The sequence below is a fragment of the Sorex fumeus genome, unplaced genomic scaffold, assembly GCF_029834395.1.
Source record: "Sorex fumeus unplaced genomic scaffold, SorFum_2.1 ptg000063l, whole genome shotgun sequence".
NCBI lineage: Eukaryota > Metazoa > Chordata > Mammalia > Eulipotyphla > Soricidae > Sorex > Sorex fumeus.
Genome location: NW_026606120.1, coordinates 34,915,206 through 35,203,563, shown reverse-complemented (window position 1 = coordinate 35,203,563; position 288,358 = coordinate 34,915,206). Strand labels below are relative to the sequence as shown.

The 288,358-nt window shown below is 43.8% G+C and overlaps 5 protein-coding genes and 1 non-coding gene across 7 annotated transcripts; 1 reads left to right on the top strand and 5 right to left on the bottom strand.

Moving 5' to 3' along the window:
* Nucleotides 1-6,104: 6,104 nt before the first annotated feature.
* LMLN (leishmanolysin like peptidase) lies at nt 6,105-80,769 on the bottom strand. 2 transcript variants are annotated; one of them, XM_056127717.1, is made up of 17 exons: nt 80,595-80,769; nt 69,660-69,757; nt 66,514-66,544; nt 63,133-63,215; nt 62,548-62,665; nt 58,676-58,854; nt 51,904-52,009; nt 50,016-50,110; nt 44,068-44,185; nt 41,116-41,223; nt 38,026-38,102; nt 27,224-27,334; nt 20,947-21,079; nt 19,109-19,268; nt 15,371-15,501; nt 9,505-9,715; nt 6,105-6,686 (listed from the first exon to the last, which is right to left on the bottom strand). In XM_056127717.1, the coding sequence occupies exons 1-17, from the start codon at nt 80,760-80,762 to the stop codon at nt 6,586-6,588; spliced, it is 2,028 nt and encodes a 675-aa protein (XP_055983692.1). In that variant the 5' UTR covers nt 80,763-80,769; the 3' UTR covers nt 6,105-6,585. The 2 variants fall into 2 exon arrangements, with proteins under 2 accessions (XP_055983692.1, XP_055983693.1); XM_056127718.1 differs by lacking the exon at nt 58,676-58,854 and having other exon boundaries at nt 51,904-51,960.
* A 4,538-nt stretch (nt 80,770-85,307) lies between these two features.
* Nucleotides 85,308-89,442, bottom strand: RPL35A (ribosomal protein L35a). The gene is made up of 5 exons (XM_056127719.1): nt 89,384-89,442; nt 89,136-89,167; nt 88,755-88,907; nt 87,364-87,508; nt 85,308-85,370 (listed from the first exon to the last, which is right to left on the bottom strand). Exons 2-5 carry the CDS (start codon nt 89,144-89,146, stop codon nt 85,347-85,349), a joined length of 333 nt encoding a protein of 110 aa, XP_055983694.1. The 5' UTR covers nt 89,147-89,167; nt 89,384-89,442; the 3' UTR covers nt 85,308-85,346.
* Nucleotides 88,976-89,107, bottom strand: LOC130036341 (small nucleolar RNA SNORA2/SNORA34 family). Its single transcript, XR_008794377.1, has one exon. It is a non-coding gene; the product is annotated as a small nucleolar RNA SNORA2/SNORA34 family (small nucleolar RNA).
* Nucleotides 89,443-94,387: 4,945 nt separating the features above from the next.
* On the top strand, nt 94,388-135,353 carry IQCG (IQ motif containing G). Its single transcript, XM_056127720.1, has 9 exons — nt 94,388-94,647; nt 98,858-99,093; nt 108,182-108,310; nt 110,897-110,978; nt 124,058-124,219; nt 125,283-125,357; nt 128,204-128,335; nt 130,068-130,169; nt 135,217-135,353. Exons 1-9 carry the CDS (start codon nt 94,393-94,395, stop codon nt 135,349-135,351), a joined length of 1,308 nt encoding a protein of 435 aa, XP_055983695.1. The 5' UTR covers nt 94,388-94,392; the 3' UTR covers nt 135,352-135,353.
* A 1,666-nt stretch (nt 135,354-137,019) lies between these two features.
* LRCH3 (leucine rich repeats and calponin homology domain containing 3) lies at nt 137,020-242,335 on the bottom strand. The gene is made up of 20 exons (XM_056126482.1): nt 242,104-242,335; nt 200,413-200,557; nt 197,446-197,572; nt 194,513-194,618; nt 192,118-192,254; nt 190,784-190,893; nt 185,100-185,193; nt 184,476-184,596; nt 180,578-180,723; nt 176,398-176,474; nt 173,978-174,029; nt 173,484-173,633; nt 169,828-169,878; nt 168,578-168,631; nt 160,062-160,110; nt 159,147-159,254; nt 154,878-154,987; nt 153,643-153,780; nt 146,916-146,993; nt 137,020-139,765 (listed from the first exon to the last, which is right to left on the bottom strand). Exons 1-20 carry the CDS (start codon nt 242,333-242,335, stop codon nt 139,649-139,651), a joined length of 2,202 nt encoding a protein of 733 aa, XP_055982457.1. The 3' UTR covers nt 137,020-139,648.
* Nucleotides 242,336-247,316: 4,981 nt separating this feature from the next.
* FYTTD1 (forty-two-three domain containing 1) lies at nt 247,317-277,821 on the bottom strand. Its single transcript, XM_056127633.1, has 9 exons — nt 277,652-277,821; nt 274,335-274,463; nt 261,014-261,162; nt 257,771-257,883; nt 256,476-256,572; nt 255,834-255,895; nt 254,263-254,337; nt 252,459-252,585; nt 247,317-250,982 (listed from the first exon to the last, which is right to left on the bottom strand). The coding sequence occupies exons 1-9, from the start codon at nt 277,746-277,748 to the stop codon at nt 250,884-250,886; spliced, it is 948 nt and encodes a 315-aa protein (XP_055983608.1). The 5' UTR covers nt 277,749-277,821; the 3' UTR covers nt 247,317-250,883.
* Between the last annotated feature and the right edge of the window lie 10,537 nt (nt 277,822-288,358).

Here is a 288,358-nt window from a genome sequence, read left to right as displayed (position 1 = left end):
CCTTTGCGGGGGAGATGGGTACACTGGCAATGTGTGTGATGTTGGAAATATAGCCATGAGAATCCATTATTAATCGCACTCTAAACAAACAAAACCCCAAAAATAAATGAAAGAGCTTGGCTCGGTATGCTTGACCAAGCGAACTCCACATAGCATCACATATGCACGGCCAGGGTTCTGCCCCGGGTTCTAGATCCACCTTTACACTTTCTTTTCCTCTGGCTTTGTTTCCTTCATGTTTGACTGAAATCTTGGTATCCAACTCAGTCCTTCATGCTCTCCTGTACTTCAGCCTCATCTCTCTTCACTTTGATCTTGGATACAGTAGTTCCTCTAGCTGTCCTCTCAGCCTACTTTCACTTTCTGATGGACATGCTCAGTGGGAGCCGATCCGCGTGATTCCTGAGCCCCACCGGGTGCATGGAAACTGCCACGTCAAGCACTCCCACACCCACCAGGAAAATGACTAAAGGTAAACATTTACAGAACAATGGGGGTCCGCAGAGGGAGTTTCTGGTTATTCCCAAGTGCATTTCATGAAATTTGTTTCTTCATTTCTTTCACCATTGCAAAGATCTTTTATCTCTAAGGATTACATTTACACACCACCTATGGCTCTTTCTCCGTCGTAAAATGCAAATATCCAGATTTAGGGCTGCGAGATGGCTCCATTGGCTAAGCGCATACTTTATAGACGGGAGGCCCTGGTTCCATCCCTGAAACCACATGGCTTCCTGAGCACTGTCAGGAGTGAGCCACGAGCAGTACTGGGTGTGGCCAAAAAACAAAAAAAAATTGGATTTTCCCCACAATTTATGCACAAAAAAGTTTTACAACCAAATCATTTTAGAACATTTCATTTTGGCATATTCCATTTTAATTCACCTCTAGTAAGATTCTGGGACTACGGCTGTGCTGGGCGGCTATGCTGAGGGATGGAACATTTGCTGTTTTTTTTTTTTTTTTTTGTGGTTACCTTACCTTATATCGTTGTATTCTCAGCCAAATTAAATATACCTATGAGACCAGAGAGAGAGTAGAGCAGGTAGAAAACTTGCCTTGCCTGTGGTTTACCTGGGTTCCATCCCCAGCACCACATCTGGTCCCCAACGCCCAACATGAGTAAGCCATGAGCACCACTGGAGTGACCCCCAAAATAAACAACAAAAATGTATATACTCTCAAGAATTAACTATGTGTGCATCCACACGTGGAATCTATTCTAATCAGTCTCTAGCTGTCTAGGAATGTCACTAGACCTGAGGGAGCGAAGCGCTGATGTTTCGTCAGAGTGTGTAGCCGACACCCTAAAGATAAGACGATACTGAAAGACAGAGTGAACTGGACAGTATGAGATGCACATCATGCAAATCATAATGGACTCATGCATGCTTGAAGGAATCTGTATAGTTTTAACTATTACATGAACTGTTTAAACTCTTTAAAAAATATAAATATTATCCAAATTTCCTACTGCCTGTCAGCTCAGGAATTGTAGGTCTCAGAGGTTTGTCAACTTAGCTTCAGGTGCCAGGGCAGGCAAAGTGGCACTAGGGAGATGGGCTGGGGCGCCAGCTCAAAGGAATACAGCACCCCCGTGGGCAGGAGGCTGGGTTCGAGCCTCCGCACTGCATGCTCCTGAGTACCTCCAGGAGCAACCCCTGGAGTAAACTAGGTGCATCACCAGGCACTGCGAGGTGTGGCCCCCAAAACACACCCCAAAAGGTATTCTGGGCACCCACTCTCATCCTGCAACCAGATGAAATACTCCCATAGAGTGGGGTACATGAATGTGCCAGGGGTCTACGGCACCCAGACTGCAGCACAGAGCAAAGGTTGGAGTAAGGGTCAACCAGAGGCAGGCAGGGAAGGCTGCGGTTTGCACTCCTTCCTGTGTGACTATCCCCCACTGCACACTGCAGCTAAAAGACCTACTTCCGCTCTTTAAAAAATTTTTTTTAAATAATTCATGACCATCCTGTTATTCGTCGATTGCCTCGAGCAGGCCCCAGTAACGTCTCCTTCATCCTAGCCCTGAGATTTTTAAGAAAGTGCGATATTCAAGGCTCTTTAGGAGAATGAGACCCATCATTGTTACTGGTATTTGGCATATTGGGTACGCCACGGGGAGTTTGCCAGACTCTGCCGTGTGGGCAGGTTACATTTGGTAGCCTGCCTGTTTGTCCAAAGTAGAAATGAGATAATAAGATGTCATAATAAGATGTCGCGAGACATCTAAAAATAATTATTATTTGGTTTCTGGCCACACCAGCAATGATCAGATGTTATTCTTTGCTCTGCACTCAGAAATCACTCCTAGTGGTGCTTGGGGGACCATGTGAGACATGGGGATCAAACCCAGGTTGGCCATTTGCAAGGGAAACACCCGGCCTGCTGTTCTACTACTGCCCTTCCACTCTTCTCTTTTAAAAATGAAATACCAATATTTTATTGTATTTTATGGGGGGTGGGGGGGAATTGGACCACACCTGGTGATACTCAGGCAATTTCCAGGGTTCACCACATGCCAGGCAAGTGCTATAACCCTGTACCACCTCTCGAGCTCAGTTCCATTCTTTAAGTATGGTAGTTTTACTTCAGTTAAAACAAAAACTGGGCCTGGAGAGAGAGTACAGCAAGTATGGCACTTGCCTTGCACGTGACTAAGCAGTTTGATTCCTGGCACCTGTGGTCCCTTGAGTCCCACCAGGAGTGACCCCTGAGCACAGAGCCAGGAAAAAGCCCTGATCACTGTTTTGTGTGGCCTCAAACACTCCCCCCCTCAAAAAATTCAGAAACACCAAAATCTGAATTATGTTTCAAAAAACACATACCCCCTCCCCCCTAGTAGTACATGGCTGTGCTTATGCTCCTCACCCAGGCTCCAAATAACTGAGCATTAAGTAGAACAAAATGCAGATGTTTCCATTTTTTTTTAATTAAAGTTTTGTCTTTTCTAAGGAATAAATTACATTTAAAGTTTGATACCATAAATAAAGATTAGTTTTTTAATCTATTAAGAAATGTAAACATAAAAAAAAGATTTCCTCATGCCCTCTTCATTTCCTACAGGTCGATTCATCCTTCAGAGCGAGCAGTTTCCCCCGTCAGCCCCGCTGCCTCCCAAGATCCGAGACTGGCTGTGCAGTGAAGCCCCTGCCTGGCCCCAGGTTCTTCTCCCTCCACGGGGCAGGGCTGGGGCACTGAAGGTGAGACACCGAGAGCTGGCTGGGAGTGGAGTGGAACTGGCGATGGCCGGGACTCTGACGGGTCTGAGTCCAGTATGGGAGCTGGGCGAGTTGAGAGAGAGGCTGGTCATTACACAGATGACCACAGTCAGGAAGTTTCTAATACTGAAGAGAAAGTGACAGCATGTAAGGAAATACTCAGATACACTCAGATGTGCATATCCATAGACTATTAAAACCTCATTCACTGTTTCAACTTCAAATATTGATCAACTCTAAGATAAGATAAAGTTAACCTAAAGCATAACGTAACAATTTCAGAAAACCTATCTGGTTTTAACAAAAATAAGTATCCTTCAGAAGTAAGGGCAGGAAAATGACACTGGCCAGGAGAGCCTGAGTGGGACGGACCCTCCTGGATGCTCTGGGCTACCGTCACAGCTTTCGCTTCCTTCCTATAAATTCTCCTCTTCAGTATCTGAGAGACTGATTCATTTCATAATTTTTACAATTTGGATCTGAATATTATCCAAATGAACCTAAGTCTGAACTGGAAACCAAGATCATCGGGATTGGCCCTTTCTGCCACCTGGACCCCAGCGGTCCCTCTCTCCCTGCCCCCCCTCACGCCCCTCCTTGGGAATGCAGAAAGCTGGATACAAACCCACTCATTCTCTGCAATGAAATTTTAGACCTTGAAAGTGAGTCAGAAAAATACTGTCCTATTGTAAGTGACGACAGCATGTCTCTTGTAACTTCTTACAGGGTCGGTGGTTCTGTCTTTTCTGAGAGCTGGGTCAGTGACCAGCAAATACTTTCAAGAGGAAGGAAACACGCGGACCAGTCACACTCAGAAACTCGGGTTTTCCTAACGTCCTATGTTATCAGTTTAACGTTTGTGCAGAGAAAACGCTGGGCTTCCAGATTCCAAACAATAAATATCTGCACTGCACTGCACTGTCTTCCCGTTGTTCACGGATTTGCTTGAGCGGGCACCAGTAACATCTCCATTGTGAATCTTGTTGTTACTGTTTTTGGCATATCGAATACGCCACGGGGAGTTTGCCAGGCTCTGCCGTGTGGGCGGGATACTCTTGGTAGCTTGCCAGGCTCTCCGAGAGGGACAGGAATTGAGCCTGGGTTGGCCGCGTGCAAGGCAAACGCCCTGCTCGCTGTCCTATCGCCCCAGCTCATATATAGAAAAAAGTCACCTATAATATTTTCTTCAGAAAGTTATTAGTGCAAATATAACTATATCAATAAAAAATAAAGCAAAAATATAATTCAAGTATAAAAAGCACCATGCTTGGAAACAATACTACCTAAATAGCATTGTGGCATACCAGTCAAAATAGAGTCAAAGCGGTCACTATAATTCATAGTGAATTCATAGTATATTTTGGTGAAATTCTTTATATTACTTTGCAGATAAGTCATAATTACAGCAGGTATATAAGTTCTAATGTTTATAATTTGTAAAAAATATATACTCTCTACACTTTTCTCTGATCTTGCACATAAGGAAGAAAATTGAGCACTGGACCGATATCATTATTCCTCACTTCTTTGTAGCCAAAATTGTCTATGCTAGAGATGCCTCCTTTTCACAAAGATAAGTACTTCCATTTTAAGAGTATAGACAAATATGTCTTTTAAACATATACATTCTTAAAAGATAACTTTTTTTTAATGCTGGGCTTACTCTTTTGGCCCTAGTACCCAAAGATCAACTAGAATTATTCCTTAATTGTCTTAAAAGTGCTCAGTATCTATATGCTAAATTACAGGGCCATCTAATGAATGAATAAATGTTTATTGTAATTCTATAGGGCTTTGTTACATTTAGTGAGACTAACTAGACATCACTCGTTATTGGAAAATCTCAAGCTGGAATTACTAGGAGGTACGGGTTAACCTGGGAGCCAGCGGGAAAGAGCTTCTGGGTGCAAGATCTATGCGGCAGCAAAGAATGTAAACAGTGGGCACAAGGGCACAGCAGTACCTTCCTTTATTTATTTGTTTGGTTTTATTTCTTCTTGGGGGCCGTACCCAGCAATGCTCAGGGGTTACTCCTGGCTCTGCTCAGGAATTACTCCTGGCAGTGCTCTGGGAGCCACATGGAATGCTGGGGATGGAACCCAGGACAGCCGTGTGCAAGGCAAATGCCCTCCCTTCTGCACTATCGCTCCAGCCTTTTAAAGCAAAGGCCGTCTTTCCACTACTATGGATCCCACTGTATGTTCTGTGGCAGAGTGGACCCTATAGCCCTAAAAGTTGTTATTCATAATTCAGACCATACTGTTTTGACTTAAAATTCTCCTCCTATACATAATTTCCAGAAAAGTAGAAATAATTCTGTAGTAATTTCTAAGCTCACTCGAAAATAAACTGTACTTATCTACACCAAAATTTCATTTCTTTACTTTAAATTATTTTTTGAGCCACATCCAGGGGTGCTCAGGGCTTACTTCTGCTCTGCACCCAGGGATCATGCCTGGTGGTGCATGGCCATAATGGGTGTCAGGGAAGCTTCCTGCCCACTGGACTATTGCCCTGGCCCACCAAAATTTCCTTTAGTCTTCATTGATCAAAAAGGAGTTCTATTTGTATTGGAGTGTACTTGTCATAACTATTATTTAAAAACACATAATTAGGTTTTCTTATGCAGCAGGTCTTCATTTTTTCTGAGAAAGGGCACTCTCTGCTTCCACAGTTCTTCAAGTCCTTCAAAAATCAATGGGGAAATTGGAAGCCAAGTCTCAGGCCTGTGAGCACGAACACAGCTGCAAGAGGTTCTGACATGTATAAACAGTAGTAAATTGTTTCACTGCTGGCTTGAAAAATAGCAAGCATGGTCAAATTATTACAAGACTTAGCAAAAGGTAACTTAAAAAAAAAAAGAAACCCTTAGAACAATTGTAACCATGATTTAAACATACAATGTATATCATGAAATTCAAAACACAGACCAGTGATGCAGAAATTCCAATTCAATTATTCTCTCATAAATCCAAGGACAATTTACACTCCAGAAGACTAGACTCATAATTTATAATCTTGCACACATCACAGCATTGATGAGCTTGCTCGTCCATCACTCTAAGCTAATGAAAATGCTGAGGTATGTCATCACTCTGAAAATGTCATCAGCCACCGCCCTTTCAAGGAGAGATCTTGACATTCATGTATCCTGAAGAACAAGTGGCTGGATGCCTGGAACTCCGGCTCCCTCTTCAGCTCCAGGGGGGCCAGAGCTGAGACGACGATGCTACCAGCCCCACTAAGAGGGCGCTGGTCCCACTGGGCCCAGCTAGGACTGCGCGCCGCCTGCTCCAATCCGGGCTTGTGCAGAACGACAGGACACACGAGAACGTTGGAAGAGTTCACATTTTCACTCCTAGTGCCACACACACAGAAGAAATCCAGCCAGCAGAGGAAACAGGTTACCCAGCAGGAGCCAGAGGGCGGCAGCCAGGCTGGACGAGCGGGAACAGAGGTCTGTGGGAACAAACAGAATGCTTTCTAGAGACAGTTTGTGAGCTGGGTAAAATGATTATGATGACAAGGACCCCCAGGAAGACCATGATCAAGACTGAATGCCTCAAAATTAGAAAATACAGCCATAAAAATAATGTTTATGAAGGGTCTGGGAAGCTTGTCTTGAACGTGCTGACCTGGCTTTAATTCCTGGCACTTGTGTGGTTCCCTCCAGCCCTGCCAGGAGTGATTCCTGAGCATAGAGCCAGGAGTCAGCCCTGAGCACTGCTGGAAATAGTCCCAAAAGAAAAAGCAGAAAACTTTAATGGAGAAACAAATTTTTTGTTTTGCTTTGTGCCATACCCGGCAATGCTCAGGGATCACTCCGGGTGACTCTGGGGGCCCCTGTGCAGTAAGAGGAACTGAACCAGAGTCAGCTACATGGAAGATTCACCACCTACACTATCTTTTTTTTTCTTTATTAATGTTTATACCACCAAGAACTCCAGTATACCCACCCTCCCACCCCTCCCCCGCCTGCGTGGCAGATTTCCACTTTACTCTCTCTCTACGTTGATCACATTCACTATTACGACAAAAGACCCACCGTTATTATTTGGAATTTTCCCCAACAATCAGACCTGCCAAAAAAAATCATTAGATAATTTGTTTTCTATTGCTGGTTATGAAGAGCATATGATGTCACATGGCCACTATTGCGGACATGGGATTTTGGATTTCTAGTAGTCTAGTAATAAGTCTGGAGGGATTACTGCCAAAAGCTGCTGGGTTCTGAAATTGGTTTGTGTGCCTCTGGGGTCATGGTGGTCCAGGAGCTGGAGGAGACGTTTGTGGGTGGCAACTTGGGCCTCATCAGGACATATACTATCTTTTTGGCTTTAAAATATTTGAGAAGAAAAAATGTGCCTATATATATATATATAATTTTTTAGATGGGATTCAGGAATCTCTTCTATTCTTTGTTCCCAATAAGCGGGAACATAACACTCATCATCTCAAATTAGGACTTTTTGTTTCTGTGCCATAAGCAAGCAGTGCTAAAGCCTGCCTCCTGGCTCTGGACTCAATGGCTGGGCTTGGGGGCCCGAATATGGTACTAGGGATCAAACCCAGGTTGGTCACATGCAAGGCAAGGCCTACCATATCTCTCTCCTGTCCCATAAACTAAGACATTTTGAGGATTCATGTGTTGAAATAAATTTCTAAGCCCAAAGTTAAGACATTCCGATCAAGAGTGGTATGTCTAGAAACCATGTTAAGGAACCAGAGTGCTAGTACAATGGGTAGGGTGCTGTCCTGCACATACGTGATCTGGGCTTGGTCCCCAGCATCTCATATGATCCCCTAGGCACCATCTGGAGTAATTCCTAAGTGCAGAGCCAGGAGTAACAGCCAAGTATGGTCTGAGCATAGCTGGGTATGGCGCAAAACTGAAAAGACACTTAAGAGTTAAAACAATCGTTCAAAAAGATATCTGCACACCTATAATCACTGCACTTAGTACAAGAGTCAGGTTATGGAAACAGTGCTCCTGTAACAGGAGAGAGGATGAGGAAGGTGTGGTAGATATACACAACGAAATATTACTCAGCCACAAGCCATGATGAAATCATGTGACTTGTGGCAATATGGAGCTGGAGGATCTTATGTTAAATGATATAAGTCAGAAGAAGAACAAACATGGGATGCTCTCGCTATGAGTCACATGTCTAAGGAAGGGAAAGACACTGCTTCCAGACTTCAGAAACACATATACTGCCACAAGAGAAGTGAGAGGGGCACCCAGAAGAGGGCCTGGAGGAAGACACAAGGCCCCGGGGCACGAGTCTGTGCAGTGTGAATGTGAGGAGTCTGCACAGGCCTGCACCACACAGGGCCCGCACTGCCATCACGGAGCCCAAGAGCGTAACTGTCTGGAGACAGGCTGGGCGGGAGAGAATCGCGGCTAAGTGGTGAAGGGGTGTGAGGGTAGAAACCCACTGGGAACAACTGTGTAAATCAATGTCTCGACAAGACGTGAAGGTAGGGTGCTCACCTTGCACGTGGCCAAGCCAGTTTGATTCCCAGCACCCTATATGGTTCCTGTACCCCCACCAGAGTGATCTCTAAGGAGTAAGCCTGAGCACTGTCAGGATGACACATGAAACAAGATAGAAAGAGGGAGAGGGAATAGGGAGGGGGGAGAGACAGAGGGGAATGGTGAAAGGGGGAGGGAAAGGGAGAGAGAGGGAGAGGGGGAGAGAGTAGAGAAAGGGGGAGAGAGAGAGAGAAAGAAGGGGAGGAAGGAAGAGAGGGGAGGAGAGAGAGAGGGAGGAGAGAGGGAGGGGAGAAGAGAGACAGGGGAGAGAGCAGGAGAGACGGAGGGAGGGAGGGAGAGAGCCCGCCAACGACACACATCATCATCACCCCTTCTCCAAGCGTGCGAGCAAGTACTTTTTACAATGGGCGGTGCCCGGGATCATACATAAATACTTTAAAACCTTTCTTGAGAATCTTTTCCAGTGTCATTCCCTCGATATTGATAATTAGAATATGTTTAATTGCTTTTTGAACAAAAGTTTGTTTATTCAGTTTAAAATGGGAATCTGAAGCATTTTTGTATTTACATTTGTCAATTAATTTTGTTGGTGCTAGTCTGAGGTTAGTCACATAAAATTGTCTCTCACACCTGCTCTGACCAAACAGAAGCTGCCCATCCTACCAACCGTGGAACCCTACTGGGCAGAGGGAGGTGTCTCATCAGGCTCCCTGGGTCAGCCAGTCACAGCCGCTTTCACATCCGGTAAGAAATGTCCCGCCTTACCCGCCTGGAACTCACCCAGTGGGAGTGCCCGGGTCAGGTTAGCAGCTGGAGGATCTCTCTCTGGAGGACAGAGCTCACAGAAGTCCCAACACGATGGGCAGATGAGGTTTCCATCGTAAATCCAGCCATTCATCTGAACACTGACAGGGAGGACCTGGCCGGCCCGACTACACAGATAAGACGTGTCCTGAACCCAAACCTTTAGGCCTTCAAGAGAACAAGAAACCTTCAAACAAGAAAAAAAAAAGATCAATAAGATTCTAGTATATGTCTTTTCCATTAACTGTAGGAAAATGCACTACTTAGTATTAGTGGCCATGGAATACAATTTGGGGTGACCGTTCTTTATCCTTATCTCATGTCTTTATGTGAGTTAAGTTCAGGTTCTGAAAGAATTTCACTGCTGTGGCCCCAAAACCCATACAAACAAAAATACAATAAAGAGAAAATTAACCCCCTGAAGGCAGGGAAGTGGCCCAAGTGACAACTCACAGGACTTGCATGTGTGAGACCCTGAATGACCCTCTGAAGGCCACAGCTCCCTGAGCATCACAATGATGAGGGGAGAAAAATACACCTTAGAGTCACCTTTCAAATAATTTTAGACAATTGTGTCTTCTTCAAAATTATTTTCTGCAAAGACTTCACATAAATTATACTACTTAACTTTCAACATTCCTAGGGTCAGAGTGGGTAGGGGCAGGGCATTGCCTTGCACACAACCGACCCAGGTTTGATCCCTGGCACTACATATGGTCCCTCAAGCCCACCAGGAGTGGTCCTGAGCATACACACAGAAGTAAGCCCTTACAACACTGAGTGTGGCCCAAAAACAAACAAAAAAATATAAAACAAAAATTTTTTTCTAAAACTTCTCTCATGGAATTGTATTCAAAATAAGTGTAAGTTTCTGACTATGTCGGGCGTTTGCCTTGCACGCAGCCAACATGGCCGACCCGAGTTCGATTCCTCCGCCCCTCTCGGAGAGCCCAGCAAGCTCCCGAGAGTATCTCGCCCGCACGGCAGAGCCTGGCAAGCTCCCCGTGACGTATTCGATATGCCAAACACAGTAACAACAAAGTCTCCAATGGAGACGTTACTGGGCCCGCTCGAGCAAATCGATGATCAACGGGAGGGCCTTTACTTACTTTACTTACTTACTTACCCAAAGTTGCCCAGAAATAGGTCTGGCAAAGATAATTGATTATAACATAATATATAATTGACTATAACACAAGTTGGACAAACTGGCAGGCTACCGAATGTAACCTGCCCACACGGCAGATTCTGGCAAACTCCCCGTGGAGTACCCAATATGCCAAATACCAGTAACAATGATGGTTCTCATTCTCCTAACCCTGAAAGAGCCTTGAATATGGCACTTTCTAAAAAGTCTCAGGGCTAGGACGAAGGAGACATTACTGGGGCCTGCTCGAGGCAATCGACGAACAACAGGATGGTCATGGTCGTGATAACACAAGTTAACATAAGTGTGCTTTTTCTTAGATCATTATAAAACTAAAGGTTGTTTTTTAAAAAAAAATTTAAAAGTTTATTTATTTTTGGGCCACGCCCAGCAATGCTCAGGGGTTACTTCTGGCTCTGCACTCAGAAATTCATCCTGGCGGTGCTCAGGGGGTCCTATGGGATGCTGGGCTTGAACCCTGGCAGGTAGTGTGCACGGCAAAACGCCCTCCCAGCTATACTATCGCTCCTGCCCTCCCACTAAAGCTGCTTTCAAGCAAGAAGTTCCAAAAGCTTTTTCAACAATGGAATCATTTTATAAATAACTATCATTAATGTAACACTCCTTTGGAAACTTAAACTACTAAAACAACAGCAATAAAATGTAACCACATTTCACTAACCCATCATTCAATAAATACTATCCCTAGTACAGGGCAATGTGATCATTCTTTGAAGTCAAAACAAACTGAGAACTTAATACTGGAAAGAATATCACAGAAGCTCATTATTTGAGCACCTGACGCCCAGATGTTTTCCCTGAGGAGAGGAGACTATTTTCATAAAATAACTATCAAATTGCTTTATTGAAAGTTTTTAAAAGTTGGGGCTGGAGAGATAGCACAGCGGGTAGGGCGTTTGCCTTGCACGCAGCCGACCCGGGTTTGATTCCCAGCATCCCATATGGTCCCCTGAGCACCGCCAGGAGTAACTCCTGAGTGCAGAGCCAGGAGTAATCCCTGTGCATTGCCAGGTACGACCCAAAAAGCAAAAAAGAATAAATAAAAGTTGATAAATAACTGATTAAAAAGTTGATTAAAATTTATAAATAATAGAAGTAACTGTAAAGATCAGAAAATTTCATGAAAGAAATGTTTTTATAGCCAAAAGGTATGGATCTGAGGGAGAGGTTTATCCTGGGTAGATTTGAGGCTAAGCAGGGAGGAAAGTGACCACAAGGTGTGGGAGAAGGTGGCAGGAACGCGGACAGAACAAATATATAAACATATTGAGGACAATGAGAACCAGATTGTTTGCTGTCAGAGAACAGAGTTACAAGTATAGCAGGGGGAAGGGGAGGAGAGGCCGGGAGGAAGGAAAGCCATTGGTATTGCGCCAGAATCCAAGGCGTACGAGAAGCTGACACTCTGCAACCTGAGTCACTCTGCTTGGGCAAGGGGGCGGTGATGACTCGGCAAGAGTGAGCATCCGGCCCGTCAGGCTCTTCCCCAGGCTCACACTCCACTCGAGCAAACTAGAGTTTTTGAAGAAACAGTTGATTCCAGGGTGGAGGCAAAGAAATTAAAGAATATCTTTTAGCAGAAACAGAAATATTCACATAAAGAAGGGGACAAGTCAAAGGTTGCAGGAACCAGCCAAATCTCAGGCAACATATATATCAAAATGAATTATAGTAATGGAAAAGCCTTTGACTAAAACGAAATTCATAGGGCAGGAGAGAAATCCTTTAAGTGAGAACACCAGAAACCAATGTTGGAAACACAGAGAAACCCACCAAGCTCCATGAGCAAAGACAGCATCTCCAAAGGCGTAACCAGCAGGAGTCCTCAGACAATGACTCCACTGCAGGATGATGAGGGTGGAGGATGCTCAGTGAGTACAAAGCGACGGGTGCACAGTGGTCAGCAAAGCACAAGGAAGCAGGACAGTGGAAATGAAAAGGAGACTACCATCAGAAATGGCAGAAACGAAGAACACGGTAGGTGATATGAAAAAGTCAACAGAAGCTGAGCCAAAGACGAGGAGGAGGAAACCTCTAGGAAACAGGTTTGAGAAGAGACTGAAAGAAATAAAATCCAATAAACAGCATAGCAGAGAACTGTGGGGTGAGCTCAAGAGGAACGATATGGGAATCACCGGAGCCCCTGGAAGACAGGAAGGGAAATGTGATGAGGAAACAGCGGTTAGAGAAATCATGGTTAGAATGAGGGACGTTCAGGCTGATGTTTCAGGCACCGAAAGCCAAGAGGCCCAAAGGGTCGTCAGTGAAAACAGACTCAATTAGGAAAATTCCGAGACTCATACTCAAAATAACAAAATCCAAAGACAGAGACAGGATCTCGAATGCAACAAGGCCAGAAGAGGAAAGTCCACAAGACGAACAGCAGATCTAGCAAGTGAGACCATTTAAGACAGAGAACATGGAAGGAAGAAATGGTTATCTAAAAGATTTTATACTAAAAAACCCTCATAAAAACTCAATGAAATGAACACTACTTTACTACAATTACTCTATCCAGCTAGTTTATCATTCAGATTCGAAGGAACTACATAGAGCTTCATGGACAGGTAAAAGCTTAGGGAATCCAGAGCCTTGAAACCAGTTTTGCAAGAACATTACAAGAGTCCCTTTAAAGGACAGGAGAAACTTCCCGTCCTTCAGTGTTGGGCCTGGCACTCACTCATGGTGCATATTGCCGTCCTCGACTGGATTAAGAAAGGTTAAAGATCCATAACGCACAAAAGGAAAAGGATAGAGAAAGGAGGAAACTGCCTCCCATAGAGGGAGGCTGGGGGTGAGGGGTGGAGGTGCAGTGTTGGAGATGGAGGGAAACAGGACATTGGTGGTGAAAAATGCACACTGGTGGGGGGATGAGTGCTGGATCATTGTATGACTGAAAACCAATCGTGAACAGCTTTGTAATGGTCTATCTCACGGATACTCAAAAAATTAAAAAAAAAAGTTATGTGGAGTTCATGCCCACTTCAGTCAGCTTAATCAAGGGCTGAATAAGGAGGAACATTAAAAAAAAAGGTTAAAGACATATAGCAATTAATCATCACTAACTGGCTTTTATTGGTATATTTTCTGATAATTCTTTTTTGCCATTCCTTTGTTTTATTGGACCAAGTAATATGAAATGAATTGTTATATACCTGCCAAGGGGGCAGATTGGGAGCTGGGAGGAACCTGGGGATATTGGTGGAGTGGGGGATTGGTGGGGGGATGGGTGTTGGAATGTCATACACCTGAAACAACTCTACTATGAACTTTGTTTTGTAAAACACGGTGTTTCAATAAATATTCCTGTAAAACAAAACAACAACAAAAATGAAGGCTAGGAATCAGTACTGTATTAATCTTAGAAAATCTAATTACAAGTTTTTAAATTACACAATAATATTTTTCCAACAACAAAACTACATAATTGCTAGGAAATTTTCCTAGAATCAAAGTTATTATAAAACCTGTCGAGTAGGGTTTGCACAGCATGCAGCCACGGCTGCCCAGCACTATACAAGGTTCCCTGAGCACCGCGAGGCTTGGCCCTGGAGTACTGCTGGGCATGGCACTGCCAGGTGTGGCCAAAATAAAATCAGAAGCAAAACATGCTATGGTTGGAAATATGCCTCATGGGTTAATAAGCGCATCCTTTTTTCTGTTTTATTTTGTTTTGGGACATGCCCAGCAGTGCTCAGGGCTGACTGTGGGCTCTGAGCTCAGGGATCACTCCTGGAGGGCCAGGGGACCCTATCGGGTGCCGGGGATGGAACCACGACTGCTGTGTGCAAGGCAAGAGCTACCTGGTCGCTCTGGCCCTAAAAGTACATTCCTTGTATGCATGAAATCTGGATTTGATGCCCAATTTGATACCTTCCCCCCAAAACTGGAAAAAATATGCTATTATGTTTCTATCATGCCTTATTTTTGCAATGATAGACAAACATTATTTTATACATGAAAGATATGTATAAACACACTCTTGTGGGATGGAGGGGAGGTGCCCTGTCTTGCTCAGGGGCTGCTCACAGTGGCGGTTAGGGAACCACGCAGTGTAAGGAATGAAGCCAAGCCTCCCACACTCTGAGTCCTTGGAGCAATCTCTTAGGTCCCTTATTTTATTTATTTTTGCCTTTTGGGTCACACCCGGCGATGCACAGGGGTTACTCCTGGCTCTGCACTCAGGAGTTACTCCTGGCGGTGCTCAGGGGAAGCTGGGAATCGAACCCAGGTTGGCCACGTGCAAGGCAAACACCCTACTCGCTGTGCTATCTCTCCAGCCCCAGGTCCCTTATTTTAAAAAACAAATGGTGGAGACAGTGTCTCAGTTTTCTCGAAAGTCTGTCAAAGAAAAAATATGTCAAAGATGATGATATCTTCATAAAACACAGCATAAATCATTCAAAGTATTAACTACTAAGTTATTATAAAAAGAAACTATATTTTAAAATATAAAAGCCATATAATGGGGGCCTGAGTGAAAGGGTAGTGGACTGGGAGTTTCCCTGCACATGGCCCAGCCAGGTTAGATCCCTGGCACCCCCACCCAGTCCCAGTTACCCCTGGGTATGGCTCAAGAACAAAAACCAACCCAAAAAAACCCCGAAAGTCATGTAAAGAATAGATAAAAACATACAATACTTGACATAGTTATTAAACAATCATATAGTTTACCTGATAACACCCACTTCCCCAGTCTGGGTAACTCAGCTTTCTCTCACACTTTTCCATGATAAATGCTGATTTCTGAATTAGACAAACTGAATGAGGTCCGTACTTTTCAGCACCATAGTTTTTTAAAAGGTCTGAAACAAACCAGAGAAGCTTTCTTAAAAATTGACTTTGGAGAGTTGGAAAGGCAGCATGGGGCTTAGGGTGCTTGTTTGGTCTCCCTGGGTGCTAAGGAGTGGCCTGAGCAGAGTCAGCACTGCGAGGTCTTGTGCGACAGTCGGAAAGAAAAGGGGGAAGGACTTGGGATCTCAGGGAACAAAATAAACTGAAGTAGTCCACTCTCATTTTCTTAAGATTCCGGGCTCCATCCTGCTGGGTTTCCTGCGGGCACAGCTCCAAGCCACCAGGACCGGGAGCCTTGAGAACATGCAGGGGCCCTGGAGCTTTGGGTATCTGGTGCAACAGGAGCAAAGGGCTGGGGCTGGGGGCCCTAGAGCCTCAGAGAACAGTACGGATTAATAACTGACCGTGAGGAGCCTGGGATGCAGGCCGCCTCTGCTCTATGAGTCCTTAAGAGCTTAGAGATCCTGGCATGCATTTCACCCAAACTGCACACAGCCCATGTAACCATTAATTTTCCTTTCATTCCTATTCCCTTTCATCCCCCTGGCTGTATTCCACACATACTGCGATCCTTCTGCTCCTGTATAACCACAGCTTGCCTTGGATGAGCCAGTCTGTTGGCTGTCGGCCTGCAATCCGCATCTACATCGGGATTGGCCTCTCTTACCAGTTAACCCAAACCATGGCCCAGAGCAACAGCCAGTATGTTCAGGGCTCACTTGGGGGGGAGGGGCGGCTCAGGGGACCATGTGGGGTGCCAAGGATCAAAGTCAGGTTGGTTGCACACAAGACAAGTGTCCAACCCAGTGTACGATCATTCCACTCCACTTCATTCCCACAACTGTGAGATACAACCATTTTCACAAATATTCTTTTACTGAACAATTTTATTATTCCACTTACCATTTTGTTGTAACAAGCAATATAAAATGAGTTATTTTGTGCCTGCTAAGAGGGCAAGTTTGGGGGGTGGGTGGGAAGCTGGGGACTGTGGTGGAGGAAAGGCCACTCTGATGGTGGGGTTGGTGCTGGAACATTGAATGCCCAAAATTAACTGTGTTATGAACAATTTGTAAGCCACAATGTTTAAAGATTTTTTTTTTTTTATGCTCAGGGATTACTCCTGGCTCTGCACTCAGGAATTACCCCTGGTGGTGCTTAGGGGATCATATGGGATACTGGGAATTGAAGCCAGGTCGGCCTCGTGCAAGGCAAACGCCCAGCCTGCTGTGCTATCAATCCAGCCCCTAATTTTTTTTTTTTAAAGGATAGAGGAAACGGCACTAAGAACCATCTTTACTGGTGACTAAGTCGGAATCGCTTCCCATGGGGGAGAGCAGGTTATGTACATAGTGAAGGTTGGGGGGATGATGTAATACTATGTCTCTGCTCACAGCCCCTAAGTGACACACTGACCAGTCTCAGGCTAGCACAGATTTGCAGAGATCTGGGGTGGACTCCAGGACTTCTAAAGATCATAGGCAAAGCAACGATGCTCTTAATTCCTGGGAATAATCTATTCTCTTTACACGTAACACTTATCTTCTGCCAGCAGAGTTCAAATAGCCATTTTGTAAAAACTTAATTGTATAACCTAAGAAAACATGAGATGGAATAAAGTGGAACTCATCTTTTTATGAATAGATAAAGTCCTTTAAAAATCAATGATGAGGGTAAAAAAACTGGGAGTGAGCAAACCACACCCCTCAGGCCAACTCATGAGAGCTCGTATTTGTGCAAAAAGGAGTTTTCCTGAAACAACTTCCTGTGCTGCCTGTACAGGCTTTCACACTGTGAGCAGTTGCAACAGACAAGGCAGGAGGCACAAAACCTAAATTACTACCTTGCTCCAATGGTCTTTTGCCAACTAAAGCTACAGCAACGCCATTATTGACAGGTCTATGAATTTCTTTTGCTTCTGAATAATTTGCCATGAATGTTCAGACATTAAGGTAGGTGAATGACGGATTAAAAGACTATAAATTCAACCAAATCTGGCAAGTTTAGGAAGAAATCATGGACATTCAAAACTTAAGTGACTTCATCTGTAACAAAGTAAGAAATTAGGGGGAAGAGGAGCAGATTAAAAATTCTAATGACAACGGAGAGAAAAATTGGTAATCTTGCTCTTAATTTAGATAGCAGATGTGAGAACATTTTGTTTATAAAGGTGGTTAGTATAACGAACAATTTTTATGTTGTTTATTCCATTGTCTGTTTTATGTATCAAAAAATATAATATCGCAATATATCTTATGACCACAGTACACCATCAGTACTCTAATACATGGTCAGTAGCATGTTACTTCTAAATCACATGAGATACACTCCAAAGGAGAGGAAAATAGGCTAAAAACTGCTCTGTCACTGCTCTTGAGGGCCCGAATGAAAACAACCTGAGTGCCTAATTAACTATACCGATGAATGTATAAAAACTACTCAGTTATTTTGTGTTTGTTCTGGGGCCACACACAGTAGGGCACAGGGTTTAGTCCTGGCTCTGTGCTGGTGGGTCACTCCTGGATGGTCAGGGGACGGGCTGGGTGCTGGGGATCAAACCTGGGTCAGCTGTGTGCAAGGCAAGTGCCCCACACTCTGTACTAGCTCTCCAGGAGACAGTTCTGCTAAGTGGAAAAATCATAAATATAAATCCCGCATGATTTCACCATAAGTGAAATATCCAGAAGGAGGTGAGCACATGGACCTTTAGTTGTGGAAGCAGCATGGTGGCTGCCGGGTGGGTTTGTCAAAGAGGAGGGGCAGAGGGCTCACAGACGGGACTGGGGCACCAGACCTTCTTGGTGGCACCTGTGGTACGATCTATTCACTGAGGTGGAAACATGGTATTGTAAACCAATGTTAATCTCAATTAAATATAAAAATAAAAAGGCCAGAGAGACAGTGGCTAAGGCGCTTGCCTGCATGTGACTTACCCGGTGTGATTCCCAGCACAACCAGGAGAGACCCCTTCAGCCAGTAGTAAGCCCCAGCACTGCTGGATCTGGCCCCACTGCCTCACACACATCTCACACACTCTCTCTCTCACACACACACACACACACACACACACACACACACACACACACGCGCGCGCGCGCGCGCACAGACACTTTACTCACATAGTGCTGGAGAGTCAGCCTGGGGGTAGGACAGGACCCATGTGGCCCTGCTGGAGCCTTACAGCACCCTCGGGCACCAAAGCATTGGCATGGTTGGCAAAGTGCTGCTAGGCATGGCCCCAAGGCCTCATTTGCATTGCTTGGGGAGCTACCTCCTAAAATAATAACACAATAAAAAGATTCCTCCATTGGGAGATCTTATGCTGACACCAAAGAACTGTATCAGATACCATCTCTTCACTCACCCGTGGAATTCAGTACCATCTTTTCTATATTCTGCTTTGGGGTTTTGGAAGAATGAGAGGTTGGCAGTGAATGCCACACAGATATTAAGCATTCTGAAAATGCACGATGGGAATCCTTCCTGCTGTGTGCAGGACAGCAGGGGCACTATGGCCCAGAGGCTGCCCAGCTCCAAGGCCTATGCCCTAGCCAATACATGGTATTGCAGACATGTCATTAAATAGGTATCTTCATTTTATTTCATTAGACAACTCACCTGGCTGATTTTCCAGTATCCTACAATCTGAGCTGCGCTGATATTCACCGCTTAAATGCCAGCTGAATTCCTGGCTGAAAGGGCAGTAGTCAGCAATTTCTACAGACCCACCATAGTAAGGCAGATCTTCTGCAGGCACCCCACTGAGTTCATCAAAGTACTGCCAGAAAGAGAGAGAGAGAGAGAGAGAGAGAGAGAGAGAGAGAGAGAGAGAGTAGAGAGAGTAAGAAACATTTTGCATACTCAAAACTGAAGAACTCAAAGCTGAGAAAATGTACAGCAATGCCTTTCATGCTATATAGCAAACAAATATATATTAACATACTTTTCTTTACATATAGTATAATATGCCATCCAAGAGCCATTTCCAAGGTTTTTATGATTTCAGAAATTAGCAAAGGTAAGTAAACTTTTCCAATTTATTTATTAATGACAAAATTCTTTATTGTTTTACAAGGATGAGTAGGAAAAGTTTTAACAGTTGATAAATAAGAAAACTAAGATATTAAGAATTAAGGCATTTTATTTTATTCTTTATTTTGGAGGGACATTCAACATTGTTGGAAGGGATCAAACCCAGGGCTCCCTGCATGCGAAGCATGGCTCCTGCCCACTCCTGGCACAGAATTTAATGTACTTAAATTAATAACTGTTTTCAGAAGGCAATTTATACATCATTTTGACAAAACTGAGAACAGAAAACCATGAGAAGATGATGGGGCTGGAGAAACAGTACACTGAGTAAGGTGCTTGCCTTGCATACATCTGGAGTCCATCCTCAGCACCCCATCTGGTCCTCCCAAGAACCACCAGGAGTGATCCCTGAGTGCAGAGCCAGGAGTGAGCCCTGAACAGCTAGGTCTGACCCCAAAACAAAAACAAATAAAACAGAAAAAAAATGAAAGAGATCATGTGTATAAAATACTCTGGACACCTGAGGAACAAGATCCCAGCTAAGTCTTGAAGAGGTTGCGTCTGCAGCCACTCCCGAGCACTCCCCTAGACGTACCACTGCCCTGCCACAGTGTGAAGCTCTCAGAAGGGGAGTAAGAAAGTTCAAATTGTAGAGCAACCAGCATCTCAGATATGCTGAGTAAAGGCACTTCTGAAGCTGGCAGGTAGAGCCAAGGCTTTTCAGAAATATCATGGGAACAAAAACTTAACCAAAGATTGACACTCACTCATGTGAGTACTATTTCCTTCACTTCAGATGCCATCATAAACTTAAAAATAATTTTTTTAACTGAATCACAGTGAGATACACAGTTACAAAGTTGTTCATGACTGGGTGTCAGTCATATAATATTCCAACACCCAGCCTTCCATTTAAACTTTTTAAAAGCAGAATGTTTAAGTCTTCCAATTGACTGAATTAGAATATCTAAGTTATATTCCTTAAATAATTCTGCTTTGTTTTGGAGTCATACCTGGTGGTGTTCGGGGCTTACTCCTGTGGTGCCAGGGATGGCACCTGGGTCAGCCGTGTGCAAGGCAAGTGTTCTGTCCCTGCGCTACCTCTCTGTCCCTAAGAATCTTGTTTTCTGTGTCAATTCAAAGTAATCAAAAACATAACTTTGGAAAAAATGAGAAAGAAAACACCATCTAGAAACAGATAAAACAATACTCTAAATCACTTTTCATTCCCATAAGGCACTGCTAGAAATTCATCAACTGTCAACAGTGAGTACAGAGATAATTAAAAAAATAAAAGAATTCTTCCTTTTTTGTTTTTCCTAACACAGAAAGAAACTAACTGGACCTTATAAGAGAATTTACTTATAATTCAAATTTCTTTTAAAATAGTTTCTTCCTTAAAATTGTGTCCCCAAAAATGTTACCTGGTACTCTCGAGGCAAAGGTTTAGGAAACTTCTGCAGATTACACACAGCGACTGCCCTCTGGTCCTGCCGGCATGTCAGTCGCAAGGGGTTGGTCCTGAGCGTGTCACAGTACGGGTTCAGTGCCTGCCTCCTGCAAGGGGAGCAAGCGCATGCAGTCAGACACCCGGGAGAGGGCTGTAAGAGCAAACCCATCTGCAGGGTACACTCAGGTCCATTAGAGTACGCCCACCTGCTGATACTCAGGGTGCACTCAAGGGCTCAAAATGGAATCAGGTTCTAAACTTCAAAGGATAGAAGGAAATGCTGCACATAGGTGCGAAAGAGCAATGTTCGACGTGTTATAACACCGTATGACTTTTCTTCTTCCTTTTTGGTATTTGGACCACACCTGAGATGACTTCTGGCTCTGTACTCAGGAATCACTTCTGGTGATTCAGGAATATTCTGGGCTGCTGGGGATCAAACCCGGGTTGGCCACATGAAAGGTCAACACTCTACCCACTGTACTATTATTTTGTAATAATAATAAAACAAATATTATTTATCAATAAAACAAAATACTTGGCATGCAGTTGGCTCAGGATTGATGCCTGCAACTCCATAGGGTTCCCTGAGCAACACCGGGTATGGCCCAAAAATTTGAAAAAAAAAAAAAATCCTACAAACAAAAAATAACTGCAAAGACAGAACTGTTCAAGATTAGTGGCTTCCAAATTCTACTGCACTGCCCAGTCGAACCTCATACATCGAATTGCAGTAGAGTCGGCACTAATCATACAGAGGCTGTTAATGACTTGAAACTAGTGTTTAGTGAATAAATAACTGTAAGTTTTACTTAGCTTTAGTGAATGAATTGAAGTATAAATTTGTATAGAGGCTGAGGAGATGGTACAGTGGGTAGGGCCTTGCACAGGGCTGATCTGGGTTCGATCGCTGGCATCCCATATGGTTCCCCAGAACCACCAGGAGTAATCTCTGAGTGCAGAGCCAGGAGTAACCCCTGAACACTTCTGAGTGTGCCCCCCCACCCCCATTGAAACTGTAGAACCATATATGAGAAGCATATGGGGTGACACACCTCTGGAGCTGATAGAGAGCCAACGGTAAATAAGCCAAGCAAGGGACTGAGGAGTTTATTATGCTTAGTTGTTTCAGAACAAAGAAGGAACCTAATTTGGGGCTGGAGAGGTAGTCCAGGGGCTTAATCCTAGGCACTGCACATGGCTCCTCCCTGCCAGGAGTGATCCCTGAGTGCAGAGGCAGGAGAGGGCCCAGAGCACTGCCAGGCGTGGCAGTTTAAATCTGTGACTCTGGCGCCACTAACAGTCCCTCCAAAGCTCTGGTCTGGGTGCAGCGAAGGCCGTGCTTCCCTCCCAGGCAGCTCCGGGAAGCAGCCATCCTGGCCTGGAGCCAGAGGCTCAGGCACAGAGCACCTCACACTTCCTGGGGAGAGAGTTGAATGCTGTGCCCAAGGTCAAACGGCAACGTTTTGTTTTTCCTTGGTTTGGGGCCACTCCCAGCGATGCTCAGGGGTTACTCCTGCTCTGCCCTCAGGAATTACTCCTGGTAGTGCTCAGGGGACCATATGGGGTGCCAGGGATCGAACCCAGGTCAGTCGCGTGCAAGATAAATGCCCTATCCTTTAAACTATCGCTCTGGACCCAGCAAACTTCAACTTTTGGTCAAGTCCTATGTGTTTCTCTGACACAGTTTACAACATATGGCCATGGCCATTGGCTGTGTCGGTGATAGCTTGTAATGCACAGCAGACGAGCTGAGCAATTGTGAGAGACTCTGATTATCGAAGCCTCAAGTACTCACTATCTGGCCCTTTACACACAGTTGGCCAACTCTAGTGTGCAGAAGTCACAGAGGAGCACCAAAAAGGAAGTAGGTATTCTAGAAGGGGGAAAAGGTGACCACCATCAAGTTAATCCAGAATCCTTTCTTGCAACAAGAGGGGGATACTGATAGTGAACTGGAGGGTCCCACCTCCATACCACCACAGCAACATGAAGAAACAATGCAAATCCCCGCCATGAGTGGACAAAGAAAAGAGCCCAGGAGCTTCAATAGGGAATACCAACAAATATAATCTCTCCAATAAAGAATTCAGGGATGAAATGTTGAGGATATTTAATGAACTCAAAGAAACAGTGGAACAGGCATCCAGTAAATTAGAGGAGGACATGAAAGAAACAGTGGAATGGACAGCCAATAAAATACAAGAAGAAATGAGAGCAGAAATAAGAAAGGTACAAAAAGAAGTGTCACTATTAAAGAATTCAGTAGATGAAATTAAAAACTCAGTGGGTGCCCTCAACAGTAGAATGACAACAGCTGAAGACAGAATCAGTGAGTTTGAAGATGAGCTGCAAAAAGCATACAGGAAAATAAGATATAATGAAAAAAGACCTCAAAATAGTGCTCAGGTGAACAGGAGACCTAGGGGATAAATTCAAGAGAAATATCATGAGAATCATCGGAGTACCAGAAGGACAGGAAGGCAACCCCAATGAAGTAGCAACAGTTAAAGGTATCACTGCTGAGAAGTTCCCAGAATTGGAGAATGCCGGCATCCAGATCCAAGAAGCCCAAAGGGTGCCAGCCAGAAGAGACCCTAATAAAAAAGATTCCAAAACATAACATAATGTTATGTCAGTACGACAAATACCACAAATAGAGACACAATACTGCAAGCAGCAAGGTCAAAGAAGGAAATCACATACAAAGGAGCACCCCTTAGATTTACAGCAGACTTATCAGAGGAAACTGTCTGAGCCCGAAGACAATGGTGGAATATAGTGAAAACACTCAACGAGATGAACAACTCACCAAGAATACTCTATCTGGCTAAACAATTACTCAAACTCGAAGAAATGATACACCATTTCATGAATAAACAACGGCTCAGGAACTTCAAAGACTCAAAACCAACCTTAAAAGAAGGACTGAAGGGGCTGGAGAGATAGCACAGTGGGTAGAGTGTTTGCCTTGCACACGGTCAACCCGGGTTTGATTCCCAGCATCCCATATGGTCTCCCGAGCACCGCCAGGAGTAATTCCTGAGTGCATGAGCCAGGAATAACCCCTGAGCATCTAGCATCGCCGGGTGTGACCCAAAAAGCAAAAAAAAATAAAAATAAAATAAGAAAAGAAGGACTGAAGGGGCTACTGTAAGACAAGAAAAAACCCTGCAAGCACAATAAACCCCTACAGAAAGATGGGACAAAACCCCATGACAATAATCTCTCTCAATCAATGGTCTAAATGCACCAATTAAGAGACAGAGTGGTGAAATGGATTAACAAACTGAACCCAATATTCTGCTGCCTACAAGAAACAAACCTGAACAGTTGGAACAAACACAGACTCATGTCAAAGGATGGAAAACAATCTTTCAAGCAAATAACTTCCTCAAAAAAGCTGGGGTGGCCATACTAGTATCTGACAACATAGATTTCAGGCTGAAATAGATTAGAAGGAACAGCAAAGGCCATTTTTTAATAATCAAGGGATATATAGAGCAGAAAGAAATCATACTTCTGAACATATACACTCCCAAAGAAGGGCTATGCTAACAGACTTCAAGGAGGATATTGGTAGCAACACAGTCATAATTGGAGACTTCAACACCACCCTATCACCTCATGATAGATCAACAAGACTAAAAATCACCAAGAAAGTACTGGCTTTGAAGGAAGAAATAGAAAAGAGAAGGCTAATAGATGTATAAAAGGATTTCCATGCCCCAAAACCAAATACTCTGTTTCAGTGCACATGGAACATTTTTCAAGATAAACCATGTGCTGGGTCACAAAACGTACCTCAATAGAAACAGGAAGTACACAAACATTTGTAGCAATTCTATTTGCTAATAAATCCAAACTGGGAACAATTTAGATGTTTTATAATGGGTCAACAAACTGTGACATATCCATATTATGAAATATTATTCAGATACAAATGGGCAAACTACTGACAAACACAATAGTTGGAATAAATCTCCAGAAAACTATCGAGACCAAAAAATCAACTACACAATTTGTGGCAACTTGGTTAGAACTGTAAAATATCATCTTGAATGAAGTAAACCAGAAGAAGAAAGACCAACACCGAGTGATCTCATGTGAGATGCAGAATAACTGGAGGAGAAAATGTAATGTAGTGAAGATGGTGGTGAGACTGATGTTGAAATATTATATACCTAAAACTCAATTCTCAGTAACTTTATAAACACAGCATATATATATATATATATATATATATATATATATATATATATATATACACACACACATAGGGCTGGAGCGATAGCACAGCGGTAGGGCGTTTGCCTTGCACGCAGCCAACATGGCCGACCCGAGTTCGATTCCTCCGCCCCTCTCAGAGAGTCCGGCAAGCTACCGAGAGTATCTCACCCACACGGCAGAGCCTGGCAAGCTCCCCGTGACGTATTCGAAATGCCAAACACAGTAACAACAAAGTCTCCAACGGAGACGTTACTGGGCCCGCTCGAGCAAATCGACGATCAACGGGAGGGCCTTTACCTTTTACCTTATATACACACACACACAGGGGGCCAGGCCTGAGAGAGCACAGTGGGTCAGACCCTCGCTTTGCATTCACCCAGTCTGGTTCAATCCCCAGCATCCCATATGGTTGCTAAGCACTGCCAGGGGTGATTCCTGCACGTAGAGCCAGGAGTAAGCCTTGAACAATGCTAGATATGACCTCAATGCTAAAAAAAGAAAAAAGTCAACTCTAAAACGTTATATACAAAATGAATCCATTCATATGCTAACTTTGATAAGATGACATCACAGAGACAGAATGTATTAGCGGTTTTCAGGGGCTAAAGAAGAGCTGGGAAGTTGGGGTGAATACAGAAGTCAATATAAGGGGGCGGGGCTGAAGCACACGGTAGAGCACATGCTTTGCACATGTAAAGCTCAGGTCAACGCCTCACAACAAAAAAAAGGGGGGGTGGATATTATGAGGGATCCTTGTGGTGATGAAAAGGTTTTATAACTTACTGTATCAAGGTTAATATCCTGGTTGTGACACTGCACTATAGCTTTTGCAAGATGCTTCAGAAACTGGATAAGCAAACAGGAGATGTGTAATTGTTTTTGCAAATGCCAGTAAATTCACTATTAATTCATGGTAAAAAGCGTAAATACATATATTTAAAAGGACATATTAAGGGGTCAGAGAAACAGTACAACAAGTAGGGCGTTTGCCTTATACATGGCTGAGTCAGGTTCAATTCCGAGCACCCCAAATGGTCCCCCAGCCCCTCCCAGGAGTGATGCCTGAGCGCAGAGCCAGGAGTAAGCCCTAAATACTGATAGGAATAGCCCCAAACCAAAAAAATAATAAAGTAACATAAAGTGCATGCAAAGATATGAAACATACAAACACATAATCATGTATATTTGCATATATGTGCTATATGTGTTATTCCAAAAATCTGGGACCATAATTTTGTTTGTTTGTTTTTGTGCCACACTCAGCAGTGCTCAGGGCACACTCTTGGCTCTGTGTTCAGGGATCACTCCAGGTGGGGCTTGGGGGACCACATGTGAACCAGGGACTGAACCTGAGTTGGCTACGTGCAAGGCAAGCATCCTACTTGCTGTACTGAAGGAATATACGGCCTGGGACTATGATTTTTTTAAAAAACTTTCTAGCTGATGATATGTATCCAGAGTTTAAAGCCACTGTTCAAACTTACTTTTATGCTTTTTGATACTGAATGAACAACTGCATCTATGTTTAAGTGTGGATTCTCTGAAAAAAAGTGAGAATGACAAAGTAGCAAAATTTTTGCAATACATATGAATTATAAGCTAAGTAGAATTGTTTATGTCTTTGGATACCACTCAAACTTTTTTTGTATGTTATTTAATATTACAGCCCCGGATATAAAAGAATATAGGTACAACACATGATTTTTTTCGTATTTTGAAACTGAGCTGTCAGGAACACATTTTATTTAATTTCTTTCTTTGGAGAGGGGTGGTTAGGTCACACCACGCAATGCTCAGGGGTTACTCCTGGCTCTGCACTCAGGAATTACTCCTGGTGGTGCTTGGGGGGCCATAGGGGATGCCGGGGGTTGAATCCAGGTCAGCCACGTGCAAACGCCCTCCCTGCAGTGCTGTCACTCCCGCCCCAGGAACATAATTTAAAAATAATACTTTGACTCTAGATAAAAAACAAAATTATAAATGCACTGTGTTATTAAAAACTGGAGGAAAGGTATTCTTACTTTTGTCTCTGCTGATCAATCCAGAACTTGCAGCTCTTCCTGACAAAGTCACAGCCCACTCCTCGGCCCCAGTCTAGTTTCTCAGCCATGCTGTAATTAGCCTTATACCAGCTGTGGAAAAAATCGTCAAAACTCATTATTATTTTTATTTTAGTCTGTGATGCCAGGATTAAAGCAAGGTGTCATATATGCAAAGTATGTGCTCTACTGCACTCATAGCTCAGCTCCCTTTATTGTTATGTTATATTATGTTATGTTATGTTATGTTATGTTATTTATTTGGCTTTTGGGGTCACACCCAGCAATGCTCAGGGGTTACTCCTGGCTCTGCACTAAGGAATTACACCTGGCCATACTTGGCGGTTGTCAGGGGTTGAACCCAGGTCCACCATGTGCAAGGCAAATGTCCTACCCACTGTGCTATCACTCTGGCCCCAACCATTACTGTTACTGTTATTTTCAAAACTCCAGAACAAATCTGACCAAAGACCAAGCTACGATCTCCAAAGGGACTTTGGTGAGAATCAGCACTGGTGAATGCTTACAAGCACAGTGATCCCTCTGGTACACAGGGATCACTGGCCAGGATCACTGTCACAGGAACTGAAAAACTTTAGTCTTATGGTGAGGGTACTTTCATACTTGAAAAAAGTCAATAACAAACCAAGTGTACATTGTACATCTTAAGGTTCACAGAGCAGAAACTGATTAAGGAATAAAACAAGGGGGAGTAAGGTTCAAAGAAACAGAGATAATGAGAGTGAAAGAACAGGAAATCAAATGAAGAGGAAATAGAAATACCAGTTGGCCATTCTTTGCCTGATGTGATTCATTTTGGTACTATTTTCTTGCTTTTCTAACTTGAATTTGTGATATTCTATCAATACAGTCTCTACTTATGACTAGACTTTATACCATCACAAGACAAATATATACTATATTTAAGCACTTCTTAAATGCTCTAATTTTAGAGGAAAAAATCCACATTGAATGTAATTTAGGGATTTTTGTGTTTTGGGCCAAACCCAGCTGTGCTCAGGGATAATTCCTGGCGCTGTGTTCAGGGGATCACATGTAGAATTTGTGGTCAGCCAAAGAAAGGCAAGCACTTTAATCCCCTACTACCTCTTGGGTCTCCCAATTCTACTCTCATTTTGGGGGGTTGGAGGGGAGGGGCAGTTGAGGTCGCACCTGACCATCTTCAAGTCTTACTCCTGTTTCTGTACTCAGATATCACTCCCGGCAGTGCTTAGGGGACCAAACAGCATCCTAGGTATCAAACCCTGGTTGGCCACATGCAAGACAAGTGCCCTGATAATTGTACTATTGCTCTGGCCCTCGGTTTTACTCTTAATAACATGATTTAGTTTACAAAAATTGTATAAAAGTTAAGTGTGCCCTTAATATTACCAAAACAATAAATAAAAATAAGTTCTAAGTTTGGGCTGGAGAGATAGCACAGTGGGTAGGGTATTTGCCTTGCACACGGCTGACCCAGGTTCGATTCCTCCATCCCTGAGAGCCCGGCAAGCTACCGAGAGTATCCTGCCCCGCACGGCAGAGCCTGACAAGCTCCCCGTGGTGAATTCATATGCCAAAAACAGTAACAACAAGTCTCACACTGGAGACGTTACTGGTGCCTGCTCGAGCAAATAATGAACAATGGGAGGACAGTGCTGCAGTGCTATGTTCTAAGGTTAGAATATAATAGGAATCATTTTCTCAAATCTGACTCCTCCTCACAAAATAAAACAAAAGCAGAAATAGCAGAAATGTGATACAGCATCTTCTAAACCCTTTCCCCTTTCAAAGACCAGAAGAGCATCACTTAGAGTATTGAAGAAGCCAATCTCACTGCTTCAGTACAAAAATGTCAACAAACTTCAGTACCTACAGTGTTTATCTGTTAACTAGGTAACTAGATTTCATAGTGCTTCAAGCAACTAAAATCATGTTAAAGATCTTACATTCTTAGCTTCTTAAACTATGTGTTGCAACCCCAACAAAACAGGAATAAAAGAAATATACCTCAAGATAGTAACGGTCATTTAGAAACACACACACACACACACACACACACACACACACACACACACACACACACACACACACAAGAAGCCTTCCTCTCTGTATCAGGCAATATGGCATGGACGTCCACTTTCTCCACTATTATTCAGTGGAGTTTTGGAAGTCCTTGACAACAGTATTCAAACAAGAAAAAGAAATCAAAAGCATTTGATTTGGAAAGAGGAAATTAACCTACTGTTATTTTCAGATGGTAAGATAATACATATAGAAAACCCTAAAAATTCCACTAAAAATTCTAAGAAACAATAAACTAATACAGTGCCGTAGTGGGCTACAAAATCAATAAACAAAAATATATTTCACTCCTATAGATAAGCAATGAACTAGAAATGAAAGATACAAAGAGTATCTACATTATGTTTGCATATGTAAATGTATACAATGAACTAAAAGAGAAAGAAACCAAAAAGACAATTCAATATAAAAGTGTCCAGGAATGGGGCTGGAGAGATAGCACAGCAGGTAGGGTGTTTGCCTTGCACGCAGCCAACTAGGGTTCGAGTCCCAGCATCCCATATGGTCCCCTGAGCACCGCCAGGAGTAACTCCTGAGTGCAGAGCCAGGAGTAACCCCTGTGCATCGCCAGGTGTGACCCAAAAAGCAAAAAAAAAAAAAAGTGTCCAGGAACAAATACTTAGAAATCAACGAAGCATATGAAAGTCTTTATACACTGAAAACTCTGAATTACAATTGAGAAATGCAAATTAGAAAAATGAAACTAAAATACCAGTGAAAATGGAATTTAAAAAAGGCTGGCAACAGCCTGAGTTGGAAGGCTGAGTGAAAAAGAAACCTTCCCTCTTTTGCTCTTGGTAGGAATGTCATCTGGTTCAGCTTTTACAGAAAAGTCTGTTAAAGTTCAACTTCTCAACAAAGTATGCTTAGAGCTTCCATATGACCCAGTAGTTCCACTTCTTAGTATCTGTCCCAAGAAAACAAAATTATTAATTCAAAAAAGCTCAAAGACTATTGTGTTCACTGCAGCATTAAGTTCAATAGCCCAGGTATGTAACCCACCCAAATGTCCTATGAAAGATGAATGGATGAACACGTTTTGGTATATATGTACAATGCAATACTATGTCACTATCACTGTCACTGTCCTCCCGTTTTTTATTGATTTGCTCGAGCGGGCCCAGTAACGTCTCATTGTGACACTTGTTACTGTGTTTGGCATATCAAATACGTCACGGGTAACTTACCAGGTCTGCCATGCGGGCAAGATACTCTCAGTACTTTGGCAGGCTCTTTGAGAGGGGCAGAGGAATCGAACCTGGGTCAGTCAGGTTGGCCGCATGCAAGGCAAATGCCCTATCCACTGCACTATCACTCCAGCCCAGAATAATATGTAGATCTAAGAAAAGATAAAATCTTGAAGTTGGTTGCACCTTGGATGGAACTGGGGGTATTACAGAGTGAAATAAGTCAGAGAAGAATACAAAAACTGTATGATTCCACTTATCTGCGATATAAAGAGAAACAAAACAAGGGAATATACAAAATCAAATGAGGACAAACCCTTGGTCTTTGATTACAAAGTGAGATACCAAGCAGTCAGAGGCCGACAAGAGTGGACATAAGAACATTACTAGAAGGTCTTTTCATATACACCCTTACACACACGCATGCACACACACATACCCACACACACCCTTTCCAGCATACACACACACACCCTCTCCACAAGCACACACACACACCCACACACCCTTTCCAGCATACACACACATACCCTCTCCACAAGCACACACATACACACAGACACACACCCTCTCTACCAGCACACACACACACCCTCTCCACAAGCGCGCACACACACACACACACACACACACACACACCCTCTCCACCAGCATATACAAACATACCCTTTCCACCAGCACACAAAAAACACACCCTCTCCACCAGCAGCATGTTCCATTAGAAGACTACCTTTGTTACAACAGATTAATCTACGCTGATATATATAATTCCTCAAAGTCCAGAAGCTTACTGTCTGGATACATTCTTGATGTACAGTCTGTGGATTTGGATAAATGTGTGCCTTATGTCCACATTACAGTACCACAGAATAGTTTCATTGCACTGAAAATTCCCTGTGCCCAACCGTTTCATCCCCACTCTCCTCTCTCATCCTAGAAACCACTCATCTTTCAGTGGTGCCACTTTCTGCTCTTTCTGAAACACAACTGGAATCACAAAGCTTATCACCTTTTCAAGTTGACTTCTTTTTTTTTTTTAATTTTTATTAGTGAACCAGAACAAGGCAGAGTCTCCTACCCTGTGCCTGACTGTCCTCACCAGGGCCCAACAGCTGAAGACCTCCGGGCCCCAGCCAAGGCCATGCTGGGACCACTCTCCACACACTTGGATGAGCCTCACGCATAAAAGAACTGGCAGAGGAACCCAGGTATGTGGGACGTGGGGCTGAGATCTCCAAGCCTACACGGTTTGGGACTGGACCTGCCAGTAGCTAGACAGTTACACCCACCAACTGCCGTGTAACCCCAATAACGGCCAGGATCCAGAGATTATCACACTCAGCTCCCGAAAGCATGCGGCCGCATGACATCTTATCATCTCATTCCTACTTTGGACAAACTGGCAGGCTACCGAATGTAACCTGCCCACATGGCAGAGTCTGGCAAACTCCCCGTGGCATACCCAATATGCCAAATACCAGTAACAATGAAGGGTCTCATTCTCCTAATTCTGAAAGAGCCTTGAATGTGGCACTTCTTTAAAAAAATCTCAGGGCTAGGACGAAGGAGACGTTACTGGGGCCTGCTCGAGGCAATCGACAAATAACAGGATGGTTGTGATTGATTGGTGAAACACCATGAGGTACAGTTGTAGACTTACAAATATTTGTGCTTGGGTTTCATTTATACAATGATTGAGTACCCATCCCTCCACCAGTGCCCATTTTCCAAGACCACTGATCAAGTTGACTTCTTATACAAAGAAACACTTAGGTTTATTCTATGCCCTGATAGCTCTATTTTTTTTTCTTTTAACGAAGCTGAAGGGCCCACTTACAGGTAAAAGTGCCTTCCAAGAAGCCTGAGGCTAGTTAGGCCATAAACGTAATCTTCAGAGCAGACTCCGATGCCCAAGTATGATTGTACTGACTGTGGTTTAGAATCCCTAGTACCACATCAAACAAAAACCAAAACAACCCCCCTACACAAGCGCGCTTTTATTATTTTTAAAATTTTATTTTATTTTTGAGATGCTTGGTTTACAATACTATTAAAATGATTTCTCATGCATATAATTCCAACACTACGCCCGCCACCAGTGTGAGTACCCATCTACCCAACCAAGGACCCCAGCGCCCCTCTCTCAGCACCTCTCACTCAGCACCCCACCTGGCTCCCACTGCCCCAGCTCAGAGTGTGCCTCTGCGCCTTCGCCACTCTGCAGAGTACCTCTAGTCCCTAGGAGGGGAGCCCACACGAGAGATCACTCAGGATCCGTCCTGTGCCTTCTACTTCACTCAGCATTATCTTCTAGCCCCATCCATGATGCACACACACCACACACTTTCAGACTTTTTCATAGGTCTGTTCAGAGTTTCCTCTTAAATTTTTCTTAAGTTTCTCATTTACTAAATTGTATACTTAGGGGATTTATCTATTTCATGTAAATTTTAAAAAGTATTAGTACTGGGGCTGGAGCAATAGCAGAGCAGGTAGGGCATTTGCCTTGCATGCGGCCAACCTGGGTTTGATCCCCGGCATCCCAAAAGGTCCCCCAGGCACTGCCTGGAGTGATTCCTGAGTGCAGAGCCAGGAATAACTCCTGAGCATCACTGGGTGTGACCCAAAAAGCAAATTAAAAAAAAAGCATTAGTACTAAATTATTCATAGCATCAATTTTTAATTTAAATAATTAAAAAACTCAAAAATGTTGTGAAAAAATTTATCAACTTATTATTGATTTTTAATTCTGTGGAATTTTAGGAGTTTAGCTTTACTCAGGTGTCACCACCTCCACAATAAAAAAAATAAAATCTCTCTCATTTATTGGCTATCAGAAATGTAATAAGAGAACAACAAATAGTCAGAGTCATCAGAACTAGAGATTTTCATTTACAAAACTGGTGAGCTTACCTGGGGTGGGGGATGGAGTTACCAACTCTTGGGACACAGTTGAGAGGAAGAGGGCACTCTTTAGATGAATGTGATATTAGAATAATATATGCATGAAAAGTATGATTAACAGTATTATAAATCCAGTACCTCAATAAAAATCATAAAAAATTAAAAAATAAAAAAATAAAATCTAGGATTCTCCATTCCTGGACCTCTACCCCAAGTACAGAAAAACATTCATCCAAAAGGACATACGCACAGCAGTGTTCACTGAAGCACTATTTACAACAGCCCAAGAGCTCAATAACAGATGAGCAGAAGCTGTGATACACACACACACAGAGGAACACTACTCAGTTGTGAGAAAAGATAAAATTGTGAGAAAAGATAAAATTCTGGAGTTCACTGCAGGTCGGATGGAACTGAAGGATGTCACTCAATGACTGAGTCAGAAAGTAAAAGACAAATACCAGATGATCTCACTCGTATGTGGAGAATAAAGTACAAGGGGTGGGAGGCGGGCGCTGGTGGTGGAAAAGATACACTGGGAGGGGCAGGTGCTGGAACACAGTATGACTGTACCCTGATCATGAACAACTTTGTAACTGTGTATCTCAGGATGATTCAATTAAGAAAATGAAACAGGGCTGGAATGATAGTATTGGGGGCAGCTGACTGAGGTTCAATCTCTGGCATCCCCTACGGTCCCCTGAGCACTGTATTTAGAGTGATTCCTGAGCGCAGAGCCAGGAGTAACCACTGAGCTTCACCTGGTGTCCCCCAACCCACCCACTTGATAACTTGATCGCTTGATCCCCTGTTATTCATCGATTTACTCGAGCGGGTGCCAGTAATGTCTCCATTCATCCCTGTTGCGTGCTAGCGTAGCCCAATGGCATCTGTTCGTTTTAGGAACATGCAGAGCCTCAAACCGATCATTCAGGGTCTTGACGAAGAAGTCTGAGCATCTTGTAAGTGGGCGTCCACGCCATCTTTTGACGTCCTGTGGAATCCAGTCAGTAAAGGCTCTAGTCCAGCGGTTGTCTGTAAACCTCATTACGTGTCCAGCCCATCTGATTTTTGATGACTTGGCAAATGAGACAGCGTCCCTGATTCTTGAGCGTTGATGGAGATCAGAACTCCGGATTCTATCTCTCATTTGAGTGAATAGTGATATTCCAAGCATAGCTCTTTCGATTCCTCTTTGAGAGACCCGAATAGCGTTCTCATCCTGTTTTCGTAGGGTCCAGGTCTCTGAGGCATATGTTAATGCAGGAAGAACAGTGGAATCAAAGAGATGTGCTCGTAGCTGGAGGTGCTTTGTCCTTTTAGTTATTTCTTCAATGTTCTTGAAGGCATTCCAAGTCGCTCTCTTCCTCCTGTGCAACTCAGGTGTCAGGTCATTCATCATGTTGATTTCTCGACCTAGGTATATATAACTGTTGCATTCGGAGATGGTGGTTCCATTGAGAGCGAACGGAGCGTCAGGAACAAGGCTGTTTCTCATAAACATTGTCTTTGTAAGATTCAGCTGTAGTCCGACCTTTCCACATTCACGGTCAAAGTCGTTCAGCATTTGTGCCGCTTGACTGATGTTTGGTGTTATTAGAACGATGTCATCAGCAAAACGGAGGTGGTGTAGTTGCCAACCATCTATCTTCACTCCCATGCTTTCCCATTCTAGTCGTCGCATGATGTTCTCGAGGGTGGCACTGAAGAGTTTTGGTGAAATGGTATCACCCTGCCGAACCCCTCTCTTGATATGGATGATTACTTCTTTGTAGAATGGTGAGATCTTGGTAGTGAATCCGCAATAGAGCTCACAAAGGATCCTGATGTATTGAGTTTGTATGCCCTGATTGGCTAGGGCTTCCATGACCGCTTCCATCTCGACAGAATCAAAGGCCTTCTTTAAATCAATGAACATTAGACAGAGTGGCATCTTGAACTCCTGAGAAACCTCAATGAGCTTAGTAATCGTGTGGATATGGTCGATGGTACTGAATCCTTTTCGGAATCTGGCTTGTCCACATGGTTGTCCTTCATCTAGTGTTCTGCTAACCCTAATCAGGATGACTCGAGTGAACAGTTTGTAGACGACAGACAATAGGCAGATTGGGCAATAGCTGCCAATGTCGTGGATGTCTCCCTTCTTGTAGAGTAGTACAGTCCTGCTGGTTTTCCATTGGGACGGCACCTTGCATTCAGACAGGTAGCGTGTGAAGAGCCGAGCCAGTGTACTGATGAGTACTGATGGTAAGTTCTTCAGGTGTTCAGGTCTGATCTTGTCTGGGCCAGGTGCTCTTTGTTTCTTTACCAACGAGATGGCATGTTGGACTTCGGAAGGGAGAACATTGGGAACGACATATCCATCATGCGGAATGTGGTATGTGGGCAAGTGGACGTGGCTATTAAAGAAATCTGAGTAGAAGTCATGAATAATCTTCTCCACTGCCTTTCTGGAGGATGTGATAGATCCATCAGGATGTCGGAGGGCAGTCATCTTGGTCTTGTAGTTGGTGAAGGACAGGCAGGCATTACGAATGCTTTTCCCAGCTTCTGCCGCATCTACCAGCACCACTGCTCTCCTGTTTTTGAGGTCATCCTTGATGGCTTCTCTGCATTGTTTTGCCAGCTCCGACGTTCACTTGTGGTTGCCTGAGGCATGTGCAAATAAGTTCAAGAGTGTTTAAAGAAAGGCGGTTTTTTGTCGTTATCTCTCTCTTGGCATTCCTCACACACTCATGGAGGTGCTGAATCATTCGATCGTATTCCTCATCAATGTTGTCAATGATGGCATCTTCCCATGTTGCCACAACAGAGCCAAAGAGCTCCCAGTTGGTGGTCGTTCTGGGAGCTCTTCTTAAACTTTGCATTCTTTTCTCCTCGTTCTGTGAGGTAGAATTTTGCACAAAGGAGACGGTGGTCCAATCCCGTTTGGAATTTTGGGACAACAGCAACATCGGTTAGTCAAAACCGCCGATTGAACATGATGTGGTCTATTTCATTGTGGAACCGTCCACCGGGAGACTCCCATGTCCAACGTTTAGATTCAGCCTTTTGGAACTGTGAGTTACCATGAAAGGTCTTGGTTGACATGATGAACTCAGACAGTCTGTCACCCTGTTTGTTCTATTCTAGGCCATGGGTCCCGATGTGGAGTTCATCGCCTGATTTTCTTGGTCCTATCTTGGCATTAAAATCACCGACAATGATCTTGTAGAAGGTGTGATCTTCTTTACAGAACTTCTCCAGCTCCATGTAGAACTTCTCAATTTCTCTTTCACCATAATTGGATGTTGGTGAATAGACAACAAAGATAGAAACTGCCGGCAGTGAGCCACATCTATTCAAGTGTAATCGTCCGACTCGGATTGTTAGGCATTCGAATGAATCAATGCTCATGGCTAAGTTTGTGCTGACAAGGATACCGACACCACCGATGCCTCTTTTGTCACATGTTCCAAGGAACAGTTCTTCTCCAGTGTCGAAAACGGCGTGATGTGATTGATGTCTTCTCGTTTCGGTCAGACCAATGATGTCGTACTTGATCTTTTGTGCTTGTACCATCAGGTCCTCGATGGATGCATCAGATGCCAGCGTACATGCATTAAAAGTACAGACAATCATTTTTGTCTTTCTTCATTTTGGCAGCTTATTTCTACCTTGGGATTTTATCAGCCTTTCCTTCCACATCTTTCTCGACTCTGCTGTATTCAGGGTCAGGGGAATGAGATCCATTTTTTTTACTGGATTTGGCATGTCAAATAGACCACGGATAGCTTGCCAGGCTCTGCAATAAAATCCACCCACAAATAAAGAAAAAGAAACAAACAAAGCAAGGAATTAGCTAATATTCCCCAGTGGAAATAAACTCTTCAGTACTGTCGACAGAACCAGTAACTGGGTCTGCAGAGGGGACAGGAGGGAGGCAGGACCTTGATGATATCTGTTGGGGGGTGGTGTACTACCACTGCAAACACAAAACAATAGCAGTATTATTGCAAACCAAGTCATCTCAACTTTGGAAAAACCAAAGCAAATAATCAGAAACGAAACAGAACGTTGAGTTGGGTCCTTGCATGTGTAAGGCCCTGGGTTTGATGTCTCTGTCTCTCTCTCCTCTCTTCTTTCTTCTCTCTTTCTCTCTCTCTACACACACACACACGCACAAAGATTAGAGGCCTATACATTACCTATTTCAATTAAAAAAATTCGTTTTTATATTAGTAGCCCCTTTTTATAGAAAATAAATCTCAAATGTAATTTTGTTCATTGATTCTATATACCTCAGAGTTCCCAACATTTACTGATTAAATGAAGTTGGTATAAGCAGCAAGTGGTTGGGCCAGAGAGATCATCCTGCAGGTAAGGCATCTATTGTGCACAACGCTGACCTAGGCTTGCACCCTGGCACCACACATGGTCCCCACGTGAAACCCAACATGCCTGGAGTAAGCCCAGAGTAGTGCTCGATGTGCCTCTTCATGTCAAAGTAGCAAACAGCTAACCACGTACAATTTCTAAAGTAAAAATTTCAGTCTTCCTTCTAGTTTCATCTCAATCTCGACCTTAATTTCCCTGCAACGACAGTCCCGCTCCTGTGGAGGCGCTTACCCGGTGTCCTCCATCAGGGCCAGCGTGAGGCGCGAGAGCACGCGGTTCTGGGTGTGGGAGCCGGTCATGGCCTCGTTCTGAAATCATGACAGAGCTGGTGAGAGGCGGCTCCTGTACTTCCACAGCGCTGTGATTCCCTGTCTATCTACTCTGACTGCCCATGGGTGAAAGCTTGTAAAATTATCCACTTAAAAATGGAGAACTGAAGGGGCTGGAGCAATAGCATAGCGGGTAGGTCGTTTGCCTTGCATGCTGCTGACCCAGGTTCAATTCCCAGCATCCCATATAGTCCCCTGAGCAACACTAAGAGTGATTCCTGAGTGTATGAGCCAGGAGTAACACCTGGGCAACACCGAGTGTATGAGCCAGGAGTAACACCTGGACAACACCGGGTGTGACCCAAAAAGAAAAAAAAAAAAGGAGAGCTGAAACAGAAGGGGAGACTAATACCCAAGAATAGTACCATAATAAGTACCAAGAGGATTGCTCTACGGCTTGGAAGCCAAATTCACATGCTGGGGGAAAAGCAGCTCAGATAGAGAAGGGAACACCAAGTAATGGGTATTTGGAGAACCCGCTTGGGATGGGAGATGCGTGCTCAAAGTAGACTACAGACCGAACATGATGGCCGCTCAATACCTTTATTGCAAACTACAACACCCAAAAGGAGAAAGAGAGCAAAAGGGAATGCCCTGTCACAGAGGTGGGGTGGGGTGGGGTGGCAGGGGATGGTGTGGGGGTGGTGGGAGGTATACTAGGACCATTGGTGGTGGAGAATGGGAACTGGTAGAGGGATGGGTACTCAATCATTGTGTGACTGAAACATAAGCACGAAAGTTTGTAAGTCTGTAACTGTACCTCATGGTGATTCATTAATAAATTTTTTTAAAAAATGGAGAACTGAAATTTAGTGGGGTTGGAAATATAACACAGCAGATAAGGCCTGGCATGGGGCTGGCACAGCTTGATGTCATTCCTGAGAGCAGAGCCAGAAGAGAGTCATGAATGCTGCCAGGGATGGCCCCCAAGCAAAAACAAAAACAAAACAAGCAAAGAAGAGAGGGGAAGGAGAGCAAAGGGAGGAGAGGAAAGAAAACTTGCTTACATAAAAATAAAATCTTGTTGGAGAAATAATTGTCTCCCAAAAGTTTCCATCATAACTTTGTGGTCAACTAGATGAGAACGGACAGAGCAGGCACTCCTTTTATTTTTCATGATTTCCTCAAATTTGATCCTCAATTATTTAAACTGCAACTAAATACTTATACAGACAGAAATTTCAATTCCAGAAATTTCTTTCTCTTTGGGGGATGGGGTGCGCTTGAGCCCACAATGCAGTGTTGCCCTGCAGTGCTGGGCCTGTGGCATGGGTGTCCCCAGGACACACTAAGGGGTGAGTGTGGGCAACCCTGCCCACTGAGGTCTCTGCCCAACCGGCCCAGGGAAGGGGTCCTTTTGTCTTTTATGAGTTGAAGTTAGCTTTCCAGCTGTTCTCCTGGAAACCTAATAAAGGTGAAATGTCGCCAGTGATACCAGAAATAGGACTTCAGGAGATAAAAACCCCAGCTACGCCTCAGCACAGAGAGAAAGGTAGAAGAAGAATGACTGCCTGAGGCCAGCCAGTCTGGCTTTCCTGTTTGCAGTGTCTCCCGGGCCGGTCCTTAGGGGCAGGACACTGTCTATGCACCTGCTAAGAATGGTATTAGAGTGGTGAATCTTTTATTGAAACAATGAATCTAATCAAAGCAGATAGAGTGTTAACTAGAATTCATCTGCCTCACAGGGACGGGGAGGGGTGGGGGGTGGGGTTTTATTGGGGTTCTTCATGGTAAAAAATAAGTATTGGTAAAGGGAAATGTGTTTGATATTTGCATGACTGAGACATAAACCTGAAAGCTTTGTAACCTTTCCCACAGTGATTCAATAAATAAATAAATAAATAAATAAATAAATAAAAAGAATGGTATTAGTTCTTATGGGGATGGGGCTTGGGGTTGAGCTGACGCTTGCACAGATGCCAGCCCGAGCCACAGAGAATGCTGTACTCTGTGGCACCGCATGCGTGCTTTTTCCCGAGTTTCCAATAAGTAACAGATAATTCAGTGTTTAAGTCTCGTGATTATAGCAGTAAAATATCTTTTACTGCCTGAGGTCAGCCAGTCTGGCTTTCCTGTTTGCAGTGTCTCCCGGGCCAGTCCTTAGGGGCAGGACACTGTCTATGCACCTGCTAAGAAAAGATATTTTACTGCCTCAAAAAGATATTTAAGATAAAATAATTGAAAAAGGGTGCATGGGGCCCCAGTGAGAGCACAGTGGGTAGTGTGCTTGCCAGCACCCCATATGGTCCCCTGAGCACTGCCATGAGTGATCCCTGAGTGCAGAGCCAGGAGTGAGACCTGAGCATCGTGCTAGGTATGGCCAAAAAAAAAAAAAGAGAGAGAAGAGGAGAGTAGAGGGAAGAGAGGGTAGAGAGAAGGAGAGAGGAGGGAAGAGGAGAGGAGGAGGGAAGGAGGGGCGGGGGGTAGGAAAGGAGAGAGGGAGGGGAGGAGAGGGAAGGAGAAGGGTGCATGAATGTTTGGACCCATTTAAAACAATCAGAGCACTGTGTGTATACAGTTAATCTGTGAACAGTGCAGGGCCTCACTTACATGTGGATTTCCTTCAGGCAATGGAAACGTGCAGTACTGAGAACTCCCTTATAGTCTGTGTGCGCTGTGGTAACACACTGCCGGGAGTGGCACCAAACAGAGACTAGGCTTGCTCTCGCAGCCCACGTCCTCCCTCCAACACACCTCTCACTATCTCTCTTGCCTTGCTTTCTTTTTCCATTCCAGAGAAGCCTGTATTCTCTCTTCCTCTCCCCTCATAGCTTTCTAAGTAAATTTCTTTCAATAAAAACTATCTTTCTGTGCTCTGGGGAAAGAAAGTGATTGCGACTGGAATGGGCATCCAGAAAGCTGAAAGGAAAAGAAAGACATTCTAAAGTGTTAACTTTATAACCTACTATTGTCTTGAGTAACTTCTGCTTTGAACAGAAATTGCCTTTATTAAAGACAACATATTTCTAGTAATATTTGAAAGTACACTGACCTCTAGTAAGCGTTTTTCCCAATGGTTGAGCTCAGTGCCCATGCCACCTTGATTTTCAAGTTCCATTCCCTCCAGAATTGGACAGTCAAAATGTTTTCTCGCTTCCTCCTAAGAATCAGAAAAAAAATACATATACTACAAAAGCACAAAAAGAAAATGGCAAATTCTTTACTAAACTTAATAAAATAAAGTAGGGATTAAAGAATTATTTTGTTAAGAGGAAAGAGTTCATTTTAAAATTAAATGTCTAATCTCCAAGCTTGCTCAGAGCGAGACTGGGCCTCCTCCCCCCAAGTCCCCTGTCTTCTAGCAGCTTGGCAGTCACATACACCCACAAACTGCCCCCAGCTGCCATATAATCTCATCAACGGCCAAGATCCAGAAACTCAGAAATAAAGCTCCCGGAAGAGAGTAACATAGAACATCCTGCCCCCAAGACAGGCTATCTTCACAGGGGCAACTCGAAGGGGGGTGCGGGTTGAGTTTCCCTCCCTGCCCCAACAGAACCCTGGCAGCCAAATACCTCTAGAACTCAACTGCTCAGATAAGCCTCACCCATGAGGGAACCTACAGAAAAACCCAGGTATGTGGGACCCATTACTGAGATCTCCAAGCTCACTCGGAGCAGGATTGGGCGTCCTCCCTCCAGCTCCCAAGTTTACCAGTAGCTTGGCAGTCACACCCACAAACTGCCCCTGGGACCATACAGTCTCATCAACAGCCAAGAAGAGTGTGACATAAACCTTACCCATGAGTGAATGTGCACTGTAATCATATTCTAAATTTCAGAGTTCCTAGAGTGACCTCTCATGCTCTAGCCTTTTGATGTACCAAAAGTAACACAATTTGTTTGGGTTTAATATACATGCTTGTAATTTCCTATACAAGGGCTTAATGACTCCAGGATGAAATACAACAATCTTCACACACTTTCCTCTTACGGCGGTGGGAAGGTGCACAGTGGTGGAATTGGTGTTTGAATATTAAATGCAATGAATTATTGTGACAACTATATAAAAATAAAATTTTAAAAAATTAGAAGCAAAAATAAACAAAAAATTAAATATTCAGGGCTTAATTGTACAGGGATTATGGCACTTGCCTACATACTCAACCGACCTGTCTGATACCCAGCAGAATCTACGGGTCCGTAAGCATTCTTAGGAGTAAGCCCTGAATACTGCTGGGTAGCCCTACCCTACCCCCACCTAGGTATCTAATACAATTTACTAAAATATTTTGATGCTGCCACCCTTTCTTCACTCGCAAATTACTATTTCTCTAAAATTTTTTGCCTTTATTTAAAATTTAACTTTTTTTTAGTCCATATCTTTCAAAAAATTAGAAACTTCCATGATTGCCATTTCTAACTTTTAAATCAACAACAATTTTAAATCAGGTATAAAATTTTCTAATAATGAATACAGTCTTTGTAGAAAAAAAACTGACTATTCACTCAATAAACTGTTCATAGAATTCATCTGATCATTTGGTTTTGATGGTCCTTTAGAGATTTCAAGAGCAGTGCACAAATCCAAAGGCAGAGAAAGTCCTATGTTCTAAGAAAATAGCAGAGTAGTAACAAGAGGGTTTGGGAGTCCAGAGAGATAGAACAGTGGGTCAGGTGCTTGCCTTGCACATGCCGATCCTGGTTTGATGCCCAGCACCCCAAATGACCCCTGAACACCACCAGGAGGGACCCCTGAATACAGAGCCAGGAGACAGCCCTGAGCAATGTTGGGTATGCCCCTCTCCACGCAAAGGGTATGGGGGCAGAGAGAGAGTCTAATGGTCTGCGTTCATGCTCCGCAAGCAAGAACACCCCAGTTCTGTCCCCAGCATCTCATGGTCCCCTTAACACGACCAGGAGCATCCTCTGTGCACTGCGCCAGGAGGACCTAAGCGCCACCACGTATGACCCTTAATACCAAACCAAACCATAATAATAATAATAATAATGAACAATGGAGCTGGAGAAATACTACAGCACGTAAATCACTGCCTTTGCTTGTGGCTGACCTGGCTTGATCCCCAGCATCCCATATGTTCCCCTGAGCGCCTCAGGGAGTAATTCCTGAGCGTTGCTGGGTGTGACCCAAACACAGATAAACAAACAAAAAAGCCAACAACAACAAAAAAATCCCAAATGAACAGAAGGGTGAATGAATCCATCTGATGGTTAATTTTATGTGTCAGAATACTTTGGCCAGATACCCAAATTAGTAGTCAAACAGTATTCTGAACGTTTATGTAAGGGCATTTTCATGAGATGAACTTGAAACCACTGGACTTTCAATAAAGCGTATTACCTTTCATAATAAGATAGGCTTCATTCAATCGGTTGAAGGCCTTACTAGACCAACAACTGCTCTTGTAGGCGCAGAATTCACCAAAACTCCACAGCTGCGTGAGCCTATTCCTTAAGATTTATTTCTCTTTCTCTCTCCCAGAAAATGTGTAAATGTGTGTGTGTGTGTGTGTGTGTGTGTGTGTGTGTGTGTGTGAGTGTCTCTGTGTATCTGTATGTCTGTGTATGGGGGGGAGGGAGGGGGAAGGGAAAAAAGGAGGGAGGGAAGGAGGGATGGAGGGAGAAAGGAAGGAAGGAAAGAAGGAAGGGAGGGAGGGAGGGGACAGAGAGAGAGAGAGAGAGAGAGAGAGAGAGAGAGAGAGAGAGAGAGAGAGAAACAAGCAAACTATTGGTTGTTTCTACAGAGAATTGCCACAAATGCAAGCGGACCAGTGATCTGAAGACGTTATCACAATAGAGGAACCCTGACTTAATTCAGTGGGTAGTCATGACCAAATTTCCTTTTTCTTTGATTAACCTTGGCTTCAAACTTATGGCATTACCTTTATATTATAGTTCCTATTCTGGTCCCTAAAATTTAGGTATGGACTCTTCACAATGGCGACTGAAGCACAGACTGAGGGACTGAAGTGACCCATACTCACGACAACCCGAGGCGTCACCAGGAGATGTACAGTGTGAGAAACCACCTTGTCATCCCGCACATGCCAGGACCGCTCCACTTTCCGAATGACTTTATCACTCCACTGATATAATCCAAGGCTGCAATTAAAGAATAATGAGACAATTCTGCAAATCTGCCATCACTTTAAATGTCAAGTGTCATGATATCCACCCTGCATTGCCATGCCCTGACAGTCCCATCCAAGGCCTTAAGAGTGTTTCTGTCTCAGGAACTTGCTGGAGAACCAGCCTCGGGCTTCCACAGGCAGCAGCCCGTGCTCTAGGGCTGAGCCACACCCCAGCCTGTGCTGCACAGCATTTTCTAATATGATCTTGTCAACAACCTTACAAATTAGCATCACCACTACGCAAATAATGAGAGCTACTTAGACAGATGTAACTTACTCAAGTTCACATAGCTAACACTAAGTTATGAGAAAATGCATTACTCCCTTTTAATAAATTTGCTGGATAAAACAAAAGCAAATCCAGATATAGATCGAAATATACATGAAAATTTTATCTTTTTTTAAAATGAGAGATTTTATTTTATTTCTTTCTTATTCAATCACTGTGTTTTTGTTTTTGGAAAGACTTCTGATTACCGTTTCAATTTCCTCCACAGTGCTGGATCTGTTCAGATATTCTAAATCATCTTGGTTCAGCCTTCGGAGGTTACAGGAATCCAGGAATTTATCTATTTCTTCTATGTTCTCTCGGTTCATGGCATAAAGGTTCTCAAAGTAATCTCTGATGATCCTTTGAATTTCTGTGGTATCTATTGTGAAGTCCCCTCATTCATTTCTGATTGAGTTTATTAGGGTTCTCTCTCAAAAAGAGTATTTCAATTTAGTGAAAAATTGTAATAATTATGTGAAATGGTTATCCATCAAAGGAAAAAGTTAAATGCTTAGTTTGTGGTAGATACAAAAATAAACTTCAGATGGCTGTCAGCAAAAGAGAGAGTCGTCTATGAAAATGATCTGCTTCATGACACTGAAGAGAAAAGCAGAAAAATTCAACAAATCAAATGCTTCATTGAATTTTATTATTTTGATTTGGGGGCCACTCCCAGCGGTGGTCAAGGCTTCCTCCTGCCTGTGTGCTCAGGAATCACTACTGGCATTGCTCAGGGCTTCCTCCTGCCTGTGTGCTCAGGGATCACTCCTGGCCGTGTCAGGGCTTTCTCCAGCCTATGTGCTCAGGGATCACTCCTGGCAGTGTCAGGGCTTCCTCCTGCCTATGTGCTCAGGGATCACTCCTGGCATTGCTCAGGGCTTCCTCCTGCCTATGTGCTCAGGGTCACTCCTGGCGGTGCCTTGAGAAGCATATGTGGTGCCATGGATCAAACCTAGCCAGGTGTAAGGCAAGTGCTTTAACCCCTGTATTATCTCTCCAGTCCCAAATCAACATTTTTTAAATGCTGAAAATTGATCAAAATCTTTCAGCAATCCAAGAAACATAAATGTGAGCAAGAATATCAATTTGTGGTGTTTTTCTCATATTCTCCCTTAGCTCTGTGGCAGTCTTGAAAATAGCTCACAATCAAGGTAAAACCCCTATAATCCAAGTACATTCCACCCAGAGACACAGTTCAGACTGAGTTCACAAATGTTTTGAATATGAAAGGATTAAAAGATCTTTTAATTGAGGGGGCTGGAGCAATAGCACAGTGGGTAGGGCGTTTGCCTTGCACACAGCCGACCTGATTTCAATCCCTGGCATCCCATATGGTCCCCCAAGCACCAACAGGAGTGATTCCTGAGTGCAGAGTCAAGAGTAACCCCTGTGCATCATTGGGCGTGACCCAAAAAGAAAAAAAATATATTATTTTTCAAAGGGGCCACACACGGTGGTGTTCAGAGGTTCAGGACCACCAGTACAACACCAAATGGTGCTGGTGAAGAGGGACAAAAGCAGGAACTAGAACATTCTGGCACAGGCTCTACAACTTAAACAATCTCCCCCCACTCCGGCAGAATATGTTTCTAATCTCTGGAGGGTAGAAACTTTTCTGGAGTGAGAGTACAGCAGAGGAGGCATTTGCCTTGCACACAGTCAACCCAGGTCCAATCTTCGACACACCTTAGTCGTCTGAGCACCGCCAAGAGTGATCCTTGAGTGCAGAGCCAGAAGCAAGCCCTGACCACAGCCAGGTGTGGCCCAAAAAGCAAAACCAAATAAGACACTTTCCTAAGTTAAAAAGGAAAAGTAAATTAATTCACTGACATGAACCTTCAAAGTATTTCTGCATAGCAAAAATATATTTAAAAAATACTGAACAGAAAATATCTGAAGCAAGCATAATAAAGATTAATATCCTAATTCATAAATAACTCCTGGGGCTGGAGCAATAGCACAGCAGATAGAGTGTTCGCCTTGCATGCAGCTGACCAGGTTCAATCCCCAGCATCCCACATGGTCCTCTGAGCACTGCCAGGAGTAATTCCTGAGTGCACGAGCCAGGAGTAATGCCTGTGCATCGCCGTGTATAACCCAAAAAGGAAAAAAAAAAAGTGACCAGAGAAAAGAAGCAAAATCCAAAAGTGCAGGAAAATTAAGTGAATAGGTTATAAAGAGAAAATGCAAATGGCTTAAACTCACTAGCAGTCCTGGAAATACAGGCTGAAAGGGAAAAGATCTACAATATCCAGAAGAGCCGATACAGACTGCAAGTGTGTCCTGGCACAACCTCAAAAACAGAAGGAAAAATACTACGGTAGTTTCTGTTTAATATTCTGGGAGGGGGAAAAACAGGGATTGACTCTAAGGCCTCATGAACGCGAATGTAGGAAGGTAACTCTGCACTAAGCAACACCCTGATACCCAGCACAGCAATTAAGACATCCCCCCTAGGTCTAAATCTTCTTTTTAACTGAATCACTATGAGATATAGCTACAAAGCTGTTCGTGTTGGGTTTTTGATCATGTTTGTTGTGGTGGTTGGGTTTGGCGCTCGGTTCCCGGCCTCCACCCCTGCTGGTGCTCTGGAGACAGTATGCAACCCAGGACTGAGCCAGGGCCGGCTCCGTGGAGGGCAACACCTTAATCCCATTCCCTAGCCTAAATAATTTTTTAAATTTCCCCCCAGGTGATTCTCGAGAATCACCCAAGCCAACAGTGGCCCCCCCGTCGGGTGTGAATTTATACAAATACCTATACAGCCAACATCTAACCCAGATTCCAAAATGAATAATTTTTATATTTGTTCTCATCTATTTATCGTCCTTGAAATCCCTTGCCTCTCCTGGGGCTGGAGCGATAGCATAAAAAAGTTATTAATTACTTTTGTTTTCTAAGGCAAGTCGATATTTAAACATAATAGTGAACAGCCGTGAATAGCAGAAAAATAAATACCTTTTAATCACTCAAAATCCTTTTCAAAATCCTGAAATTGAACAATTTCTCCAAATAATTTATTTGGAATAATCCCATTCCAACTGTAAATGTTCAACAACAGATTTTCTTATATTTCTATGATGTCCACTTATACTGTGATAAGCTTTTGAGGAGCAGCCTCAGTGCAACAATGTACAGCCTCGGGGCTGGGGTGATTGGGGGGGAGGGCATTTGCCTTGCAAGAGGCAGACCCAGGTTCGATTCCCAGCATCCCATAGAGTCTCCAGGGGTAATGCCTAAAGTGCAGAGCCAGGAGTAACCCCTGTGCCACACCGGTGTGACCCAAAAAGCAAAAATATTAAATCAAATAAAATAATAATAATTTTAAAAAAGAATGCACAGCCTCACAATAGTTGGGGGGAAGGGGGGTACAGCTCTCTCACTTACTTCACACGAGCAAAATTCCTATCTATCTTTTATGCCTTTCTAAGACCACAATCCTCCTTCTCAGAGACCTCGTTTGTAAGGTGAAAAAGGGGAAACTCATATGCATCTTTTTTCCTTTTATGAAAACCATTTTTAATGGAAGCACTGGGATTGATAGCAATGGTAATACTCCTTTTAGGCACACCTCATCCCAACACAGGCTGTCATCAGAGTCCACTTCCCGCCACCAGGGCCCAAGCACCCTTCCTAATGCCAACCCTACGGAAACTCAGCTCTACTGTCGAGAACCCTCAGTGTTGATGACTAGGACCATCTTTTGTTTCCTTACTGTGTTTTTTCCCGACATATGGGAGATCACTCCCCTTCTCTTTCCCTCTCCCTCTCTCTTCACCTCTTAATTTCAAAGGTGGTTGATACCTACACACATACAAACTGAATAGAACTAATCCTCTGAAATTCTACAAAACTGTACATGAACAGTAAGTTGGTAAAGTAAATTTTTTCAAGGACTATATCTTTTTTTAGGGTTATACAAATTAAAAACAATTTTACGGATAATTCTGTGCTAACACACTTTAATCTTTACGTAAGTAAATCCTGGAATGAAAATTTAAGGGGAAAATACTAATTACCAATCAAAGTATGTAAGTGTGCTCAATTTCTAATAAATCTAGCATCTCTTAAAGTGAAAAAAATGGTGCGCAATAAATAAGGTATTCGCAGTGTGACATTCAGAGCTTGATCTGACTCTGTCACTCTTCCGTGACTCTCCATCTCTATAGTACTACAAGGATAGGACATTTTTCAGCTCTTCAGTTATTTAAATGTACTTTTACATAGCACTGTAGCACTGTCCTCCCATTGTTCATTGATTTGCTTGAGCGGGCACCAGTAACATCTCCATTGTGAGACTTGTCGATACTGTTTTTGGCATATCAAATATGCCACGGGGAGTTTGCCAGGCTCTGCTGTGAGGGCGGGATACTCTCGGGCTCTCTTGAGAGGGATGGAGGAATTGAACCTGGGTCGAACACGTGCAAGACAAATGCCCTACCCGCTGTGCTATCGCTCCAGCTCTGTCACGGTCACGGTCATGGTCCTCCCGTTGTTCATCAATTTGCCCGAGCAGGCCCAGTAACATCTCCATTGGAGACTTTGTTGTTACTGTGTCTGGCATATCGAATACATCACGGGCGGCTTGCCAGGCTCTGCCGTGTGGGCGAGATACTCTCGGTAGCTTGCCGGGTGTATCGCTCCAGCCCAGTACTTTTACATATATTTAGAAATGTAAACCATAGAGCCTAGCAAGTCATAACTGCTATATGAATTACTCCTAATGATTAATGTGAGCTTCTTTTCTTTTTTTGAATTTTTTTTTTAATTAAATCACTGAAAGATAGACAGCTACATAGCTGTTCATGATTGGGTTTCAGTTAAACAATGTTCCAATACCCATCTCTTCACTAGTGTATATTTCCCACCACCACCGTCCCCAGTTTCCCTCTGGCCCTGCATCACCCCCACCCTGCCTCTGTGACAGACACTCCCTCCTCTCCTCTCCTCCCTCCCACCCTCCTTCCCTCCTTTCCTCCTTCCTTCCTTCCTTCCTTCCTTCCTTCCTTCCTTCCTTCCTTCCTTCCTTTTCCTTCCTTCCCTTCCTCCCTCCCTCCTTCTCTCTCTCTCTCTCTCTCTCTCCCTCCCTCCCTTCCTCTCCCTCTTTCCTCTTTCTCTGTCTCTCCACCCTCAGCCCCTCCCCTTCCCTTTCTGGCATTATGGTTTGCAACACAGATACTGAAAGGGTATCATGTATATCCCATTACCTACTACTCACATTCATTCATCTTAATATAAAATGAAACACCACTCCCCTCCCCTCCCCTCCCCTTCCCTTCATTTTGGCGTCACCCCAGCAGTGCTCAGGGATCACTCCTGGCAGCGCTCAGAGGACATATGAGATGCTGGGGATTCAACCCACGTTGGCTCCACACAAGATCAGGGCCCAACCCAGCCCTCTATCTCTCCAGCCCCAGCTGTAACTTTCTTGGGCTAGTCCTAGAGTCACTATTATTCAAGGCACCCAACGTGCGCTGATTCTCGGGTATTGGTGTTCTCCTAAAAGTGAAGAAGCATACATATGAAATACCTATAGTTAAAAGGTGGGAGGCCATCCGCAAATCTTGACGTGAGAGGATTTCCATCTTTATCGTGGTAGAACGCAAAGAGTCCAGCAGAAAAGCCCTATAAGAAAAGTTCAAAACAGTTTTTTACCTCCAAATATCTTAAAATGAAAATAACAAGTGTGATTCATGTTACAGGTATCTTAACAAGCCATCAAAAGAGATCACTCATTTTACCTCTGAAAGCATCTAGCTAAAGCATCTGTAAGAAATTCTTACATATTGCAATTGGACAACTAGGTGTTCCAGTGAATTTTAAATTTCCAATTGCTTGAGGTAATTGTAAGTAAAGAAATCAAAAGAGAAACACAGACATTCTGTGTCAGTCACTTAGTCCATTATTTCTCAACCTCCCTATCCTGTCCCCTTACTGCAGCGACCTGTTCTACCAGTGCCCCCCACCCCCACCCCCGCTTTGGAATACCCTGGGAGCCCACCTATACAGCTCCCACCAGAGAAAAACCGGTAACACACTGACTTAAGAAACTAGGACCATGGGGCCAGATAGTACAGCAGGAAAGGCATTTGCCAACCCGGGTTCGAGCCTGAGCACCACCTGGAGTGAATCCTGACATCATTCCCAGGAGTGATGCTGGGATGGAAGCGGGAATGGCCCCAAGAAAGGCAAGCAAGAGCCATACCTGCTGTACCATCTCTCCTACCCCATTGCTGCAAGTCCCACTATTATCTTAACAAGGATGCGGACAGTCACCTAAGTAATTTGCAAAAGGTCCCAGAGGATTCTAGTGGTACAGTCAAGAGACTTCATGCCGAGCTCTTTGGGATCCTTTCTCTCTCTGATGAACGCATCTCACTGAGTCAAAGTCAGTTTCTGAAAGTATTATCCAAACACAAAATATGGTTCTCTCTGTCTCTGTCTCTCCCTCTGTCTGTCTCCCTCTCCTTGTCTCTCTGTCTCACACTCCGTCTCTCCATCTCTCCCTCTGTCTCCCTCTGCCTCCCCACCCCCTCACTCCTGGGAGGCTCGGCAATGCTGCACTATCACTCCCAGTGCCGGCATAAACATTTCCTAGGGGCTTAACCAGCTTCGTTTCATTCCTACATTTTGGATCAGCCAGGGGAAGGTAGTTTGTTAACCCATGTAAACACATTTTAGAGAGTTCAAACCAGACCAAGACCCTTTGTTATTGTGTTCTCTGCTTTGGGGCTCGTCAGCAGCGCCCAGGCCCAGACATCCTGATACTTGGGCCCACAGTGCAATGCTGATCATGCCTGGGCACGCCGCTGGGGGGGGTGGGGGGGGGCTGCTGCACCCCCGCCCTCTCAGAGCACTTCTAGAAATGAGCCTTGGAATCACACAAGCATGTGGACCAATGCCAAGGATCCAATTCAAGGCCTCAGGTGTGGAAGACAGATGCTGGACAGTGAGTATATTCCCAGGCCTATACTTTTCCTTGAATCCTATTTATTCAATGGTTTTTCCTTTTTTTTTTCTCTCTCCCTTGTTTGGTTTTTGGGATAGCACCAGTGCTATTCAAGGCTAATTCCTGGCTCTGCACGCAGGGACCACTCTTGGCAGTGCTCAGAGAATAAGAGGGGATACTGGGAATTGAACCCAGGTCAGTCTGTGTGCAAGGCAAGTGCCCTACCTACTGTACTATCTCTCTGGCCCCAAGATTTTCTTCTTTAATTATTTAACATAGTATACTTCCGCCTAGTCACTAACCCAATCATTACTTTTTATTGGCAAAAGCCTAATGAACTAGATTCCATCAAATGTGATTCAAAAAATCCATATAATCTTAAAATGTAGTATATACGTCAAGAAGAGGACATAAAATGCAGCAAAGTATACTTATGAAGAAAAGATTAGTAGTTAACAGCAAAATTTACCAGGGCATGAATAATCTCATGTTTCACTGTGGACAGCATGCCAATGAACTCCTGAGGCTGGGTAGAGATCATATTTGGACACAGGTTAGCATATCCTGCTATTGGCCTGTTAAAATAGACATTGAATTTCTTATTATATTCCAGAATCATTTGAAAAATTGTATTTGCTAATCTATCCCTTTCAATTAAAACTGGCCACGGTCTGAAAAATCTCTGCTAAACTTACAAGTCATTTTGCGCCACAACATCTCTCACTATCACTGACATGAAGGCATGCATGTGTTTGTCCATGTTATGACTGATCAACACCTTCGATTAGTCATAACATCGACACCAAAACCCACCAAATCATACAGTCAGCTAAGTATGCTTCTGTGTGAACTTTTAAATATGTCAGTAGGTACCAAATAAGGAATAAACCAAAAGTCTGAAGTCCTCACACGACATATGCCAGCTTCTCGACAGGAACATTTCTTTTTGTAGGCACAGGGACAGACGGAAAGACAGACAGGGAAACCAGATCAACAGTAAGACAATAAGTCAATCACTAAGGCTGATGAAAGTTGTTAAATCTACTCATCTCCATCTACTTCTTACTTTTCAGCTGCGCTAACACTGCCTTTATTTGCATAAACATTTTTATCTTCCGTTCATCTTCCATATTGTTCACCTTCCAGAATCTGTGGTCCTTAAAGCTTCAGAACCCCATGGCTGGAGAGATAGTACAATAGGTAGGATGCCTGTCTTTCACACAATCCATGGCATCCTATATGAGCCTCAGAGCATTACCAGGAGTGACTCCTGATTGCAGAGCCAATGAGTGTACCAAAACCAAAAAAATATTAACCATTCAAAAATTAACAATCAGATTCCAAAAGTTGCCCTTCTCTTAGAGTAATCCATTTGTCTTTCAAAAAACCTGGTGGAATAGATAAGGAAATCCAAGATTCTCTGTCCTACCACAAGTTTGCTAACATTTTATCAGAGAAATGCCATCAAAAATATTAAATTGTTGGGGACGGAGCGATAGTACAGCGGGTAGGGCGCTTGCCTAGCATGCAGCCGACCTGGGTTCAATCTCTGGCATCCCATATGGTCCCGAGCACTGCCAGGAATAATTCCTGAGTGCAAAGGCAGGAGTAACCCCTGAGCATCACTGGGTATGACCCAAAAAGCAATAAATAAATAAATTAAATTGTAATCACCTACTAACAGAATATTTGCCTTATTTACAATTTTTAAATGTATGGCATATATACTTGCTTTATGCCTGAGAACATACTGACACTTAGAAAAAAATGAAAACAGTTTATTTACCAAAACATTGCTACAATGACCTTTAGGCTACAAAATGTCAGCAGAGGCTGAAGGCCCTTTAGAGACCTCCACGTCCTCAGAATGACAGTGCCCTCTGCTCCTCTGATACATCTCCTGAAGCTCTCATGTTCCAGCAGAGTACAAGAGAGGCCAGAACTTTTTTTTTTTATTAGTGAAACACCATGAGGTACAGTTGTAGATTTACAATTTTTTGTGCTTGGGTTTCGATTATACAATGATCCAATACCCATCCCTCCACCAGTGCCCATTTTCCACCACCATGGATAATGTCCCTCCCACCCCCATCCCCCCCATCCCCCCCTGCCTCTGTGGCAGGGCAATCCCTTGTGTTCTCTCTCTCCTTTTGGGTGTTGTGGTCTGCAGGCCAGAACTTTTAACAGTTCCTTAGCCCCCCTAACTGGGTATGATAAATGATCTAAGTGATAAATGAATGACCCTTTAAATTAGGTGGCAGTAGTGCCTGAAGCAGGGCTCCATCCAAGTGAGGTGACTCAGGGCTGACATGCCCCAGACCCTCCCCATTTGGCTGTCCAAAGTCTACCAATGCTTAGCTTACACCAGAAGCTTAAAGGAGCCACCTTTGCCCAACTGATTTAGGTTGTTTCTCCTCCTTTCTTCCCTTTTATACTTCAATATACTGACTTTTCGACAAGGAATCTATCACCTATTGAAATCACCTGAACTGCCTATTTAACAGTAAAAAATCTTTGAGGGGAAGCCAGGGAGAGGCCCCCGAGGTTTTCCTCCTAGCCGCCTGCAATTCGGGGTGTGGGGCAGACGGTAGATGAATCGAGGGCCAAGCCAGCTGATCGGATCACATGCCATCTAGTCCATTCTCCCCACGCCCTGCCCTAGTCTCCTGAGCCTCCCATTCTAGTCTCTCACTGCCTCTCATTCCCGTCTCCTCCTGTCTCTCCCGCTCAACTCTCCACGCTCCATCTCACACCCTGGGCTCTCTCTCTCTCTCCACGTGCCTGCTCCTGTATTCTTCTACATTCTTCTCTCTTTGTCCCCACTGCTAGCCTATCCACCGTTCATCATGCTGTCCTGCTCTCTCTCCAGCTCTCTTGTCTCTCCAACTCCCCAGCACTCTGGGCTGACACTGCACCCAGTCAGGTAGCAAAATCAACACAAGAAAGCCCTTCCTGAGCTCACACCAAGATCAAAGGGAACACCACCTCAAAGGTATTCCAAAGCCCTTCCTGACTGCCCAAGGGCAAATACCTCCTAAGCTATTTTTCTCCTTTCCTCAGTCCAATAACTCTGTCAACATCTCAATACTAGTTATTTTTGTATGGACACAGTAAGAGATAACATTGAGCCTTGTAGGGCAGCTCTCCTGGGAACATCTTGCCACAGACTCAGACTAATCATTCCTAACCCTAGCATGGTCTAAATCTAGTTATTACTTTTTGTATCATGACAGCCATTGTCCATGACCAAGCTCTTAGCTTATAGTTAAGCACTATGCACTTTGGCCAGGCCCATCTTGATGCCAGGGTAGCACATAGCTTATCGCTTGCCCTGGTTCCATTCAGTCCCTCTTCGGGACCTTGATTTGGGGGGCACTAGGAAGAAAGGGCAGCTGAGGCTTAGGTGAGAAAACAGATGCCCAGGAGGAAAATATCACTGAGTCACATAACAAAAGCATAGCACATACTGTCTTCTTGTGTCCATACAAAAAGGACATTGCTCTGAATAAACTATGCAAAGGACTTATGAAGAAGAGAAAAACAAGTCAACAGAGAACAAAGAAAGAAGTTACAAATAAACTCAGAGGAATGGGAGTACTGTGATGGGAGCAACCCAATACACCTAAACTACCTGAGGCTATGCAGGAAGGACAAAACAGTGTTAGCCTACATTTAACAATTTGACCTCTTTAATTGTAAATTCCAGGAGTAGGTACACATCTATTTTGCTCACCTAATCTGGTCACAGTCCTCGGTCCTCCCGTTATTCATCGATTTGAGCGGGCCCAGTAACATCTCCATTTTGAGACTTGTTGTTACTGTGTTTGGCATATTGAATATGTCATGGGTAGCTTGCCAGGCTCTGCCATGCAGGCGAGATACTCTCGGTAGCTTGCCGGGCTCTCCGAGAGGGGCGGAGGAATCGAACTCGGGTCAGCCATGTTGGCTGCGTGCAAGGCAAATGCCCTACCGCTGTGCTATCGCTCCAGCCCTACCTAATCTGGTAGTCGTCAAATATTCAAAGAATAAAATAAATTAATATAGTAGTTTATGAAGGTAAGTTTCAATTCTATCAAAAAAGACTCAAAAAGCACAAATGCAAAAGCCCAAGTTTCCTTCCAACATGAATATTCTCCTTTGACAAGACCTAAATCTTTTTCCAGGTATGAGAAGAATATGTGGGTAGCTTCACTCATACTCACTGGTAAAAAAAAATGCTGACTCTGTTTCCAGATACTAAAGGTGCACCAAATATGCTTTACAAAGCACAACAGTGCAAGGCTACTGAAATACGCTGCTGGGTTATAAGACTCATGTAAGTGATGATTCCTGAAAGCTGGAATACTGGGAACTACTCGCAAAAAAACAACCTGACTCTTAAGGTCCTCTCGGCCTGCTCAGGTCTTGAAAGGAAGTAAACTGATCCCCACCTCAACATGAGATGTGAAATCCCTCTCCAATCTTGCCCAAGGAAGCCACACCAATCCTAAAACATTAAACATGAACCCTAGATAGTAGGATTAGTTCATTTTATCCGAGTTCGATTTCTCCGCCCCTCTCGAAGAGCCCGGCAAGCTACCGAGAGTATCTCGCCTGCACGGCAGAGCCTGGCAAGCTCCCCGTGACGTACTCGATATGCCAAACACAGTAACAACAAAGTCTCCAATGGAGACGTTACTGGGCCCGCTCGAGCAACTTGATGATCAACGGGAGGGCCTTTACTTTACTTACTTTAATACAGCTTTTTTTTTTTTAAGAAGTCAGTTCACTGCAGAAAAATAGATATTCAAACAGCATAGAAATGTATAAAGAAGAAAAGTGAAAATGTCCCATTTCACATTCCACTCTCACTAGATTCCCCTCCCAGGCCTAATGACTGTCACTAATTAGGGGTGCTTTATCTTTAGAGAGGACAGTCACCCTGCACTGCCCAAAGCTTTACCAGAACTGGGGTTTTCAGTATAAACAAGAGTGGTCCTGAGCAAATAGGGGTGTGAACTGGCCCAACGTGGTTCCATTGGGAAACACCTAGTCCTTCTGCCTTGCTCTGTTTGGGAAAGGTGCCACATGTTTCTGGCTGTAGCCACCAGAGGCCTCTCTCTGCTGACACACCCAGAAAGGCTCTGTGCTCTCTGCTGGGCACTCCCACTCTCAAACACGCAGCCAACACCAAACTTTTTCTACACGCCTCTGCTCACATGCTCCCGTAGCAATCAGTGCTCGCTGAGCTCACTGCACATTTTCAAGGCGACCGGCCAGAAAAGACAGCACCGTGAATCACAGAAAACCTCCAGCCGGGCTGGAAATGGTACAACAGGCTTAGCACACAGCCAAGCCGAGTCCCATTCCCGGCATACCCTGTGGTTCCCCGAGTACCACCTAGAGTGACTCCTGAGCACACAGCCAGGAGGAACTCCTGAGCACTGCTGGGTGTGGCCCCAAAACAAACACAAAAACAGAACCATCCTACCCAGTGGCTTCCGAGGCTGTGCTGGGCAGACCCGCCTCAACCCTTCCTGGGTAGGTCTCTGTTGGTCCCTTTGTATTTGTATTTAGCAGTGTTCCCTTATTCCTGAGAAATGTTATTAAATATGGCATTTTATATGTTAATAAAATAATTAATATAAAATATACATATTTAGTGACAATTTCTCAGGAATAAGGGAACACTATTAAATACATGAATTCTTTTTATTAAATAGAATTTACCTATATGTACAATATACAGAACTTTCTTCTTCAGAAATACACTAAGCTTCCAACATTTTAAAAAAGATTTATATTTTATTTTCATTTTATTTTCAGAGTTGTTCATAGTAATTGATTACTTTCAATATTTCAACACCAATCCCACCACCATTATACCTTCCCACCACCATTATTTCAAACTTTCCCACCACCCACCACCACCCAAGCCTGCCCCAAAGGCAGGTGCTAAATAATTTATTTTGTATTACTTGTTATGAATAATTAACTAAACATAATCCAAAAAAGTTTCCTTAGTGTGTGAAAATTGCATCTCAACAAGATTTCTAAGTAAGAGCCAAAGAGAGTGGATCAAGTTTGCCTTGCACACGGCTGGCCCAGGTTTGATTCCCAGCACCCCATAAAGTCCCCCACGCCTGTCAGAAGTGATCCTTGAGAGCAGAGCTGGGAGTAAGATCTGAGCAATTCCAGCTGTGGCTCAAAACATGCTTTACATAATCCATGAATCTGACTCTGACCTCCTTGCCCTCTCAGCACTGACAGTACCATTCGGAAGTGTATCATGGTGTTGCCTTTGTATTGCCCACTGATTTAACGAAACTCATTTTTTTTTTCTCTTTAAATTAGACATTCACTAGAGGGAAACCACTCTTTTAAAATCATCTAGCCATTTGGCAGCTGAATGTCTTGACATCGGGTACTGGTTACAAGAATTCATTACATTCACTCTCCTAGATTTCAGAATGCATAAACTCTACTCTGAAATGTCAATTCTAGTGCCTTTAACTGTCCTGTCCAAAGTACAACAATCAATTTGCACAAATAAATAAATTTTCATTTCAAGGCTGTTCCCTTGTAGAAAAAAAATTTTAAGTCTTTTGCAAGTTAAAATGATACTTAATTTTTTTGTTTTTTGGGCATCCAGGGGTACTCAGGTTTTATTCCTGGCAGTACTCAAGAGATCATATGGGGTGCCAGGGATAGAACCCAGATCAGCTGCAAACAAAGCAAATGCTCCACCTGCTTTACTATCTCTCTGGGACTCCAGGGAGACTAAATTTTCAAGTGACACACTTTCCTCTAAGGAAACTTTATTTGATCTTTTTAGTGGATTATTCATAAAAAGCAATATAAACTCAATTATTTAGGTTCAGCTTTGGGGACAGGGTTTGGTGTTCGGGGTAGAGACATTCAAAATAAGGTGGTGGGAAGGTGTAGTGGTGGTGGGATTGGTGTTAGAATATAAAATGTAATAAATTATTGTGAACAACTTTATAAAAACATAAATATATAAAAATTAAAATTAAATTTAAAAAAGAAGAAAGAAAACTCTCCTAACAGCAGGATGCTCCTCTGGTGAGTCCCTGAAATTACCTTAAGGACAGGAGTCCCAACAGGCCGCTCCCCTCCCCACTCCACCCAGCCAAGGTGAGTAAACTATTTTCTGATGACGAGGAAAGCTGGTCCACGAAAATGTCCTGTATTCAAAATACTTTGTTTTTAAGAGTTCCTACAAGAGCTCTCGGGAACTTTACCTGTCCATGTTTGCTTCCTGCTGACAGTAGGCTGCGTATGAGATGATGTTTTCACGGCTGCACCGCTCAGTGGCCAGAGCACCAACATAAAGAACAAAGTCTGCATCCCGGATGCCCTCGTGGTCTTGCACACCCACTGCTGGACAGGGCCACTTACCCCCACGGCAGACCCTGCACGGCTGTACCCAGAAGTGGGCAGCAGAAAAACCAGACCAGAGAAAGGTTAGTTGTGTGGACAACTAATATTAGAAGAATCCAGTCTCTAAACACGTTTGTTATCTTTTACTTATTATTCCTCAACTTTCATTGCTGTCTTTACTTCATTCTTATCTTGATGCTTGAATTCATTCCACTAAAATTGCTACTTTACATAAAATAATCAAAAATATCTATCATCATAATAAAAACAACTAAGTCTCCAATGGAGACGTTACTGGGCCCGCTCGAGCAAATCGATGATCAACGGGAGGGCCTTTACCTTTACCTTACCATAATAAAAACAACAACAGAGAGTTTATAAGGGTCAAAAAAGAGTTAACGGCTTTAAACTAACGTCGGGCCTGGAGAGGTAATGCAGGAGGTAAGGCCTTGCAGGAGACAGACCTAGATCAATACTCAGAACCACAATGATCCCCCAAAACCCTGTTTCCACTCTGCCCCCCCCCCACACCTTCAGGAGTGACCCCATACACAGAGCCAGGACTAAACCTTGGGCACCACTGGTTATTGCCTCCCAACCCAAAAGGAAAAAAATAAACCCTAAGTTAGGTGACGGCTGCAAGGAACTTCTATGTACAAACTGTCCCCCTTAATCTGTGGGGTTACATTCTGTGGCTTCTGATAGCCGTGGGCAAACACAGCACATATTTTAATCACATATCTTGAGAGGCTATATTCACATAACTTGTATTATACCATATATGTATATACCACATATATTTTGTTTGGGGGCCATACCTGGCAGTGCTTAGGGATCACTCCCAGGGGGTTTGGGGGACCCTGTGTAGTACAGGGGAGCAGACCCAGGTTGGCTGTGTGCAAGGCAAGCGCCTTAGCTGCTGTATGATTGCTCTGGCCCACGTACCACATTATTATAATTCATCTATTTTATTATTGCTCTCAGACTCTGACTGCTTTAACTTTCTAAATTAAACTTTATCGCAGGTGTGTGTGTAAGAACAAACACTGTAATGATAGAAGTCCAATACTACTCTGGTTTCAGATGCTTCCGAGGGCATCCAGAAACGCAGTATTTCAAAGGAGAACTTGAATTTCTGAAATTATCTATGGGGGAACAGGGAACTACTACATTTTTGGTAACTTCTTGCATATCTATAATTATTTCAAATTAATAATAACCTTTTTATTTATTTATTTTTTGCTTTTTGGAGTCATACCCGGTGATGCACAAGGGTTACTCCTGGCTCTGCAGTCAGGAATCACCCCTGGCGGTGCTCAGGGGACAATATGGGACACTGGAAATCAAACCCGGGTCGGCCGCATGCAAGGCAAATGCCCTACCTGCTGTGCTATCACTCCAGCCCAATAATGACCTTTTTAAACTAAACAATTATATATATCTTTTATAAAGCCATTCTTATATCTTGTTAAAAGTTTAGAAAATGTAAGTGCATGTAAGCCAAAAAGTTAAAATCAGGCCAGGGAGAGAGCACACGAGTTAAAGTTGCTTGCCTTACATGTGGCTGACACCAGTCTGATTGCTGGCACTGTAGGTGGCTCCCCAAACAACGCCAGGAATGAGCCCAGCCCCCCACTCTCTGAGTTTCAAATACTTTAAGGAAAAAATTGATGAAGCAAACTTCATTTAACTATATGCTTACTTCTGGTACAAGTAAATGGTTAGTAGTTTATTTGCTTTCTATAAATAATGAGAGAATATAGCTCAACAGAGAAAATAGCGACAAGCAATATTTTTAAATAGACATGTATAATAAACCTTTTCTCTAGTTGTAGCTAAATTATTTTTCTAGTGCAAGTTATTTAAGTTTAGTATGAAAAATTAGAACATTAATTAAAATGCATAAGATATCAAGGAAAAGTCTCTCTCTCTCTCCCTTCCCCTTCCCCCCTCCCCTAGGTCCTTATACATATAAGACCTAGTAATGTCTCCATCGTGAGACTTGTGTTTGGCATATCAAATACCTCCCGGGTAGCTTGCCAGGCTTTGCCTTGCGGGCGAGATACTCTCGGAGGAATCGAACTTGGGTCGGCCATGTTGGCTGCGTGCAAGGCAAACGCCTTACCTGCTGTGCTATCGCTTCAGCCCCAATGGGTATAAATACTCATAATTTTTCTTAGTTATTTTAATGCTTATTACAAACTATTTGTTGAAAATAGAATGACTAATTTGTAAATATAACTGTAAATATAACTGATTTACAAAATTTTTTCATTTAAGAGTCTAAATATCTAAGTATACAGAGGTCTATTTCCTTTTTGTTGTGTGTTTTGTATTGTTTTTCATATTGTCAGAATTGAACACAGAGCCTCACATAGGCGAGGAAGCGTTCTCCCACTGAGCTACATTCCCAGTCTGAATGCTATACAGTAAAATATATAGCAATGCCATAATATACTATAAATATAGGTAATAATTTATAGGTAATATAGGTAAAAATATTTAGTTTTTTTTATTTCTGTTCTGGGGTCACACTGGCAGTGCTCAGGAATCATGCTAGGCAGTATTTAAGGGACCATATAGTACTGGGATCAAACTAGGGTTGGTCACATGCAAGGCAAGGGTCTTACCTACTGTACTACCAACAATGTGATATTTATATATTTTATCTGGCCCACATTTATATTTTTGGAAAGTGTATTTTTATACATGCAATACACAGTTATCTTTTTTCATGGAACATATTTCTAAGTTAGGCTACACCATATACTCTTTTGCTTTTGTTTTGGAGATACACTCAATGGTAGTTGAGGGGTCAGGGGTCACTCCTGGCAGTGCTGGGGGACCAGACGGACAAGGACTAAACCTGGGCCATGCAAAGCAAGCACTCAGCCCACTGAGATATCACTATGGCTCTATGATTTTTTTTTTTTTTTTTTTTGCTTTTTGGGTCACACCCGGCGATGCTCAGGGGTTATTCCTGACTCATGCACTAAGGAATTACTCCTGGCGGTGCTCGGGGCACCATACGGGATGCTGAGAATCGAACCAGGGTCGGCCATGTTGGTTGCGTGCAAGGCAAACGCCTTACCCGCTGTGCTATCGCTCCAGCCCCGGCTCTATGATTTTTATTTCAAGGGATGTCAAACCACTCTTCAAAAAACTAAGGTATAGACCTACTATAAAACCTGATTAGAAAACAAAGTTCTAAACTGAAATTATTTAGCAGTCTAGAGATCAACTGAAAACAGAAAATATATCATTAATTTGAAAACCAATGAGAATAAAACTTGATTCCTGAGTGCAGAGCCAGGAGTAACCCCTAAACATTTCCAGGAATGGCCCAAAAATCTCTCATAAGTTTATACTTTTAAGTGAAAAAAAAAGTTTTATCGAAAGAAATTTACAGAGACATGAGGAGAGAGATACATGTTCAAGAAAGAACACAGGTTGGGCAATAGTCCAACAGAATGGGCATTTGCCTTGTGTTCGGCCAACCCAGATCTAATCTCTGGCATCCCATATGGTCCCCGAAGCACCTGCAGGAGAAAATTTTGAGTGCAGAGTCAGGAGTAACCCCTGAGCATCACTGGGTATGGCCCAAGCCGCTGCCACACACACCACCAAAAAACAAAAAAGAGAGAGAGAGAAAGAACACAGGCTTCTCCAGAGTGAAAGTCCTCTCCTAAACTCATTCTAAACACTCAGACTTTGTTAAGAGCAGGGTGGTTACCTGGAGGTGCTCCTCGGGCACTGTGACGGGGCCACACTTCGTATGCGCGGCGCACTCCCCAGTGCAGTATCTGTGGGGGTCATTCTCTTTCCGGAGGTACTGGTTTGTTGCACATTGTCTTCAGTTCAGGCATTCATAAAATTTTAATTAGAAAAATATAAATAAGTTAAGGTTGGCGGCAATTAAAAACAAAGTCTAGGAGCTGTGATTTTAGTTTGTTAATAATGGGCACTCTTCTAGTTAGAAAGAATTTTGGTGCCAGGAGAAATTCTACTGAGAAGAGTCTTCAAGTCCCCCAAACTTTCATCAAGTCATTACTGTATACAGATAATAGAGGGAGAAAGTGGGTACAGAAAATGGGGGCAAATACATCTCAGAAAAGACCCACAAGTTGCCTTGTAATTAAAGTCAAGAAAAAATTACTCTCAACAGGTGGTTTTTAATTATTTTTAAACACAGTGAAGTTTTGTCTCTAATCACAGAAAGAATCGCAATATATTCTCACATAAACTTCACAATGTGCCAGGACGGCAGGGCAGGGCAGGGAGCAGTGGCGGGCGCCGAGACGGTGTTTGCGGGACGCACCTGCTGAGTAAGATCACGCCCGCGGGCCGGCGCACCTGGAACGTCTTCTCCAAGTAGGAAATGGCTTGCGGGAAAAGCTTGTTCTAAATAAAAGTTAGGGGGGAAAAAGAATTATAGTCAAAGAAAAAAATTTAAATTGTATTTCAAGCAAGTAAATGCCAGGATATTAAGGACTAAGGGCACAGAGGGAAAACTGTAGAATTCTAGAAGACAGAAAGGTTGTGTGCAAGGGTTAGAAAGACCGTGAGTGCAAAGAAAAGTAAAGTAAAGGCCCTCCCGTTGATCGTCGATTTGCTCGAGCGGGCCCAGTAACGCCTCCATTGGAGACTTTGTTGTTACTGTGTCTGGCATATCGAATACTCTCGGTAGCTTGCCGGGCTCTCTGAGAGGGGCGGAGGAATCGAACTCGGGTCGGCCATGTTGGCCGCATGTAAGGCGAACGCCCTACCACTGTGCTATCGCTCCAGCCAATTGCAGTCATATTCCAGGGACACTTAGGGAAAGAATACAGGAAGAAACTTCCTTCTCAGCCCCCATTTAAATAGAATATTTAGGGGCCAGAGCAATAGAACAGCAGGTAGGGTGTTTGCCTTGCAAAAGGCAACCAGGTTCCATCCCTGGCATCCCATATGGTCCCTCAAGCATCGCCAGGAATAATTCCTGAGTGCAGAGCCGGAAGTAACCTGAGCATCACGGGGTGTGACTCAAAACCCAAAAAATTCAATAAATAAGTAGAATATCAGGAAACTGAAATGTCATCCATGCATCTAAATTAGGACTCCTTTTGTAGGCAGGACTTGGGGTGCCTTTCCCAGCTGTGGTCAAAAGGCTGGGGGCCTCCCCGTGATGCTCAGGGTCCCCTCGTGGTGCTCGGGGCCCTCCCAGGTCAGACTGAGGGAGACTGCGGGCTTCAGGGCTGTGCCTGGCAATGCCTGAAGTTCAGGGTACCATATGGTTGTGGGGGATCAAACTCGGGTCGGCTGCAGGCACAGCTTTGACCCCTGCATTAGCACTCACGGCCCTAAATCACCTGCAACCTCATTTTGCCTGAGAAACTTTTATAGAAGTCCAGGTATAACATTAGAAGACAGGTCCACGTCAGGGCCAGAGAGGTAGTACAGCAGGCCTTAGACCTGCACGGAGTCAACTGGGTTTCAACTCCCGCCACCCAAGTGGTCCCCCAAGCCCTGCCTGGGGTGATTCTTGAGTACAGAGCCTGAGAAAGCCCTGAGAAGCATCAGGTATGACAGAAAGCAAAAACAAACAAACAAGCAAAATTACTGATTACAAGTTATAAAAGAAATTTATTTTAAAACAAATTTTAAAAGTTTCTACAACAGCCACATTACACGTCCCCATATAGGGTAGGGGCACTCAGTTTCAGAAGCTAATGTCTAAATTACTTCAAATTTTAGACTGATCTACATGATTCCCAATTTAAGATAGTTTTAAAGAAAATTTCACATTTAGAACATCTACTTTAACCTCAGCAGTTTCTGTAGCTCATGAAGAGTTAGCTGAGTGTCTCTGCAATCACTTTTTAGAAGCTGCGAAAGGAAGCATCCCATCAGGCAATCTGGGCTTCATCCCTCCTGCTCCGCAGGGGAGCACAGTGTGCTCAGAGCTTCCTTTCCTTAGGGTGGGAGACACAGGTGGCTGCAGGCTGTGCCTGAACTTCCTTTACAGTTCAAACCCTGCAACTGCATGGTCCACTGAGCACTGCCAGGAAAGACCCCTGATCACAGAGCGGGAGGAGCCCCAGAGCACCGCTAGAAGTGACAATAGCCAGAAACTGGAAGAAACCTGAATGCCCACGAACAGATGACTGGTTAAAGAAACTTTGGTACATCTACACAATGGAGTACTATGTAGCTGTTAGAAAAGATGAAGTCATGAAATTTACATACAAGTGGTACAACATGGAAAGTATCATGCTAAGCGAAATGAGTCAGAAAGAGAGGGACAGACATAGAAAGACTGCATTCATCTGGGGAATATGAGATTAATACCGATAGCACAGCAGTAGGGCATTCGCCTTACAAGCGGCCAACATGGCCGACCCGAGTTCGATTCCTCCGCCCCTCTCGGAGAGCACGGCAAGCTACCGAGAGTATTCGATATGCCAAACACAGTAACAACAAAGTCTCCAATGGAGACGTTACTGGGCCCGCTCGAGCAAATCGACGATCAACGGGAGGGCCTTTACCTTTACCTTTACCCAAGAATAGCTGAGATCAGCACCAGGAGGATTACTCCATAGCTTAGAGGCCAGCCAGGCATTCTAGGGGAAAGGGCAGCACAGATAGAGAAGGGAGCACCAAATAAAGGATGTTTGGAGGATCCTCCCAGGAGGGGAGATGCATGTTGAAAGTTAACTATGGACTGAACATGTTTGCCACTCAATGCGTCTTTTGCAGACCACAACACCCCAAAGGAGAGAGAGAACACAAGGGATTGCCCTGCCAGAGGCAGGGTGGGATGGGGGAGATGGGGGTGGGAGGGATATTATCCATGGTGGTGGAAAATGGGCACTGGTGGAGGGATGGGTATTTGATCATTGTATAATCTAAACCCAAGCACAAAAAATTGTAAATCTACAACTGTACCTCATGGTGTTTCACTAATAATAATAAAAAAAAAATGGAAAAAAAAAAGAAGTGACCCAAAGGCCTCAAACAGAAGAAAACCACAAAATTTCTTTTTGGGAGCTAGAGTGACATAGATCAATGGGTTCTTGCTTCACATGTGGGAGGCCAAGATTCAATCCCAATTCTGCCCTCCAAGCACTACCAGACTTGATGCCCAACTTTAAAGCCAGGAGAGTGCCTTGAACCCTGCCATGTATGGCACAAAAATTTAAAAAGGAAGAAAGGAACAAAGAAACAAAGAAAGGAAGAAATGAAGGAAGGAAGGAAGGAAGGAAGGAAGGGAGGGAGGGAGGGAGGGAGGAAGGGAGGGAGGGAGGGAGAGACCGATTTCATATAAAAATACAAAATTTTTGGTGAGTATATAATCAATTTTGGTGAGTATATAATAAAAACAGCTTTGATAAAATGATACATTCAGCGCCAGTGAGATAGTGCAAGCATTTAGCCTTGCGTGTGGTCTAGCCCGGTCTGACCACCCCTGACAGTGCATTTATGGTCTCCTGGACACAGCTAGCAGGGATCCCCAAGCACAGAGCGAGGAGTAAGCCCTGAGCACAGCAAGGTGTGGCCCCAACCCCTCCCCTGCAAATGATAAGATTTATTACCAGTATCTTTTTCCAATTATTCATACAACAGACACATTGTTGCATTTACTAAACTAGAATACACAATAAAATGCATGCATTTTAACCTTTCAACGCCAAATCATGAGTGATTACAAGTCAATACATACCTTTACAAGGTGTCTTTTCTCAGGGAGCAACCTGAAATGACATAAACCATAAGAACTGCAATAAAGGTTTGGGCACTAGCTTATCTACTCATAATGCATCTGGTGGGATCCCCAAGATTTTGTGTGTAAAAGCACTCAATATCAGCTATCCAAAATCTCCACCGATTTCTGTGGGTATTTATGGTTCCTCCTATACTGTGAATTACCTTATGAAAACAAAATGTATAAAAATGGAAAAAAAATTTTAAAAAGCCCTGAGCAATTCCAGCGTGGCCCAAAAAACAAAAAGGGAAAGTTGAAATTACGCAATTCATTGCTTAAGTTCATGTATCTGAAAAGTGTGATGCTGAGTAGTTAGTCAGAAGTAGAGGGGCAGACATACAATGATTTCTTGCACATATAGAAGAAAATTAAACAAAGGAGGGGAATATCCCCAAAACAATAGAACCTGAGAACTGGTCTTAAGAAGAAGCTTTGGCATATAAATAATATTTGAAACATCATACATCATAGTGCTTTGTATTGATAGGAACAATTTAAAGAGTATATTAAACTTGTCTTCATCAGTGTTTCAACATTTCTGTCTGTATCTTCTTTTATCTTCATTATACTAACATTGCTCTGGCAAAAGGATTCTTATACCAGATAATGTCTTTTAATCAAGAGTGGAGACTGAAAATCAAGTAAAATAAAATAAAAACAATGATCTGCAAAATTTGACTCTGAATATGCATCTCAATGAAAATATATCTTGAGGGCATTTATGAAAAAAAATTTTCATCAAAAATGGTGGACATAACATTTAGAATGAGTCTTTGACAGTTGTTTTCTCTCAGTTTCTTTAAAATATCCTGGTGATCTTGGGCTGGAGCAATAGCACAGTGGGTAGAGCGTTTGCCTTGCATGTGGCCGATCCGATTGAACTGCTTAATAGCCATGATCCCAGAGACTCAGAAACAAATCTGGAAACTCAGCGGCTTTTGGCAGAAATGCGTCTGGTCCCTGCAGTAGGTTAACAGTGCTCGGCCACTTCAGGTGAGAATAGGTTTCGTGCCTTGGCCTGTTCCCCCTGGCGGCCCAGTGGCCGCCATCCTTCAGAGGCCACTGGAAAGTCAGGTTTGGGCCCGCAGTGATGAGACATGCAGGGTCTCGGGGGGGGGGGGGGGGGGAGCCGGTCCTGTCCTCCCCACCCCAACGAGACCCCAAGTCATCGCCCACGAACGGCTTCTCTGGCTCCTGATCAAGCTGCTTAACGGCCATGATCCCAGAGACTCAGAAACAAACCTTGAAACCAAGTGGCTTTTGGCAGAACTGCATCTGGACCCCGCAGTACATTACTGTCACCGGGCCACCCCAGGGAGGAAAGGGTGTTGTCACTCCGCCTGCTCCCTCTTGGCGGCTCAGTGACAGTCATCCTCCAGAGGCCACTGGACAGTCAGGCTTGGGCCCGCAGTGACGAAACTTGTTGGGCCTCGCGGGATGTGGGGGGGAGCCGAGCCTGTCCTCCCCACCCCAAGGAGACCCCAAGTCATCGCCCACAAATGGCCTCTCTGGCTCTGGATCAAGCTGCTTAATGGCCATGATCCCAGAGACTCAGAAACAAATCTCGAAATCCAGTGGTTTTTGGCAGAAATGCGTCCGAACCACACAGTAGGTTACTGTCGCGGGCCACCCCAGGGGGGAAAGGGTGCTGTCCCTCTGCCTGCTTCCTCCTGGCGGCTCGGTGGCTGTCATCCTCCAGAGGCCATTGGACAGTCAGGCTTGGGCCTGCAGTGACGAAACTTGTTGGGCCTTGTGGGATGGGGGGAGCCGGGCCTGTCCTCCCCACCCCAACGAGACCCCAAGTCATCGCCCACGAATGGCCTCTCTGGCTCCTGTTCAAGCTGCTCAATGGCCATTATCCCAGAGACTCAGGAGCAAATCTTGAAACCCAGTGGCTTTTGGCAGAAATCCGTGCAGATTTAAGTGTTAAAATTTCAGAATTTCAAAATCACATGGCCCGACTGCAGCCACGTGACATCATATGTTATTCATAACCAGCAATAGAACACAAATTGTCTACTGTTGCCTTTTCAGCAGATCTGAGTGTTGGGGTAAAATCTCAAATAATAATGGTGGGTCTGGTGTCGAAATATTGAATGTGATCAAAGTAGAGAGAGAGTAATGTGGAAATCATCTGCCCCACAGGTAGGGGGAGGGTGTGGGATGGAGGTATACTGGGGTTTTTGGTGGTGGAGAATGGGCACTGGTGAAGGTACGGGTGTTTCATTGTATGACTGAGACTTAGACCCAAAAGCCTTGTAACTGCTCTCACGGTGATTCAATAAATAAAATTATAAAAAATGAAAAAAAAAAAAAGAAAAAAAATTAAGTTATTTAACATTTTTTGTCTAATAATTTTATAAATGTTCTTACTATCACACTTAGCACTTCCTCTTATTTTTTTCCAAGTAGTTGGTTGAGATGGTGTTTTCAGATCTGCCTTTGACCACATGCAAGCATATTCAAATTTTTTGAAAAAAATTTCATGACAGGGCCAGGAAAGTGGTTCAGAGGGCAGGAACTCACGCTGTACATGCAGAAGCCCTGATTTTGATCCCTGGAAAATAGCCTGGTCCCTCCCAAGTATAGTACCAGGAGTGGTTCCCAAACACACACACACACACACACACACACACACACACAAACATTCATGACTTTCAATTTTTTTTTTTTGGTTTTTGGGTCACACCGTGATGCTCAGCAGTTACTACCTGCTCTGCACCACTCATTAATAACTGCTGGCAGTGCTCAGGGAACCACATGGGAGGCTCAGATTGAATTTAGTTGGTGAAGTGCTAGGCAAGCACCTGACCTGCTATATTCTTTCTCTAGCACCTAAAAAGAAGAAGGGATAGGTGTTGGAACATTGTATCACTGCAACCTAATCATGAACAACTTTGTAACTGTGTCTCTGAAGATTCAATAAAAAAGGACTATAAATACATAAAAAGAAGACCCCTCCCCCCATACACATGCAACAAAAGGATTTTTAATGTAATTCCATTCTCAAGGTACAATGACACTATGAAACTTTAGATAGAAGACAAAAAATATCTTTAATAATTAAATTCTTAATAAAACAGGTATTGAAATAATATACTTACTCTTCAATACTTTTATCATAGACAGTCTTGATTCTTAAATGGTCATCAACATCTCTTTTCACAACATGACTTGCCTTAAGGTGAACTTTATTTATAACCTGAAAATGTTAAATGTTACAAAGATCAGTCAGACACTGATAAACTAAATTTCAAATGGAACACTTATAAAAAATTAACCACTGAGATATGCCATGCTCATGGATACAAAGACTCAAATTGTCAAATGTCACTTCTTCCCAACTTAATCTGCAGACTCAAAATCTGGTCCAAGCAAAATCCAGGCATTATATGGTGGATATCAATGCACTGGTTCTAAAGTTCATGTGAAAAGGCAAAAATTTCAACACAATGAAAGGAGAAGAATAAACTTGGTGAATTGATACTACCTGGCTGCAAGATTTATTATAGGCAGAATGCCCTGGCCCCGCACCAGGCTGTCTTCACTGAAGCACCTTGGGGGGGGGGAGGGGGAACGGGTTGAGTTTCCCTCCCTGCCCCAAGCAGAACCCTGGCAGTCGAAAAACCTCTAGAACCCAACCGCCACCATGTGCAGGCCACTCTCAGCACACTCAGAGTGTGTGCACCTCACCTACAAGGGGTCGAGCCTCACCCCAGAGGGGACGAGCCTCACTCAAGACGGTACCAGTAGAAAAACCCAGGTATGCGGGAACCTGTGACTCAGATCTCCAGGCCCGCTTGGATCGGGACTGGGCCTCCCGGCCAGCTCCCCAGTTTTCCAGTAGCTTGAAAGTCACACCCACAAACTGCCCCCAGTGTCATGTAATCTCATCAGAGGCCAAGACCCAGAGACTATAAACTGAAGCTCCTGGAAGAAAGTGCTGCAGAACCTCTTATACTCTATCTCACTTATTTATGAAAAGTAGCACACGTTTGTTTGATTTTAACATACATGCTTGTATTCTCTTAGATTTGGGCTTAAATGATTCCAGAATGAAATACAACAACCTTCACACACTTTCCTCTTATTGTGGGGGGGAAAGGTGCTCAGTGGTGGTATTGGTGTTTGAATATTGTCTGTAATGAACTATTGTGAACTACATTTATGAAAATGAAATATATATATACTTATTACAAAACTATCATTATCAGGTATAAGCCTGGCAACTATACTCCTAGGTTAATCCCCAATACCACATGATCTCTGGAGCATCACCAAGGCTACCCGAGTGATCCCAGCACACAGTAGAGACGACTCATCCCCAAAAAATTACAACAGAAAAGAATGTGGTTTGTCAAAAGAGACAAATAGATCATGGTGTGGAAATAAATTCATATACATAGTCACCAAATGATCTCTGGCAAAGGGACAAAGGCAATTATAATGATGCAAATAGAATCTTTTCAACAAGTGATGCTGAAACAATTGACTTTCCTCAATATAGTCATAGCCATCTACCATAAGCACACCACAAACTTTACACTCAATGGGGAAAAACTAAAATCCTTCTCCCTAAGATTAGGCACAAGACAAGGTTGTCCACTTTCTTTTTTTCTCTTCTTTTTTTTTTGCTTTTTGGGTCACACCCGGCGATGCACAGGAGTTACTCCTGGTTCATGCACTCAGGAATTACTCCTGGCGGTGCTCGGGGGGCCATATGGGATGCTGGAAATCGAACCAGGGTCGGCTGCGTGCAAGGCAAACGCCCTACCCGCTGTGCTATTGCTCCAGCCCCAAGGTTGTCCACTTTTACTACATTATTCAATATAGTATTGGAAGTACTTGCCAGAGCAGTTAGGGAAGAAAAAGGTATTAAAGGCATCCAAAGGGAAAAAAAATAAAAATAAAGGCATCCAGATAGGAAAGAAAGAAGTTAATATGCAAAAGTCCATGATTTTCCTATATGCAAATAATGAAACAGGAAAGAGATATTTATTTTAAATCCTAGAAATTCAAGTACCTAGGAATTGGTCCAATTACTAAGAAAAAGACCTATATAAAGAAAACTACAGGGGCTGGAGCAATACCACTGCGGGTAGGGCGTTTGCCTTGCACGCGGCCAACCTGGCTTTGATTCCCAGCATCCTATATGGTTCCCTGAGCACCGCTATGAGTAATTTCTGAGTGCATGAGCCAGGAGTAACTCCTGTGCATTGCCAGGAGGTGTGACCCAAAAAGCAAAAAAAAAAAAAAAAAAAAAAAACACTCCTTTAGGAAAAAAGAGGAGAAAAGTATATGGAACCATATCCCCTGATCATGTATTAGAAGGAATAACATTGTCAAAATGGCAATACAGTCCAAAACACTATCCAGATTCAATGAAGTCCCTATAAGGAAACCTGTGACATTTTCAAAGAAATAGGTTAAACACTAAATACTCCTAAAATTCTATGGAACAAAAACCCTGCCACCCCCACGCCAACCCGCAAACAGAGCAATCCTCCAGGGGAAAAAGATGAGAGACATCTCTTTTCTCAACTTCAAATTGTACTCTAAAGCAGTAGTTTTAACAATGACACTAGAATCACTTTGATCCTCAGATCAATTGAGTAAAATAGAAAATCCATAGAGAGACCCTCAGGTATACTGTCCACTAATCTTTGATAGAGGAGCAAAAAATATGAAGGAAAGCCTCTTCAACAAGTCGTGCTGGGAAAAAATGGTCTGTCATGCAAAAGAAAAACAAAAAAGAAATCAGATCTTTCCAACACTGTGCACAAAAGTCAGATCAAAGTGGATTAAAGACCTCAATATCAGACGTGAATCTATAAGGAACATAGAGGAACATATAGGCAGAACTCTCCATGACACTGAAGCTAGAGGCTTAAAGATTTAAAGATTTAAGGATGAAACCTCACTGATGTAACAAGTAGGAACAAAGATTAACAAATGGACCATATTAAATTAAGCAGTTTCTGAACCTCACAGGAAACAATGACAAGAATACAAAGACAGCCCAAAGACTGAAACTATTTGCCCAACACTCATTCAATAAAGGGTTACTATCCAAGATATATAAAGCACTGGCAATACTCTAGAAGAAAAAAATAATCTAACCCTATCAAAAAATGGGGAGGAAAAAATTAACAGGAATTCCTCAAAGAAGTCATACAAGTGGACAAAGGCAGTTGAAGAAATCTTCTCTATCATTAGAGAAATGCAAATCAAACAACAATGTGATCTTACCTGAAACCAGCAAGACTGACTCTCATCAGAAAGAACAAAAGCCAGTGCTGGTGAGGATGTAGGGGAAAAGGGACCCTCATCCAGTACTGGTGGGAATGTTGATTGGTCTGGTCTTTCTCTAAGACAATATGGACATTCCTCAAAAATAAAAAACTAGGAATTCAGCTTCCATATGACCCAGCAAACACTCCTGTAACATACCCCAAGGGTCTAAAAGCACAATGTAGAAAAGACATCTGCACTCCTGCATTCATTGCGGCACTATTCACAGGAGCCAAATTCTAGAAACAACCCAAATGTTCAAGAGTGGAAAAAGAAATTATGGTTTATATATAAATATCTGACATCTACATGGGCTGGAGCGACAGTACAGCAGGTAGGGTGTTTGCCTTGCATGCGGACGACCCGGGTTCGATTCCTCCGTCCCTCTCAGAGAGCCCGGCAAGCTACCGAGAGTATCCTGCCCACATGGCAGAGCCCAGCAAGCTCTCCATGGCGTATTCGATATGCCAAAAACAGTAACAAGTCTCACAATGGAGACGTTACTGGTGCCCACTCCAGGAAATCAATTAACAATGGGATGACAGTGCTACAGTGCTACATATCTATATATGTCTGTGTGTGTGTGTGTGTGTGTGTGTGTGTGTGTGTGTGAAATAAAATCCTACTCAGATGGAGGGGGTATGGGGCCGCCAGCAGGTCAATCTGTACCTGTGAGGAGAGTGCATCAGCAGCCTGATGGTACCTTCAGACTTCTAGATACCCCAAAATTGCTGCTGTGCCAGACCCCAACAACTTGGGGCCAAGTTTACAAAGAAAGTAAATGGCCAAAAGTTAGGTATGTGGGAGACACACCCCCAAACCACCTCCAGCTCAGCTATATAATTGGAGGCAAGGCCTCTCTGATTCCTGATCAAACTACTTAATGGCCATGATCCCAGAGACTAAAAAACAAATCTTGGAACACAGCAGAAATGGCAGAAATGTGTCTGGTCCCTGCAGTAGGTTACCAGCGCTAGGCCACCCCAGGGGGGAAAAGGTGCTGTCCCTCCACCTGCTTCCTCCTGGCGGCTCGGTGATCATCATCTCCAAAGGTCACTGGACAGTCAGGTTGAGCCCCAGTGACGAGATACACGGGGTCTCACGGGATAGGGGTGGAGCCAGCCCTTTCCTCCCTACCCCAATGAGACCCCCAAGTCCCACCCACAAACAGCCTCTCTGGCTCCTGATCAACCTGCTTAACAGCCATGATCCAATAGACTCGGAAACAAATCTCAGAACCAGCAGTTTTTGGCAGAAATGCGTCCAGTCCCTGTAGTAGGTTACTGTCGCCTGGCCACCCCAGGGGGGAAAGGGTGCTGTTCCTCCACCTGCTCCCTCCTAGTGGCTCGGTGACCGTCATCCTCCAGAGGCCATTAGACAGTCAGGTTGGGCCTGCAGTGACGAGACACATGGGGCCTCACTGGATGGGGGTGGAGCCGGCCCTTTTCTCCCTGCCCCAATGAGACACCTGAGTCCCGCCCACGAACAGCTTCTCTGGCTCCTGATTAAGCTGCTTAATGGCCATGATCTCAGAGACTCAGAAACAAGTCTCGGAACCCTGCGGCTTTTGGCAGAAATGCGTACGGTCACCGCAGTAGATTACGAACACTCGGCCACCCCAGTTGGGAATAGGTTTTGTGCCTTGGCCTGTTCCCCCTGGTGGCTCAGTGGCCACCATCCTCCAGAGGCCACTGGACAGTCAGGTTTGGGCCCGCAGTGACAAGACACGTGGGGCCTCACTGGAGGGGGTTGAGCCGGCCCTTTCCTACCTGTCCCAACGAGACCCCGGGTCGCTGCCCATGAATGGCCTTTCTGGATCCTGATCAAATTGTTTAACAGCCATGATACCAGAGACTCAGGAACAAATCTTGGAACCCAGCAGGTTTTGGCAGAAATCCCTCCAGATTTAACTGTTAAAATTGCAGAATCCCAAAATTGTGCAGCCATTACTGAGGCCACGCGACATCATATGTTATTCATAACCAGCGATAGAACACAAATTGTCTACTGTTGCCTTTTCAGCAGATCTGAGTGTTGGGGTAAAATCCCAAATAATAATGGTGGGTCTGGTGTCAAAATACTGAATGTAATCAAAGTAGAGAGAGAGTAATGTGGAAAACACCTTCCCTACAGGTAGGGGGAGGGAGTGAGATGAGGGGGTATACTGGGGTTTTTGGTGGTGGAAAATGGGGTGCTGGTGAAGGGACAAGTGTTTCATCATTGTATGACCAAGACTTAAACCTGAAAGCTTTGTAACTGCTCTCACGGTAATTCAATAAATAAATTTATAAAAAAAAAAAAAGAGAGAAAAAAGAAAAGAAAAGATGAAGGGACTGGAGCAATAGCACAGCGGGTAGGGCATTTGCCTGGCATGCCGCCAACCCAAGTTCAATTCCCAGCATCTCATATGGTCCCCCGAGCACTGTCATGGGTAATTCCTAAGGAGTAACCCCTGTGCATCACCAGGTGTGACCCAAAAAGAAAAAAAAAAGAAGAAAAGATGAAGTCCTGCAATTTGCAGCTTCATGAGTGAATTTGGAGAGTATCATGTTGAATGAAATCAGTCATAGAGAAAGGAAGAGACTCAGAATGATCTTTCTCATACGTGGGATATAAAGAAACAAAGAGAAGGAAAACTGATCTTTAGTAGGAAGGAAGCTTGCTCCTGGGGCAGGGGTTGGGTTGGGGCAATAAGTCAGGGAAGGGAGCGCTAGGACAATAATGGAGTGGAAATGTGACTGCCACAGAGGCAGGCTCCTGGGATAGGAGGGAAACTGTAAACACTGGTGGACGATAATTGACAATGGTGAAGGGATTAGTGTTGGAACATTAAAACATATCCTAAAACTCCATCACAAATACCTTTGTAACCTTGTAATTAATGAAAAAAATAAATTTTAAAAAAGAAAATCAGAATATAAGTCATAGTTTGGAGAGAGATATACAAAATATATATCTGATAAAGAACAAAAAACAAAACAAAAAAGACGAAGACCCTAATAAACACTTCAACAAAAACACACAGATAATAAACATAAAAAAGTAACATATTATATAGTATCAAGGAAATAAAAATTAAAACAACAATAAACACTACCTTCATTTTATATTTATTTATTTTTATCTTTTTGGGGTCACATTCGGAATGCTCAGGGGTTACTCCTGGCTCTGCACTCAGGAATTACTCCTGGCGGTGCTCTGGGGACCATATGGGATACCAGGAATCAAAGCCAGCTCAGCCACGTGCAAGGCAAACACCCTACCCACTGTGCTATCACTCCAACTCCACTGCCTTCTCTTTAGAATAGCCAGAATCCAGAATAGTATCAACATCAAACACAACCAGAGGAACAGAACTCCCAGTCACTGTTTGTGGGAATACAAAATGGTAATGTTGGCATTTTCTTACAAAACTAAACATATTTAAGCAAACAACCCAACAACAGTACCGTTTTATATAACTCTACAATATCAAACAGGACCTGTATACAGATATTTTACATGCGTAAGTGCAACAGCTTGAAAGCAATCAAGATGTCCTACTGTACAGAATGGGCAAATAAAACTGTGACCAATACACTGGAATTGTATTTTATGTTTTCTCACACACAAAAGTCAATAAGAAAAATCCAACAATCTCATCCACAACTAGGACAAGGAGATGAACAGACATGTTCCCAAGAAAGACATAGATGGCCAACAGAAAGTGCTCATTGTCACTCATAACTGGGGAAACGCAAGTAAAACAGCACTGAGATACAACATCTTGTAAATGAGAATGGTGTATGTCAAAAAGTTTGAAAACAGCTAGTGTCGGCAGGAATGAACCTTCATCCACTGTTGGTTGGAACATCATCTGATTCAACCTCTATAGAAAACAGAGATTTCTCAAAAAAAAAGAAAGAAAGAATTGAACCCCCATACATAGTTCAGCAATATGACTTCTTGGCATCTATCCCCAAACACAAAAACATTAATCCAAATAGGCACACCTTACTTTCATCATATTAGTCCAAAAGGCACAACTTATGTTGATCACAGCAGATACTAGCCAAAATATGCTAACACTCTACAGGTCTAACTATGGGTGCATGGGTCAAGAGGTTGTGGCACGTGTATGCAATGCGGTACTATGCTGCCTTAAGAAAGAACAAAATCATGCAATTTTCAGCAATGTAGATGGAACTAGAGGTCATCATTCTAAGTGGCAGCAGGAAAGGGAGAGACACAGAATGATCTCTCTCGTAAGTGGAACATGAAGATACAGAGCAAGGAAACAACAAAGGGCAAAGGCAACACAAGGGGAGTGACCCACACAGCTGAGAATTACAGAGATGGGAATTCTAACCTGGGTCAGTGTGACGCAGGCAAATGCCTAAGCCCCTCTACTATCTCTTCATCCCAGGAGTATATTTTTAACTACTGGGGTTACTCCCTGTTCTGTTCATCCAGGTAATCCATACCAATCAATCCTGGCAGCATGGGAGAAGAACGAGAAATAGGCCCACGGCCTCCACACTGCCAAACTGTACTCGACTGCTTGCACCACACTGGACTCCTCTAGGAATTGAAAATTAATTCAGCTGCCGGATGAAAGAATTGGGAATATGGGGCTGGAGCGATAGCACAGCGGGTAGGGCATTTGCCTTGCATGTGGCTGACCCAGGTTCGATTCCCACATCCCATCTGAGCACCGGCAGGAGTAATTCCTGAGTGCAGAGCCAGGAGTAATCCCTGACCATTGCCGGGTGTGACCCAAAAAGCCAAAAAAAAAAAAATGGGAATATTCATTTAAGAGACTTGCAAGCAAAACCTGGACATTAGTCTAAGTCATTCCAGATATTTAATCAGGAAGTCTCTGTATCTGGATATTAATCTAGGTTTAAGAGTCACACTCTGGGGAGGCCTGTCTTAGCCTAGCCTCTGAGTTTTTACCTGTGACGTCCCATTATCGAACCATTTCACTCACTCCAGGCCATGAAGCTACATTTAAGGGCCTCACCCATGTAAAAGTCACTTTTGAACATGCCTCTGGGTAATCACCAGTGAGGTCTCAATTTTCTTTTCTTTTTTAAAATTTTTTTTCAGGGGCACAACTGGCAGTGCCCAGGTCTTCTGGTTCTGTACCCAGGCAGCACTCCTGATAGATCAAAGCCAAATCTGCCGCTTGAGGCAAGTGCCCAACCTGCTGTATTATCTCTCTGGCCCTGAGATCTCACAAACAGGCTTTACTATGTCAGGCTTCACTCTTGGCAAATACCCACAACTTCAGGTCCACACAAGTTTGAGTATCCCATCCATCTGAAGTTTACCGTGCCAGAGAATGCAGAGGTTTTCAAGACTAGCTATGTTTTTTATTTGCTTTTTTTTTTGTGCCAAACCTGGTGGTGCTCAAGGTTTACTCTGGCTCAGCATTCAGGTGTCACTCCTAAGCAGTGCCTGCAAGACTATATGGGGTGTCAGGATAGAGTCTGGGTCAGCTTCCTGTAAGGCAAATACCCTGCCTGCTGTAAACTATCTCTCTGGCCGAGAACTCTTTATGAATTTTTTATGAATATTTTATGAACCCAACAGGAGCTATAGCAGTATCCCCAGCAGACCAAGAAAGGACTCTCACAGGAAAAGTGGCAAAAAGCTTTGGCGTACGTGGCTTGCTAGTGGAGAGTTGATAAGAGATAGGGCTAAACCTCTCAACTACACAAAATAAGACAGCACTGAACAGAAACCTGATGAAAACCCTATGGTCTTTTTATTTTCAGAAATGTTATTGAGAAATCTGGCTTACAGAGTTGTTCATAAGAGAGTTGTGTCAGGAATACAATGTTCCAATTCCAATCCTACCACCAATGTCCCCATCCCCCTACTATTGTCCTGGGTTCTCTACCATTCCCAGGCAACCATTAACAAATTTATTTCGTATGACTTGGTTCAGTAAATCCTAAAGGAACGGCAAACAGAATTATCAGAAAATAAGTCAATAAAAGTCGTTTTGTGATAACTAAAAGCCATTTTGTGATGACTAATTGCTAGATGTTTTTAACCTTTCTGGCTCTAGTAGAGGACAACCATTTGCACCATTTTTGGGTGCCGTACTCAACGCCACACAATCGGGGGTTTCTCCTGTCCAAGGAACTCTTTGAATGCTTCTTGCAAAGCTGATTTCAATGCTACAAATTCCCTAAGCTGAACCCAGTTTCTCCTGCTCTTCCTGAATTACTTGACCAACGCTTCAAAGTTAGACTTGCCCTCCGCTGCCACCCTCTGACTGAGAACAAGGAGGGATGCCTTAAGTGCCCTAATAGAAATGAACATCCTTTATCGGCAGGAAGTAGCTTCAGAAACCAGACCTTCACCCCATGACTCGAAAAGCACGCAAGGCACACTCTGCTAATAGAGGGAGCTTTCCAGCAGTTGTGAGCAGAGGACTAGAGGGAGGGAGGGAGAGAGGGGCTTACCTTGCAAGAGGCTAGAGCAGAGCCAGGAGCGGTCTCTGAGCAATACCGGGTGTGAAGGTGTGACCCCAAAACCAAAACCAAAAAGAGCAGGGGGTTGAGGGGCTGGGCCAGGACTCCGGGAAATCCGATTACACGCACTGATTTGCATGTGTGGTCTGATTGGTCACACTTCAGCCCGCATTTGCATAGAGCAGCGCTTCTCACCCAGAACGCCCGTGGAAAGCCCGTGTGCTCCGCCTGGCAGTCCCGACCCTCGTTTGCACACGTCGCTCTCGCGGGCGGCAGCACTCGCAGCGCGGCCAGTCGGTAGACCCGCCGGGAGCCGGCGCGTGCACGGCACGGCAGCCCCCCCAGGCTCGTCCGTACCGCGGGCCGCCAAGAGCTGCTCCCGGGCCGAGGCGACAGGCCGCGGGGATCTCACACCCCACCCAGGGCCGCTCGTGGCCCGGCCGGCGCTCACCTCCGAGGCCGAGGCCAGATAAATCGGTCGCCGCGACTTGCCCCGCAGGCGACGGGTCCATCTCCCCGAACCCCCAGGACCACAGATGTCCTACGAGGACGCAACCCTGGGTGTGCCCCCCCCCCACCAGACTGAACAAATTTGCCAAAAAGCAGGGTTATCCACGGGCTCCAAACCTCCTAATGTTTCGCTGTCCACGGTCATAAACAGTAAGCAGAGAACTTTGGGGGAATTTATCACCAATAAATAAATAAATAAAAGGTGGCCCATATTTCTCGATCGAACAAAAAAAATCACAAAAATCACTTGCTAAAAGATAAAAATCTTGATAAAAGATGTTGTTGTGGAAACACACGGGGCTTGAGCGACGGCGCGGGAACGAAAGCCTCGCTCTGCACACCGTCACTCCGGGCGCAGCCCCCCGCACGGGGACGAGGGGCCCGAGAGCCCGAGACCCCCACCCCGGCCAGGAAAGGAGTCGTGACACCGCTCTGCCCGTCGCCTCGGAGAACGCAACGGCGGAGACGCGAAGAGCATCAGGAGGAAAACCGCGCCGTTTGAGCACAAAGGCAACACCGGCCTGGAGAACGAGAGGGCACCGAGAGCCGGGAGCGGGCTGGGCTCGGGCTCAGTGTGAGCGTGGACAGCACCCGGGGGTCACGCGGCCCCGCTGCCCGGCAGCACTCGGAGCCTCTTCCAGCACCCCGGGCGCCGGCGACGGTCCGGCCCTGCGAGGAGCACCGTGAAAGCAGCGCCGAGCTCGTGCCCCGGGAGCCCGCGGCGCTGCCCCCGCGCCCAGGGCCCGGCCGGCCGCCCCGCCGCGCCCGCCCTACCTCGGAGCCCGTCGGGACGTGATGCCGGCAGGGAGGGGAACTGCTCAAGGACACGGGGACGGGTGCGGCCGCCCGGAGCCCGCCCAGCAGCAGCAGAACGCCTCGCACCCACAGGGAGCCGCGCCGCAGCCAGCAGCCCGCGCCCTCCGCAGCCCCGGCGGCCGCCATCTTCGGGCGCGGGCCGTTGCCATGAGGACGTGACGCCGCCGAGCTGCCTCCTGATTGGCCGGCGTCACGCCGCTTCCGGCAGGGGGCGGGGACACGCGCGGGAACCGGACTGGACGCGGAGGCGTTGGCCCGCTCGCCCGACTTCCGCGTGCGTGACCTGGGCGGTCGCGGCCGCCAAACTCCCCTCTGATGAGGGAAGCCGTGCCGAGAGTGGCTGCAGCACCTCTCATTTGGCCCAGGCCCACGTAACTGCTTTCAAAAAATTAAAGGCAGTGATGCGCCTTTATAAATAAAAAAATTAAAAGTTGCAACTATACTAACGTCGAAAGTCTGGGTGGATCCTTGCCCACTTACATTTATCAGCCTGTGAGAAACTATTGACGATTAAGTACTGAGCGGCAGGAGAGAGCTTAAGGGTTCCTGGCTGGAGCGCGGCGCCACATATAGTCCCCCTACGCATGGTCTCCTGAGGACCCCCAGGAGTAACCTCCGAGCATCGCCAGGTGTGGCCCAAAAAGTAAAATAATAAAAGTGAGGCCTGGTTGCAGAGGATGGCGTAGACACTGAGTATCACCGGGTACTCTAATCACCCAAAGCCAAAATTTTTAAAGATGTAGGACATTGAGACAAATCATCCTAATGAAAGAATGGAAACGAACAAATTGCAATAAACTGAGTCATTCAATGGGAATAGAACACTTAAGTTTTAGAAACTTCAGTTAGGAAATAAACTGAAAAATCCTTAAGACTGTACAAATTATTGTTCAGGATCATATTCTCAAATATATGATATTTTACAAATGTGTTTTAATACCAAGCAGTGGGATTAAGATTCAAGCCACAGTCCTTAGTTAGGGGACATAACTTTTTCTATAAAACCACCACCAAAAAAACCCCTCTCTATATCGTGCAAGAATAGAAACCAATCATCTTTTAAGTTCCTATTTCATGGTAGTTTCATGAAACGGAGGCTAACAATGACCTAGCATCCCGATTTTTTCTTTTTGGGTCACACCTGGCGATGCACAGGGGTTATTCCTGGCTCTGCACTCAGGAATTACTCCTAGCGGTGCTCAGGGGACCATATGGGATGCTGGGAATCGAACCCGGGTCGGCCGCGTGCAAGGCAAACGCCCTACCTGCTGTGCTATCTCTCCAGCCCAACATCCAGATCTTTTTTAAAAAAATTTTTTTTATTGTATCACCATGAGTTACAAAGCTATCGTGATTTTCAATGACCCAACACCCATTCCTGCACTAGTGAGCATTTTCCACCACCAATGTCCCCAATATATCCTCCTGCCACCTCCACCCCATGCCAATCTCTGCCTCTAGTTTGCAATACTGATACTGAGAGGCCATCATGTTTGGTCGTTAGTCTACTTTCAGCACAAGTCTATCCCGAGCGATCCCTCCAACCATCATGAACTTGGTGATCTCTTCTCCATCCTAACTGCTTTCTCCCCTAAGAATTGAGGGAAGCTTCCAACTGCAGAGTGATCCCCCTGGCCCTTATCTCCACAGTTCTTAGGTGTTAGTCTCACTTGTATCACTTGTCATCCTTTGGCTCACTGATTTGCTTGAGGGGGTGCCAGTAACATCTCCATTCGTCCCTATCGTCTGCTGATGTAGCCCAGTTGCATCTGCTCGCTCCAGGAACACGAGGTGCCTCAAACTGTTCATTCATAGTCTCGAGGAAGAAATTTGACCAATTCATAGGTGGGAGGCCAGGCGTTCTTTTCACAACCCATGGAACCCAGTCGGTAACAGCTCTAGTCCAGTGGTCTCCAAATCACATTACGTGTCTGGACGATCTGATTTTCGACGTCTTGGCAAACAAGACAGCGTCCCTGATTCTCAGTCATTGACAGAGGTCAGAACTCCAGATTCCTCCTCTCACTTGAGTGTAACGTGATACTTCAAGCATAGCTCTTTGGATTCTTTCCTTCTCCTATTTTCATAGGGTCCAGGTCTCTGAGGCATAGTTCGTGCAGGAAGAACAGTGGAGTCGAAAAGATGTGCCCAGAGCCAGAGGTTCTTCATCCTCTTAATAACTTCGACTCTTGAAGGCGTTCGTTCCATGCTGCTCTCTTCCTCCTGCACAGCATAAGTGCCAGGTCGTTCATCATGTTAAGTTCTCGACCTAGGTACACATAACTGCTACATCTGAAACTTCTCAATTTCTTCTTTGCCATAGTTGGATGTTAACCGTTATTCTCATACTATGGTATTTTATATTTCACAAACAAGTGCAGTCATTCTTTGTCCCTCTCTGACTCAGTGGTTTCTTCAACCAGTCAGTGTCCAAATCTTGAACTATGGGATCTGTGGGCTGGAGCAATAGCACAGCAGGTAGGGCCTTTATCTTCCACACAGTCCACCCAGGTCTGATTCCCAGCATCCTATATGGTCCCCAGAGCCTGCCAGGAGTAATTCCTGAGTGCATGAGCCAGTGTGACCCAAAAAGCAGAAAAACAAAAACAAAAACCTGTGGATATGAGACTGAGGAAATTATTCTAAAATAATCAGTAAATGTTTTATTTTTAGATAAATGTTTATGCTTAGGTATTTGTACATCTGGCTTTTATACGTGGCGATGCAGAATCAAGTTTGAGAAATCCTGAACCTAATAGGATGTAGACTTGCTTTCCCATTTGTGAGGCCCTGGGTTCTAGCCCCAGCACTCCCCCAGCACTTTTTTTTTTGTAAAACACGAAACTCTTCCTGTGCCAACTGTGGCTCATAGACTGGCAGTGATCAAACCTTTGCCACCTTATTTACCTTTCTCTAAGTCATCTCTGTACCCTTTCCTTCCTTTTGCTCATTATCAACTACCCACACCATTTGTTTACCTAAGTGTCACTTTATTTGGCAATGATGCTGAGCTACTGACACTCCATTAGCAGCGTCAGGCACTGTGGTTTTCTATTCCTCAGCCAGACACAATTATCTTCCTGAATGTGTTCAGTCAGCCTGGTCCCCTAATTTTGTAAAAGCACTATTACCTCTAGCCAAAATGAGCAACGGGTCACTGTAAAATAATCATCTCAATCTTTAGGTGGGAAAGGGGAAATGGCTATTGGCTTCGAACCCAGGGGTTACACCTGGTGGTGCTGAGACCTTGTGGTCCAGAGGCACAGCCAGGGCCAAATGCATCAAAACCCGGGGATTCCAGAACAGCAGGTTGGTTATCAACCGCTTTTAAAAACCTCTAGACTTACAGTATCTGCTTTTACTCAAAAATGTTCATTTTAACATTTGGTTTTGGGGGGAGTCACAGCCGGTGGTTCTCCTCAGTACTTAATCCTGGCTCTTCGCTCAGGGATTACTTCTGGTGATACTCAGGGCATTCCATGGGTGCCTTGCATTACAAAGTTGGCCATATATAACACAAGTTACTATCATACCAGCCCCAAAATCTTTCATTTGAAAGCCTGCCAAGTTTTCCCTTCACTTATATAGTTCACTTATAGCTGCCACTAGACTTGTTTTTGCCTTTTGGGTCACACCCAGCAATGCTCACTCCTGGCTCTGCACTCAGGAATTACTTCTGGCTGTGCTTGGGGGACCATATGGGATGCCGAGGATCGAACCCAGGTCGGCTGCGTGCAAGGCAAATGCCTTATTGGCTGTGCTATCGCTCCGGCCCCGCCACTAGACTTCTAAATTAATCTGGCCCCTTCTATAAATCATGCTCAACAACATATAATATCAATTATATACAATTACATATACAATTACATATAAATATACAATTACATATAATATCTATTTCTGGGGTAGCGCTAGTTGGGCCACATTCAGTGATGTTGAGGGTCTCCTGCCATGGTTTGAGGGACCAATAAATGGTTCAATAGATCAAACCATGATTGATCCCACCAATACTTTGTAAAACATACGACCTTTCCAAGTATTTTTGTAGGTTTGTTAATTACTCTCCATATGGCACTCTAACCCCTATTTGAAAGAATAAAATATTTAAAATCAACAAGCTACCAGGTACTGCAACAGTCTCCACTGCCAATGAACACCTTTAGGGCCAGATAGCATAATGGGTAAAGCACTTGCCTTGCACCCAGCTGATCCTTGTTCAATCCCAGCATTTTGTTCCAAGGCATGTATGACTCAAAAACCAAAAGAAACTGAAGTGAGTTTCCCAGCCGTTTATATATCAAGTATCTTCCAAGGCATTTTCTGTGCTCTTTTTAAGCCCACGTACTAAAGCCCATTAATATGTATTTTCTCTTTTCCACTCTGAAGAAACCTGATTTTTCGCTCATATTCCTTTCACCTCTGACACTTCCCCGAGTAAGCTCTTTCAATGTAAGTATTGTGCTTCACCAAATTAAAAACTATTTATGTTGAGGCCACATCTGCTATTTGTGAACTAAGCCAGTTAAGTGTGACCCACCTGTGACAAGTGCTAGCATCAAAGTATTAAATCTCTATTCACTATTACATGCAATTCTGTAACTACTAGTGTTTTAACAAAGGAGATTCAGAACAGATATTTTTAAAGACCAAAAGAAAAAAAAACAAAACGAGAAAAATATCTAGACTGTATTTATTTACTTTTCGGTAAGTTTATATCCTTGAGGGGTACAGCATCTGGAAAACAGAACACATAAAAACATATATAGTATACATCATGTAGTGTAGTATCTACACAACCCGCACTGTGAAGTAACTCCTCTGCCAACTTCATCCAACCCCAACTTCCTCGGCTCCTGGCCCTGTGGTGCTCCAAGTCCACGTACAGAGCATCATCTCAGCCCAACAATCTTTATTCTAGTGGGGCAGGACCATCACAGTCTTCTCTTTTCTAACAATTTTCAAAGTAGAAAATATTTTTTTAAACAAGTTTTCACAAGGAAATAGTTTAAAGAAAACTGAATTTTGCTTTCAATGCCAGCAATCTTCCTCTGGTGCAAACTGCTCAGTAGCATTCAACAGAATCATTTTCCCCTGAGACTATAGCTGTCTAGATTTGGGCAGAAATCCTGACTTAGAAACCTAAGCAGTTGGGACTGGACATGTAGTATAGCAGGTAGGCATCGCCTGCCTTGCATGAGGCAGATCAGGGTTCAATCCCTGGCATTCCATATAGTCCCCGGAGCCCACCAGGAGTAATTCCTGAGTGCAGAGCCCAGAGTAAAGCTCTGAGCATCACCAGATGTTACCCAAAAATCAGGGACGGACGGGGAGACACACACACACAAAACATAAGCAGCAATTTTCTTCTAGAAAATAAGGTTAATGCATCTATGTCTACAATATAGCTGTAATCACAATTATTATGCTAGGAAATGGTGCACTGGATTTTTATTCCCTAATGACCTGCGTCTAATACTGTCTTCTACAGAAAACTTAATTTTTTTACCCCCACCCCATCCCCATCCCAGCCTCATAGCAAAACATTTAACTAGACAAGAGTCAACCTGAACCCTTCTCACCACAGCAAGCAGTGAAATGGCTACTTAGTTTAGGGAACCATAAGGTACTAGGGACTGAACTCAGCCTTTGGTGGGTTGGGGGATGGGGGAAGAGGTCGCCCCAAGCAATACTCGGGAATCACTCCTACAAGGTTTCACGGGACCTAATAGGATACCAGGAACTGCAACTGTGCAGGAAAGCCCTCCCTGTACTGTGGTCTCATGGCAGCCTTGCCCACGGACTGAGAGGGAATAGACAGGGGCTCATCGACCTCTTAAAACTCCCACTGGACTTATCTCCACCACCCAGCAGAGCTCCAGGACTGCACCCACCTCCGTTCCCAAGCGCCACTTTCATGCATAGCTGCCTGAGCTCTCTCCAGCCTCATCTTAACTTTCACAGTATTAAGTATTATTTTAAACTATTTTTAACTGAATCACTATTCATGATTGGATTTCAGCGACAGTGTCCCAACACCCATCCCTCCACCAGTGCACATTTCCCAGCACCCCAGGTTCTCTCCCATCACCCAAGACAGGCAGTTTTCCTCCCTCCCTTCCCTTCTCCTCTTGGACATTGTGGTTTGCAATATTGATACTTACAGGTTATCAAGAATATCCCTTTATCTACTTTGAACACTCAAATCTTGTCCAGCACGATCCTTCCCAGCTATTGTGATACCAGTCTCTCCTCTAACTTACCTACCTCCAGCCCCACACACACTTGTGGTTATTTCCAACCACTGACCAGTTCTCCTAACTAGTTTTCCCTGGCCATGGATATCTGTTTTCTACTATGTATTTTTTATATCCCACAAATGAATGTAATCATTTTATATCTGTCCCTCTCCTCCTCATTCACTTCACTCAGCACGATACTCTCCATGTCCACCCAGTTATAGGCAAATTCCATGACTTCATTTTCCTTGAACAGCTGCATAGCATCCCATTGCTTTTACAGTATTATTTAAGTAGCTACACCCAGCAGTGCCAAGGACTGACCCTGGGCGGGCTGTGTGGAAGGTTAAGTGCCTATCACTGGCCAAAAAAAAAGAACCCAGCAATAGTGTTTCAGCATTATGTATCTGACTTCTCATGGAAACGATCATTTTATAAATCAAGCCCTGATCCGAGCTTAACTAGGAAGATGTCATGTTACTAATACTTACCACACGGATTCTGTGACCAATTGCCTTAGCAGGAAGGTTACTTCGGAACTTAGCTCGAACCATGCCACTGTTTCCATGGGCACGGGTCACCTTTCCCCAGATCACTCTGGTTTTGTTAGGTTTGCCACCAGGAGTCACTGTGTTGCTGATTTTTACAAAAGTTTAAAAAGAAAAAAAAAGGGGGGGATTAATGCAACAGGTGTAGACAAATTCAAGGTTAGAGACCAGTGCCTCTCAACCCCAGTAAACTAGTTACCACCCAAGGCTGTTTTCTTAATTGGGGAGGAGTTAAGAAAGGATGAAGTGAAAAGTGCAGTTCATTAAGGACTTCTGCCTCTAAGGAGGCCCAGGATATTCAAACGGGCAACAGGTGCACTAGGGCCCACAGCATGAGATGAGACAACCAGTAATGAACTGACAGTCACAGGAAGGAACAAATTGGAGGAAAAAGATTGCAAAGTGCTGTCTAGGGTATCATTTGATCAACAAATACTTGCATATATACGGCATGCCAAATATTAAACACTTCTAAGTTTTCGCCTTCAATTCTGCAATACAGTTTACAAATCCCATTGAGAATAACTGAGAAAGTTAATGTCAGGTAGTAATCATGTCAAAACTGATACTGGGCCAAGGATATAGATCAGTGCTAGAGGGCATATCTGAAGAGGTCTTGGGCTAAGATATAAAAAAGTAAAGGAAGATGCGAAGTACAGGACGCTTGTAGGGAGAGCGAGGAATCTTATTTTAGAAAGTCTAACAAGTAAACAGAACAAAAAAAGAGGCAAAGAACTCGTTACAACGCTGAAAGCAAGGCTGCCTGCAAGAGGCCCATGTTCAATCCCCACACACCACATGGTCACTGGATTTGGACCAAAGGACAAAGTGATGGCCCGCTCAGGGTTACTCCTGGCTCTACCGAGTAATGACTCCTGAAGTGCTGTAGGGACCATATGGAGTGCCAAGATCAAACCAGGGTCAGCTGTGTGCATGGCAAGTGCTTAACCCACTGCATAATCTCTCTGGTCCCAAAGCCTGGGTGCAGTCGTGTCCCCGGCTTGCAGAAATGAAGTACAAAGGAGTGAAATGCCAGCTGGGTGCAGAGTCGAAACAGAAGTCCTCAATGGGCTGAGCTTTCACGTCATCAAAGAGGAATAGCTAGAGTTTGAGCAAGGAACACATGAACGGACAAAATCTTTCTACGATAACCTTAAAAAGATACAGCTGTCAATTCACGGCTAATTTCTCCAAGCGCAATATTAAAACACCTAAATCCAAGATCTCCCCAAAGCGACAAGCCAGTGGTCTCCCACCAGATTCCATTGCGACCCAGAAGAGCAGCGACAGCCCGATCACTGCTGAAACGCCTTCGGTCTTCGTCGGGAACTTACTTCTTGGCCTTGTAGACGTAGGCACACCTCTTGCCCAGGTAGAACTCGGTCTCGTCCCGCGCGTAGACGCCTTCGATTTTCAGCAGCGCCGTGTGCTCCCTCTGGTTCCGCAGCCCGCGCTTGTAGCCCGCGAAGATGGCCTTCGACCACAGCCTGGACACACGCGCACGGTCACCCGCGCCGCGCCCAGCCTCGCCCAGGCCCGGCGGCGCCCCCCGCCCGCGTGTTCCTTTCTAATGAATTGACCACCGCACTGCGGACGCGGAGATGGACAACAGACCTAGAAAGGCTTCCTCTAGGCTCCTGCTTGAAGCCCGCAGCGGCGAGGGCTGCGAGCCTTGATTCAGGGCCACGCGCCGCGGGACGGGGCCCCAGACCTACCTGCCGGCCATCGCGCCGCCCAGTCCACACCTCTGCAAGAGGAAAGCGCACGTTAGCGACCGGCACGGCCGCCCCACGAGCACGGCCCACCGCGCCCAGCACTCGCCCGGCCGCCCGGCCGCGCGCGTGCAGCGGCCGGAACGGAGACGCCACCGTCTCCGCGCGCGCCGGCCGGGACGGCCGCGCCATCCGCCCGCATCGCCCGCATCCCGCCCTCCCCGCCGCCGCAGCTCATGGCAGCCCCTGACCCGCAGCCCCTCCGAGCCGCGGCGACGCTCTCAGGGCCACAGAGCCGAGCCTGCGCCGAAGACCCGGGCCCCAATTTCAGCCCCGGCTGAGTCGCTCTCACCTGCAGGAGCGAAGATGGCGGAGAGGAAGCGGCCAGGCGCGCGCGAAGCCTTGTGGGAGCAGCTCCCCGGCCCCGCCCCCGCCCGGCCCTGGCCCCGCCCCCGCCCGCCCCGGCCCCGCCCCGCGCGGTCGCCCGGGTTACGGACGCTCCGAGCTGGGCCCGGGGCCTGTCGCTGCGCGGGCGGCGGCGTGCGGCGGCCGGGCCGGGGGCTGGCAGGTCGGTACCGGTGCAGCCGAAGGAGCAGCGGGTCCTTCACGGCCGCGCGCCGCCTGGAAACGCCGCGGGGCCCCGAGGCCGCCGGCCGCGAGAGACGCCCAAAGGACCGTCGCCGGCCCGCGGAGCCCGGCGAGCTCGAACCCGGGCCGAGGCACCCGGGCTGCCCCGAGCGCGGAAGCCGAGCCCGCCCCCGCGCCGCCCCTCCCGCCCCGCTGCCCGCGCCCTCTTTCCTTCCCTCCCTCCCTACCCCCCATTTCTTGCCTCCTCCCTCCCCTTCTTCCCTCCTTCCTTCCTTCTTCCTTCCTCCCTCCCTCCCTCCTTCCTCCCTCCCTTTTTGTCCCCCCCCTTGGATCGCCTAGCGCCTAGCCCAGCTTGTCAGGGCCTTTGTTCTTTGACCCTGTAAGAAAGAAAGCATTGCTGTTTCCCCCTCCAGCCTTAGGGTTGCTCTGGGGGTGAGGAAGCCACCCGGCAGCCCTTGTTCAGAACTCATTCGGCTGCCAGTCTGCTGGGGCGCCAGCGCGTGCCCCCACCTTTTAGGATTTTTGGTTTGTTTTTGTTTTTTGGCTTTGGCCACACCTGGCAGTGCTCAGCGGTCACTCCTAGCTGCGCTCAGGAATTCTCTTGGCGCTGGGGGCCTTTATGGCACGCAGGGTATTGAACCCAGGGAGCTGTGCCAGAGGCCACGTGGTAGATATTTAGCGAACAGCTTGTGGACGAGACCAGATGGATTCATTGATTCATGCTTGTCTTCCCAGATGCAGCTCCTCTGAGTAGCCCTATAGTAGTTCTGTCTGGACCACAACCGGGAGCACGCACCGGCTGTACTATCTCCTATCTCATGTCATAGAGATTCAGTCTTTTATTCAACAGCTATATGATTGAATCTCTGCTCTCAGGAAGTTAACACCCCAGCAGAGGTGGCAAGACAACAAACATGTAAAATCTGACAAAAGTTGATTTGGGGGCTGGAGAGATCATACAACCAGTTGGAGGCTTTTCTTGCACTTGGTAGACACCGATTCAAACCCTGAGCCTACCAGGAGTAAACTTTTTGGTTTTTTTTTTTTTTTTGGCTTTTTAGGTGACACCTGGTGATGCTCAGGGATTACTCCTGACTCTGCACTCTGGAATTATATGGGATACAGGGTATTGGACCCAGGTTGGCCACAGGGAAGGCAAATACCCTATCCGCTATACTGTCACTTCTAGCCCCACCGGGATTAAGCTTTGAGCATTGCTGGGTGTGGCCCGTAAAGAAAAAAAGAATGACCAAAGGTTTATGAGATGTAGATATAAATCACATTTAAAATTGGATTTCCAGAGCAACGGCGGTGTCCCGCGTTCCTGGCAACACACCCTCACACCCAGCGCTGAACCGCCAACCTCGCCGACTTAAGAGTCTGCAGAATTCCATATATAAGGAGCAGTTTTTTTAACTGTGAGTTTTATTTCTTTGCCCTTCATTGTACTTCTTGAACTCCATGCCTGGAAGCTTGTACACAGTAGTGAGCACTGTTGTCACTGTTCTCTGTTGCCATTGAATCGAACAGCCCTGTGGTGAGGGAAACCGAGAGAATGTCAAAAACTGAAGGAACTCTCTAGGGAAAGGGAGTGCGGTGAGTGTGTGAACAGACACGGGTGGTGGCCCAGTAAGAGCTCATGATCGTTAGACCTTTTAAGGCAACGTGCTAGAATTGAAGGTAGTCTGAAAATATTGCAAATATTAAGGGTAGGTTTGTATATGAAACTTTGTTTCAGTTATTTGTGAATGTGTGTATATGTAGAGGGAGTGAGTTTGTGTTAAATCCGATTTTGTCTAGAAGGAAGCAGTTGGAAGAGTTAGTAGGATTTAATAAGGGGACAGTTTATAATGATGTCACAAATCACAAATCATCCTGTTATTCGTCGATTGCCTCGAGCAGGCCCCAGTAACGTCTCTTTCATCCTAGCCCTGAGATTATATTCAAGGCTCTTTAGGAGAATGAGACCCATCATTGTTACTGGTATATAATGATGTAATCAGGAATAAAACTGCCTTACAGCAGAGTAATGCAAGCTGCTGTTCTGTGGAAAATTGTCACCTGCCTCCACAGAGAGCCATATGGAGAAGATCATCTGGGGCAGGGCCTCTAGAGAGAATACAGCTAAGGTGATCTATCAGGGCAGGAGCTGAGAGAATGAATCCTGACATAATTCTGCATTTTGGAGTTCTTTCTGGACTCTCCCCTCGATGCATTTCATATGTCAGTCTCTCAGGCACAGAAAATAGTGAGGAGAGGCAAATGTGCTGCTGAAGTTATTACTGATGGATCAGTAGGACTGTGCAGGTGATAAGGTAAGGGGAAAAAAATGTTCAAGCTGAAGAAATAGCATCTGCCAAGACCCTGACTTGGAAAAGAGTTTGATTCCACGGGAAAATGCAAAGAATCTCAAGGGCAAGAGGGTCTGGAGAGGAACACCTGGACCCCTGGTCATGGGGTTCTATGGTCCAAGTTACGAATTGAAGTTTGCTCTGGGTCACATCCGGGGATACTGGGCAGGGGACCACCAGAATGACCCCACAGTGCTCTGGGAGCCAGGCCGTGTGCAGCATCAGACTCAGTGCCTTGCTCTTACCTCTACCCTTTGAGCTATCTCCCAGCTATCTCCCCTTTCGTTGTTCAAAAAATTTTTTTTGTTTGTTTTGTTTTTTGTTTTTTGGGTCACACCTGGCAATGCACAAAGATTACTCCTGGCTTTGCACTCAGGAATTACTCCTGGCGGTGCTCGGGGGACCATATGGGATGCTGGGAATTGAACCTGGTTCAGCCGCAGGCAAGGCAAATGCCCTACCTGCTGTACTATCGCTCCAGCCTCCCCCCCAAAAAAAATCTTTTTAAACTGCCATGTGAGCCACTTGCAGCTCTTCAGGCATCCCCTGTGCCATCCCAGTGATGGAGAAGGATGAGTGTCAGAAATCCAATGCAGGTCCTCCTATGTGCAAAGTGTGTGAGCCATAGCACCTGCCCCCCAAAACGTTTATTTTTTGTTTTGGGGTCCACCTGGCAGTGTCGGGAGGTGTGTGCGCTCTGGGAGTGAGGTGGGGGGGTGGGGGTTGGAGCTGGCCTCCAGCCCTCTCAGTCCTCTCCCAGCCCAGCCACCAGAGAAGTTTTCATTTTTTGTTAAGTCCTTTCTTTCCCTTTCTGCTATTGTTGCAGAGGTTATGCACACGAGGTTTGGGTGTGCCAGGGGTCCAGACTTTAGTTGTGGTCTGGGGGCACCAGAGCCGCACTTCTACGTGGCATCACAGGTGTCACAGGGCAGTGCCAGTGGGACTGCGCTTAGGCATGTGGGCTGGTGCTGGGGTCGGGAGAAACAGCTCGCTTCCTCTTGCCTACAAGGAAGGTGCCTTTGGTTTGTTTGGTTTGGTTTGGGTCTCCCGAGTACTGCTCAGCATGGGAGCGAGTGAGCTCCCTGAACCCTGGACCCTGGGCCAGCAAGGGCACTGGGTGACAAGTGCCTCAGTTGGGCCGTGCGGGGGCCTGGTTCCAGGAAGGGCCCCTCAAGCCGGGCATCAGCCCTGACTGCTGAGCGTGTATCCCTGGCCCTTATTTTTATTTATCACAGTGGTAGGGCTTTTGCCTTGCACGCAGCCAACAAGGCCGACCCGAGTTCGATTCCTCTGCCCCTCTCGGAGAGCCCGGCAAGCTACCGAGAGTGTCTCGATATGCCAAACACAGTAACAACAAAGTCTCCAATGGAGACGTTACTGGGCCCGCTCGAGCAAATCGATGATCAATGGGAGGGCCTTTACTTACTTACTTACTTACTTAATAAATCATTTATTTTAATAAATCATTTTATTTATCTTAATAGATTTTATATATCTCACTATTTTTTATTTAATGCATTATTTTTAAAAAATTATTTATTTGGGGGAGGATTGGGGGAAATCCCTCCTGACTGACCACTGCCTGACAGCACCACTGAATGGTTGTTTCAGCCTGGAGACCTGGTGCCACCTGGTGGTGTGCCATATCAAACCTCCAGACAGCAAGTGGCCTCTCGGCCCATGGGTTTCCATTTTATTTAGAAGAGTTGATCTTACATTTTGAAAGGTGACTGCCAGCGTGGAGATATAGAGTGTTCAAACAAAAGCAAGAACTTGTCTGACATGTATGGAACTAGAAGGTAAAATCTACAGGACTTACTTTGGATGGGGAAACTGCTAGCATCTCACTGTCACTGGATGCGAAACACCAAGGACAACAGTGAGAGGCCTCTTGAGGAAAGTGGCAGAAATCAACTCAAAAGCAACCTGCGGAACCCAAGGGGTTTCTGGCAGTGCTCACCCATGGTGCATTTTTCTGGCCCAAAGGGGTCACACATGGAGAAGCCCCCCTGCCTATCAACACCAGCTAGTTGGGCTGGAGAAGACCGGCTTTGCCTACAGTCATCTGGGCTTGGTCTCCAGAGTGTAGCCAGGGTCTGGAGTAACCTCCAGAAATTGCCAGGTGTGACCCAAAACGTCAAAACAAAAACAAAACCCAGTAAGTTTCTTCCTTTGGTTGATCAGAGCACCCCAGGAACTGCTGCTGTGTTTTCTCACCCAGGTTCTGTTGTGAGACTCTATGCCTGTGCTTGCCATCTTAAGAATTTCTTTCAATATTTGGTGGATGACACATTTTTCTTTTCTCTTTCTATAGTGCCTGAATGGATAAACATCATTCTCCAGAAGTTTGGCATCCTGGCACCACAGAGAAAACGATCAACAAACTTCCCTCTCTCAAGGGAGGTGAAAACACAGCCCAAAAGCCAGAGGTAGAAGACACCCCCAGAGACACGGAACCCCTGTCCCTCCTGGACCGGCTGAGGGTCTGCACTGTTCTGGAGGACACGGCAGACCAGCTCTCCATCCTGAACTACATCATGCCCGTTTATTACGAAGAGAGGCAAGGCGCCCTCTTGGTGAGAATATATGTACTCCCTGTAACATTTTCTTTTCTTTCTTTGGGGGAGGAGGGATGAGCCACACCTGGCAATGCTCAGGACTTACTCCCTGGCTCTCTCCTCAGGGGTCACTCCTGGGGGTGCTTGTGGGGACCGATACGTGGTGCCAGGATCAAACTTGGGTCAGCTAAATGCACCTTACCCGTACTCTCTCTCTCTAGCCCCACATTTTGTTTTCTTAATTCCCCATCATTTACAGTAACTATGCCATTAAATCTGGATTATTTACCTTTCTCTATGCTGAAGGGCCACAATAATTATCAAGTTATTGACTGAACTGATGAGGGGAAAGACCAGTGACAATATCCTTTTCTTGCGGTAAATTGGTGTTACTCAAAAAGGCCTTTAACAAGGAAAACGGGCAGGAGAACTGGTCAGTGGTTGGAAATTACCACAAGAGTGTGGTATATGGAGGGTAGTTAAGATAGAGAAATGTGCAATACGACAACATTAGTTGGAAATGATCACCCTGGACAAGAACTGAGTGTTGAAAGCAGTAAAGGGATATACGTGATAACCTTTCAGCATCTGTATCATAAACCATAATGCCTAAAGTGAGAGAGAAAGAGAAAGAGAGAGAGGGAGAAGAGAGGTGCCTGCCATAGAGGTAGGCTGGGGTGGGGGGTGGTTTGGGGAGGTGTGAGGGAAACCGGGGGCACTGGTGCTGGGAAATTACACTGGTGGAGGGACGGGTGTTGGAACATTGTGTGACTGAAACTCAATCACGAACAGCTTTGTAACACTCTATCTCACAGTGATTCACTAAAAATTTTAAAAAGGAAAAGTTCTTAAAGAAAATGTAGAAAAATATACATACTGAGTATATCAGAGATCTCAGAGTTGCGCTGTTCACTTGCTAAAAACTAATCACACAGGGTGGGTGGGAAAAGGCCTACAATACACCCTTTCGGCATGGCTTTATTGGTAGTTTCTTTGATTTTTTTGGTTTGGTTTGGTTTTGGGGCCACACCTGACAGTATTCAGGGCTTACTCTTGGCTCTGCTCAGAAAACACTAAATGTTATTCTTGAGTACAGAGCCAGGAATAAATTTTAAGCACTATTGGGTCTGGTCCCCAAACCAAAATAATAAATAAATAAAACCCTTAAACTTGTCTATTCTGGCTTATAACAATGTTTACCCATTAAATCTATTTTAGTTGAGGTTCTGTTTTTATAGTATATTGTAAATCATAGTATATCGTAAATTACCATGATTTTTATTAGGTTTTAAAATTTTTTCTATATCCATAGTGTCCTTTATCTTTTTTTGTTTGTTTTCTTTAGCTTTTGGTCTTCACCCAGCAATGCTCAGGGGTTCCTCCTGGCTCTGTACCCAGGAATTACTCCTGGTGGTATTCAGGGGACCATATGGGATGTTGGGGATCAAACTCAGGTCGGCCATGTGCAAGGCAAGTGTCCTACCCGCTGTTGTAGTACTCTTTACCTTTTTAAAATGATGAATCTCTAAGATAATTTTTTTTGTTTTTACTTTATAGTACCATAGTTGATTTGACCCGTGGAGTTTACAGTGCCATGGTCCTACAAGACACAGTATATGGATATACAGTTTCTATTTCTGTGTTTTGGAGCCAGAATTACTCCTGCCATCATGGTCTTGAGGATCACTCTCAGAGAACTCAGAGTGCTCGGAGAACTATGCAGTGCACGCATGTGCACTAGCTGAGTGGCTACCTGGACCCAGAGGATTTTTTTTTTTTATAGTTACAAGCTTTAATGTCTGAGTTACAATCACACAATGATCAAACACCCATCCCTCCACCAGTGCACATTCCACACCACCAATCTCCCCAGTATACCCCCACCTTTCCCACCCTTCCACTGCCTCCATGGCAGACAGTTTCCCCCCCACACTCTCGACTTTTGGGCATTGTGATTTGCAATGCAGATACTAAGAGGTTATCATGTTTTGTCCTTTATCTACTTTCAGCACACATCTCCCATCCCGACCAATTCATCCAACCATCATTTAGGAAGAAAGGATATCTTACCACTGTGATAGTAATGAGAAGGACCAACTAGACATGGCCATTAGTGATTCGAAGATTTCACAGTTTTCTCACTCTCACAGCTTAGATGGAATCATGGGTTGGTTGGCATGAGTGCCCGTTCTGAGTGATCACTTGCTACACTTCCCTGATCCTCACAGTAGTATTGTGTCATTCAGTCACTGAGCCTTTCCAGCAGAGAGGGTCAGTGCTGAGCTTTTTATTTATTTATTTATTTATTTATTTATTTATTTTAGAGAAACACCATGAGGTACAGTTACAGACTTACAAATTTTTGTGCTTGGGTTTCAATTATACAATGATCAAGTACCCATCCCTCCACCAGTGCCCATTTTTCACCACCAGGGGTCCCAGTATCTCTCCCACCCCCCATCCCCCCCATCCCACCCTGCCCCCAGGAGATGGGTTTTATGGGCCCAGCACACTTCCACGGTGCATCTCTGTCTATTTGATTTTATTTGGTTTTGGGGCCACACTTGGTGGTGCTTAGGGATTACTCCTGGCTCTGTATTCAGGGATCACTCCTGAACAGGAGATTGAGGGACCATTTATGGTGCCAGGGATCAATCCCAGGTCAGCTGTGTGTAAGGCAAGTACTAATCTCTAGCCCCAACACATGTATATTTTAAATTTTTGTTTATGTATGGATTTTTTTCTTCCAACTTCCTATTTATAACTTTGTGATTAAAGATTAGCCAATATTATTTCTTTTATAATCATTTATTACAACTATGGAACGAAATGATGAAACATATATTAATGTGTCATCAATTCTACCATAAATGGGAATTGCTGAATCAAGGTTTACCCCTGTAGGGAGTACCTTTTTTTCACTTTTTCTTTAATCCTCATAATAACTTTAGGTCCTATAATTGTCTCTGTTTACCAATGGGAAATGGAGTCAAAGAGATTTTAGTTCTTAAAGCCAGTCCTGTTTAGTAAGAGACCCAGGATTCACACAAGGAGGTTTAGTTTCAGGATCTATAAAACCATCAATTAAAAGATATATGCTTTGCTATTTCTATGATTTCTGTTCCCTAGAAATTCACACCAGTGGCTGAAAAAAAATTCTGTTTTTTTTTCTTGCATGACCTACAGATTTTACGCCATTCTACTAAATATACTATCAACTTCTGCTCTTTGGCATTTTTTTCTTTATCCATTCTATTAAAATTTATTTGCCCAAACCACAACACCCAATCAGAGAGAGAGAACAAAAGGGAATGCCCTGCCACAGAGGCAGGGTGGGATGGGGGGAATGGGGGGTGGGAGGGATACCCGGATCCGTGGTGGTGGGAAATGGGCACTGGTGGAGGGATGGGTGTTTGATCATTGTATAATTGAAACCCAAGCACAAAAATGTGTAAGTCTGCAACTGTACCTCATGATGTCTCACTATTAAAAATTTTTTTAATAAAAAAAATTTATTTGCCCAATGAGCATTTGATTCTTCTCTCTCTCTCTCTCTCTCTCTCTCTCTCTCTCTCTCTGCACCTCTGTCTCTCTTTTCAGCATTTGATTCTATGCTATATCTTAGGCATTGTCCTAAATAATGGGACTATAAATGTTGCTATATTTCCCATTTTGCTCCAAAAGGAATTTGAGGTGAACCAGGATTTCTAAGGCATTGTCCCTTCTCTGTAAGCCCTGAGCATTGCTGGTATGGCCCCCCCAAACCAAAACAAATATGCAAACAAAGATGGATGTTGTGATTCCTTATTTGAGATTAAACATTGTTTCTTTAAAACTGATTATAAGAAGATATTATGTGGGGCCAGAGTGATAGCACAGAAGGTAGGGTATATGCCTTGCACGAGGTTGACCCAAGTTTAATCCCTGGCATTCCATATGGTCCCCCAAGCACCCCAGGAATAACTCCTGAGTGCAGAGCCAGGAGCAACCCCTGAGCACTGCTGGCTGTGACTCAAAAAGAAAACAATTTAAAAAAAAATCCTGCAAAATATTTGGGTACCAAAATAGTATTTTTGGAAAAAGAATATATTAATATATATAACTGAAACTTTTTATAAGATGATCTTTATTTTTATTTTTTATCGAATCACTGTGAAATATACAGTTACAGTAATGCTTAAACTTCTATAAGAAAATCTTTACATAAAACATCATTTATTGTTTTCAGAGAAAAAACAGAGAAAGTGCTTTTGAAGGAAAAACATCAGAAAAACTTTCCCTACGAACAAATTCCTCCAAGTTATCCACTCCGTTCATCACTAAAGAAGAACCCAAGTTGTTAGAAGCCAAACCAGGACTCCCGTTAGTCAAGGAGGTGAGCAAAATGCAAGACCTTGTCTTCAAGAAACCTACAAGGCAGACCATCCTGACCATGGAGACACTGAAGAAAATTCAGATGGACAGGTGAGAAAGAGTCCACTCTTCAGAAATGGAATAGCGTGTTTCTGTTTGTTTGTTTGGGCCATACACAGCTGTGCTCAGGGTTTACTCCTGCTGAGGATGGCGGGACCAGATGGGGCGTCAGGGATCCAGCCTGGGCCAACACATGCAGAGTCCGTGTGTCTTTTTCTCCAGCCCCAATATATATTTATACATGAATGGTAGCTGACTGCTTGACACAGGACTGGTTATGCTAGTAGAAGAGGATAGTAGGATTAAATAGTAATGTGTTTGCTTTCGTTTGTTTGATTTTGAGTCACACCCAGCGTTGCTCAAGGGCTGTTTCTGGCTTGTTCTCTGGAGGGACTGCCTGTGGTGCTGAGGGAATCAAACTGGTATTGGCAGGATGCGAGGCAAATGCTTTACACCTATATTATCTCACCAGTTCCGTTTACTTTTTAGGGGCCCCAGCTAGCCCCGTGCTTGAAGGTGGGGTGCATACTTCCGCCTTGGTGCTCAGGGTAATTCCCAGTGGTGTTCAGAGGCTCTGCATTGCCAGGTTCAGACATGAGACCCCCATACTGAGAGCTTCTGCTTCAGCCTGTAGAGCATCTCCTGGTAGACTGGCCAGTAACAGGGTGAAGACTGCCTGGAAGCAGTGTGCTAATGTTGGAGGTGTGGTCACTATACTTGGGGACAAGCTAGGAAGTCTTTGTTTACCTTCGGTGGGAAGCTCAGGTCTTAACTCCTGGTTCTGTGCTCAGGGATCACTCCTGGTGGGGCTTAGGGAACAATATGTGTTGCAGGGGTCAAACCAGGGTCAGCCACATGCCAGCAAGATCCTTAACCCCTGTGCATACTCTCGGTTCCATTTCCTTCCTTCCCTCCTTCCCTCCCTCCCTCCTTTCCTTCCTTCCTTCCCTCCCTCCTTCCTTCCCTCCCACCTTCCTTCACTTCTTCCTTCCCTCCTTCCTTTTCTCCTTCCTTCCCTCCCTCCTTCCCTCCTTCCTTCCTTTTCTCCTTTCTTCTTCCCTCCCCTCTCCTTCCCTCCTCCCTTCCCTCCCTTCCCTCCCTCCCTTCCTCCCTCCTTCCCTCCCTCCCTCCCTCCCTTCCTTCCTTTCCTCCTTCCTTCCTTCCTTCCTTCCTTCCTTCCTTCCTTCCTTCCTTCCATCCCTCCTCCCTCCCTCCTCCCTCCCTCCTTTCTTCCTCCTCTCCCTCCCTTCCTCCTCTCCCTCCCTCCCTCCCTCCCTCCCTCCTTCCTTCCTTCCTTCCTTCCTTCCTTCCTTCCTTCCTTCCTTCCTTCCTTCCTTCTTTTTCTTCTTCCTTTCTGATTTAACTCAGTATATGACTATTATTATTATTGTCCAAACCGGTTAAAGAAAATAAATCTTTAGCTACCAATAGCATTTGTTACTTGAGACATCCTGATACTCTTTATGTAGAACTCTGAAAGAACTTTCTCGTAGAGTCAAGTCTATGCAGAGTAGCTAGGTTCCTTTGGCTATTTCATAATGTTCAACATTTCTTGCCAGGGCAATTCAGAAAAAAAAAAGAGAGACAGAGAGACGACAAATTGAGAAGAATTCAAATTGGAAAAAATAAGTAAAACTATCATTATTTACAGACAATATTATAATATACATAGAAAATCCTTAAAATTCCACAAAAATTTCTACTTTTAATGACGTTAGTAAAGTGTCAGTATACAAAATCAACATACATAAACCCTCGCATGTCTTTACACAAACAATGAGTTCGAGGAAAAGGAAATCAAGAAGACAACCCATTTATAATGCATCAAGGAAGGTAAAATCTGGGGCGGCTGTGGCACTGAGAGCTCTGAGCTGCAGGACAAGGGGCGTAAAATCTCTGTGACAGTGACTGCACATGCCCTTTAACTGTTTCCCCTCCTAGAGAGTGGCCCTAGTGGAGCCACGTTTCGGACTCATGCTTGGTGGCATTGCCCGGGCGGGCTCTGGTGCTGTGGGCCCGGCCCCGTGGGGCAGAGGTTCAGTGTGAATGAATAGGGCTCTTGGGGTCCCGCAGTCCCGGAGCTGACGGGCACCTGCATTCCCGCCCTGGGAGGCCAGCAGGATGTCCCCACCCCCATTTCTTCTCCAGACCAACCCTGGCCTGGGGTCAGGTGGTGAGTCTGTGACCTTCTGGGCCCAGAGCAGTGTCATCGGTGGGTCACCCTAGACAAAGAGGGACGAGGGCAGCAGCAGCCTGATGGTTTCTTTAGGCTGACACCTCAGAATTGGCTGACACCTCTGGCCGAACTCTAACAACTCAGGACCAAGTTTTCCAAGAGATTAAATCACCAAAAATTAGGTATGTGGGAGCCATGCCCACAAACCACCTCTGGCTCAGCCATGCAAGCACATTTATCAGCCTTGCTCCAGAGACCCACAAATAAATCTCAAAAGAGATCAAAAGCCACCATTAGTCTCGGACCCGTGCAAGGCTGAATAGATGAGTAGATCAGAGGGGTCATGTTTGTCTGGTGCCCGCCCAAGCAGAGCCCTTGGTAGCTGCTTGTTTCCATGATCCAAAATTTCCACCATGACTTTATCTTGAGACAGACCTCAATAATATACTGTTCTGCTGAAAGTTTGGGTATGCAGGTTTTTACTGAAATCTCCAGGCTTTCTCGGGGTTAGGATGGACTACCTTCCCCCACCTCTCTGTACCTCCAAACATCCTGGCAGTCATATCCACAAACCAAAGCTGCCACTCAGTTAAAAAAAAAAAAAAGCTACTACATCTGTATCTTCCTGATAAAAATACTGAATGCCCTGAACAAACAGGATGACCTCTTAGCACCTATATTGCAAACCATTATGCACAAAAGGAGAGAAGAGAGACAGAGAGAGAGCTGCCTGCCATAGAGGCAGGGGGGAACGGGGATTGAGGTGTGGTAATGGGGAAAACTGGGGAATCTACCCTGGTGGGAAATGTACCCTGGTGGAAGGATGGATGTTGGAACATTGACTGAAACCCAATTACAAATAGCTTTGTAATGGTCTATCTCATGGTGATTCAACTTAAAAGAGAAGAAAGAAAGAAAGAAAGAAAGAAAGAAAGAAAGAAAGAAAGAAAGGAAGGAAGGGAGGAAGAAAGGAAGAAAGGTAAGATAGCTGTGTGGAGACCAAACAAAGAAAGTTTAAGGCATTATATTGAAGATGTTTTTATGATTTTTGTTTGCTTGTTTTTGTTTTGGGGTCATACCCAGTGATTACTCCTGGCTCTGCACTCAGGAATTATCCCTGTTTATGCTTGGGGACCATATGGGATGCCAGGGATTGAATCCAGGTCGGCCATATGCAAGACAAATGCCCTATACTATACTACCTCTCCAGTGCCTAAACGATAATGTTTTTAAAAAAGACTCTGTTTGTATATTAGAAGAATAAACATCACTAAAATGGTCATCTTATCTAAAGAAATCTATAAATCCAAAACCGTCTCCAATTTTTCGAGGAAAGTATAGCAGTCTAAAAGTTTGCATGAAATCACAAAAGGCCTCAGTCAAAAAACAGATTTTATAGAAAAGAATAATGGAATCATCGATGAAGCTCTATAACTTCAAACTGTATTCAAAGCAGTCATAACAGAAACAGATGGTAGTCAGAGAGATGCTGCCCCTGAGTTGTCCCAGAGAGGCCCAACCTCATGGGGGCGGGCCCAGCCTCTACCCTGGTGGAAGGTGTGTGGGTCCACACCTGACTTGGCCTGTCATATGAACAACACAGGTCCACAGCTAATTATGAAGAGAAGCCAACTGCTGAACCGTGCCAGTCCCACAGCTTCTGGAGCATGTGGCAGCTGTGCATCATTTCCGAATTTCCCATATGGACAGCCCAGTCGAGGCAGAGCAGATTAATGGGAAAGTTGCATAGAGAGCCCTCTAAGCTTATGGGGCAAAAATAATAGCATGGAAGACTCGGCTCCCGGCCCATTAAATTCCCAGCGTCAGTAACACTACCGTGAAACATTTGCTGTATGAGCAGGATAAAGTCAATTGTTTTGTGACTGCTAAGGAGGCAGGCTTGTGGGGTGGAAAACTAGACTGGTGGTGGGACATTGAATACATGAAACAACTATATTATGAATCTGTAAATCACAGTGTCTAAAATGTGGAATTTTTTTTTTTAAAGAGCTGAAAAGTGGGGCTGGAGCGATAGCACAGCGGGTAGGGCATTTGCCTTGCACGCAGCCAACATGGCCAACACAGGTTTGATTCCCAACATCACATATGATCCCCCGAGCACCGCCAGGAGCAATTCCTGAGTGCATGAGCCAGGAATAACCCCTGACCATCGCCGGGTGTGACCCAAAAAGCAAAATAAAATAAAATAAAATAAATAAAGAGCTGAAAAGTCATAATGGAAAAAAAAACATTATGGTATTGGGGACCCATTGTAATTACTGGTTTTGGCATATCGAATACACAGCGGATAGCTTGCAAGGCTCTGCCGTGCGGGCAGAATACAAGGAAGACCTCAAAGAGAGAAGAGTAGAAGTGCTGGTAGATGCGGCAGAAGCTGGGAAAAGCATTTGTAACGTCCGCCTGTCCTTCGCCAACTACAAGACCAAGATGACTGCCCTCCAACGTCCTGATGGATCTATCACATCTTCCAGAAGGGCAATGGAGAAGATTATCCATGACTTCTACTCAGATCTCTTCGATAACCATTTCCACCTGCCCACATACCAAATTCCACAGGATGGATATGTCATTCCCAATGTTCTCCCTTCCAAAATCTGACACGCCATTTCGTCAGTAAAGAAATGAACAGCCAAGTGCAGAGCCAGGAATAATTCCTAATAATTCCTGTGCATCGCCGGGTGTGACCCAAAAAGCAAAAAAAAAAAAAAAAAAAGCTTACTTATTGGAAGTGAAAGAGAAGAGGGGAGAGAAGAGATGAACTGAAAGTGACATAATAGAATTATATATTATATAATAGTAGCATATTATGGTAGTAGCACTGCACTGTAGCACTGTCAACCCATTGTTCATCAATTTGCTCGAGCGGGCACCAGTAACGTCTCCATTGTGAGACTTCTTGTTACCGTTTTTGGCATATCAAATATGCCATGGGGAGCTTGCCAGGCTCTGCCATGTGGGTGGGATACTCTCGGAAGCTTGCCGGGGCTCTCCGAGAGGGATGGAGGAATCGAACCCAGATCGGCCGCGTGCAAGGCAAATGCCCTACCCCCTGTGCTATCACTCAAGCCCCGCCTCTGGAGTAGACACTTTATTCTTCTTAGGCGCTGTGCTTTGCAATACTTCTATCATTGTCATAGTGTCCCTTCTCTGTCCATCTATCCCTCTTCCAAGTCACATTCTAACTAGCTTGCACCCTCCCTTCCCCCGCCCCACCTCTACTCCAGCCCCATTGGCCTCAACACCTGGGGCTTGGACCCACTTACAAGTCAAGGGCTACTCCTTTCCTTGCTACAGGTCCCGCCCTCTCAAAGGGTCAATCCCCCTAGCCTACCTGGAATAATACACACACACTCACACACACACACACACACACACACACACACACACACACACACCCCACGCTGTTTTACCTGGTCTTCCTAACCATGCCCCATTCTTTTGTCCAGAGCATGCCATTAGCTTATAATGTCAATTGTCTGCACATACCCACCCCCCCCCACACACACACATGAACACATGCACACCCAAACACAGCCCATGCCAATTTTACCTGGTTTTCCTAACCATGGCCCATTCTTTCTTCCAGAACATTCCACTAACTTATACTGCCAGTTGTCTGCATGCACACACACACACACACACACACACACACACACACACACGATTGACTTCAACTGGCTCCTCCACAAGTTCGGGGATCTTTTCTTATAATATTAAAAGACCCTCCCGTTGATCATCAATTTGCTCGAGCGGGCCCAGTAACGGCTCCATTGGAGACCTTGTTGTTACTTGTCTGGCATATCGAATACGTCACGGGGAGCTTGCCAGGCTCTGCTGTGTGGGTGAGATACTCTCGGTAGCTTGCCGGGCTCTCCGAGAGGGGCGGAGGAATCAAACTCGGGTCGGCCATGTTGGCTGCGTGCAAGGCAAATGCCCTACCCGCTGTGCTATGGTAAGGTAAAGGTAAAGGCCCTCCTGTTGATCGTCAATTTGCTCGAGCGGGCCCAGTAACGTCTCCATTGGAGACTTTGTTGTTACTGTGTCTGGCATATCGAATACTCGGTAGCTTGCCGGGCTCTCCGAGAGGGGCGGAGGAATCGAACTCGGGTCGGCCATGTTGGCCGCGTGTAACGCGAACACCCTACCCGCTGTGCTATCGCTCCAGCCCTAAAGTAAAGGCCCTCTCGTTGATCATCAATTTGCTCGAGCGGGCCCAGTAACGTCTCCATTGGAGACTTTGTTGTTACTGTGTCTGGCATATCGAATACTCTCGGTAGCTTGCCGGGCTCTCCGAGAGGGGGCGGAGGAATCGAACTCGGGTCAGCCATGTTGGCTGCGTGCAAGGCAAATGCCCTACCCACTGTGCTATGGTAGTAATATTATATAATATTAGTGGTATGATATAATACTGCTGTTATATATTATAGTTTTGCTATTTTGGGGGGTTTTGTTTGTTTGTTGGGGAGCCACACCTGGTGATACTCAGGGATTGCTCCTGACTCTGTACTCAGGAATCACTCCTGACAGTGCTCAGGAAACCATATGGGATGCTGGGTATAGAACCTGACTTGGCCTCATGCAAGGCAAGTTCTCTCTCTGCTGTGCTATTGCTCCAGCCCCAGGAATAGAAGGTTGATATGTCAAAAGCATAAACATTAACACAGCAGGAGTCCTGGGCTGCTCTCCACACCTCATGCTTCTCCAAGCTCCCCTGGGAGCAACTAAAAGCATAACCAACTGTGATTCTACCAAAAGTACTTGAGGGAGTTTTGCTTGTTTGTTTTGTTTTGTTTTTGTGGAGCCAAGGATCAAATCGCAGGCCACATACATGCAGAGTATATGTTTACTCCTGTGCTATATCCTGATCAGAGGTGGATATAATTGTGTATCTCTGTGATTAATACAGTTGAGTGGGTATTTTACTTGCTTTGTTTGGGGGCAGGCCCCCCCACTCCCTGCCATGCACCGTCTGGGGTGCCTGGGTCCCCTGCTCCAGTACAAGAGCACAGCCCTTTTCTCTGGCCCCAGTGGTGTTTGGGGGGTTCGGGCCACACCTTGCTCTGCACTCAGAGCTCACTCTTGGCAGGGCTGTGGGGACCATGTGGGGTGTCAAGGATTCGATCATGTTGGCTGCATGTGAGGATAGCTCCCTACCACCTGTATATATAACCTCCAGTCCCCTGGGAGAATTTCTGAAACTCTGTTTCAGGGCTGACAGTGTGGTCAGTCTGAGGGCCTGCCTTGCACGTGAGACCAAGGCTTGTTTCTGGCATGGCCACGGTGTCAGTCCAGTCACACACTCTCAAGGATTTTGTTTTCTCCAGCACCATGACCAAGAACATACAGGCACTACAGCTAAGGATCCAGCCCTGAACGAGCACCACACCAGGTGACGCCACAGCCAGTGTGCAGCCCACATGTAGCACAATACCAGCTGCACCGGGATAAGGTGGGCAGAGGGAAGAGGAAAAATATGTTGTGTGTATATGTGGGTATATGCACATATGTCTCACACACATAGGTGACACCTCTGATTGTAGTGCCCTCTTCCCGAAGGGTAAGTGCTGTTGTGAATTTGATGCTGCTTATTCTCTTGCACATGGTGCTATTTTATTAGGTATGTATGTATCGCATTTAGAAAATTTAAAAAATTGGAGTCTGTGAGCTACACATCTGGAATAGCCTGATGAGGTTCAGCTGTGGAGCTGGGCCATTGCTGTCTTTAACAGGGTTTCCAGTGGGAGGGAAGTGTGTGGGGATTTCACGTGGGGAGATAGATCAAAGTCTAGAGCACATTGGGCGGCCCAGTTTGATCTCTGGCACCTCATGGTCCCCTGAGAACTGAGTAAGAAATAGCACCACGAAGTATAATCCTTTTACCCCCAAATTTTATTTCTAATTTGCTAAGAGTTTTTCTTCTGGACTCCTCTCTCTCTTTTTTTTTTTTTTTTGGATCACACCAGGCGATGCACAAGAGTTACTCCTGGCTCATGCACTCAGGAATTACTCCTGGCGGTGCTCGGAAGACCATATGGGATGCTGGGAATCGAACCTGGGTTGGCCATGTGCAAGGCAAACGCCCTACCCATTGTGCTATCACTCCAGCCCCTGGACTCCTCTCTTTTTTGTCTTGTTTTAAGCTTCATTGTTGTTTGTTTTAAAATGATGAGTACTGGGGCTGGAGAGATAGCACAGTGGGTAGGGTGTTTACCTTGCACATGGCCGACCTGGGTTTGATTCCCAGCATCCCATATGGTGCCCTGAGTACCACCAGGACTAACTCCTGAGCGCAGAGCCAGGAGTAACCTTTGAGCATTGCCAGGTTTGACCCAAAAAGCAAAAAAAAAAAAAAAAAAAAATGAAGAGTACTGAAATTTGCCAAGTGCCTTTTCTCCATCTTTTGTTCTTTTTTTCCTCTTTGGGCCACACCTGGTGGTGCTCAGGGGTTTCTCCTGTCTCTGCACTCAGGAATTACTTCTGTTGGTGCTCAGGGGACCATAGGAGATTGAACACGGGTTGACTGTTGTCAAGCAGTCTACTCTAGACTATCGATCCGGCCCCGCCCTATCTTTTGTGATGACCATATAGTTTAGAGGATTATATTTGGTTTGGGAACCAGGCAATTCTTGGGGTTGCATCTGACGGTGTTTAGGGTGCTGGGATCAAGCTTGGCCTTCTGCATGCAAAGCCTACAGTTAGCCCATTGAGAGGTTGCTTTGGCCCCACCAATAAAGTTTTTCTACTTGTGTCTTTATTAATTGTATTTGCTTTGATTGGTTTAATTAGTATTATACTAATGGCTTTTCCTAATATATAACTATTCTTAATTCCAGAAATATTTTCTAGTTTTACTGTTCCTGCTAGTCTCTACAATTTCTGCAGTCTTCTGTGAATGTGGGTTAGTAGCTCATTGACTCACTTTTTGTTTCTCCTTCCTTGTAGGCAATTTTTCAGTGATGTGGTTTATGACACCATGCAGGAGTTAAATGATTCAGGTCAATTCACCAGTCTCCTGAATGCATTGAGCAAAGAGAAGGAAAACAAGACACATTTTTATGATTTAATTGCAAGGTTGGATAAATATTCGGTTGATTTTGCTTTGTTATATTTTTAAGTTCTATGAAACTCTTCCCAGAACTCCCTCTAAATCAGCTTTGTGCTTTCAGGTGACAATAACTAGAAATCAGACATTTGGGTTCTAGGTCTAGTTCTGTTGGGTTAGGGCTAACATTTCTGGACCTCAATTACCCAGATCTTCAATATAGCAGGTATATTCTTCCTTTGGGGGTACGGAGGAGACTTGGGGCCTATACCCATGTCATTCCTGTCTGCTCCCAAGTCTGTGCTTGGAGGGTCGCTCCTGGTGGCTGGGAGGCCACGTGGTGCTGGGCTGGCCCCAAACCCCAGCATGCTCTCGCCCAGTCCTCTCTCCAGACCTGGCACAGTGTCGCCTGAATTCTTAGTCTACATTAGGGTCCATTCTGTTAGATATTCCTCGACTTGGGCCTACATGGCTGCTGTGTGCCCTGCGGTCCAGCACCAAACCCCCCTTTTCTCTGAGCTCCGCCTCTGGACCTCCCAGTGCAAGCCCTGATTTTTTCGCTGTCTCCACAATTTGACTTTTCAAAATGTAATGTAGCCACACTAGTACAATCTATTGCCTTTTGGGCTTTTCTTGTCTTTAGTATGCATTTAAGATTCTCCCTTTTGGTTTATTTTACATTTGTTTGTTTTGGGCCGCAGCCTGCCAGTTGCTCGGGGATCACCATAACGATGCCAGCTTCAGACCTGGGCTTCAGATGCCCAGCAGGTGCCCAGGCTCTCTGTGCTAGTCCCCTTGCCCCAGTCTTAATTTTATTAGCAGCAATGCCTGGACATGCCATTATTTTTCTGAAAGACGGCAGGATTGCTCCCAAGCCTCGGCGATTATGAATAGAGCTCTGAACGCCCGTATCAGGTCTCTAGAAACACAATTGCTGGATGGCTACAGCAAAGCTTGATTTAGTGTTTTCTGGGCGAGGGGTGGTGCCTACATTCAGCAGTGCTCAGGGGCTACAGCTGGAGGGACTGGGGGCTATAAGGGATGCTGGGATCGAACCCGGGCCAGCCACGTGCAAAGCAACCTCCCATCTGCTGTGCTATTGCTCTGGCTCCAAGTTCGTTTATTTTTATAAGGAATTGCCAAACTATATTTCAAACTTTCTCTACCACTTTAGATTCCTACCGCCAGTGAGTGAATCTCTGTTGCCCGGATCTTTGGTGGCACTTGAGTTCTTGTTTTGGATGCCAGCATTCTGTCATCTGATGCTGCTCTTATTGCTACTGGCACTTAAACCAGCAGAGCCTTTATTGGGTTGACAGGACTGGGCTCTTGTAGTGTTTCACTATTTTGTTTAAGACTTGGAATTATTGGAGAGAAGCAGAGTTCTGTTTCTGAGAACCGAGTAAGAACCAATAACGTGAACAAGAACTGCATTCTTGGGCTCCTAGTAGACCCACTTGCATATGAGCCATGTGACCAAGCACATATGTGCACCTGTGTCCTTTGGAAGGTAAATGAGAGATGATTCCTGCCAAGATTTTGTCAGGGAAGACCCTGTGAGGTGAAACAGTGAAGGACTTTCACTTCTGATGCTGCAGGGCTGCTGGAGGGAGGGAGAGTGGGAGGGGTGCAGAGGCCCGGCCTGCAGTCCGAAAAGGTTAGGTGAGGCCTTCACGGAGGCTGAGAGCCAAAAGTGCAAATGCATCTTCTTGAAAGTGTCCTGGCTCCCCCAAGGGACCTGCTCTAGCTTCCTACTGCTCCTCATTGCTGGGGTCAGGTGTGTGTGTGTGTGTGTGTGTGTGTGTGTGTGTGTGTGTATGTGTGTGTGTGTAGGGAGTTGGGGGGGTGGGATAGGGGAGTGTCTTTGTACACAGGATGAAGAGGATTGCTTGTGTGTGTGTGTGTGTGTGTGTGTGTGTGTGTGTGTGTGTGTCTTGGTTTGGGGACCATCGTGTGGTGCTCGGGGGCTCCCTGCTCCTGTGTGAGTATGGGCACAGATCACTCCTGACAGTGAGTGGATGGAGCCCAGGTACACATGTACGCCAGGTGCTCCAGCTCTTTGAGTCATCTCCCCGGCCCATCAGGATCCTCTATTTTATTATTTAAAAAATCATTGTAGTTTAGGTAACATGGTTACAATAATTTTAATATTTATGGTTTTTTTGGGGGGGGGTTAGTGTGTTAATCATTTTTAAAATTAAATTAAAATTAAGGAGCCAGGCATCCTGGCTAAAGTCGTGTTAATATTCAGGATATTAACACACAAAGTTAGTCAGTGTCTATTTGTTGCACCTGCCTGTGTCGTCTAGGCCTCCTCTTCATCCCCCCATCCTCTTGCTTCAGGAATCTTATTTTTTAATTTTTATTTAATTAATTTATCTATTGTTTTTTGGGCCACACTCAGTGATACTCCTGGCTCTGCATTCAGAACTTACTCCAGGTGGTGTTTGGGGTCCATATGGGATGCGGGGATCAAACTCAGGTTGGCCTCGTGCAAGGCAAATGCCCTACCCGATGTGCTATCACTCTGGTCCTGGAAAATCTTTTTTTTTTTTAACAACTTTGCACAAGTCTGATAAATACTTCTCTACACAATTTCCTCTCTCTCTTTTTAGGGAGGAGAAAGGAAGAAAGCAGATAAAATCTCTTCAAAAGCAGCTTCTCAACGTCAAGCGGGAGCGGCAGGTTGAGATTCAGGTAAGGATGACTGGGCACGCCCGGAGTGCTCCTGCTGGTCCTGAGCACTGTAGGCCTGAGTACTACCAGGAGTGCTTCCGCTGGCTCCCACATTCCTGGGAAACACAGAGTCAGTCATTGAGCTGAGACAGCTGCATAGAGGCTGTCTTTCTTAGACAAACAGAAATGTCATGCCTCTGAGATTATTGGTTCTCGTTTTTGTTCCTTTCTTTCTCCTTCTGGTTATTACTCCCTTGAGGCGCCTTTACTGCAGCGCAGTGGGCAGAGAGCTTGAGAGGCCCTGGCGGGTAGGTGGGAGACGCCCTCCTCCAGGCAGCCTCTCAGCCCAGCATTCCGGATTGCAAACCCACAGGGCCCCTGTTTTGGTTGTCTTTGTGTTTGTGTTTCGGGCCATACCCAGCGATACAGAAGGGCCACTCCTGGCCCTGCATTCAGGAGTCGCTCCTGGTGGAGCTCAGGGGACCCAGTTTGGTGCTGGGATCGAACTCTGGTCTGCCAAGTGCCAGGCAAGCGTCCTACCTGTTGTACTGTCTCCCTGACTCTATTAGAAGTTTTTTAAAGATCTATAAAATTAGCTTTTCATTGTGTAAGTGAACAAATTGCTACTTTGTTTTACAACAGGAAATCTTCATTATTCCCAAATAAAGTAGGAGGAATCTGGAGTTGACACTAGCCGTTCTTTTCTTCTTTAGGAATGTTGAACAAATTACTTTCTGTCCTCTTTCTAGTTATGGTTTTGAATGCACCATCCCGGTTAGCCCTCTGCTTACAACTTACATTTAAGAAATTCAGGGCCAAGGAGATTCTCAGAGGGCGGGAGCACGTGCCTTGCCTGGCTCCCTTCCGCCCGCACTGCCCTACCCCCTGAGCACCACTGCTTTGGCTTAAAAGTAAAAATGAGGGACAGTCAGGTTTGGGCCCGCAATGATGAGACACACGGGGCCTCACGGGATGGGGGTGGAGCTGGCCCTTTCTTCCCCACCCCAATGAGACCCCGAATTGCCAGCCATGAACAGCCTCTCTGACTCCTGATCAAGCTGCTCAATGGCTATGATCCCAGAGACTCAGAAACAAATCCTGAAACCCAGTGACTTTTGGCAGGAATGTGTCCAGACCCTGCAGTAGGTACTGTCACCAGGTCACCCCAGCAGGGAAAGGGTGCTGTCCCTCCGCCTGCTCCCCCTTGGCGGCTTGATGGCTGCCATCCTCCAGAGACCATTGAACAGTCAGGTTTGGGCCCCGCAGTGACGAGACATATGGGGCCTCAGAGGATGGGGTAGAGCCGGCCCTTTCCTCCCTGCCCCATTGAGACCCCGAGTTGCCGCCCATGAACGGCCTCTCTGTCTCCTGATCAAGCTGCTTAAACGGCCGGCCATGATCCAAGAGACTCAGGAACAAATCTCAGAACGCAGCAGGTTTTGACAGAAATCCCTCTAGATTTAATTGTTAAAATTTCGGAATTCCAAAATTGCCTGACCACTACTGCAGCCGCACGACATCATATATACATAACCAGAAATAGAAAAAAAATTGTCTATTGTTTCCTTTTCAGGAGATCTGAGATTTGGGGTAAAATCTCAAATAATAATGGTGGGTCGGATGTCAAAATATTGAATGTAATCAAAGTACAGAGAGAGTAAAGTGGAAATCATCTGCCCCACAGGTAGGGGGAGGGTGTGGGATGGGGGGTATACTGGGGGTATCCTGGGGTTTTTGGTGGTGGAAGATGGGCACTGGTGAAGGGACTGGAGTTTCATTGTATGACTAAGACTTAAACCCGAAAGCTTTGTAAATGAAGCACTATATTGATATTTAAGATTTTTTCCCCATAAATATTTTTCTTCCCTCCCTTTGTTGCTGTTGGGGTTTGGTGCTGCAGAGGCCGGGTTCTCTCTGTCCCCTCTGGCGGCTTCCTGGAGTGTTCAGCTGCCCCACCCACTGGGCCGTCTCTGGGAACCATAACATGCGTTAAGGTAATTAGTCGGAATGTTTTCATTGAATCACCATGAGGTAGTTACAAAGTTGTCCCTGGTAGGGTCTCAGTCATACAGTGTTCCAACACCCATCCCTTCACCAGTGGACATTTCCTGCCACCAATGTACCCAAGTTTCCTATCACCCGCTCCCCCGCCTGCCTCTGTGGCAGAAACTTTTCTTTTTCTTCTTCTTCTCCTCCACGTCCTCCTCCTCCTCCCCCACTTTTCATTTTAGGCGTTGTCATAACATACATTTTGAAAATTGTATTTCTTCTCTAGAAAGTTTTGCATCCACTGGGGTATGCTTTATGTTCTCACTAACGAACAGCCTTTTTTTTTAAATGTGTAATAAAAGTAGGGAATAAGATCAATGAATATTAATAATTTTATTTCAGCTAAAAATGACATTCTTAGAATATTTGCAATCCAGATCCAATACTTTGCCATGTGACAGAAAATGATCATTGTCTTCCAGTATTCACAGTATGCATAATATTGTGCAGTATGACTCCATATAACACTAACTTGGGAGTTCATAATGAATAGAGCATAGTAGAAATGTGATATACTCCCAAGTGTGTTTGTGTGTGTGTATATGTGTGTGTGTGTGTGTGCGCATGCTTGTGTATGTTTTTGGGCTACTCCTGGCAGTGCTGCAGACTTACTCCTGTCTCAGTGCTAAGGCATCATTTTTGGCAGTGCTCTGGGGATTATTTGGGTTCCAGGAATCAAACCTGGATTAGTCACGTGCAGAGATAGTCCCTATTCACTGTACTATCTCTTGATTCCCCCAAGTCTGTATTCATTTTTTTTTCCCAATTTTTAAAAAAAAATTTTTTTTAAACACCATGAGGTACAGTTGTAGATTTACAATTTTTTGTGCTTGGGTTTCGATTATACAATGATCAAATACCCATCCCTCCACCAGTGCCCATTTTCCACCACCATGGATAATATCCCTCCCACCCCCATCCCTCCCAAGGAACAGCCTTTTTCTGGAGGTTTCTTAGTTCTTTTCCTTGAAAAACTCCCATTGTTAAAAAATTCCTTTTATGTTCCTTGACTGTCAAAACAGTATTTTTTTTTTAAATCTTTTTGTTTTTTGGCTTTTTGGGCCACACCCAGGGATGCTGTTACTCCTGGCTCTGCACTCAGGTATTACCCCTGGCGGTGCTCAGGAACCATATGGAATGCTGGGAATCGAACCTGGGTCAGCCAGGTTTAAGGCAAAAGCCCTACGCTCTACTGCTGTGCTGTCACTCTGCGTCTTTAATCCTTTAATGCCTGAAGCCAGTAGTATTAGTGGAAACTTCAGGTTTGGCACTTGGCCTATTAACTCTCCTTTGTGTGCTCCTTCCTCCTGCTCTGCAGAGGGATAGCTCAGTGGGTGGAGCTAGGCTGGGTGTGGGAGGCCGAGTTTGAGCGCAGCACTGCTGGGAGCGCCTTCCCCACAATCTGCCATTCTCAGAGGGTCTCCTCACCAAGGCTGTGGGTGCTTTCTATCTCCGCTGAGTCCAACTCATAAGTCTCCGCTGTGTGAGTTTCATTCTGGTGGGACAGGCCGAAGCAGAACCTATGAGTCACGTGGGCTCCCTGAGGAAGTGGGAGAAGGCCAGGGTAGCTCACGCCATCTGGAGAGAAAGGGAGAGCCAGTAGCCTTGATGACGGGTATGTGGGGACCCAGAGGGCTGGAGCACAGGGTTTGCGCGTGAGAGCACCAGGCTGGCTCTCTTGACACCACAAGGTGCCCAGGCATGGGCAGAAGTGACCCCAGAGTGGACTGTTGGGGGACCTCGGAGCCCTCCCCCTCTGTGCGTCAGCACTAGCCATGTCTGTGACTGACTGTAGTTTGCACAGTGCCTTGCTACCCTGGAAACTGCATAATATCTTAAAGTAGGCCTGAACCAGCACCCCCTCCAATGCATACTTTGCTTTTTTCCTCTCGCCACCTTAGTACTTACTTGGGTCTATTAAGTGGCTCTCTTCACTGAACATCTGGTTTTAGAACTTCTTTTTTTTTTTTCCAGAAGCAAAAATGAACTTTATTTTTTAATTTTATTTTCATAAGACTATTCACATTAATTGATTACATTCAATATTTTAATACCAATCTCACCACCATTACACCTTCCCACCATCATTATTTTAAGTTTTCCCACCAACGTTCAAGCCTGCCTGCCATAGACAGATGCTAGAAACTTTATTTTCTGTTCCGTATTATAAGTATCAGGAGAAGTCATGGAATTCTAAAATTGTAAATAATTGGGGTCCAAAGACATCTCTGTAGGGAACTAGTCCATTCATTTGGTAGTCTCTGGTTCAAGGCCTTTGGTGCCCTGAGGTGGTACCTGGAGGCAATTCGTGGGTGTGACGGCCCAGACCCCAAGCCTGCCGGCCCAGACCCCAAGCCTGCCGGGAGACAGGAAGGGACGATCCATCCCCTCCCACCCACCCCCCACCACCACCATGTGGCCTGGAGTCTCAATCCCTGATCCCACATACCTGGGTTTTTCTGTGAAAGTTTGTGGCCACTGGGGTTTCATTTGGAGTGGGCAGAAAGGGGCCCTGCTCTGCCCCGGTTAGATCAGTTTGACTGTGTCTTCCGGGATTCTTATGACCAGATGTTAAGAGATTACCAAATTCCACAGGGTGACATAATAATGCTAATCTCTACGCTCCAAAATAGATTAAAGGATGAAATGGATGTGGAGAGGACATGCCTGTGACATTGCTGGGGGTGCAACACTAGTCTATGGTAAATAGATTTAGAACTCCAACCCTGCTTATCACCAAAACTTAGAGCTGACTCGAGGATCAAGGGGCCCATTTCCTCCCCCCCATTCCTCTGACCTTCCCTCTCCTGTGTCTTCTTGACAGTTCTTCCTCTTACAGTCCTGCTTCAAATACCTTGGCATTAGGCTATTTGAAGAGGTTATCGTAGCAACATATGCCCATAAAATACTGTGAAAAGTGTTCAGAACCCGTCCTCTTTGTTTGGATTACTGCATTTTTTGGCATTGTCTACTGTTTATTCAAAAGGAATGTTCATCTACCTTCTGTTGTGGTTCTGTTGTGGTTAGACATCTACAATATTGTGTCCAATTTTTCTTTTTTTTTTTTGCTTTTTGGGTCACACCTGGAGATGCACAGGGGTTATTCCTGGCTCATGCACTCAGGAATTACTACTGGCGGTGCTCGGGGTACCATATGGGATGCCGGGAATCTAACCCGGGTCAGCTGCGTGCAAGGCAAACACCCTACCACCCTACCTGTGCTATTGCTCCAGCCCCTGCGTCCAATCTTAAGTACCACAGTTAGCTGGGTATTTGCTCAGAAGAGCTCAACTAGGACAGTGAGGATGTGGAGACTCAACTGTAAAAAGAAAGAGAAAAAGATCTGGAAATGGCTTTGATTTCCAACTCTGCATTGCCCAGCAGTACTGGGTGTAATCCCTTCCCCACCAACAAAAAAGTCAAAAGGGCTGACTAGAGAGCTCAGTGGGTGAGGGTGTGTTCTGCATGTAGGGCCTGATTGCAATCCCTGGCATCACATGGTTCCCTGAGTACCTCCAGGAGCAAACCCTAAGCACAGAAGCACCCTTAAAATAACTGAAACAGAAGGAGGGCCAGAGTGGCAGTGTGGGAGGCAGGGCACTCACCGTGCACACACCACGAAGCCTGCCAGGAGGGCTTCGTGTGTTCATGTGTTCAGGAGTAGCCCTGAACACAGCAAGTGTGGCCCCACACTAAAACCAAAACCAAAACCAAAGAAGTAGGTATATTTGGAAAGGGAGTGGATCAAATGGGAAATGAAATTAGCCTGAAAAGGCCCCTCTCTGCCTGAGATGCATGCCTGTCCTTACTGGGAAGCCCCCCACCAGTTTGGTGGTGCCGAACTGGGCTGGAGAGGTGGAACCTCAGCTTTTTGTCCTGTGGCTGTTACCATACACCACAACCTATTTTTTTCCCCATCCAACTATCCAAAGAGGCAGCCCGGAGTGCCAGACGTCACCAGTCTCTCCAGCAGTGGCTCACCCGGGTCCCGGGGGCTGGCACTCTGTATGTGAATGCGGGTACAAACGGGCTCAGTTGCTCCATTTTTGGTTGGGAATGTTGTGGCACCCAGCAGTGCCATAGTGACTCACTCCAGTGGTGTTGGTTGGCTGTTGTTTTGCCTCGGGTGGGGAAGGCTGTTTCTTTTGCTTCTGCCCATAACTAGACCATTCTTCATGAACTCAAATATGTCTTGAAGTCCAGATCTCAAGGCAGTTTTGGAAATAAGTTTGCTCTACTCTAAAAAAAAGTCCACAGGTATGCTGCATTGGTCTCCAGACTTAGCTGTGAGGGAAGCACTGGGCTCCACGGACAGCCAGGGGCCGAAGTGGGCAGCAGTGCAGACTGGTCTCTTGGGGAGATGCTGTTACTGGGGGGAAGAGTTTGGGGCTCTGGTGCGGGTGTGTGGGGCGTTCCCGCTCTGTGCCAGGGGTCATTTCTGACTGCAGTGTACTCTGCAGTGCCAGGGACTGAGTCTGTGCCCAGTGAATGCTGAACTTAAGCTGGGCCCTTTGTGTATGCCGCTGGGCCCTGGTAGTGAGACTTTTAGAAGGATTCGTATGACTCAAGACCTTGAACCTCTAAGGCACTGCTGTGGGCTGGCTGGCGGCTGCATGGCCGTGAGATGAAATGAGGTACTTTCGCCCCCCAGTGAGTTCGCCGGACTCATGATCTTACCATCCCTAGTCGGGCTCTATTTTAGATTCTGTCTCCACTTTTGGCTATGGGAGGCCTTAGGTTTGTGCAGAACATCAGTATAGGAGTAACCAGAAGGCACGGTAACAGCAGAGCCCCCAAGGATGGTGCAGTAGCCAAAGCACTTGCCCGGCAAATGGGAGTCTGTGAAAGCCCCCCTCGGGCTGCGAAAGCCCCTCTCAGGGAGCTGTGTAAGCTCCTTCGAGCGGCGATTACACATTAAAGGGTGTTCGCAGGCTCTCTGGGCGGCTCTCTCTCACCGCCTGCGTTCGGTGCTCCCGAGTCACTTCTCCATCCGGGATGGCCGTTGCCTTGGGTGGACAAAGGAAGAACGAGGGCCAGACTGGCTGCTGATTAGTTGCCACTTATCCAGTCTCTCATCTCTCCCAGCGCTCTCCAGCCCTCTCTCCAGCTCGCTCTACAACTCCCTCCGTGACTCCTCTCCAGTCTCCCCAGCCACTGACTCTCCCCTCAGCCTTCTCTCTGACTTGAAACCGTCCCCTCTAACTCTGTGTCTCTTCTCTCCGTCTCTGTCTCCTCCTCAGTCTTCCTCAAAATCTCTGCTCTTTTTGTCTCTCTGTGTCTCCTTCTCTCTTCTCCCCTTCTCCCCTGCAGCCTTTTCTTTTTCTTCTCTCCCCTCTCCCCACGGCCCCCCAACCAGCCTCCCCACAGGAAGCGCAATCAAAATGTTTTTCCAGTCTTCCCGACCAACCAGCTGCAGCCCACGAGGGCAAAACAGCCCTTAAGGTGTGTTTCTCCTCTCCTTAGACCAGCAACTTAATTAACATCTTTAATTCTCCTTCCTAATATTTACCATTCTGTATGAACACAGTAATAGACACTTTTAGGGTTGTAGGGTGACTCTCCTGGGGACATCTCACCACAGACTCAGACTACAGTGCTCAGGCCAGATCAATCATTCCTAACCCCAGCACGGTCCAAATCTAGTCATTCCTTTTGGATTGTGACAGAATCTGTCCATGACCAAGCTCTTAACTTATAGTTAAGCATTAGGGCACTTTAGCCAGGCCTATTTCGATGCCAGGGTAGCTCATAGCGCACCGCTTGCCCTGGATCCATCCAGTCCCTTGTTGGGAGACTGCTTTTGGGGATCTAGGAAGTAAGGGCAACTGAGACTTAAGTCAAGAGAGCAGATGTCCAGAAGGTAAATTATCTGGAGTCAACTCCCAAGCCACAGGCTTGTCTTTTTAACTGTCTTCCCCCATCCATACAAAAAGCAACTACTCTGAAATAATAACCATGCAAAGGACATTAAGGAGAAGAGAAAGACAGTATTTACAAGTCAGGGTCTGATCAGGAGAAAAAGGTCATTGACAGGCTGGGGGGCAATCAACAAACCCAAGCTCCCCAAGGCCAGGGAGGAAGGGCAAACCAACATTATCCTACAGGAGTCCTCAAGTTCAACCACTGCTGCCTCCTGGGTGTCTTGGCATGGCCCAGGGCGCTTCTGTCTGGGGTTCCTATGGTCCCCAGGGCACAGCAGGCGTGTGCAAGCCTGCAGCTACAGGGAGGGGCCAAGATGTGCCCCTGTAACACGTGTGTGCAGCCACAGTGAGCACTGTGCCAGCACCACAACCAGTGACCGCCACCCCTTGCCACCAAAGGGGCAGCAGCCATAAGGTGAGGGAAGTGGGGAAAAAGCTAGGGAGGGACCCTTGGCTAGACACATGTGACTGTAGATCAATATTAGACACCTTCTGCTTTCCAAAGGCAAAAGCTCTCAAAGTTTTGTGTTTTTTTTTTTCTTTTTGGGTCACACCCGGCGATGCACAGGGGTTACTCCTGGTTCATGCACTCAGGAATTACCCCTGGCGGTGCCTGGGGGACCATATGGGATGCTGGGAATCAAACCTGGGTCGGCCGCATGCAAGGCAAACACTCTACCCGCTGTGCTATCACTCCAGCCCCTAAAAGCTCTCAAAGTTTTAATTCTGCAGTTTTCATTAAAAACAAACAAACAAACAAAAAAAACTTCGGGTTTAATCCCTGGCACCACAAAAAACTTCCACCAATGAAAAACTTTATAGTTAATTTGAAAAAGAAAGATAGGCTCTAAGAATCGATAACTTGAAGGACTGAGCTCATGCTTTGCATGTGGGAGGCCGGGATTCAACCCCTAGCAGTGAGTCAGGATTAGCACCATAGCACCACTCGGTAGGCTACCCAGCCTGGCTTCTCCCCACAGAAGGGAAACCAGACAGATAGCTCTGAGCAAGGGTCTGGCTCAGTGGAGAGCACTTGTCTCCCTGAGTGTGTAGAAGCCCTGAATGCACAGGCCCTAAATTCAGTCCCCAGAATCACAGTTTTCAAAGCTTAAATGCTACAGAGCTAAGATAAAATAAATTGAAGTAAATTAATCAGAACAGTCTTGAGTTGTTGGTGGAATATTTTATGGTGGAAACCTTATCAAGAATTTTGTAACTTTGTAACTTTGTCTCTGCCCCCGCGCCTGGGTGTTCCTTCCCGGAGTCCCTTGGAGGGGAGCGGGTCGAGCTTTCCTCCCCGCCCCGACCAGGGCTACGGCAGCCGAAGACCTCCAGGACCAGCCACCACCATGCTGAGACCACTCTCCGCACACCTGAAGGTACTGGCAGAGGGACAAAGCCACGCGGGTTCCGGGGCCGAGACCTCCAAGCCTACTCGATTTGGAGTCGAGCATCTTCCACCCAGATCCTCCAAATTCCAGTAGGCGGGGGTCACACCCACCACCTGGCCCCCTGGCGCCGTGTAATCCCATCAGCGGCCAAGACTCAGAGACTATAAAATCCAGATCCCGGAACCGCGCGGCCGCATTTGCGGCCGCGCGACATCTTATTATCTCATTCCTACTTTGGACAAACTTGCAGGCTATCGAATGTAGCCTGCCCACAGGGCAGAGTCTGGCAAACTCCCCGTGGCCCACCAAATATGCCAAATACCAGTAACAATGATGGGTCTCATTCTCCTAAAGAGCTTTGAATATAATCTCAGGGCTAGGATGAAAGAGACGTTACTGGGGCCTGCTCGAGGCAATCGACGATTAACAGGATGATGAAATGAAATGAAAATGTAACTGTGTATCTCAGAGAGAGAGAGAGAGAGAGAGAGAGAGAGAGAGAGAGAGAGAGAGAAGAGAGAAAAGAATTATCTGGATGGTTAAAAAAAGAATGTTCTTGAGTTTTTGAAAGTATATTTTTGTACAGGAAAGAGTGTCTTTGTATTTTGTTTGATTAGCATTTGTTTTGCTATTAGATTCTGTGAGGAACAAAATTATTTATTATAGGCCAAACCTTTCTGGAAAAGGCTCTAGAAATGTAAGTGACATATATAAGCTGGAGCCAAGTGGTTAAGTAGGTGAAAGGATTCCAGCTGCTGAAGAAGTCAAGTCATCACATTTTCACGTCTTTATTTATTTATTTTTGCTTTTTGGGTCACACCCGGCGATGCACAGGGGTTACTCCTGGCTCATGCACTCAGGAATTACTCCTGGCAGTGCTCGGGAGACCATATGGGATGCTGGGAATCGAACCCGGGTTGGCTGCATGCAAGGCAGACACCCTACCCGCTGTGCTTTCGCTCCAGCCCCCACATTTTCACGTCTTTAACTCACATATTCTGCTGTTTGGAAACAGAAGCAAGGAAAGAGGCAGAATGGAGGAGCGAAGAGAGTGAAGAGAAGGCTGGAGCGGAGGAGAGAGGCAGGCGAGCGCAGCGGCTGAGTGTGTGCCTGGTGTGCTGCAGGCCTGGGCTTGGTCCCCAGCACCCGGGTCCCCTTCCAGTACAGCCAGGGTGGTCCCTGGGCGTTTCAGGGTGTGGCCCTTAGGGTACACCCCTCCTGGGGCTGGAAAGATGGTACAGCAGGCAGGGCACTGCTGTGTACACACCCAGCACATGTCTGATCCCTAGCACCCCATATGGACCCCCGAGCACAGAGCCAGGAGTAAATGCTGTGCACAATAGGAAAACAAGCAAAAGACAATAAAATCCACACATCCCTAAAAAGAAAAGGAGGGAATTAAGCCAAAAAGAGGCACTTCAAAATTCATTTAATGAACATTTATTTAAATATTCATTTAAATATTTAAGTTGTGCCAGGTAGGATTTTACAGATGAGAAAATTGTCCTAAGGGGGTTGAGTAATTTGCCTACAATCCTACCCCTTGTAAGGAATTATAAGGAAATATGTATTGCATTGGGCTCTTAGAATATTCTCTGTGAAATATACTCGCTTTGGAATGGTTCTGATACAGCTGGGGTAGGGAGGAGTCGGGATGGTCCTGTAGAGTCACACTAGGAAGACAAGACAAGTCGAATTCCTTCCGACTTTAGGAACCTACACATCTTCAGACTGAGTTTGCTCTTTGTTTTGGATGGTGTTGGCCAATTTATGCTTCGTTTCTTCTAACATTTACTTAGATCTCATTCCACACAGCTTACATGGTAAGGATGAGCTTAAAGGGGCTAGTATCTAGAGAACTCTAGATCTCCGGCTGAAGCCCAGCATTTTTGGGTTTGTGTCTGTCTTGGGGGCTTCCCCATGGCGCTGTGTCTGCCAGGCCGTCGTCCTGGCCCCAGACCAGGTGTTTTTGTTGTATGCCTGTGTGTGCTCACAGCTAATCCTGATCCCTCTTTGAAGTCCTCAATACTGCCTGAACGCCTTCAGACATCTCTGGACCCTCGGGGAGTTCCCAAGTCACTTGCTTGGACTAAGCAAGTCACATAAACTTGGACTGCTTTGGTTATTGGGCCACACCCAGTGATGCTCAGGGGTTACTCCTGGCAGTGCTCAGGGGACCATATGCCGGGGTTGATCCTGGGTGGCTGCGTGCAAGGCAGGTGTGCTATCACTCTGACCTAAACTTGGACATAACTTCTGGGGTCCTGCCTGATTGTCTCTTAGCCCCCGCCCCAGCTTTGAGTACCCCCTCATCTGTTCCCCTGTGCCTCCAGAATTTTCTCTCGGCTCCTAGAATGGTACAGGTCTTTGCCACCTCAGGACTCAGCCCGGATCTTTCCTTCCTGTTGGAATTTCCTGCACTCTGCTTTCCTCGGTCAGTGACAGGGAAGAGGCAGGCAGGTGCCGTCTCTGAGCCCCGGCCTGTCCCTTGCTTCTCGTGGGACATGTTCACCTCAGGCACTCTGCAGCCAGGCTGCTGTAAGTCTCCTTCGCTGTTTCCTCTCAAAACTGCTGCTGTTTCCTTTCAAACCATGTTCCACGTTAAAAGTGGTCGGCAGGGGGGCTGGAGCAACAACACAGCAGGGGGAGCACCTGCCTTGCATGCAGCCCACCCTGTTCAGCCCCGGTGGCCCCAAGCAGCACCAGAGTGACCCCCGAGTGCCCAGGCGGGCCGCTTGCAAGGCGAGTGTCTTACCTTCCACACTACTATTAGCCCCGTCAATTCTTTAAAAGAAAAATTGCAGTGTTATAATCTAATTTATAATTATAGCTTCAATGTTATAATTCATTATGTAGGATGAGCCCATGGTAGATAGTGAACTGTCTGTAGAATTGCAACACTGCCCTCCCATTGCTCAACTATTTGCTCGAGCGGGCACCAGTAATGTCCCCATTGTGAAATTTGTTGTTACTGTTTTTGGTATATCGAATATGCCATGAGGAGCTTGCCAGGCTCTGCCATGTGGGCGGGATACTCTCGGTAGCTTGCCAGGCTCTCCGATAGGGGTGGAGGAATCGAACCCGGGTCAGCCGCATGCAAGACAAACACCCTACCTGCTGTGCTATCGCTCCAGCCCAGATAATGAACATTTCCTGTAAACCTAATAAATGAATGTTACATTTTAACTCTTCAGATTTAGTAAGATGGGTAAGTGGCATTCCTCAAGTTCCTTTTGTCAGAAAGGTTGTCATCAAGTCTCAGAATTTTCCTGATAGGACTCAGGAAGGTCCTTACCAAGTCCCAGGATTTTCTTTGGGAATAGGTGGAATTCCTGGTGGGCATCGAAAGGAGCAAAGGAAATCTCTGCTGATTCTCTGAGTCTCTTGCTGGGTGTCTCAGGCAGGGTAGACACTGTCTCCCTGGCTGAGTGTGTAGTCCATGCAGCTGGGGACCCAGGGGGCGGTCAGGGCCTCCCTCACAGAGCCCGGGTCTCTATCAGAACGAGAGGGAGGGGAAGCCCTGGGGCAGAGGATCTTGTGCTGGAGAATCTCATCACCCTCGCAATGACCTACATTTCATGTTTCACTTGTTCCATCTGTAACCATCGGCTAGCTTTCCTGACAGGGCAGACGATCCAGTCCCATGTCAGTGTGTTGGATCAATCCAGCTTAGGCCACTGCGGTGACGGGAAGGAGGCAGGGGAGGTTTCCAGCGTAGAACCTGACTTTGTCCCCACAGAGCCAGAATGAATATATCGCTCACCTCAAGGACCAGCTGCAGGAGATGAAGGCGAAGACCAACATGGAGAATCGCTATATGAAGATGAACACCGAGCTGCAGATTTCCCAGACAATGAAGAAGTGCAGCAAAGCCGAGGAACTCATGCTGGAGGAGATAGAGGTGACCTGTAGGGCTGGAATCGGGAGGCTCAGAGAGTGCTTGCCTGGCAAGAGGCCCCACGCCTGCCTCATGGGGTCCCCGAGAAGCCCCTCCCACACAGAAATGAAAGGGGACCTTTACATGGCGTTTGGCCACCCTTTCCGGTATCCGCAGTAATGGGAGTTTCCTTTCCTGCAGCCCTTAACCTCTGAGCACAGGCGTAAAACCGATGGAGAGTGAGCAAGAAGGGATTCTTAGGAGCTGTTTCTTCCATTTGGGAGACCGGCTGTACTTGTTTCCTTAGTCTTCCTTGGCTTGATGAGACCATTCTCCATTTCTCCTGACAATGGGCAAAGCAAGATAGTTCGTGACTGTGGCTTTGCTGCTGCTTCCCACGCCCCTCCCCCACTGCATCCCACCATTTAGAAACACAGTATTGGGCCAGAGAGAGGACAGAGATACGCCCCTTGTCTTGCATGTGGCTCACCTGGTTTGATCCCCAGCACCACTATGGTCCCAGAAGTGACCCCTGAGTGCCCCTGGAGGTGGCCTCAAAGCCAAAACTCACACTATCTGGAGGAGGAAGATGGCCCAAAGGACGGGGGCATGAGGGAGGCCTGAGTCCAATCCCGGTACTGCACAGTCTCCAAGCACCGCAAGTGACCTCCGAGCACCTGGCCCTGAGTCCTGCCAGTGTGGTCCCAGACTTAAAGGCACAAACTGTAGAGAGCTGAGCTTCATTCTAGCTAGGATTCATGGCTTTGAGGAGAGTCACAGTGAGAAGGACCCAGAGAGAGAAACGAGGGCACACTTAGGCCAGAGGGGGACAGAAGCACGGGAGGGGTTGAGGAGGGAATGCATTGCCGGGGTGAGGAACCCCCGCTTGGGGTCGCCTCTCTGTTGGAAAGTCCACTGACAGGTGTGACTCTGCGCACGAGCCTTAGGTGGGTGCGTCCCTGTCACTGGAGGGTGGTGGCGGTCTCTCACTCCTGTCAGCAGTGCCTGGGCTTGCTGGGGTCCTGGCCGGCCCCTGTCCCAGTGACACCTGCCAGGAAGATGTCCTGATCCAAGTTTATTCTCACAGAAAGTGAGGCAGAAAACTGAAGACGAGAACCGGATTCATCAGGAGATTGAAATATTCCTGAGAAAGCAACAGCAGGTAGGACACCAAATGTCTGTGATCTTAAAGTTAACAGCAAGGTCAGCAAAAGACCAGTTTTTTTTTCCAAAGGAAGAAAAACCAACTATTAATTCCATCAGCCTAATGAATGAGGTAAGGCCCCTTATTTCCTTTGCAGTTCTCCATGTGAATCAATATGAAGTTGTAATCTGAATACAGGTATACGTCTGTCTCCTGCCTTTATCACTTAGCCTTTTCTAATAAACTGCTCTTTGTTTTTATATTTCTTCATAATCATAATTTAAAAATTAAATATTGAATTTTGTTTGTTTGGGCATCATACCCAGCAGTGCACAGGGCTTGCCTCTGGCTGCATGCTCAGGGATCACTCTTGGCAGGCTCCAGGGGCCATATAGGGTACTGAGGATCGAGCCAGGGTCAGCTGCATGCAAGACAAGCATCTTATCTGCTGCACTGTCTCTCCAGTCCAAATTTATTAAATTTAAAAATTTAAATTACAATAATATTCTTAGCCGAGGGGATATTTTCCTCCAAATAACAATTTTTCAAGAAAGACACACATTTTATAACTCTTGATAACTGTTGCTAATATTTTCAATTTACATTGCCATGTATACAGGCATGTACTTTGAGGTATCCTCAACAGCACTGTTGATTTTAGATTTTGTGGGGTGCCTCTCCAGCAGTGCTCAGGGGCCCCAGGGGCCCATTCCCCTAGGCTAGCTGGCCTGGGTGGGTTCAGTACTTGGGTCCTGCTGTGCTGGGGGTTGGGGGGGGGTCACTGGAGCTACCCCTGGAGGAGTCCGGGGCCCGTGGGGCCAGGGAGAGCAGTCTTTTCTATACTCTAGGTTGGAATCACTGTCCGTTTCCTGATGAGTGGGACTGAGGCAGTGGGATGCAGAGTCTGTGCTTCCCTCTGGATGACTGCCAATGGTCGGCCATGGGCCCTTCCCATGGCCAACTCGGGTTCAATCCCCAGCACCCCTGAGCACCGCAGGAGTGATTCCTGAGTCCAGAGCCAGGAGTAACTCTTGAGCATAGCCAGCTGTGGCCCAAAGAGCCAAGTGTGTGTGTGTGTGTGTGTGTGTGTGTGTGTGTGTGTACATACATACATACATATTATAGATCTATATTTCGTTTGAATAGTCTTTTTGTGGCAGCAAGGGCCACAACAGCAATGCTGAGGGCCATGAAAAGGCAGGGACGACACTGGGCCTCACACGCCCACGGCAGTGCTCTCCCATTGGTGCCACACCCCAGTCCCACGCAGCTCTTGGAGGAAGTCTCTCTTTGCCACACACTGAGTGCAAGACTAAGTAGGTACAGAATCTTAGACTCACCTTTGTTTTCCTTTAGAAGTTTGAAGTCATCGCTTCCTTCTTGATTATTATTTAGTAGTCCTACCATACAGCACATCCATACAGCTTGCAGTCTCTCCTATTTTCTTTCTTTCTTCTTAAAAACTTATTTGGTTGTTGGGTCACACCTGGCAGTGCTCAGGGGTTATTCCTGGCTCAGTGCTTGCCTCTTGGTGCTTCAGGGGGCATATGGTACCAGGGATTGAAGTGGGTGCTCCTACATGCAGCACAGGTGCTCATCTTGTGGAGCTCTAGTCTTAGCCCTGGAATTTTAATTAATAACATACCCACTGGGTTAGAGAGATAACACAGAGGTAAGGCATTGCTTTGCATATGATCAATTTCAGTTTCATTCCTGATACCACAAATGCTCCCCTAGGAAATAGCTCCGAGAACAGGGCTAGGAGTAGTGCACATCTCAAGAAGAGGGGCTGGACTGACTCCATTGCCTCACCACTGAGCTCTCCAGAAACACCAACTGCCAAAAATGCCAGGTGGACTGGTCTTCAGGTGGAGAGCTAGCTCTGTGCTCTCCTCAGAATGGTGCTGGGAAGCCTCCCCCACCCCCCAATTTCTGGGATCACCTACAGCCACACTCACATCCCCACAGCTGCCATCATGTAAACTCATGGTCCAGTTGAATACCCTGGACTTTCTAGAGGGACACCTCCAAATTCTCAAATACCGACAGCCCAGTAGGAGCACACAGATTAAATGGGAAAGTAACGTAGAAGCCATCTAAGCCCAATAAACAAAGCATTCACACAGACGGCTCAACTAGCAACAACAGCTTAGCAAACCCTCAGACAAGGACTTAATGACCTCATAGTAATAGATAGCAATTTTCACAAATTTTCTTTTACTAAAGTATTTTTTTTAATTCCCATTAGCCATTCAGTTGTAACAAACAATATAAATGAAATTATTTTCAGCTTGATAACAGGGGCAGGCTTGGGCAGTGGTTGGGAAAATGGGGACCGTGGTGGAGGGAAGGTCACACTGGTGATGGGATTAGTGTTGGAATATTGAATGCCTGTCACACACGAACAAGTTTGTAAACCACATTGTTTAAATAAGGAAAAGGAGGGGGGAAGAATAGGGGGCTGGAGATATAGCACAGCGGTAGGTGCTTGCCTTGCACACAGCCAACCCAGGTTTGGTCCCCAGCATCCTATATGGTCCCTGGAACCGCACCAAGAGTGATCCCGGAGTGCAAAGCCAGTTTTAATCCTTGAAAACACCACCAGTTGTGGCCCAAAAGCAAACCAAAACAAAAATAGGGCCTAATATGCATTTATTTAGCTCAGTAACCAGCACCCCAATGCAAAGCACAGCACAGTCTCCCAGGGGCTCCCCAGGATCCCCATCACTGTATCAACCCTCCTGAAGGTAACCGCGATTCTGACTACTGTCACTCTAGGCGCCTTCTGTTTGCTTCTGTACTATGAATATCGGTGACTCCACCCAGCAGATACTATTTTATATTTTAATGTTCTTTCCAAATAGACACTTGAGGATAAACTGGAGTTCTGGATGGAGAAATTTGATAAGGACACGGAAGCGAAACAGAACGAACTCAACGCGCTCAAAGTGGCAAAAGCCACTGACTTAATGCACCTGCAGGAGCTGGCAAAGACGGTGTGTGGGATGCAGGCGGGGCTGTGTGGGCCCCAGGATAGCACTGTGTCTGGTGGGGCCTATTACAGTGGGGTTGATGACCTCTGTAACACCTGCTGTCTCCAGGGCTTCTCTCGTATTTCAGGTCTTATTTAACCATGACAAGTCCTTGAGATAAGACTACTACTTATACTTTATGATCTCTGAAGACAGCTTGAAAATGATTTGTTAAACACTTCTGATTTTTTCTTAATTGGGCCACATTTGGTGGTGCTCAGGGACTCCTCCTGGCATTGAGCTGGCTGAGAGGGGCCCTTCCTGGCATGCTGGGGGTGATGCCTGGGCTTCTGCATATGCCCAGCTTGTTAAGCTGTCTCTCTGACCCATGAGAGATTATCTTGGCTTTTGGCCATGGCCAGTTGTGTTCAGGTGTTGCTACTGGCAGTGCTTGGGGTCCATATGTGGTGCTGGGCATCAAACCCAGGTTGGCCACATATAAGGCAAGTACCCTACCACTGTACTAGCTCTTTGGACCCCCGTGAAAGATTTTTAAAGTAAATTTGAATTATTCAAACTGAAAAAAGAGTTGGGAACAAGGATAAAATAAGTATGTGAATATTTGCCACATACTGATCCAGTAAGGTTTTCTTCGGTTTAAGGTTTGGCATGCTTTATAATTTTTAAATTATTATTATATTTTTATCACTGTGAGATAGTTCTAAAATTTCCTGTTTGAGTTTTAGTCATACAATGATTGACCACCCAACCCTCCACTAGTGCACATCTTCCACCATCTAGGTCCCCAGTATCCCCTCCCCCCATCCCACCCCTCCCCCTGCCTCTACGGTAGACAATCTTCCTCATATTCTCTTTTGTATTGCTTGTTATGAATAGCATAAGATGTTGCACAGCTGCAAGAGCGGCTGCCTGCTTCTGGAATTCTAAAATTTTAGATAATTAGGGTCTGGAGAAATCTCTGCAGAGAGCTGCTCAGTTCAGAGATTCTTTTGTGTGTCTCTGGATCATGGCCATTAGGGAGTTTAAATAGCAGCCGGAGGCAGTTTGTGGGCGTGACCTCCAGGGCCCTATGGCAGGGGGGAATGAGAAGGACGGGCTCATCCCCTATCCCTTGAGGCCTGGAGTTTGCTGTCACTGAACCTGTATACCTGCCGGGTTTTTTTTTAAGGGGCAGGTGGAGGGACGACGCCTGCCCTTGTCTGAGGCACCCCCATGAAGTTGGCCTGGCTTAATGTCCAGAGGCATCTCTGCAGTGAACTGCTCAGTTCGGAGATTCTTCTGTGTGTCTCCGGATCATGGCCCTTGTTTCTATCTTTTCCGGAGAAATAAACTGTTGGCATATGCCCTGCAGGGTGTGCCGGTGCCAGCCCTAACGGCAGCTTTTGATTGTTCGAGGTTTATGGGTCTCTGAAATAAGATCAATAAATGAGCTTGTATAGCTGAGCCAGAGGTGGTTTCTGGGTGTGGCTCCCACATACCTGACTTTTGGCCATTTAATTCTTGGTGAATTTGGCCGCAAGTTGTTGAGGTCCGACCAGAGGCACAGAGGCAATTTTGGTGTATCAGGAAGTCTGAAGGCACCATCAGTCTGCTGATGCACTCCCCCCACAGGTACGGGTTGACCTGCTGGTGGCACCATACCCCCAGGTGCTTTATGATTTGATATTAACAACTGCATGGCTGAGCCACAGCTTAGCCAAGAATACTCTAACATGTGACTGTCTTGTTATCAAAGATAAGAGAGTATGAACAGGTTATCATTGAAGATCGTCTAGAAAAGGAGACATATAGGAAAAAACGAGAAAAGGAAGTCTTGGAATTAAAGAGCATCATAAAGGTAAACATTTCTAACTTTTTTCATCTTGGGGTCTCTTGACTGCAACAGTAGCCCAGACACTGAGGGTCACCAGGTGTCTTATTTGTTCTCCAGTCAGGAGCTCTGCGATGGAGCACAGGGCTTGTTATTGTTGGATCTGCCTATCCAATTTGTGATACAGGAAAAGGACGAGCTCCTAACTCTAAATCTGGGAGGGGGGAAAAAGGAAGAGGGAGAAACATTGCTAACAGTGAAAGCAAATTACAGAATTTGCACCACAGGGGCCGGAAAGATAGTGGAGCCTGTAGGGTGCTTCCATGCATGCTGCCAACGTGGGCTTGAGTGAGGGACCACATGTGGTGCCCTGACCCACCAGGGTGATCCTTGAGTGCAGAGCTAGGAGTTATCCCTCAGCACACCACTAGGTGCCCCCAACAGCAGCGACAAAAACTCACAGCTTTAGGTCAAGTTTAAAAATACTTTTATGAGGGGTGGGGAGTGGGTTCACACCTGGTGATGCACAGGGGTTACTCCTGGCTCTGTGCTCAGAAATCACTCATGGCGGTGCTTGGGAACCATATGGGATGCCGGGGATCAAACCCAGGTTGGCCGTGTGCAAGGCAAACGCCCTGCCTGCTGCTGTGGTAGGGCTCCAGCCCCAAGAAATACCAGTTCTCCTGCCCTTCATTTTTATTGCCTTTGGTCTGTAGTTACTCACCAGGGCTCTCTATACCTACCCAGATGGGGGATCATTCTGCTCTGTTCCTCTGTGTCATTCTGAGAACACCGGGCATTTAGTTTCCTAGTTAAGTGTGTTCTTACTGGGATCCTTCAGGCCTCGTGGGTCTCGGTGTCTGTAACCTTGACTCTGGGAGTTCTTATCGGTGGTTCCTTTAACTAGTGTTTCCTCACACACTGGTGTCTCCTCCACATCTGGAGTGCCTTGATCTTCTGCTCAGCTGCTGTTATTCTGCTATTCAGAGTTCTTGTTTTTTCTTTTTATATCACCTACCATGTTCTTCATTTCTGATTGTGGTAGTTTTTCACATTTTGACTGTTCTACTTGTACCATTATTTCTTTGAGTGTGTTTGACACCCTCATCATGGTGTCCCTGGTGTCTAAAGACACTGAGAATTTACTGCTGTTACTTATGTCTCTGAGGATGTTGTTTCTGAGCACTGACCTTGGTGGCTTCTGTGTGTTTTCCTCATTGATTTTCTCATTCTTGCTGACTGGGGTGAGTCTTAGTCTTAGGCCTCTGGGAGACGCTGAGGCTGAGGTTACTCTGTTTTCTCTGCCATCTTCACCAAATGACAGGAAGAATAGCTGTGAGCAGCATGCAGTTTGTTGAGTATATCTGTCACTTCAGGAGCTGTGGTGGGCCCAGATATATGGCGCAGGTCAGGTGTGGAGGCTGCTGGTACCTAGCCAGAGGGAGGGGCCGTGATGTCAGCGGGAGGCGCCTCACCTGAATGGTGGAGTCGCGAGCTGAAGGCCAGCCTGCTGTCTGTTGGAAGGATGCTCCTTTGGGATTTCCTTCATCAATCTTGCTGCTTTCAGTGTTCTATCTTGAGTCATTCTGTTCAGGGTGTGTCCTGGAGTGTTTTTAGCTGGTACCCTTTGGGCCTCTTGAACATGGGTGCATGTGCTCTTCTAGTAATTTCTTTAACTACTGCTTCTTCATTGCAAATGCCTTCCTGGGCCTCTAGGACCCCAGTGACTCTTAAGTTGTTCCTCTTGAATTCGTTTCAAAATTCTCTTGTCAGCTGTTCATTTATTTTTGAAGCTTTTTCCCCCCTTTTACCTCTTCTGCTGTTGTATGGAAATTTTTTGCATCTCACGTTGGATATCACTGGTAGTTGTCTTCAGCTTCTGTTACTTTGCTGCTGAGGCCTTCTAGTGAGTTTTTCATTTTATCTACCAATTTTTTGTTTTTGGACCACACCCCGAGGTACTCTGGGCTTACTCCTGGCTCTACACTCTGATTACTCCTGGTGATACAATATGGGGTACAGAGAATGGAACCTGGGTTGTCTGCATGCAAAGCAAGCACTCATCCTGCCCCCCGTACTATCATACAGCCCAAACCTACCAAATTTAAAACACTTTTTTTTATTATAACACCATGATTTGCAAAGTTGTTCACAATACATTTGTTTTTGGCATTAACTCCTCCAATCCCAATCCCACCACCAGTCTGGCGTTCCACCAATATCCCCAGTTACCTTTACTTCTTATCATTTGCTACAACAGAGGCAGATGGAATTGTCAAAACTTAGATCAAAAGTTAATTTGTTATATCTCACAATGGTGCTACTGAAGTCATGGGGATCACTAGGCTGGTGAAGCACAAGTTGGGCATAGTTTTTCCCCATAGATTCACTATGACCCTACTGACTGACAGAACTATAGAATATGGAGTGTTGTGTAGCCCAGGGCCAGGATCTGTGGCGTTGGAACGATTTGGTCCTTGGCAGTTTGCTGAGGTTCAGCTGTGGAGCTGGACCGCTTCTGTGTTGGATGGTATTGGGGGTGGCTAGGGGTGCTGTGCCCGCCCTTCCTCTGAGGAGGCCCAGTCTCGGCCTGGACAGGTTGGCCTGGGGAGATCAGTGCATCATGTTCTTTCTGAGGTTAGTCATGGAGCTGGGCTATTTCTCCACCGGCAAGATGGCCGGTGTTCCAAACCTACCAAATTCTTTAGTTTTATCATTTCTGCTTTCATATCCCTTTGTGTTTTATTGGCTGTTTGTTTCACTGTTTCTTTGAGCTCACTGAACATCCTCAGTATTTTGTCTCCGAATTCCTTACCAGTGAGGTCTAAACACTGATTCTCCAGTGCCACCCTCTTCATCCAGCAAGTGTGATGGGAGGCTTTGTTTAGTATCTGGGGCCACACCCAGCATATTCAAAGGTTACTCCTGGCTCAGAAATCACTTCTGGCGAGCTTGGGGGACCATACGGGATGCTGGGGATGGGACCCAGGTGAGCAGCGTCAAAGCAGGCTCCCTCCCTCTGAGCTCTTTCCAGCTTGGACTCTGGTGGGATTCATGGCTCCTTTGCTGTGGCTTTTGCAGTCTGAGGGGCTTTTCCATTCTCCATCTGTGCCACTCACACACCCCTGAGCTCCCTGTGGGAACCAGCTGGGTACTGCTCTTTACTTCCTGTTGAGGCAATTTGTTACAAACTAGCTGTTTAGATTTTTCATGTGCTGGTTTCAGGAAGGCCTTCAGTGGCTTTGGACCTGTCACGTTTCAGCTGTCATTTAGTGCTTTCTGCCACAATTTTAAAAAAATTCAATCGCCATGGAATGTCCCATCATCCATCTCTCCACCAGTGTACATTTCCCACCATCAGTGTCCTCAGTTTCCCTCCCGCCCACCCCGTGGCAGGTACTTTTCTTCTCTCTCTCTCTCTCTCTCTCTCTCTCTCTCTCTCTCTCCCCCCCCCCCCGCCCCGTTAGGCATTATGCCTTGCAGTACAAGTACTAAGAGGTCATGCTTATCCCTTTACCTCCTCTTAGCACTCAGTTCTTGTCGAGTGATCATTTCCAACCATCTTTGTCACAATGACTCCTTTTCTATCCTAGGTACCCTCCCCCACCAACACTTGTGCATGCTTCCAACCATGGACCATTCCTCCTGGCCCTTGTTTCTACTGTCCTTGGGTAGTCTCATACTATGTTTTTTATGTTCCACGAAGGAGTCCGGTCATTCTGTTTGTCCTTCTCCCTCTGACTCCTTTAACTCAGCATGATACTCTCCATGTCCATCAATTTATACATGAATTTCATGACTTCATTTTTCCTGGTGGCTGCCATAGTATTTCACTGTGTAGTTGAACCTTAGTTTCTTTATCCGGTCATCTAGTCTCAGATACTCGGGTTGTTTCCAGATTCTGGTTATGGTGAACAGTGCTGCAATTGAACACAGAAGTGCAGATGACTTTTCTGCTGTGTTTTTGGGCCACGCCTGCCCGTCTTCCTAGCTGTAGTTGCACAATTTGAGTGTTGTGGAGTTAGGGGACTAGTTAGGATGTCAGTGTGTACTCTCTGTGAGTGAAGACGTGAAGTTCCAACACGATGGTGAGTTTGAGGGTAGGGTGAGGAGAGGCCAAGCTGGGCACCAGGACCCTTCACAGGGACAGCAATGGTGGTTCCCGAGAGCAGCTTCTGACTTGATGGTCAGACTCGGAGAGATCGAGAGCTGCACAGGGCCAGGCTGGGTCAGGTGGTCACAGGGGTCCTAACCTGCAGGCTGCCGGGCCTGGCCTATGGCAGTGGCAGCCCGACAGAAGAAGACCTCTCCTCCTGACAGCTCCAGCAAGGGTGTGAGATGTGGTCAACCTGGCTCTGCTCAGTGAATCCTGAATTAAGAACTCACCGATTTTTGGCACGATGCTCAGGGATCCCTCCTGGTGGGAGTCTGGGGATCATACAAAGTACAGGGTGTTGAATCTGGGTGGGGTACATGCAAGGAAAGTACCCTGCCTGCCGTATCTTCTGCCCCTTGCATGCTTATTTTCGTCCCAGGTCCAGGTAGCTAACATTCCCCGCTTCTTTGTTTTTGCATTATGGGCCACAACGGTGATGCTCAAGGGTCCTCCCGGCTCTGCACTGAGGAATCACTTATGTTGGTGCATAGGGACCCTGTGAGATGCCAGGGATTGAACCTTGGTTAGCCACGAGCAAAGCAAATGCCCTCCCCACTATACCATCACTTCAGCCCCAACCACTTCATCCCCACTAACATCTATTTTGAATCAAATTCCTGTTAGATCTGGGGAACTGGTGTGGCACACGCGCAGTGGCACAAGGCTAGTATGTGGAAGTGAAGAGCAGGCGTGAAGTGAAAATACAATACTGTGGGCTTTGTATTTCCCATCCTTTCCCTCTCCGAACTGAGCATGGCTCTGGGTCCTGCACAGCAGGGGCACTGCTGTCCAGGAGGCTCTTGGCCGTGCTCCATCTCCAGGCCCTTCTTCATGCAAACATCATCTTATCGAAAAAGTCACCCTGTGTGGCAAGAAAGCAGTCTGTCAGGCATATTTCAATTTACTTTTCTCTTTCAGCTTCAAGCCTGGTGGCGAGGCACTATGGTCCGGAGGGAAATTGGTACTTTCAGATTGCCGCGGAAGGGGGTGGACACCAAGGACCAAAAAAAGGGTAAAGGCAAAGAGAAGGACAAGAGAAAAGGGAAGAAATAATACCCAAGAGCTCTCTTCTATCGGAGGAAGGAACACCGCCCCAGACAGCTGGCCCACAGGGTGTTCTGTGCCTGGGCATTCCCAGATGAGGTCTGGTAAATTCATTCTGCATATTATGCATTTCCAAGCCCGGAATTAGCATTATGATTTAGGAGTTCATTCTTTGAAATAAACTGATCAGGAAGAAATGTTTCTAGGAGTCTTGTAAGAATCTCTTGCTTTTATTCACTAGGAAATAAAGGTCATGGCTTATAGTGATGCATTAAAATGCCAGTGATGGGGCCAGATAGTACAGAGGGCAGGGGAGTACTTACCTTGCTAACTGTGGCTGATCCATCTCCAGCACCGCTGGTCACTCCAGCACTCATGGTCCCCTGAGTACCAAGAGTGATCCTTAACACAGAGCCAGGACAAAGTCCTGAGTATTGGATGTGGCTTCCAAACCAAACCAAACCAAACCAAACCACACCAGATCAGACCAGACCAAAAAAACCACCAGTGATTTCTGGAATGTCTCTGCTTCTCATTTTGTTCTTTGGTAGTGAAATGAACTCTTTGATGAGCAAGTCAGGTGATCAATAATGTTTGAAGTGTCTATCATAAACTATTGAAAGTTCCTGCCTATCTTTTATTAATTTGGCTTTGGGGTCAGCATGTTTCTGTGTTCAGGGAGTTTGTGCCAGGGATAGAGGGGGCATTCGGCTCTCTGTGTGGCCCCCCGCCCACCACTTCTACGGCATCACTGTAGTGTTTTGAGAGGGCTGGGGTGGTACACGAAATGCATAGCACACATCTTATTCTAAGCTGCATCAGTTTCCTTTCTGGGAAACAGGTAGGGCTATACAGTATAAACACAAAGGGAGATGCAAGAATGTTACGACCCATGGAGTAAAGAGGAACACAGTGACTCGGGACTGGTCTGGAGATCCTTTTGGGAGGCACTGGCATCTATCCCTGCCTCACCTGTTCATGTCACCTTACCAGACACCAGAGCAGTACCGGACACTCAGCAGCCATTCTTTCTATTTCTCTAAGAAAGAATGTTTCCACAGGGCACGTCTTGCCTTGATTGATCAGAACAGCCTTGGGATGCTACAGCGTGCTCGAACTGATCCCAGCTTGGCAGTGTCTGAGACAAGTTGTGTATTCATTTCATACATCAAACCTCATGCCCACTGACTCCAAACTAGAGCAATACTGACAGCTCTACTCCATTTACAGTCAGTTTACTCTACAGGGTGTTATAGGCTCCGGCTGGTGTTTCTTTAGGGAATTTGTTTGGCTTTTTGAGAAGGGACCTCCCCAGCAGTGCTCAGGGATGACGGGGGTTATTCCTGGTAATACTTAGCCCAGGCATAAGCATTACTACAGGGTACTAGTATAAGTATGGAACTACATCTGTAGCAACACATGGTGCCAGGGATCTGATTCAGGGCACCATGTGTGCAGCACACATTCCAGCCACAGAGGGCTATTTCCATGGTCCCTTTTTCATTTTTCATGGGGGTGGGGGGAAGAGGAAAACATGCCATGGCAGGGATTGGCCAAGGGCCTCCCGTGTGCCTGGCAGGTGTTCTACGGCTTCAGTTGTCTCCCTGGCCCACAAACTCATACATTTCTCTCCTGGAAACCAGGCTTTACGTACAGAAAGTCTCAAACCAGTTTGTATTTCATACTATTAAAGTGTTGGCTTTTATTTGAATGTCAATGTGTAAGGTGGCATACAGGCAATTTAATAACATACATGATATTGACATATTTATACTTAGAACTTAGGCATTATATTTACAGACAAATATAGGACAATGTTTTACAAAATCTTTTAATTACATGTTTACAACATTTTCAGAAATAAAATCTGTTGTAAACCATCTCACTGCAATATGTATATAAAAAGGTTCCTAAATATCCATGTTTTCCTTCATTTCTATAAACATTTAAGCGCTTAACTTTTAAAAGTTCATCACATAGTCATACATAATTAGTCACTGCTGGGTTATAGTAAGAGAAATCCGACTCCTTGATGAACCTTAAGGCTGTGTTTTAAAGGCTATGAAGAAAAGTGCTTGACTACAAGCCTCCAGCCTTGCTCTTCCCTCCTCCCTGAGGGATTTAGGACACTTTGCTCAGAAGAGAGTCTGAACCGGGACTAGAGGCTGGTGCTCGGCACAAGACTGCTGACGGGTGGCTGGCCGACTCAGCTGTTTCCTCTTCTGTATGTTGGCACGGGGGAGCTTGCTACTGAAGGGAGAAGTCAAAAGTCATCTCTATCTTACACTGGAGTCAAGCAAGGCTAAATGTTAAGATGAAATTCTCTTTCTAGGTCAAAAAGATGTATCAAACACTGCATGCAAAATTATTCCAACAAAAACGTCATGGTTTGTGCTTGCATCTTAAGATGGAAAAGGAAATTCTATTTATTTGATATTTGTCTCATTCAATATTAACAAGTACACAAAATTTCCCATAACACTCCAGGCATATGTACTTGTACTTGAATGAGTTCAATTAAAATGCATTAGTAAGCTGTCCTGGTATGAGAAAAATCTGAAATGGACTTGAAATTTCTATTCATTCCTATGAGAACGTAGGTTGTACATATTCCAGTGTGGTTGTTATGCAGATCTTCTAGGGCCATTCCTTGAGTAATAAATGACAAACAGTCCTGTCCTTTGCTGGGTTTTAAATGGATATTTTAAATGGATATTTTGGAGACTGCCCTAGATTTAAGTGTGTCAGGATGGCCGAGTGGTCTAAGGCGCCAGACTCAACCTGGTCAAAACCAGAAGGAAAAATACATAAAGTTTAAAAATATACACAGCTAAATCCCAAATAAGTCATATGACTGATGGACGTATTTGGAGCTATAAACAGAGCAGAGCTGGCTCAAGAACTTAGAAGATACGTGACTTCTGCTCTGTGAGGCTCCTGAAGGGCTGGACTTTGAGTAGAGACATTTTATGTTCTAAAACAATAATCATGACAAAGCTGTAATGTCCAAGTGATTTAGAAACAAGGGAAAAACATCACTTTGTCCAGAAACTCAATCGATTTTATCCAAGGTTACTTTTAGATTGCATTTACATGCGAGAGATTTTACTCAAATCATGTAATTGGTAAAGAAGATCCAGAACAATTAACAGAAAAATATGTAGACTAGACCCTTCATTTAAAACATTCATTGCCCTTGGGTTACAAGGGCAATGACAACTAACAGATAACATGACAACCAAAACTGAAGTGGGAAAAAGGATGCAAGTGGCTTCACCTTTTGGTTAAACAGTCCAGGACATTCGAAGCACAGCCTGCGGCCCTGCCACCTGCTCCACTGAGCAGAGAATGTAGGGTGGAGGGTGGAGACCGGGTGAGCTAAATAAGCTGAGCTGCTTTTAAGATACCACAATGGCCTGGACACAGTGGCAGGACCTGGCAGTTACCTGAAGGAAATTACGAAATGTGGCCTTTCCTTGATTCCTTTAGCATCCTCAGAATCTGATACTGGGAAGCGGGACATGTGTGTGCCTTGCAGATCCGGGGGTGCTCAGAGAAGTCAGTGCAAAGCTGTTACTGGCCTAATGATCTGGAATCTGTGTGGAGTGTGATAATGTAGGTAACAGATGATACAACCATAACCGTCATGCTGACTGGAGAGAATCTGGGCCTTTTACGGTAATTTTGTTTTGCCTTGGACAAAACAGTCCAAGTAACATTAAGTGCTCTCGATTTGCAATGTGGCTCCAAAGCAGCGTGGGCCCTGAGCCCCCAGAGCAGACACCTAGCTTTAAGCGTGGTTGCTCTCGAGACGGGAAGCTTCTGCAACCTTAAAGCTCTCTGCCCATGGATGACAACCTGTGTTTGTACAAAAGCTCCAGGAGATCCAAATGGCTCCAGAAATGTACAAGCAAGGGGGATTCCTAGATGTACTGGAAATAGGTAAGGATAACAGAATGTCTGTGCCTTCAACAGAACTGAATATCCTTCTGGAAATATTTATCATTCTGATTTGTGGGGAAAAACAAAACCTCTAGGAAAGTACAAGCCAGTTCAGGCTCTGGTGTTGGGTCCTCAGTAATGAAAAATAAGAGGCAATTGTGAAACCAACCGTGTCGTCATAAGCAGTTCAGTGGAAATGGATATAACCTCCCCTAAAATGGAGAAACGAAGCAAAGCATTCCCGTTAGGAATCATGGAACAGTCCCTTGTAAGTGCGATAAGAGCCTGGCCAGGTGGCGGCTGGAGCAGCAATCACGTGGTCCCGTTCCTTGCCTGGCCAGGCCCACGCTGAGGCCCGGGGTCCTTACACCGCAGACGGCTGCGGCTTGGGTGGAGCCAGCTCCAAGAGGGCCTGGACGGTGGCCGCGACCCGGCTCAGCCCTTTCTCTTCTAGAATGTGGAGAGGCAAACACAATTGCTCCTGAAACAGGACCACGCAACACAAAAACAAACAAAAGAGAAAACAGGATGAACATTCAGAACTGAAAGGAAAAATAAACACCTTTCCCTCAGAACTGCCCGCTGAGATGAAGCTGGCTTCTTGACTGAGCCATGCAGAGTGGGTGTCTTGATACTCTTACTTCATTAAAACAACCAACCCAGAGTACATGATAATGGAAAATGGACAAGTTACATCACTTGCTTACAACAGTGGAAGAACAGAATACTGTGAGGTGGGAGCAACATCATTCACCAGGACTGAGTAAGGTGGCTCTGCGAAAGAAACAGGAAACTAGGAAAAAAGTTCCGTACGGCTCAACTCCTGAAGACAGGGTAGGAGACAGTGCTGTCTGTAGGACTGCGGCTCATGCACCCAGGAAGCCTCCTGGGACACTGACCTCACAGGCGGAGATGCTTGAAGGGCTGCTCAGCATTCTTGGCACCACAAATCCCCGAGGCATCACTAGCCTTTGGAAACCCTACGTGGCTGGAGTGGTCCTGGTGGCCCATGGGAGAAGCATCACGCCCCCGGGCTCAGCACTGGAGCGCCAGTCTAGCTACTGGACAGTCGCCGGGAGGAAGATCCCTCGCCAATCCCCACCCCAATAAAATGGTTTAAATGTCTGACAAGGACTGCCCCTTATATGGGAAAATCTGATTATTTTGGGATGTCTCTCCATTATTTTGGAGAATCCATAGAAGGTTCCAATTCCATCAAGTTAAAAATCTGAACTTAGATATTTAAAAAGATATTTCAAATCCAAGAATTTAATGGATTAGACAATGCGAGAGGTCTGCCATGCGGTCTCAGTGAGGAACACAGTTTGGGGCGGTGCTAAGGGGCTCAGTGTTTGCGATGGTCCTGGTGCCGCGGGGCCAGGGGTCACGTGGGAGCCCACATGCACAGTATACGTCAACGTGTTAAGCTCTTTCTTCAGCTCAGTCACAACATCTTGTTTTGTTCTGGGGCCGCACCTGACAGTGCTCAGGACCATCTGTGGTGCCGGGGAACCATGTGCAAGGCAAGCCTGCTGTGCTACTGCCCAGTCAGCCAGGAGCAGCTGAAACACTACCCATGTGGAGAAAGTGTATGGACTGGCTGACGGAAGTCAGATACTTCTGTCTGCCTTAATAAGCTGTTACTCCTTTCTCAGAAGAGAAAAGGGCATATTTTAGGGAAAATGCCTATTATTAGCTTTTATTTTTGTTTCTGAGACCACGGCAGGCAGTGCTCGGGGACCAGGTGGTACAGTGGGCCAAACTCTGTCCCTGACAAGTGGAGCACAAGCTCAAGTCTTCTGAGTGATCTCCTGCCCCTCAGTCAGGGCTGAGTGTCTTGGAGATGGTTTTCAGGAAGGACACCATAGCCGAAAAGAGACTATGTATTTATTCAAGAAGGTAACTAGGTTTTTCACCTTGCTTTTTCATTAGCAGAACTGTATTAGCAAGCTTGATAAAGCCGATTGCAATAAAAACATAACATTTTGAACTTCCGCAGGTTATTGGTACTTGTGGTACTTTGTTACTTCAAAAAATTTAACATTTTGAAAATTCAAGCAATGGCAATATTGATCTCACCGAGCTGGTAGCTGGGACGGAGGGCTGCAGGCCTGCAGCGGGCTTGCATGCAGGCCGTTCCCAGGAGCCTCGCCTCACTGCCTGAGCGGGCAAACTGCTCCTCACTCACTTAGCTTTCATCACATGATTTTTTTTTCTTTCTTTTTTTGCTTTTTGGGTCACACCCAGCAATGCTCAGGGGTTACTCCTGGTTCTACACTCAGGAACCACTCCTGGCGGTGCTGGGGATACCCTATGGAATTGAACCCGGGTTGGCTATGGGCAAGCAGGCTGCTGCCTCACAAACTCTTCAGATATGTAAAGGTAGAAAGGTAAAGGCCCTCCCGTTGTTCATCGATTTGCTCAAGCGGGCCCAGTAACATCTCCATTGGAGACTTTGTTGTTACTGTGTCTGGCATATCGAATACTCTCGGTAGCTTGCCGGGCTCTCCAAGAGGGGCGGAGGAATCGAACTCGGGTCGGCCATGTTGGCTGCGTGCAAGGCAAACGCCCTACCGCAGTGAAATTAAAATTGAACAATTAAGATATACTGAGAATGATACAAGTTCCAATGTCAACTTCAATGTCAAATGCCCTACCCGCTGTGCTATTGCTGACTTTTTAAGGAAGAAAACTAAAAGATCACTGACTGTGTCACCACACAAACTGACCCACCCATCTCCCCGTCACACAGAGTCAGGAGCCCAGAGAGCACTGTGCGAACACTAACGTCTGACGTGGTCAGGGATGCCATGCCTGCCCAGCAGGAAGCCAGGCTTCCCGCTCGCACCCTTCAGACGGGGCAAGAGTCGGGGAATGTGCCTGTGGGAGCCAGACTCCTAGGCAGCAACCATAGTCCCAGCGCCAAGTCCGTTAACTCCGAACAGCCAGAGTATGCCCTGACGGCAAATGCCACCAATAAAGGTGATTCCGAGATTCTAGGGCACCGCTCAGTAGAGCAATGTGTAGCCCACGTCCCCTCCAATCAGAAAGGGTGCCACTATTTTCCTCATCAACAGCTGTTGGGTCACCAGCTCCTACTTTTTTTTTTTTTTTTTTTGCTTTTTGGGTCACACCCGGCGACGCACTCCTGCTTTACACTCAGGATTCACCCCTGGCAGTGTTCAGGGGACCATATGGGATGCTGGAAATCGAACCTGGGTCGGCTGCATGCAAGGCAAATGCCCTACCGGCTGTGCTATTGCTCCAGCCCCACCAATTACTTTCAAAACACCATTATTACGCTTTTTGTAAACAAAGTTCTAAGTCTGAAGCCTACAGTCAAAGACTCAGTACAGTACTGAATTAACTGAAATGCTTTGGCACTTATAGTAGGAGAGGGAAGGCCACCGGGAGAAAGGACAAATGACAGGAAGGAGAAAATGCTATTAAAAGAAAAAAAATGTTAGCCCTCATTACAAATGCTTCATATTGTGAGAGGTTACTTACCTAAATGTATGAAGAAAGAGTTATCTACTTTATTAGTTAGCTCTTCAATGGCCAGAAAAAAAGATCAAGTAAATATGTAAATTCTTCTGAATGAGAAACAAACCTTTTTTTACCAAGCACAGAAATGAAGCATGAAATCCCACGAATAATCAGTTAAAGGGGGAAGACCCAATAATAGAGCATAAAGAGAGTTAACATCAAAGTACAGTAAAATGCCACAAAACCCAAAAGCTGGAGAGACAGACACATAAAACTGGATTCTTCCGAATGTGCCCCAAGAGAAAGTAGTGTTTCAACAGTTCTTTTAACGCTGAGGTTTAGCTGAAGGATGTCGGAAGGGGAACAAAGATTGTCCTGTCCAGAGTGTGAGCAGGAAAGGAAAACAGAAAAACAAAGTCAGTGTATCAGAAACAGATTTCAGTACAGATTCATTACGATCAACTAAATCATATTCAGAGAAACACCCTCTAACGTTTTATATTATGATGAGTGAAAATAACACACAGCAAAACAGAACTACAAAGGCTCCTTTCCGTGCTTAGTTTAATTCTGCTAAGTGGCAGAGTAAACATGGTGACCTGCTTGGACACTCAGAGCTAGCTGGTGACTGGCCAGGGCGGTGAGGCTGCATGAGGGGTGAAGCAAATGACGCTGCTCTGTTTTTAAGTTTAAATTTCTGGATTTGGGGCCACACCTTCCTATGTTCAGGGTTTGCTCCTGGCTTTGTACTCAGGGATCACTTTTGGTGGGGTTTGGGAGACCCCTGAGTCCTGGAATCTAACCGAGGGTCAGGCGTGTGCAAAATAATGCCCTCTATCTCTCCAGACCCTTTCATTCTTCCTTAGTAATGAAAAATGAGTAAGCCAGAAAGCAAGGCCCAGTCCTCGAGGTGGCTGAAATAAAGGATGTTTTCAGAGAAAGCCAGGGAATCTGAGAAGGGATGAAGAATCAGGATTCTGACCCTGCAGCCAGAAGTATGTAATGGTTTGGGGTCCCTAAAGGAGTGGGAGAGATAGGACAGCAGGGAGGGCACTTGCCAGGCAGGTGGCCCAATTGGGATCGATCCCTGGTCCCCCATATGGTTCCTGGAGCACTGCCATGAGTGATCCCTGAGTGCAGAGCCAGGAGTAAGCCCTGAGCACTGCTGGGTAGAGCCCCAAAATAAAAAACATACATAAGAAGTTGCGGTCAAACCCACCTGACCCAATCTACAAATATTCACAAAGCAAATCTGGCACGGAAAGAGACAGAAGACACAAAACCCCCACTCACAAATCAAGAAATTAGTAATTACAGAAACATTACTAAGCTTGGTAGTGGAAAGCTATTTTTTTTTAACATGGGAGTCAATCATCATTCTAAGACATAATATACTGGACCATATAGAAATCTTCATCACCCTTAAAAAAAAATTAGTACCAGAAATTAAATTCAGGGTCTCAAACACAGATAGCGTGCAACACGCCGAGCTATGGCCCTCACCAGGGTATTTCAGACACCTTTAGTAAGATCAGAGTAAGGAAACCGCATGCCCAAGGCAACCTTATTTATATTTACTAATTTCTCTTTTTCTACATAAATGACAAAACACCTATTTTTAGCAGGAGAAAAAGCAGAACAGGAGCCTAGAGAGGTGGCGGTGGTGCTGGTGGTGGCACGGGGGCTCTCGGACGTGGTGTGGGTCAAAGTCCCACTTCCCTTCTCAGAGGGGAGTGAGGAACAAGGAAGATGCGGAGACCCACCCACCCACCCTGCACAAACACCTGGTCCTTAGTTAGTATCTGGGACACACCCAACAGTGTTCGGGGCTTCCCCCTGACTGCAATCAGGGGTCCCTCCTGGTGGGGCTCAAGGGACCATATGGGGTGCCAGGGATGGAAGCTGTGTTGGCCGCGTGCAGGGTATGAGCTCTCCTGCTGTCCCAGCCCAGCGCCGAGTCTGTAGGATGGTCTGATATCCTGACTGGACTGTGCTTAATAAACAGCACGGCCTGGGGGAAGCGGGGGAGTTAACCTCAAGTCAGCCATAATCACCTGCTTGGCAAACGGCCAAAGGCTGCATGCTTTTTAGCACAACACTTTTGTCTTCTGTTGGCTGGTGGCAGCGGGTCCATTCTGAATGGATGGTTGAACCAGTGGAGGATGGTTCTGTCAACACCAAATACATGCACAATGGCTGTAATTTGGGCAACGAGGACCATTCCAGGGCTGAGGGCCCAAGGGTGTCAGGAGCAAGACAGGCTGTGTGGAAACACTGCAGCGCTGGGCCTTCATGCATGTGGTGCCTCAGTGCACGAGCATGCATCAGAGGTTAAACCCAGGCCGGTGCATGCGAGGCTGACCCGCCTCCAGTCTGCCTTCAGCACTCGGCTGTGTTCCCGCCTTCCGTTCCTTGGACTGACTGGACATGAGTTCATGTTCTCTCTTCAAAGTCTGCAGCACAGAACTGGGGAGCTGGTGGGCGTGTGAGGGGCCATCCCCAGGAAGTCGGGTCCAGACTTGTCGTGCAGATGAAACAATGCCTCTGCCTAGAGCCCTACTCACGCTTGCACTGGGTCAGAAAAGATGGTTTGTGTTCACAGAGGTAAGCTTTTAGAGAGACTATGGTGGAAAAATTAAAAAAAAAATCACTGAATATTTCCATAGAAAAAGGGTATAAAGAGAAACAGAAAAGTCCTTGATGATGAACACTACGTGTTAATTTCAGTTGAATACTCAGGTAACGGTGAAGATGCTCCTGACTAGTGCAGCTGCCTGCGGCTGAGGAGAAGGCTGCCGGCCCGCCTCCAGCTCTTACAGGCGGTCACGAGCACTGTCTTCAAGAGGACACTGGATTGTGGACATGGCCGCATTTGGGCTTCAGACAGCTAATGAAGGTAACAGAAAATTCGTCTTTTTTCTTGGAATATATTCTTCTTGAACAAACTATGATGACCAGAACTAAAGGTCGTAGTTGAAAAAAAAAAAAAGGTAGCAAAAGGCACCACTGTTGTCCATTCCTTTAAATTTACTCATATAGCATGTCATTAAGCATAATAGTTCTTCATCGCATAATCGATTAAACACTGGGAGAGTGGGGGCTCCTGAGCACTCCTTGGGGGCGCCACGGCCTCTGGTAGTGCCGGAGGACCATGTAATGCAGGGGACCAAACCAAGGCTTGTGCAATGGAATAAAAATACCACATACAAACATCACGTGCATATCCCTTAAGCATGTCTGAAGCTCAGTGAGTGAGTCAAGGCTAGGTGTTTGCATCTGAAGCTGTGACTGAGGATCGGGGAGCCACACGCCTCCAGAGCAACGCCTCTGCTGTGCTAAGAGCCGAAGTGCAGAGTAGAAAAACTGATTAAATCTGAAAGTCTGTGATATATTCGATGCCTCATCCCAGTGTTTCGTGTATTCGTCTACAGACTATGTTGATGTCTGCAGCACAGGAACTGGGTGAAATCCTTACAGGAACTCTGCTGTACTTGCAACATTTCTCTAAATTTAAAATTACTTCAAATGAACATTTGTGGGGAGCCGGGATCAGAGTTGGGGTAGACCCAGTGGTGCTCAGGGATCACTCCTGATGGTGTGTGAGGAATCACGTGGGACCCGGTGGTGGGGCTGGCAGCACGCAGGTCAAGCACTTTAATTCTTTACTGTCTCTTTGGTCCCATTTTAAGTATTAAAAAACTGACACCACATCAAGCCCATACTGCAGGCTGTGCACCACTAGGAATGGCCACTCTAAAATTTAAAAAAATTAATGAAAATAACCTTGAAGCCGAAGGAGGACTTCTCAATGAGCACTGTGCTTGTCTAAAAAACAGATTCTACAGTGTCTGAAACCTTACGCCAAGTTAAACAAGTAAGAATATTTGGAAAAACTATTATTTTGATTACTCAGTATTACTTATTACAAATTATTTAAATTTACATGTGCATGTTTCATTTGTTTGGTTCTTGGAAATAAGTAAGGAAAACTGTTTAGATTCCAGCAACAAAATCATGTTAGCATCAACTTATTTTAGCGCTAATCCTACACAATTTTAGATACTGGGATTTCTTAAAGATTAATAAAATAATACCCAAATTTATCATGGCAATATAAAATTTGCCTAAATTGGTCATTTTATTACCTGAGGCACACCAATTTTTCTGCAAGCTTCCAGGAAGTTCTCCACATTTCGCCTGCACTTTGCCATCGTTAACTTAGGCTGTGAAGAAAGAAAAATGTGGTATTACTAACAAAGTTTTAGAAAAATTTGCTAACTTTTAATAGCTGGAAAGCAACCAGACTGTCCCAAGACAACTAACTCTGTTAGGAGTTTGTTCTGGCTTATGGACCTTGTTTGTTCACTCTGAACACTGGGCTTTGATTTTTTTTTTTATAAGCACCTAAAAATAGAGAAATTTAGGGGGAGAGGTGTCTAAAATTTTTTTCAACTTTAAAAGAATAAATGCAGGGGGGTATGGTGCCGCCAGCAGGTCAATTTGTACCTGTGACGCGAGTGCATCAGCAGCCTGATGGTGCCTTCAGACTTCCAGATACCCCAAAACTGCTGCTGTGCCTTTGGCCAAACCCCAAAAACTTGGGGCAAAAGTTTACCAAGAAAGTAAACGGCCAAAAGTTAGGTATGTGAGAGACACACACACAAACCACCTTGGGCTCAGCTGTATAATTGGAGGCATGGCCTTGCTGGTTCCTGATCAAACTGCTTAACGGCCATGATCCCAGAGGCTCAGAAACAAATCTCGAAACCCAACGGCATTTAGCAGAAATTCATCCGGTACCTGCAGTAGGTTACTGGTGCCAGGCCACCCCAGGTGGGAATAGGTTTCGCGCCTTGGCCGGTTCCCCCTGGCGACCTGGTGGCCGTCATCCTCCAGAGGCCACTGGATAGTCAGGTTTGGGCCCACAGTGACGAGAAACGTGGGGACTCACAGGATGGGGGTGGAGCCAGCCCTTTCCTCCCCGTCCGAAGGAGACCTGGAGTCGCCGCCCATGAACAGCCTCTCTGACTCCTGATCAAGCTGCTTAAAGACCATGATCCCAGAGACTCAGAAATAAATCTCGAAACCCAGCAGCTTTTGGCAGAAATGTGCCCGGACCCAGCAGTAGGTTATTGTTGCTGGGCCACCCCAGGGGGGAATGGGTGCTGTCCCTCCGCCTGCTCCCCTTAGGCGGCTCGGTGGCCGCCATCTTCCAGAGGCCATTAGACAGTCAGGTTTGGGCCCTTAGTGTCGAGACACGTGGGGCCTCACAGGATGGGAGTAGAGCCGGCCCCTTCCTCTGCACCCCAACGAGACCCCAAATTGCCGCCCACGAATGGCCTCTCTGGCTCCTGATCAAGCTGCTTAACGGCCGTGATCCAAGAGACTCAGGAACAAATCTCAGAAACCAGCAGGTTTTGGCAGAAATCCCTCCAGATTTAATTGTTAAAATTTCGGAATTTCAAAATTGTGCGGCCACTACTGTGGCAGTGCGACATATGTTATTCATAACCAGCAATAGAAAACAAACTGTCTACTGTTGCCTTTTCGGCAGATCTGAGTGTTGTGGTAAAATCCTAAATAATAATGGTGGGTCTGGTGTCAAAATAATGAATGTAATCAAAGTAGAGAGAGTAATGTGAAATCATCTGCCCCACAGGTAGGGGGAGGGTGTGGGATGGGGATATACTGGGGTTTTTGGTGGTAGAGAATGGACACTGGTGAAGGTATGGGTGTTTCATTGTATGACCAAGACTTAAACCTGAAAGCTTTGTAACTACTCTCATGGTGATTCAATAAATAAAATTATATATAAAAAAAAAGAAAATAGGTGGAGTTCACGCCCAATTCAATCAGCCTAATCAGTGGCTGAATAAATAGCTACTCCTACATAGAACTGATTCACTTAATTTGTCTTTTTAAAGTATGATAATTAAAAACCAACAGCATTTTGCTCATCAGTGTACTGCAGAGCACCAGATGTTTCCACTCAATGGTAGAGATTTTTTTTTCAATCTTCAAATTTCAAAAGACTCTCTAAAAGAACCTATTTTCTACAGGCTTTTAAATATTTCTTTAAAGGTTCTCTGAAAACACAATTTTCTTACAAACAAGAGAGCTTGTTTTGGAAAATGATCATTAATAACTAGAAGAAAAGATTTGTATCGTAAGGTTTTTGTCTAGTAGGTTATAACGTCAGAAATACAAATTTCATTTTCCAAAATGCTGAAAAAATTTAACCATTTTATTATGGCTGGTTTCAGACATTCAGCACCAGGTCTGGAAGCACGTGCTGGCAGGGACTCTGACCTAGAGGTTTCACAGTTATTACAAGTCTGCCTCTTTGCTAGGTCAGAAAGGTATTCCTTATGAATATTCGGGTTTTCTCAAAGCTGTAATAGAAAGCCAGAGTGACAGGCAGGGCATTTACTTTACACACAGCTGATGTGGGTTTGATTCCTGCCACCTCATATGGTCCCCCAAGCCCTGCAGGAGTGGTCCTGGAGCGCTGAGCCAGAAGCAGTACTGGGTGTGGCTCAACAGAAAAAAAAACAGCATAGTAGAAACTCTGTCACTGAAGTGAGAAAATGATAAATGCATACCAGTGCTTGAAGTTCTGAATCTCAGTCTAAGGAAGGCAGCACTGGGATTTATTTAGCAAGAGAAGAGAAGGCAGTGTGGGATGGAGGGAAAAATGAGGAATTAGGATGAGGAGCCACATCTCTTGCCAAACCAGATTCTTTCGTAACAGGTTTTTAAAAAAGTGAGATATAAATAGAATCATGAACTTGGCAGCACCGGGGTCACACTGGTTATTTCCTGGAGCTGGGATTTTGTCTGTCTGGGGGAGGGCACAGAAACGGGTTCACTGCTTCAGTGCTCGGACCCGGCACAGGCTGTAACCATCAGGACCATCTTGGGAATGCTCTGGGGCCAAGTGGTGCAGAGTTCAAACTCAAGCCCTCTGCATGTCCCCTCACTCCTAAGTCACATCCCCCATCTAGCCCTAGAACTGGGACCTTCTGCCTCTCCCTGTGGAAGAGTAGGCTGTCCACTGCGCTAGCAATAAGGTCTTCTGAGTTCCTGGCAAGAGGGAGCTAAGGGGGCTTGGGCAGAAGAGAACTGTCACGGGTGCATGTTGCTTGCGCCCAGATGGCCGAGCGTGGGTGTCACCTGCATCTCCCCTGTTGAGATGTGGACTTTCATGCTTCCATCTCCGAGCTGGGGTCTATGTGTAGGGGCTTCTCCGTCTTTAGGAAGCCTGCAATTTCCCTTGAGCGTGTTGCTCTCCACTCTCTTCCTTTCTCTCCCTCCTTCCCTTCAAAAACCTCCAAATAAAATCTTTTTCACTTTAAAAAAAAAAAAAAGCAGCCCCAATAGTGCTCAGGGCTTACTCATGGCTCTATACTCAGTGTTTATTCCTGGCGGTACCCAGGGGACCATACGGGATGTCAGGGATTGAACCCAGGTCGGCCACATGCAAGGAAAATGCTCTACACACTGTCACTGTGCTATCACTCTGGCCCCAGCGTTCGCTCCAGCTTAATTAATTTTAAGAGAGATGCCCCCCCCCCCAAAAAAAGGAAAAAAGAACCTGCTTTTTACTTAGCATATTCTTTGCTAAGAATTCTTTCTCTATGTACCACTTTCCTTTTCTGTCTCCTAGGAAAGGAAGAGGAAACAATACACTTGACTTCTTTCACTATAAGAACTTTGCTAAGCAAACCAGGATTCTGGTCTAGATTTGGAAGAGAAGGTTGGAGTGTACACAGGGGCAACCATGGATATGCTTTTAGCAAACAAGAGAACCCAGGGGCTAGGTCAAAAGAATCAAACAACAAAAAACTGGTTTAAGTGTCTCCACTGAATTTGACAAAAGTAAAGGAAAAGAAGGTCCAGAGCAATGACAGATCTCCGTGAGGCACGTGTGAGGCAGAACCCCCCACAGAGAGACCTAACAGGAAGGCAAGAGTGGGGCCCCCACCCATCAGCCTCTCAGCACTTCTCCCATCCCAGGGATCTGGGTCAGTGTTTTCTAACTGAGACACAGCTCCTTTCTATAGAATGAAAATGTTTACTAATGACGTCATGTAAGAATGTTCTACCATGACAATGTGAAGTGCGCACACCTAGGTAGGTGTTCAGGAGCCCTCGAAGCCCCGATGGAGACTCCAGGCAGGGCTGCGTCTCTGCAGGCGCACGGTGGAGCCCAGCACTCTGTCGTGTGGACAGGCCTCAGGGGAACTGTTATCCTCAGAAGACTTTCTAGAGCCTCAGATGACAGTCTATGGTTTTGAAAACCATGTGGAGCGTGTTGCTTCTGTAACATACAGACTGCCTGAATAAGAACTCTTACAAAGTGGAAACACAGTAATTTCAACAAGGACATCTCCCATAAGAGCAAGGAATAATATTTTGCTATTGAGGATATTAATTTGGGGCAGAGGAGAGGGCTGGGGACACACCCAGCAGTGCTCAGAGATCAACTCTGGAGGGGCCCTGGGGACCTTACAGGGTGCTGGGAATCAAACCCTGGTCAGCAGCATGCAGGGTGAGGCCACCAGCTCTGAACTCTCTCTCTGATCTACTGGAATGACTGAAATGATTCTGAATGCTTTTGGACTTATCCTCTTTGGTGACATGGTTCATTCATGTTTTAATGATTTTAAACATTTCTTAACAGTACACTTGTACTTCATGACACCTACGCTTAGTGAAAAAACAAATGACAGTGGGTCACACATCATTGATCTCCTCACAATGACAAAGATGAACTATAACGGAATAGTTGGAAACAACACCACTTTTCTCAATTTCTTTTTAAAAGATTCGACATCCCTCACTGTATACCAGTGGTCATTTTTATGGTAAGAAAAATCAGGAAACAGTTGGTATGAGATCTGAGATTTGGAAGTGTTAGTATGGATGAAGCAAGCCAAGATGCTGACTTCTAGTTAGTGATAAAGTGCATGAAAACTCCTTGTATTATGATTTCTACTTTGGCATATGTCTGAAATTTTCTATAATAAAAATTTGAAGCTTCCCTGACAAATCTGGAAAAAAAATTTTTTTTTTTTGCTCAGGAACTAGCTGCTACATAATAACAGATGGCCCAAAAAGGAGGCAGGCCAGCCCTTCTGGAAAGGTTAGACACTAAGTGACAAATGCACAGGACCCAGAAAGGTCCTGTGAACCTTGATTATTTGGATGTGTGTGTGTGGTGGGAAGATGCTATGAAAAACCCTTTTAGCACAATGGGAAAACTGGAATCTAACTGTGGATTCTCTTGGCACCTCCCCGGGATTCTTTGATCGAGCCTGAGTGTGAGTCCACCTATTCTTCTCCCTATACTTCCTGCCACTGAAATGGCTCTGAGGTGCCCCCAACTTCTTGACTTGAGTTGGATCCTACGGTGAGCACTGAAGTGCAGATCACATCACTTCTTTACCAAAAATAACATATGCAAACATAAACAAAGCAAGACAAATGTCTAAGGGTTTGCAATTGCTTAGGCATTATTTTCAGATTTTCAACAGGTCTGAAAACTTTCATAATAAAAATATTGTTAGAGAAAAACAGGAGAAAATAATCAACCACAGTTTGCTCTTTCTTTTATGGGGCGAAATCTTGCTATTAACACCCAGACAGGACCAGCAGCCTAAGGAAAACCATCTGTCATGCTGAATTACTTCTTTCCCTTGTCTTCCATCCAAGGCTATACCGTCTCTACTACAGTACTGAATCATGTCAATTCCACCCTCAAAATACTCAGCATTTTATTTTAGTTTTTAAGCCAGAAATGCAGGCTTACTCCTGACCTTGAGCTCAAGGATCACTCCTGACAGGCCTGGGGTCAATTTGGGGTGCCAGGTTCAAATCCTGCTTGGCGAAGTGCAAGGTAAATGCCTACCCACTGTATTATTGCTCCTTTCCAATACTCAACATGTTATTTTATTTATTTTTTGGTTTTTGGGCCACACCTGGATATGCTCAGGAGACAGTCCTGGCTCTGTGAAAGAGAAACACGTCTGGCGAGCTCAAAAGGAACTTTTGTGGTGTCGGGGATCGAACCTGGGTCAAAAGGAAATGCTCCACCCACTGTACTATCACCAACACTCAATATTTTGTACTCAATTATAGTCATTTGATTCTAAATTATTCCATATTTCCTCACTGTCTATCCCAAGGCTCTAATTCCTGTGAGTCTCTGATGCTGACCTTACAGGTTCCCTTGCTAGTCGCTCTAGCTGTTTCCTGACTGTCTATAGTGACCTAGACAAGAACAACTTAAGAATTCCTTGAATGGACCATGATCTCTCTCTGCTTCTAAGTCGATGACTACTATGTCTTGAAAGACTTCCACTCTGTGTAACTAGCAAACTCCTCCTCATTCCTCAAGAATCAGCTCAAGGGGCCAGAGCAACAACACAGGAAAGAGATGCTTGCTTTGCAAGCAACTGGCCCAGATTCGATCCCCAGCATCCCATATGGTGCCTTAAGCCCCATCAGGGGTGACGTCACCTGTTAGTGAAGAGCCCGGAGTAACACCTGAGCACCATGGGGTGTGGCCCAAAATTAAAAAAAAAAAAATCAGTTCAAATCTTACCTCATCTGAGAAATCTTACCTCAACTTTCCAGGCAGTCAAGCAGTCCCATTTTCTGCATTCCCATAGCATACTCTCACCCACCTCTCATAACACTTATTGGAGTGCTATAAATGATGCAATAGAGCTGATTTTTCTCTGCAGAGGGGAGACCCAAAAGGCAGGGCTGACAGCATCCAAATATGCATCCCCTGTACTCAGCATGTCAACCATTCTATTTCACATATGTATAATGAATAAATACCATTTTTTAAAATTATAAACTTACTACAGCCGGTGAGGGAACATGAATGCTTGGGACGGAACGTGGCCGCACATGATTAGCCAAATGGCAAAGAACAACCCCGTCGGTGAGTGCTGATCCAAGATCGCAAGGCAGAGAAACCTTTAATCGATATTCAATATGCTAAAACAAAACAAGGAAATATGTAATATTAATTGAAGAGTGACTGACAGATTAAATAGGACTATCTTCAGTTAGAAATACAAGATTAAAAAACGGATTACTTAAGTACCAGCACCCCTAATTTATCCTCCTGAGTCAGTCTTAAGGAGCTCCAATATGTGTGTATGAGAGCCAGGTCAAAGTGGAGTAATATACAACAGAAATTCATTTTCAATTTCTGATTAAAATAAGAGTGTCTTGGGGCTGGAGCGATAGCACAGGGGTAGGGCGTTTGCCTTGCATGCGGCCGACCCGGGTTCGATTTCCAGCATCCCATATGGTTCCCTGAGCACCGCCAAGAGTAATCCTGAGTGCATGAGCCAGGAGTGACCCCTGTGCATTGCCGGGTGTGACCCCCCAAAAAAGAGCAAAAAAAGAAAATAAGAGTGTCTTTTCAGCTCTAAAATATATATATATTTGTAAAATATATATATGTTTATATATATATTTCTAAAATATATATATATGTGTGTAAAAATTACTATTCCTTGTAAGATTTCCTTTTCTGTTTTTTGGGTTAGACCCAGCAGTGCTTGGCTGAACTACTCCGGTCCTGTGTTCTGGGTCACACCCAGAGGCCCTGGGGTTCACACCTGGGCCTCCTGCATGCACACCAAACCAAGCACGTAGATAGTACACTACCTCTCTGGCTCCCTATGAGACATCTTTACACTACAGAGCAGAAAAGGGTTTAAAAATACAGGCAAGGGAATGAGTTCCTGGGATAGTCCGTCTCATTTCCTTATCAGCAGAACCTCCCCCCCCAGGCCCTGCACAGGTCTCGCTAGTGTTTCCTTTCTTGTCTCTCCACTCTGAGAAGTCAGTGTTCTCTTTCAACATCCCTCTCACATCTTTCCAAAGAAGTTACAAACACAAAATAGCAAAATTAATTTTTTAGTCATCACACAATCGTTATTAAAAATTGTAAGTCAAATGAACACAATTACAAGTTACAATTACTGAGGAAAGCACAGGGGCTGAGAAACAGTCCAGGTGCTTGCACTGCTGGGGACTGGCCCCAGTGTGACCCCCAAGCAACTCAAAGGTAATATACATACTTTCCGAAGCTGATCTATTAACTCCAGCTCCTCTTCTCTCTGCCTTGAATTCTCTCTTGTTATGGATTCTGTAGAATCTGTGGTAGGTACAGAAGATGAAAGGGGTAAACCTTAAACAAACAAACAAACAAACAATGTTTAAGCCATAAAGGTGATACTCAAATGCTATAAACAATTTAAATCTGTCTGATTATGAACAGAATTAATTCTCCAATGCCACCACTGAGGCCCCCGGCCCCAACAGCACGACATACACTGCGTACCCTTGCACCAGACTCATCAGGTTTGCACTGTCAGGCCAGGACTGTAAGAAAGTTTTTCTTATGGACCTGAGAGAGAGTACCACGGTCAGGGCACTTAACAAGCATGCACTAATCCGGGTTTGATCACCAGCACCCAAGCACCACCAGGAGAGAACCCTGAGTGCAGAGCCACAAGTAAACCCTGGCACTGCTGGGTGTGGCCCCCAAGCAAAAGTTTTTATTATGAAAAATTTAAAATATATGTGATAGTAGGGAAAATGGCATAAAAAGTCAACCAAATTGCAGGCAAGAAAGACAGTACAGAGACTAGGGTGTTCGCTTTGCATGCAGCTAGCCCAAGTTCGATCCCTGGCATTCCATATAGTCCCTTAGCATGGCCAGGAGTGACCCCCGAGTGTAGAGCCAGGAGTCAGCCCTAAGCACTGGTGTGGGATGGGTGTGACTAAAACAGCAACAACAAAAAACAAATGACCAAATGTCCATCATATCCTTTGGACTCCAACTACTGCCGATTGACTACAGTAAATAAAAACTTTTTTAAAAAAAATACAGGGCTGGAGTGATAGCACAGCAGTTAAGGCGTTTGCCTTGCACACAGCCGACCTGGTTGGCCCAGGTTCGATTCTTCTATCCCTCTCGAAGAGCCTGGCAAGCTACCCGTGACATATTCGATACGTCAAACGCAATAACAGGTCTCAAAATGTTACTGGGCCCAATCGAGCAAATCGATGAACAATGGGAGGACAGTGCAGTGCAGTAGGAGTACTGCTACTTATTCAGCCATTGATTAAGTTGACTGAATTGGGCTTGAACCCCACAATAAAAATTCTTGAACTCTTCTTGAAAAGTTAACACATATTGGGGCTGGAGCCATAGCAGAGCGGGTAGGGCATTTCCCTTGCATGCAGCTGACCCGGGTTCGATTCCCAGCATCTCATATGGTCCCCTGAGTACTGCCAGGAGTTAATTCCTGAGTGCAGAGCCATGAGAAAACCCTGAGCATCGCCAGGTGTGACCCAAAAAGGAAAAAAAAAAAAGTTAACACATGATGGAAAAAATTACAATTATCATGAGAGAGTATATATAACCAGGTCAATAAAAGTGACATCAACACCTATACGCTTTTAAGCTTCCTGCCAACTGGTACCCAAATGCTACTTCTAATACCACAGATCCTAACAATTCATTTCCCAGACTTTTAAGGCCTCTTTTTTTTTTCTTTTCATTAAGGCACAATGTTTTACAAAGGTGTTGTAGTAGAGTTTCAGGCATATAATATTCCATACCAATCCCACCACCAGCATCACTTTCCCTTTACTAACGGCCCCAAGTTCCCTCCCACCCCTAAGTCTGCTTCCTTAACGGACAAATTTTTTTTTTTTTTAGAATGTGTGGTTTTTCTGGGCTACAGCCTGCCACACTCAGGGCTTACCCTTGGATCGGCACTCAAAAACACTGGTGGAGGCTCCGGGGACCATAGGAGGTACAGGGACCAAAACTGGGTCCGCGTCATGCAAGGCAAGGACCCACTGGCTATCCCATCTCTCTGGCCCCAGCAGTCAGTCTGCTTCTCCTAGGCTGGCTTTCGCTCCCTGTGCTGCTGGCTTTGTGGTTTAGCTATAGAGCTATACCTCTCTACACTGCCCATGTCCTGTGAGTCTTTAAGTCACAGAGAGGTGACATCCACCATTCAGTATTTGTCAACACCATACATTTTGCCAATTTTTGAACTTGCTCTAAATAAAACCAGGTTGGATATATCTATCTATGCTTTTCTAACTGGATTTAATTCAATTATATTTTTTTTTCTTTTTTTTGCTTTTTGGGTCACATCTGGTGATGCACAGGGGTTACTCCTGGCTCTGCACTCAGGAGTTATTCTTGGCGGTACTCAGGGGACCATATGGGATGCTGGGAATCAAACCCGGGTGTGTCGCGTACAAGGCAAATGCCCTACCCGCTGTGCTATCTCTCCAGCCCCTCAATTGCATTTTAAATTATATGCAGCTATATATTAATATATATTAATTTGCTTATTTTCACTGCTTATGTGATACCATATTCACTGTACCAATAAATCACAATTATTTATCCATTCTATCATTGTGAACATTTAGTTTGGGGCTCTTTATTTTTAGTTCTGGGGATCATACCATGTGGTGCTCAGGAGCTATTCTTGGCTCCCTGCTCAGGTGTGACCCTGGCAGTACTCAAGGGATCATATGTGGTGCTGGCGACTGGAACCGGGGTCACCACATGGAAGGAAGGAACCTGATCTCCTGCACTATCTCTCTGGCCCTGTCAGGAATATTCTTACACCTATCTTTTAATATACTTGTAAATCTTTCAGAAGGAAGTCACTGGTCATAGGTTCAATAATAGCAGTTATCCTAATTTTCAAACCAAACAGCAGGGATTTCTGGCTTGATTTTAAATTTCACTGTAATTTGTCTGTTAGTCACATTAAAAGTTGTTTTGTATAACTGAAACCCAAGCACGAAAAGTTGTACGTCTACAACTGTAACTCATGGTGTTTCACTAATAAAAATTTTTAAAAAATGTAGAACATAAAAAATAAACATTAAAAAGGAGAACATAAAAAAAAGTTGTTTTGGGGGCAGGAGCGATAGCACAGTGGGTGGTGCATTTGCCTTGCATGTGGGCGATCCAGGTTTGATTCCCAGCATCCCATATGGTCCCCTGAGCACTGACAGGAATATTTCCTGAGTGCATAAGCCAGGAGTAACCCCTGTGCATTGGGTGTGACCCAAATAGCAAAAAAAAGTTTTTTGGGGGGCTGGGGAGAAGGCACAGGGATTAGATGTGCAAAGGACCTGATTCAACCCCCCAATACTACATAGTTTCCCCAAGCCCCCACACCTGCACTGCCAGGATGGCCCCGAAGGTCCCTAGCACCACAGGGCTGAACAGTACCATATTTAGGGTCCTTACACTAAGCTGTCCAGAGCAGTGGGCTGAATATCTTGGCCCCAAGTAGAGCTATTCATTTTGGACCTGATATGTTTGTTTCTATTTCCAACTAACATCTTTGATGGGGGAGGCAGACAAAAATTGGCCATGATAAACTAAAAAGCACACGTCTTAGTAGATTAAAAAAGATTAGCTTCTTTAGGGCTGGAGAGATAGAGCGGGAAGGGTGCTTGCCTTGCAGGTGGCCCACATGGGTCGAATGCCAGGCACCCCATGTGGTCCTGAGAGCCCGCCAGGAATGATCTCTGAGTGCACAGCCCAGAGTTGACCCTGAGCACTGCCAAGGATAATTCACACACACACAAAACAGATGAACTCCTTAAAGAACACAGAAATCAGTTTTTATCATAAGAAAAGTTGAAAAATAACTTTTTCAAAGAGGAACTGGTGGCACATGGCCTCCTTCGGGTCCCCAATGTATTGCAAGGGGCCCACAGGTGAAGGTCACGTGAACAGAGGGTCACAATGTGAGACTGGGGTCAACTGATAGGATGGGGGAGACAAAGCCAGAAGGGGGTGACAATCAAGAGAGGTCAGAGGCATGATCCACGCCAGCTTGGCGGCCTTAACTCCACAGACCAGTGCCAGTCTCAGATGGATGAAGGTTGGAGAACACAGCTCTGGACAGCCTGTCAAAGAATTTTACTTAATTCATTTAAATAAAATATAACCTGCTTTTAGTTGATACTAAGAAACTTTCTAATGAAAACAGATTCAAGTCTGAGCTTTCAGCGTTAGGGAAGCAGACACTCAGGGAAGATGCTGTGTTGGATCGTGCTGTGCCTTCTGAAGCCCATCATTAACAGAATTATAAACTGCAGCACCTAAAATAACATTTACAAAGAATAAACCTCTCCTGCTTTAACATCAGCGAGACCACAGAAAAACTCATTAAAGCATTTGCCAAGATGATATTAGGGTAAGATTTAAAATGCATGTAGCAGTCAATATCATATAAAGGGGTTAACCCCCTGACCACCCCTTCCCAAAATTGAAAATAGTTTCTACCACCCACCTTTACTTGGTTCTGCCCTTACAGCTGCTCGGAAAAGGAAGCTATCAGGGCGCTGGGGTTGGTTTCTTGGGGTAGTAACAGGGAAAGAATATGCAGGAGAACGGTGAACTAAATCAGCAAAACAAGATGAAAGAAAATGGAAAAAAAATGTAAATATAGCAACAAGCATCCATTACAAAAGTTGCATAAATAAATGAAAATCAAATATGGCAATGATAAATAATGTAAAATAATTATTGTTTAATAATGTGAAATCTCATACAGAAAAGTAACTCTGAATCAGGAAGGCTGTTTATAAGAACTTTTTTGGGGAATGGCACAACATCTGGCTATGCGATGTTGGAGGTCAAACCCAGGTCAGACAGGTACAAGGCACACAATCTTACCTGGCACACAATCTCTCTGGTCTCTACTTCTAAGTATTTTTAACTTTCAGTCATCATGGCAATCAGTTTGTACAGAATGAATGCAGCACACTGAATGTATTCTCTTACAAACTGATAGTTCCACCAGCTCATGCTCATTTGTTCATCTTGAAGTGGTAATAGAATCACCAATTCCCAATTTTGTGTCTGATTTCCCATCTCAGGAAAAAAAAAGTCTTACCTTTATTATCATTTTTATTATTTTGGCTTTTTGGGTCCAACCCAGTGATGCTCAGGGGACCATAGGGGATGCCAGGATGAAGCCCGAGTCGGCTGCATGCAGGGAAGCACCCTCCCTGTGCACTGCCTCAGCCTTAAGGGGCGGGGGGGACCACACTGCCGTGCAGGGGTCACGCACGAAACCTACACTCTGGTGCTGAAGTAAACTTACAAATAAAAAACACCACAGCTATCTTACAAGTAATTTCTCAGGAAACTATTATATCATTATAATTTTGACATACTTAAAATAAATTTTTGTGTTTATTACCTGTTTCTGTTGCAGGTAAACTTGATACAGCATTAGACCTGTCACCATTCTGTGGAATAATAAATATGTATACGTTATAATTCAGGAAGAGGCACCTATCACATTTATGATAACTCGGATTATGGGAGGAAAAAAAATGGAACTCCTTTTCTATACTGTCTAGATATTTAAAGTAGGTATAATGAATTGATTTTTTATGTTTAAGACCAAATATTTAAATTCATTAGAATTCAAGGCCTATATAACTCATTCTCTAAAATTTTACCAAAGAGATTTCCTGCAATAGTGAAAAATGATCATACTTAAGGAAGAAATAGACTTTATCTTAGGATAGAATCTTTTCTGGTGTAGTTGCTAAGGTACCCTTTCCCCCAATCCCCAGAATAAAATGTCAAGTGCTATGAAATGACAGAGCTTTCTTGATTTTAGTTGGGAAATGAGTTATTTAAAGATGACCAACAACTATATTTCCAGACTAGTAATCAAGTGCAAGATGTATGGAATTTACTGAGCAAGGAGGCGCCGCCCAATCAGTATGAAACGGACGTGGACACAAAGGTGGAGTTGAAGTCACAGCCCTACAGGCTGGCTGTGAGGGGCTCAGGAGACTGTGCAGTCCCCTGAACACAGAGGCAGGAACAGCCCGTGACACCAGACACAGCCTGAACCTCAGAATACACACACACAACAACCAGAAGAATTCTTGAGGAAAAGAAGATGGGCGGCGTCACTTTCCTAAACTTCAACCTGCACTGCAAAGTGGTAATAATTAAAACAGTATGGTATACTGGAATAAATAAGGAACCTCAGATAAATGAAACAGAACTGAAAATCCAGAAACAGATCCTCAAGTCAATAAAGAAGAAAAAGATATGAGGTGGGACAAAGAAAGCCTCTTCAACAAGTGGGGCTGGGAAAATTGGTCAGCCCCATGGAAAAAATAAACTCAGACCTCTTCCTAACACCATGCACAAAAGTCAAATTAAAAATAGATTAAAGACCTCTGTATCAGACCTGAATCCATAAGATACATGGAGGAAAACTCCCCATGACACTAAAGCTAATGGCATCTTTTAGCATGAAATAACACTGACCAAGCAAGCAGAAGCAAAGATAAACAAATGGGACTGCATTAAATTAAGATGTTTCTGTACCTCAAAAGATACAATGGCCAGAATACAAAGACAGTCCACAGACTGGGAGAAACTATCTGCCAACCACTCATCACATGAAGTGTTAACAGCCAAGATAGATAAGGCACTGGCAGAACTTTACGAGAAAAAAACACATCCGACCCCATGAAAAAACGGGAAGAAGAGATGAACAGATACTTCCTCAAAAAATAAATACAAATGGCCAAAAGGCACATGAAAAAATGCTCTATTTCACTAATCATTAGGGAGATGCAAATCACAACAGTCAGATACCATCTCACACCACAGAGACTGATCTACATCCAAAGCACAACCACCACTGGTGCTGACACAGATGTGGGGGGAAGGAACCCCCATTCGCTGCTGGTGGGAATGTCGGCTTGTCCAGCTTTTAAGGAAGAGAATATGGGCATTTCTCCAAAAATAGTCATTGAAATTTCATACAATCCAGCAATTCCTCTCCTGGGAAAATAGCCCGAGAGCCCACAAACACGATGCAGAAAAGCCATCTGCACCCCTATGTTCACCGCAGCACTGTTCGCAAGAGCCAAACCGGAAACAACCCGAGTGCTCAAGAACAGATGACGGGATACGGCACATCTACGCGATGGACTACTACTTGACCATAAGAAAAGATGACATCATGTGGTTTGCTGATAAATGGATGGATCTGAGGAGTATCGTGCTGCGTGAACGAGTCAGAGGGACAGAAACAGGGACAGGGACAGAATGATCTCTCTCACAGGTGGGATACAAAGAAACAGAGTCGGGGATAACAACTGCCCAAGGCAACAAACGGAAACAGCGAAGGAGAACTGGTCTTGGGAGGAACCTGCCTGTGGCAGAGAGACAGGGCAGGGCAGGGACCACATGACATGCATGATGGAGGGAAGACGTCACTCTGGATGAGGACTGGGTGCTGAGAAGAGGTAAAGCAACATGCGTGATACCCGCCCAGGAACAGTATTGTTAAGGGGGAAAACTGCCTCAAAGAGAAAAAAAAACAAAGAAAAATGAAGTCTCTGCCATAGAGGCAGACAGTGGGACGGGAGGGGGACTGACTGGGTGAACGGGTTGTACGCCTTCACACTGGTGGAGGGAAGTGGACACTGGTGAAGGGGTTGTACGCCTAAAACCAAATCACAAATTGCTCTGTAATTTTCTAATTCATGGTGATTCAATTTTAAAAAAATGTAGTGGATTGGCAAAAATTTAAAAATACATACAAGAAATAAAAGAACACAGTTAAGGTAACTAAAAAAGACATGTTGGTTGGTTAGGTTAAATAAAATGAGGATGTGATGGGGAGCAGAATCAAGAAGAGCTAGGAAGATGATTTTTTTAGGCTTTATGACAGCCAGTTAAGCTAAATATTTAAATATTCCAATTTTACAATAACTCATTTATTTCTTTCTAAACTCAGATATTTTTGAACTATAGTATAATTCCCACAACACTAATCCTCTATGCTCTTTTCTCTTTCTGTTTCACTATTTTCAGAAGTCTTTTCTCTGTAGTTGGATCAGATGAAATTAGTGACAATAAATTAAGTGCCTAAAACAAATATGTAAGAGGCCCAAAGAGCAGCTGAGAGGCTCAAGTCTGTCTCCGAAGGGCAGTGCCTGATTCACTCCAGGGCTGCCACGAGCATGTGCCCAGTCCCAATAGCTGTTTGTCTCGGGCAGCTGTGCTGTCTGCCAGGCCCTGGTTTCACATCCGGTGTGTCCCAGTGGTGCTACTTAAAGAAAAGGCTTCGAGAAAGGGATACTCCTTCACTGCTAGTGGGAATGCCAACTGGTCCAGGTGTTTTTGGAAAACAATATGGGTATTCCTTCAAAAACTAGAAATTGAGCTCCCATATGACCCCGCAATACCACTTCTGGGAATATATCCAAGGGTGCAAAAAAGCAGAGTAGAAATGACATTTGCACCTGTACTTTCTTTGCAGCACTGTTCACAATAGCCAGAATCTAGAAAAAACCCGAATGCCCGAGAACAGATGACTGGTTAAAGAAACTTCGGTACATCTACACAATGCAATACTATGCAGCTTTTAGGAAAGATGAAGTCATGAAATTTACTTCTAAGTGGATGGTCATGGAGAGTATCATGCTAAGTGAAATGAGTCAGAGAGAGAGTGACAGACATAGAATGACTGCACTCATCTGTGGAATATAAAATAACATGAGACTGACACCCAAGGACAGTAGAGACTAGGGCCAGGAATACTGCTCCATAGTTGGAAGCCTGGGGGAGAAGGCAGCTGGAATAGAGAAGGGATGGCTCTCTCAGGACGCGAGATGTGTGCTGAAAGTAGATAAAGGACCAAACGTGATGGCCTCTCTGTATCTGTATTGCAACCATAATGCCTCAAAGTAGAGTACGGCGGAAAATGCCATAGAGGCAGGGGGAGGGTAGGAAAGGGGGGTGGGGGGGGGTATACTGGGGATATTGGTGGTGGAAAATGTGCACTGGTGATGGGTGTTTGATCACTGTATGACTGAAACTCAAACATGAAAACTTTGTAACTGTATCTCACAGTGAGTCAACAAAAAAATAAATAATAAAAAAAAGAAAGAAGAAAAGGCTGCACCCCCTAAGTGAGAATCCCACCTGAATAGACGCGTGATCACCACCACTAGAAGCATAGTTCTGGTGAGTGAGCGCCAGAGCAACCTGATGCACTAGCAGAACAAAGCAAGCATCATAGCTAACAGCCCACTCCCACTGATCACCGGGCAAGCTCAACTGGAAACGCACTGACTGGGCTGGAGAGAGAGCATGTGGGTAGGGTTCTGGCCTGGCAGGCAGATGGCCTGGGTTTAACCCTGGCATCCCATATGGTCCCTTGGGTCTACCAAGAGTGATTCCTATGTGCCGTGCCGAGCCAGGAGGGACCCTGAAAACACAGGGTGTAGACTACCCCCCCAAACAAACAAACACAAGCACCCACCCGGGAGAGTGTCTGACCAGCATCCACCCTCGCTGAGTGTCTGACCAGCACTCCCACTGGTGTGTGAGCATCATACACAGGCTGTGTATAAATCCTGGAACTGCAATAGTGACGACAAAAGGAAGGAAATGGGGTAAAGAAAAAATAAAGTGAATATTGGGAAATCACAGAAGCCAGGCTACTGAGAACGTTCTCAGACTGACCTGGCAGAGCTGTGGTAAAGATGCCTGGGCTGGCTACTCCTGGGCTTAGTGATTGACAGCAAGCCTCACTCAGAGAAGGCATGCATCACATCTGCTGAGGTCGAGAGACACATAGGATGCTTAAAGATGCCTAGTAATCTGCTTCAGATATTGAGACGAAATATACGCGTAAGAAACTTCTACACTTAAGTGTAGCAAAAACTAGTGAAAGGAAAAAAGAGACAAATGAGGAAAAAGTTGAATATGTTTATTAAGATTCAGATTAATAGTAATTTTCAAGATCATGAGAGAGAAGGGTTAGAAAGGTAAAGAGAGAGAGATATTTGAGGAACAAAAATGCAGTAGAAAATAAGAAACCCAAAGATATAAAGATTACTCTAGATATGGAGGGAAAATATAAACAATTTATTAAGAGTTAACCTATAAATTTAAGCATAGTAAGGAATAAAATGGTAAAAATAGTTAGCAACCTCTAAGCAAGAAAGAAGAGCTGAAACAAATTTTACTTCATGACAGCAAATACTCTCTACCTCCAAAAATATGAAAGGAAATATACAAAAAACCCCACAAAATTCCAAAAAAACAATCAGCCACAACAGACAGGCCCTCTGAATCTTGCTTATTTCTCTGAAGAGCCACGTGCCCAACGAAGCTGCAGCTCAAGCCAATGTCGCGCCTATAGGCACAAGCTTGAAACGTTATCTTTCCAGCCCCAAAATGATGATTTAAAATTTGGAGGAAGGGTGGGGGAATACAGAGTGACAGCAAAGCAGGTATGGCATTTGCCTTGTATAAAGCTGACCCAGGTTTGATCCCCAGCATCCCATAAGGTCCCTCAAGCTTGCCGTAGTGATCCCTGAGCAACAGAGCAAGGAGTAAGCTGGGCACAGCTGAGTGTGGCCCCCAAACAAACAAATGTTCTTCCACTGAAATTGCAAAACTAAGTGACATTCTCCTAATTAAGTAAGATGGGTCCAGAGAGTTAGTACAGCTGGTAAGGTGTGACCCAAAAACCATCACCACCACCACCACCACCACCATCAACAACAACAACAATCACTTCATATAAAAATTAGGTCAAAATACTCTGAGGCCATTAATTATCTCTGAAAAATCCTGATGAAATTGTAGAACAAAACAGTTAAGAAATAACCTCAGAAACAGACACAAATTTAACTCTAAGTTGATTAAGCAACAAAACAAGAAAAAACTTGTCTAAATATAGTGCATACTGATGTAAGGTAATTGAGATATCAAAAAACAATGATCACATTCAGATTTAGCCCTTTTCAACCATGATTCTGAGAGAAGTCCCAAACGCCCTCAGGTATCTGATAAAAGCAATGAACTCTGTGTTGTGGTTCCAATAAGGAACTCAGCAGAAAGTTAATATGAACAAAAATTCTAAATCTTTTCCAGGAGTGATCAAGCAAATATAAGCATCTTTAATAATGAATAAGAAAAGGTTTATCAGGCTCACTGATATAAAGTTTAGGCGAACATTAGAAGGACATACTACAAGATTTTATGTCCTTTGAAAAGTCTGCTCAAAGAGAACTTAATTTTTTTAAAAAATAAAACATAATAAACGAGATAGGGAAATGGTCTTTAGATTTATAATGGATGTTGAGCAAAGAATCCAAAAATGATGCCACCAATCTGTGCTCAGAGTGACACATGCCAGAAGCCCCTGTGCCATACTCAGTAGCAGGGGAGCCTAAGGGGAGAGTCCGGCTGGGCTGTGAAGGCAGCAGTTAAGGGGTGAGAACCTACGAGGTTGCCAAGAATAGTAGGCTGGGAGGACACAGAAAGGGGTCAGAGTTTATACCAGGAAGAACAGGAGTGCCCCATTATAGAAGACTATTACCAACAGATGCTGATGATGAGAACTCTCCACCCTGATAAACGTAAACCATAAAGTGACAGAGAGGAGAAGGACCTCCTTGCAATGAGGATCATTAATCACTGTTTTTGTTTTTGAGGCACACCCAGCAGTGATCAGGGCTTACTCCTGGTGGGGCTCGGGGACTATATAAGGTGCAAAGGATTGCACCCAGGTTAGCTGCATGCATGGCAAGGACCCTCCCTGCCGTCCTTTCTCTCCAGCACCCCACCCCTCATTTTTTAACAAAGCGAAGAGGCCACAGCCAGAGGGGCTCACTGGGCCCTGGTCACTGTGGAGCTTTGAACCACACCAGGTACTGCTCTGGGGCATGAGGGGATCCCCATATACAAGGTATGTGCCCTGCCGCTGAAGCTCTCTTTCTAGCCCTTAATAATTTCTTACATATTGTATGGTAATCCTCCTAAAATGACCATCACTAAAGATCTTCCCAAAGTACATACCGAGGGGCAGGGACAGAGCAGTTATTTCGGTGACTAAACGCGGGAGCCCTGGGCCTGAGCCTGGTCTGAGGTCCCCTGAGCACCTCTGGGAGCTACACCGAGCAAAGATGTGGAGCCAGCTCCAGAGTTTGAGCCCAGGCCGGTGTGTCTGGAACTCTGAGTTCTGTCCCTGTGCACTGCGGGACTTAGCCTTAGGGACTTAGCCCTGGAAGCCCTGTCTCTGAATGGTCACACCTGCACAAGTGGTGCAGTGCCACTGGGAGCACTCCCAGTTTCCTGAGCACTTGTGGGGAGCTCTCCACTCCTCCCCCAGAAGCAAATTACTATAGGCTTTTTATTTAGGCTTACATGCAGTTTCTATGACTGTTTTGGGCAAGATATTTTAAAATTTCAAATGAAATTAAAATCAACCTCAAAGAATTTCATTAGCTTGGATGTATTTCATGCAGTCCGAGAGCCCAGACTGTCCGACAGTCCATGGGGAAGCCCCAACACAGGCCCGCCCACATCCTGTGAATTCCAGCTGCGGGGGGAGACTGCGGGGCACACAGCCCAAGAGAGTCCATTCAAGGAGAAAAAGCAGCAGCATCTACATTAATAAAACAACAGGCAAGCAGGCAGATCTGGGCGTGTGCATTAGGAAAGGAGAAACCATAGACAATTTTGTAAAGGTTTACTAAGATACTGACAGAGCAGAGAGAGGATTCTCAGGAAAGCTTCTGGCAGGGCGCGGGAATCAGTGAGGTGCAGGACTGCGCCTGAGTCGCAGGCACAGGACGATCTCCCTGATGCTGAACCATCACTCCAGCACCCTAACACACTCTCAAGTCAGCTACACTTAGATTTCTTTGTGAATGGTGGTAATTTTAACCTGAATTAGTAAGACTACTACAAGGAATAAATGAAATAATTCTGGCAAAGTATTTGAATCACCAAACATTCTTTTTTGGGAATCTCTGTGTGCTCAGGGCTGATTCTCTGCTAGGCGCTCAGGGATCAACTCTGGCAGAACTCAGGGGACCACACGTGGTGCCAGGGTATCTTTGTGGCCCCTCATCACTGATTCTTGACATTTTTCTGCAATAATTTATTATTTGCTTATCATGATGTTTCACTTTGGGGCCCTGTAGTTGCATTCATCTGTAAGACTGTTCAGTTAAAATGTGCTTTGTCCACCTCAAATGAAATGGGGATTAGAGAGCACCCTGATACTTTAACAGACAGTGGAAGCTCACAGCGGAGGAATCTCATCTGAAGCACACAGTTCATGCAGCAGTCTGTATGCACAGTTGCGACAGTCTGATTTCTTCAATGCTTTCAATACAACTATGAAAAACAGCATCAAATATGATGGGAGAGCAATTTTGTAAATGGTTAGTCTTTTAATGAAACTCTCAAGTTACACTCATTTCAACGGATTAAACAGGCAATTCAAGCAATCCTGTGTGAGAAACGACCATCAGACATCCGAGTTACTATTTCCAAGAGTTTAAAAAATGGGCACGGGAGGGTAAATGTGAGATGCTTTGCTTCCTTTTCTTTTCCGAATTTAACAAGCAGGTAAATCATGAGCCAGGTGAATAATAAAGTACATCCAGAACTAGACCCAAGAAAGCCAACATGTTTCTCAATGTAAATGTTTTACTTGGCAGCACTAACAAAGCTATTATTGGACCACAGTTGCAGAATGCTGCAATGACGAGTCAAGGATCATGTAGGAAATATTTGTAGCTATTTTAAAACACTTAGTAAAGATGCTCATCATGTTTTATGGTACTTCAATAACTTCTGACTGCACAGTACAATGACTATTTTCCAAACTCTAGACACATAAATCTCCATTTTGTGCAAGGCTCTTACCACTAATAAGGCACTATCATCAGTGTGCTGAGACCTTCTGGACGGAAAGGGGCACTGGAGAGGTGAGAAAGATGGAGCAATGTCAGAACAAACTATGCACATAGGGGACACATTCTGCAAACACACACACAAGCAAAGAGACATATTAAGACATATTTGGCAAGATATTGACATACAGGACCACATTTACAGTCATCTAGAATTCATGCACCAAAATAGCTAATGCTGAATAATGATTTTCTTTGAAAAAGCTTAACAACTTCAAATATGATCTACTGCCTAAAATCTTTCTAAAGTCCTTACAGCAAGGACGGCACAGGAATTATTCCCTGATCACAGATGAGAAAGGCAAGGTACAGCTATTACAATAATGTAAAGAATCTGTGGTCCTTTACTGAATGAACTAGTGACAAAACCCAGCAAATTCAAAAATTATGATTCCTAGTCTAGGCATCTCCCCAATCCCTTCATCAGAACAACTACAAGCATGCAAGTAGAAATCATAAAAATATAGGAGAAGAGATAGGTGTTTCTTGATAAGTTTGAATTTTGAGATATTTATTCCAGAATGACCATTAAGAAGGAAATGTTGGGGTAAAAGGAAGTAGGCATTAACTTGACAAACTTCACAGGAAAGCCAACTATGTTGAAAACTTGCGTCTAGTAAGCTCCATTTTAACTAGAATAGGTGTAGATGTTTTTAACGGTTGAGCAACTAACTTCCTGTTTCTTTCAATTGTTCTTACTTTTTTTCCTGCAGGGCCAGGGAGTAATTGTAGGCCCCTGTAAGCATATGTTCTACCTCTGGGCCACTATCCCAGCCCTAATTCCACACGCTAATCTATAATAAAAATGCATTATTTAATATTACCAACTGAATACATCCAAAGTAAAATCACTACCAAGACACTCTGTACATGGCACTAAAGCTGAGCAGGAAACCCTGGCACACTCTCACTCACCCTTTTAGCCCTCAGCACTGTCCCTCACTATGGAGCAGGCTATGGAAAAGAACCAGGAGATAGTCCTTCTGGTGGGATGAGTTTAAGGATGGATCTCTAGATGGATGTGAGCAGGTTTATAGATGCTGATAAGATAGACTGTCCAGTGTCTTCTAACAAGTATGATTTTGTAAGGGGAAAAATGAAAAAGGAAAAATGACAATCAATGGCTACACAAGATAATCACATGCAAACACTTCATTTCCATCATAATCATAAAAAACCCTAAAGAAAAATATACACACTTACCTCACCATCTAAGGAGGGTTGGTGTTTTTGTGGACTTAATGATGACTTTTGCTGTACATCCCCCATCCCCACAAAAAAAAAAAAAAAAAGGAAGTTAGTTAAGATTCTGGAACAATGGAAATAATATATTCTGTTTACAAAAATAACCAACTACATTACTTTCTGTATCTCTTGGGTCTATTGCTTTTCTGAACTTATGGGTTAAAATATACCATCCTTGGGGCTGCAGCGATAGCACAGCCAGTAGGGTGTTTGCTTTGTACATGGCCAACTCAGGTTCGATTCCCAGCATCCCATATGGTCTCCGAGCACCACCAGGAGTAATTCCTGAGTGCACAAGCCAGGAGTAACCCCTGTGCATCGCCAGATATGACCAAAGAGCAAAAAAAATTAATTAAATAAAATATGCCATCCTTTCACTTATGTACTTTACAATTTAAAAGGAGGAAAAACAATAAACTGATGAACAACATTTTCACATAAGCATCTATAAATAGAAATTATAAAAACTCCATGCATACAGCTTACTCACTGAAGCGATCTTACATTCAGTGAAATCACTACTTCCCCTCATCTTATGATTTCAAATACCACTGTAATGGTAACAAGCTTTAGCTTTTTCCTATTAGCCAGATTTCAGATCTGCATTTCACCTATGAAAATAAACTACTTAGACATCTCACTGTTGGGGCCAGAGAGATAGTACAGTGGGTAGGGCTCTTGCTTTCTCATGGCTGACCAGGCTTCAATTCCCAGTATCCTCTATGGACTCTGAGCCCTGCCAGGAATGATCTCTGAGTACAGAATAGGAGTTAGCTCTGAACACAGCAGAGCATGACCGCCAAATAGAAAACAAACCAGAACAAAAATCCCACTGTCACTTCACAATTTCTCATAAAAACTGGCTTCTTCCCCCAACTGCTAAATTGTTATGATGTCAAATAATATTATAACATCTATACAGTGCTTCTATGAAAAGCATATCAAATGATTCTTCTGCTTACTCTGAGAAACAACACACTCATTCACTGAGGGATAAAACACCGAGAACATGAGAGTTACGTGCCATGTGCACAGTCCCAGTCACCAAGCAGCATGGCACACTTGGATCTATCTTCTGGCTCCAACCTACAAACAGCCTTTCCACAATGCTAGATTCCCACTAAAACCATTCCTGCAAGATTTCAGCATTTTGCTCTGGAGCCTTTTTTTTTTTCCTCCTTCACGCATCCTCAAATTCTTTTCAACATTCACTTTGCGTTTATGGAAAAGCAAGAGGCTTCTCTCAAACTCTTCCTCACTCTTAATTTATGAACTTTACTGTGCTGGAAGAGGGCATGGTACTTGTCCTACAGAACAATCATCAGTCTCATCCCTAATAATTCTGAAACAGTTCTTACACATATAAATAGCGAAATATCACTCATGAGAAACTGGGTCAGAGCCTCCCCTAAGTCAAGCACAATCTGAGCCGCACAGCCGGGGACCCTCGCGGTGCCAGGGTGGTGCCAGGCGCTGCAGCAAGTGCTCCCCTGCCTGCAGGACAAGGCTGCCCAGCACTGCCCTGGGAAGCCCGGCACCCGCCTACACCACTGGTCCAGGTGCTTTATTCTTCCTCTTCTCCTGTCTCTAACACACAGTGAGGATTAGTTTTCATTAATATTTTCCTCCTTCTGCACAAGAACTTACAATTGTTCTTTTAAACCTAAAAGCTCAAGAGCGGTGCATATGCTGCCCGAGCCCATGTGCTGCTTGTGCCCATGTGGCCGAGCACATGTATTGCCTGAGCACATGTGTCGCCCACATCTCCCCTCTTGAGATGTGGACTTTCATGCTTTCCTGTCTGATGCTGGGATATGTGATGTGTGTAGGGGCTCTCTCCGCCTGTGGAGAAACCAGCGTTCTCTCGAGCGTATTACTCACTCTCTCTCACTCTCTCTCTCTCTCTCCCCCTCCTCCTCCATGCCTTCAAAACCCTCCAAATAAAACCTGTTTTACTTCAATTTTTAATCTGCAATTAAAAACAAAAAAAAGAAGTGCAAGAGCAACTGACCAAGATGCATCATCAAGAGACCATGTGATGACTTTTTCCGAGTTACAGACTTCTATATACAGGCAGGCAAGTCAAACAAGTTTATTTAAATAAAACGCATACAACTTAGGGTAAAAATAAACATTAGCTATTGCTAAGTACTGCGAGTCAGTACAGCATTGAGTCATAGAGTAGGGTTTGAGGCTGGTTTGTCTTGATTAGAGTGTCTGCTCTGTCATTTTACCTTAGAAAACTGCTATCCCAAGCACTGAAGATCATTATCATGAAATTAATACATTTAAAAATAAGGCGCAAGAATAGTTCATTTATCCATAACGCTTTTAGCATGATCTAAAGCTGAGATACAAATATGAAAGTGAATAACAAAGACAAACATGGGTCCCTTCTTTTTGGCATTCATAAAAAACTGGGAGAAATAGGTACCAAATGAACAAAAATACAAATAACTATGAAAAAAATGTCAAGACAATTCCAGTGATACAGGTGATAAAAATGAACTAAGTTTGGGCGAGGGATAGAGTTCAAAGGGGCTCGTATGCATACGTTGTTTTGTTTTGGGGCCGCAGCCAGCAATGCTCAGGGGTTACTTCTGGCTCTGCATTAGGTATTACCCCTGGAGGGGGTTGGGGGATCACACAGGATGCCAGGGACTGAACTGGATCAACCACATGCAAAGAAGGCTTGTTTCTCTGGCCCAAGGTAGAGGGAGGGAGGGAGGGAGGGAGGGAGGGAGGGAGGGAGGGAGGGAGGAAGGAAGGAAGGAAGGAAGGAAGGAAGGAAGGAAGGAAGGAAGGACGGACAAACAGACCATGGTGAAGAAAACTAGAGAGGATGTTATGTTAAAATATCTAGAAAGAAAAGAAATATGTGGTGTCAGTGGTAGAGCACATGCTTTGGTGTGAGGCCACGGGTCTGATCTGACTCCCACCGTTACACAGGCTGGCCATGGCTGCCACATAACAAAGGAAAAGCAAATAACAAAAATGTTAATGAGGATTGTTGAGCAGGTATGGGGAAAACAGAATGAAAAAAATTAAAGGTAAGGATGACTAAAATTATTTGTGGTTTTTGGTATTTGTTTTTTATTTGTAAGAGCAAAAGTGGGCCAAAGTGATAACACAGTGGCTAGCACCCTTGCCTTGCACATGGCCAACAAAGACTCCTCAGTGCCACATATGGTCCTGAGCCTGCAGGGAGTGATTCCTGAGCGCAGAGCCAGCCATGAGTAAGCCCTCAACACTGCCTGGTGTGGCCCAAAAACAAAGCAAAAGAAAAGGAGCAAGAGACAAGTTTGGGTAACAGTGGTGCATAGCTGCCAAACACTTTCAAAGCACTTTCACAGTCATGATCACAAAGATGATTCCTCATCTTTACAAATGTGTAAGAGATTAAGAAAATGGTGGCTGGACAGTAGAGGGAGGCAGGGGGGAGGAAGGAAGGGGAGGGAAGGAAGGAAGGAAGGAAGGAGGGGAAGAGAGGGAGAAAGAGAGGGAGGGAGAGAAGGAAGGAAAGAGGGAGGGGAAGAGGGGAGGGAGGGACGGAGGGAGGGAGGGGGAGGAAAGGAGCCTAAGAAATACATGATTCAGCGATTGAAAAGGCTCACCTCGACAAAGTCCAGGACTGCGTCTCTCTGAAGCTGCTTGGTCCTTATCTTCTCCTCCTCATACTGCAAGGCGGCAAGCTGGGCCTCTCTCCGAGTACGTTCAACTAACTGTTCTCTTCTTCGATGAAGTTCTAAGTCTGCATGTGAGAGCTAGAATAAAGCAGCACTTTACATATTTAAGCAGAAATAAGGGTTAGCTTGCTGATAATCTCTGGCAATTGAGGAAATGATAATTGACCCAAGCAATCTTATTTAAATGTGTTTATTCGTTCTCATATTTGTATAGTGTCCTTAAATACATTATAAAGACATATGAATATTTATTTTCTGTCTGACATTTAAAAACCCTATTATCATGTCCAGACAATATGCAGCAGTAATATATGACTGAGGAAACAGGTGATGAAATCTGCAGACATCAGGTATAATTGCAATTCAAGAATTACAAAAGAAAAATGTCTCAGTTAAAAATAATTAAGTAGGAAAAAAATTACCTGACTGTGATTTGGTGTCAGTGGTGAGAGAGCAGATGGTTCAACTGGAAGCCTGACCCCCCAAAAAAGAAAAAGAAAAAATTCCATAATAAAAACAGGTAGATACACAGATGGCAAATGACGCCTTACTAGTAACACGCTCCTCTACTAATCCCTTATGATACGCCGAGGGCACTGAGAGAGGAACTGCATTTGCAAAATCTGAGCCCGAGTCACTGAATTAAGGCCACAGGACACCTGATGTCTCCTGTTTCTGTTCATGTGAGATCACTGATTAGGTCACAACTGTGAGCCAGGGCTGATGAGCACTTACTGGAGAACACTTTCAGATAGTATTGTTTCTTTATAGCACATACAACGACGATTATGTTCTTTACTGCCATGAAATAATATGTATGTAAGTGGAGACTTTTTCACATACAGTGCTTTAATCAAGAGAACTCTGGAGTACTAGAGAACCTGGTGATTTTTTTCTGGGGTGAGTGGGCAGCGGGGGCTCCCAAGCAGTGTTCAGGAAACCTGGAGACTATTACAGCTACTCACTCAGCCGACGGGTTAGTGCTGAAGGAGGGGGACCAACATGGGTGTTTTCCAGCACGCTTCCAGCCTGCGGGGTTCTCTACCTGAACCAACTGGCCTTGCCATGCATTTTGCAGAAGCAAACAGAAAATAACAATTCACTAAGTTCTAATCAGGTATCTTGTATTTGAAGTACTTCACAGTACACAGTATTGTTCACTTACTCTCAAGAATCTTAGGAAGTAAGAGTTACGATGGTCAGGGGCTCGAGTAATAGTACAGTGAGGCACTTGCTTTACAGGCTGCTGACCTGAGCTCGATCCCCAGCATCCCATATGGTTCCCTGTACACCCCGAGGACTAATTCCTGAGTGCTGAGCACCAAGCAGTGTAGCCCCCAAACAAAGACAGAAACTAAACAAAAAGAATTACTATCGTCTTCATTGTGTAGTTGAGAAGCTAAGGCATAGAAGTAATTCTGCTACAGAGATAGCTAATAAATTGTGCAGCTGGGTTGAAATCCTTATCTGATTCCGAAGAAACTTACATTTTTCATGCACTGTATGGCCCTCAGCAGGAACAGACCCAAGCAGAAACACACTTCTGGGCTCAGCAATGAACCATGAGGTCTGGCTGGCCGTTTCTTATAGGAAGTCCACCATCTCCTCCCCTACCTTTCCTTCCATAAAACTGGTGAAGAAGAACTGAGTGTTTCAATGCAGAAAAGACATCTGCACCCCTTCATTTTTTGCAGCACTATCAATAATAGCCAGAATCTGGAAACAACCCAAGTGCCCAAGAACAGATGACTGGATAAACAATGGAATACTACTCAGCCATAAGAAAAGATAAAATCATACAATTTGCTGCTAATGTGGATGAATCTGAAGAATGCCATGCAGAGCAAAGTTAGAAAGAGAAAGAAGATACAGAATGATTTCTCTCTCTCTCACATGCGGGATACGAAGAAACCTAGTAGGGGTATAACTACTCCCCAAAGCAAGAGAAATGCAGACCTTGAGACCTGGCTTTCAGTAGGAAGCCTGCCACTGGGTGATGGGACTGGGAAAGGGACTCACTCTAAAGCTGTCACTCTAGAAAAGGAGGAAGTGCTGGGCTCTGCATGCATAAAAACAAGAAAAGAAAGGACCACATAAGCCCATAGCAAGTGGGTCTTCGTGTTCTGATTTACTTTTCAAGCAAAACCGTTTAATATACAATTTCTTTCTATTCCAGTTGGTTTTAAACCAATACTTCTTTCAAAGCTGCGGATATCTACTGTCTTCATTCCACCTCATCTCATTTACTTTAGTGTTTTTATTTTTTTAATTTAATTTTTGCTTTTTGGGTGACACCTGGCGATGCCCAGGGATAACTCCCGGCTCTGTACTCAGGAATTATTTCTGGCAATGCTCGGGAAACAATATAGAATGTTGGGTTTGAACCCAGGTGGGCCGCATGCAAGGCAAACGCCCTACTGGCTGTGCTATTGCTCCAGCCCCAATTTTACTTTAGTTTGTTTTGTTGTTGTTGCCACTTATTTAGGTTTGGGGCTACACCTGCTGTGCTCAGACTTTATTCCCTGGCTCTGCACTCAGTGATCACTCCTGGCAGTGCTCAGGGAATCATATGGGCCGTGGAGCATCAAACCTGGACGGGCTGTATGCTAAGCAAGCACCTTACCTGTATCTTTCTGGTCCCCTATTTTTATTTGAGCACCCAGTAATCTGGATTTGTTCTTATAAATTTAGCAAAACTGTCCTTAAATTTGGGGGCTTACATTTCCAAATCCAATAGCTATTTCTAAGTTCTTCTCTGACCAACTTTGACATGACACTGGTTTCTCCTGCAAGTGCTCTTATTATTTAAAACAAAAACAAATGATTGATTTGGTTTTCAAACCTGTTTTGATGTGAATATCTTCTCATATCTTCTGTTTTATGAAACTCCCTAATGGGCACTGGCTTTACTGGTGAAACCTATGTAAAAAAAAAAAAGTCAAAATAAATTTAACAGAATCTTTTATTGTTTTCGGAACACATCAGGCAATGCTCAGGATTTACTAGTGGCTATGTGCTCAGAAATCACTTCTGGCAGTGCTCAGGAATTGAACCTGGTCAGAATCACGTCAGGCAAGCGACTTACCTGCAAGATTATCTTTCTGCCCCCCACTTTTTAAAGTTTCCAATTTTTCACTTAATAATTTAAATAAATTTAAGCAATAATTTAAGTAAAAATTTAATACATTTAATAATTTAAGATTAAGTAATAAATTTAAAAAATTTACTTAATTAAATTTTTACTTAATTAAAAAATTTACAGCTGCATTTTAGGCACAGAATATTTCAATACCAATTCAACCACCAGTGTTCCCCTTCACCCACCAGTGTCCCATATTCCATACTCCGCCCCTCAACACACACACCCGCTCCTCTAACAGAATCTTTAAATGTGATTTTAATGCTTAAGAACATCTTACAGTATATAACTGTGCTGGTAAACACAAAAATATCCACAATCGCAAAATGTTTATTTTTAAGAAGTTAAATTTCTTTTACACTGTATATGTGTATTATAATAACTATAAATAACAAGAATATGTCCCCAGTAATGACAAAAGCAATCCCGGAGCATGAAGTCAGAAGCAGTCCATGAACACCATCAGATATGGCCAAAAAAATCACAACAAAACAAAAACCACATGCAGCACACAACCACTCTACCCCAAACTATAAAGATCCAATGTAATTCTCATCAAAATTCCCAGAGCATTCTTCAAGGACACAGAAAGACACTGTTACAAGTTGTGTGGAAATATAACTCCCCAAGCAGAGCAATTCTAAGGAAAAAGAAGAGGGGAGGTAGAGCACTCCTGACTTTAAATTGTACCACAACAACAGCAATCAAAATGCAAGGTCTCAAGACCAGTGGAACAGAACAGAAAGTCCAGAAATGAACCAATCCTCAGATGTTTGGACAGTTAATGATAAACGAACTAATTGTATTACGTGGAAGAAGGGAAGTACTTTCAATAAGTGCTGGGGAAAAAAGTCACCCTCATATGAAACAATTAAACTAGACCCCTATCTCACATCTTACAAAGATGAATTCAAAAGGGATCAGCAGAAGCCTCGACAGGAGACTCAGAACCATTACAGTGTAACAAGGAAAACAGGCACAATTCCAGGAAAGACACCTCAGAGGGTCTTCAATGACTGGACTCCAGCAGCAAAGAAAACAAAACCAAAAATAAGCAAATGGGACTACACCAAACTAAAAAGTTTCTGTACAATAAAAGAAGTTACAGCTAAAATAAAGACACCAAAGTAAATGAAAGAAAATACGTGCACACCATCCACCTGACAAAACTTAAAAATTCAAGATAGATTAGCATTCATAAAATAAAATTAAAAAACCCAAACAACCCCACTGCAAAATGAGGAGAGGATCTGAAGACACAATTCCTCAAAGAAGACATATAGATAGTCTATGAAAATATTATCACGAGCTGTGAGAATGCAAGACAACATGACAATGAGATGTCACCTCACACCTGTGACAACAGTAAAAGAAGCCCAGAAACAGCCAGCGTTAGCGGAGCTGCTGTTGACAGCAGTTTCCTGCTGGTGGGACTACTGTCTGGTGCCCCAAGGAAAACGGCATGGGAAGTTCTCAAAAAACTAAACACAGCGCTCCCGCCAAACCCACTAGTTCCATTTCTGGGCATCTATCCTGAAAACACAACAGTATTAATTTGAAAGATACATACATACAATCTGATATTGATTAGCCTAGACCTGGAAATGACCCAGATATCTAATGACAAATTAGTGGATAAAGAAATTGTGCTATATTTTCATAATGATTATAAAATCTACATAGCTGTTAAGAAATTTTGCATTTTGCTACAACTGAAATGGAATTTGAGGGTGTCATATTAAGCAAAGTGAGTAAGAAAGAGGGCAAAATATCAGATGATTTCACTTATATGTGGAATCTAAGGACACAAACCAAGGGAATCCACAGCAGCCAGTGGAAACAAACACTGAGATTCTGCCAACAGAACTGAATTTGCCAAGTAGAGAGTAAAGACAGAAGTGGGTGGCAGAGGGGCTGGAGCAACAGCACAGCGGGTAGGGCATTTGCCTTGCACGCGGCCAACCCGGGTTCAATTCCCAGCATTCCATATGGTTCCCCGGGCACCACCAGGGGTAATTCCTGAGTGCATGAACCAGGAGTAACCCCTGGGCATCGCTGGGTGTGAGTCAGAAAAAAAAAAGTGGGTGGGGTAGATGAGAAGGATCTAAGGAGTGGGGGGGAGGGACAGCAAGCCAGCAGCAATGTGCCAGTAAAACTGTACCATTTCTACTACTGCAGATCACGACACTTCATTAAATGAAAACAACAAGGGGCCAGAGAGACAGCACAGTGAATATGGTGCTTGTCTTATACAGTCGGTTACCTGGACACGTATGGTCTCCTGAGCACTGTCAGGAGTGACCCCTGAGCAGAGCCAGGACTAAGCCCCGGGCACTATGGGAGTGGCCACAAAACAGAAACACGTAAACAAAAAGAACATGAAGTGTCCAATATGACTGAAATCAGAAGTATTTGTATTTAATAGAACATTAATAAACATTTCATTATCAAGACAGCTTTAAGACTTGAAGAATGTCTCGAGTATTTTTTTGCATGCCTTTAGTGCTCATCAGTTTTAACCCATTATATAGCTGCACGTAGATACACAGTTCTCAGATGGTATTTATATCATGAGGTACAAATGAAAAAAAAAAGAATACTGAAATAACAAAGTGATCCATATTCAAACATGTATTCTTAATTTCAATTTTTAAATGAAAAATAATAAAAAGTTTGAATAACATTTTAAACATTTAAAAATGGTAATATCATAGTATGTGTCACTGAAATAATTATTTTCTACTTCTAAAAGGCTATAATTCAACATTGTCCAAAAATTGTTTCTTAAATAACTCCTGCCTGGAGCCTGGCACCAACTCCAGACATGAACATCACACGCTCAAGCGCAGCCATTTCATTATGCTGACTAGATTTACTGAAGAATGTGACTTCTTCCTGAGACCCTCAGGGAATTGGCAGGGATTCTCCAGAGAGTTGAATGCTCGTTTGTTTTCAAAGGCAACTCAATGTCCCTCCCTAAGAGACACCCAAGAATTTAGATGGAAGCAATTTATATTCTGTCTGACTTAGCATAAACATGCCAATATAATTAAGTTCATCACAAAATTTCTACGGTTTTTCACAAAAGTCAGCAGTTTGGTTCAATTTTGCTTAATGCTGATCAAACTGTGACTTATCAGTGAGTAACAATAAAAAAAATACCCAAACAATGAAAACTGTTTCCTTTTCTTCAAGGATTTCAGGAGGCCTTAATAATTGCTTCTTAAATTTTCTGAAATGTTGGTTTTTTGTTTTGTTTTGGGGCCACACCCAGTGATGTTCCTGGCTGTGCACATAGTAATCACTCCTGGAGGTGCTTGGAGGACCTTATGGAATGTCAGGGATCGAACCTGGGTTGGCTGCATGCAAGGCAAATGCCCCACCAGCTGTACTATCACTCCAACCCCTAAATTGTCATTTTATTTGAAAAAAAAAAACCTAACCCCACTATGACACTATAGGTTGACTTTTAAAATATGACTAGAGGGGGGCTGGAGTCGTAGCACAGCAGGTAGGGCACTTGCCTTGCACGCGGTCGACCCAGATTCGATTCCCAGCATCCCATAAGGTACCCTGAGCACAGACAGGGGTACCTCCTGAGTGCAGAGCCAGGAGTAACCCCTGTGCATTGCCGGGTGTGACCCAAAAAGAAAAAAACAAAACAAAACATAAAATAAGACTGGAGGGGCTGGAGTGCATTGTCAGGTGTGACCCAAAAAGCTAAAAATAAAGACTAGAAACATTCAGTAATGAAACCAGAACTGAATGAAATAAAACAAATAATTACACTTAACCCAACACATCACCGGGAAGACAAAGTTTTAGCATCATGAGCTGCTCCCCTGAGGAGACAGCACATGTCCCAGCTACAGAGGTGTCGTACCTCATGAGAAATTCGCCGCTGCTCGATGTAGGCCATGAACTGGGAGCTAAGGCTGTCTCCATCCAGGGCCCGCGGTTGGCGGCCCTCCTCCTCCTCCTCCTCCGCAGCACAGCTGTCAATGTAGTCGATCTGATCCAGGTCATGTTCTATAGCCACAATACGCCAGGGAAAAATTCAAGAGAGAGACGTAAGAGACCTTCACTCGCACAGCTTCCTGGGCCCTAACATTAAAGTGGAAGGAATGAGAAAAGCTTTATAAGCCTTTTGGTCCACGGCTACATATAAAAGTAGGTCCCGGAGGGGATAAGTGGCAGAGGCAGGCTGGGTGGGTGGGAAACTGGGGACACTGGTGAAGGGATTGGTGTGAGAACAATACACACCTGGAACTCAAGTATAAAGAGGAACTCAATCATCTTTTTCACGGCAATTCAATTAAACGTGAAAAAGGCCCCAGCAAAGTTGGCCTCAATTTCCTAAGAATGCAATAATAAACGGCGATGACTGAAGCATAGACCTCTAACATTTCCTTTCTTTGGACAGCTTTTTTCTCTTTCAAAAAAGGCTATGTGTGTGACACAGAGGAAGACTCATTTTTTTGAACACAGAAAGGTGTATTTCTTTCAGTCTCCCCAGCTTCCCAATATTTTAGGTTGGGGTTTAATCATATTTCTCTTAAAGAGCTGAGAAGCAGAAAAATCTAATAGTTACCTTGAAAGAAAAGAGAAAGGGTAGGAAGAAAACGGCCTTTGAGAGAAAGAATTTGCTGCTTTCCTTCCTGTAATTATTGTCCATAATTAGAACAAAAAAAGCTTCTATTTCAAAAATTACTTTCTACAGATTATTGTTACAGATATTTGTAATAGTGTATGGAGAGAAGGAACGAAAGGTTTTTTTTCCCCCCCCTTTTTGGAGCAAGAAGAATCTAAGTAAGATATAGGCACATAATTTGTTTTCAGTTTTTTAGGCCACACTCTGCAGCGCTTGGGTGTACTCCTGATTCTTGCTCCAGGGGCCGTATGTGCAGAACACCAGAGCCGGCCACATGCAAGGCAACTCTCTGGACCCCTGTTCTAGCTGTTTGGCCCCCTCAAAGTAACTTTCTTTAGAAAATTTTCTTTTGATCACTGTCACTGTTCTCCCATTGTTCATTGATTTTCTCGAGCGGGCCCAGTAACATCTTCATTGTGAGACTTTGTTGTTATTGTGTTCGGCATATCGAATACGTCACGGGGAGCTTGCCAGGCTTTGCCATGCGGGCGAGATACTCACGGTAGCTTGCCGGGCTCTCCGAGAGGAGCAGAGGAATGAAACTTTTTATATTTATTAAATATTATACTTATACGATTTGTGTCCTGGGTTGGGGACCACACCCAGTGGTGCTGGGATCATGACCAGCAGAGCTGGGAACAATGCAGCACTGGGAATTGAACCCAGTCTTTCTGCATGCAGAGCATGTGCAGAGGCCACCAGCCAACTCTTGGGCCTGGGGAAGATAGCATTTTCACCTGACAGGATACTGTTTTATTTTTTTGGCTCACTTTTGGTGTTAGGGAATAAACCCATGACCTTATGCATATGCGGCAAGTGCTCCACTGCTGAGCTATTTTCTAGCTAAAATTAACTTTTTAAAGTTAGTGTCAAGGCACATGGCTACCATGATGTAAAGTACTGATCCAGACATTATTTTACACATGAAATTAACTGAGGGATAGATTATCTCATAAAAAAAATTAGGGAAGGAGTGGGTAGAACATTAGCGGGTAGGACATTTGCCTTGCACAAGGCTAACCCAGGCTCAATCCTTTTCATCCCTGATGGTCTCCTAAGCACTGCCAGGAGTAATTCCTGAGTGCAGAGCCAGGAGTAACCCCTGAGCCTTGGTAGAGCATGATTTGGGTGTGATCCAAAAAGAAGGGAAAAAAAAAAAGATTAAAAGAGAAAAAAAAGCCCTACTGGGGCTGGAGTGATAGTACAACAGGTAGGGCATTTGCCTTGTACATGGCCGACCCGGGCCTGATTCCCAGCATCCCATATGGTCCCCCGAACACCGCCAGGAGTAATTCCTGAGTGCATGAGCCAGGAGTAGTAACCCTGGTGCAACGCTGGGTGTGAACCAAAAATAAAATAAAAAGCACTACTGAAGAGTAATGGAAAGTAAGAATAATATATGATGGCATGGTTAAAAAATGTAGTGAAACAGTTCATTCAAATCACCATTCACAGTCAAAATATTTTCTGAGAAACCATAGTAAGTTTATGGAAAATCAAAGTAATTTTCCATAATTTGGGCCACAATTAGAGATGCTCAGGACTTACTGGTGGTTTTCATTTAGGGATCGCTCCTGGCAGGGTATAGTTTTTATGTTTGAATGGGTCTCACGCATGAAGAAACCTGCAGAGGAACCTAGGTGTGCGGGTCCCAGGGCTGAGACCTCCAAGCCTGCTCGGACCCGGACTGGGCCTCCTCCACCCAGATCCCCCATTTTCTAGTAGCTAGGTAAGTTACACCCACAAACTACCCTCTCCCCCCGGCGCCATGAAATCCCATCAACAGCCAAGATCTAGAGACAATAAATGAAAGCTCCCAGAAGCTCGCAGCCGCGTAATCTAGGTCTCATTTTCAGAGAAGGCGGCAAGCTACTGAGAGTATCTTGCCCACACGGTAGAGCCTGACAAGCTCCCATGGCATATTCGATACGCCAAAAACAGTAACAATGATGTGTCTCATTCCCCTGACCCCGAAAGAGCCTCCAATGCAGCACCGTTGGGAAGGATGAGTGAGGATAGGCTGTTAAAATCTCAGGGCTAGGATGAATGCAGACATTACTGGTGCCCGCTTGAGTAAATCGATGAGTAACAGGATGACAGTGATACAGTGAGAACAACAACAAAAAGAAACACAAGAAAGCAGCAAAAATAGCTATACTTATTCATAAATAAGAATGATTTAAAATTTTTATTTGATTTTGGGGGTTTGGGAGACTACTTCTGGCTCTTTGTTCAGGGCTTACTCCTGGCAGTGGGGGTGCCACATGCATGCAGTAGCAGGGACTGAACTGGGGCTGGATGCATGTAATGTTCCTAAATCCCTGAACAATTCCTCTAACCGTTTTTTAAAAGAGAGAAAATGTGGGTACTGATGCTACTGGTGGGGTTTTTGTTGTTTTGGGGATGGTGCTGGGATCGAACCCTGGCCCTCAGACGTACTTCTGAGCTCCATCCGTAGAATGGGTTCAGATCTCCTTGAGAAACAAAATTTCAGGGGCCAGGGAAATAGTATAGTGGGTTGGTGGTTGCCTTGCACATGACCAACCTGAGTTAAATCCCTAGCGTCCCATATAGTCTCCCCAACCCATGAAAAATAGTTCCTAAGCATAGAACCAGGAATAGTGGTTCTAAGCATAGCACCACTGAGCACTGCTGGGTACCTAGAAGAAAATACAAGCTCCCGAGTTCGATTCCTCCGCCCCTCTCAGAGAGCCCGGCAAGCTACCGAGAGTATTCGATATGCCAGACACAGTAACAACAAAGTCTCCAATGGAGACGTTACTGGGCCCGCTCGAGCAAATCGACGATCAACGGGAGGGCCTTTACCTTTACAAGCTCCCTATAATTTCAAAATTTAAAATATGAAAAATATGTCCTTACATCACACACACACACACACACACACACACACACACACACACACGCACACACACACAAAAAAATCCAGAAACTGAAATTCAACTCAAAAGGAAAACAATTTTTTCCCCAATGATCTCACTCAACCCTAATGGAAGAGTACATCATGAAGAGCTAAGAAGCTATGAACACAGAAACAAAAGGAATAAATCAGAAAATGATTGCTTGAGAGTGATTGTGAAGACTGGCAGATGTCACCAAGAATCATACTCACCTCCACCATTTGTTACTAGTAAACTACTGCGATGTTCCTGGTACTGGCTTTCTCTTCGGAGTCTTTGTTCTTTAGTAATTTCTGCTACTCGGACAGGCAGATCTGAAAATTCATCTGTGGGCTTAAAAAACATAGCACATAAAAAGCGTCATTTCACAGTTTTTGATGACACAGTTTCTTTGACACAGGTCACAATACTCAGTAACAACCCCAGCCGCCTGAGGCAGTACTGGAGGGTGTGGGCCCTTTGGTGTGGTGCAGCACCTTTGTATGCCAAGAGCATAAATGTTAGTATTGTAAATCCAGTTACCCAATAATAATAAAATTGAATTAAAAATAGGAAGAACAGGAGTAAGAGAAATCAGAGAAACAGTACAGCTCAAGGCGCCCGCCTTACACAAGACCCGGGTTGGATCCCAGCACCACACTGGTCCCCGAAGCACTGCCAGGAGTGAGCCCCTGAGCCAGGAGCAAGCCCCAAGCAGTGTAGGGAATGGCCCAGGCCTTGCCCACCAATAAAAAGATAAAACTGCATAAAAAAGATACTTTGTTTTGATTCTCCTTAAACATTTTATTTCCTCAAAACAAGAGTTAAACAGGAGACAAAAAAGATGAAACACTCACTTCATTTCCTGACCACCTCTTATCGCCACTGTCCACACTATTGAAGCCGGAGTCCAGGGCTCCGTAAGGCCGGCCTGAGTACAGTTCTTCATGGCTGCCAAAGATAAGCTTGGTTATTGTGAAGCTGTCAGCACAATTTTACTAATAAACAGTTTTAAGGTGCTTAGTAACTTAATTCTTCATAACTATATGGGCACTCCTTTAATCTTTTTTTTTTTTTGCTTTTTGGGTCATACCCAGCAATGCACAGGGGTTAGTCCTGGCTCTGCACTCAGGAATTACCCCTGGTGGTACTCAGGGGATGATATGGGGTGCTGGGAATTGAACCAGGTCGGCTGCATGCAAGGCAAACGTCCTACCCGCTGTGCTATTGCTCCAGTCCCTCCTTTAATCTTTTAATTAAAAAATCCAAATAATACAAGGTAAATAAAATAGCATAAAATGAAATGTGTTCTCATTATTCAGCATTGAAAAAAATCAACATTCTGCCTTCTTATTTTATCTGTCTCCACCCATTTTCCATAACCTCTTTCAGATGTTTTTATTTCTAAATATACTCTTCTTTTAACAGGTAAATTCTCCATACATAAAAGGGGCTATTTCCCATTATAAACAGGAACTTTAGGCGACCCCAGTACCACACAGTCTGCCCCTTTCCCCACCTCCAATACACTGCTGGATGTAGCAATTAAAGAATTTTATAATAAATTTTATAAAATTCATAAAAAATTATTATAAAACTTTTTTTTTACTTACATAGGGGCCAGAGAAATAGTATAGTGGTTAAGACACTTGCCATGCACATGGAGGACCCAGGTTTGATCCTCAGCACCCCATAGGGTTCCCTGTGACCACCAGGAGTAACCCGAGTGCAGAGCTAGGAGTCAGCCCTAAGCACTGCTGGGTGTGGCCCAAAAACTAAAAAAAAAAAAAAAAAAAAAAAAAAAAAATTCTTACTTATGTTGGGGCTGGAGCGATAGCACAGTGGGCAGGGCATTTGTCTTGTACACGCCAAAATTCTTACTTATGTTGGGGCTGGAGCGATAGCACAGTGGGCAGGGCATTTGTCTTGTACACGCCAGACCCAGGTTCAATTCTTCCATCCCTCTGGGAGAGCCTGGCAAGATACTGAGAGTATTCTGTCCACACGGCAGAGCCTGGCAAGCTCCCCGGGGTATATTTAATATGCCAAAAACAGTAACAACAAGTCTCACGATGGAGACGTTACTGGTGCCCGCTCAAGCAAATCGATGTACAATGGGAGGACAGTGCTACAGTGCAGTAATTTATGTTGAGGTAGAGATACTGAGGTTAAGGAGCTTGCCTTGCACATCACGAAGCCAATTTCCATCCTGCCACTATAATATGGTCCTCCAAGCACCACCAAAAGTGCTCCCAGAGCAGTTAGGATTAAGTCCTGAGCACAGCCGAGAGAACCCCTTTCTCCCACCACAGAAAACTCCTATCCTCCCCCATTATGTATGCTAAAATGTATAAGCCTTCACTATGAAAGTTTAACTGAGAACCTATCTCCATAACATACATCTCTGCCAGGACATCCATTTGTTCTTCCTGAAACCCTCCTCACCAGCACTTTCTTCCTCGTCACTTTCCCTCACCTGACATTCTCTGACCTGAAGAGGCAATACCATTCTGATTTTGTTTTCATCTTAAATTAATATGAAAGGCTGAGTAGTGGTTCCCAATGACATCCAAGACCTAATCCCTGGAAGTTATAAACATGTTAACCTTATATGGTATAAGGCGATGAAAGTTGCAGACAGAAAAAAACTGGCCTCAAAATTAGATTATCTTGAACTCTCTGAACGAACTCAAAATAATCAAAGGTCATTAAAAGAGGAAGAGGGAGGTAAAAGAGGAAGATAGTGAAGATGAAGACAGTGTGATTCAATATTGGTTTAAAGGCTGAGGAAGAAAACTAAGAGATAAGGGACATTTAGAACCTCTAGTTATTAAAAAAGACAGGCATGCAATCTATTTTTTAAATTCTGGGCCCACAACAACATTTTGAATAAATGTGCTATTAATTACAATGCAATTTCATTGATTTTTTTACCAGAGTGAAAATGTTATGAAGTTGTAAAATCTCATTCACTGTTGCAAGAGTTAAGGAAATAAAGTACTTGAGTTAAATATATAGATGTAAAATTATGTTAAATTTATATAAGTAAAATATAAGGTAACCTTATGCCAGTCTAGGGCATTCTGAAAAGTTTATGAATAATGTAACTTTGGATAATAAAGACAGATGAATCTAGCATGTATAATAAGGGATATTTTAAGGGGTGTTCTGGGCCAACCGGCAATGCACAGGGCGTGCTCAGGGTTCACTCCTGGCAGGTCTCTGGGGGCCATATGTGGTGTCACAGTACACACCCACGTCTGCTGTGTTAACCCCCGTGCTATCTCTCTGACCTTACAAAGTAATACAGGAGTTAGATTATACCTTACATCAGTTATGACATTGTTTTTAAATTGTTTTTGTCTGGGGGCCACACTCAGCAGTGCTCAGGGCTTACCCCTGGCTGTGCTTGGGGGGCTAAATGTGGTGTGAGAATCAAACCAGGGCCCGCTGAATGCATGGCAAGCACTCCCCCAGCTTTGTTCTCTCTCTGCGGGCTCCCACACACACTCCCCAGGCTCGAGAGGACTGGCTAGAATGGGACCTGTCAGCCCTCCAACTCCCCAGTCCTGCCGAACTCCTCAAGTGCTTAACATTATACACGTGCTTCCAGTCCACTCAGAGGTAGAAGATTAAGATTATTCTTAGTAGAAATATTTCATATGAGTAATTTGGACTAACCTCTCCTTATGCATATATACATATACTAAAATCTATTATCATGTGTATAAACAACCAGGTTAGTGTTATGAATATTCTTCATAGTATATAAGCAAGTTTTCAACCTGACAGCCAAACTAAAAACCCAACACTGTCAGTTAAAAATTTGTTTTTGATTTTTTTGGGGGGGTGGGCACTCCTGGTGGTGCTGATTCCTGGCTCCATGCTCAGAGATCACACCTGGAGACCTAAGGAGGACGATGGGATGCCGGGGATCTAATCCAGATCAGTCACATGCAAGGCAAGCGCCTGCCCACTGCACCATCTCTCCAGTCCCTAGTTTTCTCTGATTGCTCTAAGACGTGGAAACTAGGAGGGAAATGATACTCATACAAACAATCCATTCACTGAATATACTTGTTGAGCAGTTACTGCACGCGCCAGGCATTTACTGAAACAGTGGTGAGAGATCATGGTCTGGGAAAAGGGCAGAGATTAAATTCTCCGGAGTGAATGCTCATGTCTCCTAAAAGGTTCTGTCCTGTATAGGAGATATTTCTAGATTAATCTAAGATCTCCCTTTATAGCACAAATACTTAAATGTCCAATTTTATTAATTTGGGTGGAAAAATTATGACACATTTTCTTTGGTATTATGTAAGAAAAATATATGCTTTAATACAGCTCTTCATCTTCCTAATGGACAAAAATTATTCTATGGCACTACAATGTAGCAAGAACGTTTTTTTTGTGGGAGTGTGGTTTAGTACTAAGGTCTTACACTTGGCTGTGTGCTCAGGGGTCACTCCTAACAGTGCTTGGGGGACCGTTTACGGTGCCAGGGATCAAACCTAAGTTGGTCACATACAAGACAAGCACCTTACCCCTGTACTATCTCTCTGAACCTCAACACAGTAAAAAATAAATAGTTATTGCAATATGAAGGATTCTTTGCATATATGCCTAATGATATCAAAATACTGTGTTATAGCTTATGCTTTTAAATACTATTAAAATTATGAAACACTATGAGATAAATAAAAGAATATGATCCCACTTTTGAAACCTGATGAAACACTGATCCCTTTAATGTCTCTTATGCCTTTCACAGTGAAACTTACCTCTTCTCTAAGTTACCCACTGACTAGATTTAATATGGCTTGCTTTTCATCGTTTTATCCTTCAAATTACTTTGTTTACTGTCATTGCTGCTGCTGGGGGGTGGAGCATAGAGGCCCTAAGGTCTGGGGCTGAACCCAGGCCCATGGTGTGCCACCTGAGCTGCTCCCTGGCCCCCCTTTCTGCACTTGTACTATATCTGATTTTAGAAACCCTATCAAAATAGAAATGTGTTAATTAGTTTCAAACTAGAAAAAAATGGGCAGCAAGCTGGTCACCAGGACTGGCTCACATGCAAAACATGGCAGGTTCCAAAGAGGGTCGCAGGGCTGGCCCCATGAGTGTTACGTCAAGAGCATATTTCAGAGCTGATACCATGACCTGCTTAGGGGCCGGAGAGTATGGCAGGTATGGTGTGGGCATCCCACACACGCCCAGGAGCCAGGAGTGAGCCCTGAGTGTGCCAGTTATGGCGCCAAAGCAAAACAAAACCATAGCTGCTCATAGACCTTTTAAAGGTAAATCCTGTTACTTAAAGACTGTTTTGGATGGCTGGAAATAGCCACACAGATGACCCTATCAGTCACGTGCTTGGGGACATTCCATATTCACGTCATGAATATGGATGTCGGACTCACAGAACCAAATAACCTGAACTGATATTAAATGGTCCTCATAAGCTCGCTCGGGATGCGAGTTGTGTGCTGAATGTAGACTATAGACTGAACATGATAGTCACTCGGTACCTCTATTGCAAACTACAACACCCTTAAGGAAAGAGTGAGCAAAAGGGAATGCCCTGCCAACAGAGGCGGGGTGGGGTGGGGGGATGGGGTCTGGAGGTGGGAGGGCTGCTGGGACCATTGGTGGTGGAGAATGGGCACTGGTGGAGGGATGGATACGCGATCACTGTATAACTGAAACCCAAGCACTAAAGTTTGTAAGTCTACAACTGTACCTCATGGTGTTTCACTAAAAACAAAAATTAAATAGGAAAATTAAAAAAATGTGATGTTATATAAAATCTAAAGAAAAAAGTTTCTCGCCTTTAAGATAGATAAATAAATAAATAATCCATCCTCATAATACAACTTCTTCATTTCCTGTGAGAAAAATAGTGAGTACCAAAAGTTTGAGTAACTTCAGTTGTAAGTGATATTTAAGTCATTCTGACTAGTGGTTCTCTCACTTGGGGACCCATGGGACTACCTGGCAATGTCTGTGAACACTTTTGTTTGTCCCAAGAGAGGAACATTACAAAAGCCAGTGCACAGATCCTCACAACAAAGAACTGGTCCAGAACAGCAACAAGACTCAGGCTGAAAAAAATCCCTGTACTTTGTCAGATCAGATTTATGCAACCAACATTTAATACAAATGAGCAGTCTAGAAATAACAGTATTAAAATTGGTTCTTTCCAAAACGAATTTTTGGTTGGATGTAAACCACAGAACTAAGGTTGCCAGGGGAAGGGGAAGGGGGCAACAGATGGCGCTGCAGAACCCTGCACTTTGGAACGGGCACGGTAGGACAAGTTAACTTTTGAAGAGGTATAAAAATGCACTGCTGAAAAAAAAACTTTAAAAAAATGCACTGCTGAAACGTAGAAAATTATGAACAGTGTCAATAAAGGAAATGTTTTTTAAACAAAACATAATACAGTAAGTTATTTCCCTTTAGCCAAACACAAAGGCAGACTTAAAGGGACAGTTTATTTGATCTTCTGTGAAATGGAATACAATCAAGAATAAAACATACTCACCAGGAACCAAAACCCAAGGGCCTCCTATCATAATCTGGCAGATCTGGAGCAATCTTACAGGCTTGTATGTTCAGGTATTTAAATATATGGACTTTGCCTTTGATACATATCTAAGTAAGACACAAATGCAAGCGAGTCATTACTCATTTGAAGGGTCAGTTTCCCTTGAGAATCAGAGTCACCTTTCACTTAATGTCCATTGCAAACACAAGGCATTTTCATCAACCACAACAGAAATATTAGATTTTTGTTGCTCTTCACACAGATCGTATTGTTATTTTAGGAGCCTAAAAGTGATATAAATACAAATTTTTTTCTAGTCATTAATAACACTTCAGTAACATGCAAAATATACAGTTTTATAATAAACATTGTTAGAGTATCATGTAAACTTATACTGATTAGTGATGATTTAAATCATGAATTTAAACATTTCTCCCCATGGATTATATTGACTACTTTTGCTTTTAGCTATCCAACAATCATGTACAAATTATGTTTTCAATTACATTTTTGCTTTTTTTGTAAAAAAAGATTCTTTGGTAAATAGTAGAGAATAGAAGGAAGTGGTTAAATATTAAGTTATATATATATTTCTGTTATCTATTAAAGTTGAAATATAAGCTAGGATTATAATAGCCATTTATAGTTATGAAGTTTAATCAGTTTTATGGTTGCAATATAGAAGCTTTATATAAAACTATCAATTATAATATCTAAAAAGCTACAGTCTAACATATGGCCTATTAAAATTTAGATTGTACAATGTTAAGACTACATGTAAGGCTTATATAACTCAACAGTTTCTTGCAGTCACTCACAATCACTCATTTATTTTAGTCAAACAGACAGAAGAGGAATTTATGATTTAGAAAACAGTAAGGTATAGAAATAAACAAGACCAGCACTGACAAGCTTTAGTTTTGAAAGCTGAGGTTTCTAGTCTCTAGTATTTACATGATAGATATGTAAGTTTTCTTAAAAATAAAGAAAGAAATTAACTCAAAACAAAAATTTGGGGGGTGTTTACACTCAGTGGTGCTTGGGGGCTACTCCTGTTCTGTACTCAGGAGTCATTTCTAATGGTGCTTCAGGGGCCCTAACCGAGGTTGGCAGCATGCAGGAAAGTGCCTTAACCCCTGGACTATTTCTCTGACACCTTAATTAAAATTTTATTAGGAAAAAAATTAAAGAATTCCTTATAACAGAAAAATAAATGCATATGAAAGAAATTTTTTATAAAGAAGTAAAAAATATAAAAAGTAAAAGAAGAAATTTAAAATTTCATCCTTCACAAAAAAATTTGCGACATACTTCAAATCAACAAGGCTTACCTGTGCAGGAGGTGACTGCAGTGGATTATTATCTAAGGTGATCATCTGTAGGTGTTTGAGGTTACGATAACAAACAGGGATTGTTGTAATTTTATTGCAGGAGAAGTCTAACCGTATCAAAGGCAATTCTGCTAGCTCTGCATGTATGTAAAATAGAAACAAATAAAGGCATTTTATTATATTGGTTTTGGGGTAACACCCAGCAGTACTGGGGCTTACTCCTGGCTGTGAGCTCAGGGATTAAACCAAGAATGGCTGTGTACAAGGCAAACTCATTGTATTATCTTTTCGGCCCAATGATGATGTTTAAAAATTAGACAATTTTCATGACTTTCCAGCCTATCAGAGTAGATTTAACACAGGCCGTTACCCTCATTCATTTCTAGTGATGAACTGACCCAGTACAGATGGGTAAAATGAAATCTAGTTATTAACAGATAATAAAAAAATCAAACACAAGAAAACTCTGACCCTTTACAAACATCTCAGAAGCTAAAGGTCCAGTATCCCAGAAAAAGTGGAGATAACAAAAGTCTAGAGGATTATCGCTGTGAAGCGTAAGGTAGACCCCAGGCCCAGCTCTCAACCAGGGCATTCGCCCTCTCTCCTATGGCAGAGGGAGGAGATGGCAAGTTATGCTCTAGTCACTGAATGGAAAGTCTCTGGACTCTAGTAACTGGACGGAGGAAAAACTCTGGATTTTTCCACTGTACCTGGTATACCACGTACAATGGAAAACAATTAGGAGAGATACCAATTAGAAAATAGTGGATTTAAAGAAAACACATCCAACAGCAAGAACTCAACACTTTCCTATTCATTCTACCCCATTCACATTTCTTGAGCACCAGTAATCAGAAATATCACTGTCACTGTCCTCCCATTGCTCATCGATTTGCTTGAGTGGGTACCATAACATCTCCATTGTGGGACTTGGTGTTACTGTTTCTAGCATATCAAATACGCCACGGGGAGCTTGGCTGGCTCTGCCGTGCAGGTGGGATACTCTCGGTAGCTTGCCGGACTCTCTGAGAAGGGCAGAGGAATCGAACCTGGGTCAGCCACGTGCAAGGCAAATGCCCTACCTTCTATGCTATCGCTCCAGCCCAATCAGAAATATACATGGTAATATGTAAGAAATCAGACATACATGGTCTCTTAAAAACGCCTTCTAGGTAATGATAAAGAATTTCATCCAATAAAATACCGAGTTTATTATTTATCACATAAAATTAGAAGCACCTAATCAGCACAGGTATTTAGAGAAGTCTCCAGTATGTAAGACAAATCACATGAAACAAATGAGAAAAATAAAACAGACAGGAAACAAACGTAAAAAAAATCTTTGAAAGCTAGAATTACTGGAGCTGGGGAGACAGTACAGCAGGGCGGGTGCTTGCCTTGCACATGTGGGATGCTCTCCTGTGCAAGGCAAGAGGCCCAAATGTCAAAGCCGATACGTTCAGTAACAGCTGTACAAGCCTCTGGCTTAAAAATAATGTTGCAAGGGCCGGACTGACAGCACAGTGGGAAGGGCATTTGCCTTGAACGAAGCCAACCTGGGTTCAATCCCCGGCATCCCTAAGAGTCCCCCAAGCACTGCCAGGAGTGATCCTTGAGTGCAGAGTCATGAGTAACTTCTGAGCATCGCCATGTGTGACCCAAAAAAGCAAAAAAATTAATAAATAAAAAATATGGTGCAAGTCCCAGTGACGCATATGCAAAGGCACATGCTTCTGACCACTATAACTAAGGAGGACAAGAGAGTGAGATATGAGAATGTTGTTACTATTTTAAGCTTCTTATATGGATTGCTTTGATATTTAATTCGATGAAAATTGTAAAAATTAAGCGGTAACAAAATATTTAAACCACCAAGTTGTAATAGGTAATCATTAGTAATTCACATTAACTTCCTAACTTGCATAACGTAGGAAAAAACCCTTTCCTATTATCTTAGTTTAAATGAGTATGCTAAAATAACCGGATAGAAAATCATCTGAACCTATTTTTGTGACTCACAGTTTGTAATATGAGTTCAAAGTAAAATACAGAAATTATATGAATATGTCTGTTAGACTGAAATTGTCTGAAACCAAGAATTTTCATTTTCACTAAAACCCTGAAGTTTTCATTATGTGATTTCTTATAATATCAGCATTATTGCACTAGTAGCCTTTCAAGACCAACTACAGTAAGGTCTAAGCAGAAGGGTAAATGCTAACTACTGGGATGTTTTTCTTTACACTACATACAACAAAATGCTGCATTTCCCAGAAGAAACTGCTACTGACCATTCACTGATAACTACCTGGAGTTTATCAACTTTATCAGGTGGAGAAATCTAAAAATAAAATCTTTAAAGAAACTTAACTCTTACTGCAAAATTCCTTACCTTCAGGTAAACATACTAAGTGATTCCTTCTTATGTTAAGGTCTCTCAAGGCTTCCAAATTACCAATTTGGGATGGTATAGTTCGAATTTCATTGCAGCTTACATCCTTTTTCAGAAAGACAGAAAGTAAAGGACTGTATTACAAACCCCCTAGCTTTAACACAGCTATAAAATTATAAAATGAAATCTGACAAAATCATTCTATTTCCTCTCCTCTCTCCTGGTTGCACACACACACACACACACACACACACACACACACACACACATTCATACTTTGAACTAGCATTTAATTTTTAGGTTTTTAAATAGAAATTCATAGGTTTTTAATTGTGCACATTTATTAAAAAGCTATATTAATTTTGTAACCATAACTAAAATTAAATGAGTTATGATGTAGATAAGATGTATAGGATGTCAGCTCAAATGAAAATGTTGGTGAAAGGTAAAACAGAAGCATAAAGAGAGATTTAGGGACAATGAAACTACAAGAAAAAACAATGATAAAAAAATTTTAACTGTAAAATTATTTGAAGGAGTCAGAGAAGTAAACACACGAGTTAAGACACTTGTCCCATAGGCAATGACTCTGCTTCATTCCTGGGCTCCAGAGCAAGGCCAGATCCGACACTAAAGGTCTCCCCGAAGACCCTGGCATGGCATCCTGAGGCATGGGCCACTGGTCGGGCTACTGGGAACCGCCAAGAGAAACCTGGCTTCCAGAACAACATTCTGGGGCCCCGGAGCCCCCAAATTCAAAAATCTATTTTCGAAATACCAGTTGAAGTACAGAGAATTTAGTTCAAGACTCTTGAAAAAAATATTTCCGTTACTACTTGGACTGATCTATTTCAATAAATATTTCAGGCCTCTCAGTATCTTAATAGGATGGTTCCAATGGTTCTATAAAGAGACTACACTTTTCAAGATTGAGAAAATCAGGCTTCAGATTTTCACTGATTCTGAGACTAATCCTGAAAACAAAGTTTAAATCATGTGTAGCAGATGGCAGCTATGTAAGTTAATCAAAGCTCCAGGAGGGCCAGGGGCGGGGCCTTACTCGAAGCCTGCCTTCCTTGGAACCCCAACTATCACTCCTGACCACTGCCAAGTATGGCCCTGGGCCCATATTAAAAAATAAATAAAAGCTTCAAGATGCTAGATAAATACTTAAAATTCCTCTAAAATAAAAAATAAACGTTAAAAGATATTAAAAAACTACACATCAAAAATTTCATTATGGGGCTGGAGAGATAGCACAGCCGGTAGGGCGTTTGTTTGCCTTGCAGCGGACGACCCAGGTTCGATTCCCAGCATCCCATATGGTCCCCTGAGCACTGCCAGGAGTGATTTCTGAGTGCAGAGCCAGGAGTAACCCCTGTGCATTGCCGGGTGTGACCCAAAAAGCAAAAAAAAAAAAAAAAATCATTAAGCCTGACATTAAAATTTTCTCATAATATTTAAAGAAATATTTTTTTTTTACTTTTTTAACCAATTGACCAATAAATGACTTCAGTAGAATCAGAAACTCAACTTCCCAATCAAATGCTCAAGACATCAAAGTTAAAGAGTTCTAAGAAAAAGCTGAAAGGATAATTGAGCAGAAGCAGCTGGCATTTAACCACTTCCTGCTGGAGGACAACAGTGAGCATTCACTTTAACATGAAGGGAAGAGCAGACAATAGGATGTTGTAGTGAGACCATTTGAGGGGAGTCAGGAGGGGGACCCAGCACAAGCACTTAGACTGAGAGTAACAGAGTATTGACAGAAAGCTAAAAGCAGCTTCTGGGAGTACACCCCCCACCCCCATGTAAGTTAATTAATTGAGGGAAGGGTCGCTCATGCAAGAAAGGCAAGAGGGCTCCCTGGGTTGGACTGGCTGGTGTGTGATATGTGGCTCCCAGGGGCCACGGGTCCAATTTGGGGTCCTCCAGTCTTTTGAACCACCTCTCTAGCTGAGATGACTCCATCTTTAAGAATTACAGATTCAATAAGCAGAAACGGAAAGTGAAAATCATTTAAAAATTAGAATTTAAACCATAAGTATAATTGCTACTAACCTATTTTCTGAAAACAGTAGTCTATATCTAGACTCTAGATTTAACATATTTGTGAATTTTCACACGACCTTTATTTACATTCATGATACACCTAAAATGGGGGTTAATATGTGAACTATTAAATAAATTTGTTTACAATGCCCATATTTGTTGATAAATTGATATAAAACTATATCCCCAAATCTCAATGGTTATACTTGTTTTTCACCATTTCACAAACAGAAATGTGGACTCTGAGTTAAGGTAGTCTGGTTTCAGATTCTACTTGGATCATGGACAAAGTCACTTGCCAGAATGCTACTTTCTTCAGCTGTAATATGATGATGGTAATAATAATAATAATAATACCTAACTTATAATGTCACTGTGGTAATTAAAAAGTCTTATTCCATGCTCAGTAGTAAGTAACTCAAAAGTAATAAGGAGTGAGGGTAAACATTATACTTCTTAGAAAACATTAAGCAGTAACAGAATAGCTTACTTTAGAGTAGAAGCAAGTTCTAAAGATAGCATGTAAGAAAAAACAAGTATGACACTTGTAGTGCAAATTTCAGTGTATGACATAACTAAAAATCAGCATATTGACGCTATTAATACAATTTCATGTGAAAATTACACATACTAACTTACATATCAAAGATTTAATAATACAGAAACGACCAAATATTGGCAAGAACCTAGTTTTAAATATTCCTTTCTATATCATGGAGGCAATTAGTTTGAATTTCAGTTTTCTTAATTCTGTATTCAATCACTTTCAATATTGATCAATGTAAGAACATTATCATTAAATGCAAATAACTCATAAGTACAGATTCATAACATATAAAGGTATGATATGCACTGGGCAAAAAAAAAAAACTTTAACTTACAAGTTCTGTTAAATACCTGAGATGACCAATTTCTTCTGGAAGTGAGACCAATTTGTTATTGCTAGCAATTAAGACTTTCAATGGTAAATTACACAAGTGTATTGGCAATGTTGATAGCTGGTTCCGACTAAACGAGTAAGTATAAAAAGAAAAGTGTCAAGGAACACCACTGAAGAAACTTACCCTTTTTCACGTTCTATACAGGAAAGCAAAATAGTCATTCCCGGAACAAACAGCAAAATTAGAGTTCTAACCTTCGTGCCCCACTGACAATCTTTGTTTTAGGCAACGCACTGAATTTATCTGTATCCTGTGCACATTAAACATCTATATCTCTAACAACTTAAGGATTTTAAAACCAGATTTTATTTAATAGAGCTCTTGAGTCATAAAACACCTTTATGAATAATGAAATACTATGAAAACACATTATTTTAGTAAAAAAATATAGTTAAAAAATTGGATAGTGAGGGCCAGAGAAGACAGCTCAGAGGGTTGGAACAAAAAGGGCCCTTCCTGGAAGTGTGTGGTGTCAACCCAGGTTTGATCTCCACCACCCCTAGGTTCCCTGACCCCCATCAGAAGTGACCCCTGAGCACAGAGCCAGGAGTAAGCCCTGAGCATCACTGGGTGTGGCTCAAAATCCAAAAAAAGAATCTTTAAAAAGGAAGACTTATAAGAGTATTTGTAATCTATTTTATTACAATGGGCTAGAGCGATAGCACAGCGGTAGGGCATTTGCCTTGCACACAGCCAACATGGCTGACCCGAGTTCGATTCCTCCGCCCCTCTCGGAGAGCCCGGCAAGCTACCGAGAGTATCTCGCCTGCTCGGCAAAGCCTGGCAAGCTACCCATGATGTATTCGATATGCCAAATACAGTAACAAAAAGTCTCACAATGGAGACGTTACTGGACCCGCTCGAGAAAATCGATGAACAACGGGAGGACTGTGACTGACTGTGACTTTATTACAATACTATAGCCAAATATACCTACATGATGCTAACATACTTCTATGAAATATAAGTGACAGGCTGAAAATTTAAATAATCACAGCAACTGGGGTAGCAATAAATTTTTATTTATACAATGAAGATGCAAATCAAAACTAAAAGTACTAAAGCTATATATACACACACACACACACACACAGACACACACACATATATATACACACACACATATGTATGGACAGACACAAATATTCTTAGGACAAAAACATCTTAAAATTTTCTTTATATAGTTAACTCAGTCCATTGAGTCAATTTCCTCTCTACTTTCAAAACCTTTTCTTGCTGAGCCTTTAAAACTTTTGAATATAATAAAAACCTATTCCTAGATCTTAAGATAAATAAACATCAGGGATATGACTCAAGTGGTGAAGCACAAATTTTGCATACTTAAGGCCCTGGGTTTGATCCCAACACTGTATGTTCCATGTTCAGCCCCTAACAATGCCAGTAGCCCCCGAACACTGCAGAGGCGAGTGAGACAGCACTGTGGGAAGGACGCTTGCCAGGCATGCAGCTGACCCGCTTTCAATCCCCAACCTGGGTTTGATTCCTGAGCTCTAGGAGGGATTCCTTAGTACAGAGCAGGACCAAGTCCTAGGGGTTAGGGCCTAAGCTCAGTCTAAAGACCTAAAAAGCAAAACAAAACTAAACCAGGCCAGCAAGACAGCAAAGACGACGAAGGAAAAACCCTCAAAGCTTAATCCCTAGCATTGCATGGTCCCCAGAGCACTTTTGGGGGTGATCACTGAGCACAGAATTGAGAGTAGCCGCTGAACGATGCCACAGTGTCCCAAACAAACAAAAACAAAATGACAGCAGACAGCTTCCTTGGACTGCTCTGCATATAGACACCAGAGACCATCCCAGCACCACACGCCCTGACAGGACCACTGAGAGCCGGAGTGGCTTCGGAGGACTCCCAGGGATGGCCCGAACAAAACAACCAGTCAAGAAAACACAAATCCTGAAAGGCTGACAAAAACGAAGGAGATCATTCATAATTACATAACTCAGACAAAACATTCTGGTGTTAAATGTTTTACAACATTTATATTTTCCTAGTTGGACATTTATTAACTTTTACAATGAAATTTTAAGAAGAGTTCTTGTAAGATGTGAAAATAGATAAGCTGAGTAAATACAATATACAAAAATACCTAATCACAATGATCAAACCACATAATTTCAGATTTATTTCTCCTCAATGAAGTTTATTTTAATAGGTAGTACCACTGCTACAAGCACATTAAGTTAAAGATCAGTGGGATTTGTTACTTACTGCAAATACAAAGACAAACGAAGAAACTATTGAGACACAGAAAAATTCTGTTAATATAGTCTAAACATGTATGCTGTTCTGTTTTCTGTTTTGTTTGTTTTTAGCTTTTCTGGGGCACAGTGGCGATGCTCAGGGGTTACATATGGTGCTGGGGGATCATATGGGGTGCCCCGGGTTGCCCACGTGCAAGGCAAATGCCATGCCTGCTGTATTATCGTTCTAGCCCCCAAATCCATTCTGTCTGTCTGTCCTCCCGTTGTTCATCGATTTGCTCAAGCGGGCCCAGTAACGTCTCCATTGTGAGACTTCTTGTTACTGTGTTTGGCATACTGCATACTCTCGGTAGCTTGCCGGGCTCTCCGAGAGGGGCGGAGGAATCGAACCCGGCTCGGCCGGGCTGGCTGTGCGCAAGGCAAACACCCAAATCCATATATCGTTGATATGAACAGATAATGTAGATTTTACTGGAAGAGGGAAATACCCCAAAACCACAAAAAAGGCTCTGGAGAGATAACTCAACTGCTGAATGCATGCTTTGGATGCAGGAGGTATGGGTTGAAGCCCCGTGGTCCCCGAGCTCCACTGGGAGCTGGAACTTAAGAACCACAGACCCCAAGCAAACAAACAAAACTCAAATGAACAAAGCAAAAAATAAAAAAAACCAATATCCTTACCTAATATTTAAGAATGTTAGCGCTTGCAGGTTTAGAATTGCTTCTGGTATATTCCGAATACAATTTTGGTATAAATTGAGATTCTCCAGGGAGACAAAGTGACATGCTTCTATGGGAATTTCTGAGAGGCGATTTCGTGATAAATCTGAAAGAATAAACAAATTAAAAACCAACACTCAGAATTTAGTGGAATTTCAAATAAGCAGGTATCATGATTGTTTGAACTCTTCAGACCATTGCTTTTATTTTTACAAAAAGATAATCTAGAATTCTATGCATCATACCAGAACAAAACATTACTAAAGGGATGGAACCTGAATCTAATCAAGCTTTTGGATCAAATACAAGTTTTCGAGATATGACAAGACAAAGAAATGTGATGAGACACAGTTTCATTATCCACTGAAACTGAACAGAGATTCATTTGCTCACTACTATTTTCTATCTTATACCCTCTTAAATAAGTCAATGAATTTTATCAGATTTTAGGCCACAACGATCAGTTCTGGTGAAGCTTGGGGGACCATATGGAGTCAGGGGTCAAATCCAGGTCTGCATTTAAGGCAAAGACCCAGACCTTCTGCCCTATTTTATCTTTCGGTAGGAGTACTTTACTGAGCACTTTCCTTAAACCAAGAACCTGAATTACTATAAATTTATAAGTATCTTGCTTCTGCCATAATGACTAATATTTTAGCTATGTATAAATAGGTAGTTACTTTCTCAGGAGTATACAGATGTTATTTTATTAATTTCTAGCTTTCAGAAGAGGTATACGGCTTGTCAATATTTTTCCTTTATAAGCACCTTGTTCTTCATCTCACAACCTCCTTTAACCAGAGGAATTCTCCTTCATTCAGTTTTTCCATCTATTTCCCATTTGTTTTTTCCTTTCTGAGTATAATTTTTGTTTTAATATGCTATTCTACTTAAGTTTTCCAGACAACTAATTTGAACTCAACCATAATCATTCTCTCCATAAATATATACAAAAGTTTTCTCCCTCTCAGTTTTTAATTTTAAATGTGATCAGAAGAATTCCATAAGTTTCTTGAGACTCTCAGGAGAATCTGTCTTGTTTAGCATGCCATGTATCTCTTCGGACAGACCCTTTCTGCAGGCAGGTGCTCTGGATGGGCTCTCTGCTCACTCCGCCAGCTCCTGGTCAGCCTCACCCCAGACTGACGTCAGGCTGTGGAATAGCCCCCTGTGCGAGCTGCACCGAGCAGGAGAGCAACACGGTGAACGAAGCTTCCCCTCTGGAAACAGCTTCGAGAATTTTAACCTTTGCATAACTGTCACACGCATTTTTGCCTCTGTGTTTCATTTGGACGTTAGTATATAACACAGGCCTACGTGCTCTCCACAGGTTGCTTCAGCCTGTGAACCTCAGAGCTTCTTCATTCTGAAATGACAGTGATGAAAGTTCGTGAGGCAGACAAACTGGGTCCTCATACTGTGTCCAGGAAACAAGTCACTAAGTACTTAAAGTGAAAAATGTCCTATAGAATCATACTGTAGATAACATCTTAAATGTAGCAAGAATTATTTGTATAAAGCCCTATTTAGCTTACCGGCCTATTGGGGCTGGAGAGAGTATAGTGGGTCAGGAGTTTGCCTCACGTGTGGTCAACCTGGGTGCAAGCCCTAGCATGGCATATATCTCTGGGTATAGAAATATATATATATATATAAATATATACACACACACACACACACATATATTTATGCAGGAGTACTGCTATTTATTCAGCCACTGATTAGCTGATTGAATTGGGCATGAATTCCACCCTCTTATAATTCTTAATGTACAGCCTATTTTATTCCCAATAATTTTATATTCTTTGAAATCTCTTCTTTTGATTGGTTTGATTGATCCACTTTAATGTGGTTTCATTAATACTTAGGGCTGGAGCGATAGCACAGCGGTAGGGCGTTCGCCTTACAAGCGGCCAACATGGCCGACCTGAGTTCGAACACTATCTATACTTGTTAAATTTAATACTTAGCTACCTGTTAACTAAGAGCCAACAATATAAAACACAATTTTTGGGCTGGAGCGATAGCACAGTGGGTAGGGCGTTTGCCTTGCACGCAGCCAACACGGCTGACCCGAGTTCGATTCCTCCGTCCCTCTCGGAGAGCCCGGCAAGCTACCGAGAGTATCTCGCCCGCACGGCAGAGCCTGGCAAGCTCCCCGTGACGTGTTAGATATGCCAGACACAGTAACAACAAAGTCTCCAATGGAGACGTTACTGGGCCCGCTCGAGCAAATAGATGAACAACGGGAGGACACTGACAGATTAATACTTAATACTTCTGCATAATATTTCAGCTTCACTTAAGTGTGGGTAGGACTTGTGACTTTGCCTCTGACCAAAATAATACTACAAAGATGAATCACTCTGGCATTTATATCTGTGTATCTTACTAGCTCTATACTAATTGTCTTTTTCTTTCCTTTTTAAACTTTTGGTGTCAGGGTTGAACCCAGGATCTATTACATACAAAGCATGCATGCACTCTATACTGAGCTAATCTCTAGTTCCTGGCCTTTTGTTTGACTGTTTTTAGTTTGGGTGTCACACCCGGCAGTGCTCAGGACTTACTCATGGCTCTGTGCTCTGGCATCAGTATTAGAAGCTGCAGGGGACCCCATGGGGTGCCAGGGATCAAACGCAGGCGGGCTGCTCGAAAGGAAAGCACCCTGCCTTCTGTACTCAGGGATAGAGAGTGGGGCTATGATTCCGCAACTGCATGTGCTATGGGGATTTGAAACAGGGTTGGTACCGATCAAGGCCGGGGCCTTACCTCCTGTATTCCTAGCCCCACAGTTGGCTTTGTTTCCTGCTTTGTTTGGGGACCCACACCTGCTAGTGCTCAGGGCTCTCTGCTGTCTGGCTCTACACTTGGTAGGGCGCAGAGAAGGACTGAACCCAGGTCAAACTGTGTGCTCAGCAAGAACCCTACCCACGCTGCTGTTCTAAGAGGCCCTCAGTCAAGAACACTACAGCAGCAAGAAACGGATTCTGCATCCGGGTGGGAACATCTGGTTGACACCTTGATGAGAAAGCTTTGCAGCATATCTGGTTAAGGTGTTCCTGGGCTCCAAACCAAAGTTACCATGAAATTTTTGTTCTTTCAAGACCACACAGTAATTTACTGCCTTGTGAAATCCTTGAAATCACAAAGTTTGTGGTTATCTGATAAACAGCACAAAAAAGTACACTGTCAGTACTTCTACAAAATTCCCCTTTCTACTCTTAATTTTCCTTATATCTGTTTTCAAGACAATGTGATTTACAGAGCCGTTCACAATAAGGTTATATCTGATATGCAATGTTCCAACACCAATCCTACCACAATGTCCCTTTCCATCCACCAATGTCCCTGGGTTCTCTCCCACCTCCTCACCTGTCCCCTTGGCAGACATATAACAAGTTTATTTCATGTTATCTTTCCATCTTTCTATTCTTTAACTTGACCTTTCTTATTTTGAATGTTATTTTTAATTTAACCATTCAAGTTCTAACAGGCAAAAAAGACAAAAGTATTCACCACACATCTACCTGATGTGGAGATTTTCATTTAAATGCAGCGTACTCCCTCACCCGCCGCCAACGGCCTGCCTTGCCACCGCCCCACAGAAATACTTCGATTATAGCAGTCCTTCTCCAGATCAGACCAGTGTCCAGGCCACTGGCACCTCATCTCACTCAGGCCTATGCCAAAGATGTCAAATTTGGTGCAGATGCCCAGACCTTAGTGCATCAAGGTATAGACCTTTTAGCTGATGTCGTAGCTGTTACTATGGGGCCAAAGGGAAGAACAGTGATTACTGAAAAGAGGTGGGGAAGTCACAAAGTAACCAAAGACACTGTGACTGTTGCTAAGTCCATTGATTTAAAGGATAACTATAAAAATACTGATGCCAAACTTGTTCAAGATGTTGCCAATAACAAATGAAGAAGCAGGGATGGTACCACTACTGCTACTGTATTGGCATGGTCAATTGTCAAGGAGGGCTTCGAAAACATTAGCAAAGGTGCTAATCTGGTGGAAATCAGAAGAGGTGTGATGCTAGCTATAGATGCAGTAATTGCTGAACTTAAAAAGCAGTCTAAACCAGGGACAACTCCTGAAGAAATTGCTCAGGTTGCTACTATTTCTGCTAATGGAGACAAAGAAATTGGCACCATCATTTCTGATGTAATGAAGAAAGCTGGAAGGAAGGGTGCCATAACAGTAAAGGATAGAAAAACGCTGAGTGATGAATGAGAAATTATTGAAGGGATGAAGTTTGATCGAGATTATAGTTCGCTGTATTTTATTAATACTTCAAAAGGTCAGAAATGTGAATTCCAAGATGCCTATGTTCTGCTAAGTGGAAACAAAATTTCTAGCATTCAGTCCATTGTACCTGCTCTTGAAATTGCCAATGCTCACTGGAAGCCCTTGGTCATAATTGCTGAAGATGTTGATGGAGAAGCTTTGAGTACACTTGTTTTAAATAGGTTAAAGTGGGTCTTCAAGTTGTAGCAGTCAAAGCTCCAGGTTTTGGCGTCAACAGGAAGAACCAGCTTAAAGATATGGCTATTGCTACTGGTGGCGCTGTATTTGAAGAACTATGAATCTTGAGGATGTTCAGCCGCATGACTTAGGAAAAGTTGGAGAGGTCATTGGAACCAAAGATGATGCCATGCTCTTGAAAGAAAAAGGTGACAAGGCTCAAACTGAAAAACGTAATCAAGAAATCATCAAGCAGTTGGATATTACAACCAGTGAATATGAAAAGGAAAAACTGAATGAATGCTTGGCAAAACTCTCAGATGGTGTGGCTGTGCTAAAAGTTGGTGGGACAAGTGATGTTGACGTGAATGAAAAGAAGACCGAGTTACAGATGACCTCAATGCTACACGAGCTGCTGTTGATGAAGGCATTGTTCTGGGAGGGAGTTGTGCTCTGCTTCAGTGCATTTCAGCCTTAGACTCATTAACACCTGCTAATGAAGATCAGAAAATTGGCATAGACATTATTAAAAGAATACTCAAGACTCCTGCAATGACCATTGCTAAGAACGCAGGTTCACTGACTGTTGAGAAGATTTTACAGAGTTCCTCAGAAGCTGGTTATGATACTATGGTTGGAGATTTTGTGAATATGGTAGAAAAAGGAATCATTGATCCAACAAAGGTTGTAAGAACTGCTTTACTGGATGCTGCTGAAGTAGCCCTTCTGTTAACTACAGCAGAAGTTATAGTAAGTGAAATTCCTAAAGAAGAAAAGGACCCTGGGATGGCTGAAATGGGTAGAATGGGAGGAGGTAAGGGAGGTGGCATGTTCTGTTCGTAAAATAGTGCTTTACCATTATTAATGAACTGTGAGAGAAGCTCAAGGCAGGTGCTCCTCACCTATAATTTCAGAGAAGTCAGTTGAAAGAAAAAAAAAACTGAAGAAAAGGCTGGCTGATGTTTTAAGAAAATCGCTATAATCATCAGTTACTGATTTCAGCTGACAACATATAATGGTTTACTGCTGTCATTGTCCATGCCTACAGATAATTTATTTTGTATTTTTGAATAAAAAGACATTTGTACAGTCCTGATGACTGAGTACAAGAGTCATATACCCAATGTACTGCTTTCAACTTAAATCACGAGGCATTTTTACTACTGTTCTGTTAAACTCAGGATTTTAGTGCTTGCCATCAACAGATGAGAAGTTAAGAAGCGGCCTTTCTGTGGAATGTAAGAATAATTGTGTACAATGTAGAAAACTATCCAATTATGTGACAACCTTTGTGTAACAAAAAATTGTTTCAAGTTAAAATGTAAATTAAATGCTTTGAAATTGTATCAAGTTTTTCTATAGGGGAAAAATATTCCTTAGCCTTAGAGAACTAACTTTACATAATAATAATGGTAAGTCTTAATTCTGAACTCATCCTAGAATCTTTCTTTTGACCTTAAATGCAAATAGTAAATAGAATAAGCCCAAGTGTATCTTGATCCATCCATTTTCCAAATCTTTTGTCACTGTCTCAAATCTAACAATATATGAAAGATTACTCCATATACAACAAGAGGCAAAAAGGCAAGCATAAAACCAACTTTATAAGGTAGAAAGCAAGACAGCAACAACAGGTAACAAAAGCTTTTAGACTCCAGCGTGTAAAACTATACAGTAAAACACATCAGAGTACAAAAGGGTATTTAAAAATCGATGGCCTGGAAAGATGGCTTCCAAGAAGGCTCTAGTACCAGCAGAGCAAGTGCAAGGCAGTCAGTGAAACCCCAGTGCCTCACACACTGAGGAATTCAGCCACCTGCCACCTGTGAGTTCCTGCTCCCAACAATGTGCATGGGTGGAGAAACTGTGTTAAGTGTTAAGTAGAGAATTAGCTCGACATGGGCTGGAGCGATAGCACAGCGGGTAGGGCGTTCGCCTTACAAGCGGCCAACATGGCCGACCCGAGTTCGATTCCTCCGCCCCTCTCGGAGAGCCCGGCAAGCTACCGAGAGTATTCGATATGCCAGACACAGTAACAACAAAGTCTCCAATGGAGACGTTACTGGGCCCGCTCCAGCAAATCGACGATCAACGGGAGGGCCTTTACCTTTACCTTTACCTTACTATTATTAATGCTTAAAGTCATAATTATGTTTATTTTTAATTTCAATTTTTTAGAATTATGTTAACTTTAAAGGGAGAAAGAGAAACACTATTATTTCTCATTTATATACATATATATAAGTAAATAAAACCGAAACAAAATCTAAGACTGAAAGAACAAAAGAGTGTTTAGGAGAGAGAAAGGAAAGCAGATAAACTGGATAAAAGGGAGTTAGTCAATTGTATGGGAATGAATGGAAATTAACTTTGAATGAACAGACGGTACTATATACAGAAACTAGTTTATAATGAGGCATGCCTGAAATTTATTATAAACCAAAGTCACTTCAATAAAAATTTTAAAATACATCTGGCAACATACATTTCATACACAAATATTTTAGATATGTATATCTGATGGTCTCTGGTCATCAAAAAAAAATAGTATATTTGGTATCCAGTCCTGTTTCCCTTGTCCTTTTTTGTTTTTGCAATGTTGACTATTCAACTCAGGGTCTCACATGCAGTGCTCTGCCATTGAGCGATACCCCCAGACCCAGTATACCATACTTTCAAGAGATGGGATGGGGAGGATGGAGAGGGGAAGGGATACTGGGATCAGTGGTGGGCACTGGTGCAGGGATGGGTGTTCGATCACTGTATAACTGAAACCCAAACACAAAAATTTTTAACTCTACAATTGTACCTCATGGTGTTTCACTAATAAAAATTTTTTTAAAAAGTATAGAAAACATTTATCTTAAGATTTAGTGTTCACTTCACCACATAGACTGAAATTGGACTGCTGCAGTAGCATGGACACACACATTAGTGATGCATTCTGCATCTTAAAAACATGAGTGAAAAGGAAAAAATTGTATTAGATGTTTAAAATAGTATTCTAATCTTTCAGTGAGGTCACACTGAAAGATTATTATATTTTTGTATCACTAAAGTAATCTTCTCCGCACATGCAAATAACCCTAGTACCTGTCACACAAGCCTGAGAAGTTTTCATCTCTCTGCCAGTCTAGTAGGTCCCAGGGAGTTCTCAATTGAGATTTGCCAAGGACAGTAAAAAGTTACACACTGAAGAATGCACAATCTTGCCAGAAAGCCACTGAAAGGGCACTTATATGTGGCCTTGGTCTTTCCTTCTAATGTTGGTAATATAAACCACAAAGTTTAATACTCTTTGACATTACCCTTGGAGACATTATTCAGTTAATCAAAGCAGAAAAAGCCAAAAAAAAAAAAAAAAAGCCCGATTTAAAACATGAGAAAATTTTAATCTAAAAAATATACCATGCAAGCTTTATAATGAAAAAAAAATTTTTTTTTCTTTTTGGGTCACACCCGGCGATGCTCAGGGGTTACTCCTGGCTCATGCACTCAGGAATCACTCCTGGCGGTGCTCGGAGGACCATACGGGATGCTGGGAATCGAACCCGGGTCGGCCATGTTGGCTACGTGCAAGGCAAACGCCCTACCCGCTGTGCTATTGCAGCCCCTATAATGAAAATGTTTCAAGGCAGTTACCTGCAAATACCTAACTACACACCTTATAAAAAATTTTATCCTCAAATTAAACTTATTTCATAATGATTTATAATGGTATGATATAAAAGGCCTAAAAATAGCAAAATAAAAATAAAAATAAACCAAGTATTAGGAGAGGAGGTGCTAAGAATGATCACTCTAGGTTTGACAGTAACTATCTTCTGAGTCCCTATGTTAAGAGAGTGGAGGTTATGTCTGCTTTAATTCAACAATGTACTTGACTTTGAACAACAGACAATAGTTGCTTATGCTTGACCTCCTACAGTGTTTTATTTACTGCAGAGAATCTAGGGTTTTTATTTTATTCAATGGTTTATGATCTGCCATGTCCCAGACCTGACTAAGGATATTCCCCATAGGGAGAGTTCCTCTCTCTTTCTGACATGCCATCTTCATTTGGGGGAGCAATGCTTTATATTCCGGAGCAATATGTTCTAGGCTTATCTAGCAATTTCCTTGCCCCAATTCTAGAACCAGCTATTTCTTTCCTTTGTGTAATAGAAACTTCTGTGGCAAGTCAGATTTGTGAGTGAGCATGTGTGGGGGAGAGGGAGGGTGTCATAAGGAAAAATCCTCAACTCTGAGATACAGTTCAGGATGTGTAACAAAGGTCCTACAAGACACTAAGCCTTGAAACAGTCTATCTCACTGTAGCAGGGAAGCAGAACAAACTGGTACTGGGAGGCAGAGAGCTGCTGCAACAAAACAGTGGGTGCTGCCTTCAACTTACTTCCACAGGAGCCCTCTGGACCCCTCAAGAGGCTGCTGGGGGCAGTGGGAAAAACGCCCTTGAAGGCTGGAGGTTTTGCTCTGCAAAGTAACTGCAGCACTATATGCAGGGAGAAAGGGCACCCTACCAGATCTATTTCTCTTTATTTAGTTTAAATTTTTTTATTGTAATACCTTATGAATTTCAATAACAAATACCTGTGGCTAGCTAGTGAAACTTATATTAGCTATAAGTTAAAGATACCTGACAACAAAGATCATGACTAATTACTTTCATTTTGGTAGTGGGGTAGTTTGGAAAGTACAGCGGCAGTGTTCGGGGTAGCCCAGGCTCTGTGCTCAGGGAACGCTCGTAAGCAGCTCTGTCCCATGTGGTACCAGGGCTTTACCTGGGGTCAGCAGCATGCAAGGCAAACACCTTAACCACTTAAGGGACATCTCTCCAAATCTAACCTAAAATCTTAAATCTTTTTTTTCTCTTTGCTTTTTGGGTCACACCTAGCAATGCTCAGGGGTTATTCCTGGCTCTGCACTCAGGAATTACTCCTGGTGGTGCTCGGGGAACCATATGGGATGCTGGGAATTGAACCTGGGTTGTCTGCATGCAAGGCAAACACCCTACCCGCTGTGCTATTGCTCCAGCCCCAAAATCTTAAATCTTAATGATGAGAACGGGCATACATACACTTACAAACATATATACCTAAAATTTTCTGTTTTTTTCCCCTCTCACATTCTTAGCATCACTAAAACATAAATTTCCTTTTCAGAGAAATAATCCAGAGAAAATAAAAGATACTGACCAACTTAAGATGCTCTTGAATTACTTTGTGAGAAATGTACAATTCTGCCTGAAATAAATTTTAGTTCATGTAATATCAGTAACTTTTTTGGGGGGAGGGGGGAAATGAGGAGGTTTGGGCCACATCTGGCAGTGCTCAGGGCTCACTCCCTGGTTTGAGCTCAGCGATTACTCCTAACAGTGCTTGGAGAAGTATGAGGCAAAAAGAACTAAACCCAGTTTGGCTAGGCATAGGCAAGCATCCTACCCATTGTACTCGCCAGTCCCAGGAACGAAGATAGTAAGAATTTATAATAAGCATAAGCATCCTGAACTGTGACACAATTCTTATACAATTCTTTCATCCTGAAACAGGATCACCTAGTATTGCCAACAGCGTTTTAAAACCATAGCTTAAGAAGTAATAAGCAAAGAGGTCAAAATAAACAGTAAAAAAATTCAAAAAGAAATAAGAAAATCATACCCTATACAATCCAGGGAAAAAATCATCACTATCTTAAATGAGATAACAGAATCAGATTTCAGTCCCAGATTCATCATTTTTTAACTAACTTAATCTCTAGAACATTTCAGAACATTCTGCCTCCCTAGTACTTTCTATGAGATGCTTTCAATTATTTTACTTCTGCTTTGAGGGATGGGCAGGTCAGAAGCACACTAAGAGTTATTTGCTTTTCTAGCACTGATTAACACTTCAATAACTTCATGGTCTTATGGGCTAGGAGTGGCTGTTTCCTACTTTTATAGTATAAATAGAATCCAAAGACACAATAGAATGTTGCTTCGTAAACCTGAAAAAAGCATTTGGGAAAACATTTAACTGATAGAGCATTTCCTCCCTTGCTAATTTTCTAACTTTCTCTTTCTTTTTTGGGGCTGCAAAAGGACACAAGATCTGGAAAAAAGAATGTAATTATTTTACATAATATTGCTAACTTTTCATAAGGTGAGAAAAAGATCCATAATTTTTATAAAACAAAAACTTGTGAATAATAATAACATATCTCTGAAAAGAAAACTTTAAAACTTTAAATCCAAGGAGTTGTTTGAACAGCTTACATTATGCTCGTAAGGAGTCCGGTTCACTTGGCCCTTTCTTTCTGAGGTAGTCACCCTGCTACCATCAACATCCCCAACCTCCCCAGAGTTGCTGAAAGCACCTTTTTTCCTACTGAAAACCAATCCCATTCCCCATCCCCCGCCCACTCCATGGCCACAGGCATACTCTGCAGTGAGGCGGCTGCTCAGAAGAACCCAAAGCAGTGACCAGTCACCACAGATGCTGAAGCTAAGCTTTTCCTCAGACCACACAGCCCCTCCCCTCCTAACTAACTGAGAGCAGTTCTCAGCTCTCCCATGGGTCACCAGCGCCCTAGGGAGGGAGCGAAGCAAAGGGATCACGGCTCAGGTGGTCGGGAAAGTGGGCATCTGCAGCTCTCATCCTGCTCTCCCCACAAGTAAGAGAAAAGAAGATGATGGGGCTGCCAGAGGCAACACCCAAAAGCCCACAGGAAAGCAACTGCGGAGCACAGCGGGCGGGTGAGGGTGGGCTTGCCCCCAGGAGGGCAAAAGGTGGAAAAGACAAGCACGGCTGCTATGTCAGCTAGCGTCTCCCATGGCCAACTGTATGATCCTTCTGCAAGCAGGCATACACGGAGGCTTCACCCCACAAGGAAACATCCATCACTGGGAAAGGAACTGCTTTCAGCGAGCCCCAAGAAGCAGAGACTCACAAAATGCTGAATACGCTGAGCATATGAAGGTTGAAGGATGAAATGGCTGGTACTTCCAGCACATTACAATACATTTGCTTACAGAGTCACACTTGCCTGCTTCGAGACAATTTACAATTGCCATGGCAACCCCTGCACATGAGCAACCAGGTCAGAATCTGGGATGGACCGTGACTCCAGAAAATCTCTACCCCTCATTCTTCCTTCTTCCCTGGAAAATCATGACTATTCCACCCCTAATTAATCTGTACTATTCTTATATAACTGACAGCATGAGTAAAAGCAGTGCTATTCTTTCTGGAATAGCCATGCTGGCACTCTTAAGAGTGTGTGCTATTCGTTTTGGTAAACTGAGGACATGGCTGCTTACTCTGAGTATGTCTGCATTCCGATTCTCAAGTGTATATTACTCTTTGGTAAATCATTGCTATTCTTTAAAAGAGGTGTATGCAGTCAAGGATGTAGCTCAGTGGTAAAATACATGCTTTGAACAAAGTCCTAGGTTCAATTCAATTACACAACCCGGAACTTGTCTAAGCTCTCAAATGACTCTCCCACGGGCTTCTATTCATCCACTGCGGTAACTGCCACACAGCACTGGGCCCGGATTACGGTTTACGGTCATTGAGACTAAGAGCTTTGTCAAACTAACTCGTTAGGATTAAGTAAACTCAGTGTGCTACATTGAACAATTCATGCTGACAAGACTCTAACTATTCTGTCTTTTATTAAAAATTAGGAAGTAACAGCTAAACATCTTTTTTTTCCCCTCTCCAGTGCTAGCACTCGACCACTGGTCACATTCCTGGTTCCAGAAAATGAATCATTATTTATTATCTAAATAAAGGGTTTATTAATTAAATATGTGGGCCCCAGCAAGGAATTATAAGAATTTCCAATAGAGGAAATATTGTAGGAGACACACCTATAGATTAGGTCAGCTTACATACAAACAATGCTGCAGAATAGTTAAAAATAAAATGTGGGGAAGGGAGACAGCACAAGGGCTGGGCACATACCTAGCACAGCCCGAGCACACATGTAGAGGCCCTCACATTGAACTGCCCTGGTGGCTGAATGTCACCAGGAACGGCTCCGTCCACTCAGAGCACATTTTTAAAACAATCCTTTCAGAAGTAGTATGTTGACTAAGAATCATGTTTTTTGGTTTTGTTTAAAAAGCTCTTCACTGGTCTTTAGCAGGAAGCACATCCCAAGGCGGGAGGGGGGGGGGCAGAGAGAGAGCGGTTACTACTTCATAAAGGCACTGGTGGAGGGATGTCTTATGCATAAACAGTACCAAAAAGTAAAACATCTTTTAAAAGCTCCTAAAACTCAACAACAAAAATTTGGCAAAATATCTGAAGAGACACTTCAAAGAAGAGAAAGAAACAATGAATACACAGAGAGACATTCAATGCCACTATTCATTACGGAAATACAAATTAAAACCACAGTAAGTTATCACCTTTACATCTATTAGGATGGCTAGCATTTAGAAAGAGAAGAAAACCAGGGCCAGAGTGATAGAACATCGGGTAGGGTGTTGGCTCTGCACCTGGCCGACCAAGGCTCGATCCAAGGCATTCCATATGGTCCCCTGAGGCAGGAGCAACCCTGACTAGAGAGATCATACAAATAATTGAGAAGAAAACAAGTACTGGTATGGCTATGGGTGAGCTGCACTCTTGTGTACTGCTGCTAAGAATGTAAATGTTTAGTACAGCTGACATATAAAAGAGTTTGGCAACTCTTAAAAAATTAAGCATAATATTATGTGGATGAAAGTAGACATTATGCAGATATTTCACAGATATCTGTGAAACAGATAAGACACAAAAATTACTGCATAATTCCACTTACATGAGGTGCTTAAAATTGTTAAAATTCACAGAGTGAGCAAAGAGGATCTGAAGTGAGCAAGGAACAGGAAGGTAGAGCTGAGTGGCCACTGAATTCCAGCGTGGGAAGGTGGGACAGCTCTGAAGATGGACAGTGGGGCACGCACAGGAACAGGAATGTCATGCCTTGGACTGTGCATTTAAAGATGTAAATTTTGCTATGTATATCTTACCACAGTAAGAAAAAAAACAAATATAGTTCTCAAAGTAAAAAAAAATTATCATAATATGCTTTTCTAGTGATAAATGCTTTTAAAAATTCTCAGGGCTTGAGAGGGCTGGAGCGACAGTACAGCAGGTAGGGCATATGCGTTGTACACAGCCAATCCAGGTTCAATCCCACCACCAGGAGTAATTCCTGGGTGCAGAGACAGAGTGACCCCTGAGCATGATCAAGTGTGGCCCCCAAAACAAAAATTCTCTCAAGGATTGGGGCCAGTGAAATAATACAGCAGGTAGGATGCCTGCTTTGTACAGGTTTAAAATCTCTGGCACCCCACGTGGTTCCCCCAAGCACACCAGGAATAATTCCTGGGTGGAGAGCCAGGAGCAACTCCAGTGGGCATGGCCCCCAAAACAACAAAAGTCGCTCTGAGGAGAGCTCAAGTGTAGAGCACGTGGCCAGCATATGCGGGGCTGAGTGTGGGCCCCAGGATGTGGCTAGCATGGGCAAGGCTGAGTGTGAGCCCCAGGACGTGGCTAGCATGTATGGGGTTGAGTGTGAGCGCCTGCACGTGGCTAGCATGAGAAAGGCTGAGTGTGAACCGCAGCACATGGCTAGCATGTGAGGGGCTGAGTGTGAGCCCCAGCAAGTGGCTAGCATGTGAGGGGCTGAGTGTGAGCCCCAGCAAGTGGCTAGCATGTGAGGGGCTGAGTGTGAGCCCCAGCAAGTGGCTAGCATGTGTGGAAAGGCGGAGTGTAAGCCCCAGTATGTGGCTAGCATGTGTGGGGCTGAGTACGAGCCCCAGCAAGTGGCTAGCACGGGAAAGGGCTGAGTCCCATGTGTGGGGCTGAGTGTGAGCTGTGCAGAGAGAAGTCCCCGAGCACCACGGGTCCAAGCACAGCTGATGTCAAGATGGTTGGGGAAGCTGGTGGTGGCTTGGCGTCCTACACACTGATTGCCCCTAAAAAAAAAGAAAATCCTTCCTAAAATTATGTACTTTTCAGGAATATGGCCCAAGTGGAACAACACTTCCTTGCTTTGCAGGCATGAGGCTACAGATCAATAGGGGCACTTGGTGATCTGCATCACAATGACTGTGCCACCTCTGTGCCTGGCTGCCCCAGAGCACCCAGACCATAGCTGTGAGTCCCACCACCACCAGGTGTGTGGGACCCACGGTCACTAGGACAGTACAGTGAACAACTGTAATCAAATCAAATATAGGAATCAAATCAAAACACAGAATTTTCTATCAGTTGCATCTTCTGTCAACAAAAAACCTCAGTAATACCAAAGAAAAATTACAGAAATAAAAATTATTAAATATTTTGGAATTCAAAAATTAGTCTTACAACTGTGCAACAAAGAACGTCCACCATTTATGAATTTCTCCCCTTCCTAATTTTATTTTTCTTTCCCAGAAAGAAAAAACTTTTACTATTTCTTTCTATTCAATTATGTAATCAGTATAGCAGAACTTATTTCTTTAAATCTCTAGAGCAAAGTCAGGAAAACCTAAGAACATTCCAGGCCAAATACAAATCAATGTTTTCAACAGTACGGCATTTACTAAGAAATGCTAGTCAAAAGTCTTATGTTCTTCTAATAACTCCTCCAGGCCATCCCACGCAATGACATCACTTGTACCAAATAAAACCCATTATCACTCTCCACACAGGCAGTACTATCACTTTCTAAAGTCACTAAGATTTTTTAAAAAACCTAAGAGTATGACAAATACTCTTTTTTATGGGGAGGTGGGGGAGGGGTGACAGAAAGATGTAAGGGGAAAGAAAGACGTACACACTTGAGAGAGAACACAGGCTTCTCCGGGGTGGCAAGAAACAGAGACACAGGCAAGCGAGAACACAGGCCTCAGAACAAGCTAGGGCAAATATTCTGGGCAATATAAGCTTTAAAGGCATAAGAATACCACTTAACGTATAAATAAGCGGCAAATACAAACTATTAAAAACTAAAAAATAGGTATCTAATATAAAATAACTAAAAAAGAAAATGAAAAAAATATTAAAGGTCAAATCCATAAAAATTATATTAAGAAAATCATTTTAAAATTTAATACCTATTTAACAAACCACAATGTCACTGACATCCCACCATTAAGGAGAAAGAATAGTAACAGATGCCCATTAAATGAAGACAGGGTAATGACTAATGACAGCTGTAATACTTTTGAAACAATCTCTTCAGATTTGTCGCCTGAAAAAAATACTATTTTTTCCAAATCCTGTTTTCAACTCCTGTATCATTTCAGTAAAGATCCTGTTGAGAGCAAGTGCAATAAAAACTCTCGTTTCAATTATTAATGTAAATTACGTTTCCTAAAGAGATCACAAATAAGATTATATAGATTTCTTTCTAAATACACTGCTTCTACATTAATTTTTTCTTTTAAAATTGTCCTTAAGATTCCATTAAAAAAATTAAACAATTTTTGAAAAAACAGCACGCAGCACTGTAGCACTGTCCTCCCGTTGCTCACTGACTTGCTCGAGCGGGCACCAGTAATGTCTAACAACAAATTGTGAGATTTGTTACTGTTTTTGGCATATCGAACACGCCACAGGTAGCGTGCCAGGCTTTGCCACGTGGGTGAGACACACTTGGTAGCTTGCTGCTCTCCTAGACAGGCGGCAGAATCGAATCCAGGTTGGCATCGCACAAGGCAAACGCCCTACCCGCTGTGCTATCTCTCCAGACGTAATCGAAAACCTAAAAATAGCCAAAACAATTGGTGTGCACACACACTCACACACTCTCACACATCTGATCTCTCTAGCAAAGGATGGATAAGACAAGAGAAACTTAAAACTAAAAAGTTTTATTTGTATTTATTTACTGGGGTATTTTCCTGCCACCTCTGGCAGTGCTCATTGGCTATTTCTTAGCTTTGTGCTCAGAGGTTAAAACTACAATTTTGTTTCTAGGGCTACCCTCAGCAATTCTCAGGGCTTATTCCTGGCAGGGGTCTGGAGACATTATGTGGTGCTCAGGGCCAGGGTTGGCTGTGTACATGGCAAGCGCCCCCCCACCCCCATTTCTTCAGTCCCAAAAAGAACACTTCTATATTACAACTGTTACTCTGCAGACAAACACATCAGAAAGAAAAGCAGTAGCTTTTCTTATTCACAAAGACTGAATAAGCTTCTACCAAGGCCAGACTGTAACTGTGTAGGTGGGCAGTTTCTACCTAGTTCTTGCTGATGCAGTATTCAGAAAGCCAAGGAAGGGCCAGGACTTTTATTCCAGCTAGAAGCGGTTCTGTGGCTCCCCTTCCCTGGTGCACGGTCAGTGGAGACCTCCAGGGAGATGCACTTCTACCCTACCAGCCAGGGGTCGAGCAGTCAGAATCTGGCCAGTAAGCAGACGGACAGAGTTAGCCAGCAAAGACAAACGGCACATCCTTGAAAAAAATCTCCTGATTCTTTAGAAGGAGAAAATAATGGGAAGTATGCTGGGTATGTACCCAAAACGGCAAGGATTGAAACTTTCAAAAAAAATTTCAAAGTGTCAATCTCATGGCAATTTTTAGGGGTTTGCGTTGAGTATAAAGACTCAGATCATCACGACTGTGTTGTTACTGAAGGAAGAGGGAGAAGTGCTACCACAGCATTTACCTTCTGAAAGAAGCAAGTGTTTCTTTTTTAGAGGGATCACACCTGGCAGAGCTCCCAGTTGGGGGGGAGAGCTCAGGAAATCGCTTCAGGCAGTGCTCAGGGATTGAATGTGACTGACTCAATCAAGGATTGGTTGTATGTAGTGCCAGGGACTGAACCAGGAAGAGATGCGTGCAAAGCAAATCTCTTACCCGTTATCTCTCCAGCCCCCAAGAAGCAAATACTTTTAAAAAGACTCAGTCATCCTAATTCACAAGCTCAGAAGTACAAAATAACAAACTATAAAACATGGTCATGATATTATGGAGAATTCCTCTGCAACGAGATTTATCAATATAGTCATTTTAATTAAGATAGTCATATAAAATGAAGTCGAATCTTGGACAGCACCCCAGGGTGCTGGGGGAGCAGTATGTGGTGTAGAGGATTGAACCCATACGACTGAACTCATACAAGACAAGTGCCCAACCCAAGTGCCCATATTAAATTTTTTTTAACATAGCAGCATGCCATTGGAAAACCAAGTTGTTGGAAGTAATCTGTTTTTCCATTAACAGTATTTGGAGGCAGGAGTAATACTGTAACAGGGAGGACGCTTGCCTCACACGTGGCCAACCCGGGTGTGACCCAGCCCCTGATAGGGTTCCCCGAGCTCCAGCAGGAGTGATCACTGAGTGAAGAGCCAGGAGTAAGCCCTGAGCACTTCCAGGTATGATCTCAAAAGTAAAAGAAAATGGTATCTGTGAATATTAATAATTTATATACATAAATCTGAAAAAGTAAAATAGTGAAAGCCAAAGTCTTCTTTCAGTAAGGACTAACGCATACTTTTTGTTATATAGGTCGACCAATCATGTCGATTACTACAGAAATTCGTTGTTTCATTCCAGTTTCAAAAAAGCTTTTGTTTTGTTAACATAAACCAGAGTATTTCTATTCTTTGGGTCAACCTGATATTGCCCAGCACTTATTCCTAGTGGGGCGCAGGGGGCCATACAGGGTACTGGAGACTGAATGCGGGTCAGCTACCTGCAAGTCCAGCACCCTACCCACTGTACTATCTCTCCAGCCCCCTAAACCGATATTCCTCTAAATTACAAATCTGTGTCCTTTGATACTGATAGTATACCTTTACCTGAAGTTACAACTATATCTTGTTGAAGGCTAGATAAGAATGAATTATTAACAAAATGCTAACACTATTAGGTATGTTTTATTTTTGATCAGAAATGAAATATTTACAAATGAAATAATTACATGGAAATTTCAGTCTAGAATAATTTTTTTGGCTTAAAATTAGAATGTAATGAAAAATATTTTACTTTTGAATTTATAATTTACAGTCACAGGGTTAATTTCTGTTAGCACTTGTGATTTTATTATCAGTCTTCTTTCATTTTTTGGTCTACCATTTAATTTGAACATGTAATTTGCCTCTAAAAAAGTGCTTCCTTGACAAAGGATGTAGCCTAGTGGTAGAAGGGACTCCCTCACACGTGTTCAATCCTCAGAACAACACACACACAAATATTAGTAATGAGATTTTAAGCATACAATGTTCCAACACAAATCCCACCACCAATGTCCCAGATTCCTTCCCACCCCCATGCCTGCCCCCCTGACATGCATTTAACAAGTTTATTTCATATTACCTGTTCCAAAAAAACTTAAAGGAATGGCAAATGGGATTATCAGAAAGTACATCAATAAAGGTCAACTTATGATGACCAACTGCCTTATTTTTAACCTTTCTTAATCTAGTAGAGGACAACCATATGTACCATTAGTGAGTGCCATATTCCGTGCCACATGTTAGGAAATTTCTCCTGTCCTTCAAGGGAGCTCTTTTAATGCTTCTTGCAAAACTGGTTTCAAGGCTACGAATTCCCTAGATTGTTGTCTGTCCAAGAACTTAAGTATTATCCCTTCATATATGAATAATAACCTAACAAGGCAGTGTATTCTTGGTGATGTGTTCATTTTGTTGAGTTTTTGTACTATATCCTTCCATACTGTGAAGGCTCAAAAAGTCTCATTTGATATAGATCTGCTATGGAGCATATGGAATTTCCTTTGCATAGAAGTTCCTTTTTTTCAACTTGCTGCTTTTCAATCTTTTGATTTTGTCGCTGTGATTATAATGTGCCTTGGAGTTTTCCTAGTTGGGTGTATTTCCACTGGGGTCCTTCAGGCCTCATGGATCTCGGTGTCTGTGACCTTCAACTCTGAGAGTTCTTATCGGTGATTCCCTTAACTAGCGTTTCCTCATCACACTTGCCTTCCTTCTCCGGGAACTCCGTGATTCTTACACTGTTCCTCTTCAGCTCATCCCACAATTATCGGATTCGGCCCATTTCTTTTTAGATTATTTTCCATCTCCTGCTGTTTCTTGGTTTCTTCCTTATCATCGTGGAGTTTCTTGATCTTTCGCTCAGCTGCTAGTCAGAGCTTCTACTGAGTGTTTTATATTAACCACCATCTCTTCATTTGTTTTTCCATTCCAATTCATCTTTCACGTGCTTAGCTGATGACCCGTGCCATGGTTTGAAGCACAGGTTCACAACATGTCACACGGAGGGAACTGATGAGCTGGGTGGTGCTGTTTCTGCTCCATGAGCTTGGTAGCCTTCTACATACTTTCCCCATCAGTTTCCCAATGTTCTCGCAGTGCTAGGGGTCAGTCTTTGTAGTTAGACCACCTGAAATAATGGAGCAGCAAGCAGAATGTTGGGAAGAAGCTGTGGTGGAGGCTACTGGGACTTTGGGGAGGGAGGTGACCCAGATGTGTCAGCCAGAGGCCAGCCTCACCTAGAATCAGCCTACCTGCAGTTCTGATCCACTTTCTAGAAATGAAACTGTAAAATCAAACTGAAGACTGTATGACTGAGAAAAATTATGCTATTCTATTCAAAATATAGGACTGGGGCTGGAGCAGTAGCACAGCGGGTGGGCGTTTGCCTTGCACGCAGCCAACCCGGGTTCAATTCCCAGCATCCCATATGGTCCTCTCAGCACCATCAGGGGTAATTCCTGAGTGCAGAGCCAGGAGTTACCCCTGTGCATCGCCAAGTGTGACCTAAAAAGAAAAAGAACTGAGACAAAGAGATACCCAATCAACCAATCAACCTTTTTTTTTTTTTCCTTTTTTGGTCATACCTGGCGATGCACATAAGTTACTACTCCTTGCTCTGCACTCAGGAATTACTCCTGGCGGTGCTCAGGGGACCATATGGAATGCTGGGAAACGAACCCGGGTTGGCCGTGTGCAAGGCAAACGCCCTACCCGCTGTGCTATCTCTCCAGCCCAACTAGATCCCTTTTTAAATATCACATTGTGCTCTCATGTATTCTAGCTCAATCACCATATCCACTGCTTACAATGCTGTCACTACACATAAATTTGCTCTTACTGCTTACACTTAAATGTTCTTATCTTGTATCAAAACTAAAATTTTTATTCTGCAGATGTATTAAATTGCTTTAGGGCTAGGGCCCCAAGCACAGCCAGGAATAATCGCTGAGTGCAGAGCCAGGAATAAGTCCTGACTACCTCTGGATGTAGTTCAAATTCTCCCATCTCCTCCCAAACAAAATTTTCTCATAACAAACTGGAACTGGTTTAGTTGAAGAGTAAAAAGCAAACTTAAAAAGTAAGAACAGTGCCTAAGATACCAATACCAACACATTTTAAAGCAAAGAGACAAACAAATAAACATAGTACCAGAGGGGAAAAGGTGTAGTAAGCAGGGAAAAGAAAATGAAGTTAATTTCACTGAACAGATGAAGGCACTGGAATTTTAGTTAACTGACCCAGATGGCTACGATCTCATGAAATTCACAAGATCTCTTTATTACGCAGACAGATGAGCACAGATGAGCAAACTGCTGTTTAGGAAGGTTAAAAAACATAATTATGGGTCACACAAAGCTAAGTGGCTAAATTTGAATTCAAACCTCAATTTCTCTGAATGTAAAAGCCGATTTATACCAAAGACTATTATTACTATAAAATGCTGAAAAACAGGTACACAGTTTAACCAGCAGTCCCATTATCCTAGTAAAAACCAGGAACTTTAAAAAGAGACAGTATTTAATATGATATTATGTATAATTAAATTAATTCTTCAGATAAGTGACTCTTACTAAATATTACCTTTCAGATCTACGGGGATTATAGGTTACCTGTACCCTGCCATGTAACTAGACAGAATTTTCCTTCAGATATTGAAATAAGAAGGAAAAAAACTGTAATAGGAAGGGTTTAGTTTTCTGAGCTGCATTCATGCTCCCTGATCTGGCCTCCAACACCTGCTGGAATTTTTAGTCTTTTAATTTTCTCAGGGGAAAATGACTATAACTTTCTAAAGTAGTTAATATAACTTCTAATAATAAAACATTTTCAGTTTTGTCATCATCGTCTACCTCCACTTCCCCTAATGGGTGACTCTTGAAAAAGGTGTGGGGAAAGAAAACCCACCAGCATTTCAGTTGAAAACAAGGCATGGCTGGAGAACCAGTACAGGGGTTAACACACTTGCGTTGCACGTGGCTGATCAACCCCAGTGCTGCCTGCAGTCCTCTAGGCATCACCAGGACTGATCCCTAACTAGAGCCAGGAGTGGCTCAAAAAAAGAGGCAGCGGCAGACTGTACTGACCCAGCGCCAGGCTGTCTTCACCAGGGTACCTTGGAGGGGGACACGGTGAGTTTCCCCTCCCATCCCAAGCAGACCCCGGCAGCCGAAAATCTCCAGAACCCAACTGTTACCATGCTCAAGGCCACTCTCCACATGCTTGCACGAGTCTCTCCCAAGAGGGTATGAGCCTCACGCAAGAGGAAACCGACAGAAAACCCAGGTATGTGGGAACTGAGATCTCCAAGCCCACTCAGATCGGGACTGGGCCTCCTCCCCCCAGCTCCCCAGCTTTCCAGTATCTTTCCAAATTGTCCCCGGTGCCATGTAATCTCATCAACAGCCATGAACCAGAGACTATAAACTAAAGCTCCTGGAAGAAAGTGCTGCAGAACCTCTTATACTCTAGCTCACTTACTTATCAAAAGTGAGCACACATTTGTTTGGTTTTAAAATACTTGCTTGTATTTTTTTTTTATATTCGGGCTTAAATGGCTCCAGAATGAAATACAAGAACCTTCACACACTTCCCTCTTATTGCAGTGGGAAGGTGCTCGGCGGTGGGACTGGTGTTTGAATATTATCTGTAATGAACTATTGTGAACTACGTTTATAAAATAAAATTTAAAAAAAGAGAGTGAAACAAAAAAGAGGCAGGCAGGAAGGGAAGCAAGGGAGGGAAGGAGGGAAGGAGGGAGGAGGAAATGAAGGAAAAAAGGAAAGAGGGAGGGAGGGAGGCAGGCAGGTAGAACACAAGCAGTACTCAAATGTAAAGTTGCAACTCTGAAGAATTGAAACCACTGACCTCCAGAAGTGAAGCTTTAAAATTTGTATCCATTCCTTCCTGAATTACCAAAATTATTTGATGTTCTTAATTTGCTGAACACATTTTATTCATAAGATATATAATTACCTTGAGATTTTTTTATTTCTCAGCAGTGCCTACACCATGGTACATCTAGCTTGGCCTGTTCAACCTCTTAGAATGCACTCCTGACAATTTCCCATGATGCTGCTGCTGCTGCTGCTGGCGACACACTTTGAAGATTAGTGCCCTGTTGTAAGTTCTGATGCGTGCCCAACAACAGTATGATGGGTTATGGCAGAGCAGCTCTAGGATTCCAGTCTAAGACAAAAGCTTGAACATTTGAAAAAGAGAGCAATAGATTTTATTTCTTTTTCAGACAAGTTCAATGACTGGCTTTCTATAATGCATGTCTGCATTTGCCATATTTGGAAATATTCCAAGGAAACACGAGGATAAAAATAATCCAGGGGCTGAGGACGTAGCTCAGTGATAAAACACATGGATGGGCCTTGGTTTGACCCCCTATAATAATTCAAACTTTTGCTACATGTTTTTATAGTAGTAACACACAAGGAAAATAAAAATGACAAGTTCTGCGTCATACAGACAGTCAAAAACTGTCTTTTGGATGGGCACCGTAATATAAAGCAAAAGATATGATGTATTCTATAAAACTATAATCACTGATGTACAAGTGATATAAAAATAATTTAAAGTTACTATTTATTGATTTTACTACCAAAAATTCATCATTACTACTTACACAGATATTATTTTACACTGCATTTCACTCTTTCGTTTTTGTTAGCTTAAAAAAAATTTGCTATAAAGCCATTATGCATAAGCACCATATAGATTTCTTTTGGAAAGAAAAACAAGAGGTGAGGAAGAAAACTCTATGCCCTGTGGCCCACTCCCAGCACCAGTAGCTTGGAGCTACCAGGCTACACCTGCAGGCTGAGAAGCTGTAAGGAGGAGGGGCCCCCAGTACAGCAGGAGGGGCCCCCAGTACTGCTCAGGTAGCCACCAAACAATCATTTTTAAAGAGAAATCTTTGGTAAGACTGGCCCTGATTGAATAACAAATGGGCAAAGGCAACAGAACCAGAGAACTGATCTATAGAATTGAGCTTCTCACTTCAGGGAGACAGTGAGGGGTGGTTCCCAGGAGGAGACCCTGGTATCTGAGATTGGGATGCTGTATGTATAAATTCCAATCATTAACAGTAATGACTAAAATGCAATTTAAAAAAAGCAAATTCTTGAATCTTTCTTCAATCTGAAATACTTGTTAGGGCTAGAGTGATAGCACAGGGGTTATGACATCTGCTTTGCATGTGATCAAACCCAAGCCAATCAATCCCCAGGACTGCATGTAGTCCCATGCACACTGCCTGGAGTGATCCCTGAGCACAGAGCCAGGAGAACATCTAAGCACTGCTGGATGCATCCCCCTAACCCCAAATTTAAATAAGTATAATACTTGTGAAACTCATTAATAAAACATTTGTTGAAACACCTAAAAAAATTGGCCTTAATTAATCTTCTAGACGCAACTGTAGCACTGTCCTCCAGTTGTTCATTGATTTGTTCGAGTGGGCCCAGTAACGTCTCCATTGTGAGATTTATTGTTACTGTGTTTGGCAAATCGAATACATCATGGGTAACTTGCCAGGCTTTGCTGTGCGGGCTAGATACTCTCGGCAGCTTTCAGGGCTCTTTCTTTGAGAGGGGCGGAAGAATTGAACCCGGACTGGCCGGGTCAGCTGTGTGCAAGGCAAACGCCCTACCAGCTGTGCTATCACTCCAGCCCCCTGGACACGACTATGAAATTAAATCAGCCATACTGAGAAACTAAGGAAATTAAATTCAGAAGATTTAAAAAATAAGGGTTTAATGATATCACTTAAGAAGATTTATTGAAAATGAGTAGCCACAATTTGGCATTCAAATACAGATATATCTAAAACTTTTAATAATACTTTTTATTATTTATTTATGGTTTGGGAATCACACCAGGCAGTGCGCAGTGCTAAGTACTTTCTCCTGGCTCTGTGCTCAGGCGTCACTCTTGACGGGGCTGAGGAATGATCTGAGATCAGTCACAAGTATTGCAAGAGCCTCCATCTCTGGACTATCTAGCCCCAAAACTTTTGGTAATGCTTTAATAAAATAATGGTTTGTTATCTCTCTGGGCACACTGTCTGCACTGTAGTACTGTCCTCCTGTTGTTCATCGATTTGCTCGAGTGGGCACCAGTAACGTCTCCATTGTGAGACTTCTTGTTACCGTTTTTGGCATATCGAATATGCCATGGGAAGCTTGCCAGGCTCTGCTGTGCGGGCAGGATACCCTCGGTAGCTTGTCAGGCCCTTTCCAGAGGGATAGAGGAATCGAACCCGGGCTGGCTGCATGCAAGGCAAACACCCTACCCGCTGTGCTATAGCTCCAGCCCCAAAAAGTGAAAACTAGCAACACATATTAGAACATAAGTGAGAGTCAACTTAAACTTAGGGTAAGAAAGAATGTGGTCAAATGAGGGTTTGAATTATCTATCTATATTCATGACTTTGAAAATCATCTGCTACCTAGCACACAACCATCCCAGGTTCATTCCCTGGCAGTCAGGAGTTGGTCCTAAGCACTGGTCACTGGTTGGGTGTGGCCTCAAAACAAAAAAAACAAACCACAAAAAAGTGAGTCTCCTGCCCTTCACATAAATTATCTAAGTCTTAGATGCTATCTTGTCTGCTATCACTTGTCTGTGAAATGACATAAAACAATACTCCTCTCCACAGGGTGTAACCCAGTATCCTACAGTGCAGTGAAAGAAACCAAAGCTCCTTAGGGACAACAGGTGATGTACGGGGGGAGGTGGAGGAGGGGCCAACAAGAAAGATCCAGAAAACATTTTTATTCTTGGAATGAAATTTTTTTAATTTTCAGCAGCAATGCTGAGATGAAGGACCTCCATTAATGGTAATGGAAGAGTTAGTCAGTGTCTCAGGAAGGTGTAACAGGGAATGTATGATCGACTGGAAATATTTGAAAATCTGAAATAAAAGCCTTTACATTCTTATCATTTAGGCACCCCCACCCCCCGGAGGGCACATCAAGTGGTGCTTGGGCACTACTTAGTAGAATACAAGGTGCTCGGGTCAGCCACTGTCCTCCCGTTGTTCATCGATTTGCTCGAGCGGGCCCAGTAATGTCTCCATTTTGAGACTTCTTGTTACTGTGTTTGGCCACATGTCACGCAAATAATTTAATATTCCTCTAGTCCTAACTCTCTGGCCCTCACTAGTAAACATCTTGAATCTTTAAGAAAACCTTTTTCTTTTTGTCTGTGATTACAGAGATCAAACCCAGGGCCTCAAATATGCAAAGGAAGTGCTCTGTGCTCAGGACACCTTGCAATGCTTGGGGGACTATATTTGGTACTGGGATTAACTGGGGTTAGGGAACACAGGGCAAGCGCCTTAACTACTGGACTCTCTCTTTGGTCCCCTAAAAAGTCTTAATTTCAGTGCAGTGGGGCTGGAGAGACAGATAGTATAGCCTGGACCTGGTTTAGATCTCTTGTTTATTTCTGGCAGGCCCTATAGCATCAGGAGTGATCACTGAGCAAAGAATCAGGAATAAGACGTGAGCAACGCCTGGTGTGGTCCAAGAACAAAAACAGTTCTCAGAAAGTCTTATTTCCATAAAGACCCCCAAAATGAAAAATAAAACATGAAGGATAAAATAAATTAATACCCTATGAATATTTCTTTCTGGAAAAGGAAAGCAGAATATAATCAAAATATAACTTCCACAGGAAATGTCTTTAAGTTCAGTTTGTCATTACCTTATGTTGGAAAATAAGGAAGTGTTTACAAACTGCAAGTACTATGATAAGATATCAAAATTTGTAAACCTGTACTGGTCACTGTAGATCTGACCTTAAGAATGTTTATTCAGCAACTGCTGTTATTAAACAATGTCTTCATAGGAAAGATAAGTAATTGAAGCAATAACAATTAGATGTCTAGGAGCAGGAATCAGAGACAAATACACCAATGAGAAGTAAAGTTTTGCTAACGGTAGCCCCCGATCTCATAAGCGTAACACACAAAGTAACACTCCAAGACCGTGCTAGCTGCCTCCAGACCCAAGCTCACTCCCTTTCCCAGCTGTGGCTCTAGGGGACTGGATCCAGCCAGCACCTCTTGCATTGAGACATTGGCCACGTGCCCTGGGACTGGCCTCTGGGCCTTAAATGAGAGCCCCCTCAATAAATAAATGAACAAATGAATAACTGAGCTCTGGATATGAACTGATATTCAGCACAGATTAGGATCTTTACTTCATATGTTAGGACGAGATACTGAGGCTTTAAAAAGGTTTTTTTGCCATAACTTTGACTTCACTTAAGCCAAAGTCTCAACCAGAACAAAACCCTAACTAACTCTCTTCAATTCTATGAAGATGGAGAGATATGAGGAAGCTGCAGAGAACAGTCTGAACCAGCAGTGGTCAGTTCCTGAGGCTAAAGGCCTGGTACGGTCTCCAGAACCACAGTGCAAGAGGAGGCAGGATGTGGTGCTGGAGATGCTGAAGCCAGCCAGCTCCAGGGAATATCGCTAGCAGCAGGCTTCCCATGCAGGCCTCACTGCACTGGATGGTGCCACTGAAGACTTCCATACTGGGAGCGAAGTCAGGCCTCATGTTCCACAGCTTCACGGGACAGGCTCCTCAGGGGCCACGGCAGCTGGGACTCCAAGTTGAAGCCAATGCTTATTTGACTTTCCAAAAAGGCGTAAGAATGACAAGAAATCTATTCTGCCTATACTCTCTATATAAATGGGTACAAATACTGGGTAAAAGCACATTAGTTTTCAATATGGCTTAGTGAATATTTTAAGCCCCACTAGCTGAAAACTGCTTAAGAAAAATATGCATATACATTTTTCCCAAAACATTGATGCATCTGGGAAGATAATTCAATAGTAGAGTACTTACTAATCTTGAATGTGTGAGCCCCTGTGTTTGATTTTCAACACTCAAAAAACAAAAAGAAATTATTACTATGGTCGGGGTGATAGATCAAGAATCTAGAGCATGCGCTTTGCATAGAGACCATCTGAGTCTAATCCCTGGAGATGCACAATTTCCTAAGAACCACCAGAAGCAATCCCAGAGAACTGTGTTTGTGTATGTGTGTGTGGTGTGTGTGTATGTGTGTGTAACTGTACACATTCACACAAAATCTCGGATGAAAATAACAGGTGACTAATGTTCTCGGGCAGCCTATGAATTAAAGGATCATTGCAATTAAAGGATCTGTTTAAGAAAGAGTTGCAACTTTATCAACTCTTTATCAACTTTATCAAACGATAAAGTTGTAATGGCTAGGGACAGCAATCTGACAGAACAAGGTAAAGTAAATAAAAAGCTTTTGGAAAAGAATTCATCATTCTAGAAACCATTAAGAACATCCCCGAGAACCAGAGCAATAGTCCAGTGGGTAAAGCACTTGCAGTTCATGTGGCCAACCTAGGGTCAATCCTTGGCACCCCAACTAGTCCCAAGATCCACCAGAAGTGATCCTTGAGTGCAGAGCCAGGAGCAGGAGTAAGCCCTGAATACTGGTAGGTATGGGCCCAAAACCAAATGTAAATGATTTTAAAAAATAATAATAATAATAATTAAAACCTTGACTCATGGAATGCCAAAATATCAACATTAACAGGAATTTGGGAATTGATTCCCAACCATGGTGAATTGACTGCGAGGACCGGAATAGTAATGAGCCAGAATTGGAATCCAAGCCTGCAGATGAGAATCTCCGCAATCTCACGGTGAAGCTGAAATATGTTAAGGGGTTGGATGAGAGCAAGGAAGGGTCTCCTTGAACTAGCATCTACTCCTAGTTAAGATTCTGTAAACATTAAAATTATCACATAAGACTGAAAATAAATGTAAATGGGGGAGACAGTATGGCACACCCAATGATGTTCAAGGTCTGGCTTGGTGCGAGGAATCAAACCTAGGCCTCTGAGCTATCTCTGGTCCTATAGTGAAATATTTTCAAACTTAAGTACATAAACTGGTTTTTATAAACATGTTATTCACTCACTATAGTACAGTGTGAACATAACATTTTTCCTGGGCAGTTCTAAGGATCAAATCCTGCCTCAGAGATGCACACACTGCACCTGTGAGACATATTCATAGTATCTAAACTTGATTTTTATATGCACAGGGAAACCCAAGAATTAGTGTGACTCATTTTACTGCAGTATTTATCTTATTGAGGTGGTCTGAAACAACCCACATTATCGCTTAGCTCTGCCAGCAGACTTGTACACATGTTAAGCAAAATACAACATTGGGTTAAAAAAACACTGCAGATGAGTTTAAACAAATCCTTAGAACAGGAGATAACTACACTCCCTTTTTCATGGAAGAAAAGGTGAGAATCAACCAAACGTTGTGTCTGGGGCATGCTAGAAAACAGTGACCAGTTTCTATTATACATTTCTCAGCATGACTGTGAATAACTTCTTTGTGGGGGGAGGGTGGTCAGTTGTACCACCTCTTTAGCAGTGCTGATGACACAGAGGCTACTCCCAGAGGCACTTGGCCTGGCACTGCAGGTGTGGTAGTGCTGGGAGCATCAGTGTGACATCCAGCATGCTTGGGGGAACACACAACGACAGGATACCACACCTGGCAACTGAATATACCAGGCACGTGGTTCAGCTCTGAACTATCTCTCTGGCCCCACAAATTATTTTCATATTAAAAAACAAAGAATATTTTTGGACCAAAGTTCAAGTAATAAGAGCACAAGCCTAGCATACACTGCAGAGCAGAGAGCACCAAAGCTTCAGGCCCATAGCACCAAACCAGACAGCATGAGCAGTGCTCCCCAGCTCTTCCGGCATAATTGAAAATAGCCCCTATTTAAACACACACACACACACACACACACACACACACACACACACACACATTAGGAGGATGCAGTGATGCCAGCAGGTCAACCTGTACCCTCATGGTGAGTGCATCAGCAGCCTGACGGTGCCTTCAGGCTTCCTGATACCCCAAAATTGCCGCTGCGCCTCTGGCTGGACCCCAACATCGCAAGGCCCTGTTTCCGAGAAATGAAATGTCCAGAAGTTAGGTATGTGGGAGCGACACCCACAAACCACCTCCAGCTCAACTATACAAACTCATTTATCGGCCTTGCTTCAGAATCCCACAAATAAATCTTGAAAGATCAAAAGCTGCAGTGAAGAAGTGAATCTCAGACCAGCACAAGGCTGAACAGACTGGTGTAAACTGGGGGGGGGGGGGGGGGGGGGGAGGCAGATAAGCATGGTGCCCGCCCAAGCAGAGCTCCTGGCAGTTACTTGTTCCCATAACCCAAAATCGCCACCATGCCCCCACCCAGACTTCATCGTCTCAGGACAGACCTCACCAAGATATTAACTTACTGAAAATTCAGATCTGCAGGTTTTTGTGATTGAAATCTCCAGACTTTCTCAGGGTCAGGATGGGCTACCCTCCCCCCACTTCCCTATCCTCCAGGAAATCACTACCACAAACCAATTCCAGCACCACCATGTAAGCTCTTATACCAGCCTTGCTTCAGAGACCTATACATAAATCTTGAGAGAGATCAAAAGTAGCTGATTAATCTGGGATGGGCTACCTTCCCCCACCTCACTGTAGTTCCAGAAACCTTGGCAATCCCGTTATACCTCAAAGCTGCCACCCAGTTAAAAAAGCTACTGTAGCCTTACAATCTCGATAAAAATACTAAAGCCCTGAGCAAGCACGATGACCTCTTAGTACCTGTATTGCAAACCATAATGCACAAAAGGAGAGAGGGAGAGAGAGGGAGGGGGAGAGGGGGAGAGAGAGAGAGAGAGAGAGAGAGAGAGAGAGAGAGAGAGAGAGAGAGAAAGTGACTGCCATAGAGGCAGGCAGGGTGCGGAGTGGGGTTGGGGACGGTGGGAGGGATACTGGGGACACTGGTAGTGGGAAATGTACACTGGTGTTGGTATGGGTTTTGATTATTATATGACTGACACCCAATCATGAACAACTTTGTAATGGTCTGTCACTGTGACTGTCCTCCCGTTCTTCATCGATTTGCTCGAGCAGGCCCAGTAATGTCTCCATTGTGGGACTTGGTACTGTGTTTAGCATATCAAATAAGTCACGGGTAGCTTGCCAGGCTTTGCCATGTGGGCGAGATACTCTCGGTGGCTTGCCGGGCTCTCCGAGAGGGGCAGACAAATCAAATCGGGTTGGCTGGGCTGGCCACATGCAAGGCAAACGCCCTACCCTCTGGGCTATCGCTCCAGCCCCCATGAAAACGTAATAAAAATTTAAAAAATTAAATATTCTTTAATCACTTAAAAGAACTAAAATGGGCCGAAAGGTGGCTCAAGGGGACAGTGTCCATACTTTGCAGGAAACCAGGGTGCCATCCCCAATGGCAAACAGTTTTGTTCCAGCTCTTCCAAGTGTAGTACCTGCCCCGCTCCAGGTGCCTAAGTGAAAATACAGTGGGTAGTTTTTGCCTTGTACACTACCAACCGGGTTCAATTCAGGACACTGGGTATAGTCTGTAGTCTATCTCACGAATATTCAATTAAAAAATTTATTTTATGAATTAGGGACTGGAGTGATATATATAATACAGAAGGTAGGTATTTGCCTTGCATGCGGTCAACACAGGTTTGATTTCTGGCATCTCATATTGCCCCCCGCACATGGCTAGGAGTGATTCCTGAGTTCAGAGACAGGTGTAACCCCTGAGCATTTTCTGGGTGTGGCCCCCAAAGCAATGCAAAATAAATAAATAAGAACTAAACTAAAAACATATTTCAACATGATTTCCTAAAACTCTAGGATACAAAACACTGAAAAAATCTGGAAAGTAGGAATACATCTGACACAGTATGGAGAGGCCAAACATAAGACCTTTTAGACTCTGCTAAGGTATCTGGCATCTGAATGTACATAAAGGGCAATGGATACTTTTATAACTGAAAATACTTTAGTACTGGATTTGATTTTGCAGGGAAGTAAATGATTTGATCCTTCGTGTGTGTGTGTGGAGTGCGGAGTATGGGTTAGTTTGGGGGGCACATCCAGAAGTGCTGAGGGCTCATTCCTGGCTCTGAGCTCAGGATCAATCCTGCCAGGATTGTGTACCAAGTTTTGTATAATTAAGAATAAGACAACATCCTCTATGGTGGCAGCATCCTAATACTCCAAGTTTCTCTACTCTAATGCCTGGAATGGTAAGCAGGAATACAGGATTATTAAATTCCTTCATCAGAGCAATAATACGGGGGTAGGGGAGACACCTGCTGTGCACATGGCCAACATGGATTTCATCCTGGTACCTCATATGGTCCTCTGACTCCATCAGAAGTGACCCCTGAGCACAGGGCCAGAAAAGCGCAGAGCATGGTCAGGTATGGCCCCAAAACAAAACAATCAAAAAGTTACTTAGGTGGCAGATGGAACTTTAATTACATAATGAAAGCTACTAACCAGCTAACTAGGGCGACCCAAAGACTGAAAGCAGGGAAGCCATTAGTGCTTGAAGCTGGAGGTCATACAGTACACAGCGGAGCTCTCTGCTCCAGGGGCTGCAGCTGCCTGAAAGCCAGACACACAGCAAGGAATGAGAACCTAAAATCCACCAAACCCCAAGCCTGGAAGCAACTTCTGCAAATCTTCCTGGTAAGCACTCCACCTGGTGAACACTGATTTGGGCTTTGTGATATTAGTTAAGGTAATTTAACTGAGTCATCTGATCTACTAAATTGTGAGATAATAAATGGCTGGATTTAAGCTGTTATGTCTGTAGTAACACTATAAGAAACCATTTAAGCTGCTGAATCTATGTAGAAGAAAAAAAAAACTTTTTCCTTCACGGAGCTCACAAATCTAGGGAGAAAAAAAGAAAATAATGGTCACTGACAGTAGAAAAATGGTCAGAGAATAGTAGGGAAGCAAGAAGAAAAGTGTCTAACCGAGAAAGGGGGAATGGGGTAAGGATACACAGAACAGAAGAGAATTTTTTTTAAAGGCTGGAATAACATGAGTTAAAAAATAAAGATACGAGCAATGGAATACTATGCAGCTGCAAGGAACACTGAAATTATGTAATTTGCTGCAACATGATTGGAATTGTAAGATCATCTTGCGTGAAGTAAGCCAGAAGAAGAAAAACACAGGATGACCTCACTTACCTGTGGTATATAGAAATGTACTGTAGTAAAAGTGGGATGCCTTGATCACCCTTGAGCCCAGGATTTGATACAATAAAGTGACTGAATTTGAAGGCTTTGCCTTCTAAATTAGAAGAAGGAAAGAAATCAAGAGGGGAAGAAGAAAAACAGGAAGTAACTGGTGAACAGGCACATGGGCTTCGGGTTATACTGGAGATGTGGGTGAGTGGTTTAGGCAAATATCCAAAGCGCAGACTCAACAGAACCGCAAACAGGAGATCCAAGCTTTCAGCCAGGTAAACTCTGGGGGGTGGGGGGAGGGGGAGGAGGAACTGTGGGACACTGAAGGAGGGAAGGTGACACTGGTGTGGGAATGGTGTTGAAATAATAGCACTGTAGCAGTCCTCCTCCAATTAATGGATTTGCTTGAGCGGGCAACAGTAACGACTCCATTGTGAGACTTGTTATTACTGTTTTTGGCATATCCAATAGTCAAGGAGAGCTTGCTGGGCCCTGCTGGGTGGGATATTCTCAGTAGCTTGCCAGGCTCTCTTAGAGGGAAAATAGAACTGTGTTCAACACAAGACAGGAGAGAGAAAAGAAAACACAACTGGTGAACGAGATTACATTAAGCTGAGAATTTCTCATTCTGGGTTTGGGAGATGGTCTGAAGGGCTAGAACACACGCTTTACATTATCAGAACCGGAGGTTCAAGCCCAGACACCCCAAAGCACTAAGCCAAGAATAGGCCCCAAGCATCATCAAAAACAAAACAAAGAATTTCTCATTTAAAAAAGAGGTTAAGTTGCAGAGGGTAATTTCCTAAGATGGTGTTGTTCTTAGTGTATTTCTATAGAAACTGAGCGATAAAGGGTGGAATTATACACAGTATTACATCACTCTTTCTCAAACCAGGAATGGGGTGGTAAAGTAAATAAAAATAAATGCACTTGTTTTGATTTTCTCTAATGGCTAATAAACTGAAACCATAGATTTGTACTATAGCAAACATGGGATATAAAGTAGAATCCCTAAAATTCCAAGCCTACAAATTTCCTATTGAGGCAACATCAAGCTTATCATCTCAATATTCCCAGGATGAAAATCAATGTAAACTTCTGTCATTCACATACACTTAAGGGAAAAAACCAAGTGCAATAACTTGGTTTAGGTTTCTATTTATTTGGTGGGGAGGATGATTGTCACACAAGCAGTGCTCAAGGGCAACTCCTGGATCTGTTCTCAGGAGTCGTGCTGGCAGTGCTCAGGGGACCATATGGGGGGCCAGTGATCGAAACAGACTGGCCCGATGCAAGGCAGGTCCCTTAAGCCCTGTACTTTCTCTCCAACCACGCTTCCCACTGCAACCTCCAACACTCTAACAGAAAAATGTGCCGGAGATCTTGGCTGTTAAGTAAAAAGAGGTATGAAATGTGAATTAAAACGACTTTCAGGGGCTGGAGCGATAGCACAACGGGTAGGGCATTTTCCTTGCATGTGGCTGACCCAGGTTCGATTCCCAGCATCCCATATGGTCGCCTGAGTACCGCCAGAAGTCATTCCTGAGTTCCTGGTGCAGAACCAGAAGTAACCCCTGTGTAACGCCGGATGTGACCCAAAAAGCAAAAAAAAAAAAAAAGGATGACTTTCATGTTTAGAAAAAAAATACAAGTTTCTAAGAGGGTGGCCTATGTAAGCTTAGCTATGCAAGTGTTTGAATTCTTTTACATCTGTATGAATTTTTAAATTGCTTATTATGTTAGATTAAGTTCACTTCTAGGAATTTATCCCAAAGATAAGAAGATGTGATCAGAGTTTTATAAAAGGATGAAAATATATCAGACTCATCTAAATGAAAGGGATCTGATTCTGGGGCCTGAGAGATAGCAGAGCTTGCAGCATGGCCTGGCTTCGAGCCCTGGCACCTCATGGTTGCCAATGCAAGGAGTCATTCCTGAGTGGGGAGTCAGAGTGAGAGCCAGGACTTCCCCCTGAGCACTGCTGGATGTGGTCCAAGAACAGAAACGAAAAGGGAATCTGGTTAGATATACTATAGCCAATAAAGTTCTAGTACCAAAAAAGTTAGATATGACACAGTATTTCAATATACTTCAGATGGAAAAAACAAACAATATAATACTAGTATCTTCTGGGTGTGCTGGGGAAGCATCTGTGGTGCAGGGAATTAAACCAACCTCAGACTCACACAAGATAAGTAACTGACCATCTGCACTCTCTCAGGCCTACTCTTCATTATAAAGAATCTTCTCTCAGAAGATTTTTCCAGATTTGAGTATATAACATTCAGGCGGATGGTAAATGTATCAACTATATAGTTCAAACCTTTATTAATAAAGTTGCTTAAATGGTAGTCTTTGCTAACAAGATTTTCTTCCTAGAAGAAAAATAAATTCTATGTGCCCCCTCCCTGACGCCCTCACGTCTAAGCAAAGATCCTTCTAACTGCAAACCTGTCCTGCTGCCCCCTCCTCTATCCTCTGCCTTCTCAGACACTATTCAACAGTGTTTTCAGCTCTAGTATCCATGGTGGTTTACTGTCATGGAAATAGAATAACACAGCCCCCCCCCAAAAAAAAACGGGAGTGATATATAAGAAATTGCAAAGAAAACTTCAAGTCTATTCAAGACTATCCAATTTCATTTTCTGTGATGATGGGAAAGTTCTAGTATTCATGTGATCCCACATGACAACATGCTGTCCAATATAACACATGTGGCTTCTATACTTGAAAAATGACTAGCTAATCAATGGCTAATAAACAGCACCTCCCATACTGAACAGCACTGCTCTCAGAAAAGTCCCGGGTACTGATACCATGGTCTCTGGCACACCACTGACTGACTTCTCCAGTTAGGATTTCCAAGACTAACAAAACCGTCGTTTTTGTGGCTTATAAATTGATTCCCTGGCACCTAAGACCCTAGGTTCCATCCCCAGCACCTCAAAAAGAAAAAGTGTGTGTGTGTGCGCACGCAGGAGGGGCAGGTGTTAGAAAAAAAGTCACTTCCTTTAAAAACTAAATGACAGGGCTGGAGCTATAATACAGCAGGTAGGGTGTTTGCCTTGCATGCGGCCCGCCTGGGTGCAATCCCCAGCATCCCATATGGTCCCCCCAACACCACCAGGAGTAATTCCTGAGTGTAGAGCCAGAGGGTAACCCCTGTACATTGCTGGGTATGACGCAAAAAGCAAAAAATGGCATTAGCAATTTTCACTCTTCTTTCCCTAGGAAATGTCCCCTTCTAAAAAGACCGTCTTCTCACTGCTTTCTGTTTCATGAACACAAGTTCGCCCACTATATATTTACTTATTAAATGTGATCTTAAGAGTCCCACTCCACTTCAACAGAAAGATTTTCCCCAAAGATGAGTCCTTTAGTTTTTTCCTTTTCTGACTTTTACTTGTTTTCCTTTTCTGACTTTCAGTTTCAACTACAACGTCTGCCTTCTGCACCTCACTACACAATCTTACACACAGTATACTAACCTCTAAGAAACTTCTTATCTGTAAACTAACTTAGCTGATGCCATGTGTGCTTGGTATGAGTCTCTGAATTCTCATACAGACCTTATTATGGGACATAGTTTCCATTTTCACTCAGGCTAATTTCTTTTCTTGACTTTTTAAATGCTGGTGCATATGAAAGTTACCACAGACTAGCTTTTCCACTCTCTACACTCAAGAATCTCATAAACTCTTCACTAGTGTATGCTACAGATTATGATCTCACCCTTAAAGCTCTGTGACTCTAAATAGAGTCTAGATTTTCTGTCCATTACTCTTCATAACACTTCTATTTGCTGTACATGATTACCTAGATCTGCCACCAGCTCCTTAAAGGTATGAAGCAAAACCTCCCCCTAGTCCCACAATAATATAAGAGGCATGAGCACCCAGGTTCAACTGCCAGAGTAGCATGGTCCCCCTCTACTACAGAAGTAACCCCCACACAGAAGTGGCCATAAACCAAATAAATAAACAAAGATGGGCCAGAGTGATTGTGCAGGGGTCCAGGTACTTGCCTTGCACAAAAACAGAAACCAGAACACATAAGAAACACACACAGACAAAAAAAAAAAAACTGTAATAAACTTCTTTATCAGTATGGTTTAGTGACCCAAAATACAAGTTTCAAGAACAGGCAATTCTGAATCTGTCATTTTTTAGCTGTGTGACTGTTATTAATCTTGAATCTTCATTTTTTTCTTCATGTGCAAAAAACTGGGGTCAAAAACACTACTTACAACTCAAGCTGTAGTGTGTGTGTATATATATATATATATATATATATATATATCACTGTCCTCCTGTTGTTCATCGATTTGCTCGAGCAGGCCCAGTAACGTCTCCATTGGAGACTTTGTTGTCACTGTGTTTGGCATCTCTAATACTTCACAGGTAGCTTGCCAGGCTCTGCCGTGCGGGCGAGATACTCTCGGTAGCTTGCCGGGCTCTCAGAGAGCGGCAGAGGAATTGAACTCGGGTCGGCCATGTTGGCTGCGTGCAAGGCAAATGCCCTACTGCTGTGCTATCGCTCCAGCCCATATGTTACATATGTTGATATATACATGTGTATATATATATATAAGCATACACATGTGTATATATCTATACATATATACACAGCTTAGTATATACCTGGAAATGCCAACAATGCAATAAATGTTAGCTACTATTATTATCTGTCGCATTACCACCTGTCTAGTCCTTCAGGTTTAAGAGCTTGCTGTCTTTGATGCAAGGTCCTTTAAAAAAGTTTCACTCATCATTTGTACATTTTAATTTTCCAGTATGAACTCTGCCTTAGATTCTTTTGTACTTTTGGATTACTACCATAGCCTCCCAACTGGATTCCTAGTTTTGTTTTTTTTTTTTGCTTTTTGGGTCACACCCGGCGATGCACAGGGGTTACTCCTGGCTCTGCACTCAGGAAATCACTCCTGGCAGTGCTCAGGGGACCATATGGGATGCTGGGAATCGAACCCAGGTCGGCCGCGTGCAAGGCAGACACCCTACCCGCTGTGCTATTGCTCCAGCCCCTGGATTCCTAGATATTTAAAAATTAATTTTCCTTTATCTTTTCCCTACCCTTTGTTGTTTAAATGTCACAAACTCGATTGTGGTGCCTGAGTTGAGGGGAGAGGGCAGGCCACACACTGGTTGTGGGGCAGCAAAGGTCCCAAGCACCGGGGAGAGGGTGTGTGGCCACATGCCAGGCTTGACACAGAGCCACAATCCAAGGCTACCGGTTTACTTGTCTTTTTAATCCTTAGCACTGTAGCACTATCCTCCCATTGTTCATCGATTTGCTCAAGCGGGCACCAGTAACAACTCACAACAAATTGTGAGACTTGTTACTGTTTTTGGCATATCAAATATGTCACTGGGAGCATGCCAGGCTTTGCCACACTGGGCTCTCTGAGAGGGGCGGAGGAATCAAACCCAGGCCGGCTGCGTGCAAGGCAAGCGGCCTACCTATCCATATCCAAATGCTATCCATATTATCTAGCACCTAGAAGCTTTGCTACTAGCATTTTATCTAAAAACCAAAAATACTTTTTTTACTTCATTGCCACTGGCTCAGAGTATTATACAACTTCAGGAGAAGAGTTTTACATGCCTTGAACTGCAAACAGTTTACCATATCCACCATCTAAATGTTAGTGCCATCACACTATCAAATGGACCCGTGGGGTCAGAGAGATACTAGGGATAAGGCACTTGCCTTGCATATAGGCCTGCCAGGAGTAATTTCTGAGCACAAAGGCAGGAGTAAGGCCTGAGGCACATCCAAGTGTGGCCTAAAAATATTAACTAAACAAATAATAACAAGACCAAAACAATTCCCCTCCCTTATGTCTATTTCTTTATTATGGCTAAACTTCTTAAAATCCAAGAGGGTAGGGAGTTTTGGTCCTATCTGCTACACCTGTCAAAATTTCTCAGTACCAGTTTGCTGAATAATTACCACTGTCCCTGTCACTAACCCTTATCATCAACCTAGTATTCAATATTCAAATGGTAGCTCTTATATTCCTTAATGCAACCATTTTTCAGACCAAATAAACTTAACCATAATATTACCAAGAAGTCTTACTGCATTAGTCAAATCGTTAATTCTGTTAAAAAAAACTCTACTGGGCTGGTGCGATAGCACAGCGGGTAGGACATTTGCTTTGCATGCTGCCAACCATGTTCGATTCCCAGCATCCCTGAGCACTGCCAGGAGTAATTCCTGAGTGCATGAGCCAGTAACCCCTGTGCATCGCCAGGTGTGACCGCCCCCCCCCCCCAAGAAAAAATTCTACTCAAAGTTAGCAGAAAAAAGAATTTAAAAGTTTGCATAATTTGATAGTCTAATGAGAGCCCTAAACTAAGTCAAGTTTGAACTCATCAAAGAAACTAGTATAGAAGGGAGACTAGATTTTTAAGTGTTCTCACACTGGTTCAATCCTGACCAACACTGTCTTCCCTGCTTTTTAGCTACAGATCTGAGCAAATTATAGATCTGTATCATTATCTGTAAAAAAAAAGGAATAGTAGTATCTAGCTGTACAGAGAGGCTATGTGGTACCGGAGAAAACAGAGTGAAAGTGGATAGTTCAGGATCAGGAAATGCTATCTTTATTACTAAATACATGACTTTCTACCAGATGATAAGCCAAGTGGGAATAATGAAACTCAATCCATAGGTTATGAGCATCTAACAAGACAATTTATTGTAAAACAACACAATAGCAAACACTGAATGAACATTTAATAAAGGTTAAATGTTCAACTTTCCTGCTGAAAATTTTTATGTTTTTATGTACTACCAAAGCACAACTTTTTAAAAATTTTTGTATACTTAAGTCCGTGAAAGCAAATTTTTTGTATTTAATAGATTATTTCTACATTTTAAAAACAAATGTAGTCTAAAGCTTTTTTATACCTTTGATTCAAACAAAAATTCACCCATCAAAATGTTTTCTATAGAAATAACCAAATAAATGCAGACAATACTAAATTAAAAATTCAGAGCACAGTAAGAATAAAAGCCAATGATACAATTTATTCTTTTAAATGGGCTGGAGCGATAGCACAGCGGGTAGGGCGTTCGCCTTACACGCGGCCAACATGGCCGACCCGAGTTCGATTCCTCCGCCCCTCTCGGAGAGCCCGGCAAGCTACCGAGAGTATTCGATATGCCAGACACAGTAACAACAAAGTCTCCAATGGAGATGTTACTGGGCCCGCTCGAGCAAATCGACGATCAACGGGAGGGCCTTTACCTTTACCTTTTTACCTTATTCTTTTAAATGCCCCTTGGTTTTAGTTGATAAAATATTTCTTTTTGTCTGCTAGCTTGCTTTGTTGTCTGATTTTTCTTTTTTGAGGTCAGGTGCTCAGGACTCTTGGTTCAGGCCTCACTCCTGGCTCAGGGGTCTCTATGCAATGATGGGGATCAAACCCAAGGTCACCCTCTGAGAAGGAAATGCCGTCCCCACTACACTATGTCTCCAGCTTCAATAAGAATACTGTACAGGCAAAACATGCTGGTCCTAGAATTATTCAAAAGCAAGTAAGATAACAAGTTAGATAAACTCCTATAATCCGCTTGTCTTTAGCTTCAGGCTTAATAATGTAGTAATGCTGAAATGACTCACACCTGTTTAAATTGCACTACACTCTTAAACAGAATAAGAAAATTTGGAGTACAAAGATCTTAGAGATCATCTATCAGAACACAAGCAACAGGCTGGTGCTGGGTCACAGTTCCTTTTGCTAGAAAGCATAGATATCACTCGCTAAAATAACAAACTATGTCCAACTACATACAACTGTTTCCCAAAAAGATAGAGATTGTTAGCATTTAATTTTTCACATTTCATGCAAGAACAAGAGTCGAACAATTTATTTTTCTAAAACGACTGGCCCATTATGTAACATGTCTTAACTTTAACAAGTGTACAAGCATGGGAAAGATGTTATATGAATAGGACACAAAGCACTAGAAACCTTTGGCTGCAAAACACCACATGAAAATAACTACATCATACTATAGAAACGTGTCTAAGGGATTTTTCCCTCCTTTGTGTTCGTGCATAGAATGAATAGACTCAGCTTTTAATCTCCTCCCTGAGGAAGCTGCATTCTAAACACAATAGCAAACACATTATGCCGAACGGCTCCGTCACCATTGTTCCGTGCAACTGAGAAAACAAGGTATACTTAATTCCTGTGTTCTTTCCTGCGTTCAAAAATAAGAATGAAACAAAATGTTTGCCGGGTCTCTAAACGAGACCGCCACTGCAGATCAAGTCTCCTTCTTTTGCTCCCCTGGACATTTCTCGGGGCGGGAGGGTAGAGCGGTGCCAGCCTGACGGTGGCTCCGTCTGATTCTGCAGCGCGCCTGGCGAGGTGGGCCAGAGGGGTCTCAAGCCTCCTGCCCCTGTGGAGACTCGCTCCGGGAGACCCTCTGGGCCCTGGGAAGACCCCGGGAGAAGCCTTCGGGCTCCCGGGAAGACGCGGAAGAAGACTTCGGGGTCCCGCGGGGACCCCGGGAGAAGCCCTCTGGCCCCCGGGAGACTCGCTCCGGAGAGAGCGCAGGGGCCGGCGCCCGACCACGCCGCGGCCCAGGTACGCCGAGGCTCCTGCCCACCGCCCCAGACCCCAGCAAAATCGGCCGGGCTCGCCCGGCCAGCGGGCGACGGGGTCCCGCCAGGGGCCACGCCCGCCCGCCGCGCCCGCCGAGGCAGGGACCGCCGGGCCCGCGCCGGACTCGCGGCGACCCCGAGCGCGGACCCAGGCCGGAACGACCCCCGCGCCCCGGCCCGCCCCGAGCGCCCCGCCGTCCTGAGCGCCGCTCACCGGCCCGGGTGGTGTCCGTCAGGTCGTGGCTGGCCGCTCCCCGGGGAAACTCCCTCAGTTTCCGGCCGCTCAGGCTCAGCACCCCGCTGAGCGCCGCCTCCTCCAGCGCCCGGTCGAGGGCTCGGCTCCAAGAGGCCGGGCCCGGAGCCGCGCCGGAGGCCGGGCCGCAGCCAGCGCCGGAGAGGGTCCCTTCCGACGGGCCCGGGACCCCGCCGCCCGCGGCCGCCGCCATTTCCCTGCCGCGCCGCTCGCTGCAGCGCGCATGCGCGCAGAGCCGCGGGGCGGGGCGGGGCGGGGCGGAGCCAGAGCCCGGGGCGGGGCCTGGCCGGCACAGTATCGAGGGATGGGCCGCCAGAGCTCAGAGCTCAGGGCGGGGCCAGAACCCGGGGCGGCCAGAGTCCAAGGCGGGGCCAAGCCGGCACGGGGCCGACGGACGGGCCCCCAGGGCTCGGGGCGGGGCCAGGGCTGGCCAAACCGGACAGTGCGCGGCGCCGCGCAGCCCGCGCCGCCTCCGCCCACGGCCGGGGTCACAGGCATGGAAGGGACTCGGATCCCGCGCGGCTCCACCCAGGGTTCCCGGCCGCATCTCCGAAGTGCCGCTAGGAAACAGGAGCGTCTCTCGGGGGAGCTTGTCCGCGTCCGCCGAAACCCGGCGCCCCCGACTCCGCGCTCCGCGGGATAGACGCCGTGAGGCGCAGGAAGGCTCTGCCCCAACACCTTCAGCTTCCGAGGTCGAACAAAAGGATGGTATCGAAGCCCAAACCTTTGATAGGAAATAAAATTTGTGGAAAATAATCTGCCTGTACTTTAATATAGAAATTAGGGCGGGAGTGATGCGACCATTTTTCAGTACAGCAGGGAGGGCCTTAGCCTTGCACACGGCTGACCCGAGTTTGAACCCCAGCATCCCATAGGGTCCCCCGAGCACCACCAGGAGTAATTCCTGAGTGCATGAGCCAGGAATAACCCCTGTGCATCGCCGGGTGTGACCCAAAAAAGAAAATAAGGAAAGAGAGAAAGACAGGTCGAGCAAGAAACTAAAGAACCAGAGCTAAAAAACGAAACTCAAGTACTGATAAAGTGAGAACCATGACGTCATTTAAGCCAACTAGATCTCAAAGGCAACCTGTCTTAAGCATTTTCCTTTTACGTATTCAAAATTTTCTTATTTGTATACTTTCCCCTGCAAGGAATCATAACCTAATTATGTAATCTAAATATATTTAGCACTGTAGCATAGTAGCATTGTCCTTCCATTGTTCATCGATTTGCTCCAGCTGGTACCAGTAGCATCTCCACTGTGAGACCTGTTGTTACTGTTTTTAGCATATCAAATACGTCATGGGTAACTTGCCAGGCTTTGCTGTGTGGGTGGAATCCTCTTGGTAGCATGCCGGGGTCTCCAAGAGGGGCAGAAAAATCAAACCCGGGTGGACTGCTTGCAAGGCAAACGTCCTACCCCCTGTGCCATCGTTCCAGCCCCAAATATATCTGAGTTTAAAATTATTTCCTTCCCTTTATTACCGTTCCAATGACTAGGGATTACACACACAAACACACACTCCTGGCTGCGGTGCTGCCAAGGGTCAAGTATCAGGCTGCGATGCTCGCACATTCTGTGCTTCTGAATGCGTTTAAACCCTCTTTAGCAGCAATACTTAAAAGTGTTGTTCAGGGGTCACACTCCGAAGACACTGTGGCAGTGGTGCTTGGTAGGGTCACCACAGCGCTCATACACCTGCTTAGGAAGTCTTCCTTAATAAGTCTACACCACTTCCTGGCTGTGGTGCTCAATTTCTTTCAATTGCAGCACTCACCTGTTTGTGGTACACACACACACACACACACAGCAGCTGTCAGACAATTAAAAAATCACTTGAGATGTTTCAGATTGCAGAGTTGGGGATTATCAGCAGTATAGGCTTAAACACAGAATTGCAAATATGCTGACTACATGTGGGATACTGGAATACTGGGGATTTGATCCAACAGGTGTATGCAAAGCAGGCACCTGTTTTCAAGGCATCACACTCTATCCTGAGTACTAACAAGTATCACTTAGAGAATAAGATAAACGGCCAATATAGGGTGGTGGGGATTAGCAGAATTTGGAGGAAAGGGTTCTACCATATCATGAGGTTTTGACAAATCTGGATTTATGGAATGGGATAGGCTACAGTATAAGCATAAGTATTTGATTGTAAGGAGATTAAGCATGTACACACTCAGAAGGATGTAGAATAGTACATGTAGAATACATTAATAACGAGTCACAAAGTTCATAGCAAAAAAAGCAAATAAGGTGCTTGCCTTGCACCAGCCAACTGGAGTTTGATATGGCACCTGGGAGACACCTCTTGGTCCCAGCAGACAGCAGTCCCAGCACCCCCGCCCCCCCATGACACTGAATGTGGCCCAAACACTTAAAACTGGAGACCCTACCCATCATTCAAGCCCCGATTTTCAGAAACTTGATTAGCACTTCCCCCAAATTCTAAATGCAAAAATGTAAATTTGTCTTGGTATCAAAGCTTATTAGTAACAGCAGCTCAGCAGTGTTCTACCAACTTCTAATACATTCTAAGCTTATCAGCACGCTTCATAATTATAAGCAGGATCACCCTAATGGCAAGTGATATCATCCTGGGTGGTAACGTATATCTGATGTTTGGTTTTTTTGTGTTACTCCTAAAATTGTACTGGTGTCAGGCTATGCTCAAGCCTCACTCCTAGCAGTTCACCAGGTTCCATACACAGTACCAAGGACGGAGCCCGAATCGACTGTTCAAGGTAACAGCCTCACTTAACAGCCTTTATTATTTCTCTGGCCTTCATTCTTAGATTCCAGATTAAGAACAGAACCCCATTTAATCCTTAAGATTGACAATAAACTACAATAAAAGCAGACTACTATCTTTTGGGGGGATGGGGGGCTCCCAAGAAATATTCAGAAGGCCTGAGGGCACTCCAGTGATACTTAACCCAACATACTCAGACCCTTCGTACTTGGGGTCACCAAGTGGCCCCCATGGCAGTAATCAAGGGGTCGATAGCCAAAGAGTGAATCTGGGGCTTCGCATTGCAGAGCATGTGTGTCAAGCCCTGTTTGTCTCCACTGAATGTTACAATTCTATTGAACTTTGTTTGCTATCATGCACTTTATATGCACTACTCATGTCATCTACATTTGGTTACCTAGAACCTTTTACCTTTTAAGATATTCTGACAATTTCAGCATAGTATGGCCTCATTCTACTTGTGTGCATCTCATTATAATTGCAACATACCAACCCAATCCAAGTCTCTCAACTTCTGACCAGCAAGTAAAACTGTTACTTATTCAACTAGATTTTAAATTATATGCTATTATCTCCTAAATCCCAGGGCTAAATATAATAGAAGAATAACAAAGATGGAAACACTGTAAGATAGGTTATAAATTAACAGAAGTTATCTACTAACACAGGATGAAAGGCTGTAAGAGTTTTTGAAAACAGGACACATAACCTATAGATATTTGAAGATCAAAAGAAATGCATGGAGGGAAATGTAGATATCACAGCATTAAATGAGAACAAAGCTACGTAAACACTTTGAGAACAGGAATTTTGAAACTTTAAAGGGCTTGATAGTTCACCTGCAAAAAGGCTGAGTGATTCCTCATCCTATTTCATTTTTTCCATAATGTGACCATTAGCTTTTTGAGTTTTGAGGTTGTTTTTTGGGTTTGTTTTTTTTTTTTTTGGCCTTTTGGGTCACACCTGGTGATCTTCAGGGGTTACCCCTGGCTCTGCACTCAGGAATAACTTTTGAAGTGCTTGGGGAACCATCTGGGATGCCAAGGATTGAACCAGTATTGGCAAAGTGAAGGCCAACACCCTACCCACTGTACTATCGCTCTGCCCAACTACTGCCTTTTTGTTTTGTGCCACACCCACTGGTGCTCCAGGCTAAATCCTGGATCTGGATCACTCCTGGAATGTTCAGGGGACCAAGAGTGCCAAGGATCGAATTGGCTGTGTGCAAGGCAAGCACACTGCCTGTTGTACTACCTGCTCCAGCCCCAACTATCACCTTTAGAATGAGCTAAATAAAAACTGAAGAGATTTTAGTGCTCATTTAAAAAAAAAGATGAATAAAAGAAGTGTCAACAGACTAGAGGGAAAGTACAGTGTGGAGGGCATTAGCCTTGCATGTGGCCGACCCGGGTTCGAGCCCCAGCATCCCAATCATCCTCCAAGCATCACCAGGAGTGATCCCTGAGTGCAGAGCCAGGAGTCAGCCTGAGCATCGATGGGTGTGACCCACACTGTCACACTGTCCTCCCATTGCTCATCGATTTGCTCCAGCGGGCCCCGTAACGTCTCCATTGTGAGACTTGTTGTTACTGTATTTGGCATATCGAATACATCACGGGGAGCTTGCCAGGCTCTGCCGTGCGGGCGAGATACTCTCAGTAGCTTGCTGGGCTCTCCAAGAGGGGCAGAGGAATCAAACCTGGCTCAGCCGGGCTGGCAGTGCGCAAGGCAAATGCCCCACCACTGTGCTATCACTCCAGCCCGTGTGTGACACTAAAAAGCAAATTAAAAACAACAACAACAACAAAAACAACTTTCCAGAAGCAATAAAAAAAAGGGCAGTAAATGGCCAGAAGCAGAATTATAGGAATCTGTAACTTATTCCCACTTAATGCTGTGACAAAATGATGAAAAAATAGGCAAAGGTATTCAATGTTAAGAACTATACTAGGAAGCAAATGATAAAGGAAAAATAGGAAATGGGAGATATTCTATGTTAAAAACTTACCTACTCCATCCTGTTTACTTTACAGGCTAAAATTAACCCACTTAATGCCAGAAGCAAAAGTTTCACCCGTATCTCAACAACACTCTCCAAGCTCTACATCTTACTACATCGTGCAGAAAACACTTTTCTCTACCCTCCTCACTAGGAATGTATTATTACCACTACTTTTAAGATTGCCTCTTATAAATTCCAAGCTTTAATACTAAAATCTTCATCAACCCCTTTTCTTCAAAAACCATGCACAGAAACTTGCAAATTGAAAATATTCAATTGTTAGTCCTTCTATTTCTGACTCCTTTTTAAAGAAAAGGACTAATTAACTTTTTTAAGTATGAAATTATAGAAACTTGAATTTCATTAGAGGATGATAGAAATGGAAGTTGAAATCAAACACATACACACTAGAGAATGTTTCCAATTCATCTTTAAACACTGGTAAACTTCATTTAAATAAACTCAAAATTTCAGTTTCACTCCCAAACGGCATCACCACTTGTTTTACCAAACTTTTCACTGAACAAATTTCAGACAGTAAACTATGATGACAAGGAAAAGACACATTAGAAGGCAATCATTTGTAAGCAAATCTTTAAACCCATACTACTACTATGGCCCATAGTAGTTCAAAACTTTTATTGTAAATGTTCAGAATAAATAGTATAATTAAAAACAAAAACTTCAAATTGATCTATGAAAAAAGAATCCTCTTTTAAGGGAAGCTTGAATCACACACTTGATTATTTTTCAGTGGCAAAAATAATAATGCTTTTGTCTTTTTGTACTATCAGACTATATCAAAACCCTCACAAATGCTCTACCATTGAGCTACGATCCCAGGTTCAACAACCAAGTTTCAAGGCATGCTAAGTAGTAGTGAAGAAATCTGGGGTAAGAATGATAGTACATTGGGCAGGGCGTTGCCTTGCACAGTCACCCCGGGTTCAATTCTGGCCACCACATATAGTCCCCCAGAGCTTGGCCAGGAGTAATTCCTGAACATCTGGTGTGACACCAAAACAAAAAGTGAAGAAATCGGTAGTGTTTGTTTCTGTAGTGCATAGTCAGCTGTTTCTTCCTCTTACCTTCTTTACAGTAAATATAAATCAGAACAAAAAATTACCAGTACTGCATAAAGTACAAATTATAGAGCTACGGACAGCAAAATACTTCTATATTTAACAACAACAAAAAAATTTGGCAACGAAATCTGCAGGTTTCTTACACTTGTATTTTATGGTTTCCTTGTCATTGGTGAAACTGAAGGCTTTTGGGGAAAAAAAAAAACAACACGTGCTTGATTAGAATAATGGTTTCTTCGTATGGGTCTAATATGACTTGGATGCCAAAGTAATAGTCTTTTAAGCACTGCTGGAACATGAGCTCTTACCACTCCTCTATGATACATGGATTTTCAATTAATGAGTTTAACATGAACTGATAAAAAAAGGTCTAAGGTCAAAAAACGAGTCTGAAATAAAGAGGAACTAAACTGAATGACTTCTAAAAGCTCATCTGCAGTCCAAGAAAATCTGATTCTCAATTTTTAACTCCTGGCTATTTCCTATTCAAGTAAGAAAAAAATGGTCAAAGGGTGTCGATGTAAACCGACACTGATTTATCAATTTATGTGGTACTTTGTAAACCTAAAAATTAAAAATATAATCACAAAAAATTCTTCGAGGCAGAGCACTCTAAAAATTACAACAATCTTTATAGCTAATAATAAAACAGGAGACCTGTAACATTTTGTCAAAAATGAATAGTTCAGAATAGATCTAAATTAACTCTTACCAAAAAAAAATCACCAAAAATTACACTATAAAAGCACCTTTCCTCATGAAATACAATTTTTGTGTGTGATGCACTGCATCAATGTTTTGCATACACTTTGATGCAAGAGAAATTTTAAGTTGTATTGTTAAAAAAAAAAGCTTTTAAATGAAAAACGATGACTACAGCCACATTCCACGAAAAAAAAAATTTCAACAAAGCATATTCTTTTCTTTATATGCAACATATGAGTAATCAAGAATTTTAAGTAAGATGTACAAGGGGAAAATTTTTGTTTAAAAATAAAATGACAGATGCATAAAGAGCAAAAGTTTAATATACCAAAGATACTTTGTTGTTTGATGCACTTAATGCTGATATTTAGGGCAACTTTTTTTTAAGGTTTTCCCAAAAAATGGCATTTAATAGCAGCTCTGTATAATATTTAAAATAACATGAAAGTGAAACACATCTTCATACCTTATTTTCACAAGACAGCAAGCTCACAGTCAGTTGTTTCCCCTTTGCTTTAAAATAAGCTACCTGTAATTCAAAACCAGTCTAAAGATTGTAACTGATAGATCAAATCTAGGCATTTCTACTTGCAAAAATATTCTGCAATGAGTCCTTAGCTTATGGAGACAAAGTAAATTTTATTTTCAAAATTTTTTTACTGGTTTCCAGTAATTCTTTATCACCAGACTTACTGGCAAAATTTGGATACTAAAGATCAGATTTACCTCTTTGGTATAAGCATGAAACTGTCACTGATTGCTAGCATAAACCAAGTGATCCAAAGAGTGTGAGACAACAATGAGGTCGAGTACACAACTGCAAAGCAGGCCGGAGTGATAATGTTAAGCTTGTTTTCCTTACAAGGAAATCAACATTAATAATACACTCTAGAAAAACACACCTAACTCAGATATTCTAATATTCCAGAAAACCAAAATGTCAAGCTTTAAATGACTGAACTTTTAACTTATTGCCGTAATATTTTGCTGCATTTTGGCATTATACCATAAGAGTATACAACCATCTGAAAATGTTTACCGCTCTAGCTTGGCACAACACACTAACTCCTCCTACCCATTTTTCTCATCATAAATGACTGAACTTTATAAAAGAAATCAGAATAAGATATAAAACAAGGCTATAATATAACTCTTACAATTTTCCATTTTTTTTCCTTCCTAACATATACAAGTTTTTGTTTCTGGAGTTGTATACTGTTCAATTTAGCAAGCTTAAAAGCTTAAAAAATTTGACTTTTTTAAACAAGTTGTCTAGGACTTTACAGCTATTAACTATCAAAATATCTAATTTATTTAAATAAGACTTCTAAATATCATTTGGAGAATTCTTTGTATACACTATACTGAAGACTATAGTAAATCCAAACAGTGTATCTATGACCTGATTTTTTTATTTTTAAAGACTGAACTCAGTTTTACCATTTTCAATCTGCAACTTTCTTTCAAGCTTTTTTTTATTAAATGCACCATCAGATTTTTATACTTGGAGGTCCTTCTCCAAACGTAGATAACAAGTAACTTTATAATCATGCAGTTATAGTCTTCAAACCCCAGTATTTTAGAATGAGACTAATGCCGAGAGCCAAATTTCTGGTCAAAAAATTCAGTACTAAAGATTTATACAACTCTGGAGGGATAATCTAACATTATCTGAAAAGAACCAAGTTCTAGATATTCCCACTAAGTCTTAACCCAAAACTGTAATCCGAGTAGATTTTTTTTATCTCTAATGAAGAGAAGTCAACTGCACTTATTACGTCAACACTATTAAAGGGTAAGTGATAGCATCAAAGGGACCTACTCATAGTTTGAAGACTAAGATTTACCATGGTACAGTGTAAAAAATGGGCAAAGGCAATGGGATCCTAAATATCACCATCATAAAAATAATCACGTTCTTTCTGTCTTATTTCTGCTGCATGTAGAAGAAAGAAGTCACAGAAAGAATATTTCTGTCTGGGCCACCAAGAAATCTTTCAGAACAGATAAGCATATTCCCTGTTATTCTTTCAGGGCATTATTTATACATGTTGAAAAATTCAAAAATAAAAATAAGAGTTATTTAGCCTTGTGAATTTTGTCAAATAGTTTCTTGAATTTGAGATAAATTCTTCAAGCAATTCAACTTTTAAAACTAAGTCATCACTCCGAAGTTCCTCTGCATGAGACCTATCCCACGGTCACAAAGCGGCTTCCTCCTTTGCTGAATGAGAGAGTCGCTCTCTGCTCCTTCAGGATCCCAAACCGCTCATTCAACGTCATTCCTGTCTAGAGAAAACAAAAGCAAAAGCCAACCATGTGATTATGTTTTATTTGCTTTGGTAGTTAATAGTAGTAACAGTTAAGATTTCCTGGATACTTATGTCATCTCTTAAAGTAGCAACAGTCAAGCAACAAACACCAATAAAAAAAAAATTTCTGTCCAATAAGGATATTAGTTCCATAGACTGACATTAATATATATCAAAGAAGTACTTGACAAAATCCAACACCCAAATATGATAAAGTTCTCAGCAAATAAGGACAGATGGGAACTCCCCATTCTGAAAAAGATAATCTAGTAAGAACCTAATGCTAATATACGTTCCCAAGCTTATGGAATGGTTTAAGCATAATTGTTCTCGGCACTTGATTCAACATTGTACTGAAGGTCCTAGGCCATTATAATGAAGTAAAGGAAAGGATTAAAGATTGGAAAGAAAGCTTTCCAATTGCTGTTTACAGAGAAAGATCTTGAAGAATCTATAGAATGATTTAAATAGCAAATTTATTTAGCAAAATCACAGGTGCAATGTTCATACGAATACAGTAAAAAATGCAATGTTGCACCAGGAGGATAGCTCAAAGGGCTGGTGCACCTGCTCTGCAAGATCCAGGTTAAATCCTGAGCACCGGAGCAAACCCGAGCACCATACCAACTTACAGCTATGATCCAAACGACAGGTAGTAACAAGCGTTGCTGAGGACGAGGAGATATTTAGAATTCTCATACATACTAGTTGGAATGTTGCAGCCACCTCTTTGAAAAAAAGTTACGTAAGGGCCTGGGATGTGGCTCAGGGGTAGGTAGGTAAAGCACCCGCCTTGCATGTGAGAAGTTCTGGGCACAACCCCTACATTGCAAAAAGAGAAAAAAAAAAGGTGGACTTAATAAGGTTCATCCTGTAAGAATGGCTCGATCTGGGAGGTTGGGAGCTAACTCAAAAAGTCAGTAACATGCTTTCCATGCAGAGGGCCCAGGTTCAGTAGCTGCCAATATCCCAAACACCTTGGAAGCACTCCCAAATTAACGACGCATGAGTCGTCCCTGCATACTACCAGTAAGAAAAAAAACCCCCCAAAAGGGTTAAAAATAGAACCATAATTCACACAAACTTGTACATAAATATGAAGAGGCGTATCAGTCACAATATGTTAAAGAATGACACTACAAAGTCTATTACCAATTGATGAAGAGATATGTGGTATATAACCAAACATTACTTAGCAATAAATGAAAGACAAACAATATAAATGAACTGTGGAAAAAACTATACTAAGAAAAATTATCAGTTCAAAAAGATTACATATTGGGGGCTGGAGAGATAGCACAGTGGATAGGGCATTTGCCTTGCACACGGCCGACCCAGGTTCGATTCCCAGCATCCAATATGGTCCCTTGAGCACCGCCAGGAGTAACAATTTGTCAATTAAGATATTCACAGTGAATGGTGCAAAGATTCAAAGGTGAGGGGAGGAATCTACCTGCTTTCCAACACTATTTATGTCAAATTGTAGAGGGACACCTTTAGGGACTTTCTTTACATCAGACTGCTCCCGTTTGGTCAAGAATGAGGGTACAGCAGAACGTGTTAATCGTGGTTTCTGTGTTCTATTTGAAAAAAAAAAAATTAAAGTGAAATCAGACCAGCTTAGCAATCGAAAACAAAAATTCACTTAGTACATATATACAGCTGACTTCTAGGCATTTCTATTCTATGTTCTCAAAGAAAGGTAACTGTTGCTTTATTGACTAATCTGAAGACTTAAGTACAAAATACTTCTTTAAGTAGAACTACAAACTTAGCAATATAGAGAACCGTGCTTTGAGTCCTCACTAGCTACTAAAACAATGCACACTCTGACATCTTAGTTTTTCTTATAGTCATGGAAAAGTCTAGGTTCTTTTCATTTCAATCTACAAAGCTTATGATATAAAGTTTATAAGGTAATAATACAATGACATAGCAAAAGTCAACTAGATACAAGAATATACCATATAGGGGCCAGAAGGACGGCACAGTGGGCAGGGCATTTGCTCTGCAAGTAGCCAGCCCAGATTTGATCCCTGGCATCCCATATGGTCCCCCGAGCACCACCAGGAGTAACTCCTGAGTGCAGAGCCAGGAGTAACCGTGAGCATTGCCAGATGTGACCCAAAAAGCCAAAAAGAAAAAAAAGAGAGAGAATATATTACACAGCAGCGTCCTTTAATATTGGTATACTGCATCTAGATTATAACCATCAGTCTGTGAAACACATGCAGAACTGTTATTGGTAAAAAGGTGAAAGAAAGATTAACACCTGTCACACTCAGGAGGAAAAGCAATATTCAAAACACTAGGATGTAAAAGGGAGTGAAAATTAGTATTATTTTTTCTTTTATTATATGTTTAAGTTTATGTACATAATGTTATATATGCACAGATTTTTAAAAATGAAACTATGATCTTATAAAAAAAAGTGGTGACTAAAGAAATCCAGAACCTGGAATCAAGAAACTTTTCTTTTTAAGTTCAAATTGTTTCCATTTTCAACCTTAAGTGTCATGTTTTATCCTTGCCTCAATTTATCCTCACTTGGACATCATACTTTGATCAACATCCGATACTTTTTATTATTTTATATGCTCAGAGGTTGTAATTGTCTTTTGTTCAACATGGTTATAAATTTTTTAATTTTATTATTATTATTAGTTTGTATTGAATCACTGTGAGATAGAGTAACAAACTTTCATGTCTGAGTCTCAATCATACAATGATCAAACACCCATCCCTCCACCAGTGCACATTCTCCACCACCAATGTTCCCAGTTCCCAGTATACTCCCTGCTTTCCAACCTTCCCCCTGCCTCCATGACAGACAATTTCCCCCTACTATGCTATACTATGCAGCTATTAGCAAAGATGAAGTCATGAAATTTGCTTAAAAGTGGATGGACATGGAGAGTATCAAGCTAAGTGAAATGAGTCAGAAAAAGAGGGACAGACATAGAATGACTGCACTCATAGAATGACTGCACTCAGTCCTATAAAATAACATAGTATGAGACTGACACCCAAGGACAGTGGACACAGGGGCCAGGAATACTGTCCCATAATTAGAAGCCTGTCTCATGACCTGGGGGAGAAGGCAGCTGGAATGGATAAGGGATCACTAAGACAGCGATGGCTGGAAGACTCTTTCGGGATGGGAGATGTGTGCTGAAAGTAGATAAAGGACCAAACGTCATAACCTCTCAGTATCTGTATTGCAAACACATTTATAACTTTTTAAGTTAAAAACTTACATTGGGGACTGCACTGCTCCTGGATTGTCAATAGATACAGTCAAAATTCCTCCATTTGTGGTGGAAGTGCGCCATCTAGTTTAAAAAAAAAAAAAGTAATTACCAAAAATGAAATTTATGTACTCTTAAGAAAAACAGCAGGACCCCAGCATAATATAATCAGTATCATGAGTGTAGGAACTAAAGACACTTCATCCCTGTGTTTTTTTTTCCAGTACCTGAGACTGAACCTAGTATCTGACAAAATGAATGTACCATTGTGCCACATCTGTCCCTTATTCTGTTCTGAAAGGCTGCTCGGTTACTTCCCTCCAGGAACAGTATCTTACCAAGGCTATTTAGGCGCATTATAATATCCTTAAATTTCCCTATGTATAACTAAAACTTTGATAGTCACTGCCACTTTCTTTGTGTCTGTTATAATTTTAAATACACTTAAATCTTTCTGGAGTGTCTTCTTTAGATCCTCTCCCCACTCTATGAAAGGACAGTAACTTCTATTCCTTCCACAACTTTTCTCATTTTGAACTTAATTTTTTATGACTTCTGCTTTTAATCAAATCTGATGTTTATATCATATTGCTACCAAATTATTATTTTGTTCTGTTTTGGGGACAAATCTGATAGTGCTCAGGGGACTTTTCCTGACTCTGTGCTCAGGGGATAATATATCTGGATTGCAGGGATTAAACTGGGGTCAGTTGTATGCAAGGCAAGTGTTTACTTCCTGCACTGTATCTCCAACCCTTTTCTTTATAGGCTTTGAATTCTCGAATTCAAAATAACAACACGTATGTCATTACAAATATTTAAGTGTTGTTTACTGCAGAAACCCTGGTTATCATTTCCTTTCTATGCTTTCAAGTTATGACCTTTATACCAAAAATATACTGTGTCAAGTTCAAATGGTTTTCTTTCTTAAACTACAACTGCTCAACATCATGCCCTACTTTTGTTGGCACTGTAAATGGGACATCAATATGTTATGATTGTTTTCCAAAAAGTAAGCATTATTTTTAAAAGCTTATGCTCAAATGTGTCAATCACATTTATAGAATGCTGAAATTCACATTTGGGGGCCAGAGTGCCAGCATACCTGGTAGGTGCCTGCATGGTTCACTCAGGTTCAATCCCCAGCACCCAGTTACTGCAAGATGTGCCCCTAATACGCACCCCAAAATACAATGGCAATGTGAGTACCAAAGAAAGTGAAAATAAAATTACTGTTTTTTAAAGGCTTACAAATTTTCTAGATTTTTAATTTTCTATTGTTTACCCTGAATAGAATCATGTATACAGTAACAGTACAGAACATTTTTAAAAGCTATTTAAAATAAAATAAAATGGCAATTAAAATAAACTTTTTAGAGAACAAAGTATTTCATGCAAAACTTTGTAAAAACACTGACATGAAAACATAATAGACTTCTGGAAGAAAAAATAAACAAAATTATTTGCTCAATTTCTTTTGGGTTTCATTTAATTTCTTTTTGACCGAGGCACAAAAGAACTTGGTTGGTAGTATACTAAGAGTTTTGAAATGGTAACTTGAAAGACAAATGGAAACTTACTGACGCGTTCTCTTCGCTACTGCATCGTTTAGCAGCTGTTCTGTGTTCAACTGTGCCTGAACCTGAAAAGAAAACAAACCAGGAGATTCTTATAGAATGCATAAAATTTTAATGCAATGAGCTATATATAATGCTTTGTAACTTTATAACCCAATATGGGATGTAAGGGTGTGTAACTATTCTAACACCTCCTTTGTTGGTATTCATGTAGTAGAAAAAGCGGTTAATACAGGTTTATTTCTAAATAACATAATAGATTATTAGATAACACTATGTAGGAGGGTTACAAAAGAAATGAAGTATATGAACAAAAGAAAACTGGTCTAATGTTTTTTGGTGACATGCGGCAGTGCTCAGGGGCCTGTCTTTGGCTCTGCACTCAGGAATCACCCCTGGCCATGCTCAGGGAACCACACGGGATTACCAGGAATCAAATCGGGGCCAGCTGTGTGCAAGGCAGATGCCTTACCCGATGTACTCTCTCTCTGGCCCCTATTATGTTCTCTTTATTCAAAAACCACCTCCTACCCTAAACTGTGGATCTAAAGCCAGGCCTCTGACATTAGGATTATTACTAAAAGTAAACAGGATCCTTTTGGAGGAAAAAGATAATACCTCCCAGGTTTTGGGGTTTTTTAATACCTTCAGGCCTCTTCTGAAAAGAAAAGTTGCCTGACGAGTGTCCTTCTGATGACTTAATTTATTTCCACTCCTGGTGAAATTGGCTGGAATGTTATTTCTGCAATAAAACCACATACACCATGAATCTTCTAGCCCACTTAAACTGTCAAGGATCTTGAGAAAAATAGTTAAACTTCATAAGCTAGAAATCTGAGGAACATTAAATGTAAAGACTGTATCACTTCCTTATTTACCTGACACTACTGAGATGACTTATAATATTCCTCATTTTCTGTATTACTTAATAACCAACAAACTATATATATAATAGTTCTGAAGAATTAAAAACATTTTAAATCCTATTTTCTAAATTTTGTAAAAGGCCAACTTGTACAGATTTTTTTATAGGATTAGAACAAATATCTATGTGCTGAAAAAAAATTTTTTTAATTTTTTGAAAAAGTATCTTCCCCAGTTTTCTCTTCCTCAAAGAGAAATTTTATAAATTAGAAACTTTATAAATATGAATCAATGAGGAGCTTACTTTTTGACTTTTTTCAATGCAGAGAAGTGCATTATATCTAATTTGACTCTCACCAATTCCTTTCTAGTTTCTATAGTAAATTAGCAAAATATGAGAAAACAAATTTTCATATATGCTATACTTATAGTTATGCAGTTATTTGTTTAAACAGTTACATTTAAGCACTTCTAAGTGCTTAGCAAGCTATTCTAATTTTACTTCCGATCTTGAGACTCAAAAGCAGAATTTTCCTAACTACCCCAATTAACACGTAGGCATTACTAAATCATGTAACGGACAAGCTTTTATTTGAGAAGTTCCCCTTTTCCATATGATTACCAAAAGAAAAAGAAATAAGTAAAACTGTAGTTCTGGCCATCCCATTGATATAAAGACTTTATTGCAGATGTTTTGGTTTATCATCTGTAAGAGATGAAGAAATGGGGGCTGGAGTGATAGCACAGCAGATAGAGCATTTGCCTTGCACATGGCCGACCCGAGTTCGATTCCCAGCATCCCATATTCCCCGAGCACCGCCAGGAGTAATTCCTGAGTGCATGAGCCAGGAGTAACCCCTGTGCGTCGCTGGGTGTGAGCCACAAAGAAAAAAAAAAGAGAGATGAAGAAATGGTACTTGAAACTAAAGAACCATCACTGTTAGTTTTTCTTTCTGCCCACTTTATCCTTACAAAGTACAAAATAATGTAACAAAAGTATTCAGTACACTGAATACTTGGTACAAGGGTATCTTTATACAGGATAATGTATAACTGTCCTTTATTTGAGTACTTACTTTCTATTCAGCTGATTAGGTCTCTTGAGAACAGCAACTGGTTTCCTCTGCACATCATTTTGTCTCAGAAGGTTTGTCTTCCTTTTTAACACTGGAAAATACCGTTCTACATTCTTTCAGAAAGCAAGAAACCATGTTAATCAGAATGCCTTTTGCTATATTCCCTCGACAATAGGCATTTCTTCTGAGGCAGAATAGTGAATGAACAACGTATGCAGGTAAGACTCTTGAAAATTTCCATTCCAAGTTACTGAAAATGCAACAATCACATTCTACTTCAATACTCGCAATTAAAGGAGGTTGAAAAGTATTTTTTCTATTTTGGCTATGTTCAGTTAGAAGTGTTCCAGGGATACACCGGCAATGGGGAAAACTAATCTTGGCCTAATGAATTAGGAAGCCAGTGATGTAATTTAGGGTCTATTATGTAAACATGAATTCTGTCATCAAATGCAAGAATAACAAGGTCAACTTCCAAAATAAATGTGTAGACAAGAGTGAAAAAGTAAATTGTGATAGCAAAGCTTGAGTAGAAATGACTATATAGAAAAATAGGAAATCATGAAAATTCAAGTATTGAGAGTTGAGGATGCACCTCAGTGGCAAACCTTAAGCACCTCGTGTATAAGGTCCTGGGATCCATGTGTGTTTTTCTTTCTCCCTCTAGAAGGCCCTGGGATCCCAATCTCTATCTCTCAGTATCTTTCTCTCTCAATAAACATCAAGATTTTCTCCCCTCAAATAAAACTTTGCCCCATAACTAAAGTCTAAAGCCTAAGTCAGGTTTCTAAACTTTCCATGAAGTCTATTCAAAGTACTTGCTTAAAAATATTATACTGATCATAACATATGATTTATAACATATACTTAACCTGGGTTCCCTTGTACTCTAAATGAAAATATTCATAATTTGAAATAAAGTCAACTAAATTTATAAATGTCTTCATTGTCTGTGAACATTTGGGAAAAATGTAAAAATGGAATAAAGAATATAGAGGAGTTGGAAGACAGCATATGCCTGACCTGGATTTGACTCTCAGCACCACATGGTCTCCTAAAGATCCCTGAAAGTAGCCCTGGCACTTACCAAGCACTACAGGTACAGTCCTGAACACCCGTAAGCACCACTGGGATAAATATGGTGGTGCCCAGTACTGCAGACTTCAATCAGAACCATATTCTTGGGTTGGCTGAATAGTCGATAGTATTACCCCCAAGGTCCCCCTGAGCATTTCTTGGGAGGTCACCATTCTCCACAAAAGCATACCAAGGGTAGCCAGGAGATGGCTTAGTAGTAGAGCATGTGCCCTGCAAAAGCAAATCCCTGTATTTGATGCCTAATACCACTTAAAAACCAAAAAAAAAAAAATAATAATAATAATAATAAAAAACAAACCAACTAAGATTAAGTATATAGGCTGTCAAATCAGACTAATGGTCCAGTCCCAACTTTATATTCTGACAATAACAGCACTCTGAGGTAATAAGGATAGTTCAATCATGAACAACCACCCCCATCCATACCACCACTGGACGTAGCCCCAAGGCTGGAAGCTCCAATGAATACTTGGGGTTTGCACCAAGGACTACATGTACGCAGCAGTACTTGGGGGGCCACGTGATGCTGGGAATCACACTAGAATAGATACATTCTGAGCATGTGTCCTACCAAATATATCATCTTCTGGCCCCAGAACATGGACTTTAATATTTCATTTAGCACGTTTAATCTTTTTGTTTTGGAGAGCACACCCAGAGATGCTCAGTTTACGCCTGTCTGTAGTTAGGAATCAGACCTGGTAGGTTTGGGGACCCATATGGGATGACAGAGATCAAATCCGGGTCAGCCACATGCAAGGCAAGTGTCCTACTTACTCCAGCCCCCCCTTATTAACATGCTTGAGATGTGCTCATGCTGTCCTGTGTATGAACATTTCTTTTCTAAGAATGTTTTTTAATAACAGAATTCTATAGTATAGAAATAAGGTACTTACTTTTATTTTTAATAATTAAATAATCAGAAAAAAAGATCCAAACAACCCATTACTAGAAAATAGCTGCTAAAATGCATATTAAATCACTGTTACTGTCCTCCCATTGTTCACTGATTTGCTCAAGCAGGCCCAGTAACGTCTCCATTGTGACACTTGTTACTGTGTCTGGCATATCAAATACGTCACAGGTAGCTTCCCAGGCTTTGCATATTAAATAATCAGACAAGAGATTCAAACAACCCATTACTAGAAAATAGCTGCTACAATACATGAATATGGATATATAATACACACACACAAACACACAATCATGTTTTAATTGCCAAAGTAAGGGTTTGGGGTTTGTGGTTCAATGACAAAATATGCCTCACAGTCTCAGGTTCTGGGTTCAATCCTTTACACACCCAACAACAACAAAAAAGCCAGTTAAAAATTACACACATGGGGCTGGAGCGATAGCTCAGTGGGGAGGGCGTTTGCCTTGCACGCAGCCAACCCGGGTTTGATTCCCAGCATCCCATATGGTCTCCTGAGCACCGCCAGGAGTAACTCCTGAGTGCATGAGCCAGGAGTAACCCCTGTGCATCGCCAGGTGTGACCCAAAAAGAAAAAAAAAAAAACTACACACACATAAGAGGTAAAGTCAGAAATCTGTACAAAATATAAAAATTTGTATTTAGGCATATGCAATTTTATTCTTCATGAGTTATAAGTTTTATTGTTAACAAATTTACTATTTTAAGGTATAAAGTACATTATAATAAAAATATTTTTCAATAAAAATATTCAAGAAAAATTTTATTTCAGGGCCCAGAGTGGTAGCACAGCGGGTAGGGCGTTTGCCTTACACACGGCCGAACCAGGTATGATTCCAGCATCCCATATGGTCCCCTGAGCACTCCCAGGGGGTAATTCCTGGGTGCAGAGCCAGGGGTAACCCAAAAAGCAAAAAAAAAAAAAAAGTATTTCAATAAAAATGCTAGAGGCCAGAGCAATAGTAGAGCATGCAGGGTATATGCCTTGCAAGTAAGTGGCTGACCCAGTCTGATCTCACCATCCCATAGGGTCCCATAAATCCAGCCAGGAGTGATCCCTTAGCACTTACCCCTTAGTGCTAAGGGTGTAAGCCCTTAACATCGCTGGGTGTGGCCCCAAAACTTAAAAAAAAAAAGCCTCCCAAATTCACTCAAAGAAATACTAATACAAATAAAGGAAGAGGGTATCTGACTCAGGATTAAGCCATAATTACCTTGTCACTCAGAGGTGGTCGATTCATAGGACTAATTCCCTTTCGAATTCCAGCTGCTTTCCTAGCTGCAAGGCCAGTAACAACTCCATAAGGACGTCTCTTTCCAGGCATTACTCTTCCCCTATGACTCAGACTATTCTTACCAAAACCTACAAAAAGAAAGGGACAGAAAGACATAGAACACAACAGAATAACAAAGAGGCTACAGGATATTTTACTTCTTCAATGAAAGTGTAAGGCTGTTGTGTATTCAAAAAATGTGTGTGCGGAGTGGACTCTCTCACCGCGTGTGTTCAGTGGCCAAGAGCTGCTTCCCCGCCCCATCTAGAGCTGCCGCCAACAGCTGACTGGAGGGAATAGGGCGCCAGCCTGGTTGGTCATCAGCTGCTGTCCACTCCATTCTCCCCACACGCCTCTTCCAGTCTCACTGAGCGCCCCGTTCCTGCCTCACACTGCACTCATTCCCATCTCCTGCCTTCCCCCACCCCAGTCTCTCACTCTGAGCACTGGGGGTAGCAACCACAACCAGGCCAGATAGCACAATCAACATTCCTTCCAGGGAAGCTCTCCTCCTGCTAGGAGATCTGCTCAAGGCATAATTTCATTTCAGGACATACTTCTCCTTTCCTAAATCCATAAACAATCATCTTAGATTTACTTCTTTTTTTTTTTTTTTTTTTGCTTTTTTGGTCACACCCGGCTATGCTCAAGGGTTACTCCTGGCTCTGCTCTCAGGAGTTACTACTGGCGGTGCTTGGGGGACCATATGGGATGCCAGGGATTGAATCCGGGTCAGCCGCATGCAAGGCAAATGCCCTACCCGCTATATTATCACTCTGGCCCCGATTTACTTACTTAATAATCTTTCTAGTCATTCTGTATGGACACAGTAAGAGATTATATTATATTTATATGGTGGTTCTCCTGGGGACGTTTCTCTACAGATCCCAGACTACAGCTCTCAGACCAGATTAGTCCTTCCTAACCCCAGTAGGGTTCTTGTCCAGTTACTTTTCTTTGGGTCATGACAGAATTAGTCCACGACCATACTCTTAGCATACTGTAAGTTTCACGGTGCTTGGCCTGTCCCATTTCAATGCCAGGGTAGCTTATATCTTGTCCTAGGTTGATCCAGTCCCTTCGTTCGACCCTGCTTTTGGGGTGATAGGAACCAAGGGCAACTGAAGCTTAAGTCAAGTAAATATAACAGATGCCAGGACTAAATATTATTCGGGGACATTTAACTCCCAGGTTACAAAATCATAACATTAACTCTCTTCCTGTATCTATACGAAAAGGACATCGCTCTAAACTATGCAAAAGACATGAGGGAAAGAGAAAAACAGTATTTCACTTATAAATACAAAACTCAGAGTCGTTAGAAAAATCCGACCTTACGAGTCAGTCTGATTTGGGGATACAGGTGATTCAGACAGGGGAAGCAGAGCACAGAGGAGAGGTTAAAGATAAACACAGAGGAATGGGAATGCCGCAAGAGCACTGTGATGGGAGTAATCCAATAAACCTAAGGTCCCTGCAGCAAGGGAGAAAGGACAAACCAATGTTATCCTACAGATGTGTACTTATTTTTATGTAGAAATTTTCAAAGTTAATATTTAAATGTTTGTGACTTTCTTTTGGTTTGGCCCCACACCCAAGAGTACTCAGCACAGGAATCACTTATGGTGGTGGTGAAGGACCATATGCAGTGCCAGGGACCAAACCAGGGTCAGCTACAGGCAAGGAAAACACCTTATTCCCGGGGTCTCCTCCTCCCCTTTCCCTTCTCCCCCTCCCCTCCCCTCCCCTCCTCTTCTCTCTCTTTCTCTTTCTCTCTCCTCTTCTCCTTTTCCTATCCTCTCCTCCCCATGTGTACACATATATAAACACACATATAGATAAAAATCTTTTGAATAAAATGTTTCTCCTTGGGCCACACTCAGCAATGCTAAGAAATCATATGCAGAGTTGCCAATCAAACCAGCATGAGTTACATGCAATTAAATCCCTATTCATTTATTAGAGATAATAAGCTTCTAAAGAAAGAATATCTGAACTGGAAGGAGCCAGACCATTGTAAAGGACTATGAAAGACTAGAGAATTCTATGGTTGCCCCTCTAGTTACAAAGACAGCTTTGTTCCTGAGCAATGTGGTAATCACTAATCACATGTACTTATGAAATACCTAAACTATAACTGTTCTGAATTGGAAATAACAAAAAATGTACAATACTAATAAAAAAATACAGACATTGAAAATCCCAAGTAAGCTTTATGGACATATTTTAATATTCATGGCATGTGACATTATTGGTTTTACTTTTCTAAGCATCTTACCTATTTTTAAGCAGTAACTTTTTTGGCGGGGGGGGGGGGGGGGTGTCACACCGTTGATGCACAGGGGTTACTCCTGGCTCATGCACTCAGGAATTACTCCTGTCAGTGCTCGGGGGACCATATGGGATGCTGGGAATCAAACTTGGGTCAGCCACATGCAAGGCAAATGCCCTACCTGCTGTGCTATCACTCCAACCCCCGATCTACTGATTTTATTCTAGATCACTCCAGCCCCCAGTAGTAACTTTTTTAATGAAGAAAAAAATAAGTGCAAACTGTAGATTATTAAAAGCCTTTAAGGTGCATACATATGAAGTAATTACCCTCTATTATGCCACCACCTAGAGATAACTTCAACTAATTTAAGCAACTAAAAAAGTAACTGGTATTTGACAATGCCAGACCTTCAGTGTACTCAGAATAGCCTTGGTGCATGCAAGGGACCAGGGATTAAGTTTACTGCTTCATGCTCACCCCGAGTGTTTCTTGAGTTACTGAGCCAGCTTCCTGGGCTCTTTCTAAAGATCACAGATAATGGGGTTGTCCTGATCGCCTCACCACACATAGCAGCACTGGGTCTGAAGTCATGAGTTGATAATTGCCAGGCACGTCCATTAAGCTGCAAAGCTATCTTCCAGGCTGCTACCAAAATATATACGTTTCTATATTTAACTACATAATTATTTCCTCAAGATACAGATTTTTCCTGACATTCCGCCCTCTACTCCACCATCCCTGGTGAGGGCTGCCACCAGTTGGCATCAAGGGGCCTATTCCAGAATGAGAGGCAGAGCCCCTTCCTACTGGGCGGGTCCCAGCAGTCTCCACGCCAGACCTGTACCGTATTAAGAGTCACAAATAGCACCTGAAGCAATAATCTACTCAACAAATTATACACTGCTCACATTTAGGTTTCTGGAGGATAGTCAGAGAGGAAAGAGAGAACCTTCAGCCTACTCCCTCAACATCTTCCAGGTGTTAGCTACAAAGACTCACCACCAACACAGCAAGAACACTGGGAACCAATGGGGAAGCCAAAGGATTCGGGAACACACCCTGGGACCCACAAGCTCATGCAGAAGAGCCATCTCATGCCTAGGTTCACTGCAGCCAGAATCTGAAACAACCCAAGCACTCCAAACAGATGACTGAGTAAACAAAACTATGGTACATCTACACAATGAGACAGTAGGCAGCTGTTAGGAAAAATGAAGTCATGAAATTTGCTTATACATGGACAGACATGGAGAGTTTCATGCTGAGTTTCAGAGGGAGAGGGACACAGAATGTTTGCACTCATTTACGTGATATAGTACATTAAAAAAAAAACCCACCATACTATGTGAATGATATCCAAAGACAGTAAGAACCAGGGCCAGGAGGATTGGTTCATGGTAGGAAGCTTTGCCACTAAGAGGAAGGAGAGTGCAGTTAGGACAGAGAAGGGACCACTATTGACAAGGAGCTGGAAATGATCACTCTGGACAAGAGCCGCGTGCTGAAAGGAGATAAAAGTGATATGCATGGTACTCTTTCAGGAAGTATTGCAAACCACACGGTGTGAAAGGAAAATGAGGGGGCGGGGGAGGGAAGGAGGAAAAGAGGGAGAGAGAAAGAGTCTGCCATAAGGCTGAAGTGATAGCACAGCAAGTAGGGCGTTTGCCTTGCATGTGGCCGACCCAAGTTCAATTCCCAGCATCCTATATGGTCCCCTGAGCACCACCAGGAGTAATTCCTGAGTGCAGAGCCAGGAGTAACCCAAATAAATTCCTGAGCATTGCCAGGTGTGACCCAAAAAGGAAAAGCAAAAAAAAAAAAAAAAAAACGAGTTTGCAAGAAGCAAAGAGCACCTTCAAAGGACTGGAGAAACTTCCCAACATATAACACGGAGTATGGTATTCACTTAATACTTCATAAAGGTAAAGGCCCTCCCGTTGATCGTCGATTTGCTGGAGCGGGCCCAGTAACGTCTCCATTGGAGACTTTGTTGTTACTGTGTCTGGCATATCGAATACTCTCGGTAGCTTGCCGGGCTCTCCGAGAGGGGTGGAGGAATCGAACGCGGGTCGGCCATGTTGGCCGCTTGTAAGGCGAACACCCTACCCGCTGTGCTATCGCTCCAGCGGTTAATACTTCATATGGTTTTGTTAATCTGCTAGATTAACAAAAGTTAGAATCATATAATAATCATGCCAAACTGGCTTATGTTGATTTATCTCTGATAACTCTATTTTCCATTTCTTTAAGTTTTTTTGGAGCACGTAATATAGAATGAATCTGTTAATGCCTGTCAAAGAGACCAGTTTGGGCATGGGAGGAAACCTGAGGACATTGGTAGAAGAGAAGAGATATTGGTGGTGAGACTAGTACTGGCCTACTGTGTGCCTAAAACAACTCTACTCTGAACAACTTTGTTAATCAATGTCTCAATTTCTTTTTTCTTTCTTTTTTTTTTTTTTTTTGCTTTTTGGGTCACAGTGAGCAATGCTCAGGTTTTATTCCTGACTGCACACAAGAATTATTCCTTGTGGTGCTCAGGGGACCATACGGGATGCCAGGGATTGAACTCTGGTCGGTCATGTGCAAAGCTTTTTGGGTTTTGTGTGTTTGTTTCTGGGTTGCATGCACCCACTGCTGCTCAGGAATGACTCCTGACAGTGCTCGAGGATACAGGATGCTGCAGATAGAACCCAGATCACCTGCAACTAACTCACCTGGTATATTATGTCTCCAGCCCGGAGATGGAGGGGGGCGCGCGCATCTGACAGTGCTCTGGACTTCCACCTTACTCTGCACTCAGGGATCAAGCCTGGAAGGCAGGCTTGGGGGTGCAGCATAGGGGATGCTGAGCTTTGTACAAGGCACGTGCCCCACCTATTGTATTATCTCTTACGTTGCCAAGAGTGATTCCTGAGCAGAGAGCCAATTCTAAGCTCTGAGCACAGCTGGGAATGGCCCAAAACAATCCATACAGCAAAGATAAAAATTAAAAAGAGGAGGGATTCCTTTCTATACCAAAGTTTGCACAGCACAGGTACATTTACATGTATGTTTTCTTATAAACAGATAAAATAAACTTATTAATATACATGTCAATTTTCTTAACATTTTTTTCTCTAGCTTTTAAGACATCAGTATAGAATACAAAATACTTGCTGTTTCAATGTCTTAATCAATAAGTTATTGGTAAAGTTCTGGGGAATTCAAGATTTTTTTTTTCACTTTTTGCTTTTTTGGGGTCACACCCAGTGATGCACAAGGGTTACTCCTGGCTCATTCACTCAGAAATTACTCCTGGCAGTGCTCGGGTGACTATATGGGATGCTGGGAATCAAACCCGGGTCAGCCGCGTGCAAGACAAATGCCCTACCCGCTATGCTATCACTCTGGCCCCGAATTCAAGATTTATTTATTGGAATATTTTTCTTTTTTGCTGTTGCTGGTTTTGGGGCCACACCCAGTGGTGCTCAAGGATTACTCCTGGCTTTGTGCTCAGTAATCACTTTGCTGTTGTTTTGGGAACATATCTGGCAGTACTCAGAGCTCCCTCCTGGCAGGCTTGGGGCACTATACAGGGAGCCAGGCACTGGCCCACGTTAGCAATGTGCAAGGCAAGTGTTCTACCCACTGTACTATCGCTCCAGCCCCAAGGATAACTCCTGGAGGGCTCTGTAGACCATATGGGAGTGCTGGGGATCTAACTCAGGTCCACCGCATACATTTTAACAGCTGTGTTATCTGGCCCCTAAAATATTTTTCTTAATAGCAAACATGATGGTAAGCTTTGTCAGTAGAGGGTGCTGGAGTAATTCTGAAGAACGGGATTTTCTTCCAAGTTCCAGGTTGCACTTCAAGGCTTGTTCCTGTGGCACAGGAAAACTAGGTGGCTATCATCACCCTTCAAAGTGAATGAGACTGGGGAGGCAAGAGACTGCAGTGTGGACTTGAAGCACAAACTTCAAGTGACTTATGTCTTAAATATCTAGTCCTGTGCATCTGTCTAGTACTACTTCTAGGCATCACTATTAAAATCTCATCAAAACTCACAATGATCCTCCAAACACACAAGCCCCCCACCTTTAGTTCCACCAGTATGGCAACTTCATTAAATGGGGGCTTGGGGATTTCTTCCTCTTTTGGGTGCTCTTAAGTTCTAAGGATACTGATGTTTTCCTTTTTTTTTTTCTTGGGGGGGGGGTCACACCCAGCAATGCTCAGGGGTTACTCCTGGCTCCGCACTCAGGAATTACTCCTGGCGGTGCTGGGGGCACCATATGGGATGCCAGGGATCGAACCCGAATTGGCCGCATGCAAGGCAAATGCCCTACCCGCTGTACTATCGCTCCGGCCCTGATATATTACTTTTTAACAGGAAAAAAAATAAATAAAAACTACAATTTTAAAACTTTTTTTTGATGGAGCAGGGAAGTTTTTTAAATAAAGTTTAAATGACTTGTTTATTTAGAAAGATGTGAGAATTGAGATGGAGAAATACATGTTCGAGAACATGGGCTTTTCCAGAGCAGAAATACACAAGAAATGAAATATAGAGAAAAGCAAGTGAGATAAATGTTCAAGGTTGCCAGGTATGACCCCCCCCCAAAAAATGAAATTTAATAATACTAATACTAAAAAAAAATCTACTTCTTCGTGCAAAATTCTACCTCACAGAACGAGGAGAAAAGAATGCAAAGTATAAGAAGAGGACTCCCAGAACAACCACCAACTGGGAGCTCTTTAGCTCTATTGCGGCAACATGGGAAGATGCCATCATTGACAACATTGATGAGGAATACGATCGAATGATTCAGCACCTCCATGATTGTGCAAGAAATGCCAAAAGAGAGATAACCACAAAAAACCGTCGTTCTTCGAACACTCTTGAACTTATTCGCCAACGTGGCTTGGCACATGCCTCAGGCAACCACAAGCAAACATCCGAACTGGCAAAACAGTGCAGAGAAGCCATCAAGGATGACCTCAAAAACAGGAGAGCAGCAGTACTGGTAGATGCAGCAGAAGCTGGGAAAAACATTCGTAATGCCCGCCTGTCCTTCACCAACTACAAAACCAAGATGACTGCCCTCCGACATCATGATGGATCTATCACATCTTCCAGAAGGGCAATGGAGAAGATTATTCATGACTTCTACTCAGATCTCTTTAATAGCCACATCCACTTGCCCACATACCACATACCACATGATGGATATGTCGTTCCCAATGTTCTCCCTTCCGAAATCCAACATGCCATCTTGTCGGTAAAGAAACAAAGAGCACCTGGCCCAGACAAGATCAGACCTGAACACCTGAAGAACTTACCATCAATACTCATCAATACACTGGCTCGACTCTTCACACGCTACCTGTCTGAATGCAAGGTTCCATCCCAATGGAAAACCAGCAGGACTGTACTACTATACAAGAAGGGAGACATCCACGACATTGGCAACTATCGCCCAATCTGCCTATTGTCTGTCATCTACAAACTATTCACTCGAGTCATCCTGAATAGGATTAGCAGAACACTAGATGAAGGACAACCATGTGAACAAGCTGGATTCCGAAAAGGATTCAGTACCATCGACCATATCCACACAATAACCAAGCTCATTGAGGTATCTCGGGAGTTCAAGATGCCGCTCTGTCTAACGTTCATTGATTTAAAGAAGGCCTTTGATTCTGTTGAGACGGAAGCGGTCATGCAAGCCCTAGCCAATCAGGGCGTACAAACTCAATACATCAGGATCCTTCGTGAGCTCTATTGCGGATTCACTACCAAGATCTCACCATTCTACAAAGAAGTAATCATCCATATCAAGAGAGGGGTTCAGCAGGGTGATACCATTTCACCAAAACTCTTCAGTGCCACCCTCAAGAACATCATGCGACGACTGGAATGGGAAAACATGGGAGTGAAGATAGATGGTCGGCAACTACACCACCTCCGCTTTGCTGATGACATCGTTCTAATAACACCAAACATCAGCCAAGCGGCACGAATGCTGAACGACTTTGACCGTGAATGTGGAAAGGTCGGACTACAGCTGAATCTTACGAAGACAATGTTTATGAGAAACAGCCTTGTTCCTGACGCTCCAATCGCTCTCAACGGAACCACCATCTCCGAATGCAACAGTTATATATACCTAGGTCGAGAAATCAACATGATGAATGACCTGGCACCTGAGTTGCGCAGGAGGAAGAGAGCGGCTTGGAATGCCTTCAAGAGCATTGAAGAAATAACTAAAAGGACAAAGAACCTCCAGCTACGAGCACATCTCTTTGATTCCACTATTCTTCCTGCATTAACATATGCCTCAGAGACCTGGACCCTACGAAAACAGGATGAGAACGCTATTCGGGTCTCTCAAAGAGGAATCGAAAGAACTATGCTTGGAATATCACGATTCACTCAAATGAGAGATAGAATCCGGAGTTCTGATCTTCGTCAATGCTCAAGAATCAGGGACGCTGTCTCATTTGCCAAGACATCAAAAATCAGATGGGCTGGACACGTAATGAGGTTTACAGACAACCGCTGGACTAGAGCCATTACTGATTGGATTCCACGGGACATCAAAAGATCACGTGGACGCCCACCTATAAGATGGTCAGACTTCTTCGTCAAGACCCTAAATGATCGGTTTGAGGCTCTGCATGTTCCTAGAACGAACAGATACCATTGGGCTACGCTAGCACGCAACCGGGATGAATGGAGACGTTACTGGCACCCGCTCGAATAAATCGATGAATAACGGGGATTAAGTGATTAAGTGATAAGTGAAAAAAAAAATCATCAAAATTAGAATTCTATTCCTGGATGCCTTCCCTTATCATTCCTATACACGCTTTTATTTCTCAGTTATCATTTTCTTCTCTACTTCACCCTAGCAAGTCTAGGTAACTCCATCTTCCCTCTCTACCTTTTAAAATATATATATATAATTTGTTTTATGATTTAAGATTCCCTGCACTAATTACAGTTCCCTGAGCACTGCTAGGAGTAATCCCTGAGCAGAGCCAGGTGTGGCCCAAAGCAAATAAAAGAAGATGCTCTGACATAATCTGCTCTACTAGAACAGCAGTTTGATACATATATCAAAACTATGAGGTTTTGGTTTTTTCCCCTTTATGGTCACACCAGCCATGCACAGGGGTTACTCCTGGCTTCGCACTCAGGAATCACTCCTGGCGATGCTCAGGGGACCATATGGGATGTTGGGAATAGAAGTTGGGTGGGCCGCATGTAAGGCAAATGCCGTATCTGTTGCACTATTGCTCCAGCCCCCGAGGTTTTAAAAACAATCCAAAGCAAACAAAAAATACTTAGTAGAAAAAGCAGTTATACTTGCAGTCTTACAAAAATGTCTAATTTGGGGGTGGAGGAATAGTTCAGTGGGCAGGGAATTTGCCTTGCATGTGGCTGACCCACATTCTGATCCCTGGCATCCCATATGGTCCTCCAAGCACTGCCAGGAGTAATTCCTAAGTGCAGAGCCAGGAGTAACCCCTGAGAATCACTGAGTGTGACCCAAAAAGAAAAAAAAAAAAAACAAAAGAAACACCACTATTGACTTCTCTGTCCTACCTGTTTTTTGTAATTCTTGTAATATTTCTAATACTCAAAGATAAGATTATTACACGTAGAAATTTAAACTTTTCCTAACAAGAGTTTAAGACAACCCCATGTCTCTAGTCATATTTAGTGACAAAGCTATTCTAGTTTAGGAACTGTCACATGTAAGTGGAGAACATATAACGTTCCAGTATTAATAATGATTTTGTAAGCTCCAAAACTAGATACCAATTATCTCAAAGCCCTTATCATAGCCCCCATTAAGGAAGTTTTCTTCTGATTTCTCACAGACTAGACATTCTGTTAATTATAAAATTAACAAAATTTTAGCACAAAATAGGAATTTACATTTAAAAAACCTTTTCAACATAAATCACTAAAATCAATTATTCTCTACAGTAAGGAATCTCAAAATTTACTTGCTTAGGTTTAGTTATTCAATAAATTATTAAGAAAAAATATTTGGGGCTGGAGCGATAGCACAGTGGGCACGGCGTTTGCCTTGCACACGGCTGACCTGGGTTCAAATCCTAGCATCCCATATGGTCGCCTGAGCACTGCCAGGAGTGATTCCTGAGTGCACCGCCAGGTGTGACCCAACAAGGAAAAAAAGGAAAAAGAAAGAAAATTTAAAAATATTTTTGGTAGCATCTAATCTGTTAAAATATCAGACTAAGTATATATCAGACATTAATTTGAGGACATGTTAATGAAAATATATTAGTTGTTAGATGTTCAACTGACTGCTTCTTTCGGGTTAGTTTTTATTTTGCTTTGTTTTAATTTGTGGCCACATCCAGCTGTGCTCAGGGCTTCTTCCTGGCTCTGTGCTTAGTGATCAGAGGGCAGAGGGCATGGGTGTCAGGGAGTTACTTTACTAAACATTTCTGCATGTATATAAAAAAAAAATAAAAAGGTAAAGGCCCTCCCGTTGATCGTCGATTTGCTCGAGCGGGCCCAGTAACGTCTCCATTGGAGACTTTGTTGTTACTGTGTCTGGCATATCGAATACTCTCGGTAGCTTGCCGGGCTCTCCGAGAGGGGCGGAGGAATCGAACTCGGGTCGGCCATGTTGGCCGCTTGTAAGGCGAACACCCTACCCGCTGTAGAGATTTATAAACTCAAAAATCTTGGTTTAAAATGCTGAAGTTAATGAGTCATATATAATTAAAGTTGTTCAATTACTATTTTAAATTTATCTTAGAACAAGCAGTTATAAATAAATAAGCTTCCGAGTAACCAAAAATAGCTATAAGTAAAGTTCCAAGAGTGTTGGATCACCTCTAAGGCATTTGATCTTAAGTGTCACTTGTCAGAAAGATAGTACAGGGGTTAAGGCACTTTGTCCTGCAGGTGCAGAATCAGGTTTGATCCTGGTACATTCATGGTCCCCCAAGCACTGAAAAAGTGACCCCTGAGCAGAGCCAGTCTTGTTTCTGAAGTTCAAAGCACTGCTGGATGTGACCCTTAAACAGAAAAACTAATATAACTCAGGGGGTAGAGAAGGAGTGCAAGAAGTAAGGCACGTGGCTTTGCATGCTGCAGTGCTGAAACCTGGTTTATTCCCCAGCACCACATACGGTTCCTTAAGCACTGCTAAGGTTCACTCTTGAGCACAGTGCCAAGAACAGCCCTTGGGCACTGCCTGATATGTGCCCTCCCCACCCCACCTCCCCCCAAAAGTGCCACTTTTAGATGATTTAATAAATCCAAGAGGGGGCCAGAGCAATAGTACAGAGGTAGGGCATTTGCCTTGCATGTGGCCAACCCAGGTTCCATACCCAACATCCCAAATGGTCACCAGAGCACCACCACGAGTAATCTCTGAGTGCAGAGCCAGGAGTGACCCCTAAGCATCGCTGAGTGTGACCCAAAAAGCAAAGTAAATAAATAAACCCAAGAGGTCCTGGATGATATTATAAAGAATCTGGAAGTCACAATACAGAGTACTAGTCTCCACATATTTAAAGGGCTCTCAGGCAATGAAAGAAATTTACTTCTTTCAGCTTTGTAGAATAAGCAAGCATGATTATTAAAAGAATCTTCCAGTAAACAGAGCTGTCTTCAATAATGGAATAAATTCCTTCTAAGATGATATATGCCATAAAAGAATATATTTGAGCTAGAGTTACAGTCATCCATCAGACTGCCGTTGTCTTTGTTTTGAGGCCAAACCTGGTGGTATGTCAGGGATTACTCCTAATGAGGTGCTCAGTACACCTGGCAGTACTTGGGTGATCATGCAGTGCTAGGGATAGAACCTGGTACTCCCACACACAAAGCACGCACCCCAGCCCTTCATGCCCTTCATGCGTTCCACCCCCAGACAAGTAATAGAACACTTAACCGGAAAGAAGGAAAACCTCTTGATAAATGAAACTTATAATTCTATAACTGTACATATAACTGAGTCTATTTATATACTAAGTTACTTTAAAATAGCTGTTTTTTTAACAAATAGTGTTGTGGGAGGCCAGAGCCAACAGTACAGCAGGTGGGGCAACTGCCTTGCACACGACCAACCAGGATTCTGTCCCAGCACCACACATGTCCTCTGAGCCCTATCAGGAGTGCTCTCTGACTCAGAGCCTGGAGTAAGTCCTGAGTGCAGCTAGGTGTGAGGAGGGAGGGAGGGAAGGAGGGAAGGAAGGAAGGAAGGAAGGAAGGAAGGAAGGGAGGGAGGGAGGGAGGGAGGGAGGGAGGGAGGGAGGGAGGGAGGGAGGAGGAGGAGGAGGGGGGAGGGAGGGAGGGAGGGAGGGAGGGAGGGAAGGAGGGAAGGAAGGAAGGAAGGGAGGAAGGGAGGGAGGGAGGGAGGGAGGAGGGGGGGAGGGGGGGAGGGGGGAGGGAGGGAGGGGGGGAGGGAGGGAGGGAGGGAGGGAGGGAGGGAGGGAGGGAGGGAGGGAGGGAGGGAGGGAGAGAAATAGTATTATGGGTCAGGGATGTAGCTCAGTGATAGAGCAACTGCCCTGCATGTAGGAGGCTCTGGGTTCACTCTCTGGCAACACTAACAAAAAAATTAAAAGTCAGTTTAAGAAACACCTATCACCTAATTTAAGACAACTACAAACTTGTCAGATATTTTTTAGAGGGTCACACCAGGCAATGGTCAAGGGTTACTCCTGGATTACACTCAGCAATCATTCCTGGTGGTGCTAGGGGAACCATATGGGATGCTGGGGATCGAACCCAGGACAGCAGCGTGCAAGGCAAGTGCCCTTTCCACTGTACCACTGTTCTGGCCCCCTAAAATAGCCAGATTTCGATTAAACAAAAAATCTGAGGGAAAAAAAATGTATCTCACAAAGGTTCTGATTTATTTCCTTTATGTTTTAAGTAGGTGCTGAAGATAGTAAATTATATTATAATCTATTAGTATTAATTGATTATAGATTTATAAAATTTACCTGAATTCTGTTGGATTCCCCAGCGAACTCTCATCCTGAATTGCTTGGTGCCACTTTGTTGGAGTCTTCTGTTTAGTCTCGGAAAGTTCTGCTTTTTCCCTTCCTTTCGATTCAATTTGATAATCTCATCTGCGATAGAAGAAAACCCAGTTATTTTCACCTTAAGTGGCTCACTGACTCACTTTCATTTGATTTCCTATGCCCCTAACTTTCCTACTCTGAAGACACTTCCTTCTCTAGGGGATAATGATCAGATGACAAGAGCTCAAATCAGCCAGTGTGCTCAGAGCACAGGAGAAAGATTTTGCAGGAAAAGTTCAAGTCAACTGCCCAAGGGATATTTATCAATTAATGAAGGACTGCTATCCATGTTACTTCTTTCCCTGATGAATGTAAATAAATGAAAACCTGTTAGGTTCAGTTCCCAACTATGGTCCCCCGACAGCCAGAGTGCAGCCCTGAAGGGCCCCTGAGCACCAACAGGTGTGGCCCATGGCACTGGAGGCCCACAGTAGCATCCCATCTGTGGGACAGTGAACAGATGGCCCAGTTAGCCAAAACTGCCCATGCAAACCCAAAGGCATTTCAGAAAAACCAGTGAAAAAATTACATTACTTAGAGAACAAAATGTCTAAGTTTATCTCAACTCAAGAAATATTTACTAAGCACATACTCTGCACACTGAATATGAAATGTAAGGTAAGCTATGCTGCAACAGAAATAAAAATATACTACCTGTTCTATTTAAAATTATTGATGGAGGGGCTGGAGCGATAGTAGTGGGTAGGGCATTTGCTTTGCATGCGACTGACCCGAGTTCAATCCCTGGCATCCCATATGGGCCCCAGAGCAATTGAACATCGCTGGGTATGACCCAAAAATAAAATTATTGACGGAAACAGATATGTTAATAGCAAACAAAATTAAATACTATAATGGAAGTATGGCACAAAAATATTCTATTTGGTTCTCTATTCCTCTAGCAAAGTAATTAAGTTACCTTAATAATCTTTCTACACTTATTTCATTACATATTATTATTTCCCAAAACATTTCGAACAATGCCAAGATAATTCACAATCATACTGCTTTGATAATATCACAGAAAAAGATCAGAAAATTAAATGTACTCTTAGATTGCCACTTTTATCTGTAAAAAGGTTACAAGAAGCAAAATATTCTCATCCAAGAAAGTCACTTTTGGGAGCCAGAGCTATAATACAGTGAGTAGGATGGCTGCCTTGCACGGTCAGCATCCCGTATGGTCCCCCGAGCACCGCCAGGAGTAATTCCTGAGTGCAGAGCCAGGAGTAACCCCTGAGTATTGCTGAGTGTGACCCAAAAAACAAAAAAAGAAAGTCACTCTTGTCTGTTCCTACCCCAATATTAATGCTAATGATAAAGCAAAGAAATTGGTCAACAATTTAGTAAAAGTTAACAAAACCAATGAACCCATTATTTTTTCCAAACAACTCTAAACATAATCGAATACCTCTATCTACAGAAGTAGCCTTTTCCAAAGTCTAGGGAAATATAGATCATAGATTAATATTTTAATCACCTATCTGTAACTTCAGCTCTTAAATTCAAATACATGAAACAATCAAAGTATCACCAGAGTAATTCAAGTATCTTTAAGATCAATCCTTACAAAAACTTGTCAGTTAAAAAGTTTTTCAAAAATAAAAGATTGGGAGGTGGAGGGTGCTGGGGTGATAGTACAACAGGTAGGGCAGACCCTGGGTTCAATCCCCAACACCCCACATAGTCCCCTGAGCACTGCCAGAAGTAACTGCTCAGTGCAGAGCCAGGAGTAAGACCTGAGCATCACTGGGTGTGACCCAAAATAAATAAAAGGCTTTGACTATTAACATATTAAATTCCCAAAACACATTTTCTGAAATTCTACTGTCCTTTGCTAAGTGCTACCTTACCAGAGGTCTAAAACCTCTGAGTCAAGTCAGTACACCAAAAAAATTAATTTGGGGGCTGGTGAGATAACACAGTAGGGGCTAAGGGGCTTGTAAGCAGTAAACTGGACACCACACAGTCACCTAACACAGGGGAAGCATAGTGATGCTTTTTTTTTTCCTGGTGGGGGCTTTTTGGGTTACACCTGGCAATACTTACGGGTAAGTTACTCCTGGCTGTGAATTGAGGAATTACTCTTGGCAGTGCCTGGGGACCATATGGGATGCTGGGAATGAAACCTGGGTCATTTGTGTGCAAAACAAATGCCCTACCCGCTGCACGGTTGTGCTCTTTTGGATGTTACTGAATTTGTTTAAAGGTATTTTGGTCTGGGAATACTTTCATTAAAAAGCAATCAAATACATTTTAACTTATTTTTAAAGTGTTATGCAATATGTATATAAAAATTAAAGATAGCATATCAAATGTAACAGGCTCTATGCTTTATTTTCTAAGAACATAAGTTAAGGAGCTACTAAGACAAAGGTCTCTTCCCATCTAGGAAAAGACGTTTTCTCTTATTTAAGGTAGATACCAAAATAAAAAAATGCACTTTGGTGAGCTAAGATTTCTTGCACACCATTAGGAACATGGTAATAGAGTACTGAGAAGAGGCACTGTTCTGGCGTGCATTCAATTTAAATCTCACAATTCTATGGAAAAAAAAAACTGGGCTATGATAACGCCTATTTGGCTTAGAATCTAACTTGATGAAGCCCTTTGGTAGCTATTCTACATGAATATTCACATAACCCTGACGGGTCACAACTTAAAAAATGAGCTTCTAAAACCTCTCCGGACATGACAAAATATCGAAAACAGCTACTTAAAGTAACTACTTTATCCCCCCTCTGTAAAATTATCCTAAAAAAAAGCATCTGACAGCTGTCTGTGGTTAATCAAAAGCAAAAGGGGCGCAGTTCGTCGGGGCCGGGCACAGCACTGCGCACCTTCCCGGGCCACCCCGGGGCATCCCGGCGGCACCGACACCCCCACACGCGGGCGGCCGGGCCCTCGCTCCACCCCCCGCGGGCCCCGAGACCACCGCCCACACGTGACCTGCACAACCGCCAGCGCCGGCACGGGAGCCCGAGCGCGGGGGCGCGCGCGCGGGGCCGCGCGGGGTCGGGCGCGGGCGGGGCGGGGCGGGCCGGGGGCGCGCGGGGCGGGCCGGGCGCGCGCGGGGTGCCGCCCGCTGAGGAACCGCGTTCGCGGCCGCCCCCGCAAACCCCGCGCGGGCGCCAACGTCCCTTCCCGGCCGCGGGGCGGGCGCGCGGGCCCCGGACCCCCGCCCGCCGCCAGAGCCCCGGCCGTCCCGCACGGCGCCGCCGGGCCGCCGGCCTCACCCAGAGACATGTCGATCTTGTCGAGGTTCTCGCTGCCCCGGGCCCTCGGCGCCGGGCTCGCCGCGGCCCCCGCCAGCCGGGCCCCGAAGCGGCTCATGGCCGAAACGTCGCCTCCGAGCGCTCGGGAAGGCCGAGCTCGAGCCGCCTCCCACTCACGCACGCACAGCGCAGCCCCAGCGCAGCGCGCACGCGCGGCGGCCGCCACCGAGACCACGGCGGGCTAGAGCGGCCCCGCGCGCCGCCCCACGGCGGCCCCTGGCGGACGCAGGAGACGTTGCACGCGCCGCGGGGGCCCTGCGGAGGAGCCGCTGAGCCCTTCGCCTTTTTCTTCCTCCCAAATGAGGGGTTGCAGGTCGCTGCTCTAAAATGATCCTGTTTCTCCTACTTCTGAGCCCCTCCTGCTACAAATAGTATTGAAACTCCTTGGCGGTGCGGCCTCGGTGGCAGGAAAGACCTCTGCAAACTTAGGTTGCAGAACTGCATCCCAGTCAGCCTCTCCCCAGCCGGCAAACTTGCACCCTGTGGGCTGGTGGAGTCTGCAGGCAAAGCAAAGGCTAGCTACTGCGGGTGGCATTGTGTGCCCCCTTGGCGATAAAAGTAAATGCCAACGCTTCTCATGTCTGTTTTTCAACCAGAACTCAAAATATTGCACCAAACCTTAGTAAGTCTTGATCGTCCCTCAAGAGAGGGGTAAATTCCTCTGCTGTGTTTGGATACATTTTTCTCATTTTCATTTGCTTTGGGAATCACTAGGGATTCGTTTTCATTCTGATCATCCTCAGAGGAAAACTTCTTAATGTTTTGGGGCTGGAGCGATAGCACAGCAGGTAGGGCGTTTGCCTTGCACGTGGCCGGGTTGGATTCCCAGCATCCCATAAAGTTGCCTGAGCACCGCCAGGACTAATTTCTGAGTGCAGAACCAGGAGTAATCCCTGTGCAACGCCCAGTGTGACCCCAAAAGCAAAAATAATAATAAGTAATCATTAATATTTCATAAAGTCCCGTACAATAGCTTTTCCCCACTTACTACATAAGATATTCCATTTTTATTTACCTCTGCCTCCTCCGAAAGCAATTGTGCTTACTTGCAGGTGTCTAGATACCAACTCTACACTAAGAAATTTCTTCTGTCTTCCTCTGCTAAATTTCCATTTTGCATAGAAAACAACTTTTGACCTAAAGCAACTCAAAACTATCATAGCATTTACTTAAGAATGTTTAAATGCTATTGGTGACATGACTTCCAACCTCAAACCCCAATGAAATATTTTTCTATTTTTCTGTTGGGATTCCACATGAAGATGCTTATTAAATAAAATGGTCTAGAGAAAATCCCCCCGAAGATAACTCACTGAAGTCCCTATTTCAAAAGCAGTTGTGCTGTCTCTGTTCAAGTAGTCAGTTGTGTCCCAAAGGCCCCACTGTAGCTCAACTCTGCTTCTGGGTTCCTAGAACTGTCAACACATCTCCTGCTGTCCCAACCCCCAGAATTCACTAACCTGTGGAAGCAGAAACTTCCCATCCGCACAGCCCAGAGACACACACAATAAAAGACTCCCTGAGACTATAGTAAGAGGGGTTCTCTCTTTGGGTTTCCCTCAGTCTGACCAGTGTACTCTCTCTTTCAATAAACTCACTTTGCTCTGTCTAAACTGTCTTGCTTTCCTGTAAGTTCTTTTACAACCTCACATGGAGCTCAGACCCAAAGGAGACCAGGTTCTAGTACCTCTTTCTCTCACTTCACTAAATACATCATATTTATTAACAGCATTTTCTTTTTTTCCTAGAAGGAATCAACATTTTCTGATTTTTATTAATAAAACCGTTGTGTCCCAGTTTTCATTTCCATATCAGAATGCAAAGTTAACAGTGACAATTCTAGGGTTTCCTTAACAAAAAAAAATTAATTTTATTATTACACATGTTTTTTAATAGAAAAAAACAGAAGACATTGTAGAAAGTTCAGATCAGTCTCTCTCCGTCTCTCTCTTTCTCTCTCTTACACACACACACATACACACACACATACACACACACACACACACACACAACACCAGAGATGAGGAAGAGAATGGAAGGCAATGGTTAGGCTATGGTTTTGATATGGGAATACTCAAAAAAATTTTATAACTAAGAGAATCATGGAATCTGTAAAAACTGAAACAGGAATCTGAGACACACATAGCGAAAGGAAGAAGAAAATAAACCAAGACATCAGAACTGAGACCTCTCCAAAGAGTCAGTCAGCAACAAAAGCCAAAGCTAAAAGGTCATGCCTGCAAATTTTCTAGGGCACAAGAAACAGCTATAATTCAATCATATATTAATTGAACACCAACCTTGTCCTGGGCCCTGGGGCTAACACCGGGAGCAGGGTTGGTGCAGTCCCTGTTTCCCCCCTGCTTGCAGTGCGTATTCTTGAGCACCTCTGTGACTAAGGCAATGCGCTGGACAGCACTCAGCCCTTGGAGTATAGCAGTCTTGAAGCTTGATCTAAACCTGTCACTGTCACTGTCCTCCCGTTGTTCATCGATTTGCTCGAGCGGGCCCAGTAACGTCTCCATTGGAGACTTTGTTGTTACTGTGTCTGGCATATCGAATACGTCTTGGGGAGCTTGCCAGGCTCTGCCGTGCAGGTGAGATGCTCTCGGTAGCTTGCCGGGCTCTCCGAGAGGGGCGGAGGAATCGAACTCGGGTCGGCCATGTTGGCTGCGTGCAAGGCAAATGCTGTACCGCTGTGCTATCGCTCCAGCCCGATCTAAACCTAATAAACATAATTCAAGCAACTTCCCTTTTCAGAGGTTTGATTTCATACAGTGTAGGTAGGACAACATCTAGGATTACCAGATAAAATACAAGACCAGTTAAGCTTGAATTTAGATAATAAATGAATAATAACTCGTTCAAGCAAGTGTTGTTGGGTACGGAGCGGGACCTGGCAGACTCCATGATGGACTCCATTCTGTCCCACACGTCGTTTTTCTGGGTGGATTGTGGTTCTCAACAGTATGGCTTTCTCAGGGTTGTGCTCCCTCCCCCCTTCCCCCCCCCCCCCCCCCCCCCGCCCTCTGCCGAAGAAGGACATCTGGGTTGATAACTCAGGCTTGGTTCTCAGAATTCTGCTTCTTCCACCCGGGCTGATAGCTCAGCCTTGGTCCCCAGAAACCGCCTGGACAGGAGCAGGGGAGGAGGAAACAGCCGTCAGAATGGCCGGGAAATTATCAGGATAAGACGACCTGTTTCTAACGGCTGATTGTGCTGTTTGAAACTTGGTTGAAACTTATATCTCCCTTTGAAACTGTAAGCATGGGCTATGATGCACACACTGACTATAAAAATTGAAGCATCTCCATTGCTCAGGGTCCTGCTCTGTCCTGCATGCCTAAGAGTTTGACCCCAGCTAGCTGGCTTGAATAAAACTCCGCTTGAGTTTTGCATTTGGACTGGACTCTTTGTGGTTCGGAGAGGGGAGTTTATCAATCTCAGACCCTAACAATGTAAGTTTGCTTCAGGTTTCAAATAAACACCCAAAACTCTCCTTGAGAAACCTATGTTGCATGCAACCTTTAGAAGGTTTTTATAGGTAGCAGTTGCATCTCTTTGAGGTGCTTAAACACTCCAACTCAGGTGCAGCCCTGGGACAACAGACAGCAGGCGGCTGGGGTCACTCAAACTCAGCGCATGTGGCCATAGAAGACACGAGAAATGCATTCTCTGTCACTGACTATTCCTGTAGCCTTAGATATTTTTTCAGATGTCCTTCATTAGGGTGATATGCTTTTATAGATGCCCTTTTATTAACCTTTTACTCATGGTTTGTTGAACATTTTAATCATGAGTGAATGTTAAATTTTATCTAATGTTTTGTCTATCACCTACTGAAATGACTAAATCATCTAATGGCATGATTTTTTTTTTTTTTGCTTTTTGGGTCACACCCAGCAATTCACAGGAGTTACTCCTGGTTCATGCACTCAGGAATTACTCCTGGCGGTGCTCGGGGGACCATATGGGTTGCTGGGAATCGAACCTGGTTCGGCTGCGTGCAAGGCAAACGCCCTACCCGTTGTGCTATTGCTCCAGCCCCTCTAATGGTATGATTTTTCTTTTAAAATTAATATAATGAATTACATTGACTTGTTTTCAAATCTTGCAACGTCCTTGTATATATACTGTTGGATATTTGGTTTGCTCATAAATTGTTAGGATTTTTCCCTTTCCTGAGATGTATTGGTATGTGATTTCCTTTACTGTGCCAACTTATGTTGGTATCAACTTTTACTTTTCAGAAAAGGACTTTTAAAATTTATATGTTGCTGGGGCTGGAGAAATAGCACAGCAGGCAGGGCATTTGCCTTGCACGCGGCCAACCCAGGTTCAATTGCCAGTATCCCATATGGTCCCCCGAGCACGGCCAGGAGTAATTCCTGAGTGCATGAGCCAGGAGTAACCCCTGTGCATTGCTGGGTGTCACCCAAAAAGCAAAAAAATAAATAAATAAATAAAAAATAATAAAATTTATATGTTGCTATAATTTATATAATATTAGTATCATATGGGAGCTAGGTTTAATTTATATTATTCATTATTATACCTAACTATGCAAGTTACTTGTATGCACAATTTTTCTTCTATTTTCTGCTAAGTATCTTTCTCATTGCCACTGTTTTCTGCTCTAGCAGCTTTATTTTTACCATTTTGTAAGTTTCTTGTTTCTCTTTTGGGTTTCCACTTAGCTTTGTTCTAAGTGTTTGTTTTCTAAGAGTACTGCCTCTTAATATCAGAATTAACTCATTCAAATATTCATAATTTTGTCTTGTCTGGGCAGAGTAAGGATTCTGACAACTAAGGGATCATTAATTGTGGCATTTTCTAAAGTTATGGAAATGTGTATTAATCATATTTCCCTCTACTGCAAATTATATCGCTTGGATTGTCTGGGGGCCACACTTGGTGGTTCTCAGGGGCTACTCCTCAGTTCAATGCGAGGGTCACTCCCACCAGTGCTCAGGACCCCTGTGGTGTGCTGGAGATGAAACCTGAAGCTCTCTCCTGACTCTCTCTGAGTCATTTCCTCACCCTGGAAACGCTAGTTTTTAAATCCTCTCCAGAGGTCTGGGAAGCCACAGAGGTTACCGGGAGGGTTGGAGCCAAAGAGAGCGGCTGGTGGGTAGGGACAGCTCTGGAGTGTGACACAGAGGTCCAGGCCAGGGAGAAGCCTGCTGTCCTCAGGCTGGGCCAGTCCTACGACCTGCCCCATGCTACCTCTCGCGCTGCAGTGCCCAGGAGGTCTGGTCGGCCTGCTGCCTCCAGGCCTTCTGGCAATAGTGTTTACTGAAAGTAGCCAGTCACTTTCAGTGAGGAGAGGAGGCCATGATGCTGGACATACTGTCCAGGTAACTCTTCTCCAGATGATCCTGGCCCGCTAGTCGGCACTGCAGCCGTTCCTGCCACCTGCACCTTGAGCTAGTTGTCTCAGCCAGCAGCCAGCGGGCCCCTGAGTGCTGCCACAGAACCAGGAGTCAGCCTTCAGCACCGCCACACCACGTGTGGCCCCAAAACAAAGCAAATAAATAACAATGTTCTTAACTTGTCTTAGAGAGTTTGGTGGTCTAAAAGGCTCTGCAGAGGCTCTGTAGTACCAACTAGATAATAGCTTCTTGTGCCTTTGGGCAATCTGATTTTCCCCAAACTCCTTCTTAATTTGCCCCTTGACCTCTGTACTCTGGGACAGAATCTAGGATAGACAGCGGATTAACTGTCATCTTTCCTTCCCTCAGTAAAAGATCCCTTCTCTTAGTCTACTTTATCTCGAGTTGTACAGAGCAGTTACAGGAACAAGCTGAACATTCCTCAGATATGGTCAGTCCAGAAATAAGATTTTGCATTTTTTATTATAAAATTCTAAAGCCCAAATGGATGGCAATGCAATTTCTCATATACATGAACAAATAAACTATTTAGGATAGTGCAAATGTTGCTGTTAAGATAAAGTTAAAGCCAGGCAAATTTTATCAGAAAGTTTTAAAATCATTCCATCCAACATGAACTTTTAAAATCTTTATTAAAAGAAAGAAAAGAGGGGGAAAGAAAAGAAAAGAGGGGGCCGGAATAACAGTACAGCAGAGAGGGTGTTTGCCTTCCAACGCAGCTGATTTGGGTTCGATCCCCAGCATCCCATGTGGTCCCCTGCGTGCCGCCAGGGGTAATTTCCGAGTGCAGAGCCAGGAGTAACCCTGAGAAAGTTTTCAAAGCCAAAAAAAAAAAAAAGAAGAAAAAAAAAGAAAAACCTGAAAAAGACTGGTAAATTAGGGACCCAGGCAATAGTACACTGGGCAGGGCACCTGCCTTGCAGGATAGCACTTTATTCCTGGCATCTCATATGGTCCTGGAGCACTGACAAGAGTAATTCCTGAGCACAGAGTCAGGATAACCCTGAGCATTGCTGGGTGTGGCTGCAAAACAAACAAAAACAAAACAAAACAAATAAAAAGAATTTTAGTAAATTTGGTAAAATCAATGACTTGGTCAGTGACTAAAGACTTCTGAAATGCTAAACTCTGACCAAAATATATCTTTTATGTGGAGTACCTGGATCAGATCCCCGACATAGAAATAAGTTAAACTGGACAAAAATTAAGTTGAAATATATCCAAAGTTAGTGCCAGAGAGATGGTACAGTGGGGCTTGCCCTGCTAAACCAAGTTTATATCACTGTCATTCCCTTGTTCATCGATTTACTGGAGTGGGCGCCAATAATGTCTCCTCTCGTCCCAGTCCTGAGATTTTAGCAGCCTCTCCTAACTCTTCTCTCCCAATGCTGCCATATTGGAGGCTCTTTCAGGGTCAGGGGAATGAGACCCGTTATTGTTACTGTTTTTGGCATATCAATACACCATGGGTAGCTTGCCAGGCAGCCAAGTTTATATATTCAAAATTATTACAACTAAGACTTTATCACATGAAATATTAAAATTTCAGTTATACTGGATAAGGGTTCTGTCATAAGAAAATAAAAACCACACCAAGATAGTGCCTTTTTTTTTAAACTGTTTTTGGGTCACACATGACTGCATGGGGAAACTGTATGCAGTGCCACGAATAGAATCCATGTCGTCTGTGTGCAAGATAAGTCCTACACCTGATGTGCTAGTTCTCTGGCTTTTGCATATTTTTAAAATCTTGCCTAGATGTAAAGGATTTGTAAAGGGTTCTTGCCTGAATTAATTATTAATATGGAGGCACAAAATAATGATTCTTCTAACTCATTCATTAGTTGACAATCTACAGTGAAAGAGATTTCCTTCCCCCTTCTTTCCTTTAAAAATTAATTTCAACAACTACAATAATATTATATTCACTATTATTTTGATATTTGCCAAATATACTCAAGATTATTTCCTAAAACAATTTTTTGACAATTAGTAAATATAACGAACTTCAAAAATATTTTTAGAACAACTAACTAGTTCTCCAGCAAATTGAATTTCTGCCAGTGGTGCTACTTCTGTTTAAATAAAAATATCATCCACTTTCGGGAGCAGCTGCCTGGCCCCAGGAGTCGGAGCTGTCCTGTGTCCTTCCCCCTTCCGCTTCACTGAGCGTAGCAACCAATAAAGACCATTGTTGTGTACTGTAAAAAAAAAATCATCCTAACATCTTAAATATATTATGATAAAACTACCTTCTTCAAGTATGTTTTTTGGTGGGGGCAGGGCAGAAAACCCAGCTCCCAGAACAGAACAGCACAGTCTCCTGCCCCCACGCCTGGCTGTCCAGATCCTCCATCTTCTAGTAGGCGGGGGTCATTCCCACCAACTGCCCCCCTGGCGCTGTGTAATCCCATCAATGGCCAAGACACAGAGTCTATAAAACCCAGCTCCCGGAAGACATCTTATTATCTCATTCTTGCTTTGGACAAACTGGCAGGCTACCGAATGTAACCTGCCCACACGGCAGAGTCTGACAAACTCCCCGGTACCTAATATGCCAAATACCAGTAACAATGATGGTTCTCATTCTCCTGACCCTGAAAGAGCCTTGAATGTGGCACTTTTTAGAATCTCAGGGCTAGGACGAAGGAGACGTTAATGGTGCCTGCTCAAGGCAATTGACTAACAACAGGATGATCGTGATCTGTGAGTGATCTGTGATTGTGATAAAACTACCTTCTTCAAGTGTGTTTTTGGTGGGGGCAGGGCAGAGGTGGAGCGCTCCTGATGTGCTCAGGGATCACTCCTGGCAAACCTCTCCTAAACTATTAATTCCGCAAGGAGTTGCTATATAAGGCCTTTATATTGATGAGCGGGCGAGAGCCTGGCAAGCTCCCCGTGACGTATTCGATATGCCAAACACAGTAACAACAAAGTCTCCAATGGAGACGTTACTGGGCCCGCTCGAGCAAATCGATGATCAACGTGAGGGCCTTTACCTTTACCTTACCTTTATATTGATGAGACATTTTTTGAATCTTGATGCCTACTGGTCAAGCCTTTCTGGAAAACAACATGGACGTTGCTCAAAAATCTGGAAATTGAGCTTCCATGCGACCCAGCAATACTGCTCCTGGGAATGTACACTAGGGGCCCCAAAACACAATGGAAAAAAGTGATCTGCACTCCTATGTTCATTGAAGCATTATTCACAATTGTCAGAATCTGGGATCAACCGAGTGCACAAGAACAGATGAGTGGATAAAGAAACTATGGTACTACACAATGGAATACTATGCAGCTACCAGGAAAAATGAAGTCATGAAATTTGTTCATACATGGATGACATGGGGAGTATCATACTGAGTAAAATAAGTCAGAGGAAGAGGAACAGGCATAAAATGATCTCCCTCATTCGTGGGATGTTAAAAACAGTATGAGGGGCCAGAGCGATAGTACAGTGAGTAGGTACAAACGTGTTTTGCATGTGGCCAATCTGGGTTGGATCCCCAGCATCCCATATGGTCCCATGGGCACCACCAGGTGTAATTCCCTAATGTAGAGCCAGGAGTAACCCCTGTACATCACCAGGTGTGACCCAAAAAGCCTAAGAAGACAACCACAATGATAACAGCAACAAAACATGAAAATTGTATTATGAGAATAACACCCAAAGACAGTAGAAATGAGGGCTAGCAGGGCTGGTCCACGAAGCTTCCATAAGTTGGGGGCTGGGGAGAGTTCAGTCAGAACAGAGAAGGGACCATTATGACAATAGTTGGGAATGATCACTCTGGACAAGAACTGCTGCTGACAGGAGGTAAAGGCATATGCATGATACCTTCTGTAACAGTGCCTAGAAGGAATAAAGGGTGGAGGAAGAGAGAGAGACAGACAGAGACAGACAGAGAGAGACAGAGAGAGAGAACGAACAATTACTCTACAGGAAGGCTATGGGGGTAGAGGTGGAAAGTTGGTGGTGGGAAATGGTAAAGGGATGGGGTTGGAACATTGTATGACTGAAACCCAATCACAAATAATTCAGCAACTGTGTATGTCAAGGTCATTCAATTAAAAAGTTAATAAAATACAATAAAAATAAGTTAACATTTTTATGAAGTTAAAAAAACTAAAAAGAATGCTTTATGAATTATTAGAAATCTGAATAGATTCTAATAAACTATTTAAAATGGAGCAGAATTACCAATACAGGATTCAGGATATGGCTTCTTGGGGAGAAAACATGGAGGGATGAGATGGGAGAACATGTAGCTAGTCTAGGTTATTGTCATGTTTTAAATTTGATCCCTTTCAGTAAATACATGCAAGTACAGACTTGAACAAATAATGAAAATCCTGCTTTATTTTGTGTGTGTGTGTGTGTGTGTGTTGTGCTGGAAATGCAACCCAGGCCTTTTCCATGAGTGTGGGACTCTATCACTGTGTCACTTTCTCCGCCACGGTCTCTTCACTTAGTTTTGGTTTGTGTTATGTGTATGCTTTTGAAAAGACTTTAGGGGCACAGAGAGATACCACAGAGGACTAGAGCGCATGCTTATCATTCTGTAGTCCAGGTTCCATTGGGGCACCTTCTAGAATGATTCCTAGCTCCAAAGCAGAAAAAGCACCTAAGCTTTTTGGTACGGCCAAAACCAAACAGCAATAAAACATTGTTGCTAATACACTAAAAATTGTAAATTATATTTAAAGATGCAGATTCCAACTTCTTTTTGAAAAATCAGTGTGTCTGGCAATCTAAAAGCCATTTGATGGGGCCAGAAAACTAGTACAGCGGGTAGAGCGTCTGCCATGCATGCAACCAACAGGGGTTCGATCCCCGGAGCGCCGCCAGGAGTGAGTCCTGAGTGCAGAGCCAGGAGGAACCCCTGAGAAACAACCTCTGGCTGTGGTCCCCGACAAATGAAAAAAAAAAAGCCACTGGACAACACTGGGCCGGAGCGATAGCACAGCAGCTAGGGCATTTGCCTTGCACGCGGCGGCCAACACGGCCAACCCGAGTTCGACTCCTCCGCCCTGTCGGAGAGCCCGTCAGTCCGAGTGTATCTCGCCGGCAGGGCAGAGCCTGGCAAGCTCCCCGCGAGGTATTCGCTATGCCAAGCACAGTCGCAGCAAGTCTCACCACGGAGACGTTACTGGGCCCGCTCGAGCAAATCACGAACAACAGGAGGACAGGGACAGTGACAACACTGACCTATAGCTGAGATTTCTCTTCTCGGGCGTAGGAAATCCACTGGATTCCCGTGGGATTCCCACT

What these genes read in the sequence shown, in the direction of transcription:
- FYTTD1 (XM_056127633.1), bottom strand. Translation starts at nt 277,748, where the DNA reads ATGAGCCGCTTCGGGGCCCGGCTGGCGGGGGCCGCGGCGAGCCCGGCG. An exon ending in CAAGATCGACATGTCTCTGG is followed by an intron (nt 274,464 to 277,651) that starts GTGAGGCCGGCG and finishes CTTCTATCGCAG; the next exon opens with ATGAGATTATCAAATTGAAT. An exon ending in GGGAATCCAACAGAATTCAG is followed by an intron (nt 261,163 to 274,334) that starts GTAAATTTTATA and finishes TTCTTTTTGTAG; the next exon opens with GTTTTGGTAAGAATAGTCTG.
- LRCH3 (XM_056126482.1), bottom strand. Translation starts at nt 242,335, where the DNA reads ATGGCGGCGGCCGCGGGCGGCGGGGTCCCGGGCCCGTCGGAAGGGACC. An exon ending in AGCGGCGAATTTCTCATGAG is followed by an intron (nt 176,475 to 180,577) that starts GTACGACACCTC and finishes TTTTTTACATAG; the next exon opens with GTTTCACCAGTAAAGCCAGT. An exon ending in AAGGGCAGAACCAAGTAAAG is followed by an intron (nt 154,988 to 159,146) that starts GTGGGTGGTAGA and finishes TGTTTGTTTAAG; the next exon opens with GTTTACCCCTTTCATCTTCT.
- RPL35A (XM_056127719.1), bottom strand. An exon ending in TACGTCTACAAGGCCAAGAA is followed by an intron (nt 87,509 to 88,754) that starts GTAAGTTCCCGA and finishes TGTAAAAATCAG; the next exon opens with CAACACAGTGACTCCTGGTG. An exon ending in TTGGTCACAGAATCCGTGTG is followed by an intron (nt 85,371 to 87,363) that starts GTAAGTATTAGT and finishes TCTGTTTTCCAG; the next exon opens with ATGCTGTACCCCTCAAGGAT.
- IQCG (XM_056127720.1), top strand. Translation starts at nt 94,393, where the DNA reads ATGGATAAACATCATTCTCCAGAAGTTTGGCATCCTGGCACCACAGAG. An exon ending in TGCAGGAGCTGGCAAAGACG is followed by an intron (nt 128,336 to 130,067) that starts GTGTGTGGGATG and finishes TTGTTATCAAAG; the next exon opens with ATAAGAGAGTATGAACAGGT. An exon ending in AATTAAAGAGCATCATAAAG is followed by an intron (nt 130,170 to 135,216) that starts GTAAACATTTCT and finishes TTTCTCTTTCAG; the next exon opens with CTTCAAGCCTGGTGGCGAGG.
- LMLN (XM_056127717.1), bottom strand. Translation starts at nt 80,762, where the DNA reads ATGGCGGCCGCCGGGGCTGCGGAGGGCGCGGGCTGCTGGCTGCGGCGC. An exon ending in AGAAAAGACACCTTGTAAAG is followed by an intron (nt 63,216 to 66,513) that starts GTATGTATTGAC and finishes ACTTTTATTTAG; the next exon opens with AACAAGCTTTTCCCGCAAGC. An exon ending in GGGAAAAACGCTTACTAGAG is followed by an intron (nt 38,103 to 41,115) that starts GTCAGTGTACTT and finishes TCATGATTTCAG; the next exon opens with AACGAGGCCATGACCGGCTC.